The 243,166-nt window shown below is 37.8% G+C and overlaps 5 protein-coding genes and 1 long non-coding RNA gene across 19 annotated transcripts; 5 read left to right on the top strand and 1 right to left on the bottom strand.

The window, feature by feature from the left end:
• The first annotated feature begins 872 nt into the window (after positions 1-872).
• On the top strand, positions 873-26,002 carry LOC111575107 (sodium/potassium/calcium exchanger 1-like). 4 transcript variants are annotated; one of them, XM_023280034.3, is made up of 12 exons: positions 873-1,238; positions 3,953-5,079; positions 8,815-8,997; positions 10,465-10,573; positions 13,615-13,668; positions 14,077-14,127; positions 14,925-14,990; positions 18,064-18,200; positions 20,255-20,503; positions 21,776-21,865; positions 22,489-22,655; positions 23,080-26,002. In XM_023280034.3, exons 2-12 carry the CDS (start codon positions 4,105-4,107, stop codon positions 23,327-23,329), a joined length of 2,331 nt encoding a protein of 776 aa, XP_023135802.2. In that variant the 5' UTR covers positions 873-1,238; positions 3,953-4,104; the 3' UTR covers positions 23,330-26,002. The 4 variants fall into 4 exon arrangements, with proteins under 4 accessions (XP_023135802.2, XP_023135803.2, XP_035808621.2 ...); XM_023280035.3 differs by lacking the exon at positions 873-1,238 and adding an exon at positions 3,073-3,332; XM_055011866.1 differs by lacking the exon at positions 873-1,238 and adding an exon at positions 3,355-3,783.
• Positions 26,003-29,904: 3,902 nt separating this feature from the next.
• Positions 29,905-140,768, bottom strand: LOC111575108 (C-myc promoter-binding protein-like). Of its 10 annotated transcripts, XM_035952714.2 has the most exons (35): positions 140,484-140,768; positions 111,972-112,302; positions 105,878-106,124; positions 101,083-101,152; positions 96,552-96,721; positions 91,372-91,661; positions 90,742-90,808; positions 90,463-90,521; positions 87,852-87,996; positions 86,587-86,762; positions 85,161-85,261; positions 82,414-82,629; positions 76,912-77,057; positions 75,362-75,400; positions 67,651-67,784; positions 65,337-65,469; positions 64,704-64,910; positions 63,084-63,212; positions 57,136-57,277; positions 53,181-53,288; positions 52,784-52,870; positions 51,744-51,863; positions 51,316-51,465; positions 48,617-49,812; positions 45,014-45,251; positions 44,180-44,283; positions 42,440-42,615; positions 42,079-42,240; positions 39,348-39,528; positions 37,303-37,557; positions 36,812-36,929; positions 35,304-35,330; positions 33,025-33,187; positions 32,199-32,263; positions 29,905-30,759 (listed from the first exon to the last, which is right to left on the bottom strand). In XM_035952714.2, exons 2-35 carry the CDS (start codon positions 112,280-112,282, stop codon positions 30,623-30,625), a joined length of 6,069 nt encoding a protein of 2,022 aa, XP_035808607.2. In that variant the 5' UTR covers positions 112,283-112,302; positions 140,484-140,768; the 3' UTR covers positions 29,905-30,622. The 10 variants fall into 10 exon arrangements, with proteins under 10 accessions (XP_035808607.2, XP_035808608.2, XP_035808610.2 ...); XM_035952715.2 differs by lacking the exon at positions 35,304-35,330; XM_035952717.2 differs by lacking the exon at positions 52,784-52,870.
• Positions 140,769-168,046: 27,278 nt separating this feature from the next.
• On the top strand, positions 168,047-173,419 carry socs4 (suppressor of cytokine signaling 4). Its single transcript, XM_023280048.3, is given in 3 exon segments — positions 168,047-168,211; positions 170,212-170,903; positions 170,905-173,419. Coding segments are annotated over 2 exon segments (1,188 nt in total). The 5' UTR covers positions 168,047-168,211; positions 170,212-170,231; the 3' UTR covers positions 171,421-173,419.
• Positions 173,420-177,602: 4,183 nt separating this feature from the next.
• wdhd1 (WD repeat and HMG-box DNA binding protein 1) lies at positions 177,603-205,467 on the top strand. Of its 2 annotated transcripts, none has more exons than XM_023280040.2 (26): positions 177,603-177,666; positions 177,955-178,048; positions 179,382-179,493; positions 179,628-179,779; positions 182,241-182,352; positions 183,702-183,752; positions 183,843-183,938; positions 184,026-184,118; positions 185,047-185,153; positions 186,381-186,516; positions 187,976-188,180; positions 189,616-189,800; positions 190,247-190,431; positions 190,527-190,768; positions 191,900-192,037; positions 192,828-192,984; positions 194,564-194,678; positions 195,256-195,387; positions 196,418-196,635; positions 196,938-197,083; positions 197,171-197,227; positions 197,654-197,685; positions 198,323-198,487; positions 198,647-198,786; positions 199,087-199,222; positions 205,040-205,467. In XM_023280040.2, the coding sequence occupies exons 2-26, from the start codon at positions 177,972-177,974 to the stop codon at positions 205,226-205,228; spliced, it is 3,378 nt and encodes a 1,125-aa protein (XP_023135808.1). In that variant the 5' UTR covers positions 177,603-177,666; positions 177,955-177,971; the 3' UTR covers positions 205,229-205,467. The 2 variants fall into 2 exon arrangements, with proteins under 2 accessions (XP_023135808.1, XP_023135807.1); XM_023280039.3 differs by having other exon boundaries at positions 187,973-188,180.
• A 2,026-nt stretch (positions 205,468-207,493) lies between these two features.
• On the top strand, positions 207,494-237,259 carry gch1 (GTP cyclohydrolase 1). Its single transcript, XM_055011049.1, has 6 exons — positions 207,494-207,951; positions 220,278-220,387; positions 229,744-229,799; positions 232,491-232,522; positions 233,033-233,117; positions 233,590-237,259. Exons 1-6 carry the CDS (start codon positions 207,570-207,572, stop codon positions 233,714-233,716), a joined length of 792 nt encoding a protein of 263 aa, XP_054867024.1. The 5' UTR covers positions 207,494-207,569; the 3' UTR covers positions 233,717-237,259.
• A 341-nt stretch (positions 237,260-237,600) lies between these two features.
• On the top strand, positions 237,601-239,901 carry LOC129347573 (uncharacterized). Its single transcript, XR_008599769.1, has 2 exons — positions 237,601-239,620; positions 239,684-239,901. It is a non-coding gene; the product is annotated as an uncharacterized LOC129347573 (long non-coding RNA).
• Positions 239,902-243,166: the final 3,265 nt, after the last annotated feature.

Genomic DNA, 243,166 nt, shown 5'->3' with positions numbered 1-243,166 from the left:
CAGGTTTTTATTACTTTCTTATTCAATCTCCCTTGAAATTAAAATCACTTTTTGAAGAAAACCATTTGACAAAATAAAGCATGTAAAAAAAAAAAACAAGGGGACTAAAGATGCAAAAAACAAAATCTAGTTTAGGAATAGTATTTACTTTTTTTCCAGAAACTTTCTTATTTAGTTTTTTTTTTTTTTTTTTTTTTTTTTTTTTTAAAAATCATTTTAATTTTGGAGGGGTTTTATTCAGCTTTCTACATTAAATACGTGTTAAAATAGAAATGAATTCACTGTAGTGACTGTAACAACCAAAGAGACACATTCCTGGAAACCAGGACACAATCAGAGATGTTAACTATAATAAATACTAATCTGTTTTTATTTTATTACTAACATTGGGGTTGTTGTTAGCTCCAGTTATCATCTCAGTTTATTTCATTTGTTGAACTTTTTTTGTTCTCTAAGGGGGACACATCCAAGAAGCCACACCGTTAGAAAGTTAATGAAATTAAATTTTAAAAAAATAGGCCAAAGTACATTTTTAATTCTCTTATGTGCTTTTTTTCACTTTCTACAATAAAAAAATGTTAAAATAATCTCTAAGTTACTGTGATGATTGTAACAACCCCAGGATGTTGTCTTGGAAACACAAGCAGGGGTGTTAACTATAATGAAAATGTATCAGTTTAGCAAATATTGAATTTTTTTTCAGGTTCTAAATGGGGGTTGATGGTCCAGTTATCATCTCAGTTATTTGCCACCGTTTAAAAAAATAAGTTAACATTTTGCCAAACAAGCACACCACTATAAAGTTATTTAAATGATAAAACACATTAAAACAAAGGGACTAAAGATACATAAGTCCAGTTTAGAAACAGCAACTGTTCTCTAATTCAGGACTGTTCTTGTTAGTTTAATATTCTTTAATTCACAAAACAGTTGAAGTAATTTATTATCAATATAACATCATCAGGTAAAGCTGAGATAATTTGCTTCTCTGTAAGCCTCAGGTGTTCTCACTTTTCCTGATTGGATCAGTAGCTGCACAGACTGACATCTCTGTCATTCTTGTCTTTTTTTTTTTTTTTAAGAAGTTTGATTTATCTGTTAGGGTGACCCAACTTCAACCTTTATCATCTTTATTTGGACTTTTTAACCACCTCAGCTAATCTGCAGCTTTTCTCAGACCGACTTTGACCTCAGCAGAACTGGAAACACCTGCATGGGAGCTCAGACTCGGTGTGGAGGTAAAATACTTTATTTATAGTAGCTGAAATGGTTTCTTTTGTTTAGTTTTAACTCACCGGTTCTAGTTTTTAAAGGTGAATATTTGCTGTTTTGTTTTTGATTTGTAGTAATCTATGACAACATGCAAAACATCTGATTTGAATATGTAAACCTGTGTTCTGAAGTTATGTTTAAATAAGGAAATAATTAGATGAACTGAAAATGCAAATCGCTTTTTGTTGCTGCTCTACATTACATTTGTTTAACAGAGTATTTTTCCTGATATTGATATATTATCAACCACTATGAAAAATTCTTGCAAAACTGTTACTGCAAATTTAACGCTATTTTAGATTGTCAGTGAAAATGATGTGGTCACATTTAATACTTGAAGTTTCGTGCATGCTCTGCTCACTAATTCTGAGCAGAGCCACAAACATTTTAAAACTAATTCCATGCAATAGAGAACAGGTTTGTGCATTAAATTTTGCCAAACAATATTTGATGACAAAACTTCTGAACACACGAGCATTTTTTGTGAATTACATGTGAATCAACTATTTTTTCAGATAAACCAAAAAGGTGTTTATTTTTATTCCTATTAAGACACTTTCTCAGATATAGATCCAACCTATATGTGGAACCTTCTAAAGGATAGTCTGAAATTTTTCAGCTCTCCCATGTGAACCCACTGGCCATCAAACTGCCCATTCAGAGACCCATTTTTAATATATATCCCATTATAATCCAGAGAAAATTTCATTGCATTGTACATATAGGCACCTTAAAGATTGTGAAGTAGTGCTTTAGTTTAATGGAAACACTACGTATTTGTGTCAAAGAGTGTTCAATGATAACTTCAATGATAAATGATAAAACGATCAATGTTCAATGATAAAATGACAAACATATTTCTAGGCATGTGTGAGAAACTTACTGAGGAATACATGGAAAGCAAACGTCTTTTCAGACAAAACCAAAAAAGTGTTTATTTTTATTCACATGTAAGCCACTTTCTCAGACATGGATCCAACCTGTATGTGGAGCCTTTTAAAGGATAGTTTGACATTTTTTCAGCTCTCCCATATAAACACACTGGTCATCAAACCGCCCAATAAGAGACACATTTTCCTCAATTCGTGTAAATACATACATATAATTCATATACACATATATTCTAATGAACGTTTAGTTGCAGTGTACACTACTGTTCAAAAGTTTAGGGTCACTTAGAAATGTCCTTATTTTTGAAAGAAAAGCAGTTTTTTCAGTGAAGATAACATTAAATGAATGATAAATCCAGTGTAGACATTGTTAATGTGGTAAATGACTATTTTAGCTGGAAACAGCTGATTTTTAATGGAATATCTCCATAGAGGTACAGAGGAACATTTCCAGCAACCATCACTCCTGTGTTCTAATGCTACATTGTGTTAGCTAATGGTGTTGAAAGAGTAATTGATGGTTAGAAAACCCTTGTGCAGTTATGTTAGCACATGGATAAAAGTGTGAGTTTCCATGGAAAATATTTTGGATGACCCCAAACTTTTGAACAGTACATATAGACACCTAAAAATTGTGAAGCAGTGCTTCAGTTTAATGGAAACACGAGATATTTGTGTTAAACAGTATTCAGTGACAAATTTACTGAGGAATACATGGGAAGCAAATATTTCCAGATAAACCAAAAAATTTAAGCCGGACATGGCTGAAACCGACAAAAACAAAATCAATGAAGCGTTTTATTGAAAAAAGTTTTCAGTGTAGGTATATGCTGAAGCCATTTTGTTCATTAATCAGGAGAAATGAAATCAATTCCACACCTGACCACACCCAACATTAACTCCTCCCGTGAGCCCCTGAACCTCTCACCACTGTGCCGCCTTCAGGCTCTCCGCCCCGCACAGCGCTGTGAATGTTGGTGTATTGATACAGCGCCATGTGTGAAAGGGAAGGTGAGAGGTGTTCGGCTCCTAATCCTCTTAGCGGCATTATGCTGAGCTCCGTTCCAGCCCTGACATGCGGTGCGCCCTTTTAGCTCCCCAAAAACCGGAGTCAGCATCTCTGCGTCCGTTGCGCACAGCTGGAAGGACGCTGAGCAGCCGGAGCTACAGGTAGGACCCGCACCTCCGCACACCTCTACACACCGCCGCTTTCCGCACCTTATTGTCTTTCTGGAAGTGTTATCGATCAGTGAATGATTATAGATTGACGATTCAGCTCCATCGACCTGCATCTTAATCCGCGCTGGCGTCATAATTAAACCCCAACACGCCCAGTTGGTGTTGGATTTAGTGGTTTTTATGTTAACACGGAGATCTGTACGCGCTGATGCTCCGCTTAATTAATGTTTCCTTAATTATCACGCGCTGCACGCGCACATTTTGTCACGCTCTTTCCGCGCACGCGCCCCGGCCGTAACGATAAATGTAATAAATCCAAAATTAATTGCTTCTATTTCGTTGTGTTTGATGCGTTTTTTTTTAGTCCCGCTTTAACGTGTTTTCAATGGACTCCTGTTTGTGGGAAGCCAAAGCCTGAGTGATTGTGTAGCCATAGTAACAGGTGGCTGTCTGCATCCTCCATCAACACACACACACACACACACACACACACACACACACACACACACACACTTGAGCAGATCTGCAACATTTCAAGCAGAGAGGATGCTACACATGTTCATGATGAAGTGATTTTACAGATGTGCGTTTTCTGCTCCGTCCTTCCACAGGTTGAAGCTGCCCGCTGTGGAAGATGAAACACACTTTGTGTCTGTGTGTGAGTCTCTTCTCCGTCAGCGGCGTCTTCGCACCACATAGCAGCACAGCAGCCGTCAAGGAATAGCAATGCACCTGACTTAGCTTCCTGCTTGGAGTCGAGACCATGAACGTGCACTCGCCTCCGAGGAGGAGACTCAGGCGCAGCCGCGTCCTCTTCTTCATCTCAGGTGTGCTGCTGTGTTTCGTCTACACGCTGACTCTGAAGGCCCGGCTGCCAGAGCCGCCGGCCTCCGCCCGGACAGATGACGGGGCAGAGGGGGGCGGTGGTGAAGATGTGGAGGTCCGTGTTCGGGAGGTGATGGCATCCAATGAGACTGAGGAGGAGGTCGTCTCACCTGAGGGCACCAAACCTCCTCTGGTGATCATCGTCAACAGGACAGATATCGAACAGTGTATCTATGTAGATCCTCAACCTCCCAAACCAACTTCACCTCCTCCTCCACCTCTGACCACCACAGCTCCTTCTCCTCCCCCACCACAGCGCCCTCACAGGAAGGGCGAATATCCAGAGGACATCTTCTCAGTGGAGCAGCGACGACAAGGCTGGGTGGTCCTGCACATCTTGGGCATGACCTACATGTTTGTCGCCCTGGCCATCGTCTGCGATGAGTTCTTTGTTCCTGGACTGGAGGTCATCACCAACAAGCTGGAGATCTCTGACGACGTGGCTGGAGCGACCTTCATGGCAGCCGGAGGCTCTGCCCCCGAGCTCTTCACCTCCCTGATTGGCGTCTTCATCTCCCACAGCAACGTGGGCATCGGCACCATCGTGGGCTCGGCCGTCTTCAACATCCTCTTTGTGATCGGCATGTGCGCCATCTTCTCCCGGGAGATGCTGCACCTCACCTGGTGGCCCCTCTTCAGAGACGTGACCTTCTACATCCTGGACCTCATCATGCTCATCGTCTTCTTCCTGGACAACACGATCCTGTGGTGGGAGAGCATTCTGCTGGTGCTGGGCTACATCAGCTACGTGAGCTTCATGAAGTTCAACAATCAGATCGAGCAGGCGGTCAAGACGCAGATCAACAAGCACATGAGCATCGTGAAGGTCTGGACCGCAGAGGAGCCGGAGAAGGTCAGTTAATGCCTCGTTTGGACACGTATCTGTAGACAAAAGATGGATGTTCTGGTTGACTTTATCGCAGGAGAGGATGCAATGCCAGCAGTATCAATGTGATGTTGCAGTAAACAACCTGCCACCGTTTGTCTCTTTCCTTCAGGTGATTTATTAGTGAAGAGATTTAAGCTGCTGCTTCTTCAGCTCTTATTTAGCAATGAACTCTACATTTAATATTAGCAGCTTCACATAAATTACTACCACAAATTGTCACCTTCACTGATTTCAAAATTAGATTCTGTAGTTTCATATGGTTGAAATTAGAGCTAAAACATCTAGTTAGTTGATTAGTTTATCTAATATCTATATTTTTTGATGATACGTTAACTATGTATCCTTTTTAGAAAAGAAACACAAAAAAGTCACCATTTCTAGTTTTTAAAGGTTTTTGTCGCAGTCTGTGACTGTAAGCTAATTACTGTTGTAGAAATCTGACACTAATCTAATTAGTCAGTTCAGCTAATTATGAATTTTCAAAGGTTCATTGGACAAAACATCTGACCAAACAAATAACAGTTTAATATAGGAATATTCAGGTTAGCTAAAAATACAAACAACGGTTGTTATTTTTTGGATATTAACTTATAGTTAACCACCAACATAGGAAATCCTCGCAAAGTCTAATTGTTGTTCACTGCAGATGGCAAATAGTGAGGTTTTTAAAGGCCAATGCCAATTATTAGTCATCAAATATGTGAAAGCATTATATATTTTTGCAGAAAAAATGAAAATATTGCAGTCAACCTTGCTGAAATGCTTTGTTCATGTGTCACATTTGAATCCTTGAGTGCTGATTGGTTGTTACTTGTGACATGTAGCCAATCATTTAGTGCTGTGGGCGGGACATTGCTCACAGTGATGGAGACGGTTGCACATTTTTAGCTAATTAATTACTTTTATCTGAAATCAGTTTCAAATGTGTACAGCTAATCAGACTTGCTGTAGATCTGAACCAGTAATTGGCTGCTCCTAGTTCTATGCAAGTGAATTATTTCCACACAACGCATTTAAAACAAAAGGTGAAGAACTAACCATCCATTAGTAGAAAAATGACACTACAGCACAAATTCAAAAGATTATGTTAATTATTTTTTTCCATCAATAAATCTCTTGAAAAGACCAAAATCAACTGTAGTACTAGAGACACATCATTGTCACATTTATTTGAACTGAATCCCTCATTCAATAGTCGATAGACCCCCAAACAGATGCAGTTTTTTCTTGTTTGAGGAGAATTTTTTAACCTTTTTAGATTAAACAAACTGTATTTACAAGCCAATTTCAAAAAAGAGTGTAGAGATTGTGGACGTAACATTATTTGGTTTGAAACTGCATTTTGAAACAATGCTTTTAGCAAATCGCAAAGGCTTCATTTAAGAATATAAATGATGCAGTGGATCGATCCAGGGTTTAAAGTGTTGTATCAATAATTTTACAAATTCATGCCTCATTCCTCCCAGTGAGACCATCAGGCTATTAATGGTTATGTTAGTCAGCTCTTCAACAGATGCATGAAACAGTTGCTGGTTTTGGTGTTTGCATTAGAGTCTGTGTTGACAGTAGGAAAAAGAATGAAGCGAATCACGTCAAGTGTTGAAATAACTGCAACAGGTGTTGATTTACAACTATTTTACCCCAGCAAAATGGTAAAAACATCAATAATCAGACATGGCACAAAATGGATCCGGCCGAAGCAGATGTCTGTGCAGAGCAGTTGTTACCAGACAGACTTCCATCCATCCCATATTTTCTGTCCTTTCATCTCCTCACAGTTCGACTGCCGCCTGCTCAGACACTGAAAGAGAAACGCTGATTTGTGGGTCTGAGCGGGTGACAGTCTGTATTTGTGTAAAAATCCTTTGATGCTGCTGAACAGAAAGGACTCCAGGTGTCGCAGCGGTGAAGTGACCGAAATGTCACTCTGCTTCTGACACGGCTCTGAAATGCCAGCGTACAGAGACGTCATTTTATTTACAATCATTTCAAACGGACTCGAAACAAAGGAATAAAAGGTTCTTGTAGAACGCCTGCAGACTAAACCGCTGGACGAGAGCAGCAAACATCTAAACCTGCAATAAACATGCAGGACTGTGTTTCCATGTTTCAAGTACCACTAGTGCGTCTCCAATTAGTCTGAAGCATGTCTGCAATCAGCATGCACTCCTTTAGTCCCAGCACTGAGTGTAATGAGACATGCTGCCACATTAATTATCAAGAATTGCTGAAATTTGTCTAAATATATGCATTATTCTTCACCATTTATGTACATTTTTCACAATCCAGTGCTTTTATAGCTCTTTCTATGAATGTGTTGAATGAAGAGAACCTGTTGAATGTTCAGTAATTCACACAACATAAATAATGCCGTTACAGAGACAAAGGACTGAAGTAGGAGAACGTACGAATGATTTGAGAAAAGAGGAGGGACACATTTTAATGCATTTATCTCAATATAGAGCAAATTTTCTTATGTCATATTGTGCTTCAGAGCTGTATCTGGTACAAGAATTTGCTATTGGAATAGTCTTACCTTTCTACCATTTAATCAACTAAAACAAAATACAAAAACATATGCTATGTGCTCAAATGTGTTTTTGGCAAGTAACGTTCAGTAGATGGTAGGAAAAGTCTGCCATTTAATAGTTCACTCTGTATCCTTATATATGTCCTCTAAAACAAACCTGACATATTCCTGTATTGTATTTTGTTGTCTATATTAGGGCAGTCATTTCAACTTGACAGTTTTTATTTTTACAAAGTCATATTTTAGCATTTGACTGTGTATATAATAATTGCTTCTTTATGTGTTAGAACTAAAGTGACAGCTCCTATAATAGTTTATTTTCAAGTCCTTTAATACAACATGAGATTGTTCTTGTTGCACTTTTGATTTCTTCACACACAAGAATGGAAAGCCAGTTCTTACAGACAGACTGTTCCAAACTGGGGATAATGGTGCACATTTTCAGACATCTGTAAGGTATTCATAGTTCTGCACTTGGTTGGTCATGTGAAAAGTGCCACAGGTAGGCAGTTATTTTTAGAGGCGACTGTGTCAAATATTGCTATTTGATGAAAATGCAATAAATTGCGATTAATTAATTTCAAAGCCTCTAATTCAACAGATTAATTTTTTAAATCGCGTCCCACCACTAGTTATGGCTCGTCTGTATAAAGGCAAACGACTGTTCAAAACTCAGATCTTCTTACAGCCACAACTAGATAAACCTTTGAATGGTCCAGGTGCAAAGTTTAGCGGGTTTTACTTGGTGTTCATTTGCTCAAATGCAACTTAATTTATCACTGTACACCGTGTAAGAACCTGGATGTTGATGCAGGGCTGCAGGATGAAGTAATAAAGGATCCACTTCAAGGCTTAAGGTTTGGTGCTTTTTTGCTGATTGTGAGAAACTCCTGCAGCCTATAGTGTTAACTAGATTACTGGATTACTGCAAAAGCTTTACTTCAACCAGGAACACTGGACATATCCCACCACTACACTTGTCCTTTGACAGTCAGCACATTTAATTATAGCTCACACCGAGTTTCACACCATCAGGATTAAATCAAACATGTTTAATTACTCGAAATGTGAATCTGAACATCTGTAATCTACAACGTCTGCCGCTGAATATGTATGTCTACATGTAGTGAAGTGAATTGCTGCTGATTAAACAGTATGTGACTTTACAGGAGAGTGAAGCTCCTCCGCCTCCTCCACCACCACCACCTTCTGCTGCTGCTCCTGCTCCTCCAGCTGATCCTCCAAAACCTGAAGAGAAATCTAAACCAGAACCAGCTCCTCCTCCTCCTCCCAGCAGCCCTCAGTCCAGCAAACTGCTGCCAGAAACACAAGAGGACAGGGCAAGACTCAGGGTAGGAAAAACCTGAATTTATCATTGTTGGGCTCATTTTATTCATCTGTTGAACTGGTGAATGTTTTGAATTAAACTCCAATTTACAGACACAAATGAATCTTTCACCTTTGAACTTGTTTAATGGAGAGTTGTATCAATTTGTCATGAAAATGTCTTGAACGATCTGCAGATATTTAGTTTACTTATAAACTAAACAGTCTTTTATACAGTTACAGTGGTATTTAGGTGGTAAACCTACTTTAAGAAGTCATAAAAATTCTTTATGTCAACCCAATAGCTTAGTAGCCACAGTTCAATTTATCCCCCAAAAAATTGTACAAAAAAAAAAAAAAAAAACTCCTTAGGTTTAATTTCTGAAAATGAAATATCTGCCCACTTTTTAATGTCCCTAGCTAACTCAAAATAAAACAAGAATCCTTCAGACATTTTAAAGTCGACCTCTGGTTGATTTAACTCCTCATGGGTTCAAATCCAGCTCATGGCCGTTTGCTGCATTTGATTCCCCCACTCTTCGACCCACTGTCCTATCTTTTAAAGGCAAAAAATGCCAAAAAAATAAAGAAATAAAAGTAATACAGTACGTCCTCGACTTATGGCGTTTCGTGGTTATGTCACCATCTCCTATAAATCTATTAAGAAAGTCTTGTTCCATCATTCCGTACGGCGTTTGAGATGAAACAAGTTTCGTGGCGGAACTAGTTGGCGAGCGGACAAATACGTCGTCACATGACATTATACGAGGAAGATGGCATTGTTTACATTCGTCGGTTGTACGGCTCTTTAGTTTTTGTACAGTTGTAAGATCTGCTTCTGTGTTTTTGAGAATAACATCAGCACACTGCAGTTCCAAGGTAGAAAATACTCAGCCATGACATCTACAACACCAAAATGAACATGGCAACGAGTTAAAATACTGAAATGATACTAGTTATACTATAAATAACTACTTGATGGTGTAGATCTCAGGCATGACAACATAGAAATAGCATTTTTTCTGTTTTAAAGTGTGGAATTAATGTTGTTATGTGCTTGACAATGTGGTGGAGATAGCGCAGTCTATCATATCTCCAGCTGCTCGATTCTTTACCTGCCCAGCTGTCACTGTTATTTGACTCTTTTCCATTAACGTGGACGATTTGGTTTTGCTGCAATTATCACAAACAATCAATCCCACAATGCATCCAGCAGCCTAGATCACTGGCACTTAACAGTTAAAGGGAATGGTATTCATAGAACAGCTTATTGGACAACAGTTAGCACATTTTCCATTTTCCATCTCCCATCATCATCTTCCATCTGCCCCACTGACAAATAAATCCAGTTCTGACCATGAGCTGACAGTATCAGGTGTTAACAATGAAATAAAGTTGTAACTGTTGGTCGTCAAAGATCTGCATCACCTGGATGTTACCTAGAAGTTAAGTGCTGCAGTTTGATGTCTGACTTTGTGTCTTGTGGCCTGTAGGTTCGTCCCGTCCTGCAGCGAGGCGGCAGCACCGCTTCCCTCCACAACACCTCGCTGAGGAACACCATCTTCCAGCTGATGATCCACACACTGGACCCTCTGGGAGAAGGTAACCAGCAGTTCAGTCTCTGCAGTAATAAGATCGACTCTGAAGCCTGGAGGTACAAATGTTCGGAGCAAAAAGATCTCAGATTTTTAAAAATCTCTATAAAAAGGTTTTACCCTCACGTTATAGTCAAACAAGTGATAAAGTTACCCTTATAGATGATTTAAAAGAGGCAGACTATTGGCAGTGAGAAAAACGTTTTCAAGTGTTAAATCCACAGTACAAAATGCATTTCAGAAAACAAATTAATAAAATTTCACATTTAATTTTGAACAATGCAGCCTCATCTGACAGGCTGCTGAGTGTATATTCTGAGATTTATGTTTTGTATCTTAGGATCACCTTATAAAACAACCAAATACTGACTGTCAAATAGCGTATTTTTTTCTGTTCACCATTCACCACATTTAATAATGCCCCTAAAACTATTCATCCATTGAGTAATGAAGCCAATAAAGGGCTCTTTACGAGTACAATCTAATGCCTTTGTCTGCAATAAGATCTTTTAAATAACATGCTAAGTTTGTATATTTGATTTTACAATAAGTAAATTATCAGTTCACTTATTCAGCTTTATAGCATTAATACATTAAATACCCTATTTAGCATTTGTTTGCACTATTTAAATGACTTTTTGTTCACTGTAAGTTAGCTGCAAGTGGAACAAAGACAAAAAAAAATTATTAATGCACAGTATTTATCAACTATTCTAGCTTCTCTAACTCCTATAAAAAGTATTTATTATTAAATATGGCTGCAGATGGTTTTGCAGTCTTTAACAGTAGTAAAGAAATTCATTAGTAAGCAATTAAATCTCCTTACAGCAACAATATAGAAGGTTAGATACACTTATTAACTGTTTTGTTGCTTGTTAATGCTTAACGGGCTAAAGTTCCATCTAATAATATCAGGTATGACAAATAATTTAGTGTCGATCCACTTGTCAACTGCATGTTCAGCTCATGATGCAGGGAAGCTGCCAGTGACTCAGCTCTGTCCATCCTGTTCCTTCCTGCAAGTCAGCGTAGCGTGATGAACCCGCGGCGACCTTCATCCCGTCCTGGAACTCACCATGCCGCTGTTCCTCGCTCTCGCAGCCTCTCGGCCACCGCTGATCCTTAATCAGCTTTCCAATACAGGCTAATAAAAGCTGGATAAGAGCCAGAGTACGAGCAGACCAAGCTCTTTATCTGCGTGGAAGTGGTGTGGCGGTCGGACCGGAGCAGGAATCTGTCAAAACGTGAACCTGAGGAGATGTAGTTTGCTGATCCATGTTTATTTTGTGCACACATTCAGCTACGGAGCAGCAGATGATGTAGTATTTATCGTGCTGCAGGGGTTTTCTGTGACCCAGTGCTTCGACTGGCAGGAGAAGAGAAGACTGGTGTCAAGTTACTATGAGCACCAGGAATCTGACTGAGGCTTGTGGATCAGTTTGAATCAGTACGACACTGTAATAAGATTAAGATTTTTATTTCTTACTTTCTAGTAAATTGTCCTCTGTTGGGGGCCTTTATTAAAGACGGGGGAATCCAAAGAATAAAAAAATCACTTGGCACTCTTTCAATAGTCAGTCATGAGCCATAAAAATAGCAGGTTTTGGGTTGCCATGTTGTGGCTTTTATTAGTCCTTCATAACATTTGTATTTATAGCTCTTAAGTTCAACATGAAGGTTCCTCTTTTGACTAGTTTCAGCATTCGTGCTGCAGGGCTTTATAACATTTACAATAGAAGACATGCGTTATTGTAAGAACTCCATTAATAAGTTAATATCTAGAAATACAACTATCTGAAACCTAGTAGAATGTGAAGAACTGTAGGTACTTTATTACCCTTTAAACTTGTTTATGCATACCCCAACTCTAACGCCCCGTGACATTAATTTGTTTGTTCGGTTAAGCACTCAACTCGTTTGTTTTCCTCAGACTACAGTGTTTATCTTTAACAGTGCTTCACTTTCAGGATGTCAAAAGTTTCAAAAGTCTTTGTTTCTCTGGCATTTCTGAAGGTGCAGCTGATATACAATGATGTGTTTGTATGCTGAATGAAAACTGTAGCAGGTAGTGTTGGTGTTTCCAGTTTGACCTCATGGTGGCAGCGTTTTCTGACCGTTTCAATGCCTGAACTCAGACTCAGTGATACAGAAATGTGTCTGTTCGACTTATTGTCACAGTAACGGTAATTGACGCAATTTCAGCACCTTTAGTTCGGAGCAGCATGTTTTCTATGTAGCGGAGGCAGGTAGCCAAAGTCACATTGTCCAGAAGTTTGACCGCTCAAAATCTGTTTCATGGCAGAAAATTTGCAGTAAATATCAGGTGTTCATGGTAGTCAGAATATATTCTATAGTCTATATTCATAGAGCTCCAGAAAGAATTCTTTCTGGAGCTCTATGAATATAGAGTTTACATTCATTGAGCTCCTTTCTGCAGCAGCTCTTTTTACATTTATATTCATTAACTTCTCATGTAAACCCAACAGAACAATAATTCATTATTTACCATGAAAATTTATAACTGAATGATTTTATCTCCAGGAAAAGATGACGAAAATTGAATACAATTGGTGACAACTAGTTTGTACTTAATGTATTTTGTCCAATAGTGAGCCTACTAAAATATCAATTTTAAATTTCCAATTTCCTACACCTTTTGTCTACAATTTTACGAAAAATCAAGTTGATATCTGAAAGCACTGAGATTTTGATGTACAATTGTTGGAAGGGAGAAAAGACACCTGTAGAGCCGACAAATTTGTAATTTCAAATATTTGTTGCTCATAAATTGTGAATTATTTTGAGACTAACATTTGTATGGCACAGATCTTTGTTTAGGTTAATAAACATTTTGTGAACAAATTCTAGTTGTAAGAATCCACACACCAGGGGGCGCTGCAGTGAAGAAAACTGCCTTATTCCTACTTGCATTCTATGATATTTTTTGGATGCAGTGATGATTTGTCAGTTAGAGAAGACAGAAATGTGACACTGCAGAACAATAGTGAAACTCCAAAGTTAAAATCATTACTGTGGTTTCCATCGTAGAAGCAGCCCTTAGAGGGGCAGTAAAAACCCCCGGCCCGAGGAAAGTCAGAAGAGGTAAGAGTGACAGCGAGGAGTCACCTGGCTGTAGTGGTTGTTGTCGTCGTTTTGTGGTTGTGGGTTTGTGTGTTTCATTGTCTCTGTTGGTTTATTGTACCTTGAGAAGAACATTTACCAACATCTACTAGTGCAAGTTGCTCATCGTGGTTATCTGGCTAATAACTGCCTGTTTGAAGAAAATCCAACCACACTGCTGGCTTCTTTAACATGATCCGTTTGTTTAGAGACAACCGTGACTTTATGTTCCGTAAATGTTGCGAATGTTCGGTGTTGTACATGTGACATTTGTTGACTGAATCTGTAAAAAGTGCAGATTTTTTGACCTCGAAACTCAAATAACAAAAGTAGTAACTGAGGAGTCACATGACTGGAGGAGACTGAAAATGTTGTGTATCTGCCAACCAGAAACATCCTTTAATGGTGATGTCAGAGGGGAGGGGCCTATTCAGAGGAAAGGTAAGATGTTAAAATGCTGCTGTTGTGTCGTGTTTGTGTTTCTGGTTTGTTGCTGTGCTCAGTCTGGTTCGCTTCTGAACTCTCATTGGTTGGATAGCTGTTTGGTTGCATGCTTACGTTAGATGGCTGTTGGTGTATCTCGGATAGGTGCGTGTTCACGTGTTTGTTTCTGTGTATCTGTGTTGTTGTGAGGATCGATGACCTTTTTCACACACTGGCTGTTTGTAAAACTTTGAGTAAAAATCTCAGACTTCTTAAAGAATCTATTGGTGCATTAAAGCCTCTTTAATTCTGATGTAAAGCTTCCATGAGGGCGTAGTTGTCGGCAAGGCTTCTGGTCTTCAGTAAGGATGGGTTTTATTTGTAGTTTTTTATAGAATGTAACACACTGGGGGAAAATAGTGAGAACAAATCAATGATATTTTCAGTTTTCTTAGTAGATTCTAATGCAAAAAGCAAGTTCTTCTAGTGGCAGTTACCTTCTTTAAGACCATTTACTTCTATTTCATTGCCTAATTTGATTGTCAAAATAAGTAAGAAGCCATGAACTGGTATATAACGATCTCTAAGTGAGCCAGCTCCTGTTTACCAAGATTTAATCTGAAGTAATGAAGGTTTAGATCTTAGCACTGGTATTGATAATTAACTCACTGGTTTTATTTTATGGAGGCTCTTCACTGCTGCATGAAGGCCAGTGTGTGAGAATAAGGTCAGTGGCATGTTGACTCAGTTTGTGGAAGAACAGCATCTGAAGTTTCACTTGAGATTTGTTTGAGCATCAGTTCTCTTAATTTCAGCCAAGAACAAAGTAAAACCTCTTAACGTCCCGTTGTCGAGCAAGTCTCATCACCACCACGGTGAAGGTGAGTGGTATGTTGGACATTTAACACCTTTCAGGAAAAGTACGATCTGAGATTGTGTTAAAATTATACAGTCATGACGTCTATGTCGAATCTTTATAGTAGTAACCTGAGATGACATGTGTTAGCCTAGCTTAGCATAAAGACTGAAAGCAGGTGGAAACTGCTAGCCTAGCTGGGTCAAAAGTAGCTTTGCAGCTGCTATAATTTTCACATTGCAGAATTTATAGATGAAAGAAAAACTAAGATTTACTTTTTCAGTCTGTACTAATCCTTGATCAGAATATTGAGACTGTTCAGAGGAAAAGATATCTGAATGAAAACACAGCAGCTAGTTTTCTGAAGATTTCCAAGTGTTGTACATTCAGTGAAGAGTCTGATTGGTGTCACTGTGACTAAAATAGCTAAAGAATCTCTTGAGCTTCGTTTATGTTGTGTCAAATTTAATGGAGCTGCAGTTGAGAATTTTTGGAGCAGCTTCAATAACATCAGTGTCATTGACTCACCGTTACAAGGCTGTTGTTCTTGGAAATAAGAGGGCAAAAAGGTCGACTTTGCTGCGATTTCTCAGATCTAACATTGAGCTGGCGATAAAGAGACTTACTGTCTTTCATGATTCTCCAAAATATCTCTAATCGATAAACTGCAACAACCAGTGTTAAAGCTGAGGAATGTTAAAACAAAACCAAGGTGTTCAAATGTTTTTTCCTGTTTAAGGAAGGTTTTCTTTGCTGTAGCAGGTAAAAATCAAATCTGAAGAGGATGTTCAGCTTTAAAACTCCAGATCATCATTTAGATGATGGAGTTCTATTCAATTCAATTTTATTTATAGAGCGCCAATTACAATTCAAATTATAGAGACACTTCATAAAACTCATATACCTGAACCCACAGAGTAAGCCTTAAGGCGACAGTGGCAAGAAAAAAATCCCTTTTAAGGGTTCTCCAGTTGTCTGCATTAAAATTGTCAAAGTCAACTTTATTGTCAGTGCCGCCATATGTACAGGATGGGATTGAAATGCTGTTACTCCTAGACCCCGGTACAACCATGCAAGACACAGTAGAAAAAATAAAAGACAAACACACAAAGAAACAAGCAATGCAGTGCAATGGATCGTGCTATAGTGTAGCAAAATACTGCCTGGCTGGTGCGCAAGTCGGTATTTACAGATAGCAATACATTATATTTACAAATGTGAAAACAGTGCATTATATTGTAATTGGTGCAAACTAAGATGCAGTGATAATGCTGTGTTAATATTTCCAATATGTTTTTAAGTTACTTCTTAATTAATCCTAAGATGTATGTTAGCAGTGTATTCTTAAAGCTAGCGCTAGCATGCTAACAACTGGGTGGACACTGACAAACTGACATTTATGACTCAGCTGTGACCAGCAGTCACATGATTAAAGTTCAGCAACTTTTCAGCTGAACTGCAGGATTGTTCTGTTTCCATAGAGGTGCAGGACTTTATATTGCAGTGAAAAAATCCACAGTGAGTAAAAATGTGACGGGAGCAAAAGAAAAAAAAATGCCTGTTGTAGTAAACATTGTATTCTGTAGTGTTCTGGTGATATTTTCAATAACTTTGTACAATATTTTTGGCCTTGGTGGAGGTGCTCTGCCAGTAGGACTCTGGTTTTTGTTCCATAATCAGAGGTTTTAAGGCCGAAGGAGGATTTTCTCCCCAATCAGTGTGTGGGTTTGTGTGTTTGTGCGTCACGGTGTGTAGTAATGAGGTGCTTCAGAGTCATGAGGTGCTCAGCAAGAGTGGAGCTGCAGGAGGCTGGAGAGGCCTCGACGAGCCCGACTCAATCAGAGCTGAGAATTAGCATGCAGATGGGACGATGTGTGTTGATTTGAATCCCTCCCCCTCCTCCAGTGAAGCACGTTTATTTCCAGACGCTCCAATCACTGCCACCCGTCTTCACGGCGCACAGCAGCATCGCAATCTGTCAGATTCACATTAAAAACCTGTGTCAAAGTGTCACACAGTAATAATGAGTTACATTTACTGTGGTACCTAAACTTTATTCAAGTACTTTTAATGCAGAACGCTTTAACTTGACTTCAGTTTAGGGAAAATAATTTTAACATTTACCATGCAGCTCTCCGTCACGTGCTTTTTACCAGATTTCTAATCAGAGGACACCTGTTGGGATGGTCACATTCAGCCCAATATGATCTGAAGTGGGCCGGACCAGTAAAATCACAGCGTAATGACCTATAAATAACCACAACTCAAGTGTTCCCTTTGTTTTAGTGCAAAAAAGGTACATTCTGAAAATGTTCACATTGATGGAATTATCTTTTTACAAAACATTATGAAAATCTGAAATGTCTAAAGAAAAACAAGTTCAATTTCAACAACATTATGCCTCAGTTTATTATTAACAAGTTACAACTTACAGATCAGTGTTTCTACAAAGACACAAAACATTTAGTTACAGGTATCTGGAACTGAATGATACAGTGTTTTACTTTGTGATCAAAACAACGAAAACCAGACAAAAAACAACAAAATACTACAAAAACGAGACACAGAGCGACAAAACAATGGATAACTGACAACAAGACAAGAAATTACACAAATGACACAAACGAGACAAAAACTGACAAAAGTTAGAGACAAAACGACGAAAAACTAGACAAACCACAGAAGAAAGACGAAAAGGAAACAGTGACAAAAACAAGAAATAAACGAATAAAGCAAAGCACAAAATGACAAAAATGAGACAAAAAGACAAAATTACAAAAGCGATGCACAAAACAAAAGAACAATGAGTATCTAGTATTTTATTTTATGATCAAAACAACTTGTAAAGTCCCAGAAATTATTTTTAAATTTGTAGTTCTACAAATTTAAAATTTGCACTTATGTCTTCTCTGTAATTTTTACACTTTACAAAGTCGTCCCGTGGGCTGGATTGGACCCTCTGGCGGGCTGCTTTTGGCCCGCGGGCCGCATGTTTGACACCCCTGACTTTAAAGGTTGACTTAGCATTGTGGTAGCCTAAAATAGTATTATAAAGTATATCTGCTGTGTAGATATTCATTCATGTTTTCTTCCTTCAGACGCTGATCACAAGCCAAAGTCTGAGCAGCCGTCTGCTGCTGGACCACCAGGTGGCGCTGCAGCCGAACCGTCCACATCACAGCCTGCAAAGACTGAAGAGACTCAGAAGACGTCCGAACAGCCAGAAGAATCAAAGGTACGCTCAACTTTACTGGAAATAAATCTCTCACAGATTGTTGTCACTATTTTCCCTTTGTGTTGCAAATCAGCCATAAACTTGAGCAGCGTCTGTTTCCTCCTGACGTCCTTCATGTCTTTGAAACACTTGAATTCTGTCACTTCTTAATTAAAAGTCGACCCCTGGGAAATAAGAGGCCTCGATGAACATTGAAGGAGTCGTTAATGTTCCCCTAAACCTGAATAAATGAGCTGCAAATTCATATTTCTGCTTTTATTTTCCATTAAACAGCTTAAAAACACTCGGTTCACATGATGAAACAGAATTGTTGTCAATGACTCATATTTCTCTTGTGTGCAGACTGACAAAAAACTAAATCATGATTTTAGAAGTATTAGCAAACCAATCTGGTAATCAATGAAGAAACAATATAGCTGCTGTTGTGTTGAAGAGTGACAAGTTGGTGGCAGGATAACGACGTCTTAGTGCAAATAGTTATGTAATCTTTATGCATTTTTCCTAAATGTATCTGCACACGGTTTCATGTTATAGCCAGATAAATGGTATATTGTGATAAAATACTGTTATAGTGTGATAAGTTTGAATGTTATAATAATATTTAAATATGTTCTACTGTAAACGCATCTCATCATAACAAACTTTACACAATATAATGTGAATCATTTTTAGTTTTCTGTAGTGTTCTGCTAAAAACCCTTTTTGTAATATTTTTATAGATTTCCTTTCATGTAAGGAAAATAGATAATCGAACAAAAGTCAGCAATGAAGTGTAGGCAGAGCGTTCCTAGATCCTGCTTTTTAATGTGTTCCTCAGTTTAACCATTACACCAATATAAGTTAGTCATAATGCATAACAATGTGACAACAAGAACAGTTTGTTCTTGTAGGTTTTTCTTCGTCTTGTTTTGTTGCAATTGCATGCAAATACAGGGGGTCCTCAACTTACATCAGAGTTCGGACGCAAGTCGGAAATCCGGCGAAAATGTAAACAAAGCTATACATGCATCACGGTATCGATCAGTTCTTCATAAAAGTCATGAATACCAATGACTTTCATGCATGTCTGAGTTATTTTACAAGAAGATAACAGAATGTGTTGCACCGTTTTTACAACTTGATCTAATGATGCCGATGTTCGTCTGTGTTTCGCCATGTTCTGAGCGTTTTATTAAATCTAATTCATTTTTGGACTTACTGGTTAAGTTAAAAGGATTTATTTACATGTATTTATGTTGTTTTATTCTGTTTTTGTTGCAGTTTTCACTCTGTAATGTGCATACAGAGCTGCAGTAAAGAAGTCCAATTAGCTACAACTCACGATTCATTCTGTACGCACTGGTTTAACTAGCTGGACAGCTGCAGCTTTTATGTTGCAGTGAAATCTGCACACATGGAGACGGCTTTCCTTTTCTTCAAATCATCCGAAGAGTCTGACTTACACTTGGGAGCCATAATGAAGGGCAAAAAGTTAGCGAATGGAGTACAACCCAAGATGGCGTACAACTGGAGAATGTAAACAAAGTGTCTTAGAGCCACGTGACGACGGATTTATCCACTCCAGTCACCATCTAGTTCTATGTAGCCAGTTCTGACGTAACAACGAAACGCTGTAGGTCGAGGACGTCGTAAACCGAGGACCCCCTGTATTTGTTATAACACTATATACACTATAAAATGATACTGATACTTCTGGTACTTCTGGTACTGATACTTTAGCAGCAATATACTGAATTCATAATTCAGTAAATACAGTAAATCCTCTTATTCGTACTTTTACTTACATCATTCATGCAAAGGAATCGGACATAATCCAACAGAAAACTATTAAATATTCAATCCATTCTTAAACTATCAACAAAATATTAACCAAAAAACCCTAAAACAAACCAGCCAGCAAACAAAAGAAAGATGGAAAGTCTTTTATTTTTATCTTTTAACTTCCTGTTTGGTTTGTACAGAAACCGGATCTGCAGGACTAAAGAGTGAAATGTTCTAATTTTGTGATTGAACAACCGTCAGATTGACTTGTTTCTGTGTTTTCTGTCCTGCAGGCTGCAGCAGCGTCAGCAGGAGGATCCGAGAGTTCGGACGGCAGCGGCGAGGACGACGGCAGCGACGGGGAAAGCAGCGAATCCAGCGAAGACGAAGACGACGGAGACAAAGAGGAAGAGAAGGAGGAAGAGGAGAACGAGCCGCTGTCCTTAGAGTGGCCTGAAACCAGGAGGAAACAGGCCACCTACCTGTTCCTGCTGCCCATCGTGTTCCCGCTGTGGCTCACGCTGCCCGACGTCAGGAACCCGGTGAGGACGGACGGTCACCATGGCAACCAGCGCCACACCTTTAGCGATGTTTATATGAATTTGACCCGTACAGATTCTCAGCTGGTTCATGAGGTTTTCATTCAATTCATTAACTCTTTATGAGGTTTTACTGTGTTAATTTTCAGGGTTTTCATGTTTTGTTGCATTCAAATGAGGATTTTTGAAGTTTTAACTCTTTAATATTTAGGCTTTGGCATGTTGGTATCAACACTTTTGACATTTTGATGCTTTACTATCCAGGTTTGGGACATTTTGTTGCATTAATATAGAGGTTTTTGACATTTTGGTAATTTAATATCCAGGTTTCTAATGTTTTGGTGCAGTAACATCCAGGATTTTATTCATTTTAGTGCATTAATATCCATGTTTTTGATATTTTGTTGAATTAACATCCAGGTTTTTGATGTTTTGGTGCAGTAATATCTAGGTTTTTGCTATTTTATTGAATTAATATCGGGTTGTTGATGTTTTATTGAATTAACGTCTAGGGTTTTGATGTTTTCGTGCATTAATATCCAGATTTTTGATGTTTTATTGAATTAATATCTAGGTTTTTGGTATTTTATTGAATTAATATCCAGATTTTTGCTTCAGTATTTAGGTTTTGATGGTTGGCATTTCAAATTACAGGTTTTAGACATTTTAGTGCATTAATAACCAGGTTTTTTATGTTTTGTTGCATTAATATGCAGATTTTTCATTTGTTTTAGTGTGTTAACATCAAGTTCTTGATGTTTTATTGCATCAGTATTTAGGTTTTTGATGGTTGGCATGTCAAATTCCTGGTTTTAGACATTATGTTGCATTAATTTTCAGGTTTTAGACATTTTAACGCATTAATATCAAGGTTTTTGAGGTTTTTGTGTTCATATCCAGGTTTTTAATGTTATGTTGCCTTAATGTCCAGGTTTTTAACATGATGCTGCATTAATATCCAGGTTTATTAACTTTTATTTTAACTATTTAGATGGATGTTTAAAGGAAGTACTGGACTCAGTGTTATGCTTTTCTTTTAACTTACTGCACCTTTACATTAAATAATTGTAAACCTTTTAGTTGTAACTGAACAGAATTAGTTATCTGGAGGTGGAAACGGTCTGACTGATCTCATGTCAGTTTAACAGATGTTATTACATCACACACATCAGTTACTTAATGAAGAAGCACAGTTTATTCTTCTGGATCTAAATGTGCTTCTATTCTGTGGCTGTTTTTGCACCAGTAGTGTGAATAAACGTTTGTGTTTTCCAGGCGTCCAGGAGATATTTTGTCGTCACGTTCCTCGGCTCCATCCTGTGGATCGGAGTGTTCTCCTACCTGATGGTGTGGTGGGCTCATCAGGTCGGTCCACTCTAAACACAACAACGCACTTCCTCTGCAACTCCTGAATTATTTTCTTTCCTTACAGGACAAGATAGCGGAGAACGTAGCACCACATTGACTAACATTACCTAGAACTTCTAATAAAGTTTTAGGATATTTATAATTTCAGATGATGATCCCATGGGGTAAAAAGTAAACTAAGACGTTTTGACCACAACATTCAGAGGAAGTTTGCAGGATGTTAAACTTTTAAAGTAAACTTGAACTTGATGTTGTCAGGACAAACAAACATGATCCTGGTGCTCCTGACCTGATGCATCTACTCTGGTTTTGGAGACTGTAGGTTCCAGCTCTGGTCACCAGTGATGATTCTCTAGTTTGGTGAAATTTCAGAAGTGCACTGAAAAGTGGTCAGAGCAACGTCTGGAACACAGATCTGGTATTGACAGTGAGGTGTGATGCAACAGCCTGATCTGTTAAAGCGCCACAAACAGTCCTGGAACTTTCTGATCACCCCTTTAATCTTTAAAAGTTTGAATCTGAGTTTTGGTTGTTGCACATTAATAGAATGTCCAACCAGACAGATGACAGTCCTCTGCCGGTGTTTCTGACTGTCAGACTGTCACCTCTTTCTGTTGCAGGTGGGTGAGACTGTCGGCATCTCAGAGGAGATCATGGGTCTGACCATCCTGGCGGCTGGAACCTCCATCCCTGACCTGATCACCAGCGTGATCGTGGCCCGTAAAGGTCTGGGAGACATGGCCGTGTCCAGCTCAGTGGGCAGCAACATCTTCGACATCACTGTGGGGTGAGTGACGCCTTCGGTTAAACCCTTCTGACCCTCCTGGTTTACCTACAACAAACCTGTGGTACCAAGATTTCCTCAAAAAAAAAAACAGGTTAAAATGTGCATAATGTCCACATCAAAAATCTATTTATGAACAGAAAAGAAAAATCAAGAAATTGCTCTTTTACAGTGCGGGACTGCAAATATTTGTTTTATTCCACCATTTTTAAAAAATTTTTCCGGCATCCTTGCTATCAGATTTTTATCTTTTTTCTTCCACAGGATATTTTACTTTTATTTGTTTGCAGTGTAGAAGCGTAAAATACAGTTAGTCAAGTAAAATAAAGAAGCTCAGACTTTTCCAGTAAATCTTCCTGGTTTCTGTCAAACCGTCGGTGCTCCAGATTTAAACCTGACAGAAGTCCGTCTGTCTGTGTGTCTCCAGTCTGCCGGTGCCGTGGCTCATTTACACTCTGATCCATAACGGCGACCCGGTAACCGTCAGCTCCAACGGTCTGTTCTGCGCCATCGTGCTGCTCTTCCTCATGCTCCTCTTCGTCATCATCTCCATCGCCGCCTGCCGCTGGAAGATGAGCCGAATGCTGGGCCTCACCATGTTCGTACTGTACTTCGTGTTCCTGGTCCTCAGCGTCCTGCTGGAGGACCGAGTCCTCATCTGTCCCATTTCTATCTGAGCTGCACTAGAACTCGTTAGACGGAGGAACCGAGCGGTCCGACACCAGACCGCTGAAGGGAAACTCCACCTGGACCTCGTCAGGCTTCACGTTTCTAGTTTGTCGTCAGTGTTTTCCAGCAGTTTTGACCCTCTGAGTGTCTAAAAGGTCACATTTAACCACGAAAATATAAGTAGTGATAATTAAAACCCTGTAATGCACGAAATATGACCTCGGAAAGGATTTTTATTCATCTTTAGGCATGAAAAACAAGGTTTGAACTTTATTTTATAAAGATTTCAGAAATTGACGATACCATTAAGAGTATAAGCATTCCTTTCAGTGTTATCGGTTGAACTAATCGTGGCTAATTAGATGGAATAATATTTATAAAAATATATTTACATGTCCACTCAGCTGGACAGCATGTGTTTTTTTTTTTTTTTTTCAAAGAAATATGTATTTAACAAATGAGTAAAATTAACTATCAACACCAGGTGGCAACATAGATATGAATGCACAATATTAGATTTTTGACTACATTGGATACTTTCCAACTTTTTTCCAGTTTTTCGATGCTGATACATATTTTTTCACCTTTTCAGGTCTTTCCTGTAGTGGAATTCAGATGTCATTAATTCTACTCATCGTTTTGTCCACTGAATGGTGCAGATGTAAAATATTATACTTTCCTTTGTAGACATTTATTGAGCAAAAGAAGAAAACTACTTATGTTTAAAATCTGTCACATTTATTTTCATGTGACATTTTCAAACAAAACTCTAAACTTTTATCCCTACAGACCGATATTGAATTTAAAGTCGATAGCGATGATGATGCCGACACCGTGCATTTCAGTCTCATTTTCCTGCACATGTAGGTGGTCCTTTTATTAAATCATTATTTCCTCTTTGTCAGACTGCTGAGCTGTGGTGTAAATTCACAGCTATAGAAATTAAATATTTCTGTTTTTAATTTAGCAGAACTGACATTAAAAATGAAAGAAAAGCTGCTGGAAGTATCTGATGACAGTCCGATTATCTCCAACAAAACCAATCAAAGTTCACAAAACCAAACCGGAGCAGAAACGCAACAACCCCAGCCTGTTTCTGGGTGGAGTTTTCCTTCAATCCTGCGACTATAAAGCTTCTGAGGAGACTTAATTAGGTTAACGAACCACTTTAGACCCATTTATTAGTGGAGAAACACATTCACTGTGCAGCAACTCACTGGATGCAACTTCAGTTTTGTATGTTGAGTATTTTCTGAAATGTTCCCTGTATTTAACCAGACTGGTATTTGTTCCTGTTTAGTGTTTAAAGGAGTTTTTTTTGTGAGGAAACGTGTTTCTGTGCGTCGCAGTAACTGGAGAGAATCTGTATGTGAGTGAACCGTGTTAGAAAAACTGTCGTCACGTTACTGTCGTGTTAAACGCTCTGGTTGGACTGAAGTGGATGCAAATATAGATTATTGATATGGAAACTGTCAATATTTCAATTTACAATTCCATGCTGCAATAAATTATTTTTTTAACAGTGAACCGGAGCTCTGTGGAGTTTTACTGGAGGACAACAGTAAGAATTAGTTTGAAAATGGAAGATGAATGTGCTGCTGTCAGATTGAAAAGACGGAGTTTTTGTCATTTAAAAGACTTTAATGTAGTTGTGGAAGTTCAGCTGGAGACTCGGATGATTTAGGTTGTGAGTAAAAGTTTACTGATATCAGATAGAAGTGACACCAACAGAGCAGCAGTTCATGCAGGCAACGCCAGCATCAGTTCTGAGGATTCTCTCTGGTCTTTGGGTAAATAATGTAGCTGGGAGAAGGTCAGATCTAGATTACAGACCAATATGGAGACATTTTGTCTGCCTGTCTAAACGCCATTATGACCTTAGAAAGGGGAAAGAGTAATTTTTCCTCCACAAATGTGAGGTTTTTTTTTTACATTATTGTTGGAAAAACAAAAGTTACAACTAGTTGAACTCAAACTGTACCAACTTCTGATCACTGAATGAACTTAAAGCTGCACAAAAAGTAGTTACAGGACCTTTACAGTAACAAACTAAGACAAAAACACACCAATAATGTGACACAAATGCTTCAAATAGACGCAGCAGCCAGCGGTGAGTGTAGGTGATTTTATTTACAGTTCAACAGTCTGTAGATGTTTTGCTGTACAGAACCTTCAACATCGCACATGTGAATTAACTGTTAGAAAATGTGATTTATACAAAGGGCAGATTAAAATGTACACGGCCCAGATTCTGCAAAATCATTCATTTGTACAGAGTTTTAGTTTGTTTTTAACAGAAATCCACAGATGGAGGCAGCTTCTCTGAGCTGCTGACATCAGCTTCTCCTCGACCTGCTGCTCGGTGACATTTTCACACTTAAAGGTCGTTTTTTTTGTGTTTTTTTTTAAAGGAGCAAAGTGCAGCTTTCTGACTTTTCCAGTTTTGGTTTCTTCGGCTGTAAATCTCACACTCAGTTGAATCTCATGAGACCTTCAGGGTTCAGGTCCTCCTTCAACCAGACAGTCGTTCATTACTGATTAATACACACAAGAAACAACAATAACAAGCTGCTAAAGTACAGTTCTGTCCAGTTGGTTTGGTTTACAGTCTTTAAAGGGTCAACAACCCAAAACAAATGTGTTTCATGAAAATACTAAATGAGTTTTGTCCAGTTTGTCCCCCCCAAAAAAAAGACATGGATGCACATTTACAAACCTCAATACGTAAACATTCATTTATAAACCTCTGTGTCCTGATTTATGTTTTATACTTTTAGAGTTCTTTACGTTAGATGCTTAGAGCTGATATCTGTCCCGTTAAGGAACCTTCAAACACATTTTTCTGAGAGAAAACTGTTAAAACTAGGATTTGAGATCACATATTTTGACAGACGGCTGAGTTGGAGCTTTGGAGACCAGATATTTAGCAGCAGGTTTTCTCACTATGACCACATTTACACACCATCAGATCAGATTATGACTAGAAATTAAACAGGTTGTGTTTGTTCAGGAAAATAAACACACAGAAGCTTATTGGATCCACAAAGTCTGTGTTGTTGTCTGAGACGACACAAAATGTTCAGTGTGAAACGGCTGAAGAATAATAATTTGGTATCTGAACTCTCTCATAGTTTTCACCAGTTTCTTTTCATGTTTTCTTTATAAGGATCGTGTTAGAAGTCAATGGAGGCAGCAGAAGTCAGAAAAATTGCCCAAATTTGGCAAAATCTGAATTTGCTTTACATGTTTTTTGATGGAAACTCTGATTTAACATCTAATTTACTGAACATTTAACTCACATGACTAATCCATGAATAATCAGCGTTTCTTTCATTGTCTGAAGACGGTATAAAAACATACGTCCAATACTAGTTCACACAAATCATTCCTAAATATTTCTGTTTTTCTCTCATAGACGGCCAATGTTTTGTTGAGTCTTTTTCAGCGGTTGGAATTCCAGCTTCTTCTTCTGTTTTTTACAGTCATTAATAATGTATCCTACAGCGCCACCTTCTAGAAAGTTTATTTGCTCCAAAACTTTCACTGAAAACGGGCTGAATTCACATTCACTTTGATTTTTTTGCTAACAATTTAAATATTTGCTTTCATGGAAACACAGCTGGTGTCTTGCAGAGATGTTGTGGGAAAATTGTCAAATTGGAGGTGATTTAAATTTGACATTTAAGCGGCAGAATGCTTTGATAAAATGTTTTTACAACGATAAAACTGGTAAAAGGTTGTGGAAGAAGTTCTGTCTGCTGTTTGATATGTTCACTGTAAAATCTGACATGAGAATCAGTGGTTTTAATCTGATATGAAGGAGATGAAGCTGGTTGATCTGCTGCTCTGTGACTTTTTACTGAACCTCAAATGTGAATCCACAGATATTTAATAAGCAGAAAACAGGAACAACTGTGAGGTTCAGGATTAATTAAAATCATTCTGTGATTGATACGGAACATTGAAATGATCCAGTCAGATATGTTGCTTCAATCAGGTGCTGGATTTAGACACAAAAAGCAAATTATCCGGGATCTCAGAGAATATTCATTGATATTTCTACAGTTTGTTGCAGTTTACTTGATTATTACGGACATATCTTTTGCTAACTTTGGGTTTTCCCTGCAGTTAAAGTGGTTTAAATGTAGATAAACTGCTTTTTGTTGTGCTTTCTTATCCTTTTGTTGACAAGTTTCCAGATTTGAGTTTTTGGTTCCATGTTATCATTTGACTGAACTGATGCCCTAAACCATAAAATTCAGAGCTAGTAGCAGATTTTCCTTTTGTAAATCTCTAAAACTGAGTTAAATCACCTGCTAAACGTTGTTTCAGCACCGACAGTGATGAGTAAATGTGATGGCAGATTGTTTGGGTCAGTATTTTCTCCAGAGCAGCGTCTGTATATTTAGAACAAAACATAAAACAAACAGCCTCCTTGTTTTCTGACAAAGACCAGGAACAGGAACTCTATTTGCTTTGACAAAAAGTTCACAAGATGATGAAATATTAGTTTCTATAAACAAAACCAAAAACGTACTCCTATATATGAAAGTGCGCTGAGTAGATAAATGGAAAAAAATTGAGATTTTACCTCATAAATCTGATTTACTGCAAGATAAAGGAAGTTATTAATCATCTCTGAGGTTAAGAGAACAGAGCGATGAAGCTGCAGAGTTTAACGTAATAAATATTCAAATATTCTCGCAACAGAAAATGTTCTGGTAAAAATGTGGACTTAACTGTTAATATATTAGTCGTAGTCCTTAATTTTAGAGAATGTAAACGGAAATATTTTTCATGTATTAACCCTGTAGAGCCCAGTGTAGTGCCGGCGCTATGACTGCATATTCATTTTTGATTGGTGGTGTTTTGGAAACCAGATAAGAGAGATGACAAAACTGTCCAGTGTTTCCTCAGACCAGGATGACAGATCAGATGTGTTAACAGAAGAGACTGAGTATACTATGGCGTTTTTTTGCACCAAAATTCATGATGATTTTTTTTCAAAGAAAACCTTCCTGGAGTGTTTTTCACAGCCTCCTTTACATTATTTCATCATATGGCACGTTTTGACAACATGTTGAAAAATCGCATTTTTTTTCGACATAGTATAGTAAGGCGTTTTTTTGCACCAAAATTCATGATGATTTTTTTTTCAAAGAAAACCTTTCTGGAGTGTTTTTCACAGCCTCCTTTACATTATTTCATCATATGGCACGTTTTTACAACATGTTTGAAAAATTGCATTTTTTTTCGACATAGTATAGTAAGGCGTTTTTTTTTTGCGCCAACATTCATGATGATTTTTTTTTTCAAAGAAAACCTTCCTGGAGTGTTTTTCACGGCCTCCTTTACATTATTTCATCATATGGCACATTTTTACAACATGTTGACATTTTTCGACATAGTATACTATGGCGTTTTTTTCTGTTCTGAAGTGGTCTGCAAAGTTCTCACAAAGAGCTGCTGATGGCATCTCAAAAGCTTTATTAAAATTAGTGCCTGTTAAAATATCGATGGTGGAGAAGAGGCACCAGGGGTTGTTTTTATGGTCTGCGATACGTTGTGAGAAATGAGAAGTTCTTGCCTGTTTGACTGCGTTATTGTAGGTTTTGAGTTGTTGACGTAAAATCTCATAAAGATCGGTTAATTTGGATTTCCTCCATCTCGTCTCAGCACTCCTGCAGTCACTCTTTAATTGATTGATTGTATAGTTTTTTCTCCATGGAGGTGTAGGTTTTCTTTTGATTTTTTTGGTTAAAAGTGGAGCTACTGAGTCCAGCGTTGACTTCAGTCTGCTGTTAAAATGATCAACGATAAAATCACAAGGTGAGACAGATGAAGACAGCGACAAAGATATCTTGTTGTGGTCAAAAAAAACGATGCAAACGCCACAGAAAATGTCTCAGGACTTGTAAAAAGTTCAAATCTGTTCACAAAACTAGAAGCTTATCGTCATTTATTACATTAAATCAGCTGTATCATCGCCTCTGTTCTCTAAAGTACTCCAAAGACTGGTAAAGTTTTTAAAGGATTACAAGATTTCTGTGCTGCTGAATGTTAAGAACAAAGTTTCCTTTAAAGGAGGAGGAGCTCCACAGTAACCGCTTGATTTCAGATGATGGATCAACATTGGAAAAGTAGGTTTTAAACAAATTAAAGTCCTTTTCATGACTTGTTTTAACCCTCATGTTGTCCTGCGGGTCAAATTGACCCGTTTTAAAGTTTGAAAATGTGGAAAAAAATATTTATATGTCCACATTTTTGAACATTTTTTGGTGTAAGAAAAGAAATGTTTTTTAAAAAAAAAAAAAAAAAAAAAAAATGTTTCTTTAAGAACATTCACAAAAAATCAACCAAAATCCAGCGAAATTCGCTGGATTTTGGTTGATTTTTTTTGTGAATGTTCCTAAAGAAAACGATTAGAAGTTTTATCAATATATCTGTAAACACTTTAGCTATTTTGAAGATTTTTTTGGAAGATTTTTACAAATTTTTTGAAAATATTTACAAGAATTTCCTTGTCAAATTTGGGGGATTTTTTTATTTATTTTATTTATTTATTTATTTTTTTTAAATAAAATTTTTAGGAAATTATTGGAATTTTCTACCTGAAGGTTTTGCAAATTTTTAGAAATTTGAGGAATTTTTTGCTAAATTTTTGAAATATTTTCAGACAAGTAAACAATATTTTTTGTTGCCCGTAAATGAAGACAACAGGAGGGTTAAAGTCCAACAGTCCAGACAGAACCTGTGAATATTTGGCATTAATGATCAGAGCAGCTACTGTTATTTTTCTGTACTGTGTCTTTAAATGTTTTTGTTTTCTGATTCTCCAACTCATAAATCACAGAATCTCGTCTTTTCAAACACACAAAGCAACGTTTTATTCCACGCTCCGGTGAAGTGAGTTTTCCAGGTGTTTTGAAAACTCGGGGACGACGGCGCTGCAGCGACGACAGGACGGTAACCACGACAACAGACGCTACAATAAATAAAGCTGACTTTGTATAAATAGAGTTCAAGTTAAAATATTGCTAATATTAGTCTTCATATGATGTTGGACTATACAATATAAATGTTGCTTTTTTAAAAAAACACATCCTCTACTGCTGCTTCTGTATTTACAGTTTCTTTTTTGTAGATTCTTCACAGGATTTCCAGAGAAACCAGGAGAGTGTTGCTTGGTTTGCGTCTGTAGGTGAAGCTACATGTCGCTGACCACAGCTTCTGTACCTTTAGTTTCTCATTCAGCCTCCTGCAGGATTCCTGAGCTGGTCTTGAAGCGTCGACGAGTGTTTTCACAGGTACGGCTCTCCGAACGTCCTGCGACACTCCATGACTCCGGTGCTCGGAGGACGGTCGCAGTTGTGAGTCAGTTTCACCAGGTTGGGCGTCAGACGGTCGTAGGCCAGTTTGTATTCTCGATCGAAGGCGTCTGACGGAAGAAAAAGACGTCAAGGTCAAATACGAAACATGTGAGTGGAGTCTTTTTTCTCAGTTTTTACCGTCTGAATCCTTAAAACTGGGCTTAAAGTGAGCAAAACCTCCGCCTGATTTGTGTTTAGGGATTTGGAAAAGGAATGAAATAATAAATTAACTGAGAATAAACATGTTTATTGCAGCTAATAATAGAAAAATAAACAAATGTTGCTGCAGGGGAAGAGCCAGAAGGATCAACAGCTGTGGTGCAGAAAATCACCAACATTAATTGTTTCTAAATGTGAATAATCACATTAACTTATAAAGTCCAGATGGTGAAAACAAGGTTATTATCTACTCAGCTTTGTTTGGTCAGAAACTACAGTAACTGTATCCAAGCAAACTTTTAAATAAATTGATATTAAAACTTTTTAACACTTTTAATTTTACATTTCCATTTTATTCAGATATCTTCCTTCTCTCTCTATTTATAACCACTTATTATAACAAGGAATTCATGCACCTTTAAATGTTACAGATTTTGTAACCTTTGCAAGTCGAAATGGCAACAAAACAGATTTTTTCCTGGTAAATTTACACAGTTAATCTCAGAAGTATCTGCCCTACAATCACCCCAATCTGGTTTCTTGCAGCTCATTCATGCTTCTTCTCAAGTGGTTAAAATTAACAACAATCACAGGATCACAATAAATTCTTCCTGTTTCATAATTCTTTAAATTATTGACTCTGGTTACATTTAACCATTAGATGCATAAGTGGGTCAAAAATGACCCGGTGAGGTTGTTTTCTTTGTAATGAAAAGTTTTTATCATTTCATATTCCAGTGATTCCCCCAAAAAACATGTTTTTGTTATCATTCCATTTAAATTTTGAAGTTACCTTTTATACTTTTAAAGAAATTGTAATGTTTGTATTAGTACCAAAAGCTCTTTATCACTGATAATGATACAAAAGGTGATGAAGTGCACAAACTTGGTGGGACGGACATTAGCAACAGCTGGAGGAAAAGAGTAGAAAAATGTCAACAAAATGGGTGTTGACATTCTTCTATTGCTGCTCTGTGTAATAATCTTTTTCAATTATCGAAATGATCAAAATATGTAATAAAATGAAAAATAAACACGTTTCAAACATGAAATCATTCTTGTGTGAACAAAAATATAATACAAACAAGTAATACAAATGATTATTCTTAACCAAAATGACAAAAATGGCATAAAAACACATTGATTCTTACAGGTCATTTTTGACCCAGTTATGGAAGAGTGAAGGGTCCAATCACTGGAGCATCTAAGGGTTAAATAGTTAATTTTTTATCCTGAAATTCAGCTAATATTAAGAACAAACAGTAACTAAATCTTCCACTGAATGAAACATAATATCCTGCAGGTCAAGTTGGAACATTTGATGTTTAAACTCTAAACTCCGACTCACCGATATCGATGTTGTCTTTTCCCAGAGCCACCAGCGACAGGAACAGGATGTCTCTGTACAAACTCCTGAGGAGGAGAGTCGAGGTCAGAGACGTTTTCTGGATTTTATATCAACTGAATCACACAAACACCAACCTGCTGCCACTAATACTCACTACTGAACCACGTGTTAATCCGCTGCTGAAAATAGTCCTCAGCACATGAATTACTTCACTATTCATGAGCTGTTTTGAACTCACTGTTGGTCTTTTTATGGGTTTTGTTGACAGTTTAACCCTCCTGTTGTCCTCATTTACCGGCACCAGAAAATATTGTTTCCTTGTCTGAAAAAAATCTTAAAGTTCAACAAAAAAAAAAATTTCTGAAAATTTGCAAAACCTTCAGGAAGAAAATTCCAATAATTCCTTAAAAGTTTCCCTGAAAAGTTAGATTAAAAAAAAAAAATACCCCAAATTTGGCAAGAAAATTCTAGGAAATATTTTCAAAAAAATTAGTAAAAATCTTCCAAAAAAATTCTAAAAATATTTAAAGTGATTCCATATATATCAGTAAAACTTCTAATATTCTCTTAAGAACATTCACAAAAAAATCAACCAAAATCCAGCGAATTTCGCTGGATTTTGGTTGATATTTTTTTTTTTGTGAATGTTCAAAAATTTCCCAAAAATGTTGAAATTGTGGACATCAGAAGTTTCACTGTGAAACTAGATTTTTTTCTCCACATTTTCAATCTTTAAAACGGGTGAATTTTGACCCGCAGGACGACAGGAGGGTTAACACTAAATAAAAACTTTCCTCGTCCTCCTGAGCCTGTCGGAGCTGCTGACCTTTGCCGTTTGACTCCCAGAGTGTGACCGAGCAGCTGCAGCAGCTGAGCCATGGGCCGGCCGACGTCGTTCCTCTGGATGCTCTTCACGACGCCCTGCAGAAGATCCTCGCTGAACGGCTTCTCCTCCTCCGGTACCGGCCGGCTCAGAGGGTAGCCCACATCTGGCAGAACAGAGACGGGTCAGCGGGACGGTTCTGGTCCAGGTTCAGATAAGTAATAAAAGTACTCTGGGCTGGGTATCTGCAGCAGCGTTTTAATTCATGTCTGTGTTGAGTAACAGCAAGTAAACTAGTAAAACTTAATCACGTGTGAATAATAATGCCAAATAGTTTAAATTCAGGTATATCTTTTTGTATTCCAACAAAAAGTGCAATAAAAACACAACACATCTCAATAAAATAATGTAGTTTCAATCAGTTTAAAAGGATAAAACATGACCTTTTTAGCGAACTGTGAATATTTCAACTTGTATTAATAAAATATTTGGAAAGATTTAGATTTTTAGATTTAGTTTAGTTTTTAGTTATCCATTATTTTTCTTATTTGGTTCCTGGTTTCCTTGTGTTACTAACTGCTCTAAGTTACGCTTTAAGTACTTCATCAACCATCTTTTATTTTAGATTCTCTGTTAAAGTAGCATCTGTCAGGCTGAATTTAAAGTATTTAGGGTCATGTTGAAACTTTTATACAGAAAAAAGATGAATAATTTCATTATTCAAGTTGAACCGTGTTGGGTTTCATGTGATTCAGTTGCTTCAATCCATCAGTTCTTTGTTCCTCCTGTGAGTGGACAAAGCTGACAAACTTGAATCCAAGACAAGCTTTTTTTTTTTTTTTTTTTTTAAAAAGCAGTTATTCAACAAGTCGGTCAGTTAGCAGCAGATATGTAATCACTTATCTGAGGATGTAAATCCCATATTACTGCACATATTATTACTGTAATTCAAGTCAATTTTACTTATATAGCCCCAGTTACAGGTCAGATTGTCTCAAGATGCTTTACAGAACCCTGTATTTTTGGAGCAATCTGAACTGTCCACACATTTATATCTTTCTCTGAGCTGAACAAATGAAGTCAAATATGACTCAAAAAATACACTTTAAATCACTTTATATTATCACATATGTACCATTCCTCACTATCTATTTGCTGCATAATAACTTAACAGTTTGTGTATATAATCACTATTCATGTACTTTAGCAATAACTTGAAGCTAAAGCAATCACAGTACAATAAATTGTGTCTGTTCTGCTACTATTTACACAAATATACTTTAAAGTATTGTAACGTAAATGTTGCTTTATGTCCACTATTTTCTTTAACATTTTATTTTTATCTGATTGAAACAGTCAGTATTTATCATCACATTTAAAAACAGAAAGTGCTTTTCAATAGAGAAATGCAATCAGTGTTTTCAGATCAACCTAAAACTTTGAATGATAAAATTAAGAACCCACAATATCATTTATTATACACATTTACCTCAATTTATTATCTAAATTGAACAAATTGAAATATTTTTTATAATTTATATTTACCTAATTTAAATACTAAGGCTAAGTAACTACGATATTATATATATATATATATATATATATATATATATATATATATATATATATATATATATATACATACACACACATAAAATAAAAAATACAAATGTACCAGACTAAATGATATATTAAATACCTCCTTATTAATACTGCAGTAACCTCCTGTTTACATACAGCATCTATAAAAAGGATTCGCCTACAAGTTTTCCCTTTAATGCTTTTAAACACTGAATCCTGGTTAGTATAATTTGGCTTTTTAAAAAATAATAATTTAGAAAAAAGACTCCTTTATGTCAAAGTGAAAACAGATTTCTGCAAAGTAATTAATCAGTTAATTACTAATATTTTGTTTGGTTGCCTGGTTACACATTTCTGACGTTTTCATGTCGATCAAATGAAAGATTAAATCACTGACAGTATTCAGGGAGTCGCTGTGATGTTTTGTTCGGTACCCAGCCCTTAAAGCACCACAACAACATTCACCATAAAGCTGCTGATGTGGACATTCACCACAGATGCAAACCCACAACCTCAAATACAGAGCAGAGCCGTATTTGAGACAAACTTCAACCCAACCGTCTCAGTAAAAATTCACACAGACACTTTCACTGCAACACTGAAACCATGAGACGTGGAGGCCGACGACGACACTGCAGCCATCGAGCAACAACACAAACAAACAACACACAAACAACATCCGAGCCGAGAGGAACACTCACTCTCTAACAACAGAGTACAATTAAGTCCTGGAAGACAGAGAGCAGACAGAGGCCATTAGCAGGACGACTAGCCGCCTCCATCAGACTATTCATTACTGCAGACTGAACCCAGCAGCAGGTTAACGTCGTTCATTCACAGCAGATCCAGCTGCTGATGTTCTCCATCAGCTAAATCTAATATCGTAATGCTCAAAACGACTCTGATGTTTAACGTTAAACCTGGAAAAGTGACATTTTTACCCACTTTGAGTCCATTAGCATCAACAAAATAGACACAACAGCAATCAACAGTTTTCTATCAAAGTGTAGCACAATTTTTGCAAACTAATGTACTTTTCATCTACTATCACGCCTATTTTCCTCTCAGGTTTCTTTAATACAGAAAATAGAAAAACAGGTGCATGAAATATAAACACAAGCCCTCTTTTGCTGTTTTCACTGGTTTCTACTCAAATTCAGCTCATATTTTAAGGAAATATCCAAAAAAGAATCTTAAACAGAAAGTGCAAATTATTGTACATTTTTGTCCACTATGTGAATAACAGGACTTGACACCCCTGGATAAATAGTGCCACCTACTGTTTAATCTGTCATGAAAGAATTGGAGAAGAAGAAGAAGGTACTGTTGTGGAAGTTCAGCAAGGTCCAGAGACACACTGGAGACTCAGATGATTTAGGTTGTGAGTAAAGGTTTACTGATATCAGATAGAAGTGACACCAACAGAGCAGCAGTACATGCAGGCAATGCCAGCATCAGTTCTGAGGATTCTCTCTGATCTTTGGGTAAATAATGTAGCTGGGAGAAGGTCAGATTTAGATTACAGACCAATATGGAGACAACTAGTCTGTTTAGTCATGTCAGAATAGACGATATCTAACCTCGACCAGAGCAGAGAGTCCTGACATTTGACAGCGTCTACCAAATCAAAGGTACCAAATCATGTATTTCTGGTGTTTCCTTGTTCATCTTCTTTTGAGTTGTAGCGCAGTCAGTAAAGTTATTAGCTAATTAGTCGATCTTTTTTTCATTCTCTTCAAAGGTAAACTTAACTTAAAGATAAAATGATCCATAACTGCAGCTTCAAGAGACACAGAGGTAAAGATTCTTTTAAATCACTTCATAAAACCCACTTTTACAGACTCGCCTTCCTGTAAAGTTCTCTTTTATCACTATGTTCTACCTGTCAAAGCGCTTTGTAAATGTTCTTCTGAAAGGCACTATAAAGTTATTACTTTTATTATTTTTATAAAGAAAACACACCTATGTATGATTCACTCCACAGTTTTTTTGCATTATTTTCTTAATCTCATTCCCCTCCTGCCGTTTCTGATCATTCTCTTTAAATTTCCAGTTTTTTGCTTTTATCCCATTTTTTGTTAGTCTGTTTGTCCTCTACAGCTTCGAGGGTCATTAAAGTTTAAATGGACAGCTTCTGAAGAAGATGTTTCAACAGCAGTCGAGTAAACTACGTCCGATAAAAATGAAAAACACGAGCAGCCAGACTCACTGTAAGTGTTCCAGAGGATGTAAAGAGGCTGAATTGGCTCCTGGTGCAGCTTCAGATTGTCCCATAAGATCTGGATCAACACGTGTTTGCTGTCCTCAGACATCCAGTGACGAGGAACCTGACGACAAACGAGACGGAAACTGTGAGTCTGACTGATTTTAATATTCACAGTTATCAGAAATAAATACGTGTAACTTGCAGAGCTGTACTTCAAGGTGTGTAACTGTAAACTGTGACATCGTTCCTGGATGTGATTACCAGTAAAAACAGCTAAATGACAGCCTGGACCCTGTTTTCTGATATTTAGGGCCCAAGCACTGACATTGCGTAGGACCTATTGGAATGCAAGGAAATATTTTTCACACAAAAGGACATTTCACCTAAACTTTTGAAGTTTGGTAGACATCTGTAGCACATCAGGTTGCACAAAAAAATCCATGTATTTAGCTTTTAACTATCATAAATATGAGTATTCTTGTGTTGTGTCTGACCTGTGAGTCGGCGTTGCAGTGCTCCGAGGTGAGGATGAGTCCCGGCAGGTTACTGGGCAGGTCCAGGCGTCTGAAGTACCAGACCAGGTTCCAGTAGATGATGGGATGGTGGTCCACCATGTCGGCCTCCGTGATCACCGGGTCGCCCTCGTTCTCCAGCAGACTCTCCAGCTCCTTCCACAGGACCAGCGGGCTCAGATAAGGAACCGTCACCGGCTCGGGGTTGTGGAGGCGCCACTCCATACTGAGAGGGTCCTGGGTGGGGCAGAAAGGACGGAGGGTAGAGTTGTAAAGAGAGGGAAACTGTGGAGTCAAGCTGGACTGAATTATAAATCCTGGTCCAAACCTGATACATAGATGAACAGAATCAAAGCACCAGCAGTAATAGAACATTAATATAGTTATTCTAACACAACAATTTATAATGCTTCTGGCGCATTCTCTATCATGTTTTATTCAGCATTTGTTGCTTTTTTATATATTATTTCTGTAAAACTGTTTTGTAGAAACTAGTATTTCTAAATCTGCAGTCATAAATAAAGTTCTGTACATCAGCATCACTGGCTGATGTTAACATAAACTGGACTATATCATTACCACCCCAAACCATAAAATTTGCACAGACATTCTTGCACTGCACATCTTTGCACTTTTAAACTTTATTTTTATTTTTTCTGTTAAAAATTTTGCCACCCTTGTATATATTGTAAATAAAACTGCTGTAACAATGTAAATTTCCCCTGGAGTGGGGAGAAATAAAGAACTTTATCTTATCTTATCTTATCTTATCTTCACAGTTCACTGAGATGTGTTTTATATCAACTTTAAGCTGAATTTATAGTTTTTTTATAGCAGAAAAAGCTGTAAACACAACACTAACTGCTGTATTTTATCTTTGAAGTTTATATGACGAATGCTTATGTTAGAAAACAGCAGCTTATTCAGACTTGCAAGCGACGCAGAGCAACATTAGCTTGTTTCTTAGCTAAGTTTTGGTATCATTCACGTGTTAAATGCTGTCAATACAGTCGCCCCTTAGTTGTTGAATATGTTTGTTTGCTGCTGGACAGATACTTTCAGCTTCGTTGTAACCTGAAAAAAAAAAATCTGAGAGCGCTAGGACTGAACCAAAACACAAACTAGAAGAGTTTACGGGACGGGGGAACAGTAGAACTTGATAATAATTCTTGTTACTATGAGAGGAAACTTTGATCCATCGTTAAATCTACACCTGTCTCCACATTTATGTCAAAATCCACTCAGATTTTTGGCTTCTTGATCTTGGTTTAGGCTCCATTGAAACATCACATCACCAAAACATTGTTCTGCAGCTACTGCCAAGTTTTGTTGGTAATCCAAGAACATAAAGCCTGGAAACTCATGGTTCATTTGCTTTGGCAGAATATGTCTGGATCACCTCTTGGTCAAACAGATTTCCACCATTTAACTAATATCTGGTGGGTTTGACATGCCAACTGAACACCTAGAATCTGCTTTTGTGTATTGTCTCCAAAAGAAACAAGTGCAATAAAACCTGTTTACATTCTGTGTCAGCGCTACATCAGTAATTTCTTTGCTCTAAATGGTTGAAGGGGTATAAAACTACAAAGAATTTAGTTGATAATGTACCTTGAAATTTAAAAATGAGCTGACAAATTCCAGACTAATTTACGTTTGTTTGCTTTCCTAGTGATTTCAGGCATTTTGCTGCAAGTAAAGTAAACCAGAATTTTGTTGTCCGTCAGTAAAACTTATGAAACTTTTCCAAGGATCCACTGTTCAATCTTAAGCTAGTGTGATTCTAACCATTACATGTTTTTCTAAATGCAGTTCATAACAAATCCAGTGTTCGTGCACAACCCTGGCTCTGGAAAAATAAAGTAGCTTGGATCAATCAACACTATTCCAGCATATTCTGTGTATGTTTATACTCATTCACAGGCTGACACACAGCTAACTAGCACCTTTACGCACCTTTAACAGGGTATTTACCATAACTACTAAACCGGACCAAATGTTTGAAACACTCTTCTGTTTAAACCTACCGCGGCTTCGTTCAGGCGGCTCGGCAGGCTTCCTGACGTCGGCATGCAGTGGTTGAACCTCGGCGGTTCTTCCAGAGGCCCGAAGGCGCTGACGCTTCGAGCCATTGGAGCTCCGGAGGACAGCGCCCCCTGCCGGCGCTCTGAGGGGATGCTGATGCCTTGAGCTCTGGTGGATCGAGTCCTGAGAAAACACAGAAAGACGACGGTCAGGTTTTAATATCAGCACAACAGATGTTTATTCCTACTCTGATTTGAAATTTGTTTCACCACCAACTATAGATATTAAGAAAATATTCAAAAAATGTGATTAATTGTGATGAAATAACCCAAAAATATTATCCACTGAACCTATAAACTACATTCTGTATCAACTACACAGAAATAGCTACTGTGATTTTTTTTACTTTCAAATCCTTAAAAACAGGAAAGTATTTTTACTTTTACACTTTTCTCACTACATGAACCTAAAACATGATATTCAACTGTTTTGAAGTCTTTGGTGTTAAATTATTTACTCAAAAAAATAAGAAATCAGTTGGTGTGGTCAAACTTTTAAATAAATAACATATAATGTTAATCTCTTGGGTTGAATGAAGTAATCTATTACATTACTCATGCAATATTTATACCAGAACTCAGCACAACTTCCTCCTTGAAACTTACAGAAATAATTTGACTCCTATTAAAAGAAGTCCAACCATGTTTGTTGCTACTTTTATGCCCATAATACATAAATAAATTAATGGTTTATCTCTGTTAAATCTTATTTGTGTGTATATACATATATGTGCAGAGGTGAAACATCTTCAAGAACCAAAAACAGAGGTCCAGCTGCTTTTTACTGAAGCTAATATTGGTTTTACGTGTACTCTTGCTTAAATAAGTGGATTCTGATATTTAGCAAAAACAAAATCCAGTAAATCCCAGTAAGCTTTCTCTCACTGTTCATCTGGGTGGCTCACACATTTCATAAGCTCCCCTCCGTCACTGAGCTTTGTCAACACCAGGTGCTGCACGTCGTCTCTCTGCTCTTTTACAATGCAGATGGAGCTACAGTTGGTTCCTACTTCAAAAGCATTTTGTAATCAGACAAACTGGAAGCTGCATGAAGATGAGCCACGGTACAAATAAATAAATCCTCCCAAAACATCTGAGAAAACAACATGAGAACCCAAAAGTTTTAAGTTTTAATACTCTCACGTAGATCTGTGGCAGGATTTCTGGTTGTGTTTATTTCTCCCTGTTTCCAGTTTGTTGTTTTCCTTTGTCTTAATTTAACACATGAATGATGAGGGCAGTTTAGTTGACAAACTGTAAAACAATCAGCACAAAAAGAAGTTCTGAATAAATAAGATTTCATTCGATTTGTTAGCGTCAAAACTCTGATTTTACATTTGACCCGAAAGCAAATGGACAATCAGAAAGCAGATGCAAAAACTGTTGTAGTTTGCTTCTTTTAGCTCATTCCTGTTCAACATTCACATAAAATACAAGCTGACAGCGCTGTGATAAAACACACACCACAAATTATACAGTATTTTAACAGGAGAGTGATGTTTTTCTCTATTTTAGGCATTTCACACCAAAACATGATTCCCACTGAAAGTATGTAGACAGTAGATTGGAAGTTCTCATACTTTTGGATGTCTACTTAAAAATATATACATTTACACACAATTTGCATGTAAATAACATGAAAAAAACTAACGTCAGTCTCCACTTTTGTCTTATTGACATGTTTTAATCTCAAATTCAGCAAAAACATCAGTCTTGCTCTGCTCTTATTGCACCTTTAAAAGGAACTGCATGTGGGATTAATTTAGTTTTTGGTTTAAAACTAAGTAGGTGTGTTGTTAATAAAAACACAGATTATCCATTAGAATTGAACAATATGCAAAAAGTAAATATGATAGTGTTAACAGTATAGTGATTATTTTCACAGATTTTGCAATGAGTCACAATTATAGTGAAATTATGGTAGTTTTTGCATTCATTTTCCACTAAGACAAACCTAAAAATGATAGTATGACCTTTTCTGTAGCAAACACACGTTTCCTTAAATGTGGAAAATATAATTTGTAGGCCGCTGCAGCACCACAGTGCTTTATTTAGAACTGTATGTTGTGACATTCTTTAGTTTTATCAATTAACTGCAGCACCCGGTATTTGCATATTGCACTGATTTTGAAAATATTTTGATGAATGTTTGAGCCCTGTGAAGAGAATTCATGCAACAGCACCAGAGATACTGTTTATTTTACTCCATGTGCTCTTCTTCCTTGTCGAAACCTGACAACTACATTACCCACAATGCAACTAAACTGCAACCTGATCAGTCATGTTTAAAGCACTTTGTGAATGTTCTTCTGAAAGGTGCTATACAAATAAAGTTATTATATTATTATTATTATGTTTGCTGTAAATCTAGATCACTAAAGCAGCTAAAGGCTTCACAATGTTAGCAGCTGTTGTAGTCTTAAGCAGACAGGAGCAAATCATCCTATTTTATAACAGGTTTAGTTACCACTTAAGCTTCAACTTCTCTACTTTTAGTCAATCTACAATCTTGTTTATCTAGTGCCACTATCAAAGCTCTCGTCTTTATTTTCCGTGACTGAACTACATTATTAAACAAATCAGAAAACCAGAATTACAAATAAATAAACTAAGAGTGCCTCTGAGAGTATAAATAAATAAAGACAGTGTTGCACTACTGAGAGACAGTCAGTACCTTCCTGAACACTCCTGCACAGCGATCAGAGGTGACGGAGACGACACTTCTGTGGTGGGACATGGAGTGGACAAGGTGGACGTCCCGGTGTCCAGACCTGTGGAGGCCGAGTAGGAGGACGTCATCGCCTCGTCCACCGACGGGCTGCCCTTCAGGAAAAGTCTGGAGAGGAAGAAAGAAAATCAAGTCCACTATTACAGAAGAAGTCTACCGTAGTTCCTTTTTTACTAAAATTTATCAATATGCATTAAAGAGTAATGATTCCATACTTGATCCTGAAAAAGTCAAGAATAAACTCATAAAATTAACAAATTTCTCTCTACAGATCAGCTCAGCTCAGCATTCAGGAGTCGTCGCCTACCTGCCGGGTCCTCTCATGTCCCTGATCTCCACGTTGAGGAAGGGTAGGAAGGGGTTTCCACAGAAGGGGCAGGTGGTGTTCAGGTTGGAGTCGTCGGCCGTCCAGCCGGCCATGATCTCCTCGTCGTAAACCAGACAGTCGCACGTCTTACAGCGAGAACAGCTGGAGATCAGCAGCTGGACAAGACAACAGACACGACGCACACAGAACAGCATAAGAAATAACTTCTACTCAACAAGTGATAGTTTTATTCTGCAGCACTGATGATCCCAATCTTTATTTTAGTTAGTGTTGTCTGTAAACCACTTAATAAGGAAAAAGCACATCCCAGAAACCAAAGAGAAAAATCTTCATAGCAAGAAAAAAGGCAAAGTCTGCACAGGATTTGGTTAAAAATGAAAATGCAAGATTTCGATGACTAGAATCTTTTTTTCAGGCACAAATCTCACATTGCACATACAAAGCTGTCAAGTCAGTGACAGTCTTATAGAAGTAATGAGCTCTGAAAACAACTGGCTGAAGACACTTTGTCTACAAACAACCAATCACTCATCAACCACCAACAGAAAAAAGGGAGAAAAAAAATGTTGAAAAGTAAATATCCCAACAACGTTTTAAATACATAAATATTTATAAATATTTTAAGCAAAATTATTATTTGTGTCACTATTATTATTATTATTATTATTATTATTATTATTATTATTATTATTATTATTATTATTATTATTAATAATACTAATAATAATAATAATAATCTAATTAAATTTAATACAAAATATGGAAGAGTAAATAGAAGCAAAAAAATTGAAAAGACAATCTACAGAAATAGAGAATCTAAATATATACATAAATAAATGAGCAATCAAAAAATAAAAATAATTTAACTTCGACATAGCTGGTAGTCATAAACTGAATAAGTAAAAAAAAAATAAAATACAAGAGAAAAATAGAAAAAATGAAAACAAAAAGAAAAACAAACACATTTAATAATAAATAAATGTAGATAATAAAATAAACCAAAAATAGCCTCAAATAAAACTTCAACTGAGACCTTTGGAGGATAAAGTGTTGAGATTGTAAATATATTTTATAATATATAACAATGTATTATCTCCTCCTGCTCTCTGTCTGTATAATGCCATTTAGTCTCATAATGTAGATCAACAGAACTTTGCTTTTTCTTGCTGTAAACAATTTTGCACCACTTTTGGAACCGTTCTTTATATTTTTACCACGTGGATGTATATTTCTGACGGATTACTGATAAAACTGATGAGATGCAGTCTGCTACGTCTCAGTCTAACTTTATGTACAAAACTCTCAGGTTCATTATGATTTGAGTCTGAACTGCTGCAGACAAATCTTCCAACATACAGAAATATTCTGCTGAGGCAGAACTTTATGATTAACTCGATAAGCTGCACTGGAAGTTCTGAAAGCTGCTCTGAGTGAAATACCATCAAAGAATTCAACAGTCAGCAGCAACTCAGTGACAAAATCAATCCAAGGAAAGTTCTTAGTTGCAAAGATGCTCCTATTTAGAAAGTCTGCTATAAGCAAAGCAAAAATAGATTTTCCTGCAACAAATCAGAATCCATAACACACTTTGTATTTTCAGGAAAAAGACTAAATAGAAGCAGGAAAACACACTTTAAAAATAAACTGTACATTGCACATACAGTTAAATACTGTAACCTAACTGCTGAGTTGTACTTTTTTGTTTTGTTTTTGTTTTACCTCCATGGCGTAGTTGTTGAAGATGCTGGTGTTGCTGGTGTAGCGTGAAGATCCAAGGTCTGATTTGTCTGGCAGAGGGAAGCCAGGTGGAGAGACGACGCATCCTGGAGGATAAAGAAAAATCAGAAATCAAACAGTGGCCTTTTTATTAGGAACAATTCAGTACAACAGCTGTCATATTTTCAATCTTTACAAAGTGCAGAATGTGTTTTCTTTTCTGAATGTTATTTAATTATTCAGGTGAGAGTTAAAAGTGTTTTTATGTCAGACTGCATTTCTATTTTCACACCTAATTCTTATTTACATACAAGAGCAAGTCAGAAAATTAGAAACAACAGTGAACATGATGCAGTTTAGTGTAACACCACCACTAAGTGTGATCTAAATACTCAAAAGTATCTGTTAATTAAGAGTATATGCACAATGAAAGTTGAAGTTAAGGCAGGAAAGTTGTGTCTGGAAGCATTACACTCTCCAGATGTACCTGATAAAGTGGAATATACGTGACATTATACAGCAGGAGTCGACACAAAACTTAGATGTTTCTTTACACAGAAAACAGTGGTCACAAAACACATAGTGATGGAAGTATATTGCTTTGGAGGAAAGACTGTTCAATCTATTGTCTATTTGTTTTTTAAATAATTCATTTAACAAACTGTTAAATTCTCCATCTAGATGTGACAATAAAGAATTAATCACCACATCACAAGCAGTTATACTCAAATAATCTGACTCTAGGTGTTCTAAAAAGGAACCAATCCTGTAACATTTCTTTAGTTGTGATATCTTCTGTTTGACAACTTTGAGAAGAATTTAGTTAATCTTTCTTACCAGGGATCAGAGATGTGGGTCTCCTGTGGTTGGAACCTGCAGTAGGGCTGTCCAGTCTGCTCCGGAGGGGGCTTCGTCTGGGGCTCCTGCGGGGCCCCTGGGGGCCGATGGGTCCGTTCCTCTGTGGAGACACGACGGAGGACCCAGACTCCCCACAGTCGTCCTCATCCAGCAGAGAGGAACAGTCTGGATCTCCAACGCCGAGAGACGACACGCTGAGGTGGTCGCTGTGTCCATCCTGATGAACAGAGGAGAACCAGGCAGGTTAATGACAGCATCATCAGATCTTAGAAATTACAACACTCACATCAACCAGCACTTACTAAAGCCCCTCTCTGGTGTGGTTTTTATCTTGTTAACATGTCTTAGTGGTGTTTTTATGTGCTAGAAGGAGGGTCTCAAACCATTTTTGCACCAGAGACCAGTTTTAAGCAAGAATTCAATTTCAATTCAATTCAATTCGATGGGTCCCCCCATATAAAGAGCCGGTTTCAGCTCAAGGTTTCTCCCCATCAAAAGAGTGTTTTTCTTGCCACTGTCGCCTTACGGCTTGCTCTGGGGGTTCAGGCATATGGGTTCTGTAAAGCGTCTTGATACAATGTGACCTGTAATTGGTGCTATATAAACAAAATTAAATTGAATTTCAAGCAAGACAGTTTTCTATGGACCGGTCATTGTGCACATAACAAATAACAATCGCTTTTTTTATTTGAAAAAAGTGTCCTAAACAAACAACATGAGTTGTAATTGATGAATATGTATTTACTTTTTCTTCTGTTTGGCATCAAGTCTCTCCCTCTTTTCAAAGAAGGTCTCCAGTGATGTTTGTATTTTATTAATCTTGGCAGACTGACGGTTTCATTTAACGGCCAGACAGTTAAGTGTGGGATACAAGCACAGACAGAAGTGACTGGAAGACAATCTAGTCATTTTTCAAAATAAAACACCCTGCAGACTCCACCAGAAACTGAATAATAAACAAAATGTTTCTATTCTTTCTGTGTGGCCTGGTACCAAATGAACCGCGGCCCGGTACCGGTCCACAGCCCGGTGGTTGGGTACCGCTGTGCTAAAAGATTATCATGACCAAAATACCAGTCAAACCCATGACTGAGTGTTTTCACCCTGAAACTCAGGTGTACTGATGACAGTATCAGAAACACAGATTCGTACTTCCCTTGCGTCATACGTAACAAACAAAAGGAATCAAACCTGTTAATGTGCAGGGAGGCACTTTCTGTATTGTTATTCTTCTTCAAAACTGGTTTACAGTTCGAACATGTTTGACTGAATTATTTCAATATTACACTTTGTCACTGTGTAGTGTAGATTAGTTTTACATTGTTAAAGAAAGGAGAGCTGGTGTGCTTGAGCTGCAGTGAATGATGAGGGGTGGATGGAGAGAGAGGCAGGGACTTCGATCTGCACGTTATTGAGTAAGTAGCGGTACAGAGTTATATCTAAGCAATTTTAAGGCAAGAAGGGGCTAATTTCATGGAAAAACTTATAAATGTGCAACTTTGATATGAGTTAATAGGGGTTTAATGAGTGACTGGAGAGGGACTTTACACTATAAAAACTCATCTCTGTATATCAAAACTACATATTCAGATTTCTTTTTCATTAAAACAATCCCTTTCTGTCTTAGAATGATTTAGATTTGCTACATATGAAACCCTGGAGGTCTGAATCTGTGTTATTGAGACTGTCCTTCAGTTTCAAAGTGGAAATGCTCAGTTATGGTGCTTTCTGCTTATTTTACTCATGCTCTGTCTTCCAGCATAAAGAAACACCATATTGACAAATTAAAAACTTGATTTTCATCAAGGGAGGCGTTTAGCAACCAACACTGCTCACAAGACACAAAATGTTTTTTTCCTAAGTAAACAAATGCAGATAAATCCAGAAATACTACATCTGAACACAGTATTTGGCTATTTGAGCACATACATTCCTGCATCAACACAAACTGTGCTGCTGATGGAGGAGCTCACATGTTGTCAGATCTCCAAACTACAGTTTACAAATATCTGAGCACAAAACAAAGTCTGGCAGCAGGTTGAAATCACACATCCTGCAGATGGCAGGAGGAGAGTTCTGGCTCCGACTGTGGATTAGTGACTGAAAAAACATTTGAAGCGGCACGCTGTCTGTGCCATGCAACTAGATTTTTGCTGTTGTTGTTGGTTTTCCACAGTTTCATGAACAGTAGCATAAATATCAAAGCAGATTGATCAATACAGTTGGTACATGGAGGTTTTTACACACGGTAAAATACTGTTAGATGCTCAAAACACCACAAGATGGCAGCAAAACTCAGACTGTGAGCCTATTTTAGACTACTGCTTCTAAGTTATTGAGAGCGTTATACCGCATGACATTAACTGAGATATGTACCAGTGTTAAAATACAATAACAGTAGAGATTATTAGGGTTTTAGGCAATATTGTAAATCCTGTTTGCATTGCACTAATGTAAGGAAAATTAGGCTACTACTTGGAACTATTTTCCTCTTTCAAACAGAACAGAACAGCAAGGGTAACATCTCAGGCTCCAAAACAATTAACATTTAATGTAACTGATCGTGGCGGCATCTAAAAACAGGTTCACAGACCAGAAGAGGTTGAGAAACCTTGAGAATATTTCTTTAAAAAAGTGAATAGAATCGATCAGAAGTGCTGAATCATGCAAGTTGACACAGTTGTATAAAAAGTATTTCTGGTAGAAAAAAACAATGTAAAATATAGACCAGAATCAACACAGCAACACTGTATGCATTTACCATGGTACAGTAATGGCTTAACCCCCGTGTTGTCTTAACATCCTGTACACTCCTCTTGTCCTACGGGTCAGAAAGGACCCGCCTCCCCTGAGTCTCTAAAATAGAGCAGCTTAACTGAATTTCCAAAAATCTATATTACATGAAGAACCAACCTGTCATGCATCACACACTTTGTCTGAGTCTGAGTTTTTTGCTCTTCAGAAGGAAGAAAGACTGTATTTAATCAGTGGACTCTACTCGTTTTTATTATATCACACATAACTGTTTTCTTTACTAAAGTAGAGGTTTTATCACTATTTTTGCTGCTAAAGGTACTGCATAGGTGTAAACATTATTTGTTTCGCAAGAGATAGTACTTCTGTATACTAAGAAAGTACCAGAAATGTGCAGAAAGTAGCCTGAAATGCATTTTTGAAGGGAAACAACAGTGTGTTGTATACTGTACAATGGAATGGAAAACTACAAAACTTGACAACAAAATATGAATCTTCTAACATCTTTTGAATCAATGCTCCCACCCACAAGGTACATAACTTACAACAATAAGAATTTCACTTTAGGAAAAGTCGTCAAATTTCAAGTTGAAAAAAGGTCATTTAGCGGATTTTCTGTGCTATTAAACGTGGTGGCCAGGTCATTTTAGACCTGAGACAACACGAGGGTTAAGCACCGGCACAAATAAATAAAGTTTGGAAACTTCAGATATTTTTTTATTGGTTTTCATTCAATTTCTGTGCGTAAAACTATTTTGCAGAACCTAAAAACCTGTATGTGTTGTGTACAAAGTCAAGCTTTTCACAAGTGACAGCAGGGCTCTGTACCTTGGTCGGTGTTGTGTACGTGGCTAGACGAGAGTACCAGCGGCTGGCCTTCTCTGCGACACCCTTCCCTGCAGAGACCATGCTGGTCTTAAACACGTCCAGCGTTGGCGTGAGCAGAGTGTCCAGAGCGAATGAGGATGAGGAGGGTGAAGGCGACGCCAGGCTCATCCGGTCAGCCCTCTCCCTGTAGGGGCTGGGCCGAGGGCTGGGGCTGGGGGTGGTGCTGGAGCTCCGGCAGGGAGGTGATGACCAGAGGCGCTGGCGGGAGATAGGCTGGGAGGGTGAGGGCGGCTGGAAGGTGCGGGAGCGCGGTACTCCGGCTGTCCTGAGGGGGGAGCTGTGGGGCAGGCTGGCTCTGCGGGGGGTGTGAAGCGTGGAGGGGTGCAGCAGCAGGGGGCTGGCCGGGTCCTGGAGGTCCATGCTGGGCGTCCGGCTGCTCAGAGGGCTTCCCATGTGGTTCATGTAGAGCTCTATCTCCCGGGCCAGGTGTCTTCGGGCACTCGGGGTGCTCACCTCGTCTCCCTCCGGGTCCTGGTCCTCAGTCTGCTGCTCGGACTGGGACTCTGCTGCCAGAAGGGAAAGAGGGTCAAAGCCTGTTTCTATGCCAGTTCGCTTCACGGCTCCTCTGGGCGTCATGGATGTGATCCCGCCGTAACTCGCGCTGCGTTCAACAGTTTTCTTATGAGGTTTGTTGTGAGGTTTCACCCCTGTGGCAGGTTTGTCCAAATCCAGATCCTCCAGATCAAAAATGGCCTCCATGTTGCTCCTATCTTCATCACTGGAGTCCTGACCCTCCGTCTCCTCCTCCTCCTCCTCCACATGACTTCTAGCAGCGTTTGTCTTTGCAGCTGCTCCCTCCAGCCCACTGAGAACCAGCGAGTGAGGTCTCTTACTCTTACTGAAGTTGGCACCAGAGAGAATTTTGGCATCTGCTCCCAGGTGTCCTGCGATCTTATCTGGGTCGGTTTCACCCTGGCTCATTCCCAGACCGAGGACGGTGGCTCCGCTGCCGCTGCTGCCCACCGTGTCGCCGCTGAGCCGACGGTTCCTCACGCCCTGCCAGTCCAGAGCCGAGCCGCTGCTGGCGCTGCCCACCACCTCCTCCAGAGCGCTCTTATGTCTCCTGATCAAACTGTTGGTGTGAACCTCACCGATCTCATCCAGAGAGGAGGTGAAGAGGAGACCTGCAACGTGACCTGACAGAGAGAAGAAATTATTGTAAGTTTGTATGAGGAACTGAGCAATAGAGGTGGAATGTCCTGTTCATTTTCTGCAGATAATGTTATAGAAAGTGATGAATCATTTTATATATTTTTATGTCAATGTATAGTATTTGATGATTTGGTGAAATAAACAATCCTCCACTCATCCACTAATGTTTAATATCTTATTAAAATGTTTTAGACCCTTTATACTATGATTGAACTGATTATCCAATATGTTTTAGAACTAAATTACAATGAAAACTGTGAAAAACTGTATACATGTTGCAGCCATGAAATAACTGTTTGCATTAACATATGTAGATATGTGAATTATACACAAAAAAATGTGTTACAATAATGAATTTATCACTCTAAAATGCATGAATATACTGCAAAATGTGTACATGAAGTATTATTTCAAGTTGAATAGTGAAATCAGATCCTATTTTATATAAAAGAAAAAAATGTGTGGGTGAAAATGTTTGATTTTTGCTACAAGTTGTGACATTTTTGCAAGAATCACTCTTATGTTTGAATTACTGGTGCAAAACATGCTCCTGTGTAACTCAGCCTCTCACCTTAAAGACATAAAATGCAATGAAAGATATAAACTACAACTTCCATACAGTATTTCAATACAAAACCCCCAAAAACAAAGCTGAAAGAGATGCACACTTACCGGTTTGCAATGTTATTTCTGGAGTGTGCTAGATTATGCTCACATGCTTTATTATTAATACAAACACATCCTTATCTGACACTAAACATTGTTGCAGCACGTCTTCTTAACATGTCTTAAATTACTTTGTTTTAGCTCCTGTTTCTTTGAGGCTTCCCTCCTGAAAAGTTAAACTCACATACAGCTTATTTTGTTTATATACACTTTGTTCATCTTATCTGTCCTTCAAGCTCTTTCACTCAACATTTTTCATTGCACTTCATTTTTACTGCAAATTTTGCACTTCTGGTTAGATGCCAACCTACATTTCGTTGTCTTGGTATTTGTATTGTTTGCAATGACAATAAAGTTAAATGTAGTCTAATTGAATCCAGCCTGAGATCTTTGAGTTTCAGGGTGTAGCTCTTGCAGAAAAACTCTAGTGAGGAAAAAAAACATCAGACTGTGAGGCAGTTGTTCACTAGCTTTAAAAAATGCAGCAGTTCAAATCCTACTACTTTCAGATGAATTCAACGAGGTTCTGAATTTACTACAGCCGTTCATCTCTTCCCATTTTTGACCTTCTTCCTCTCCATGGCAACAGCAGCTGAGGCTCACGTGTACCTCGGTATCTGGAGCTGTTCATGCTCAACAAAACGAGATTTCTCAGAAACAAAGGTGAAATAATTAAAACTGGAGGCCATAATGTAAACCTGACTAACTACTAAATTATCCAAGAGGCTCCTGTGTTTGTTAGAAAGCTTTGAAATGGTAATTTACAGTAAGGAAACAGGTCACTTTGCCAGTCTATTGAGCTGTGAGGTTCTTTCTATTACCTGCGCTGGCGGAGCTTTTGGGTTTACTCGCTGAATCGTCAAATGCACAACTGCTGCGAACGATGCCGCGGGGTTTGAAGGAGGAACTGATCTCCAAGTCCAGCTGAGGGAGGCAGTCTTTGCTTCCTTTGGCACTTTCTGTCTCTGACACTGCAAACAAAGAAATTACACTTTAAAATGGGTCTTTTCTTACAACACATCACTGCTCTTTACAAAAAAAAATAAAAAAATCCACTGAAGGACAACACGCAGCTGAAATGCTTTGATGTTCATGAGAAACCAAAAGGAGTGAATCATCTCTGGAGGAGATGGAAACATCAAGGCAGAGGAAAGGGGGAATCCCATGAGGCCGCGGTGCAGCCAAGTTACAGTTATTTAGGAGGTTCGACAGAAATATCAAGCGATATCAGATCAGACAGACTACTGACAGGAGCTGCAGTCGCTCTCCTTCTTGTCATCTTTGTCAGCGGTGGAGTCCTGGGTGGTGTGGTCTCCTCTGCGAACCTCCTCTTTGGACAGAGAGTTATAACCCAAATCTGACTGATCTCCTAAAAAAACAAAGAGAAAGAGAGAAGCACTCAGATGAAACAGCCAAGAGTGGCGCTGAAGCCTGACAATAAACCAGAAGGTCACAGAAATATACAACACAAGGAGGAGCTTTGGGTGTAAAATGTGGCTCTATTGGAGCTTTACTGTGGCTGGAGATGTAAATGAAACATACATAAGAGAAGTAACTAGCGAGGCGTTGCTTCGCTTTCATCTCCTCAGTTCTGGGAGGCTCATAGCTGTTGCAGGGAGAAGACAGAAAAAGCAACTAAGCTGTGCTAGATAAAGGAATCCTCCTCGGGGCGTAAAGGGATCTACTGTTACTGTAAGAAAACAAACTGCATCTTCACAGCTGCTAATGAATTTGACTGCTAAGACTCGAGGCTGACTCTTCCATCTGCCTCTAAAACTTCCCCGAGTCTCCAGGCAACCAGCTGTCTCATGATTTGTTCTCCTCTTTCATCCTTGCTATGAACCTCTGTGGCCGTCATCTCTAAATAAACCATGAGGCTGCAGAGCTCGGCGGCAGCGATACAGTGTGCAGCGACTTTGAGTGACGAAGCCCGATGCAGGACTGTAATAATCGAAGAGCTGCACACGGACGTCGCCACCACCTGCTGTGGTTCCCCTTCACTTTCTCTGCTCACAAAAGCGAAGCATCCCGCCGAGGTGCCATCTCCGTGATTAAAATTATTTCCGTAATCAAAAAGAATGTGCCTCTGGGTAATTGCTCGCCATAATTGACAATGACAAATCACTCGGTGGTGAAGCGAGGAGCGAGAGTGAAACGAAGAAATGAGCAAGAGAGCAGCAGAACAGAGAGAGGAGATCACAGAGCGGAAGAGGAAACGATGAGTAAGAAGAAGACAGAAGATGAAGATGTGGCAGAGCAGGCACGATGAGAAGTTTCAGAGAGGTTTACCTGGGTGGAGGGTGGCTTCTCTGAGCTCACAGCCCCCCCAGTGTGCCACCGGGGCCCTGGCACCCACGCTGCCGCCCCCACGGCCAACTGCATGCAAGGGCAACACAGGCAGGGCCAGAGTGAAGGGCAGGGTTAGGGACAGAGCAGAGCAGAAACCACAGCCGCAAAACCAGGGAGAGGTGATGGATGCACGGAAGGAAGGTGGAAAAAACAGGCAGCGGAAGGACGAGGAGGAGGAGGAGGTGTGGAAGGAAGGAGGAGGCCGTAGGTCGGTGAGTGGGACAAATGAGGAAGGAGGAAATAAAATAATGTCATTGAGAGAAAAGAAAAAAAAAGATGAAGAACAAGATGGCTGCCTGTGAAAGATGGAGTCACGCAGCAACCGTTGGAGGTGTACCTGTGCTAGATCTATCGTCAGTGGGGTCTACTTTGGGGGCGTCGGCCAGGTTAGTGTCGGCAGAACTATCCAGGCTGCCGTGACTCACAGCGTCCAGGTCGCTGCCATCTGCCCAAAAACAACAAGGCGTTAAAGGAGGCTGAGGGCCGTCACTGCGCCACAAGGGCTCAACGTTCTCCTTTCTACGTTTTATATCAGATATTTTATCTTTTAATGCCGATAAAGGAAGCACAAGAAAGAACTGTCCGACTGAGTCCGTGCCAGTTAGGGTTACTTAGTAGGGCTGCATGATGCTGGAAACAACAGACAATGAGATATTTAGTTTTTCTGTGATATATATACTCTAATATTTTGATCAGATGACTTGATGAAATCTACTTTGAAATAATCATTCTCTAGTTATTGGGGTTATCTTGTAGGGGAGAATATCTGCACTGAAAATAAAAAATAAATCAACCCTCTGAACCCCAAAGCCTGTCAGCATGTATGAAATGCATGTTTTTTGTTATCAGAGCAAGAAACTGTAAAAAACAAGAAGAATTGTTTGAGTTTAAACTTTGTGACATTTCTTTAACTCTGCACATGTTACTTCCAGTTTTGTCTAGGAAATTAAACCAAATATAACTTGTGGTATTAAACCACCGTATTCTATATGTCTTACTTTAAAAAAAATGCCAAAATTAAACTCTTTCCAATGACCACATTCTGTAAAAAAAAAAACTAAAAATTTGGCGCTCTTAGTACAACCGGGAGGCTATTAGTGACACAGCTGTGATCAACAGTCACGTGACAAAAACTGTTTCGGTTGAACTGCAGGCAGTGTTTACACAGAGCAGAAAAGAGACAAGTATGAAGACAAATTAAAAATTAAAAAGAGTAAAATACCTCCAATTATGTGGAGCTACTACTTTTGCAGTTTCGGTAACCCCTGTGGGCACGTCGGAAAAAGTTGTACATGTTGATTCCAGGTGTAATAAATTCCAATCTCATTATTTTTCTTATTTTCATTATGGCATTATACCTTTGTTATGCAGCACAAACTACATTTCTGAGTTCTCTCTACTTCTACTCCATGGTTGTGCTCTTTCCATAAAGGTGCAGGACTTCATATTACAGTGAAAAATGAGTTCACAGTGAGTAAAAATGTGAGGGTAAAGGTAATTTATACTGTGACTGCATGACAACAAAGTCTGTGTTTTGTACAGCTTGAAAAAAACACCCAGTTGATCCAATAAGACTTGTATCAGAGTAAGAGATGTTGTATCAGATAGACTTCTTTTTAGGGCTGGGACTTTAACGCGTTAATTTCAATTAATTAATTGCAACAAAAACAATGCGTTAAATGAATTAACACATTTAATTGTGACTTTCTCAGTTCCCTAATTTCTGGCACACCAGTAACTCTGATGAACACTCCAGCCCAGTAGGTGGCAGTAATGAAACTAAAGTCAGTTTACTATGAACTATGAAAACAGAATGAATCTGGATTTTCAACTTTTTGAACATCCTTGAACTACTTATGCTGACGTTATATGCCATACAGTGAAAAAAACCTAACTAAAACCAGGCTTTAAATCATCAAAATCACTTTTTTCTATAAGTCCCGGTTTAAATTTTTTTAAAATTATAAACACGTATATGTCTATTCATTGATTCAACTGTCAACCACAATTTTATTTGAATTGAAAAACTTCACTTATTGTGTCAAATATTGCTATTTAACTGTGCGATTAATTGGGAATAATTAATTACAACGCCTGTAATTAATTAGATTAATTTTTTTTTCATTGCATCCCGCCACTAATTCTTTTGTAGATTAGTTATGGAAAATGTTCACTTTTTTAAATCAAGAAACAAAGAGTTGCTGCCTGATGTCTTTGAGTTGCTTTGCCTTATTTCACATCACATCGTACTTCCAATTTTGAGGAAACCAAGTTGTAATGACGATAAATAAAATCAGAAACGATTGTTCCAAAGCCAGAAGATTCTTTATGTTGACAAATTTCTTCCAAATGAGTGCCGTTTTTAAAGAAATCACTAAATCATATTCACCGTTATAAAACAGTCTTCATGAAAACTTTATTTTCATACAGGGGAACCGTAAATACATATGAAAGATAATATGTAATTTTGTGCTAATTACAAGGAAAAGGAAGACTGACTTGACAACTGATTCATTTTAATCACCTATTAGTGTAAGCTAGAGTCTTTTAATCAGTGCACAGCAGCACAGAAAACCTGTCATGTATTGTAAATCATAAAAGCTGCGACAGACGAAGAGAAATCCCACTGTGTGTGTTTTACAAAATGAATCAGTGCTGAACTCTGGCTGCAACGACAAGGAGTATCTTAAAAAAAAGCAGGATTAGCATGACGGGAATTAGCATGCACCGGGTGTGCAGGTGTTCACTGGCATGCAGGGGAGTTAAATCGCACAAATTGAGATAGTCGTGTTTTACACTTTCACCTTTCGACTCTGCTGGACGTTTATTACAGCTGACAGATGTATTTTTAGAAATGGTGGGTGAAGAGATTGTCTTTTCTGAAAGTGAGATTTTTGGATGTGTCTCTTTGAATTTGTATGAGGAGCATGTATCCTTATAATGTTACTATAAGTCAATGTATTCTCTAAGTTTGTGCCCATCTATATATGATGAATAATTCTAATTAGCAATGAGGTTCACTGAATAAAAACATACACTAACATGACAAAGAGTTTATTAAATGTACTATTTCTGAAAATCTCTCACTGTTTTGGATATTCTTTTTTAAGTACATGAATTTCTTTATTATTTTCCTCCACACCAGAGGACTGAACTACGAAGCAACCTCAACATAACCTGGATTTCTGTGTGTTAGCTGACTCGACCAAACCTGCAATCCCCATTAAAGATATTTGGTGTCATGACAGCGGTTCTCAACTTTCTTTGTTAATCAGGTTTAATTCTTCAGACTCCAATAAAAGGTGTTTCATACATAATTTAACTCTCCCTTTGCCCAAAATTGACCAATTTATGCTTTCTTCTTCAGCCAAGACAATCAGGTTGTTTTATAAAAGGAGAGCTATACAGAATATAGTAATTTAATACTTGAAATAAAGCTGTTATTGCAAATTATGAGAGAAATGATGGTAGGAAATTGTTGATCATGTAAGGTAATATATTTATTTTACCATTCAGTGACTGAATGCAGCTGCACATTAAAGCCCTGAAACTTCAAACATTTAAACATGATATTGAAGAACTGAGTTTACATCTGACACTGTCTGATAATAAAGGAGACATGAAAACACTTTAGTTTTTTGCTTAAATTAAAGAGGAATTAATGTTATTGACTGAAAATTCTCAGTGATAATTAGCAAAAGATTGCTAAATTTTCTAGCCAGTGTTTTAGTAGCTGCACTAAGAGCACTGTAAATGGTTTTGGCAGCAAATCAGGACAGAACTTAAAAAACATCTTTAAGTATTTTCTGCATCAACAGCTGAATGTATGTAGTTTCTCTTGGCAACACAATGCATCCAGGTTTTGCTATTGTAACTGCACAGCTTTGCTCAGTGGAATTACTAATGTACAGATCAACAGGTTTGCAGATGAAACATATTTCCTCTGCTGAGTATTTACACCACTTTGACAGAATATTATCATGAAAAAACTGTTGCAGCTGATTTAAATCCCACACTCTGAAGAGAAGGCAGCGTAAACCATAACGTTGATCCAGCAGGTTAAAAGAGATCCAACTCTGGCTTCAGGCTCAACATACGTCACTAAATCATTAATTTGCTTCATAGTACAGCCTTCTGATTGGACATTTTTGTAATTTCTTTAATTTTGCTGTAACATGAACTCCAAACCAAAGATTTAAAAACACCTGAACATGTCAGTCAGTGTCGTGACGGCAAAACTTTTCTGAATTACAAAAAAATAACCGATTGTGGCTGTAATATTTGACAGTTACCTGACAGAGGGCTCTGGGTGAGGGGAGCATGTCGTCGCAGCGCCCGTTTGAACTGCGCCACGCCCAGGATGACGTTTCTCAGCTTCATCCACAGAAAATATCCTCCTCTGGTGCTGGACGGCCACGTGCTCTCCAACACCGCCTGGACAGAACAGAATGAGAGGCTTGAATTAGACGACTGGAAGAGAAACGTTGCCGCTAATTTACTCAGCAAAGTTATTTCACAAAGAATATTTTTGTATTTCCAAGATCTCTCACCATGAATTGTGCTCATAATTTTCTCCTGAATAAATTATTGAATGTGAAGAGTGTGAATATTGTGCGAGCTGCAGCTCCGACTTCATCTGTTCAATTTAAACTCAACATTTTTGATGTGGGCGAACTGAACCCGAACCGATCCCCATTCCATATGAAGGATGAATTTTTCATCAGAGGCAGTGGAGTTGGACCCACAGTCACACTCAAGCGACGGAAAAGGAAACAGGAAAAGGCAGCTGTTGGTGGCCAAGTCACGTTCGACAGAGTCTGTCTGCCCCTAAAATAAACTTCAGACACCCCCCTGAGAAAAACTCGATTGGTATGCCGCCGAACAGAAGTGGGTTTATTGAGCAGGCTGCTCTTGTAGGGAGGCTCTGAGGATGTGGGCCTGGTGAAATGAGGCTGCCCTCCCTGAGATGTTGCCAACAATGTTGTTAAGACAGCTAAAGCACAGCCACGCTTTGTACTGCAAGCATTTGTAAACACTAAAGTGTAGATAGAGAGGGAACGAAAGGGTGACAGAATATGAAATGTGACAGTTGTTTTTTAGGCTGAAACCAGTAACATCTTTTACTGACTGACAGTTAATGTCTGGAAATGATGTTCAGATGTCAGGAAAACAGTTTGACATTTTGGGAAATACACTTAATTGCTTTCCTGCTGAGAGTTAGATAAAAAAATTTACACCATCAGTCCAAGTAATGTGAAGCTACAGCCAAGAGACAGTTAGCTTAGCTTAGTTTAAAGACTGGAAAATGGGGAAAAACTGCAAGTCTGTCACAGCTGATCAAACTTATTACAACTGACGGCGAATATTTTGCATAATGGCTAAAATCGTTTCCATTCGCCAGCAAAAAAACAGCCGAATGAAATTAGGAGAAATGTCGTGTTTCAGCAACTATTTCCACATTATTTTCCACCATTTGTTCTTCATTGTTCTGCTGTGGTTTAATGGCACCGACTGTTTATCTCGAGGCGCCTAACTCTAATATTCGACTGGCTGCATTTCAATTAGCATCTATTGACATTAATGTCATGGATTTAGCTGCAAAGTCAAACAGCACAGTGCTGATGTTTGCACAATTTGGTTTTAATGAAAAAAGATTGGCATAAAATCATCAAGAAAAGGCAATTAAGTTGTTATTTGCAATTAAATGTCATACAATTAATCAACTTTCCAAAATTTTATGATCGTGACAGTTCTGCCATCAAAGGGAAAGGAAAAAATCCTCCTACTACCACCTGCTGAACTCTGTGATTAACACGTTTTATCCGTCTGATCAGCAAAGATCAACACCTGCTGCTTCTAGTTTCATATTTAGCAGACAGACGATATTCCAGGAAGTCATTATGCCCTGAAAAGATAGTATACATACATACTTTATGGGACTCCAGTGTGTCATTAATACACTTTGGTGTTTGTACAGAGAACAAACAAGATATAATGTGTTAATAAGTGAGCTTTTCTGGTAGATTAATATTACCCTTTCACAACCACAACTAGCCGTTTGCTGCAAAACTGAGCTACCTAATATTTAACAAAAAGATATGAGAGGTCACCAGTCCTCGTTCGTTTGAATTTTTGCTTTCTATTTACCAACAAACCTCTATTAGATTTATTGCTCATTCTAAGCTTGATTAACACCTAATGTTTATCAAAAGGCTGCTATTAAACTGACTTCTTGCTCGACTAACCTCGCCATGAAGCTCAGATCAGCCTCCTGTTGTGCAGAATGTTTATTTACAAAAACAGACCACTGATAATGGAGAATAATCGTGTGGTTTTTCTGAACCGCTGAGGCCAAAACGCAACATTCACGAAAACAGATGTTGTTCAAAGTCCACTGCTGTGAAGTTAAAGCCCAAAACTCTCCCGGACAGAGTCTGTCACGATTTATGGCCGTTTCAGACGAACGAGTCACAGCAGTCAAAGTTCAGATTAGGTGAATTCTGACTGTTTAACGCTGTGACAAATATCCACACAGCCAATAGGATGAAGCATCCAGCCAGGTAGAGGAGAGAAAATGGTGGAAAATCTGATGTATGTTTGAATTTTCTCAATTGTGTGACAAGTTTGCTTTAAAAGAGACTTTAGATGGAAAGTCTGATCTTGGATTTCTATTTTAGTTTACCTGTCAGGTGTGTTTTGACCTCTTTATATACAGTCAATTGTTTTAACAGTCAGATAGCTTGTTGTAGACAGACGTGTAAACAGGGCTTTCCTAATGAAAGTAATGATGTGAGGAGGCATCTTTTTTGCTCCACCAAGGAACATGGCAGAGCTATGTGACAATCGGCGTACGTTTGTCTGTCTGCTTGTCTTTCTGTTCGCAACATTACTCAAAAACAGACTTACATGAAATTTTTAGGGAAGGTCAGAAATGACACAAGGACCAAGTGATTAGATTTTGGCAGTGATGCAGCTTATAGTCTGGATCCACAGATTTGTTAAAGATTTCTGTATTATTGCGAGATAGTGGAACAGCGTTACTGTAACCATGACAACAAGTGAACACTACGTCAGCTGCCTGCTGACGATCACATGATTGTGATCCGACTACAAATCCACCGCTGCTGACATATCGGGACTTATCCGTCGGAAATGATACAAGGAATAATTGATTAAATGGTGGGAGTGTTTCTGAGTCCCATCAATTGCCTCCGCCCGCTCCATATTTAGATGACCTGATTCGGTATCCATACATAACGTACACATGTATAACACACACCTGTACTCAGCACAAGGTCATTCTGTTTCTGGGTACATCTATATTAAATGGCCACATTCTATAGTGCGGTGATTTCTGCCACAAAGTTTTTCAAGACTTCATCTGTCGGAAATCATTCAGCGACTGAGCAGCCTTGGTGGAGCACTGTGCTCTCTGAGTGCTGTTCTTGTTTCTTGTTATTTACTTATGTTGTCCCACTAGAACCCAGTGACAAGCTAAGCTCAAGTCATGTTGTATCTAAAAGGGCCTTTAATGTTGCTGGGTCTTTGTTTGTCATTGGTCTGGTTTTCCACAGTTTTTACCATCTATGCAACAACTGTGTAGAATTCTACACAACAGTCTGATATTTGGTCTGTGTTTTTTCAGCAGCGCTCTCCAGTCGTGTCTCCTGATGGCCTTTTATGTTGACTGAATGTCATTTTTTGATTCTTTCCTTGTAGAACTTGAACTGAGCCATTATATCACACGGCGCCTGGCCTCCAGTGCTGATCTACTCAGAATATATATATATATTTAAAGTGCAAACAAGAGAAAGCTTCAGATCACTGTGAACTCCATGTGCTGCGGGGTAACAAGGTTACTTTAGTTCCACTTTTTAAAGTAAGTTTTACTTTCTTTGCAGTTTCAGGAAGAGTCTTCTTTTCTGCTTAGTTTTGTGGAGGTACTGCTCACTAGTAATTCAGCTGTTTCTTCTTCTTATTGAAAGAGGTGTTATTTCAGATATTTGGATCTGTTTTAGGTGCAACTAAAGACCATATGACTGTAACAGGGAATGAGCACATGGGTGGATATACTCAAACAATTTGTGAACAAGTGAAGGTAAATCTTTACATATTCTATGTTCATTACACATGAAGTGAAAAATGATTATGGCTTATCGTTCACTACAATTAGGAATCTAGTATCTCATATTATTAGGATATTCCTTAAGGTCAATCAAAAAGGATTTACGATACAAAAATGTCTACCTTCTGAAAAGTATATTTATATACTTAATACCTGGTTGTAGATCCTTTACTACGGACTACTGCATGAAATATGGGAGTTAAATAGAAATATTTGAGTTACGGTGTTTAAAAATCTTTAGTGATAATTATCAAAATTAAACTAGTAAACTGCTTGAAACACTTTACGTATGAGTCTAGGATATACGAAATTTTCACACTCTTAAATAACTGATGAAAAATATTCAACCAACAAACCAAAAGCAATCTCAAAATTAAATATTTTAATATTCTGAGAAACATTTTTCTACATTTTTAGAGCTATATGTCATAATTACCAAAATGAAACTAGAAAAAATGCTTGAAGCATTTTGCTTAATCTAAAATATATTCAATTTTTACTTTCCTAAATAACTGATGGAAAATATCAAGCCAGGAACCTCAAAATGACAGTTTAATATTGTGCAATATGTTTTTCAAAATTATTTGAGGTGTAGGTCATAATTCTCAATAAATGTTGATGAACTGGCAGAAAATATTAAACTAGCAAACTATTTTTACACTCAAAATATTTTAATATTCTGAGATACACTGCTCAAATTTTTTTTGAGCTATAGGTTATAATTATCTAACAAACTAGAAAACGGCTTGAAACATTTTTACTTTACATGTTATGAATCTAGAATATGTAACATTTTAATTTTCTTGAATAAATGACTGAAAAGACAAAACTCTTTCCATGATATTGTAATTCTATGAGATGCACTGGACTTAGAAGATGCAAAAATACACTGAGGGGAAAAAAAAACCTTCAAATGTCCAGTTCAGGAGCAGCAGTAAAAACAGAATTTGTGTCCATGTAAGAATCAGCCACCTTCTGCCTCCAAACCTGTTATTTATAAAATGAAATAAGACCCTCCGAGGTGTCAAAACACACCAGAGTAACCTTTACTGCGGCCCCGTCTCCTGACAGGCTGCTCCCACATCAGCCAATTTACTTTTATGCTGCTTGGATGGTCGGATCAGGGACAGGTTGTGATGATAACAGAGCTGCGATTCATCCTGACACCTGGGTGAGATCACACGCGGCGTCCAACAACCTTGGGGCTAAACTGCAAATGTCACCGATGTTTCTTTTTTTTTTAAACATCTGTGGAGGCATTTTTGTGATGAAGCGTCTTTGCCTCGTTAGTAGCAACCGGAGGGAAATGAATTTTAAGGATTGAACACAGTGGTGCGATAATTTGGATGCAATTATTTTTGCGGTTATTGTGAATCATGAATTAACAATCAACGTCAAGGCTGCAATCAGTCATCATCACCCAGGATCCTGAGCTGTAATTATCCAGCACGTGGCTTAACCTTTGGAGAAACTGCACCCAATCAGAGGCTTTAGATGTCACTCAGAGGTCATTTCTTGTAAAGCAAAGATGTTGTGAGGTATAATAGCAACAAAACAACACTACTTTTTAATATTTCTATAGTATTTTTCAATTCTTCTCTCTAACTTTATCATGTTTTTCAACAATTTCTAATGTGACACCTTCAAAAACCTTCTGCTGCGCAAGTTCTTGGTATGTTTTTCTTATAGCAGCCTGCCTCATTTGTACAGCAGCCAATTCCCTAACTGTGTCTGCCTGTTCATCCATCACTGCTGACGGGAGCTGAGCATCTCATTGCACACTGTTCCCAGAGATGTGTTTTTGGCTGGCATGGATGTGTTCATACAAACTTGTAGCTGAATCAGCAGAATATAAATAAGAAGGACAGCAAACCCAGGAAACAGGAAAGTAGTTGCATGTCCCAGCACTCATATATTTTTATTATTTCTGGTACGAGACGTTACAGTGGGTATCAGCAAGCTGCACCCATCATTCAGTGTTTGTGTAAATAAGTAAAGGTGCTTTTTGTGATGTTTTTATGACATAAATTAAAAAAAAAAAAAAAAAAAAACTGGTAGATTTTCAAACACAACAGCTTCTGGCTTGATTATTAGTAATAGAGGCGAGTGCTATACCTTATTGTAGTAGCCGTAGGTGATGGCATTGGGGTGAACTCCGGCCTTCTTCATCTCAAAGAGGACTCTGACAGCCAGGACAGGTTGGCCGTACTGTCCACACAGCTGCATCAGCACCCGGTAACACACCTACAAATGCACATGTACGATTGTTTCGTCAGAAAGACAGTTAACATCTGAAAATTACAGCAGTGTATTGGTGCCACACCAGAAAAAGAAGAAGGGATCAGTATCATGCAACATCATAAAAAGTTTACACGTTATTACAACATGTGATGTGAAACCCATGTTTGAATGACAAAACGGTGGGTGAAGAATGGATAAATGGAGGAAAATGGTTAATTTACAAGATGTGATTAATTCTCTGAATCCCATAACCTGCTGACAGTTATAAAAGGCACGTTTTGTTTTGTTTTAAATGTGCAAAATGACATAATTTAACAAAGCAAAAAACCTTAAAAACAGGAAGTCATTGGATTTTCCAATGGTCCTTGAATTTATCATGTGTGACTATTGGTTTTATCTGAAAAATAATCCATATCTAAGCTTAAAATTGTGATATTTTATCAAAATCACCTTGAAAAATTTGTCAAAAATAATCTGCCAAAAATATATATTTTCCAAAAAACAGTTTCTGTAACAAACTAAAATTTCTGCGCTCCTCATCACAACGAAGAAGCCATGACTGACTCATCTGTGACCCACAATCACTTCACAAAATTCAGATTTTGACTCAACTGGGCTGAACTTCGGGTTTGCAGAACAAATAAGAGACAAATATGTCAACAGATTTAAAAAAATGCAATTTCTAAGATATAATTTATAATATGGAGATTTATTACTTTTTCTTAGTATTGGTGACACCTGTGGACATTTGTAAAAATGTTAAACATGTTGATTTGATTTTTTTTTTTACGTTTTTGTAAAATAATCAAAGAAATTCAACTTTTGTTTTGTCTTAGTTTGATTTTTCATGGTATTCTGACTGTGATTCTGCACAGAAAACCTGTTTGAGTTGTCTCTACATCCAGCCACGGTTGTGTTGTTTCCATAGAGGTGCAGATTAAGATTCATTGTTATTGAACACAGTAGCTGATATTATCATGTATCCATGGAGCCTTCAGAGCCTACAGCAGTGAGAAATGATGCTTCCTCCAGAGGCTCATTCTTCTTTCTGTGCAGCCTCTTGCATTTTAAAATCCTTCTTTGTGTACGCATAATTATCAAAAAATCATCCACAATAGAATCTCACCATGTCTCAAACAAAGCATGAGGTAGAGCTTAAATAAATCGTGTAAATGAGCCATATTCAATGTATACATTCTCTGCACATTTCCTCATCCAAACATGACCTTTCATGTTATAACAAAATAAACAGTATAGTGTTTATTTTTCTCAGTTTATATGTCATAATGGCGTGAAAATATCCTAAGAAATTGTCAAAAACATCTTGTCATTCCAATTAACTTTGCATGTTCTGATACTAATCTGTTTTTCTGGTGTGGAGTCAATATGTTGATGATAAAAAACAGACCCTGGTTGCTGAAAAGAGAACCAAGATAAGTCCAATTTGTAAAAGCTAATACTGTGCCAGGTATTTTTGGGGAACCACTACTGTACCTCATCAGGGGGCTGCAGCTTCTTCACCTGCATCTTTCTGAGGACGTCGTATGCAGTGCGAAGCGCCCGAACCTTGGAGTGACAAACCTTGACATATGCTGGCAGACAGATGAACCACAGACCATAGCAGTGACGGAGGAGGCACTTAGACCACAGCTGAGGGATGGACGAGTACTTCTTGGCAATCTTCTGGGCTGATTTGATCTCCTGTTGATGAAAAGTACAAAAAGGAAGTTTTTAACTGCGCAATTCAGGCTTGAGGACACGTCAAATTCCCATAGGAAATAATAAATTTCTGCAGGCAAATCAACGTCCCCATCACCATTTCTCTGGAGAACAATTTCATAGTATTACAAAAGAAAAATTCTAGTCACACTTCTATGTGTGGATTTGTTCAAGTAGCTCTGTATATGCTTAACTTCCAGTTGTAGAACTCAAAAATTCACTCTCTTGACTCATTGAAGTAGAGAGTAACTTTTCTATGTCACCAGCTTTTTGTGCAGTTTTAAAGATTTTACTTTTTACTGCAGGTTTGCAAGAGCTTTTGATCTCATTTGAGGCCTCAGCTCAGCACTTAACTGAATAAATAAATACACTGTCAGTGTGACAGCAGTGAGTTACTGTTGTTCTGACCTGCTTGGTGCGTCTGAACATAGGGGCAGGGCTGGTGGGGCAGCTGTGCCTGGCAGCGAGGCGGGATGAAGGGGTTCGCAGACCCTCCACCGGGTCAAACAGGTCAAGACTCAACACTGGAAAACCATCGTACCTGATGAAGAACATACATACACATGTTAAAGACAGAGGCAACACAGTTTTACTATCTGTGCTCCACAAAACATCTCTTTTCTTAATATTTACATGGATACTAAGTGGGTTGTAAATTCTTACAGTCACTTTTCAAATGCTTCAAATGTTTATTTAACCTCATGAGGATTCAACCAGCACAAAGAAAATAAGTATATTTTGAAAAATCGAACATAAAATGATCGCATCCAAGAGTACAGTGACATTGATATGGCTTTTTTGGAATTGTCTTCACAGAGAGCTGTAAAAATATCTGGAGAGCTATTGGTCATTATAGATTACTGGAGCTTAACTTAAGTGGTTGTGAAAAAAATCTCTCAGCGTAAATTATTCAGTGAATCATAACCGCAGAATACAAATGCCACATAAACTGATCCACACAGTCCAGCAGCAGAGTTCAGCCTTAGTCATCCCACTAAGAGAGCTGGACTCCTGCTGGTTCTCAATCAGCAATTCCAAGAACAAATTAAACAACTTTCAACTCAATTTATTATTTGGGTTTTTCAATTTTCATCCTGCTGTTAGATGTGAGTCCTGTCTCCAGTTATTCTTATTGAGGATGTCAAGTAGGACGACGGTTCTCAACAGCACAGTAATAGCTCTGTAGCATTTACAAATATTAACCCTCTACACCTCAAACCCTGCTGACAGGTTTAAGAGGCATATTGTTTTAAAAAACTTTTAAAGCTACATCATTTATCAGCACCGGAAACTGTGAAAACTGAAATTTTAAGGTATATTAAATGTTTGACGTGGAGTTCCATCAGAATAAACAACCAAATCTAAGTGTAAAATTAGTGGTATTATTATTGCTGTTGTTATTCTACATCCCTCACAGAAATTCCTCAAAAATACTGCATTTGCACCATATCCAACAAAAAATACTGCACTCCTTGGCTCAATGTAGAAGCCATTTTTGACTCAAAAGAAATGCAGGTTGTGTTTAGACAAAACAGAGGAGATAAGGGACATTGAGAGCAAAACAAAACATACTTGAACAATAAAATAATGCAGGATGCTGAAAAAACAACTGATGGTTCTTGAACTAATCATCTGTAACACATTGCTTTGTCAGGAAAAGAAAATCTCAGCTTGGAATCAGAATATTTCATGACTTTAAAAATCACTTTAATCTACTTGTATTTTTTTTTTAAAATGCCTCAAAAAAAAGTATTGGCTTTAACCAGATCCCGTTAAAACTAAAAACATTTGTGCTGCTTCCCACAACTGAGAAGCCATAAGTGACTCAGCTGTGACCAACAGTAATGTGAGAAAAACTCAGTGATTTTTCATTTGAGCTGCATTTACACAGAGCTGAGAGGACATGAGATGAAAAGGACAATTAAACATGCTTGATCAATAACTGTGTACAGAGGCACAAGTTGTTTCTGCATGGTGAAATCTCTTTCTAGAGTTGATGTGTAGTTGAGTGTGAAAAACATGGACTCAATTCAATGTTATTTATATAGCGCCCATTCACAATACGTCTCATAACGTTTCATAGTAAGGTACAGATTTTAAACACACTAAACAAATCCAGACTTTTTATTGGATTCCATTTGAACAAACACTCAGTGAGAGTGGAACAGAAATAAAAAGCTTCTATTTACCCATGAAGGACCAAAAAAACCCAGAAAACAGACCCAGGTGTGGGTAAGGAGGAGGGGTGGGAGAGAGGTGATCTAGTTTGTAGAAGTTGTAAAAATGTAAATAGACCTAGTCAAAGAGCCTGTCAATAGCACTCAGAAGCCAGACTAAAAACAGTGGACACATGGAAAAATATTGTACATATTGATTCCAGTTTTTTAATTTTTGTAAAATGATTAATCAAAGAAATTCACGATCAATTTTATGATGTATGGCATCTGTGTCTTATTGTTTTAAGAGCATACTTCACTGAAAAATTAGTCCATGGTGAGTAAAAAATGTGACGGGAGCAATGAAAACACTCAGGTCAGAAGGTTATACTGACAAATTCCACTAGGTGATTAAAAAGCTTGAGCATGTTGAGTGATTCCAGCACTGATTTAGTTGTACTCTGTTATTTCTGGTAGGACAGTCTGGTTACAAAGAAATAAAAAGCACAAAAACACCAACTCCACTATGTGAAACGAAATAGTAGCTGCATAAAGACAGCTTTTACCTGTAGCACAGTGGATATTCCTCCCCGTCGGGCAGCGGAGGCAGCTCTGGAGGTGTGATGAAGACTGTGTGCTCGCTGCGCTGGGATTCATCAATCTCTATCAGCCTGGTCTCCTCCAGCCTGTCACCGTCCACCTGCAGAACAAAACATGAACAGAGCTGACTGGGTGTTGGTACCGTGACCCTTAATCTATCACTGCTGATGGACACACGGGGGAGTTTCCCACTGGGCAGGTGAGAACTTCCACACAGATCTTGACATTATGCCCTGCAATAAACATTTCAGTGTTTGCATAAGTAGGTTTAAGTGAGGCAGAGGCAGACTGACTTTTGAAAAACAATTTTTTTTAAACGTCAAAACAGCTTTGTAGCTGTCATCCTGATAGTGGGATTTCTACACAATGTGTATCTGGAAGAGCTGAGGGAGAATGACAGCAGGTGACCTAGATTCCCCGAGTGAACATGTTCCTCTTTTCTTTCTTTTTTTAACACTCACTCCACCTCTCTGCAGCCTCTTGTCACCACACTCAAAGCTGACATTAGCCTGTGCAAGTCAGTTTCATTCCCCTCCTTGGGTCTCCTACTGTGTTTTCTTAAATAGCAGGTTAATAAAAATCTGCAAACCGTCACACACAAATCAGCGACAACTTTAAAACCACCTTCCTCATACAAGATGCTAATAAAAGATCCTTGAAATCCTGGTAGCTGCGAGGTGGAGCTGATTTGTTTTTCTAATTCTGCGCTTTTTGTATGAAGATCTGGGACATAAATGAGCCTTAAATGTCCTTCCTTGGACAACGTTCAGAAGGTACTAATCACTGTATACCACGAACATCAAAGAAAAAAAAGCTGCCATTATGACACCCAAGAAGGAAATTAAATTTAGGTGCTTGTGTCCTTGATTTTATTCTTTCACCCAGAGCTCAAAACCATATGAGAGGGTTGGAACACAGATCAACTGACAGATATAAAGTTTTAAAATACTGTTAACGCTGCACCAATCTTCAATCTGCACCTTCTTACTCTCCATTTTACCATCACTTGTAACCAAGACATACTTAACTTCCTTTACTAGGGGCAGTAACTAACCAACTGAGAGGAATTCACTGTTTTCCACAGCTTCAGACATTGAGGCGCTGACTACACACTCCCAGTTTTCTTAAACTTGACAAACCCACTACTACTCCTCGTGAAGGCTAAACCAAAATAAATGAAAGTCAGACTGGCAGAGAGCCCCTCTGAGGATTAACTGACCTCAGATTCAAAGGCTTGTTGTGGTCTGTGCGTTTGCAAAAGTGCGAGTAAGTAACAGGCTTTGACTGAAATTTAAGTGAAAGATGAAGAAGATTTATACCACCAAAAAGGATGAATCGATAGGTCAACTGTTCACAGAGAGTGTGTCGACTCTATAAATCTAAATCTGCACCTCGAGGGAGCTGGAGTAGTGTGAGCAGCAAGTTCATTCTGTTGCGGATACTTGTTATTTCAAAGGGAATCCATAAAACTTTTATTTCTACAGAGATTAATTAGAATAGCATCGTGTTTATGTATTCACCAACAGCGTTTGTGCTTAAAAGGTTTCAAGAATAGTTCAGTAATTCAACACCAGCCTTGGATGACCATTTGATTTATAAATAGCAACCAGTCATCGCACCATTACATCAGTGTGCTTTGAGCGTAAATTGGCAGTGGAGAATTTATTGTGCGAATAAAATCCCCTGCAGTCAGTCAGTAGGAGTTTGATACACGACAGGTGCATTTAATTACAGCAAAGAGTTTCTGAGAGTGTATCTCCAGCAGGAACCCTCTATCCTGGAGCTGACAGTTTATAGCTGCTCACTGGTGGGGAAAAGTGCTCAGACTTTTCATAAAAGATGGCAAAAAAAAAATATCCAGGAGGTAAAAAGAAATGATAGCGAGCACAATGGACGTCAACTATCATTTCCATCAGTGACAAGTGGACTTCCTGTGCAGAGTCGTGTTCGTGGAGCAGATAGATAAGACCTATAATGAACCTTACAGTGGGAAGTCTGAGCTTTATGGTGGATATAAAAAAATCAACAGCCATAAATTGAGAAGTATTCAATGACAGGCTTTAGAGCTGCAGGCAGTGATTTTATTAATGTCAGATGAAATGAAGGTGAAGCACTTGCTCAAAGTTCATAATTTAGTCTAGTTAGTCTGATGGTGATTAAAGTTTGATATCCGCCTCAGTCAAAGCAGTGAAGTGTGGAAGTGTCTGTTCTTTGGTGCAGCCTTTAAAAAAAAGATTTCATTCTTCCTCTTTTGCCTAACAACGCACACCAAAGTCGAACATACTGTCCTGTGATGTTTCTCTGAGCACATTTTAAACCACAATGCTAAAAGTATGATGAAATACGAGCAGCGGTGTGAAACGCAGCGGGTGTCTGCAATCATCTGGAGATAAGGTGAAGGTGGGAGGGTTGGAAACGCTGCTGGAAGGAGTCAGATGAGGAGATTCAGGCATCTAATCAGAAAACCTTCCAGGCATGTTGAATCCCAATACCATTCTCCACACTCTCAGGAAGTGTTTGACGGTTTAGGGCTGTCCCACTGTCAACTACAGGGCTCTTATATGGGCTGTTTGATGATATTATGCACCATTTCTGTCAGACTTTTCTGAGGAACTTGTCCGTAGTTAATAGCCACATTGGTGTCATATAAAAGTGGTATCCTGCCTGCCACAAAATATACACAAACCAAATTTATCTGTTGGAACATCTGGCTGCTTGCCTGTGAGGTAATTTATCGCATTTACTGGTTTGTCAAGTTGTTTTTATTTTCAGTCAAACGTCCACATATGAGTTAAAGATGTTTGCAGCTTTCCTGAATTTTAGTGGTTTTCTAGAATGTACAAATACTGTAATGCCACTAGCAGGAAGCGATTAACTGATCAGAAGATCAATCTGAAAGAAATGGTGATGCATCATTTCAAAGCAACGTCTGCTGTCACAATAACGAGTCTCTATGTTTCTAAGAGCTGTGACATCAGTGAAGGCCTGAAAGTGGAGATTAGCCCCTCTTATATTGTCTGGGAACACTTTGTTATTCACCAAAAAGTGAAAAGGGACAAGGTGTGGGATGTCTGGATGGGCAAGCTCCAAAAAAATGGCAGAAAATGCATGTGGATGTGTGAAAACAGTATCTCACCTATGTGATGTTAATGATAGTCATTTTTTACAACTAATCTGTTGGTTTGATACTGAGGATCTCCTGAACCTTTGGCAGGATACCGATTTAAGGACCTAAATGACAAAGTCTGAGTCAAAATAGGTAAAGTTGGGTGCCCATATAGCTCAACGCGTTAAGCAGGCGACCTATGTACAGGGGCTGGTCCCTGATGCAGTGGCCTGGGTTCGATTCCTGCTCGCGGCCCTTTGCTGCATGTCTTCCCCCAACTCTTCTCCTTTGTTTCCGGTCTCTCTCTCACTGCACCTTTCGAATAAAAGCCGAAAAAGGCCAAAAAAATAACTTTAAAAAAAAAAAAAGGTACATTTATTGAAGTAAGCTTACCATCCTAGCTAAACAATTTTTATGTATTTCTTTTTTAAATACTTGATTGTTTTGGATGTTTGATTTAGAGTGCATTCATTGATGATGATGATCAGGGATTTTCCTGCACTGAGATTTTTTTGGCACTAATTCATGTCACTTCATTTCATTCTAATGAAGCAGCTGCAAGTAATGTTAGCATTCATGATTTTGAAAAATTTTATAAACCGATTGTTGTCAGCCTTATCAATTGATAATGAAGTAATCAACAACACAAAATGAGCACAGTAGACATCATTGCATGTCCTGACTGCAGTCACGTCACATACACCAATCTGACAGCGTATGACACTTGATATGGGTCGTTTGTCTGACATTATCAATTAGCCACTGTCCTGAAATTATGTTGGTTTAACTACTTTTATCTGCTGAAAATTTTGGTTAGTGGTCATTTAGCGTCACGAAAGACTTTCTCATGGTTACACTTTACTAGTTCAACATCCACATTGCTTTCTGCTTGCTAATACGGCCCATAGTTGGAGTGACCGTCTACTTTGGTCGCTACGGTATTAAACAGTGACAGGCTCCATCTGGTGGAACAACCAGAAACTACAGCTAATCTACAACACATTTTCTGACATGCATGACTTCTGCCTCACTGGTTTATATATTTGTAATTGGTTAATATATTACAGCAATTGATCGATTAATCATTAATTGTTAACATCCCACTAGGAAGATGGCTACTATGGCGAACGATATTTGATGAATTCAGTTATGTGGTACCCCAGCACTGTTATCTAGCCATTATCTATACCAGTTCCATCCTGTAGAGGGACTCTATTCTAGGTGACACCCTGGACAGATCACCAGTTAATCGCAGAGCTAAAACAAAGAAAACCATGCAGGCTGACAAACACACCTACAGCAAATTTAAAACCAGCAATGAACCTGCCATGCATGTTTTTGGTAGGAGAAAACCCACAAAGGCAAAGGAAGAAACTAAAAAAAGAACTAAAACCCAAATTATACGTAACATTGATCTATTTGTTTTTAGACATTTTAATGCAGAAATGTTACATATCATAGCTTGAAGCTAAACTAATAAAAACATCCAGCATATACATCAGGGACTGTTGAAAAACAGGTATTTTTTAACTCCCACACACACAAACATCATGTAATTTATACCTGCGGATATACAAGTAAGGTGCTATTGTTTTTAAATATAATGCAGCCCACACTGCTCCACAGAGACTGAAGTCGGCTGTGATAATGAAGGAGCAATCTGTCTGACAAGTAGGTCCTCTATCAGTTCAGACTTCAGAAAAAAGAGCAGACAGGTGAGATGCGAACGTCTGGTCTACATCTCTCAAAGAACATTGAGTTAATCTGGATCAGCCAAGGAGCTTTCCTAGGGACTGAGCGCACAAGAGTGTGCTGAGTAACTGCAGATTAACTTACAGAGATAGAAACAACAGTGATTTCATCTATACCTTTGGGTTATCCAGCCTCTTACCTAATATATTCAGTCAAGAACAGTCAAGCACATCACCCCCAAGGACACCATAACTCACTTTATTTTTGTGCAGATTAAACAAAAGAAATGTAGTTACTTTTGCACACAGCCAAACTAAGCTGGCCGACATATGTACCGCAGAGACATGAGAGCGATACGGATCCTCTCATCTACTGTAACTCTCTGCAAGAGACAGAACAAGTTTATTTTCCAAAATGTCAAACAAATCCTTGAAATGTACACTCCCTGATTCTGATATGGCACAAAATGGACACCCCCGGCCTCAAAATATTCTCTCAGTTCATATTTGACATTTTGGAATTCAGCTGTCAACTTGAGTTCAGTCTCAAAAATCAGTGAGTTGGCAGGAAACTTTGGTTTTTGGAGACACCGCTGGGAGAGTATGTTTAAAGATACAATTTAAAACCAAAATGTAAACTAACTAGAGCACTACCACAATCTCTTTACACAGTTTCAAATTTACTGTATTTTAATTGGTGGTCTTACCATAGACAACAATAAACTAGATCCCTGACTGACATATCAGTCTGCTTATATTAGCTTGTCTTGGACATTGGTAAGGGCACATATGTGATCAGATATGAAAATAAAATGAAGAAAAAGCTAAATAAACATGGTTATTTAGTAATGGTGTCATCACATAGTTTGTCCAGCAGGGCAGCTTAAACTTAATGGCTCACAACATTCTCAGCAGCGTCTGCAGCGCATGTAGCAGAGCATTCATCACACTGTGCAGATGTCAGTGTGGAGCCGAGCAGTGTCTTCACTGTTTGTACAATAGTTTGTGAAAATGTCTGCAGCACATGTAGCAGAGTATACAGCTGAGCATACAGGGTAGTGCAGAGCAAAGCGGTATCTTCATGGTTAGTCGGTTACTAGTTAATGAAATAAACTCGGGAAAAATAAACAGTGAAGTTATCATTCTCCCAGTTCAGTTAAACTATATATAAAATATGAGATACCGGATTTCTGATTTTCATGAGCTATAAGTTATAACCATCAAAATGAATATAAAAAGTCTTGAAATATTTGTCTTTACGCATAATGAATATAAAATATCCTACATTTTTCAAATTAAAGTACAAAGAATGAGTTCTACTGTTATTAAATGCTCTACTATATAAATCTGTAACAGTTTTGGCTGCAATAATCCATCCAGCATAGTCAGGCTCTAAACTAAATGTCGTAAATACATCACACATTTACAGTAATAAATATAATTATATTATTATATAATAAAAAACAGTAACAGTACGACAGACAGACAGATCTATGCATACACACGACTGCAACTCTTGCACAATGTAGACTGCACATTTTTCTATAATAATTTTACACATCTTATAAGAATTTTGTCTTGACTTGTTGCCATTAAACAGCCTTGTGAAACAGTCATATTGTATTTTACAGCCCATACTGTGTGAGCATGTGACGAATAAAGATGTTGAATTATGGTTTTGATTCCTTTATAAAGATTTCTTCAATTGCTTGTGCTTTTACAGCTTTTAATTAACAGAATTATATCTAATTTGCATGATTATGTAGTTGTCGTCTTGTGTACTGCAGGATTTAATTAGTTTTGTTGCTACAACGACTTCTTTCCCTCGAGGATCAATACATTTTAGCCTTATCTTTTTGTATGGGCCTGCTGCTGTGTGTGTGGGCTGATTGGAGCGCTGTGTGTTCCCTCTGAGAGAATAGATAATGTAATCCAGCCACAGTACAGAAAGACAGTTGGAGGATTTAATCGCGCGTAGAAGTGACGCACAGAGAGCGTTCGGAGACCAGTGACCCATTGCAGGTCTGGGAACTCAGAAGGGGAGGATGTGGATGGTGGCCTCTGGATTCACATTCACTATGTCTCAATTACAGTCACAACACACACGCACACGCACACGCACGCACACGCACACACACAATCCAAGGACGGCCAGGTCTATTTCAGTCGGTTATAAATGTCACCTGCGAAAACCAGTGACCCACAGACGTGACTTGGGAAACGAGTGGCTGCGTGGACTTTAAGACTGCAAACACACAAAATTTTACTCTCACCTCACAGGCTGATAGACGAACACAACCCCGTGTGCTCATGAGGTCAAGCTACTCAAAACGTTCCCAGCGGAGTAAAGAAGACACACCAACTGCCTCTCCAAGGCCTCACATTGTCTCACTGGAAGACATGAGCCCAGGGGATGTAAAAAAAAAAAAAAAAAAAACTACTTCAGGTTCAGTTAGTGCTCCAGAAATCACTGAAGCACTAAAAGCCCTTACTCAGTAGACCCATGAAAAATTGAGGACAGAAATCTTTGCAGAAAACTGCACATGGATTTTCTATGAAGTGGTACCTTCAGTATCTCAGGACAAACTGCTGGGGCAGCAAATCTGACGTGAATGGTGGATATTTCAATATTCATTAAAAATAGAGAAAGTCTGGGAATTGATACAACTCGGTTCACAAAGAATTTAAACCGCACAACGAGAGGGACGTCTAAAGGAATGCTACCTGCTTCTAGGAGCTGAAGAGACAAACGCTGTCCCCTTTACAACCCGTTTCTATTCAGAGTAAGTTTCTTGATTGCAGGGGCAGTGCATCATGCAACAAATCCTCCATCTGTAAGCAAAATCTACCAAGAACAGGAGAGAATAATAACAGACTTACCTTGCCTCCCTTATCAGCGCTCCGTTCTGAATTGTAAAGCTGCTCACAAGTGGAGGCAGGAAGGGAAAGAGAAAGAGACACTCAAGAAATTGGAAGCAGAAAGGAGAGATTTGGCTGAAGACAAGGTGAAGTTCAGGCAGCAGAGACTGAATACTACTACTACTACTATAAGTAGGACACAGATGAGGTCTGCTGAGCAAAACAAACAAACTCCAAAACAAGGAAAAACTCAGCAAACACAAAATTAATAAATGGCCAAGGACGATAAAGTATTTTCTAATTCATTTTTTGCAAGAAGCTTACTTTCAAAGTGTCAAAAATTAACATGCACACTGTAAACAATGAATAGTTTTAAGTGTAACTTGAAAAATTCACTGTTCACTCTTTGGTGAAATACAGATAATATCTAGTACAATCACAGATAAAGTATTAATTTACATGTGAACCATAAAAAAACTGGCCACACTTTAAACAGCGTCCACATTAAAAAAAAAATCAGCATTTTTATAAATGGTTATTTGTTCATTTACAATGTGTAGACATTAAATTTGTATGTGAATCAGAAAAAAAACATTATTTTACTTTTTTGGCCATCATTTGAAAAGAAAAACTTTTTTAGTATATTAAGGACTGAAAATTGTGCAATAATTTACTTCATTATATATATTTATAAATAAAGGGTTACACTTTTCTTGACATATTTTTTAGCGCCCATAAATTACACATAAAAACTAATAAAATAAAAAAATATATGTATTATTATATATATTTACTGGTATTTGAAAGAAGAATTGTATATATTAAAAACTGAACAATTACTTTACAGATTTTCTGTTTTGTTCAATTACAGAAAATATCTGTTAAAATCACAAAAAAAGTATTAACTTAAATGTCGAATGTCAAAAAGAGGCCAAAACTGCACATAATGTTCACATCAAACATTTGTATTTTTACAGTTAGTTTACTGCATTTAAATCTGTAAAAAAGATCATTATTATACAACTATTTTCATTTATTTTAATCATTTTTTCAGTTTTTAAACTTATTTTCCTGGTGCCCTTGCTGCAATTTAGTGTTATTTCACAGATTTTTGCTGTTTTGTTAAATTCCAGATAATAATCAGTAAAATCAACATACTGTATTTTACCGATATTTGCACAAAATGGTCAATGGTAAATAAATTTTAACTGTGATTTACTGATTTTTATTATTTTAGTATCTAGCAAAATCACAGAAAAAACATCAATTATATGTTAGTTGTAAAAAAAAATTTAAAAAGGGTCAAAACTGTACACAATGTAAATGTCAAAAATCTGTATTGTCATTAATTCTTTCATGTGTGTGTGACTGTAAAATTACATTTTTATTTTTCTGGTATTTGATATTATTTTCAGTCTCTTTTTTAATTTTTTAACTCAACAATATTCCAGAATTTTTGAACATTATTTCTGGCACTTTTGCTGCCACAATTTCACTGTTTTTTCACAGGACTATTTTTAACACTGTAGGTACAGAATTCTGAATGTTATAGTATGTCAAATAAAGTTTACCTTGTCCACACAGTCGTCGAAGAAGGCCAAGCTGGCGTCTTTGTCGCTGACAAAGGAGCATTCCTCGATAAAGCGGATGAACATCTGGGTCTTGGTCATTAGAGAGTAGAACTTCTGGTGCGAGCGGTCGCGGCTCTTCAAGAACCCTGAGGACATAAATGCTTTACGTTAACCTTTAAAAAATGAAAGTAACCTTGCCCAGCAGAGATAATTTAAGATACAACAGCAGGTTTATTAACAAAGTCATTTCATTTCCCAAAAAGTATGGGGATAATTTGCAAGGACAATTTAGGGACTTCTTCCAAAGGTGTGTGATTTTGTGGTTAAAGAATCCATCATTCTATAAAAGGCTGTGCACACACAGCTTCCATTTGTCTTGGTTTGGTTAATGCATGCCACGGTGTTATTAGTGTAATGGCCAATTTGGGATGTACAACAACGCAGTGAAGAGCTTCCTTAATAGATGCTGAAAGCAGCTTAACTGAGTAATAAGCCACTGCTGTGATGAGGCTGAGAGCAGGATGGATGGCCGCTGGCTCACAGGACGGAGGTGGAATACTTCCTGCTGCTGATAAATATTTTAATCCTGACACTGGCCACTTGTGGCCTGGACCATCAGTTGATTCTGACCAAAAACTCCTCTCAGTAGCTTCACTCTTTACAACTTCTTTTTTACATTATAGTAAGTACTGCCTCACACTACAGTCTAAAACATTAGGAGTGTCCAGAGGGACTGATTATATTGCAATTTAATGATTAGACCTTTTATTAATTACCATTTGCTAGTCTGACTCACCAGACTGTAGGTATAAGGCTGCCATTTCCGCCACTCATTAAACATAGATTTCTCCTTCCCTTCTACTATTTGTATGTTATTGTTTTACAAAATCTCCTCTTGTACACTAAGCAACAATCTCTGAACAGCAGCCTACAGTAAAAATGGAAAGTTTTAAATAAGATTTTATTCAGTAACGCAGGTCTACTTGATCCAACATCTCTGTTTTGCAGGAACTATTGCTGCACAACAATTGTGACTGGTTCAAAGAAACACAAACAAACCAGAGTGTTTTTTCCCCCATTATAGCAGAATGATAATGAGGTGCGGTCAAACCATTCTCCAGCACCGACAGTGTTGTGGAGACACATCTGATTATGCAAGACTGCTTATTTGCCAATAAAACAAGAGTATTACAGCATTTCAAACACAAGGTGTTGGCTGCTTTTCTTTGTTTTGTACTGCGACTCAAATACAACTATCCAATGAAGATCTGTGGACAAGACTGTTATGTTATTAATCCTATGAATGTTGTCTTTAAACATCACCAAAACCCCTCACAAATGTAAAAACAGAACACAACTTTACAACCGGTCTTGAACCTATCATGAGTAAGGTGTGGTTTGTGAGGACAATTAACCAAATCTAAGCACAAAAGTACTATATTTTATCAGTTTACTCTTTTAATAATCTGCCTAAACAAAGTGTTTGCACCAAATTCTGCAAAAAAAATAAATAAATACATAAAAAATTACACATTCTGGACTCTTCAGCTCAAATGGGAAGTCATGAATGACTCTGCTGCAACCAACTTTCATGTGACAAAAATTCAGCGACTATTCGCCTCAACTGCAGGCTGTGTTTACACAAAGCAGACAGAGGACAAGTATGGAAACAAATTAGAGAAATTGACAACAAAATAAGGCATAACTGAGCTACAAAATAAATGTGGCATGGCTGAAAAACAGTATAAAGAGAAACATGTCAGTAAGTAGTTGGAAGATACATTCAGCATGGTGAAATATCTTCCTAGGATTTCCGAACATCTAGTTGTAGAGGTTGGAAAAATATAAGCAGTAAATTTGTATTAGCATTAGTAACTCCTGAAAGGACTTGGAAAAACTGTGTACACGTGGATTCCATTTGTTTCAATTAGTGTAACAAATGAAAGGCTACATGGACAAATTAGAACAAATTCTCACCACCTGATTAAACTGTTCTATACTTAACTATATTTAAATATCCCATAACAATATTTACACCAGAGGCCAGGAAATACATCAACACATTTATAGCACCTGCTGGGTGACAATTTTTTGCATTTACCATCAACTCAAAACCACAGATGGAGATAAAAAAGCGCTGCAGAAGAAGACAAATCTGTCAAGTATCGAGTTTATCATGAGGGTAGACAGCTATAAATATATAAATATACAATTCCACAATATCTAGCTGTGCTTTCTCTGTAATGTTTGTTTATCGGCTGCCTTGCGAGTTTTTACTCTCTAAGGAGAAAAACAAGCGCAGATGCAGCCGGCATGTAAAACTGTCAAAGTCGCAGATGCTGGGGTGAAAGCACTATAATCATATCATGGAGAAAACCGCCATTTTCAGGGAGGAAGGAGGGAAACTGAAATAATAGTCTACACGGACGCATTAACAGGCTGTGTAATTTGTTGCTGTTATGGATGTCAGGTCCAACAACGGTCAGGGGTTCACGGATGATGCATGAGCTGCTACGTCTTTCCTCAGGTCGTTATGTAACGTACTGCAACCATTTGTGTTTGCTGGTTCACATAACTCAGACTGGATGCGACCTTGGCTGCAGCTATCCTCCAGTGTAGCAGCCATGATATCACCCCGACTCCTCTCAGCTGTGATGTCAACCAGCGTTCACAGGCTCCCATCCAGAGGCCAAACTCAAACCTCTGGCGCATTTCAGCAGCTGTGAGGCAAACCGACTAACCTTCAGTTTGCAAACATCCTTTAACCTCCAGCATCTTCTCCAGCCTTCCTACCCAAACACGTTCTGTGTGTGTTTACTCACAGGTGGGGACGGACACTTATGAAAGCTCATGTATTAAACAACACCATCTGTTTTTGAGGCCGGCCAGCTGTAGGGAAAGAAGGCGTGACAGATGATGTGGTGTTAGTTTATATATTCAGAGTCATTAGCGCTAATCATTCACTGTAACTGTATGCCTATGAGTCAACTGACTTCACAGTCTGAGTAATGATGAGAAAGTGGTGCAAACTGAACTTTTCTGGACAATATGATCCAACTGTACTGGTCAATGTGCTCCAACATGCCCACAGGTTCTCAGTCACTGGCCTCAGTTCTGCTGTTGCATCTTTTAAATCAGTCACTTACATCTAAGTAAATAAAAGTCCTCCTCTTAGTCCCAAGGACCTTGAGCGAGTCATGATGTAAAGAACTGGCTGCACATGAGATGTCAAGTGGTTTCCAGATGCTTGCAGAAAAAATTGGAGGCAATAACATTAGCGATGGGACCATTAGTGGGCTGGGAACTGGGAATGCTGTGGTGGGAATGTAGAGCTGTATGAGAAATTATACTGCATTTTTTACTGGCCTTTATAGTGTTGCACGGTATACTTATATTAGAAAGGTAATGCAATACCCTGCTGTTACAACAACAGTACTCACTAGTTTTTAGTACACACACTTTAAGAATGTCAGAGTTCTACTAAAAGTTGTATTTTCTGAGTTGCTTCAGTGTTTGTCAGCGGGGCAGTGTGTTTGAGCAGCGTTTTGCTTTAACTCCTTGCAGGCATAGGGGGCATGCCAATCGTTTTTTTCTTACCCCATAAGCACAATACAGATTTTATAGCGATAAAACAAAAAGGCATGGCTGCAAAAACAAGTGCTTTTCCGATTGCCAATGGAAAGAAGATGCACAAAACAAAATACGGCATTATTTTGCTTACTGAGAACAGTCAGGCAATTCCAAAGACACCGCAAAACCATCTCTACAAGCTGTGCAAACCCAAACTGAAGGATTGAAGATGTCCAACTTAGCAGAACACCTCTCCAATGGAAAAACCAACTTCTACACAGGCTTCAAACAGTGACAGGTCAGTGATTGTAACTTTTTCGCCATCAGTTTGACAAGGCAATTAACGGCAATAACTATTCTTTAATTTGGCTTTATCGTCTTAGTTAACTGAGCCAAAAAAGCATCTACAACTGGCAACATTAACTAAGACTAACTTGTAAGCTGCTAAAAAAAACACCTTTTATAAATGACCAACTTGCAGAAAGAGTAAAAGTGGGTGATTGCAATGCAACTGCTGCCCTTATGTTTGCAGGGATTCATCATTTTATGAGCAACACTGTGATGGTGGAGAAACAGGAACATATACAGAGATGATCTTAATGAAGAGTTCCTGTAGTTGTGGTGGTTGTTTTGTGGCTTTTTTCACATCCTCCACCACCTTGCATTGGCAAAATATTGTCATTTTTTATTTAAATAACTTATACACAAATTTCCATATTCTGCTATTTATTATCCCACTACTTTTTATGATGTAGTTTTTGCTGCACTATCATTGGTATCAATATATTAAGGCAGGTCTTATATCACAGTCATAACTTTGATATTGTGATGACACTAGGGCTACCACAAAACCTGACTGCTTAACATTTTCTGATCCCTTGTTAGCTCTGTTACAACCCAGCCCTCTAAATGAATGAGAAACTAACAAGAAGCAGCCAACTAGACGCTGTTTAAACCACAACTGATATTGTTTTTTAAATAAAAAATGTAGGTAAACACAATATTAACAACACAGATTCTACAACAAAAACGAGGAACTGAGGGGAGAGGAAACTACTTATACAAAAGAAAACAACATCACTAAAAGGCATCTTGTTCCTGAAGTTATAAACACTTTCTATTCTAAATACTATTCTATTAAATTAATCAATCAATTAATCCGCTTCAGGCTCGGAAGCGTACTTTGTTACAATCCGGTTCACCAGAGGGAAGGGGAAATAACAAGAAACATGCCAGGGATGAAACACATTTCATCAGATTGAAGCCAACCATCTGCATGAGTACAAACAAGTTCCTTCCAAAAGCAATATAATTCACTTTAAAAGGGTTTGACGTCATCATTTGACAGTGAAAGTGAGAAAGTTCATTGTCAACCTAAAAAAATAGTGGTTAAAAAACAAGTAAATACCACTTTGGACATCAGTCAAAACATTCTCAAGGTTCTTCCCCTTTTATTCTGTTTGTTGACTAAACACTAAAATGTGTATATGCTGCATAAACTGTACAAAGTATGGGTTTTTGAGTGTTAATTCACTATGAAGCACAGCAAACCAATAATTCCATCAAGCACTCAATCAGCGCAATCCTTCCTGGGAGTTAGAGAAGGAGTATCTGGTCCTACACATGACAAAAACCCTTCTTTTGGCTTATTGGTATTAAGGGTTGCGCAGTCATGTAAACACATTTGTGGGAATCATTCAGATAAATTTCTGCCTGAGAGAAAAATTGGCTCTTTACACTGTAGTGGGCTTGTTATGGTTCCTGTGTGAGGAGTTTGAAGAGGCCACTAGGGAAAAGGACAGCTGGCTTCATTCATCCAATCTGCTGCCTTCGTGACTCTAATTTGGCTCTCTGGGTTTAAAATCCTGCATATGGAGAATTTGTTTCTGAGATTTTGGCAACAAGTGTTCGGAGTGACATTTTCTCAGATACCTTGTAGGTCAAAGAGTGAGCTGGCGTCCGTTGCTTTCTCCGACGGCGCCTGGGTGATCGGTCGCAAGAAGGAGCGGTAGCCTTTCAATATGGCTGCCATGAAGCGCAGGAAGGCTTCCTGGATCTCCAGCTCCAGGCTGTGGAGACTCTTCCCACAGCTCAGCTCTGACGTATCGCTCATGCTCAGCTCCAGCAGCCCATCAGGCCGGCACTGACCTGCAGAGACAGAAGAATACATTTCAGAAGCTGCCACCGCATATTAGCATCTCAAGGTTCATGTTCCCATCAAAGTTGAATCATGACGTCTGACTGAGGCCGCTTCTGAAAAAGCTGCATCATTTGCATTCTGATGAAGTCACTGTGACCAAAGCTCATGTACTGAAAGGCCTCATTCCTGTGCACTGGTTTAAGTGTGTAAAGAGGGACTGCAGACTACAACATGTTTTTTGAGCTTTAAACTAAATGATATAACTCTACTGTGATACAACACTTCACTTAGTTTTGTTTGTCATGCATTGATATTGCTGGCCACAAAAGCCATAATCATAAATGCCAGTGGGATACAGGAACAACACTGTACTTAATTCTGTCTTGATTTAATATATTTTAATGGAAAAAAAAAAGTTAGTATGCTATAATCTGTGTAAAACTGCAATCTTTATCCAGTATATCCTGATAGAGACTCATCATTCACAGGCGTTTCCACTATTTTTTTATGACACTTCTACTTCTTATTTTTCAGTTTTGGTATAAAGGTTTGGACTTGAGCTCTGGGCTGCATTCTTTCCCTTCAGAGCCTCATTCTACCTTCCTTCTTACTAAGGTTACCACTCAGAGACTGTTTCTTCCTCTCTTGTAATTTTGTCTTCCTGCCGAGAGCTGCGGCTTCGAACTAGAACCAACAGCTTAAACTGATACAGCTCTGGACCACCCTGGTACTCCACCACAGCAATGTCCACTTCAGAGGTTCTGGAGGGCAAAAGTCCTTCACCTCAGAAAAGCCCTCTGTGGCAGAGGTGTGGCAGACTTTGCATTGCTTCCAATTTTCCCTCCCCTTAATAGCTACATTGAATAACATTGCCATTCTTTTCGGACGAATTGTCACTTTTACCATTTATGTGGATGGAGTCTGTCGTTACAGATAACTGCAATGTGTATTTCAGTTTTCTGCAGCTGAATCATGCCTAGTTGCGATTCCAGTTTCAGATATTTACAGTTTAAATCTGACTAGCCATAATTCCAGTTAAATATATCTTTAATATCCCTCAATTCAAGATATCAACATTCTCCTTTTCAGATATCTTGAATTCAGTTTGAACTAGTCTGAATTACATTGTCAAGCTTTCAAAGTGGAATTCTACCCAGTGAAAATGTAATTACAGATATCCAAAATTACAGTTTTGACCAGACAAAATTATGTTGCAGGCATCTGTAGTTACGACAGAAGCGACGGCAAGCGGGAGGTTGAGGTGACTTGCATTTAGAACATATTATGCTACTGCAACTGTAACTACAGATGACAAACTGTCAGAGCCGCCTGAGGCTAACATTGTAGTAAATTTAGATCACAAGTCTCCAATTAATTAAAATTCTTGTTCTCCATAAACTTCTTTCTGATAAGTCTGTCGTATTTCTCTGCATCTTCTAACCATTATCCACTACAGCAACCAACATTGCTTCTGCTAACAGTGTTTGTGACTGTTTTGCTGCACCAGTATCCAATGGGAAGCCTTGCATGAGCAACAACAATTCAGGGTAATCATAATGGCATTTGAGATATCTGCAACTATTATTTTAACCAGTCAAAACTGACTTACAAATACTTTTAACTGTTACAGATACTAACCCTAACCTTTTGACTGGTCTGACTGACGTTGGAGATAAACTCTGCAACTCCTGTCTCACACATCCACGCCTTCAGAGTCCATTACCTACTTTTAGCACTCGACCAAATCATGCAGAAGGTGGAGTTCTGGTCAGAGCTGAAGGGTGAAGCTAGACTTTCAGTCAGTTGTGGCAAATGAGGATTAGCATTATGTAATTTACAATGAATAACCTCGTACTGATATCTGCTTTTCCAAAGGTCCAACAGGCTTAACTGTCTCAACTAAAACCTCTGGCACGCATATCAATATTCAGCCATTCTGGCAGCGACTGGATAGATTTTCAACTTCACTGAATCAGAAAATTCATTTATTCAATTTATCCAGCTCAATAAGCAGCAGGTTTCATGGTCTCAGAGAGTGTGGCTCTCGAATCGCAGACAAAGTTGACAATAACACAGCGAGCGCCACAGCAGGGCAGACGGGTAATTAGGATATTATGCTATGATGGGATTATGGCTGGCATTCAGTTAGTTGAATGAGAGCATAACAATGCAGACTTAATGGAGAGAAAATGGTAAAGACAACAGAATCAAACACTAAATATGATGAATGGAGCATAACAAACCCTTTGTAGACCTTAATCAGTGATATATAGATGCTTTTTTATTATATTTGATTACACAGAAGGCCAGAAAAAGTACAAATGTTGCTTTTACAAGGACAAAACAGAATGTAAGAGGAGGTTAATTCTCAACCCTGACACGTTCTATTCAGATCAACTGAAAAGAGCCACTAAAGGTAATGCTTACAAACTGTGCTTTACCTGACATGCATCAAAAAAGTCACTCAACAAAATCAGAAAACTGACACATTTTTACGATCATTTTTCCCCACCAGCTCATACATCAGCTCAGTACTCACCATCAACCAGCTGCTGGTGGAGATTGCTCAGCACATTCATTAGGTTTTTACAGGCTTTCTTTGGCAGGATCTTCCACGTGAGGGCTCGCTTATCTTCATTGCTGGAAAAGCAGAAGCACAAACTGAGCTCACGAGAGGCTGAGTGGCCAAAACCAACAGGGACAGCGGCAGGTTGGGGGAGCTCAGACCACCCCGACGCTGTGAGGCCAGTAATGAGGCCAGAAATGATGTGAACCATTACTGACCTTACCTGAAGCACTGGAAAATTGCATTCTCTTCATATTAAAATGAGTCTGACACTACAGAAATAAGCATTTCCATCCAATCTATTGGAAAACGATCTAGTCGCTAAACTTAGAATTCCTGAACTGGCAGCTTTGTGGTCTGGAAAGAAATGTTGAGGAAGTGCTGCACAGCATATGTGTGGATCAGTGCACTGTAGTTTAGTCTAGAGAAAATGACACAATACATCATTCATCATGAGAAGCCAGAAAACGGTGAAGATTAACCCCCTGAATCCCAAAACCCACCAACAGGATTCAAAGGCTGGTTATCTTTGTAAAAAAAAAAATAAAAAAAATAGCCATAATTACGTAATTAATCATGGAATCATAGAAACTGTAAAAACAGAAAGAATCTATCAACTGTTGTTGGATCCTTGAGCTACCTGACATCCTGTACTGACAGAAAACTTAACCAAATCCAAGGTTACAATTGTGGTATGTCATCAAAAGCACTTTTTCTGTGTCAAATTCAAACAACCTGCCAAAAACATACTGTTTTTACTAACCAGATTTTGTAAAAAAAAAAAAAAAAAAAAAAGAAGAAGAAAAAAGTAACAACCCCACCTCCCACAAAACTGAACTCTTCAGTGCAACCGAGAAGCCATGCAGTCATGCTGCAAAATTTCAGGGACTTTTCGGGGCTGAAGTGCAGGCTGTGTAGATACAAGATTAATATAAAAATAGATTGAAACTGTAAGTAGTAAAATACTGATGGCATTTACAGCTAAAATGATTTCCCCCATTTGGTAACACCTTTGGAAACTTGAAAAAATGTCATAAATGCTTATTCCATTTTTTTCAATATTTGCAAAATAAATAATCAAAGAAATTCCACATTAGTTTTTTTCTTTTTGTGTAATTTATAGCATTCTAAATTTCTTACACACCACAAAGACATTTTTGAGTTCTCGCTGCTTGTAGCCATGGCTGTGCTGTTTCCATAGAGGTGCAGAACTTTATACTGCAAAGGAATACGAGGCTATGGTAAATAAAATGTGACCTGAGTGAAAAATACCCAGAAACTGTTTGGGTTTCAGAGAGTTTAGTTCTGCAAAAATCTGCATTTTACTGATTTCATTCTTTACATCAACTCCTTGCCTAAATAACTACAGCAATTACAAGGTTTTAGGTTTTGTACTCACTGGAAGATGGTGTTTGTGTCCAGGTCGACACAGCTCACATCCGGTGGTGGGTCATAAAGATCAAAGTAGCGAGAATCCACTCCAACAATGAACGGACACGGGGCGCTCAACACATCAGCCAAGGCCAGGGGGCACAGAGGAATATATGGACACGGCCAGTGGAACGGAAAGATCATCTGACGGAGAAGATGAAGATGGAGAAGAGAAACATTAGAAGAAAAAGATAACAGGACTCCTACCATGACTGCCTAGAACTAAGTTGCAGTGCTTTCATTATCGTGTTGCTGGTTTAGAAGTGTTCCAAAGAAACAAAAACATTGAAAATATAGTGTGTCTAAGGGTGGGGGATCTGACAGTCTCATATTGTGAGTGACTTTATGTAGGCTTATGACCTACTTTGCAGTTGAATCATATAGATAATGTTGATAAAAAGTGAAATAAGCAAAGATTAAACTGAATTTGAAGTGCAGTCCTGCCAGCTATTTGGCTATTCTCGGCCTGCTTCATGTCGCTCTATCTGCAGCTTCACCAGATCACACATGTCAATCAGATGCCTCTCCACCTGCAGTCTAAGACAGTCAAGTTGGAGTTCATCCACGGCACAAGAGACTTACTGGAGAGGCAGTTGAGTGACACCGTGGACTGCTACAACAGGTATTTGGCAAGCCTGCAGACAGGGAACCACAAGACTGGACAGGCTGGGGCTAGCTGGTTAGCAGCAACAAGATGGGAATCACTACTGTTTGTCAGCTGGGCTTTTAGCCTGGAACTGAATTGACATATTTTGCATCCAGGCAACCATATGCACATCAGATCATGTCATGACGTGGAAGAATTCAGATTCAGATTGCGGATCATGATTTTGTCTATGTCATCTGATCTCTTGGCCAGACAGCCTACTCCTGGTGTGGTCAGATTTACAGAGTAGTTTTCTGCTATGGGAAAAAAACTGTATCTCAAAACCATCTTCTGATAACATCACTGAAGCTGGAAGAGCCACCTGCTACACACCTGTGCCCCATCATTCAACAAAATATTTGAGTTTCCCTCATTTTGTCTCTCTTGAATCCTCCAAAGGCAGGGACAATACAGAAGTGCCATAACAGGCATACTATTAGAAATAGCCGATGTAACAGTTGGTGCTGCAGCTTACTTAAAATAAATGTTAAAATTAAATATCAAACAGTAACATGGTGGAAGTGAGACACACTTTTGGTTGGTGTGGGGAGTAAAACTCCTCTGTACAGCTGAATGCAATAACTTACAGACACCAGAGCCTCGGTGACGCTGGTCAGAACAGCCGGTCGTAACGAGTGGACCAGGATCTTGTGTTCTGTGACGGCAAACACCAGCAAGGTGACGGCGTTTTCTGGTCCGAGGTTCTGGAGCAAAGTGGAGAACCGACCGCCACTACGAAACACAGAAATGTGCATAGCTCAATTAAAGTTGCTAGTGCCCAGATTTCTGGAAGGAACTACAATAAAGTACAGCCTCTAGACCTTTTCTGCTGCTTTGAGGTTCTAAAATGCTCTTGATGCCACCAATCTCACATGCATGTCTTTTCCCCAGAGAGCATAAAATAGATTATTCAGAAAATATGTTATATGCTATTTAAGACTTGACAATTTTTTCTCATCTCAACAAATGTCTTTGAATTCATCAGCATCTTCAAGGTTAAAACACACATTTTCTGCAATACCTTGACATCTGAGCAAATTACATTTTTGCAGCTTTTTAGAGTGAATAACGGTAAAATACAACCTCTGCAAATATCACACATATTTCTTTACAAATGTTAATTCACTGCTACTTTGTATTTCATGAACTTAAAAAATATCAGGTGTCTCTGACCTTGATAATTCTCTCTCTTCACATCTTGTGGTAACACTCAACAACCTTGAGTCGCACAAAGCAAACAGCTGAGGATCTGAAAATAAAGCTAATTGATGTCTCCAAAGCCGGGAAGGCTATTAAAAGATATCAAAGCACTTCCAGCTTGCAACTTCCACTTTGAAAATGTCACTAAGAAATGGTAGCTAAGGAGAACTGTGGAGGTTAAGGATGAGATCTGAAAGAGGAAGAACACTTTTAGATAAAACTGCACTTCTGCTGGGGAGAAAAAGAAATGAAACCACTATAATACTGCAAATGAGCTGCAGAAAGGTTCAGCAAAGTCCTTGTGGGCAAATCCTACCACTTGGCACTCATCTTGGTAACCCCCTAGGCTGTGATTTCAGGCCAACAAGACCAGGCCTCTTTCTAAATGAATGAAGAGAGCCATAACTGCAGTTTAAATGGTCACCATACTGCAAAAAGTGCATGTAGAGAATCACCAGTCAAATCTGATCAGAAACAGAAACTGTTACAAAGCAGATAATTGGTTCTTTTGAGGGAAGGGTTTGTGATGTTCATAACTTTCCCATAGATTTCGTGTCAGGATACTTTAGTGGTGGGTTTTCAGGTTTGGATGGATGGATGGATGGATGGATGGATGGACGGACGGACGGACGGACGGACGGACGGACGGACGGAAGGACGGACGGAAGGACGGAAGGAAGGAAGGAAGGAAGATGTGGTGGTGTGCCACTGAGGTACAAACAGGGTCAACTTGGATGAGTCATATTAAGGACTCTAGCTATAACCTCATCAAAAAAACTCAATGTCTGAAGTCTGCAGAGCCAAGTGATATCTGAATAAGTCAGTTTGGAAACAGCTGCTGTGGACAGATGAAATTCAAAATGAGCTCTGTGGCAACAATCACCGAAGATCTGCTTGGAGAAAAAGCGAAAGTAGCATCTTAATCCATCCATTCTTACATCCATCTTCTTCCACTTATCCATAGTCAAGTTGTGGTGGTAGGAGACTAAGCAGATACTTCCAGATGTCACTCTCCTCAGCAACACTCTCCAGTTCCTCCAAGGGGATCCCAAGACATTATATAATTTCTTCAGCGAGTTGTGGTTCTACCCTGGAGCTTCCTCCCAGTAGGAAAACCTCCAAAGGAAGTCGCCTAGGAGGAATCAGATGCCCAAACTACCTCAGCTGGCTCCTTTCAACATGAAGGACCAGCTGTTCTATTCTGAACTCCCTCCGGATGTCCAACCTTCGTGTCTAATTTCTAAGACTGAGTCTAGCCACTTTACAGAGGAAACTCATTTCATTCACTTATATTCACAATCGCATTCTTAGAGTCATGACAGTAGGTGATGGTTCGAACATGCATTGACCAATAAATCAAGAGTTTTGCCTTCCAGGTCAGCAACTATTCTGCTGTGGGCTTGTGTGATAGCCTGTGGCACTGGAAACACTGGATTCCACTAAAAATCTGAAAATTCAGAATGCGTTCATCATCTAGTCAGTCAAGGAAGAAGCAATGAAAAAGCTGCTTTCTCCAACAGAACAATGATGCAAAACAGATCTTAAAATACACCATAAACTGCATCAAAAAACACAAGATGAAGCTTCTAAAGTGGCCCCTACAGTCTCTGACTTGAGTATCATAAAAAAAATGAGTTGCTCTGTGTGCAAGGCAGACTAAAATATTGCAGAACTTGAAGTGATCCACAAGGAAAAGCGGCAGAAAATACCATATATCAGGATGATAAGACTCGTAGCTGACGATGTGTTACTAGGAGTTGGGGGGCCACATGCCACAATTACTGTTTTCTTCTATGTGTTTTTTAATGTCAAGATATAAAAATTGCTTTTACATTTGAAGAAACGCTCATTTTTAATTAACGTTGCAGGTGGTGTGCTTACTTCTTTGCACTTCAAAAATGCACAAATATGTAATTTGCCCAGAGGTGGCCTAGGTTTTAAATACAACTGCCCTTCCATTTAACATTAAAAATCACTTGTAACCAGAAAATCTCTTACCTGAGCGGCAAAGGAGAAGACACTGGCTGGCTCAACATCAGGCTGTCATGAGGGGAAAGCTAAAGAAAAGCTGAAAAGTGAGATAAAACCAACCGAGCACAAAAAGCCTGCACTGAATCATTTAAATGTTCATCCATAATGGAGGCACCTAAACTACTGTACCCTCAGGCAATCTAAGACACCTTCAGAAAGCGATGCAACTTTCTGCTAAATGATGATTACCCGGCTTCTAAAAAGCACTGTAAACATCAGAGTTTTACTGTCGCAATTAAAACTCACCTGCACCAGGATGCGAGGCCTCTGAGAAGATGGGAAGGGAACTTTGTGCATAAAGTGAGAGATGTGCCTGGGAAAAGAAGAATTAGAGGGAAGTGAGGCCAAAAATAACAGCAGTGGGCGGCTGAGTAATCCATCAGGGCAAACACCTTGAGTTATGAGCAGCAGTGAAACATGAAAAGCACTTTCTGTTACACATTACCTGGTAATTTCAAGAATCCTAAATCAACTCTACCCTGGTGATGTGTTTTCCATTCATGCAGCTATTTTATCACTGGTGAACCCCCAAATGTCAAAAAAAAAAAATGAATAAAAAGCCAAATTCTTTCTAGGGCATAAATACAAATATTTTAGTTATGAAATCAAGGGAAAACAGCAGGTGTGACCATCAGCCCTTGAAATGCACTGAACTTTACAGACTGATGATAACTGTTTTGATTTAATGACACTATACAGTGAATTCCAATACAAGAAACTTGCACTTTTGCCAAAGAAAAATTTTATATTTGAAATATTATCAGATGAAGCTATATTTTCATGGTGAAAAAGACACATTGGCTATGACTAAGGTATAATATGTGAAATTTCCGAGCATAAAATAGCAAAATAAAGCGAAAACAAGGGAGGGCTCACTTCTCGATGGGCAGGGCGTGAGGGCCGGAGATGGAGTAGCGATAGAGGAATGTGAGGAACTTGCGGAAAGCGTCGAAGAAGGGCCAGTGGGAGAGCAGGCAGATGCACTTGTTGGTGTGGACCGAGCGAGGGCTGGTGCTGCTGTTCGTGGTGCTGTTGGGGGCAGCAGCTGCTGTGCTGGAGGTGGAGGGGGGTTTGTCTGGGCTCAGGAGACCCAGCTGGCAGAGCTGCTGATCGGTCAGACACTCTGGTGGGTAGGGCTCATAGAACTGGATGGCAGCACCATAAACCTACAACAGAAAATTAGATCTGCGGTTATACTGTTAGCCTCAGTGTCACTGAGATACTAGAGAGTTGGTACGCACTTACAGTAACTGAACAATCTATAAACAGTCGAAAGGCATGCCGCATGTCTTTGTGAAGCTCTTATGTTTGCGATGCAATATTCCCACAGCTAGATGACAATATTTTGCAAGTCTAAAAGAAAAACCAACATGACTCTCCACTTCTGCAGCCTCAGAGATCAGGTCTGGTGCTAACGGTTATCGGTATTATTAGCTGCACCAATGTTTTAACTAATTTTTTTAAGACAAGAAAACTTGATGCTGTGAATAAAGTGGTCTAACGTGATTCACACAGATCACCACTCACACTTTGGCAGGCATGTGACCTGCAGACTATTTGCAAAGTTCGACCATAAAAGTGTGAAATATGGTTTCAATGCAGCCGTTTCCTTTAACCAAAACTATTTCAAAGAGAGTGATCCGAATCCACACCAAAATTTAACTGGTCATGCTCCACCTCTCCACAAAGTTTCATGAAATTCAGCTTGGTGGGTTTTGAGTAATTCTGAGTACAGACAAACAGTAGTGGAAACCATGTTCACTTCAGCAAGGAAAACTTGACTGGATCTCAATACAAAGCCGTTCTGTGTCCACAAGAAGAAGGTAGTTAACAGTGACAATTACAGCAGTATTCATTTTTATTTATTTCATTCCCCTTATCCAAAAATGATCTGATCTATGACTGAAAAGCCATCTCACGATCCAAACTGAGTTTTGTATTCTGTTGCACTGCTAAAAATACTCCGTTCACAGTATCTTAAAGCCCAATTTGACGTTGTTACTGAGAACCTGTTTTATCTGACCAACAAATAAAACCCAAAGACATCAACTGTACAACAATAAAAGACAAAGAAAAGCAGAAAATATTCCCGTTAGCAACTCTGCCCAGAAAACTTTTGCTGTTTAAGCCTGAAAAATGACATAATCTTTCAAAGCATTTCCCAAGAATTTTTCTGCTGCTTAACTAATCAGCTGTAATTACCCAATTAACTCCTTGCAGCAATGTCTGAATACACATACACACACACATACACACACACACACACACACACACACACACCCTCCCACGTGTGCACACACATGTAACTGTGCCGCTGGACTCTTTAACAAGGCCAGAGTCCCCAGTGACACTCTCTCACACATTACATTAACACAAACAGCTTTTTCACACATCTCATGTTGCTTACATCATATGCTGTGTAAAGACAAACAGGTAACATATTTGCACTTTGCTTCACATTTTAAATATTTCTATTACTCTTTTTATCATTAAAATTCCCTGGTTTTGCCATGTTAACTGATGATTTTTTTTTTTTTTTTTTTTAGATTCCTCGTATTTGAAAACCTACCTGGCTACAAAACTGATCCTGATTCTGATCTGCCTACAGAGTTTGGCCTATCAGTTTATTAGCCTAACCCCAGAGTCACACCTGAAGCTAAACTTTATTCTGAATCAAATCAAGTTTTTGTAGCACATTTCAAAACAACCTGAGTTGACCAAAGTATGCATGTTATAAGACCAGCAGCAACAAAAGTATGTGCAAAACAGCAAGACACAAAACAGGATAGAAACTTTGTAAAAGAAATACAAAACACTAAAAATACAAAACAAAACAAATTAAGCCTAAGCCCAAGACTCTACCCTCCGACAGTCTTCTGAAAAAGTGAGGACTTTCTAAAACATGTCCCAGTTCTCTGAGTCTTATTAAAGCAGAGGAACAACAGCACAGCGCACACAAACTCACACACAGAATTGAAACCTCTTGTCATTGTTTAACAAATATTTTCCAGAGGACCTAGCCAACTAATAATCAAAAGGAGCAGACAGTTCAGAAACCTCTAAGCACTCCCCTGAATCATCTCTGCACTCCCAAGTAAAAGGAAACATCAATAAGCAGACAAATAAAGTGGGTACAGTGCACCGTTGTGTAACCTTTATTGAACATGCATACCATGAGTGCCAGCTGTGGGCCAAACAAACAGCAGTTAGCGGAGCCAGAGTCAGCACCAGCCCAAATAAATCCCCTCCGCTTCCTGGAAATACGAGACTTTCCCAATTCATGCACACATCAAAGCTAACTGGCTTATCTGCTGTGCGGCTGGTGTGGGTGGGTGGATCGGTTTTCAACATTTTCCTCTAAAAGGGACTGAGGTGACCTGTGTTTTTGTTTGCTGTGAGTGATCTGAGGAAGCCTGTGTGTTTCTGTGTGTATGTTGTGTTCAGAAACTGAATGAATGAACATTGTTGTATTGCTACACTATCAATATATATTTGATGTTTGTGCAACACACACAAAAAACTACAATCATGTTGGTTTGTTTTTTTGGTTTTTCAGGAGAAAGGCATTCCACCAAGCTCCAACTATTCCAAGGACCAGATTTTGGGTTGGTTGTGTTATATATTTAAAAACAACCTACACATGTACACAACAAAAGACACAAATTCAATCTAAAATATAATAACTGTAAAAGAAAATACAATATTTTTCATTTTTGTGTTTACATTTTCATATTAGGTTGTGGGAAGAGTTTAATTATGAGTTTAGATTAGTTTTAAAAAATGGACAGTTTACTTTTAGCAGCGGTGAAAGACCATTTTCTCATGACTGAACTTGTACTTTTCTTATGCGTTTTCACCTATTTCATACATCTATGAAATTTCAGAGGGGAATATGTACAAATATACACTCAACGAGCAACACCTTTGTAATAAATTCTACTTTTACGAAGTGTCTACATTTTCTGTTACGGTTGACCTGGACAACCCGAGGTGGACAAATATTAGGAAAACTTCATCACCAATCACTATAACTTCAATAGTGAGCTTAAAAGAGAATTATCACCTTTATGACAACATACACTAAAAGAGAAAATGCACAAGCCTTGAAAAAGTGGAATTTAAGGTATTTATGGTCGATGTGTATATTTAACTATATGCCATCTACATGTATTAGTTAATTTGCAGATTTAAACTTTTCCTACAAAACATGTAATCATTTCTAAAATATGACCTTAAATAAGTGGTTCAGCACACCCTTAACCCCCATCAGTACACCTGGGGCCCATGCAGACCCCAGGGGTATATGACCTGTCATATTTTTTTATTTACAAGTTCATTTTTCAGTCCCTTTAGGTAGTTGTCACTCACATAGTTGCCTTCACATACACCAAAGCTTATTTGATTGTAACCAGGTTTGTGGTGTATGTATTACGAAATCGTTTGGGGTCCATGCGGACTCCAGCCAGACTGTGCATCTTTTATTTATGTATGTTTTGGTCATGTTGCTCTTGTGATGACTGCTTCAGTTGCATTATGTTTCATTTCAATTCAGGAGTTCTTACACTAATACTGTAAGCAATACATGTCAGTAATCATCAATAGTAATTTCATTGTTTCTTTCATATTTGTATCTATAGACGGCACACATTTTAGGAAAATATTTATTGAGAGGATATGGACAGGTACAGAAATGTGAAACAGATGAAATACTACTGGGGTCCAGCGCAGACCCCAAGTGTACGGATTAATAGGTTTTGCCTTGTGTACTGATGAGGGTTAAATTATCTGCAACAGTAACATATTGGTTAAACGTGAAAGCATTAGTAAGAATAATTCAAAACTACAACTGTATAATTATGTAAGATGGACGTGGGCCATTGTGCATATTGAGAACTTTTATTTCTGATTCTTCCTCCACCACTAAGGTTTGGCTTATATACAGAAGTGGGTGGTCAGTTAACAATAATAATGGCTGCTTCAACACCTTTTTCATTCATTCATTCAAGCTGTTTTTAAATCTCGAGGAATCACTGAGGGATGCCCTCATTTCCAATGATGTTGAGAGTTTAGAGGGTTCTTGTAGTTAAAGAAAAACGGTGCATGTAATGTGCATACTAGTCTCTCCTCAGCTAAACACGGAGTCTGCAGACTGCCAGAGTCCTGCTGGGTTTTGCTCTGACCTTGGCCAGTAAAAGACAACTCAGCACACATACTCACCTAATATCCTCCTACATATGTTACAACAGGACCTCCATTTACACGCCTGTACACACAAAGTTGACTCGGCAGCAGCAGCAGGGTTTGGCACAGGTGATCATCTCTGACCCCTAATTGACCTTCAGCAGAGCCGCTGCTATTAAACACCAGCAGGCTTCGGATGTTACTTGTTTCAGAGTACGACTGTGTTTCAGCATGTTCTTCTCTTGTTTACCTTTTTCTGGTATGCATGTCGTTCTTCTTCTGCCTTGTATTATTAAGCTGCAATTTATCAACTAATCAATAATCATCAACAGCCCTAATTGGGATACTAAAATCATTGGCAAACTAGTGTGCAATTAACTCCATGTTGCTTCTCTGTGCATGCATGATAGCAAGTGGGTGATTTAGAGAGTATTACAGTGTTGTTGTTGTTGTCTGGGAAAAGCCTAATAGCTCAATGTTTATTTTCCAAGACTACAAGAAGAAACAACCTTGCTGTTAATGCAGTGGTAATGCATTTACTATTTTAGTGCTTCATTGATTTATTTTCATCTCAAATGCCTGCTCTAAAAAAGGAAACCCTAGATATGGAGCTACAGGGTTTTCGCCAAACAATGGCAGCATGCCTGACCCACTTTTCCTCCTGGCATGCAGCACGTTGTGGTTTTCTTGTGCCCCACCGTAGTGTGTCAGTCTGTGGTCACGTCAGCTGTGCAGATGACAGTTGAAGACTGTTGATGAGGTCTAACAGTCGCTGGCAGCCTCTCGTATCCGATGCTGCTGCTGCCGACATGTCGGTTAGACGCCTGGATGAGTGAGGAGGACAGAAAGTGAATTTACCCATTCATCCGGCTTACCTTTTCTCCAGAGGCTCCGGTGAGGACAAAAGTGGAAAAAACAGGGAGGGAGTATTTGGTGTTAGCTGGCCAGCACTCGATCGTGGCTCCCATGGGAAGGCAGAAGAGAGGGACAGACTCTGGCAGAGGGAAAGACTCGTAGTCCTCCTCTGGATATCTGCTGAATAAACCTAAAGGAAAAGAGAATAAACAAAACAAACAAACTGAGAACTCAATTTAGAGAGCAGCTAAGGGCACATGTCCCCTGTGAATTCCAATTAAAAGGTAATGTAGATGGAAAATCGCCTTTCCAATAAGCTGAAAATGAAACAAAACAAGTTCAGTGTACTCTAATCACAACTATAATGTACTGCTTTATTGAGTCAGTGTGTCACTGGAAACGCCTGGCTGTGTAATAAGCAATCAGTCCACACTAATCGGGCCTTTGAGTAATTAGTCACTGTCAGCCGACACAAACAAGAGACAATAAAGTAGTTATCTAGTGCACTTTTTTAAAACTCTGTGCTACATCTAATGTTGGCTAAATGATGCTACCATACAAGCAGCACAACCACATTTTGTGTGTAAAAAATAAATCTTTACCCAGTGACAACCCTTCAAACCAGCATCAAACATTTGTTTTATAATATATTTATGGTAAATGCTGTGAATTTATACATTTAAAATGCTCATTTACATTCTTCAAGGGAATGATGAACTGCTGTATGAATATTAATATACATTATTTTTTGAAGATGAAGCATCATTAGACACTTCACTAAAAAAGTCTGACAAAATTATTTATTATTAGAACACCCTCAAGTGCACAACTACATTATAACCTTGAGCTGAGGGAATCAATAAAAATTGCTGTGACATAAAGGTTTAATCAGCAACTGGAACTACTGGACAGAGTTTTTACTAGTTATCAATAGATTAATTAACCATTTCAATGCCATTTCTCACATAATCGACATCAGCAAATTACGGCTGTCGGTTTACAAAGCCCTGAATGGTTTACAACTAAAACACATTTCTGATCTGCTGCTACATTATGAACCATCCAGACTTCTCAGGTCTTTTTTTCTGTTGTCAAAGTCAAAACGAAGCAGAGAAAGACAACTTTCAGTTTTTACCCACCACATAACTGTAATAAACTCCCAGAAAACTGTAGATTTGCTGCAACTCTCGGTTCTTTTAAATCACGGCTGAGGACTTTCCAGTCTCCCTTTGCCTTTCATTAAAGCATATCTAAGGCTTCTAAATATCTTCAATTGCAAGGTAATTTTTACCTCTTGTTTTATTTTACTTTATTCCCTACTTCACTCTTTGAATTGTGTTAAAATGTCTTTTTGATATTTCTTTATCTTCCTTTTGCACTTTGTCTTAATGCTCTTTATGTTTTATGTAGAGCGCTTTGAAGTGCCTTGCTGCTTAAAAAATGTGCTACAGAAATAACCTCGTACGGCCTTATAAAGAATGGCAAACGGGAAACGTTGGGTCAGTCTGAAGCAGCCATTGACTAGCTTCCAGTGCTAATGGGTTATTTTCCATTTTGCATATGACTTAAGACAAATCTTTTAAACAGCAGGTAAGCAACCAAAAGTGACAGAATACGTTCTCTGCAACATCAGACATTAATATGTTTATCAGACCAGTAAGTGGGAGATGCTGCTAAGAAACACTGTGCTCTAATATTCCATTTAGTTTTTCTTGATAGACAGTTGTTTATTTTTTTTACAAAGATTAACTTTTTTATTAGTTGTAGATATTTATTCAGCTGATCATGTTGTTTATTTAATGGAAGTGGACAGAGTGCACATCTACATCAGGAAACAGAATCATTGCAGATGTTCTTATGAGAATAAGACTCTTATTTGTAATAACTGTTGTAGATTCAAAGACAAAAACATAATATCAGCATTATTCATATGTATGTGTCATATATACTGCAGACGTAGTCTCAATATCAGCACTGACCACTGAAATACAGGGCTAAACAATTAAGAAGATTTTAATGAAAATCCAGGAAGGAAATGAAAAGCCAACAGCATATTTAGACTAATGCTCTAATAAAATTTAAATAGATTTGAGTAGAATGAAACTATCAGGTGCTGTTTATGTTTGCCCACTGATCAATGTAAACTGCGTCATTCAGGTTGGTGGTGGGACTGAATGAAGTCCAGCCTCATTATTCAACAGTCACATCTCGGATATTCTGTTACATATCTGACCCAAGACTTGATTGAAATGTCAGTAGTTTTATATATTCATAGTCACTCTTCTGATCCACATCTCATGTGGTAATGCTTCATCACATGTATTAAATCTATTACACAGTGAAGACTGAACTGATATACTGTATCACAATCACAGTATCTGTCACAGAAATCACAGTTAAGATATTTTCCCCAAATTATTCAGCTCTACTGAAAACCCATCTCACCCAATCTCAAGCACTAATTCATAGACTCTACAGCTGGAGAAACACATGTACTAGTCAACACTGCAATGTCAGTGTGACTTCAGTTAATAATGAAGAATGATGTAAGTACTTACAGCAGTTGCACAGCAGTAATGGAAAAAGCTGAATTGTGCACAACATAGGTAATTAAAAAATGTGTACAAAATACTACTAGTTAATATTTAAGGCTGCCTTACCACAACTGTTACCAACAGCACCAGTAATTCCACAACACATCTGAACATAAAGACATAGTTTGACACTTTGGGGAAATCCATGCATTCAGGACCACCAGCTTATCGGTAACAAAATCTGTCAACAAGAACCTGTAATGTTTACCAATTAATGTGTTGAATCTTGTCAACAACACAGTCTGGCACACAAGTCCTCATAAAACCTGTCTTACACTTTGGATTTTGCATAAGTTAAGCTTAAAAGATACAGTGTCTAACTGTTTTTCACTTTTTTACTGGTTTAATTGATTAATAGATTCCAATAAGCAAAACTTTGTTTTAAAAATGTATGTGACTCCACCGATTTCCAAATTTATCATATATTTACTTGCTGGATTTTAAGATCAAATTTTATTTTTTATCTGAGTTTACACTCCTAATGAATGTCCTTGTAATTTATTATACTGTAATTTGCATTACTTTTGTTGTGCTGGTTTTATTTGTTCTGGTTCTTAAATGACTAATTAGTTTTAATATATTTAATAGCTTGTCAAATGCTGTAAAGCACCTTGGTTACTGTGTTGTGTTTAAATGTGTTATATAAATAAACTGAAAAGGCAAATTATTTTTGCAAATAAGTATTAAAGTCAAACTAATGAATCCAACTCCTCTTTTAGCTCTGTTTTGGTCTCCACCATTTCCTGAGAAAAATATCTTGAGTTGCTAAATGTTCCACTTTCCTCTCTAGCTAGTTAAAACCTCTCTCAGACCATCACTCAGAGCATGACTGCTGAAATAAGCTGTCTGATGTTGCTGTAAAAGCAGTTGTTTACAACTGTGAGCCAAACAGTTAATGTGCTGGAAGAGCAGATCAATTACCTAATAAAGGTGAATAAGCTCTGCTGAGCTTCAGAGTTACGATTTAATGTGTCATTCAGGCAGCTCCTTTCACATTACACTATAATAACGTAAAAATATCATAAATAATGCTACTTTAAGAACTAATTTAGTAAAAGGAGAAGGGCGCTGCCAGTTCTCCTCTCTACAAATTACACAAATATATTGTGCACAGTGATGAATGTTGTGTAGATGCACATCCTCCAGAGTTAAATGTGCTCATTCACAATATTTCATCCCAAAACAACAACCATGTATCCACCAGAACAAACTTATCTTGCTCCATTCTGGATCAAACTGTCACATTCATAAACTTGATGCGGGCTGGATTTTCCCTGCCTGTATTGCGGAAAATAAACTTCATTTCTGTGAGCTGACTCATCCAACGCATTAGAGAGAAACAGATAGGATCGCTCCATTCACAGTCTGCTGCATATTCAAGACATGTACGACAAAACATCAGCCAGCCAGCCGGAGGTTGAGCCAAACTCTGAGCCAAACAGCGCTATCAGGAAATGACAATCCTCTGTGTTTTTGGCACTGGAAATCAGACATATTTAATGTGAATGAATCTACATAATATCATTAAATATAAGCTAACTATTCAAACCCTTTAACACTGGACACTATTGGCATGCACAGGCTTATCTCATCGCCCCAATTCTGAGGCATCAACATGCTTCAACAAGCCTGAACTTGTGGTGGTGCAGCTAGTGTACTCTGCAGGAGACTCTCCTCTCCAGAGGAAAAACAGAGTTGCAGCAGATACACAAGCAGGCACCGAGCTAAATGCAATATTTATAACTTCAAGATAAGTTCTCAGTGCACCCGATTCAATTTATTGTTTGTATAACTGCATGTTTATCTAAAATTACACTCTGACTATTCACAAGAAGCCAATATTAGCACTGAGGAAAGAGGGGAAGGATTTGCAGGCAACATGTTATTTGATATGTCAGAGGTTCACACCAGTATTTGGATCTGTGTGCAGCAGTAGTTACAGGATTAGGAGGCTCACCTGCTTTGTATGCTATTGTGTTGGTTTTGGCCACAGACTTCTTATAACACAAGTAGACAGAGGAGCCCCACTGAAAACAAGAGCACAAGGAAAAGTTAGCATGATGTCCTCTGAATAATATAGACGACCTTTTGGTGAATAAGGAACAAAATGCATAAAAATCTAATTTGGCAAAGTACTCCATTTTAAAAAGTGAAATTATGGCCTAATTATTTCAAATTAGGATCCCCATCAAACAAGTTAGTACAAGGACTATTGAGGTGTTTGCATTTTGTAGCTCATTATGACTTAATACCTGACCTCCAATTATTAAAGTATTCACCTTGCTGCAGGAGTGAGTGACACATTAAAAAACTTCCATTAGTGCCTTTGCCAAGTTTTTGGACTTTTTTTGCCTTCTTCCCAAAAAACTACTGGTTTCACTTCATATCAGTACGGCTTATTTCAAAGTATATATTTACTTCTTATTCGTCACGTGGACTTTGAGTTCTGACTACATTTGAGTGTAACACTTTAGCAGCAGACTCTCTTCTAATGCACCACCAAGGAGACGGTTCAAAATGGCCTTTTCTTCCAACAGATCGTATTTTCTACATTTTGGAGAGCCTTTTTGCATTTATTAAACCCATAGAGTAGTGAGTTGGCAGAAAGTGAAGAGGGAGATGGGGGAATGAAATGCCCTTGCCAAATTTGAACAAGGAACTTTGAGACTAAATTGCTTCTGTCAAAAAACCTCAAGGCCACCAGGATTTTGATAACAACATCCCATTTGGAACAGGTTTTAAAACCCCTGTTGTACAAAAATGGAAACCAAAGGATGTCAAGAAAATTAAGCACGAATGGCTGAATAATGGGTAAATTGGAAAGCCCTTAGGCTGATAAGAGAGATGAGTACTATTTACAGTAAGTGGAGATGGTTAATATTCATCTATTGTGATGACACTGGAAAAAAGCCCAACATATTTACCATTTACTGCGATAAGGCACAATTACGTGTTACTTGTACATCACTTGAGTGTTTCCATCTATTATTTTACTCTATTACAAGTACTACGTGTTTTGAAGAACTTTTAAGTCCATGTGTATAAAAAGCAAACTAAAATTTGGCCGATATCCCCTTCAAAGTAGTCTTCTTGTGCAATGACATACTGCTCCCAATGATCCTGCCATGTTTTGACAGCGTCCTGGACTTTGTAAGCACCACTGTGTCAAAACAGTGTTTTGTCAACTTGAGCTTCACTTTGGGGTGGTTTGATTGTCACTTGTGCTGAATACACTCTCAGACGTCTCAGGGTGTTAAAGTGAATTAGGTCTTGACAGGCCAACTCTGGGAGACAAGTTTATGGTTCACAACCCTGTGAATGTTAAACAAAACACCAAATGATCTGACACACCCTCTTCAATCTTCAAGACAACCAGCTTTTCCATAAAAGACTGTTGTTTAGTCTCTGAGTCGTAGGCGTAGACCCAACTCTTGTCTCCACTGAATTTTATGTTTACTTTCGACAGAAGCTTAACATACATGGTGAAATCATCACTGTACGCTGGCAAGTAGTCAGAATGGGAAATCCAGGGATTGTTACAAAGTGGCAGGAACACTGGGAGCTGTGCGTCACTGCACAAGACAATGACTTCAAATAGGATCGTATCCAGATTTAAATCATGTCTTAACCATCATATATCATACATATAATAATAAATTTGGCACAGAAGCCATTCCTCTGCAAAATAAGCACTTTCACATTTTGTTAATACAGTACATTTTCCTGTTATTACTTCTGTTGTTTTGCTTGAGTTAAACTTTTAAGGCAGGACTTTTAATGAAGTACACTGTTGATCTAAAAACGTATTTTCTCCAATTTAGCATGTCAGTTGATTAAATTTAATAGAATATATGCTGTAAATTTATATTACCCCTCCAGCAGTTTAATAATACACAACAGAACACAAAGTAAGTCTAACTACACTCTGGGATTTGCATCTAGTAACTAAACCATTAGCATGTAGATTGAAGCGATGATGCATCTGATAAACAAACATTGAGACAATTAGTTACTGTGAAAGAAAGCTGGTGTTCAGCAACTAAAATGAAGGATGCTCACAGAGCTTCACTGAAATATTAAAATGATCGTCACGGCTATTGTATTAGTCAGATTGAAAAATTAGTTTAGCGGGATACTTATCCTCTCCTTCAGGCACCACGAGCCCCAGTAGATTTATTTTTGAGGAGATTTTAGGACATGTACAGCCACAAACACAGAAATACTCAGTGTCTTGGAGGGGGATGCCTCTTCTAAGAAATGCCTGAGTACTTTGAGCTGAGACGGCAATGATTTTTTACTGTAATCTGATGCATGTGTGCGTGGTCGGGTGTGTGGGAGAGAGAAAGAAGCAGGAGGACGTAAAAAGAATATGACAGGAAAGTGAACGGAGCAAAAACACTGGGTGAGGAGAAAAACTGAACACAGGAGCAGAGGCCACAAAGCTTGAGGGACTTTACTGTCCTCTTTGAAAAAAAAAAAAAACAGACGGCATTAAAAAACTTCCTCAGGTAGTTTAGGATGCTTTTCCATAATTGGATGCACTTGCCAGTTTGAGCGTCTCACCTGGAGGCTGAAATCTCTCTGCTGACTACTCAAAAACCACAATTAACTAACAAAAAAAACATCAACAGGTGAGGGTAAGTCTATTTTTCATTCTCTAGCCTGCACAGCTCCACTCACAATATGTTTCAGCATAAAAGACAGAATAATTCCACCGAGATCAAGGCTGGGATTTTTCTTTAACACAGCTCCATCACTTTGGATACCCAAGCAAGTGTGGCAGCTAAATCTGTCGTGTTTCATCAGACTTACTCACTGCACTAAGCTCAATGTCATCATGTATCGCTGACTAGTTTCTCACATTTAAAAGTTAAGACACTTTAAAAACGTGGAGAAAGATTTGAGGGAAGTCTGACGGAGTTGAGGATTCACAACTTGTGACTAAAGAAAGTCTTGACATTTCAAATTTCATGCAAGTTCTAACAGCATGAACATTTGTCTGCTGAATTCAAAATGTCACACAGTAACGTTAAGAAAGAAAATACCTCATGAGTCATTAATGCCTGTTATGTTCAACAAATTCTACGAGTTATTCTGGTATGATGAATTTGACCTATTTGAGATGCCAATTACCATCAGCCTGTGATCTCAACCTCATTTTCCCCATTCTGAAAAATTTCTTTTGACAACTACAAAAAGGTGACAAAAAAAAAAAACCTGAACCCTTGACCCCTACAGTGAGGGGATGTGGTGGCTCTGTAATGTTGTTGGGGGCATTTTGCTGCCACGGTTTGCTGCAAATCAGAACAAAATTGCTCTGAGTGATCACCTTTATCCTATGATGAGACATTTCTATCCTGATGGTGGTGGTCGCCCAGGATGACATTGCCCCCATTCATAGGGGAGATGGGGTCACTGAATGGTTTTTAAATTATATGAATCAGATACTAGGACCTTTATAGTCACCAGGTTTCAACTCTATTGAACACCGATGGGTGATTGAGGACCAATGTTTTAGATAGTGCTGCCCACTGGCATCATCAAAACACCAAATGAAGGAATATGTTTTAGACAAATGATGTTCCATCCCTTCAGTAGAGCTCAGAGACTGATGCAGATGATGAACTTTAATATTTGTCATCTGCAACAGCTGCAACTGCTGAGCACTGTTCTACACACACAAAGCTCCCAAAGACTAACTTAGCTTGTTTAGGCTAAAGTCTCAATAGCTCATAGTGGGAGCTGGATGCTGCTGATAGCATTTCTGTTTAGCCATTCAACATATAGTACTTTGTGTATGTGTGTGTTAGCACGCTGTGTGCAGCAGCCACTGTGGTTTAAACTCAGCTACACCTGATAACTGAAATCTCCTAACAGTCTTTCACATCAGCTTGAGGAGGATTTTGACCAAGAGACAAACAGACACACAGTCAACTATATCTGAAGCTCTGACAAAAACCCACATCAAAGTCCTCACAGGGAAACTGGATAAGCATGTTTCATCGCACTGTTTTGAATGCTTGAAGGCTACATTCCATATTTTTTTGTAAAACAAAAATTTTTTGAGGTATTTATTACACCTGTTTATTAGGTGCATTTCTTTTGACGTACCAGCCAGCTGGGTAGAAATGTTATGCCACCATTAAATGGTGAAGTTGAAAAGCTGTTTTCTATTACTTCAAGGTTCCATCCCAGGTTAAAAACTTTCATTTTATTGGTTTATTTTTTGCCATAGTATCTAAATTGCTACTGAGAATCATAGAATTTCAGTGGTATTGAATACAATGCTACTGAACTTTATGTTCAGTTGCATCAATACTGTAATTCTGTTCCTTATTTATTCAAGTAAAGTCACCTTGCGTCTCTGTACCATTTTAGCACCTTATGTACATTAATGTTAATATTTTACTCTTTATTCTTTATCTCAGCATATTTAATGATTACTTTTATTTTATCCTATTTTAACTACCACATGGCTGCTACTACGATTGTATAGTTGGTGATCCTGTTCTACGTCTAACTGCTCTGCATACCTTTGAATTACATCCAGGGGACAAACAAAGATCTTTGAATTGAATGGAACTGAAAATTGTGATATTCTTATGATTGATGACTAAAAACTCTTATGCAAATCCTGGAAGTATCTGAAAACTACCTGGAAATTTCTCACCAAACAAAATGTCAATCATGAAAAGCCGTTTTGTCACAATGATAAAGCGCTGTTGTCTCGTATGCACCAGTATCTCCCTCACCATGCTGCTGTTGAGATTCTTCTCCACCTTGCAGAAAGTGTGCGGCGGCGTCTCCCCCTTGCTCGGGATGATGATGCAGATGTCGGTGACGGCCAGGGCGGCGTGAGGTTGGCTCTCGGGCGCCCGGCGGTAGGTGACGTAGATGCGCTGGGAGGAGTTTCCGCTGATGTTGGCGGGACGACCGGCAGGTGTGGTCTGGATGAGGTGGCAGCCCTGCTTCAGTCGCTCCTTCCACTCGTACAGAACACTGCAGGAGGAGGCAGAACACAGCGGTCAGCCAAACAAAACACCACATCGACGTGTAGCTGTTACTGTGATTACCGTGGAGAAGTGATCAATAAAATTTACTGTTGTTATCTGGCCGGGCCAATTAGGTGAACATTTAAATCTAACACTGGGCATTTATCCCAGTTTTCAGCAGCTGACAGGACGGAGCTGATTAATCTGCTCTGAAAAACCAATAAGAGATCTATGAGCTTATAAAGTGTAGTGAGAGTGTAGCTTAACTTCAAACTCTGAGCCACTTTTAACCTCAATAACTTCAGCCACACTCACGGGTGTGCCATCAAGTTGTGTTGTTGCTAGCAAAGGTTTTTTAACACACCAGTGAGACCAAACTTGCCGATTCTCCTCCCACATGTACAGTAGGTCATCCATGTGGAAGCCATTTATGTAGTTTATTTGTCACACTGTAATCATACCTGTTGGAAAAACATTGACAGTCCATATCAGGCAACAATAACATGCCAGCTCACATAAATAAACAGCAGAGGAATCTAATACAGCCAAGTGAGCTAAAACTGCACCCAAACCTGAACTGACAGAAAGCTCTGACTATAACATTACACCTTTAAGTCATTTTGTACGTGGGTATTCCTGTGAAAAGTTAGTGACTGGCACAAAGTTGGATGGATGCATATTGTATGACGTTGTATTACGAAGCAGCACAAATTCTGCACTCCCTGTCTACTCATTTTGTTCTTTTTATACAGTGACTGTATTGCTGTACTGGGTTAATATGCTATGACTAACAGTGTACTGTAAACTGAAAAGACCATCCTTGTTAAATAAAAGGAAAAACACTTATCTTTGCATGAGAGCAACTCTTCAACACAGTGATCTCTAGTATAATTTTGAGAACAGTTGTGTTCTGAAATACATCTGCACATTAACACCAAATGTACATTCAGATCAGCAGGTAAAGCTTTCCACTGCTGGCACTCAGGGTGCAAAAGTTTACAGGGATGTCCTGTAATCAGCTCTTTTTGCTTTTCAGCTACAATAACTCTGGATGCACCACAATAATGATAAAGATAGAGATACTGACTGTAACGCCATTTATAGGTAGACCTAGGAAATAGACTATTGGAGGATTCTTATGTGAAAATCAGATAGGGCTGTGGGCAGGAGATTGCTTGAGACCACAAAGTGACTGCAGGAAGAGAGAGAAGCAAAGTAGTGCATTCATTTTGTGATGAACAGTCTATAAAAATAAGAATATCAATCATCTAGAAATGCCAAATATCGGTGTCAGTGATCGCGTGAGCTGATAATCAGAGTTGATGGGTTGTTGGGTGAGGCCTTTGTGGACTGGGCTTGTTACAGAGCTTCCTGTAGAGTTTGGAGGCTGGCCCGATGTCTTGAGCTCTTTGTCATGTTCCTCAAGCTGTTACAGAGCAGTTTTTGCAGTGTGGCAGGTCCATTATCCTGCTGCAAACAGGGAAGACGTTATCGTCCCATAGTGAAATTAACATGGAGGCATGTGCTTGGGCTGCAACAATGTTTAGGTGTGTGGTTTCTGTGAAAATAACATCCACACGAATGCAGGAGCAAAGGTTTCCCCAGCAGAACACAGCATTCTAAAAGGATGATCAATGTTATTTACTTCACCTGTAAGTGGTTTTAATGTTGTGGGTGATTGGTGGAGCACACTTTAAATTGTTTAAGACCTTTGGGCAAATTTCAACCACTAGAATCACGCATGTAGAACAAATTTTGGGGAAGAAAAAAGAAACAATTCCAGTGCAGATACATCAGAGTGGTGCTGAAACGCTACTGTGACGGTCTTGACGCTGACTGGTTAAACTCAAAGAAGACAAATGCTGATTTGGTAAACTCAGAGAGGACAGCAAGTATCATTCTTCTGTCCTCTCAGTGTCCTTGTCAAGTTTTCTTCTTTCAAATATTGTCAGGTTCAATGTAAAAGTCACCATATACACTAACACAACAAAGCCCCGTATATTTGGTGTTGATATGAAAATGTATTTCAGAACACAACTGTTTTCACAATTATAACAGACATTATTTTGTTTAAAAGTTGCTTTTATATTAAGATAAAAGCGTCTTTAATTAATCAGGATGGCCCTTTTAAGGCTAAAATCTCCTTTTTGAGCACCCAAACCAAAATAGTTTTACCCCTTACCCCTTCAGTTACGTTTTGCAACTGAAAAATTATTTTTGACCTCTTTTGGGATTTGGCGAATCCCACAGTCCTCATGTACAGTGTAAACTGTAAGTCATACATATTAACCCATACACCATTACAATTAGGCACAAGAGGACCCTCACACAAACCACTTAGAGGACTTGAGGTGAGGTACATAGCAGCGGCAGTACTTTTAAACATCCCTCTTTGGACTTCCATTATGCACTTATCCTCCATTACTCTTTCAAGTGAACTCAACAGGCATTTGGTGGCACCATGTGAAAGCAGAAAAGAGAGCAGAATTTAAAGTGGTCATCTGTGGGATGGTTTATAGTCTGTTTTTCATTCTAGCGCTCTGCACATCTTTCTCTGCTGCTGTTTAATGAAAGCTTTTCTTTTGTCGCTGCAGTCCTTGCCATCAGACCAGCGCTGTTGACATCCATCCTGTATTGACGGAACCACCAGTTGTGTAGAATTTCAAACTGCCCTTTGTGTTTGCTGAATTAGACCTTGAATAAACCTCTCCAAACACATGGAGTTGTGTAAGGAGGTCAAAGCTTTGCACAGTATTTTGCAGAGGAGTTGGTCTTCATTCCAGCTGAGGTTGCCCACCTCTGATAGAAAACAACGTAATAAAAGACTAAAACATTTATTAAATAACACGGTAATGCCACTTCTATTCATATTCCTATTTGTGCTCAGTACAAACCATTTCACAGCAGATATTTTGACACTTCAAAGAGGGAGAAGCACAGGTGTAATTAATAACATTAATGATAATTGCATCCCATTAGGAGAGCCAGGCTCAGGGCTTGAATTCTACAAGCTGGCTGGAGAAGTGCAAGGATTAATTAGTTAGTTATCAACTATTAAATTAATCGCCAGCTTTTTTGATAATTGATTTAAGAAAAAATAAATCTGAATTCTCCGAAACCAGCTCCTTAAAGATGAGTATTTCCTGATACTTTCTTCCTTTGTGACAGTAAACAGAATATCTGAACTACTATTTTTACAGTAGATCAATCTGTTAATTATTTTCAAGGTTAATCAATTAGTTGTTTGGAGTAATAAGTAAAAATGCATGTCAGTGATGGCTACATCTGCACACAAACCCCCCACACTCAGCTTCCCATTAGTCCTACCAGTGTCTGGGAAGTGCAGCCCCTCTGGGCTATCAGCACACCAAAGCTGCTGATACTGTCTGAGCAGAGACTCTGTGTCAGAGCCTGATAATCACTGCACTCTGTAGTGTCAGAGGCCAGCATGAACCTCCTCAGCATTGTCACCACCTGCCTCCGCCAGCCGTAGGTGAGCAGCAACTGAACAAACAGTATTGAACTCACACAGTTCAAAAGATGTTGCTGAGGATGACACCTGTAACTGCGCTTCACTCCCAGTTTTTGTTGCAGAAATCACAATGGGGGAACGGTTGCAACGCAGACAGAAAGCGTCCGCTGTGGAAAACTGCTGCGGGCCGATTTTCACACACAGCAAAGCACTCTGCAGTTAAGACCGCTCTTCACGTTCTACCTTTTCTCACAATAACAAGGAGCAGGGAGGTATGTAGAAAGCTGACAGTTACAGAAACAGCAACAGCACTGCTTGCTGAATGTAGGAGTCGATCATTACTAGAAGTCAGGCAAATAATGGAAACAGCAACATGCTGTAAAACATACATAAATAACATTCCCATATGGGTTACGTCGGCTCAGACTCAGTGCACTCCATTACAGTGATTCATTTCAGTTGTCTAGAAAATTCAGTGAAGCTGGGCTCCTCGTATATTTGAAGGGAGTATCTGAAAGTACAGCAAAAATGAAGTGTGAATGTTTCCATCAGCCACCTTTGTATTCCAGAGTCAATGAAGTAGAAGCAGGTGCTGCAATTTCAAAGTTCAAATGTAAAAATTAATTTCTATCTTTCTTTCTCTGCTTCAGTTTTCAGAGTTTCTATTTCACTGTTCAAAGAAGAACAAGCCTGAGGTTGACATTTGTAGTTTTTAGTGAAATAATCAACAGCTACAGGATGGATTTCCTTGAAATTTGCTACACGTATTTACAGTACGTTTCCCTCGGGATGAACTGTTAGAACATAATTCCTTTACTTTCATGTAGTTTCATCATTCTTCCATCCATTTTCTGCAGCTTATCCCATTTTTCCAGATGAGCTGACACTGCTGCAAACTTCACTGTGGTTGTATGAAACACTTATCCTGGTCCCTTCCCTTCCTAGCATCATGTAAAGGTCAAAATTCTAATTGTTTTTAAAGTCAACGTCAGGTCGGGAAGGCCAATCTGGTCAAAAGATAATATGACGATCTTTATATGATCACCATAGTACAATATGATTTTGATTATATGATGATACAAAGCCACTTTATCACAAGGCTACAGGTCCAATTCAAAAATCTTTGCATAATGTATTCACTCTAATTTTGTTCTGCAATTTCTGATCAGAAACAGTTAGTGCTGAACACTTAACCATTACAGACACTGCAGTAAGACTAAATGCGGTATCTAAATTGTAGGAGCTGCACTTTCTTGATAACATTGTCAACATACATTTATGAATGAAGCACTGTGGTGCGATAGACATACACTGGTATATGAATTATCTTCTACAAAGAGCATGCTTGTTTGGGATCACAGCAAAAATTTGATCCCCATTTTAATATTATGATTATTTCATCCTTAAAAGTGGTGGTTTGTATCTTTGTCCCTTCTTCACAGCACTCAAATTTGTCCACCATGCTGTTTTCAATTTACAAAGCAAGCTGCCAGGTCACTATTGTGGTCGTCATCAATGCCATTCAACTACCTCCTCATGGACAGACTCCAACTCCACTGCCTTGGACTGAAGCTGACAGTTTGCTATCTCATCACAGGCAGCTTTTATGGCATCCTTGTTCATTTCTGCAGCCTCAGTTTTTTTTTGGAGTAGCGGCATGTGAACCAGTTGGAGTCAAAGACAGTGGAGTTGGAGTCCATATGTAGATTCAGGAGGCAGCTGAGTAACATGGAGGAGAATCACAGCAGCAACTTTGCCTGCAAGGAGGGAAACACTAGATGGGATTGGGCTAGTTGGTTAGCAGGTTGACAGGTTTGTGGTTTTTGGTTTATCAAACATACAAAACTAACCACATTTTTGCTAGCCTCTGCTGCAACTTGTGCTCAAGCAAGTTCTAAAATGTCAACAGGCTAAACTAAGATGGAACAGCAGCACGAAGCATTGTCACTGTGAGCATGTTAGCACGCTGACTTAACCATGTGTCACAATGCAACACTGTGCCGAAATACAGAATCATAGATCTGCTAGTCATGTTGCAGACTAAGGGTGCATCCCAATATCCACACTGACATAACTCTTGTACGCCAAACAAAGTTTTAGTATGTCCAAATAGATAGTATATCAAAAGCAGTATGTCAAAAGTACCAGATGTAGTTCTACATCCGGCCAGATTTTGCAGCTAGTATGTTTTTTTCTCCTTTCCGACCCATACCGTATGTTCCAATTGTATGTGTACTGAATAAAACAGTACATACTTTGTGAGGAGAGCTGCAGCAAGTAAAACAAAAAAGTATGCAGGCGTGGAACACAGTCTTAATTTTCTGTGCTTTGTACACAAAAACAAACAAAACAAACAAAAATCAACACTCCTTTGGTACTTACCCCAGGTCAGTAAGTGGAGGCTTGTCGCGGCCTCGTCTGTAGCACAGGAAGATCTGCGGTGCCATGAGGCCACCGTTGTTGAGATCAGCCGACTGGCCGGTTGGGGTCGCCTCTATGCAGGTGAACCCTGGCGGCACCTCCTCGCCCATCGAGCGGATCACCACGGCCACGTCGGTGATGGGCGCCTTAGGCTTGGCCGTTTTGTGGCAGACATCATCAAAGTGGATCTCCTGGTCCAACGGCTTGGACGGGTCTGTCAAACCGGCCACCACAAAGTAGTCGGCTACACGAGGGCCTTTGTCCTCCATCATTTCCCATCCCCGCCGACTGCCTTCAGAGGGAAAGAGGAAGAGAGGGGGACAGGGAGGGAGAGAGAGGCAGGCAGGGAGATTAATTTTCGTTGTGGTAGCAGGTACAGCCGGTTCTCGTGTCCTTGCTACGGCAGTAAAATAAAAAAAATCTGCCAGTCATAAATCTTACTGAGAGGAGGTCAGCAGAAGGGCAAATGAGAAAAGAGGGTAGAAATAAGAGCAGAAGAGGGTATATGATTAGGTATCAGGCAGCAATTTGCAGTTTAGTTAGTTAACAGACGGTCTTTGACCAGACTGACTTCAGGTCACGTGATCAGTTGAAGGTTCAGCGTCCTGATTCAAGGACACACGTGGCTCTGAAGAGGACAGAACATCGCTGGTGTTGAGGGTTTTGAACCTTCCTCTAATTCTGAGGAGTGAAACAGCTAAGTTAAAGCCTGGCTGGCTTCACAGACCTGAGTTTGCATTTTAAAGTGGGAGCAGTGAGGTGTTTCTTCACACTTAACATTCTGCCTCAATTACATTTCAGTCCCACATTAAAATGTGAGCTTGGAAGCCTTGTGATATCATGAAGCCTATTTAGAAGAGCGATAAAAGCCAAATACTAGTTTTCTTAATCTTTTCTAAGAAGGTCATGTCCTCACTGCACAACATGATCTGCACTCACTGAAGAGGCAGAGGCTGACAGGTACAATGACATGGGTGAGTAATCATTCAGCACTAGAGAAACACCTGAGGTGTCACATTCAAGTGGAAAAAATCATGAAAACAGGCTTTTTAAAGATAACAAATAAGATATCCCTGGTAAATGACAAATTCTGGAGAGGTAAACATCTTGAAAAGTACCACTAGCACTGAAAACAACCCTTCATAAGCTGCAGATGTGATTGTTTCAGACAAGCAACAGTTCATAGGAAGTGAATCTCCAAGGAAGATGAGTACATGTTCTGCTTCAGAAACGCAGGAGAAAGACTCTCTGAGGATAATCAGTACATCTTAACACGGTGTTACTTTATTCCAGCTCTTGATAACTGATGTTTGCTGTGTCACGATCATTGTGCCTCTTTCAAGAAAACAGGAATCAGGAGCACCGAGGTCAGAATGAGAGGCAAAACAACTAAATCTGCACTTGGGCCAAAGACACAGCTGAGAACAAAATTAATGGAGTGAGGAGAAATGGTGGCATTTTTAATAAGAGCAGCTGCTGGAGGATGGATTTGGCAAAAATACTTAGTTAAATGTGCGTCATACCTTCTTCTAAAAGCCAGTTGTTTTGCACCTTGATTTGACTTTTAGGTGTATTCTCTCCTTTGTGAAGCTACTTGACTGAAGCATGTGATGATGACTCACCCTTAATAATTCATTTGATTGAAAATATAGTCCTTGATAAGACAGAATGTAAGAAATATGCAGCTTAACTGTCAATTACATGTTTTTCTATGAGCATATAGAGATAATATATTCTTTTCTCATTGATTACAGCAAATAATCAATTATTGATTGTTAACATGTTTGACTATTGGTTTAGGAAACTGTATAATTTGGTTCCCGATTAACTAGTGCTGGGCAACAATTAAAATTTGTAATTGTGATTAACCGTATTGCTATGCGCAAAATTAAATAATCAATTTAAAAGTAGTGTATTCTCGGGGCACCCGTATAGCTCAACACGTTAAGCAGGCGACCCATGTACAGGGGCTGGTCCCGGGTTCGATTCCCGCTCGCGGCCCTTTGCTGCATGTCTTCCCCCAACTCTTCTCCCCTGTTTCCTTTCTCTCTCTCACTGCCCCTATGAAAATAAAGCGGAAAAAAGGCCAAAAACATAACTTTAAAAAAAAAAAAAAGTAGTGTATTCTGCACTTCTATTTTAAAAGTGCTGCTATGTAAACAAGAATGCAATCACATTTGGTTTGCAAACACTTTAAACAAATAAAGTGCTTTTTAACAGCAGGATTCCCTTTACACAGTAGCAGGTAAAATATTTCTTGTAAATCTCAACTTACACATTAATTGAATCAAATCAACTAAACCCAAAGCTACTTGCCACTACAAGAGCATCTGGTTTGTTATAGAAAAACAAGTTACCCTCAGAGTCCAGAGCCACGATCATAGCATTAGAACAGCAACCTTCCTAGCAACAGCAAGGTAACTTTTATAAATCTGTATTGTTATTTTTTCTGAGAAGGTACCAGCAGAAACATTTTTCTTCGATCGGGGAGCAGCAGAAACAGTCTATGTTCAGTAGCAGCTGGGACTGACTGTGCAGAAGACTTTTAGTCTGTGAAATCCATGTGTGTACTTCTTTTGGAGAATCTCAGACAAAAAATAAATAAATAAAACATTCCTCAGACAGATATCTTCCACATTACTAATCGGAATGCAATCTGTAGCTAATTACTTCACTGCGGCATTTGTTCGCCTGTCTTGTTGTTGTTTTAGCGACATTTCTCCCACACACTGCATCCAACGCAGCCTGCCAAAGCCTCCCTCCCGTTAGTTTGGGTGAGAGGTGATGACGCCCATCCCAAGTACTGATCAACATCCTACCCAGTTTGTCTGTATGTGCAGTCAGAGCCAGTGAGCAACAGACTTTCACAATAATAACAATACTAATTAACTGCTTTGCCCAGTCCTAATTTATACATCGTGTTAAATCATGCTAGATGTCTCATGAATAAATAAATACCAGGTTTTTAATATAAAATCTCAGTCTGCCTCAGTGACACTGAAGCCTCCAGGACATAAGTGAGTCTCTGTGGGTTAAAATGAAACTTTACCCCCGACAGCACCCTGGCTCTGCTCCTGGTCAGTTACATAAAAATACAAGATTACAAGAAGCTCACTGCAGCTGAAATCAGAAGGTGCGTACAAGTATTGTAAATACCAAAATTGTCATGAATCACAACTTTACACACTTGGCAAAGAGAGGATGTGAAAGCTGTTATATTTCCTTAAAAAAAAACATTTTCACGTCTGTCGAATGGGGCCTAGTTTTGAGATCCCAGAAACAACCACGGTTAAGAGGTAACAAAAGCCCTAAGCACGTTCATCAAAAACAGCAGACCAATAAAGATTTATCTGAAGAAACCACATAATGTAACCAAGTGATTATGCTTAAGCTGAGCAGTGATTTTTGTAACCTGAGGCTTATTTTTGAAATACTGAAGTGTTTGAATAAGATAGTGATTTAAAGGAATGATTATGTGTGACAAGTACTGTGTCTGAAAAGAGGAAGTTGATTTTAAACTGCGCACTTACTAGAAAAGAGGAACTAGAGTGTTACCCAATGTTGAGCAATGCTTAGCCTCTACAGGGCAATGATTTTGACTTACAAAATGTTGTTCCAAATATGGTAAATCCTTGTAATGGTTAATAAGTGCAATGATCTCATGCAGGATGCAGACCCAAGTATGGGTATTAGAAATCATGTGTAATCCTTCTGAAATGTAATGTAATCAGAGTATATTCAATGTGTGTGTATTGGGAATGTGACAATGAATCACCATGACTAGGCAACTGAGCCCTCAGACACTGGGTGTGTATTGAGAGATAACTGTATAAAAAGAGGAGACAGAGACAAAGTATTCGGAGTTCTCGGAGTTCTCTGAGTTGTTGGAGACGTCGAGGGGCTTAACACTGGGTTAAGCCTGCCAGAGTTCTTTGAGGACATCGCTGGAAGAAAAGTTCTCCGGACTTTGTTCAAGAAAAGAAGACCAAACTCTGTTGATGAAGAAAAGTTCCAGTCGGTCTACAGAGTCACCAAGAAGAGAAGAAAGAAGAACAGCCGCCGAGCCAAGGAGGGGAAGACGGTATCGGAGACGACAGCTGGAGGCTGCCCTCACCCAGAGAGACGGGAGAGTCGGGGACTTTCCACCACCGCTCATCTGCCCAGGTCATCGGGGCTTCCTCACCACCGTTCCAGCTTCTGCTTCTAAAGACATCTATAAGACCAAGATTGGCTTTTTTGGGACTTTTCCTGCTCCCCCTGCCGAGGAACAACAATTTTTGGACCAAAAGAGACCTTGTACGGGGTTTCCAGATCCACTACTGAGTTCGTCCAGACGCAGGTCAGACATCGGGCGTGGCAACTAAGGCCAAGTTGCCCGTTCTCTCTGTCTCCCAAAATATAATGATTAGAGAAGATACTTAGAAAGGCTCAGTTTTAATAATTCTTAGTGTAATTGATTTGTTTTAATTATAATTGTTATTGCCTAATCAAAACTGATGCTATGCCCTTGCTGAATTTATTCAATAAAACGCTATATTGCATTTAAAGAGAAGATTAATGTATTTTTTATAATTCATATGCTTTGCATGCCAGTAAAAAGTTAAGTCTATTGTGTGCATTAAAACTAAGAGGTTCCTAAAGGTTGCTTTAGTCCTAACAGTGATTTTAAAATCTTACCCTTGAGGTTTTCTGTTCTTAACCTCTAAAACTAACCTAGGAATATCACCAAGTGCAAACAGAAATAAGAGGAAAGCTGTCGTTAACAGACGTGACTGATAGGTTGCTTGGTTACTTAGGCTACTTAGCTGGGCTGCACATCAGAGTAAGAAGGGTAAAGCGTTTGGAAGTAGACAGTAAGAACCTAGGCGAGTATTCCTCGACACCAGCTTAATCATTCTGCTGAATCCTGTTAGATAAACCACTAATAGGCAGATAGAATCTAACCCTAAGAAACGGAGAGCTGGTCCTGATTTATCCTTAGCAGGTTAAAGAAGGCAGATCTGACGACACGTCACAGTCCATTACAATTTCTCCTCTGGATAGTCAATCCATTGCAACCAGATTTGTTAATGCAAAAGCTTTTGCTCAATTTAATTGTGAATAATTCAGCTGGACAAGGTCTGTGATTCCAACCATATGCCGTAAGAGGGTGTGGGAAGAGAGCTTTAATTAGCAGGGTGTGTTAGCCAGTCTAAATGTGTTGGCTCAGGGGAAAGGTGAAAAAGCTGCCAACTTTAATCTGAGTGACGCTATGAGAGCAAAACTCCAGCTGCCATCACAGCTACATAAAACACTGTAAGGACCTCATCATGAGAGGCCATTAGAGGTCAAGAAGAGTCCAAAGTGACAAAATCTGTCTCTATTCTGACTTCGACCAATGACTTGCTTTCATCGGCACGTTGTAATTTTTGGTCTTTGTTCTTAATTTGCTGCAATGTTGAAAACATTTCATGTAAAAGTTTCCTTGTGCCGCATGTTGCTGCTATTGACTGACATGAAGCAAAAACATTAAAACAGCCAAATTATGTTAATAACAAATCATGTAGGCTGAAGATTTTGTCAGTAAGGCAGCAGGCAGCAGCAGATGGAACAAAATCCCATGTGTTTCTGTTTTCTTCATTAACAGAGCCAGATTTTTTTTTTTTATCTAATGAGTGGTTCTATCTATGCTTATCTGTTTTGGACACAACATTTAGTGGATAAAACCTGGGTGTTTGTTGGTATAATAAGATGATCTTGTAGGTTCAACAAGCCAAGCTTACACCCAAACAAAAGAGTGATGTGTGCGTCTTTCGTTGTCCCTTCCAGCTACTGACAGATGGTGAGAAGACGCCGGTTCGCTGTGTCCTGGCTCTTACACTCAGATTACAAATGCATCTCACCTCATCATTTCGACACTGTGGGAAACCAATGAGAAGACAGTCACAGTGCAGGGAGCCGATTCTCTGAGCCAAGTGATGTCTGGCCAGCTGTGATAAGGCAGAAACTGGACCCAGGCCTCTAGCAGATCTGTTCCTCACTTGTTATCAAGACTTCCACACATAATCCTGTCTCGAGCTGCACTATTGATTGAATGCTAATCACAGTTATGATTTTGGTTCACCACAAGTTTAAGATCAACTGAGATATTGACATTTGCAATGTATAATCCGCTCATAAAAGACAGTCCATGTAGATAAAATCACTTGGTTTCAGCTTGGGTAAGTCTAAACGAAAGAAACTCTGAGCACATTCATTCACGAGGCAGGTGCGCAAGAGTTTGACAATAAATGCATCTTAAGTTATACAGTGTGCAAGAGTCTGGTGTAATTTTTATTCCCATACCTGTCTGAGTTGCAAGGCTGTATTACCTGATTGCAGACTAGAGGTTTCTCTGAGCATAGCCACCTAGCTAACATCTACCATAACTTACAAGTGAGGCAGTTTGGAAATAATTACATATATATTTTGCCCCTAGGAGATGAACAGAATCCAGGCCAAGAAGAACCGTTATTGCATTTTGTTGCGACGGTTTGAACATTAGCAGGAATGTAGCAGAACGTGTAGCAGAAACAGTCCAAATCATTAGAGGTAAGTCTCACCACTCAGCAGCCATATTGGTAACGGCCCAGGTAGTTATGTTGGGCTAACAAGGTCAGTCACCTATTCTAAACGAATGGAGAAAGACTCACAAATGCAATTTCAATGCTCACCAGGACACAAACAAACTGCTTGAGGAAAATCGCCGGTCGAATCTGATATTTTCACCCATAATAAGGTTTGAAAAAAAATCTTCATTTCACTTCAGGCTATATTCTGACAACATATTATATAATGATGTTTCCTGGTTCTGTTGTTACAATGCAGACAGTTGTTTCTTGTGGGGTCTTGAGTCACACATAACCACCATGTTTTGCATTACACATTTAGGATTCCTTACATGGGGAGTTTCTCCTTTATAACATCTCTGGAACAGCTTCCTTAAAGATTGCCAAACGTAGCAAAACTGGCTTCTCATCCAGACAGAGTAAGCAGGGATGCATCAAAGTGCTGAGAAGGCATAACAGTGTGAAACACCCATCTGCTGTATCAAGCCCATGGATTTTTCATGCACAGATCATCGCTGGATTCCCTCACAGAAGCTGTATCCAAAAAATGCAGAGCTGTGACTGTAAACGTGAAAGAAAGCATCGCTCAGCTTATTTAGATCCAAAGTCCAGTGAAGATGTTTAATACGTGAAGATCAATGTATAATCGTGATCTCAATATTGATATATTCAGAATAATCCTGATTTTGGCCATAATCATGCAGCCCCAATTCCAACTAGTAAATCTATCCTGATACTAGCTTCACTCCTGTGGTTGTGAGCGTGAGAATAGTTGATTAACATTTCTCCAGCTGTATATTCAAATACTGCTCTTCAAACTTTTACAACCTCTACCACATAGTCACACTACTCTGCAAATGAACTCTAGAAAGATATTTCACCATGCTGAATGTATATCCCATCAATTTGCTGACAATTTGCTCCTCTGTATACCATTTCTGGGCCATGCTGCATTTATTTTATGCACCGCTATGTTTTATTTTGCTCTCAGTCATTCTTAACATGTTTCCATACTTGACTCCTCTCTGCTCTGTGTAAACACAGCCTGCAGTTCAGCCACACATCACAGACTTTTTGTCATGTGACTGTTGTTATAGCTGAGTCAATCGTAGCGTCTCAGTGGTGCCAAGAAATGGAGAATTTTTTTTTGATTAATCTAGTTAGTGCAATTGCATTCTTTTTTTGGCAAATTTCTAAATGAAACATGCAGGCAGAATAAAGTAATTTTGATGAATTGTCATGATTTTAATCTTGGACTTAGTTAATTTTTGCCATGGGAACTGCATATCACACATAATTAGTTCAAGGACAGTCATAAAGTTAAAAATCCAACAGTCCCCTGTGTTTTTACAATTTCTTGCTCTGATAAATAGTGTTATTCTCACATTTTTTAAAACACAACGTGTTTTTTTTTTTTTTCAAACCCACCAGCAGGTTTGGGGGTTCAGAGAGTTAAACTGAGTGACTTTAAGGTCCATAACATCTGCACAGCATCCTGAGTCCAACACCACAGTCTGCGTTCAACTTCCTGCCCAACACACTGAACAGCCTCATAAATGTTCCTGGGACGCTCACATTACAACACACTGGTGTAACTCTCAGAGGGCAGGATGTGGGACACGTGCTTAGTTCTCTTACAAAAATGTTTACTTGGGAATTGAGCACAAGGCAAAATACAAAAGAGAGTTATTTCTCATTTTAAAATGAAAACAAGTCCATTGCTGCGCTGGTGCACGTGAAAACTCAGCTGGTTTGAATCATCACCATACCAATTCAAAACACATATTGTTTTGTAAAAACTCTGATTCAGATTCCTGCTTTTGTAGAAGAGCTGAGACACAAGAAGAAAACACAGCATTAGTCACATAGGAAACGTCATGAATACAAACATTCCTATTGCACCTTCACATGTGCCCACAACACTCACTGCGTGTGACTGGAAAGGCTGACAGGCACCCTGAAGACGAGGTGAGAAATCCATGGAGTTGTGTATATGAGTGCATGTGTGCTCACGCAAGGTTCTGGTGTGAAGTTCTTGTATTTCACAGCCAGAACAACAAGCACAAACTAACATTCTCAACACACATGGTTTTGTTAACTGCAGAACAACCAAACAAAACATCGATTTAAGTTCCATTGTTAATAATTTTTTAAAAACAAAGCCAATGCAGAATATGTAGAAACTATAAAATAACATATGCATTGAATCGTGAAGGGAAGGGTGGAACAGCACCGGGGCGTGAGCCAGTGCAGCACATATCTCGTTTCTTGCAAATGACTGCAGCTTTACTAACCCGGTGGGATTTTGCATGAGACTCAACTGACATAAAACAGGCTTGGGTATTATTTCATGGAGCACGCGGAAAGTGCAGCTAACTCAACACTTAATACAAAAGTGTAACAAAAGAAAGATGTTGACCTAATTCATTTCAGTCCTGTTGATGCGAAGTGGCAGAAAGCTCAGTAGTGTCACCTCTGCCGACGGAGCCACATGACAGGCCAAAGAACACCACTCATCCCTGCCATGCTGTCAGTCTGCTAAAAATACTACGAGAGTCGAAGCAGCAGTATCGCGGCACACGTTGCATAAGGATTACATCTATATGCACTGCATATGTGGGACAGTCCTGAACACCCACTGAAATCAAACAGCCTCTACTGTCTTCACCCTACTCCCTCTGGATGCCCTATATTTCAAGAATAGAAGAAATCAACAGAACTGAGGAGAAAGGAGACGCAGTTGACAGAATGAAAAATGTTTATCTCACAGCTCCTACTCACACTAAAGCATCGGTGAATCTTTTTGTGAAGATGATTGCGATGATTTACGGGCTGCACAACCTATGCAGATCCACTGAGAGACACTCAGTAATACTATGCTGCACTGATGTGATCACAAAACCCAGAAAACACAACAACATTGTACAATTAACTTCAACTAAATACGAAATGTTCAGTCTCTGCAGGAGCAGTTTCTTTACAGGGTTTCTATGCAGTCAGAGAGAGCATAGATGCATCAAAGTGCTGAGAAGGCACAAGTAAATGAAACACCCATCTACTGTGTAAGCCCAGGGATTTTTCATGCACAGATCATTGCTGGATTCCCTCCCAGGAGCTGCATCCAAAAGATGCAGAGCTGTGACTCACACTGTGCCTGACACGTAAGAATGAAAATCTGCAACACAGCTTAAGTGGTCTAATCCAAATATCTTAATTTGCTGGCTGCCCTACTTCTCCCCTGGCAGACTGACCTGGAAGGGAAAGCGTGACTCAGTCTTGAGGTAAACGCCCAAAGAGTCAAGTCCAAGTGAATCCTCCTGGCATGAATGACTATTAACGTTTAGGAAAGGATGTGCTCAGACCACAGGCCTCTTTAAAAGGTCACTGGAGCCCTTCACAGTGGTCCTAAAGCACTACAGAATGTATTTATGCATTTTTGAATTATTTATGACGTAGGTTTGATGCCTTGAGATGTGGCTTTCCCCAAGACTTTGCAGACTATTTGTCTTTCTAAAACCAAAATCAGCTTTTGACTGCAGAACACCTTCAATGACGTGGTTAACTTGCCTTAAACTTTTGAACCCCCAAATCCATCCGTGGGTTTGAGAGGCATGTTTTCTGCAAAACTATATCGATGAAATTACACAATTTATAAGAACCAGAAACTTGTTTCAGCTTTCCAACTGTCCTTTTAGTTCTTAACAGTGACGTGCTGTTCACTCAGGGAAAATAACCACATATAAGCTTGTAATTATTATACTGCGATTTATCAAAGCCTTTATTCTACATGTAACATTAAAAAATCCCAAAATAAATCATTTGCAGTAACTAGATTCTGTAAAAACAAAAAAACTGAGCTGCCACCAACAAATATGTGACAAAAATCTCAGGCCTTTTAGTCAAACTGGGCTGAACTGCAGGCTGTATTTACAGAGCAGATAGGACATGAATGCGAAAACAAATTAAAAATGTAAGCAGTAAAATATTTAGAGTGTGTAGAGTCACTATTGGCTCCTCTAGTGTTGCTAACACCTGTGGGCACTTGGGAAAATGTTGTACATGTTGATTCCTAATATTTTGGCGAAATAAGTAATCAACCAAAATTCAACTTTTCTTGTTTTATGATTTACGGCATTGTAACTTTGTTATACTTTCAAATAAGACATGGTTGAGCTTTCACTACTTCTAGCCACAGTCAGGCTGTTTCTTTAGAGTTGCAGAACTTGATTTTGCAGATACATGAGCCCACAATAAGCAAAAATGTGATCGGAGCAAAAAACAGCCCGAAACTGAATGGAGTTCAGAGAGTTAAAAGTACTCTATGTCGTGACTCAGCTGAATGCACAGATTATCTGGTTTTGGTGCAGTCTTTCTTCTCATTCTTTACACTAATCATACAGGGTAGAGAGCGGTGGGAGCCAAAGTAAAATCACCACAGGCCCCGAAACTTTAAACTTGGCCACATGAAGGGCCTGGTGCCAGAGCCGTAGACAAAGCTTCCCAGCCCAAACTCGCTGACTTATAATCACGGTAGGAGCTCAGGGAGGAGTTCGATAAGATGTCCAGACCCAACAGACCTTCAGTCACTTCCACGGGGGTTTTGTTTAAGCCAACGTGACAGAGGAACGATTTCCAGCTGTCTCAACTTCACAGAAACCGGGGCCAATGAAACCTGCCAAAGGGACTCTCGTTCTGGGCTCCGACGGGCCAGGCGCTGCTCTCGGGCTCAGCTGTGTAGACATCCAGCACAGAGACGGCCACAGCAGGGCAGACACGTGGAGGAGGTGAAAAGGAATGTGCTCAAGAACATAAACACAAGCCAGTAGGAAGTCCAGCATCTGCTTCTAGTTAACCCGCAGGGGTGGGCGTTTTGACTCTCCTTGCTTTTCAATGCCATCAGGTCACGTAACATCTCAGAGGAAAGATAACCGCTGTGAGAAAATGTAAAAATTGTAATCTCTACACTTTATGTGTTATTTAACCTACTCAACTAAACGCTGTGAGAAAGTCAACTCGAGCTGTTGCACACTTCTGGAAACATTTTTGAGTTAAATGCTGATCCTGACATTGCCATCTCCTCAAACGATCATCAAAAGAATTACAAATACAGACATTAAAAGGAGGCTTCAAAAAGGAATGAAAAGAATGAAGAAGTCAAACTCTTTTACTGTTCCTACCTCACAACATGCACTACCAGTTGCTTTGGCAGAAACCTGTGTTTATTTTGGCATCACCATGATTGTAATTATGCAGCAGCTACCACTAAACATGCACTTAAATTGCTATTACAGTAAATGAGTGTGTGTGTGTATTCAAGAGACATTATGTATAGGAGATAGTTGGAATGCATTAACCTTTGTCAAAAGGCATTGTACTGTTAATTAGGTGTGTGCCTATTTGTCGCTGTCAGTTTGGTTATTTGTGTGTTAGCATTTTTAAGCCACAGCATTTTCTCACACTCTGAAACTAATTTTCCTGCAGGGACTAATAAAATTATCTTATAACAAGCCATCATTTACTTTATAGTCAGTTATTCACCTTGTTTTGACCTGCACCTGCTGGATTTTGCTTTGAGTCAAGAGGTGCCAAAAAGTCAGTGAAGCAAAAAAATGTGGAAAATCAGTTATTAAATGAACATTTACTCTCACGTTTTGTCAAAATGTAGTCAACTCTGTCTACAAGGTTATATACGAGACAGATGGATGGATAAATGGACAAAAAGCAGACACAAATTAGATTTGACTTGCTAAAACACTGGAGGTCGATGGACCATTTTAGAGCCTTTTTGCAAGCCAACAACACATTTATAGCTCACCGCAAAAAAATGATATGCATCAGTTTACCAGCAATAATTGTACCAAGAAATATTACATGTCAGGGCAGGTTGTTGCCTATTCAAATCCAGATTGATCACACAGCAGGTATGCAGCCTGCTTATGAAGAGTAGATATGTAAGTAAGCAATCGGGTTACAAGCAGATTATAACCATAAACAGTTTTTAGACCTTTTTAATGTAACCAATGCCATTACCTGTTTCACAGTGCAGCCAGCCAAAGGATAAGCAAATATTTTTTGGTTCTTTCCAGCAGCACATAGCAATAATTCTAAACTATATTGCCAGGTAAATGAATGCAACCTAGACATGGAAAACAAAGATAACCAGCTGATACAGCCATATACAAATGGCTACTTGATTTAAATCCATCCAAAGCTAGAGTTATAACCACATATCTATTACATTCTAGCCCTTAGCATATGAACTCACGTGATGCTGATTAAGCCTATGAGCACCAAGAACATCTCTCTTTTACATCAACTAGCAATGATTGGTACACTAGAGCTGAAGAGGAGGGCAACCAAGACAAAGTAGGCGACAGCAACAAGGAGTATGGTTAAGAAAAAACCCAGGAAGCCTCCAAGAAAAGCTTCTGATGCACCAGATTACAGCAGAAGCTCACAGAAGAGGCGATCAGTGGCGAGGCATCTATCATATGTATGCATTAACGGTGTGTATAAGTATTCTCACTGCCAGAAAGATAAAGGTTTTGCAATGAAGGTTTAAGTGTTCACAAAAATGCAACATTTGCTCTTTTTGAGACAATGAGCTTCGTAGCTACTGTAGCTAGCAGCAGTAAAAATGCTTGGTAGAAATTGGACAATGTTAATAATAATAATACATTTTATTTGTATAGAGCTTTTCCAAACACTCAAAGAAACTTTACATATAAAATCAGCAAGCATTAAAATAGAGGAGCATCATAAAACAAGTCATAAAATACATCAGAAGAATAAGATGTTGAGTGAAACTCATCAAAAGGGAATCAACCTCCTGTAATCCAGCATTCATCTTAGAGGTAAAATGTTGCTCTACAACCATGTCATAATATTACAAGCGAGACAATCATTTAGCAACATTTATGATGTTTGTAAATTAAACTTAAGGCTTCCAATACCCTCTAAGGCCTACATTTCAGGAGATAAAATTAAACTCTTGTAAGACTTCTCAAGGCCTGCAGACACCCTGACAATGCATAGGAAGCAAAATATTTTGACATTTAAACCAGAACAAACAACAGCTGTGAAATAAAGTCTCAAAGATTAGTAACAAGGTCGTGAGAGGTGACAGGAGCTGCCACAGGAAATCTGTGCAGAAATGTAATTTTCTTCTATTATTTGTGACAGCTGCAGGGTGAATATCTAACACATGTTCCAATCAGCCCAAGAACCTTTCAAGAACAGTAGCTAAAAGAAAGATTACTGTGACTGTGGAAGATGTACTATTGTTTTATTGCAGTTACTTAGAACACCCTTGGCAACTCTGGTCAAACAGAACATTCTGAGTTCAGATCCAAATGTTGGAATGAAAGAAATTTTAAGCAATTTGGATAAAGGAGTCTTTGCTTGGCAGGTCAATTTTCTTTCTGCTTGTAGAAGGTTGGAGAACTCAGTTTACATTCAAATCATTTCCAGATAAATTTCTAGTTTCGTGTACAGCAGCTAGAATAATTTTAGACAGGCTTTAGCATTATATTACTTAAATGTTACGGGAGAGCTGAAACTGTAAGATGAAGGTTGAAGGTTTAAAGACTACTAACTATTACCAACCCTGAACATTGAAGGGTGTTAACACCAACTACATTTAAAGCTATATTAAGTCAAGAAAATGGCTTTGGGAAAGCAGTATCTGACAGCACAGAAACTTTCATTTTTTTCTTTTTATTTTCTCTTTAGAGGCTTACAGTCAACAGTACTGTCACCTCCTGAATAACCACAGAGATGGGAGTTTCTCTGCCTGTTATCAAAAACACAACACAACACAAAAACGGTCCCAGCTTTGTGAAATGCACAACACAAATGCCTTCAAACAGGCATCAAAGTTATAGTCTGAGAGAAAATGCTGCTTTAGTCAATGAAGACAACAAAGGTTTAGCTGCAGCTACGGTGTTTCTGTCCTCCAGAATAATTCTCCTTGACACCAGAATTAAATTTTTGACGTTAAGCACTTGTCAAAGCAAGAGGAGGATGCTCAATGCCAAGCACTGCGGTTTTATCCACAAACGCTCGCTGCTTGGCTTTACATGGATAAAGTAACAGGTCATAATGCAGAAAGAAAGATCAGCGGGTAGAAAATGGAAATAGCTCTGTCAAGGTTAGCAATTTGGGCCCTGCTGGGACTAACCTATATCAAGCAGGAATATGCTAATGGAACTGTAAGGTGATTCAATATAAAAGCACTGTTGAGCATATAAAGTACCTGCAGAAACTTTGCACAAAGTCTTGACCTAAATTTCAAAAGGTGTTTTGAGATGCAGCTCAAGTTTAAGGCCACCTTTCTCTCTGGGATGAGACTGATGAGACTGTTGTGGATAATTAAGCACAAACTATGATGGATGGTGAAGCAGCAGCGTGAGTCACAGCAGTGACAGACTTTACCTGCTGGCAGCCAATACTATTAACCTCAATATCTGATTATACCTCATTTTAAAAAAAGACAAATACAATAATAAGCCATGAATATGTTGAAGTGTGGACAGGAACTGACAACCAGTTTAGGGGTGCACTATTTTTTCCGACCCATTATCACCAATTTCCAATATTGATATATGCAAATATTTTTTCCACCTTATTTCAGGGTGCATCAGGTTTCTCCTTCAGTGGAATTATCGTATTATGCCTACTGCTATTATCCACTGGCAGACATAAAATACAATGCCTCTTCAAATGTACACATTCACTGGGCAAAAAGGAAATGTACTTCAACTTAAAAGTAAAACATGCCATATTTATTTTTATGTAACATATTCAAACAAAACTGAGAACTTTTAGTTATATCTGTTAATGCTCAGTTTGACTTTATCAGCCGATACCAATGAAAATGTCAATATATTTGTGCATCCCTAAGTCAGTCAACACCAAAACTCTGAAAATGTGAGGCCATTTCTTTTTCTATGGTACTGGGCACTAACAATAACATGTTGAAACGCAGAGAAAAGCGCAGATGCAGCAACAGATCAGATGTGATTTGTGGATGAAAAACATTCCAAGGAGGGTGTACGGATGTATTTCAAATGGAAGAAGGAAACACTGCAGACTTATCTAAACAGCTCAAAGACAGACATCCGATTCATCAATGAAAACTACGATAAAAATACTCCTTGACAACCTCTGTTTCACGACAAAAACACAACAAAACAAAAAGCAATATTTCAAGACATGAGCAATGGCAAAATGTTAAATGGTGAAGACAGAAGAATGCTCAAGTAAATTATTTGCTGGTTTAATCTAAATTCTTACTCTAAGACCTGCAACATCGGTGGAATCACACATTGTAGCTTCATCATCACTTGCAGTTTCACCTGACGCAAAAATCTCTCTTGTTTAGGAGCAGTTGCCCTGTTGTAGTTCATTGAATAAGAAGCATCTTAAATTCTGTATATGTCTGTGACTAATGGTATCACATGTTACTGATGCTGGAGGAAACAGATTTATGACATTCAAACACGATGGCTGCGGCTGACAGTAATGAAAAAGGGAACTAATATTAAACAAACAATACTCATGCAACTCATGTGGATGTTATTTTTACTTTCAGTTGCATATCTTTAATGTAACTGTCCAAATTGTCCAAAAAAAAAAGTCAATTCCAGGATTAGACAGGGCAAAGATATTTGCCAAAGAAATATCGCTGTAATAACGGTAATATTCAAATCATACCAACGCACTGTGCATTTACACACAAGTGTATTTCTCATCTGCATACCAAGTAAAGGTTAAATTTAACAGAGCCAAAGTCTGGAGCATATTCTTTTCCAGAAGTAAGAAAATTTTATTCAAACTCACATTGACAGTTGCATTAAAGCAAAATGGAAAAAATTTCAATAGTAGACAGTAGGGACTGTATAGTTGAGGCCATTACTACACGATTTCCCATAATCCTTAGAATACTGCAAGTGACTGCACAAGCTACTGCAGCAGTGGATTTCACTAAAGGTACTGTGCTTTTACCAATAAATATGCAGTGAACTAAAATCTTAGCCGAGCCGATTTATCTGTCAGCCTCTAATCAATGAATTTGGTCCAGAATTTGGCTCCAGTGGTCTGAGCAGCTGAAGCATTTCTCTTTGACATTTTGTTCTGGCATCACATCTTTTTGGAGCACTTGATGTTCCACTTGCTGAACCTTTCTCTGCAGTCTGACTTCAGCAACAGAGCCTTAGATATTACATAAAGATATTACATTTGTGGAGCTTCCTGCACACAGATTTTGAACTCCACCTCAGAAACATTTAATCTAACACCAGTGAGCTACAATTTAACAGCTACGGGGTTAATAAAATACCACCTTAAATACATTTTGAAGGTCATATTACAGCTTACAGATATCAAAGTAAACACTGGAATCAAAATTTCCCAGTGTTCAGTCCTATATGAGGTGTTACCCTCAAGGTTGTTTGTACAGTATTAGCACAGTGAAGTGCTAATGCAGAGGCCTGTGGGAATTAAACATCATGTCTCCAGGAAACCTGATCTCACCGACCTGCCTCGTCTCCCAGCCTGATCTTTTAATTCCCTGGTTGGCAGAAAACTGTTCTCAGGGCTGCAGCTTTGCCTTCAAGTCAAACAAAATAAAATTCTATGAACACAAATTTGTTTGTCAGTGTACACTCTTTTTATTTGCTGCTTGTTAACTCTCTGGCAGTTGTGATTTAATGATGCCTTCAGTCTCTTCTGATAAGCGCCGGTTCCTATGTGAATGACTAGCAGAAAGTGAAGACAGTGGGGAGTAATCCTTTACCCCTGTGAACCCAGCAGGTCCCAAAGCAGCAGCAGAATAATGTGAGAATCAAACAATTACAGCTTCCACCAGTGGCGCTTTGACTGTTGCAGGCCAACGTCCAACAACGTTTTAGTTAAATCTATTGAACTGAAACTTTCCTCTAAGTGGAGCAGAGCAGAAAATCAGACTTAAATGTAAATTTGGTTGAGAAAACAGCATCTGTCTGCTTCAGTGTCTGCAAATGTACATACATATAACTCAAAAACTGCAGCACATGTGGGGTTTGTTGGGATATTTTAATTGGCTGGCTTTACCCATTGATTCACAGTTGTCTTTTTACATCCTGACTGGGGAAGTTTGCCCAAAAGATTTATTTTTCAGGCCAAGGCCTTGTGCACGCAGATTTTTCTAGTCCATTCTCCTAAAAAATGAAAACACAATTGAAGAGATGTCAAGCGGATGCCAAAACAACAGCGATATATCCTTAATCCTACAGTCATACTGGCCAATCAGAAGCCTGACTGGTCCTGGTAGGCTACAGCAAAGGTGAAGTGAGGAAAGAGGCAATCGAATATGGGGATGAATTCTGATACCTGTGATCCTCAACAAAGAGGAAGTACAACTGTAATTTGTGTGTAAAAATATTTTTTTAAAATTGCTATTAAGAAGTTTGGCATGTCCACCTCATGCAAACAAAAGAGATAACACTGCACACTGACAAGACATCACAAAGCAAAATCTCCATTTTCTCTCTCCACGAGTCAACATTTCAAATGCAGTTTCTGAATGTCTTTACCCTTAAATGAGGTTTCCAAAAGCTCAATTTTTAGTGACCTAAAACTGATTGGCTTGTAGACGTAGGATCAAAATGTATTTAAAGCTACACTTTCAAAAAAGGACAATTCCTTAGTGTAGCGGTCATTTTAATTTATTTTGAAATTACATTAAGTCATGACCTATCAGTTGTTTTTCCTGTTAGCCAGAATTTATTGGTCCATGCAGTTGAAAGGTCCAATTAGGTATGTAAGTATTCTTTGGCCAGATAGAAGACCTATGGACTCCCAAAGACCCTTTTAGCTCCAACTAATTAAATATGAGCAATCATACACTATCAGGCACGACATTAAATCTCCTGACAAGACAAGTGAATAACATTCATATTGTTGTTGCAGTGCCACCTGGCAAGTCGTGGGATATATGAGCCATTAGCTGAACATTCAGTTCTTGAAGATGATGTGTTGGAAGTAAGGAAATGGAAAAGAATCTCCAAGACTTTGACAAACTGGGATGGCAAGATGACTGGTCAGAGAATCACCAAAACGGCATGTGCTATGTGCTGTTCCTGGTGTGCAGCAGTTAGCACCTACTAAACATGGTCAAAAGTGGTCATGAGTGCCAAAAAAACTTACTGATGTTTGTACATTTCACAGAAGAGTTACTATAGAACCAAACTCCTGAAAACCTTAAAGCTGGCTATGATAGAAAGGCGTCAAAACACTCAGTCCATCACGGCTTGCTGGCTATGAGGCTGCAAATTGTTACTAAAAGCACCTACAAAAGGAACATGAGCATTAGACGTGAATATGAAGCAACAGCAAAAGGTATCCTGGTCTGATGAACCATATTATTTTAGTCATCATGCGAATAAAAGACGGCAGCAGGAAGAACTATGGAAAGAAGGCAAGTGTGACTCTCTGGGCAATTTTCTGCTGGGAAACCTTGGGTCCAACACTCATGTGGATGTTGCATTACTTGAACACTGGTGAAGACCACACATAGCCTATCAAAAAACAGTATTCCCTAATGGCCTCTTTAAGCAGGATAATACACATTTCCAAGCACTGTTTAGGAATGACTTGACAAATAAGACAAAGCATTCAAGGTGTTTACTTGACCTCCAAATTTCCCAGATCGCAATCTAATCAATACCAGTGGGATGAGCTGGAAAAACAAGACTGATCCGTGGAGGCCCCACCTTGAAGCTTCCAGGACTTAAAGGATCTGCTGCTGACATCTTGGTGCCTGAAATCACAGCACACCTTCAGAGGTCTGTGGAGTCAGAACTGTTTTAGCAGCCAGCACAATATAAGGCAGGTGGTTCTAATGTTGTAGCAAATCAGCATACATATTCTAGCAATTCCATGCTGAAGTACAAACTACTTTTGTGTGAAACTGTAACAATAATCGCAGCTATTCTTGCCACTTTCCATCGATCCTTTCAGTCCAAGCACCTGTTTACTCCAGTCAGTTCTTGAAATTCCTCCACTAGATCTGATTGTACCAAACTCCATTTCTTAAGTTTGCACATATTGCTGCATCACTTTCCTCTGAGAAAACTCACTAACAGCTGGACTAAGTGAGATGTGTTTTTGTCTGACAGATGACTTTGCTAGGTGCTACGAATCTCACTTTTGATGATGAAACCGGTGCCCAAATTCATTTTGTCTACCACCAGATGCCACCCACCAACTGAGGACGCATCCTGCCTTTTTCCCTGCAGAAAACACTCTGAGCTTACAGCTAATTAGTGTTTGTGGAGGGTATTCCCGGGGAACATGTAATCCTATTCTCAGTTGCTCTGCGTGCACATCTATAGCAGCTTTTCTCTTCGCTATGGCGTCTCCATTTGGTTACACAATATAAAAACCAAGACCATTCTGTGCTGTGACATTTAGGCTGACACAATGTCCTGTTTTTATCAAAGAATTCACATCATGCATATCTTCTCTGCTTCCAAAAAGTTCTGTCTTAAAAATATTAAGTTTGTGGAACAATCTAGACCATCAGAAATGTGTCTGCAGCATTAGGTATCCCAAAACTCACAACTTGGCTCTGACCAAATTCTTAATTGTTTGTATTTTTAACTGATAAGATAATTAATTTTGGTTATTAACTTGTTGTTTCATTTAAGCAATGTTTCCCGTACACCAGTTAGTCTTTGACATATTAAAGAATCATTTCAGAATTATGTGTTTTTAAGAGAAGACAAAAACTATCCTAACTTCTATTAAGCACAGAACAACAATGCATATAGTTTAATTATCTTTACTGAACCAAAGAAATATGGGATTTTAGTATAGGGCTCCAATCTGTTGAATATTTTCTTGATAAATCAAACAGCTGCTTTTGTCTATAAAATGTCAGAAAACGGTGAAAAATGTCAGTCAGTGTTTCCCAGAGCGCAAGATGCGGACTTTAAATCTTTTTTTTTTTTTTTTGTCCACAAAGCAAAGAGATTCAGTTTACAGTCTTAAAGGAGGAACACAACCAGAAAATATTCAAATTTAAGCTAAAATTGTTGTAGCTCTATTTTAGTGGTAGAGCAGAAATAGAATAGAATAGAATAGAATAGAAGTTTGTTATTGTCATTACAAATTTATAACAAAATTAGTCAAACTCTTAGTGCACTTTTCCTATATTGTTGAATTTTTGGTGCCAAAGAGGATTTAGACAGCACTACAATGATAATTACTGAGAACAAAATTTACTATTGCATTTTTAAACCAGTTTTGCTAATTGAGGTTTAATTTACTCAAGCATAATCAACATTTTTGTTCATTAAATGTTCAGAAATACCAGGGAAAATGCATGGATTTCAGTGAAAAAAGTAACAGACTCATAGCCTTTAGTGCACCCGGACCAATCATGATTTTGCTATCAAAAGGGCCATTCTAAGGCACAAAAACCCTACAGTGGGTTGGAACATATGGGAATATATCTCAACAAAAACTTTAAACACAACAGAGCACCTGTTTCTTCATTATTGATATCCTTAGAGCAAATACACAGCCTAAGAAAGCTGCTGGTGAGGCACATTTTCTTGTATTTCGGCTACATTAAAAGGGTGCTGCATTGCGCCTACACATCTCAGTGAAGTTTAATAACAGAAAACGTTTCCGTGTTATGCATGAGAGAGCAAGAGCTTCTTTATAGACCCACTGTGTTGCATCAGTCAACACTCCTTCACAAATCACCAGAGAGACAGAGAGGACAATTTCTACACTCACAGAAGCAGGAAATAGACCAGAATGCAAAAGAGCATGACTGTCATTTGTTTTCAGCGGTTACATCTCCTGCTCTGCTGCTCTTCTATGCTGTCACCATCTCCATCACTCCCTCCAACTGCACAGCTGAATCCAAAGCGCTGAATAACATTACAGGGAGATTTAGGGCATTGTTACTTTGTCTAACTTTGTCTGACTTTGTCGTTATAACTCCTGAACACGCTCCTCCGGATCAAAACACGCCAACCTATGGGAAACACTTTATATTGTTGTCACATCTCTACTGTGGGTCAGCTCCTGGGAGGAGATGAGTTTCTCCTCTACAGTCTGTGAATACCAGACCAACTTCACTGTGAAACTGCCCAGTGTGTATCTCCAAAGCTGCAAAATCACTCCGTTATTAATCTCCATCCTGATTTTAGTTTCATGCAATTTAATGAACATGATCGACTGCGATACCGACACCTAAAATGCTAATAGAAAACTCTGCTGCATATCAAATCAAGCGCTTCCTAAGCTAACTGCAAGCCATTAGGGAGCAGTTCAGATATTTGGCTTCACTTTTGAGGAGTCGTCACATCGCTGCATTATTACCACTGCAGTGGCAGCCTGATAAAAATTTCTGGGATGTTGAGGTTATACTCCGGAGTAGAAGAATCATATACAGCAGAGAGCAGAGTCAAATGTCTGGAGCAGATGGTGAAGAGCTGGTCCCTAGAAACAGATCATCATTATCTGTTGCAGTAGTTTTGAGCTCTTTTGTTCAGACATAAAGTGAATAGATAGATGTGGATTACCTGGACAGTTTCGACGAGAGCTCTCGCCTTCTTCTTCTTCTCACTGAAACTGTCAAGGTAATCAACATCTATCTATTCACTTTATGTCCAAACAAAAGAACTCAAAACTACATCAATAATAAGACATGACGAACGTTTTTGAGCTGGTTGGAAGGATTTCTTATTTAAGGCAAGTGTTGTTAAACATCAACAAATCATATGAAAAGACTGCACGAGACTTGTCTTTGTGGCACAAAGCAACACAATTGTTCAACCACCTGAAAAAACTTCAAAAATTGCAGCACAATGAACATGTGAAGGCTCAGAAGAATAACATCACTAACTCACTGAATCCCCGTCCTTGTCCAGCATCAACTCAAATGTTCAAAACAATATCAGCTCCTGTGGTTATGAGCTACAGAATACTGGTTAACCTTCTGAACTCCAAGCAATATGTGGCATTTTTCACTCCTGTCATAGTTTACTCACTGTGGGCTCATTTTTCATGGCAATATTAAGTCCTGCACCGCTATAGAAACAGCACAACCATTGCTTGAAGTACAGGGAACTCATACATGGCTTCTGTGCAGTAAAACAAAGCAGAGATGCCATAAATCATGAAGCATTTTAAAAGAAAAAGTGATTTGATTATTTCACATAAATGGAAAAAAAACACTGGAAAGAAAATGTTGGCTCAACATACTATAGATATCTTATTACTTAGATTTTTTTAGAACTTCGCACAACTCCTCACATCAACTCTAAAAGGATATTTCACCATGCTGAATGTATCTTCCCACAACCTGCTGCTTTCGTAATGTATGTATCTAAGTATATTTTACTTTCTTCTCAATCTCTCTTGCCTCATCTCTGCTCTGTGTAAACACAGACTGCAATTCAAATAAACAGTCACTGAGTTTTTTTCACATTACTGTTGGCTGCAGCTGAATAACTTTTGGCTTCTCAGTTGTGGCAAGAAAGACACATTTTTTTGTTTTTTTGCAGAATCTGGTTAGAGCAAATGGTTTATCTGAGGCAATGTATTTGACAGGATATAATAATAAGAATTTAATAGAGTTTTTTTTCCTTACAGAACAACATGTTACAGATGATGAGTTCAAGGACTACTGGAAAGTTAAAAATGTGGTGGTCATATAGTAAAAGCGATAGTAGAGTTTAACAGGTCAAAGATAAGCACAGTTCATAGTATATTTATGTAGGTATATAGAGCCTATATTGAATACCCTTTAACTGCCTCTTGGTGAGAAAATGTGTTGAAATGGGAAATTGAGTGATGAACAGTTTAATGTGATTCTGTTCCTGGCTCTGACAAATGATTTCATTCTGGCATTTTATAAAAACACAATATGCCTTTCAAACTCTCCGTCATGTTTTGGTTATCAGAGGATTCATATTTTGTGTCTAGGAGATGTACTGTGAATAAGGACTATTCTTTAACTGATGCAAAGATTTGGAGAATAGCACAAATGAAGTGCATCATGAAAAGATACAGCAGTGCTCTGTTCAAATGTGAAAGTGTGATATAAATTATTCTGTCTCGAAAATCAATGAATAATCAGAAAAACAGTTGTGTCTCTAATATTAATCAAAACAATCCTGATCATTATTTTGAGCATAATTGTGCCGTAATAAGAGACAGTTCCTAGTACATAAACAACAGAAATTCTTGGAAAAAGCTAAAGGTATTTAGAGCTATATTCTGAAATCGACAGCTCTGTGAAATCAGACCATTTTCCCACTTTGTGTTTACTGGATTATGCAACATGGGAAAAACATGAACCCTATGCCTCGGGTACTAAAAGCATCACTGCCACAAGAGGAACATATGGTGTTACTTATAGATGGACAGCAGGCTATAACCCTGGTGTGAGGATAAGGGAAACCAGGGTTACCTGAAGGTTTCAATCTGCTAAGCAGACACCATCTAGCTTTTGATCTTTTACTCACTGCTGTAAATCGTGAACGAGACTGCACAGCTCAGTCAAGCAGCCCATGCAATCAGTCTGTGCCATTTGGCTTTTTTTTTTTTGTGCCAGACATTTTAAGTATGACTTCCTCTTCCTCTCTGGCATTCCTAAAGGTCACCCTCCTGCCCCTCTGAACATGAACAGACGAGGCAATAAGTCGGAACATAAACATTCTGTCCATCATGTGCACAACAACAGAATCAATGTCGTGAAAAGTGAAGAGGCTACACACTTGAATGAAAATTCCGGGGAAAAAAAGCAGAGCAGGCAAAGGATTTATGGGTTTACAGAGTAGACTACCTTTCTGGTATGTGGAGCTGAGGTTTTCAAATGACAGGCTTGAGGGTATTTCTGTCACATGTATGATTTGACTAGACTTGTCTATCCCGTGCGACACCAGCAAGTGATGCAAGGGGAATTTTTGGGGGAAGTAAATCTCCACAAAGTCAAACCATGATAGCAGTCATAGATTTAAGGGGGAGACACAGGGTACACGTCACAGATAAAACAACCTCACCTCACATGAGCAAAAAGTTTTGAACATGATCTATTGGAGTCCAGGGGTTTATAAGTATTTAATTAAAATGAATTCATTCATCATTGTTGTAAATAGGTGTTACATGTCCTAAACAAAATCCGCAAGAAAGCACAGTCGAGTAAATCATGCATATATGTGAGATGACTCTGCAGTTGATCCACGAGAGAATACATATTTGAAGGCAAAAAAAAACCACTCCTTACTGTATAATATTCTATCACATTTTAAATTGTCACCTGGTGCCTGAACTATGTTTTCTTTACGGTGTTTAGGAAGAGAGAAAAAGGAGAATTTAACATGAAGCTGGAACAGCAGAATAACTACAAGATCAACTGAATGAGGTCAGGAGTGCATGCTGGGACATAGCTAAAAATTCTGTAAGCTCACATTGAATAGAACAGCAGATGTTTATGAGGCTCAACGTGGACCTGAGAGGAAGGCAAATGTTAGAGATGATGGGATGGCATATAAATTACACACACAGATGTAATTTGGTGTGTTTAAGGCAGACATATATCAAATTTGAGTTCAAAGTTTCATAAATACAATTTGTAAACATGCTGAGGAAAGATAAAAAGTAGAAGTGCTGTTTGTATGCACTGCTAGCGGCATAGTTTGTATTTTTCTTTGTTTAGGGCAAATAAACCATGGATGCAGAGGCGTAGATTCTAGGAGGAAAGCAGGGGATACGTCCCACTCATATAACCACTAAATCCAACGAGGAAAACATAATTACATACATATGCTTACCATTATACTTTCAATCATCGCCTGGTGCCTGAGATTTGTGTTTTCTTTTACAGAACTAAAGACATTTCTGCAATAATCTGATGCTGATGCAGAAAAAGTACAAATTGGTGCATAGTAATTCATCAGAATGCAGAAATTTAAGTATTCAATGCTCAGAATTTCCTAAGGGAGGACACCTGCTTCATGTGGACTCCCTTGATGTTCAAATGAAATCTATGCCCGTGGTAGCTGTCACCGCTGCTCAAGTCAGATGTCTCCTGTCAGACATCAGACAGGAGCAGGATTACTTCAGGTGGTTTGTCCTGGGTTGTTCCTGCAGCTCAGTTTCCACACGTTGCACTGGCATACCTGCAGCATTTGCACAATATCACTGAGCACATTCCCAACCAGACACATTAGCGTGGACATAGTTTTAGTTTAACACTGAGGGAGACGCATTAAGCAGGGGTCTGGGCATCCTCCATCAGGGAATTCTGAGCATCAAACCCCTAATTACCTGCATTCTGATTGGAGCTGCAACAATTAACCAGTTTGTTGTCAATTAGCAACTATTTTGAAAATCAGTTCATCAGTTTAGTTATTAGAATAAGTCAAAATTCTCTGATTCCAGCTTCTTAGATGTGAATACGTTCTGTTTTTTTTGTTTCTCAATGACAGTAAACCGAATATGTTTGGCCTGTGGACAAAAGAAGACATTTGAGCATGTAACCTTGGTTTCTGGATAACACATACACATTTTTCAGCATTTTGGGACCAAACAACTCATCAAGTAATTGAGAAAATACTCAACATATGACTCATAATGACAATAATCATTAGCTGCAGCCCCAATTCTGAAGATTTTTGCCTTCTCTGCATCAATTTATGATGGAAAAAGTCTGTATTAATGTAAAGAAAAACACAAAATTCAGGCACCTTGGGCAAATATTATAGAATATGCACATTTTCTAAACATGAACGGGGAGTATCAAGTGCAGTCCTATCTGACATCTTCCCCTATGCATAGTAGTAACACATTCAAGGCTACACAAGTATGCACTCAACAACCTTTCCTAGTGCTGAATTCTCTTTTTGCCTCACATTACCAGACGGAGCACTAAAAACGACGACTGCACAGTATGTCGTTTCAGCATCGACGTTGCGCATCCTCAAGTCAGGCAAAGTCCGACAAATTACCTCATGCTACAAGATTTTTTGCTGCTTGAAACAAAAAAGAAAACTCTCATTCTCCTTTTGCATGACTACTCTAAAAGACAAACCATAATTTACTCCGTCTGACTTTATTTACAAGACAGGGAGTTTGTTGACCTGCAGCCTCCACATGCACACAGCAAAATCAGTGAGGAGCAGAAACAGTAAATAGGAAGATCTGGTTGCACCAAGAGGTCAGTTGATGGAAATATTTCAGCTACAGAAAAGATGACATTGACCAAAAACAGGTTCTGTGTTCGTTATCAGCACCACAAAGCTCTTTGCCAGAGCTATCCAAAGTACGAAAAAAAAACCCTATGCCAGTGTTACACCACATGAGAACGGTTACAAACATCTTTTATAAACAGAATTTTTATTTCCTATGCAGATATACTTCCCTACAATATCACCTCAATCAGTCTAGATTGAATAATTCTTTCCAAATACAGTCATGCTTGAGGAAGAGCCTGCATTTTCTCATATGGCAGCATATGATACAAAAAAACTAAATGTCACAATGTTAGTTTTTCTCCATATTGTGCATCCCTGCTGCATAATCATGCACTCACCACCCTGAACTCTCTTTTTGCTTCAAACCATCAGACAGAGCTTTAAAAATTACGACTGCATCACATCTTGCCTCAGCATCAACGTCACCATGTGGACATCCATAGTCTCATGCTACATTTTTTTCATTTTTCATCACTAATCTAAAGGAGAAGTCATACCTTCTTGGTTACTCTGACTGTTTAATTACAAGACAACGAGTTTGTTGACATGTAGCCTCCACAACAAGATCAGTGAGGAGCAGAAACAGTAAATAGAAAGATCTGGTTGCAGAAAGACGTCAGTTGAAGGAAATATTTCAGCTACAGAAAAGATGATGTTGACTGAAAATAGGCTCTCATAGCAGCATCTTGCATTTGTTGATCAGGACTATAAAGCTCTGCATTAGGAGCGCAAAACCAGATCTGAATGCTATCCAAAGCAAAAAATAAAAACAAAACTATGCCAGTGTTACAACGCATGAGAAAGCCTACAAACAGCTTTTATAAACAGATTTTTTACTTCCCATGCAGATAGACCCCTCTTCAAAATCTTCTCAGCATTCTAGATTGAATAATTCCTTCCAAATGCAGCAATGCAAGTCAGCTGGGGGAAAATCAGGCATTTTATGTTCATACCAGAGGAAAAACTCAATTTCACAATGTTAAGATTTTTTCAGTATTGTGCAGCTATACTCCATAAGCATGCACTCACCAGCCTGAACTCTCTGTTTGCTTCACACCACCAGGCAGAGCTTTAAAAGCCCCTTGAAAACCCACTGACCTACCCTCCAGTGTGGGCTGCAAATCCTCCACACAGCACCTGAAAAGACTCTCCTTACACCTCCTGTGCTTTTCTGCCTAAAAGCAAGGTTAAATTGGAGGCGTTTTCTCATACAAAAAGTACCAAGTGAACAACCTAAAATACCCCCCAGGCACACGGAGAGGGTAGTGTTTGGGGTTATTTTTAGCTCGCCAGCGGGGTAAAACAGACATATCAGCGGCTGACCTGCGCTTTAATGAGCTTTGACTGACTGGAATACTAAAATATTCACGAATTAGCTTTGATCGCAAACAACCTGTGGCACATCTTTACTGAGCTTCGTGAGGAGGAGAGGGGGAAAAACGAGAGGTTCCAGCACTGTGATGGTGGGAATGTCATCTAAACAAATACAACAGAAAACAAATAAAAAACAAACAGGAGTGAGGTGACGGAGCTAGCATGAGGGATTTCTAGCTTGTCGTAGTTAGCAGCTGTTCGGTAAATCCCTCACCGGCTCGTCAGTCGATGTGAACGGTTCATCATTTCGCACTTACCCCCGCTTGTGAACGTCAAATCGGTCCTCACACACACACAACTTCGGCCGGTGTCCGTCGTCTACCGCTGCTGTTGCATTACCGACACGTTGTGGTGACCGGTGTCGGGTGTCGTCGCTGTTTGTTACCGTTAATTAGTGTTTTTTTTCTCTCTTTCTCTCTGTCCTCAACTGGAGCCGACCCGTTAGCTGTCCAACCGACCGCGCGAGGCTGCTGCTGCTTCTTCTGTCAGTCAGTGTGCCGAGCCGGGTGTCCGCTCCGCCGCCATCTTGGTTGTGATGGGAATCCGCCGACACACACTACACGCGACACGCGCGCGGGCGCGCACACACACACTAGACACACAGACACAGACAGACACACGCGGTGGTGTTTCCATCACTTCAGAGGACATCTCATTGACTTCTATTCATTCCTGCAGACTCCAACTAGAACCGCAACAGTCTGACCCCGGTGTCAACCCTTTTACCAATCTACCACACTGTAAAATATTATTCTAAGCCTGTTAAAAAAAATTAAATATGAATACAATTAGTCTTGAAAGTTATTGAAAAGGAACATCCCTACATCCCAACATGTCTCTTTAACCCTGGTCAGGAGTAATCTTACCTCAGAAATCATTTTGAGCTATACAAACTCTTATGTATATGAAAAAAATATCAAAATTTGATGTTGTTCTTTAATTGTAACATAATCATTAACATTTACATTCCTTACATCGAAAAAATCTAATTAGCAATCACCAGGGAGGCTTAGCCTATTGTAACTATGAATTTAAGCTAACTAGCAAATGCGTCCACAAGATAATTTAGCATAACATTATTAGTTTAACATAAAGTCAGTTAGTTAGCTAGATAGCTAGTGCAACAGAAAGCTAAGATAGCATAAAGTGATTTATTTAATGCACATTGTTTAACCTAATGTCTCCTAGTTGTCTAAGTAGTTAGTGATATAGCAAGCTAATATAGCATAACGGCATTGGTTTAACACAACGTCAGCTAGTTAGCTAGTGGTAAAGCAAACTCATACAGTGTACCATTATTGAAACTAAAGTCAGCTAGTTTGCTATGTAGGTAGTACCACAGCAAGCTAATATAGTGTAACATCATTAGCCTAATACTAAGTCAGCTAGTTAACGAGGTCGCCAGTGCTACAGCAAGCTAATGCAGCGTAAAGTTATTAGTTTAACCTAAAGTCAGCTAGTTAGCTAGGTAGCTAGTGCAACAGAAAGCTAAGATAGCATAAATTGTTTTATTCAATACATATGGTTTAACATAAAGTCAGCTAGGTTGTTAGGTAGTTAGTGATATAGCAAGCTAATATAGCATAACGGTAGTGTTCAACATGAAGTCAGCTAGTTAGTACTAAAGCACGCTAATACAGTGAAACATTATTAACCTAACACTAAGTCAGCTGATTAAGGAGATCGCTATTGCTACAGCAAGCTAATACAGCATAAAATTATTAGTTTAACTTAAAGTCAATTTGTTAGCTCGGTAGCTAGTGCAACAGAAAGCTGAGATGGCATAATATTATTTGCTTAATACATATGGTTTAATATAAAGTCAGCGAGTTTCCTAGGTAGTTAGTGATATAGCAAGCTAATACAGTGTAACATTAGTTTAACATAAAGTGAGCTAATATGCTAGGTAGTGATATTGCAAGCTAATATAGCATAACGGTAGTAGTTCAATGCTAAGTCACCTAGTTAGGTAGTGCTAAAGCAAGCTAATACAGTCTAATGTTATTAGTTTAACCTAAAGTGAGCTAGTTTGCTAGGTAGTTAATGATATTGCAAGCTAATATAGCATAACAGTAGTAGTTTAACGCTAAGTCAACTAGTTAGGTAGGGCTAAAGCAAGCTAATACAGTGTACCATTATAAGTTTAACCTAAAGTCAGCTAGTTAGCTAGGTAGTTAATGCAACAGCAAGCTAATATAATGTAACATTATTAGACTAACACTAAGTCAGCTAGTTAACTAAGTAGCTAGTTCTTCAGCAAGTTAATATGGCATAATATGATAGATTACCTAAAGGTCAGCGGGCTTAGCTAGGTAATTAGCAGTACAATAAGCTAATATTGATATATTTTGATATATATGAATATAGATCAAAAAGAAAGACAAAATGACCCAAAAAACAGAGAAAAAAGTTACTGCAAATTAATCCTAAAAACATACAAAAAGACCACAGAGGAAAAATAACAAAACGATAACAAATAGATGCAAAATTACAAGAAAGACACTCAAAATGACGACAGAGAGGGGAAAAAAGAACCATTAAGAGATGGAAAACGACCACAAAATGACAACAAAGAGACAGGAAAAGGATTGCAAGGAGCCACAAAATTATAAAAATGAGAAACTAAATGAAAAAGAGAGACAATGTAAACATCAAGACCATCAAGAAACGGAGAGCGACCTCTAAGGCACTCAAAATAACAACAGAGAGACGCTAAGTTACTACAAAAATATGGACTAAATTTTGTCTTTCTTGATGGGAAGTTGCTTTGAAAAATGTATACTTACTGTGGTACTAATGTAACTTATACAGACTACAAATGCAAAAACAGAATTTAAAAAACCTTCAGGGAAGATTAAATGCACCAAACCACTGTGGCCTCAACTGCCATCTGTGAGAAAATGGATAATATGGCGGCTGAAAGAGGAAAATGTGTATGAAATATTTTTCTCCCCGACGCTGCCAGTCATCAATAAATGTCATAAAGATCATTAGTGAAGAGGGGAGCACATTTTCATCTCCTGGAAGCAAAAGTATGGCTCTGGATTGCATCCAAAAATGAGCTTTGTGGCTTTTGAAGCTGTGCCATGTGGGAAATGTACTTGTGTACCTCTTGTTAATGGCACCTGTGTATCAGTATTCTCTATACTAAATGACCCTCCTGATCTTTTCTGCGTCAGTGGAGCGTCCAAAAGAGAGCATTTCACACTGATCAACAGCAAAGAGAAGAAGTCATTAAATAATCATTGAAATGCTTCATAAAGCCTATTGACAGTCTACCACGGTCCATACAACCAAATAACATGAATACAAACATCAACCTTTTGGAAAACATTAAAAAATACGCCTTTTCTCATCTTTTTACTAAACTAATTCTACAAAGGTTTTTATAAAAAGGAAAAACACTGAAAGAAATGCAAATGTCTTCGGTACTTCCCTAAATATATGTAATATTTTAAACCCGCTGTTACTGGCAGAAAGTTTTTGACTTTTGAACTGAGTCACTGAATTTGTAATTGTGACCAAACAGGCACCGCATTAGACTATTTTCAGCGCAACCCACAAGATAACAGCAGTTGCGGCTGCATAGTGCCCTTTGTAACAGGAACTTGAAGAGGGGAAACCCGAGCAATCTCAGAAAGCACCCAAGCTGCCCACATAAGAGGTGCAATCACAACATTCAAGACTATGCCAAAAAGAATCAAAAACTGCAACCGATTTAAATTTAGCTGCCATCTCCGTCAGAGTCGTCTCCTTGTGCAGCAATTCTCTGCTCCCAGTGTTTCTGCAACACTTGAAAACGTGTCAAGCACCATCTGCAATTACAGAGAAAGCTCCTTGAAAATGTAAACTGTGTCAAAACAACAACCCTTCAACTTGAACTTCATTTGTTGGAAGAGGAAGAAGTCTCAGGGAGCCAAATCTAGCTATAATGATGGGTGAAAAGTGACTTTTGTGTTGTTGTGGCCAAAATAATTTTTCCACATAATTTCTGCTCTGTGAGCAGCTTCAAAGTGCACCCACTTGCTATTGCACCACACTTCACGCTGTTTGCACTCAGGTCACAAGACTTAGATAGCGCTTCATTAAGCTAAAAGAGCACAACACTATTAGCGTAATATTAAGACAGCTAGTTAGCTAGGCAGCTAGTTCCTCATTAAGCTATTATAGCATAACACTATTAGCTTTATAGTAAGATAGCTAGTGCCACATTAAGCTAATATAGCATAACACTATTAGTTTAATATTTAGGCAGCTAGTTAATGAGGTATCTAGTGCTACAGCTAGCTAGTAGATCATTCCAATATTACCTTAATATTAAGACAGCTAGTTAGCTAGGTAGCTAGTGCTATAGCAAACTAATATACACTACCATTCAAATGTTTGGGTCACCCAGACAATTTCCTGTTTTCCATGAAAACTCACACTTCTATTCATGCACTAACATGATATCACAAGGGTTTTCTAAACATCAATTAGCCTTTCAACACTATTAGCTAACACAATGTAGCATTAGAGGACAGGAGTGATGGTTGCTGGAAATGTTCCTCTGTACCCCTATGGAGATATTCCATTAAAAATCTGTTGTTTCCAGCTAGAACATTAACAATGATCTAGACAATATCTAGACTGTATTTCTGATTAATGTTATCTTCATTGCTTTTCTTTCAAAAATAAGGACATTTCTAAGTGGCCCTAAACTTTTGAATAGTAGTGTAGCTTAACATTATTAGTTTAGCATAAAGTCAGCTAGCTAGCAGATTGATTATGAGACAACACACCCTTGGTCACAGACCTGTGAAAGGGCCTCCGCCAAAAGCGAGTTTTGTGTTGTCGGTGCCAAAAAACCTGTGCACATTTGCTTTGCCGTGAGCAGTTACACAGCGTATTGGTGCACACATCTGATATTGCACCATGGTTGAGGTTGTTTGCACTGAAATGTTTCATACAGACATTCCAGGACATTACAGAAGAACTCTGGGGAATGACTAGTCTTGGAAACTACAGCTTAGTTTTACAGCTATTTTCTTGTCTTAGTGGTAGCCACAGACCCACATCTTGTCACCAGTGATAATCTTCCAAATAAAGATGATATTTGCACTCTGCTCCAGTTGGTGGTCCATGGTGAAATTACAAATGTGCACCTATAAGTGGTCCCAAAAACATGTCACGTTGGCCATAGTGCGATGCCATCCTGTCACCTGACTATTGACAATTATCATTTGTGCATGTTGCGTGCACATAAAACCGCTGTGCTCAATGCACCACAAACAGTATTGTAATTTTTTTGTTTGCCTAAGGACGTCTTTAAACGTCTACATCAATAATAGCTGACATAAGGAAGTAAGATAAAGCAGTTTGACTGTAGCGCTGTGCTGCTACATTTATAACTTGCTGAACCACAAATGTTTATTATATAAAATCCATGCATTGATAGTCTGCTGGACCCAGAATCGAAAATGTTTTTGGTGGTACCTGACTGGTTGTTCATAAAAACTGAGCCACTGCAACATATTTTAATGCACATCAATTTGAACTAACTGCTTTCTCTTTATCGCCGTAGAGCACTGAGCTCACTCTGATCCTCAGTTTCTAATATTTTGTCCTTGTGTTAGTTTCTTTTCACACTTCAGCGTAGGTGGAATCAGACTATGTAATGTGTTACTGGCCCTGTGGGAAACTGGTCAGAGTTTTTTCCTGCCTGCTTTGCCCCCAGTGTACCCTGGGATTGGTTGACTCCACATGTGTGTGTTGAAAAGAATAAGTGTGAATGGAGTGAATGAATGGATGATGCAAGCTGACACATCCCGCCTCTAAGCCCTGATCACTAATGAATCACTCCATTGATTGTGAGCGACTGTTTACTTATAGGTTCAACAGCTAATTTTTCAGGTTGAATAAGTCCAACTTTTCTTTGTGTTCAAGGGCAGAATATATGATGAAACTGCCTGAAACTGCTCGACTGTGAGTAGGTGTGAGGTTTGTTGGGTGTCGGTGCGGGTGGAGAGCTGGCACAGTGTTTCCCACACAGTCATGCAGAGCCAGAAATGCTTTAAATATATATGTTTTACCTTTTGTTCTCAGAAGTTAGATGCACTGAAACTGGCAAACAGCTCTCATGAATGTTTGAAACGCACATATGTTTCTTGTAGTTAAGAAGCTGTAAGTAATGTGTGTTCGTGTGGAGTTTAGTTGGAGGCTGTTATTGGAGGCATGTTGCCCACACAACATCTGATGCTTCTTTCCAGACTCTCACTAGCTGAAATACATGTTTTAAGTGGTTTGACACAGATAGAACAAACATAAAGACTTGAAACAGCTACATAAAGCTAAATAATGATTATTTTAATGCTTCTAGACACTTACACACATTTTGCTTATTTAAATGTCTGCAAATGTTACTTTTCATTTATTGTTGTTCTAGTCTTTTCAGTAAATGCTTATTATTCTCACTTTTGAGTGTTTTATTATTTGTAACATGTTTTTGTAGCAAATTTGCTTATTTTGTGAGATATAGGGATATGTTCCTTTATTGAATATAAGCATTTAATACTAAATCCTTAATTTAAGACCAAACTGATGAACTGAAGAGTCATTCGGTGTTTTAAATTGGCTGTGTAAGGATTAAATTAAAGGAGCTCATTCTATGCCACTTTAACACCCGCCCTTGCATCAAAGGGGGATTTTAATTAACAATAAGTGAATATAAATCTAATTTTCCTTTCACTGTGTGATTATTTTGTAGCACACATGAATTATATCATGAAAAGTTATGTTTAATGTGGATAAGACACTGTAGGTAATGCAGCAATGAGCCCTTTTAAGCATCTTATCTTTCCGTGTCTCTGCAGATGAGATTTAAACTGCATGCAAACAAATCTTATTTTCTAGGAGATTAAATCCAATCACATATTTAACTCTGTCAGTGTGTAAAACTTGTTTGGCCAGTTTTCACTGCCTGAGTCATGTCTGGCTGCTGCCCTCTGCTGTCTGCTGCAGCCAAACACAGTGCTTTCAACTAGCAGCTCACAAAGGTTTCCCAACAAATTACAATTCTAAAGTACGTTCAGATACTACAACAGTAAATTTTTCAGGGTCAAAAGTTGTTTTTCTACATTATTACACCATGGCCTTTTCCCCAGATTGCACCAAAAGCTTTATTTCCTACCCAGATGATAACTATAAGGACAACTTATATTACTAATCAACAACTAACATTAAACATAATTATTCCCTTTCTTTCTATAGCTGAGTAGTATTTTTTGATGTTGAAATGTACCACCTGGGGACAGTAATCATCATCTGTGCTCCTCTACAGCTTTAAAACTTCAGCAGCCCTCCGGATAACAGATGGGACATAACTGCCTGCTGCTACAATGCAGCAGTTAATGGTTTTAGTGGTGATTAACAGCTTGCGGCCTCTGATCATAAACATGCTGATGGCTGCAGAGTGTTTCACTCGGCACGGCATCGCTTCAGGTACCAGCCTCAGTCCATCCTCAAGACCACATAAGACTGACTGCATGCAGGTTTATAAACATACTCAGACTATACTAAAGCACAATATAGATTCTCACCTGTCTGCTGTTCATTCAGAAGTCCTTCATTCAGATAAAACAGAAAGGATAAAGAGAGATCGAATATAAATTGGAATGAATAATTGATAATGTAGAAAATTTAGATCATGGTGTACTTTGCATGATCACAAAGATGTGCTGAATATGTACTTTTGAGCTTTGAAATGTCAGTAGTACTCCACTCTAATTTGTCACTCTTTTTATTTATTTAACTTTTAGAAGAGGTTTGTTCAGTTTAAGGATCTTCTTTGCAAGTTGCCAAAACAGGCAACAGGACAAATTAACAGCTTACAGACATAAAACAATTTAAGTAAGGTTGACATAAAGATTAAGAGTGCATTACAGAATTGTAAAACGGCAACGGTCAGTTTACTATAATAACATTAACATCTGAATGTGTCTGCTTCCAAGTCACATAAAGTTGTTTTAAATTCATTTAATCAGATCGGCTTATTAAGAGTCGAATGTTTTTGCAGCTAAGTGGTACCAGTTCTGGGAACACACTGTCAAAAATTAGTTAACGGTTCTTAATTGTACTTTAGGAACAATATACTGATATTTTACAGTATATTGTTTTGTGAAAGTAACAATAATAATTAGTAGAATCACAGGGGGAAAAAAGCATTCATTTACTTTTTTTTTAAATGACCAAAACTGTAAATAATGTCCTCATCAAAAATCTGTACTTTTACAAATGATAGTTTGTTCTTTTACAACATTTGACTCTAAAAGTACATCATTTTAACTGTACTAAAATGAGCAAAAATGCTATTTTGTAGATATTTGCCCTTGTTTAAAATAAAATATACGTATATTAAAGATTGAAAATTTGGTAAAAACTTGTTTAAACTATAAAATCTCAAAAAGAATTACATGTTTAAAAAAAACAAAAAATGAAAAGAATTTTTCTAATTGTAATTTGTTCTTCTACAAAAGTAGCTGTAACCATAAAATCACACTGCTTGGCTGAGTTTAATCAGCTAAAAATATCACTACGTTACAGATATTGTCACTTTTTTTAAACAGTTTTTTTTTAGAGTTGCAAAATTCCATTATTTTTATTGTAATTTTTTCTGGCACCTTTGCTGACTGATTTTTACATTTTTTCAGTTATTTTTTTTTTTTTACAGTGCAGAAATAAGTCCTGGGAGCAAAGACAATAGATCCATAGATATGAAGAAAGCAGACCAAGAACAGCTTTAAAAATAAGAACATGCCAATGCTTGAGTCTTGAGGCAGGTCATATATAAACAAACCCATCAAAATCCAACTGGCTGAGTCATTTTATTTTGTTTTTAAGATTTTCTTTCGCCATCTTTGTAGATTGAAAAAACCTGGGACAAATTAAGACAATTTGTTAAAGAAAGACTTCAGCTCCATTAGATTCAACATATTCCACTTTGACTGGGTCTGAATTGTTATGTGTTTGTCTAAAGTAAATTAAATGGAGACAAACATGCTTTAAGTGCCTTAAACCTGCATTCTTTCTAACAGCCAGCAGGGGGCGACTTCTCTGGTTGCAAACAGAAGTCAGACTGCTTAGAAGTCTATAAGAAAATGACCCTACTTCTAACACAATATGTGACCTCAATAAAAATAAAAAATTGTTATTCGATAAAGAAGGAGTTCTGAGGAACTAGCAATCAGAAATTTTTTTGGAAACTAGCAACAGAGACCAAAATTCACAGAGCTAATTAATATTCACAACATTTACTGCCTTGAACCCGACCTTTGGATTAAAACTGGAGAGACACCCAGAACTTCAGAGACATCATGCTTTACCAGGTGTTCTGCATTAATTATGAAAAGAATACTTCCCCAAAACCATCCACCACTCTCTCACTGACTAGCAGATTGGCAGTACATCAGCTCCGTTCACATGTAGAAGTACTCTGGACTGGTCTGACCTGGTTTCTCATAATTATACTTCAGCCAGCTGCCATTAGAAGGTACAAACCAGCAGAGTAGGTCTGTGGTTTGCTGCGATGTGTTGAAAACCGCGGCTTGAATATTGATTAATGTGGCTTTAATTACTTGAAACATGACATCATATCCTGCTATACTCACTCACGTCAGACAACACAGTGAAAAGACAACAGTTTTCCTTCTATGTGTGCTGGACGGTGACCACCAGAGATTCTCCGACAGCCCTCATATCTTTCTGCAGCTTATCGTCGGACTCACATCCTGCCTGTCTCCTGAGCTCTAATGCACGGAGGAGGGAATCATCTGGAAAAAAGCTTGCATGTCTCTTGCTAGTCATGTAAACATTTGCAAACCCCACAGAAAATCAATAGCAGAGAGGAGAATTTCCAGTAACTCTGCATCCGTGCATGCAGCTTGTCTTACAGCGGAAGTGTGAGCTGTGGTGACACAAACACGCACAGCCATGAAATGAATTTGGTCTGGATGCTCTCTGGGGTTTGACCAGTCATCCTGTAGGGGCCTAAATTTAGCGGCTCAATAGGGTCAAGTTCTGTTTTAAAATCTGTCTGGATTAGCACATGTAAAGTTCCACTAGTCAATCATTTTCCTGATGATAGTGAATCAAATGATCCTGTGTATAATGTGAGAGGAGTGAACCGAACTGACAAATCTACAGAATTTTGGTTGCAACTCATATTAGTAGCAATTTATTTTGCCAGACACAGCCAGGTGCTTCTTTATTAGGGTGGCTTAATCTGCAACAATGAACCATCTAATAGACAAACAGACCTGAACCAAGTTTTCCAAAAGCATCTTGAAGCCAGGATGGTTACTGTGTCATGGAAAGTCTCTGGGCTCAGTTTATCTCTCTTTAGATAGTTTCAGGAGACCTTACCATGAACTTTTTTCAACATTTAGAACTATTATTTCATTTTCTGCACTATCATAGAAAAATAAAACTACATGACTACATACATAAAAGATGAAGTATGAATCTCTACTAAAACACCATTCAAAAGTCTTCATAAGGTGTAACTAAAGATGAATATATGTCTTATTAACACTTCGTAGATCAGTTATAAGGTTTTGATTTTTATTCTTTCTATAAATAGGAAATAAAGAGAAAAAGGTGCCCTAATTACGTAGTTATGGATTCCAATAAGTGACTAATACGCAGTTGTCAAGTTCAAACTCAAAGTTTGTGAAGTCCTTCTTAGCCTCTGATCCAATTAGGGCCAGTTCACACAACAACAATTTTAGGATGAAACGCAATGATTTTGTTGCATTGCGGCCCTCCATTTACACAATTACACATTTTAAATGACATAAAGCGGAAACTTTTGAATATGGCCTCCTGAGAGGAATTTTTCTCCAATGCAACAGCCACCGTTGCCATGTGAACGAGTTTTCAGTGAGAATGCTGATGTCACGCTCCCCTTTGTGTATTACACTTTAATTCTATTTGCCATGCGCCAACTGGACAACAACAGTAACGGCGGACTACCATGTTGGGCTTGTGCTGCTGAGTCTACTGAATTCATTGAATCTCCTTGAGCAAAAGGTGCATTTGTTGCGCCACTAGTGCAATCAGTGGACACATTCAATAAATATATATACGCCAGACAATCAGCCCACCTCTACACTGGTGGAGGGCTACCAAAAGAAGCCTATAGGATGTGCCCTTCCAGCATTCCAATGTAAAAGCAGATCTTTTTCACTCCATTGTGGTGTAAACCCAACCAGGCAAAATAAATACTTTTGTGTTTTTGGGCGAATTGTTGTCTTGTAAATGGGGCCTTAGAGTCTTTCAATATTTAGAATCTGCCAATCCGATCTGATACCAGCATCCTATATAATACATCTTTCAAGTATCGTACATTAGCTGCAATATCAAGTTGTTCCATCAGGTGGAGCTTCTTACTGTTTAATCCCACAGCGACCTGAAGACTGTGGCCAGTTCAGTGTTGGCAGAAAGCACTGTCAGAGTTTTGCTAGCAATGGGCACCATGACAAAGACTTCTGTGAGGCTTAATAACCTCCGGTCATAGTCCACATGTCAGAGCCAAACTGGGTTCATTTGGGACAGGAACATTGGCACAAGATAAATGACTAATGTGCTGGACTAGTGCCATCAATTAACCAATTACTGATTGATAATGCCACATGAGTGACTTGTGTGACAGCAGATGTGAACAAAGAATCAGGCTTAGGTTTGTGCCGATACCAGTCAGTTCAAAAATGCTTCTAGTGGCCAGATCCAGATGTTTCTGATCAGCTCGGGACTTTCCTATTTTTATATTTTCAAATTGGAGGTTGTTCTGCCCTGCAGCAGAATTTCATGTGTGGCAGTGCCCCCTACTGATTTTTCCATAGAAAATGATGTTAAAATGGAGGATTTTTGTAAAGAGTTTTAGTGTTGGTCAGGCCATGAGAGGATCTGGATGCTGCTGCTGCTTCTCCTGCTTTTATTTCAATGTTGTGGCGTTGAACAGTACTTGTCTGTAAGTACCTCAGTTTGTTTGACTTTTTCTGTTGTGTGTTTATGTATTGACTATGTTCTGATTTCTATTTGCAATGTGTTCTTGTTACAGTTTTATGTTGGAAATAAAGTGATCTTCAATAACAAGAAAAGTTACGCCTTGGGTTTGAGGAATCACACGCTGTCTATCTATGAAACCAGAAAACTCAAAGGGGGGACAGTATACAGGTCTTCAACAGAACATCATGCTTCATCATGTGTTCTGCCGAATAGTTCCCTAAAACCAGCCACCAAACTCACACTAACCAACATATTTGCAAGATGTCGTTCCCTGTTATTTGTAGAAGTACTCTGGTCTGGTCTGGTCTCTCATATTAACAGGATAAGCAGCACTTTTTAGACTTTATCTTTCACATCCAGGCCTTTTTTTAGATTGGGGAATGAACAAATTGACTCCTCTGTAGATCTAATCTATACTGCAATTATTTTTGAAAAATTGAATACATGATACCCCTGAGTCAGTGGCTCAGTGGCCTTTGTGAGCCAATGAATCATAAATTTGGCTGAAACTGCTGCACTGAGGAGATATGATTCACACTTACTGGATCAATAGCAAAGATGCTCCTCAGTATAGATAATTTTATTCATATCCCAAATGGATTGTGGCCAAAATATAGAGAATATTCCAAGAAATTGTGCAGGCTTGCTCAGTGGCTCTATGTGCACATTTAGTATAAAATTGGTTGAAATAAAATCTTGCATTGTAGAGAGTCATATCACTAAATTCACATGAAACAAGCCCTCTCAACTTGAAGCAAAATGATGATGAATAGCCTCATAGTTATTTCCAGAGCCCTTCAAATATGATAATTAAAGGGTTTAGTGAAGACTGGAGAGTTATGCAGAGTAGAGAGTGGAAAGTATGTTTTACAAAAAAAAATTGAATTTGTAGGAAATGAGCACAGCCATTTATAAAAGTTAAAAACAAGACAGAAACAGCAGTTTACAATCCCGATATTGTCGTTATTCACCATTAATCCAAAAATAAACACACAGCTGTGGTTTAAAATACAGACAAATTATAAAATCTGTGCTTTTCTGTGTCAGAATATTACAAGAACCAACCTGATGTTTCTACGCTGACCTCGACCTCTGACCTCTGAACCCCTGACAGGAAGAAGAACTTCCTTCCTGAGATCAATACAGCGTCTCATCAGACCGCTGACAAACACTGGAACCTGACTGATCAGGTCATCAATAGGGATTCACACAGAAACAGTCAGTAAATGATCATCAATGTATCAGACAGAAACATGACAGCATAGGTTTTACTGAAGATATCAGTGTCAGATTACATTACAGCATCGCTAAGACTCATGCGTTGTTAAGTCATGAAACAGCTGAACTGAAGGCTTGCTGTTCAGCTTCATTTTTCACAAGACTGATGCTGACTTCATCTCCTATAGATCTACACATATGATGACCTACGAGGTTTTACAGTAACGCTGCAGTGATATTAGAAATGTCTGAGTTCAGTGACACATTGTTTTATGTCACATGATTCAGAAAGTCCATGTATTTTAAAAAAAAACTCCATAAATTTTCTTTTATTTGTTAAGTATTTTGCACAAGAACAGCTTAAACACACATTTCCCAAAGTTGAGATTACAGCTGTAAGTCGGGTCTTGCAGCATTTTGATGGCAAAAATTTGAGATTACAAATGACCACAGAGAGTTATCTATACAGAAAAACTGTGGGGTTTTTTTTGTTTTATTTTAGGTGGACATCAACCATACATTTTTACTTATTTCAAATACTTGCTGCTCTCTTTGTGTTTTACAGCCTAACTGTGTCTCTCAACAATTACATTACTAGACAACTAAAGTGCAGTCTAAAGTACGTTTTGGGAGATTTTTAGTTGGATTATGTCTGTTTGTGATGTGTCACAATTATTGCTTTATAATTGCTCCTTTTAAACCAACTATTCATTGGATGAGGTGGGACTCGTCACCCCGGTAACCCAGAAAATGAAGAAAAAGCTCCAAACGGGTTGTGAAAGGACTATCTTAACCAAAAACACAATATTTTCTTAAACATAACCACCTAGTTTTGATGCCTAAACGTAACGAAGCCTGTGAGAAGTATTTATAGATGTGAAAAAGTCAACCAAAGTGTCATATTTTCCTAAACCTAATCATCTAGTTTTGGTACCAAATCATAAAAAATAAAATGTGAACGAGTGAAAATGAAGCTTGTAAGAATAATGATCCCACACAGGAATAAAACTTCACAGTCCTGGATGTAAAAAAAATTTCACAGTCCTGGATGAAAACTCTACTGTTGATTTTTACTTCCACCTACTTTGTGATTCCTGCAGTTTGGAAGCCTTTCCGATGTCATAACAGTCTTAGTTTTCAGGATAAAATATGTTGAGAATACAGTTTTTCTTGTATAGAAATGTCATTTTTGCAAATTGCACCTCCTGGCTTTTGACACTTTTACAGGAAACTTTTCTTTGTGGTGAAACAGTTTTTCAGAAGCTACAGTCAGTTTGCCATTTTTGCTCCAAAATAAGTAGAGAATATAAATATATTTTCTATAATAGAGTAAAATTGTATTAGAATTTTCTGCCGAGACAATATTAACAGGCACATAAAGTGACAGAGTGATTCACTCACACACACAAGGATCAGAAAACTTTTCTAATTTTCTGCTCTGTGGACTTTTTAAAGCAATTGAAGTGCTGCACATTGTTCTGTTATTTATTCTCGGTGTCACATTGCTTAAAGCTTTTCATGGCATGTTCTGAATTTGCACTGAGGCTGAATACTCTGAGGGATTCCTCACTAACTCACCTGGTAGAGCTCAATCACCGTTTACAACCTCAGCAGTCAGTCCATGTTCAGCTGCATGTCATCCATTCTTTCTCCACCATTTCCTGTCTCTCACCAGCTGTTTCTGTAATAAATGGAAAAAAGGAGCTCAAATAATTTTTAAAACAGCAAAGTATGTCATATAGAAACAAATGGTGTTATAAAAACTAGATTTTTAAGCAACAAATACTGAACTGTGAGAACCACTGCTGGACATTGTTAGGAACACAGCTGAATCTCTAAGGTATGGATTTCTTTTTTTTTTTTAAGTTTTCAGTGGCCAATTCTACATTTTTGCTTCCCATTTTATCCCTCTGTTGTGTTTCAGAATCTTTCAATTTTTCGTTTAGTTTCTGCTCAGGGCTGCACAGTGACTCAGTGGTTAGCAAAAACATGCTGAGGTTAATTGGTGACTCTAAATTGTCGTGGGTGTGAATGTGAGTGTGATTGTTAGTCTGTATATGGGTCAATATATATTAGAGGGACTTTTGAAGTCCATAGGATACACCTTGATTACATTTTTATTAAAAGTTTAAAAAAAAGCAAATGTTTTTTATGTTCATTATGATCATGTCTTTACAATTTTTTATTATGGAAACAATCACCTATTAATAAAAAATGACTGGATATCACTAAAATGTCAACTAAATAACTGTCCAAATTTAATAACAACCTTCTAATTAGCTAAACAATAATAAAATGAGCTGATTCAAAAACAGGTTTGATTGTGTTCTTTTTATGAAGTTGAGATAATCATGACAGATATTTCTTTTTTGGCAATATAAAATTTTGTATGGAAAATAACAAATTAAATCACTTTCCACTAAGTTCCCCATTACAAAAACACTTCTAAAGGAAGTGTGTTAATTCCAGATCACATGACTTGCTCCACGTGATGTCATTTCCTCCTGAAGAAAAGTCTGGCAAGACTCAAGGCTTTCTGAGTTATTTAATATAAAGTAGTGTGTGAGCCAAGTGTGGATTTATCGCATGTCAACAGGTTTACTACATTATTTTAATAAATAACTTTCACTTTCAATTTTACTCAATTGTATTTAAAATATGTAGAAGAATCTTTCTCTAAAAATGCCATGTGATGTTTGGTTATAGGCGGCCATGTTGGTTTTAGGGCCTGAAAACTATGTGAACTATGATACCTGTCAACTAAGTTACGAAAAGTCCCACAATTATATATTGACCTATATGTAGCCCTGTGACAGACTGGTGACCTGTCCAGGTGTCCCCTGCCTTCCTATTAGGTATTTATATTCAGTTCTGCCGGGTTCACTGTTGAACATTAAATGTATATTGGCAGCACTTTGGTATATTTCCATTTTTGCCTACTGCAAAGTTCAAATGTGCAGTAACTGGAGACATTTCACAGGTTTATCTAGAACTGGGAGATCATTCTGTCTTTCTGTCCTCAAGGTAATGACAACTTCAAGCCTCTTTGATAATACAGGTTCTTAAGTCAGATTTTGTTTTGCAGAAACGCAAAAAGGTTCAAGGTGGCAGTTTTCAGAAGAAATTCCGCAATAACAATAAAATGAAAAGTATTTTTTCTCTTTTTCCCTACATTTTTTCCAATTTAAAAAGATCCCTTTTATCAATGAGGACTAAGCAGTGTGCAGATAACGGATGGATGGATTTGTTTCTGCTCTGATGTCTCCTTCAAGTTTTCCTGAAAAGAACATTTTTCTCTCTCGCAGATTTTAATCTCTGTTAAGTACATAAACAAACACTGAAGAGCTTCTATCTCAAATATCAGTGAATAGAATAGAGTGCGTGTGTCTTAAGGCGAGGCTGTATATTGAATACGAGGATGTGATGCTAACGAGGTGTAACTAGATTTCTGCTCTTGTCCGCCTGTGATTTAGTGACATGTGGCAGTAATCAGGAATAATCACGTTATCTTGTTGGAGTCCCATCCTCTTCATCCTCTTAATATTGATTCAGATGCTCTGCTGTCAGGGTGTCTTTACACGAGGAGCTGATGGAGTGTAAAACTCTGTTGACTCACATCCTGCCCAATAATACAAGTCAAACACTGCAGCTCCCAGTCTCAGCTTATCAGTAAGATGTGAATTAAAGCTGTGCATTTGTCTGTGTGCTTTGTTAGAAAGCAGAAATCCATGTATCTTATGACTCCAGAGGCTAATATTGTATGTTTTGCAAATTACTACACAAGATTTATTGGAAAGATGATGCTTTGTCTTAAATTAAATTCCCCAGCAGCTGAAACAACTGGTTGATCAAAAGAAATTAAGCATTTTTCATGGAAAAAAAAACATAAAACATTTGATGGTTGCAGCTTCTTAGCATTCTAATGAATTTCTGTAGTGTAAGAACAGAAACAGCAGATTGATCCATTCTGAAAATAATCAGCAGCTGCAGTTATATTGCATATAGAACATTTAAAATCCGCTTGCAAGACTAATATTAGGGATTTTTCTGCATAGAAAACCTCTGAGAGGTTTCAGTCAGCACCAAACTGATTAAAACTGAGAATAAAAATAGCAATTACATTTTTTACCCAAATTGATTTAGGGTTTCATGTAACCAAGCTCAGTAGACACTTTTGTTAGATTTCCCTCACATAGACTCAATGACTTTGGTGTGCATGGATTAATCATGCATGAAATCACTCCCTAAAGGTCCACTGGGAGTCGTAAAAACCCTGAAAATGCTGCGTACACACAAATGCATCAGTGGTAATATATATAATGATGATATCACATATGTACAATAGTCACAGGGGGCTTTTACCTCCACTGAGCACTTTACTTATATACTTTTAATTAAGTAACATGTTCTGTGCATGACTTTGACTTGTAAAGGAATATTTTTACAGTGTTGGTACTTTTACTTAATGAACTCATTACTTCCTACAATGTTACTTCTAGTACTAAATGCATAAAAAAAACCTGGAGCATGTAGATGCCACGGAGTCACAACTGGCGATGGCTAAAATGCCAAAAGCAAGGTTTCAAAACAGCCGTCCACAAAGCAAGAGGTGACTTCACAGTGGCTACATCCATCTTTTCTATACAGTCTGTGTTGTCGCTTGCTGGGTAAATAAGTATTTTTATTTTACAGAAGAAAATATACTAGTGCAAACCAAATTCAGGTGGAATTTTGGGTGATTAAAATCCTAATGCTAGGTTAGCATACTGACATTTACCAAACAAAACACCACAGGGACTGATGGGATTGTTTTGTGATTAGTTTTGCAGGTCTTTGGTCAAAAATCAAAGCATTAGATAAAATAAAAAGGCATTGGACAGTGGAAATATTACAATTCATCCTGTGGAAAGCAGTCTGCCCAGTTTTTGTTGAAATGTCATCGGAATCATTGCCTTATTTTCAGTTTTAATCAAAGAAAAAGATGCTCACTCTTGGTTAATTACTTCTTTAATTACATTTTACTTCATTTTGAAGGTTTCTCTTAAATGTTTGGTCCAAATTTTCTTCAATTTAAACACCATGGTGAACAGCTACTTTCATCCAATTTAAACCAGAAATAAGTGAGTGGCGGTTGAGTGAATGGACTGAAAACATTTTAAGTGGGTGGCATGTTGAGCAAGGGTTTTGTCTGACTAAAACCTCGAGGACACTATGAACAACTATTTGACTGCAACCCTCCTTCATCCTCCATTTTACGTTAAATTGGACTATAATTTGCTAAACAAACATCATGATGTATTAGAGGAGACTTAAAACCACCAAATGACACCATAACACCTTGAGAAAAAGTTTACTGAGTCAGAAAATTAAGCGAGAAGTAGGATGAATTTCTCATAGACTTTCACTTCTTTTGCAAGCAGAGGAGTCGCCACCTGCTGGCTGTTACAAAAATACAGGTTTTAGGTGCTTGCATGTTTCCTTTCAAACGTGGAGGTTCTGTGAAATTCTATGACAAAAAGCACCAAAAGCTTTTAGATCAAAGTTTTACAGACATTTCCTTATGTGCCATTGCAGGAAAATGCAAGCATATATAGTATAGGGTACGTACTTGGATAGTGTAAAATAAGTACACACATTCCCGTATACAGTACCAGTGTCTGTATGAGTGTATTTATGTGTGTGTTGTGAGCCACAGCGAGTCCAGTGACCAGCCTTAGCTTAGGTTTCGCTCTCTCTGATATGACGGACAGGAGAAACCTCTCTGGATGCACCTTACTTGCGGGAAGCGGAGCGGCTGCAGGCATAAATAAACGTCCCCTGAGGAAAGCTGATACAGCGGCTCACATGTCCACAGCAGATGAATATCCAGGCCTGTCTGCATCTTAATGGCTACAAAGCACTGTGCATTTGATACATGGCAACATCTTAATATGTGGAAGAACTACTGAAAAAATTAAATGCAGCAGCATCACAGCTGAAGAGGTGATAAAGTAGTTCATTTTGGAGGTTTTGTTAACTAAATTATACCTAAAAATAAAGATCTTTAAGCGGTCATGGGGAAGAAGAGTGAGATTTAAAGAAGATCAGGTGAGTAAAAGAAAAGGAAGAATGAAAGACAAAATGAAGGGAAAAAGGCAAAAAGAAGAAAAAATATTAAACAAACTAGATATAATGTGTTAATTATTCAGCTTTAGAGGTGCTGGTATCCTTCTGAAGCTAAGCTAACTAGCTGCTGGTTGTAGCGTCAACTTTCACTGACTCATGAAAGTATAAATCTTTGCATCTATTTTTTTTATTTATTTTTATTAAACAAGAGTGATTAAGTGTATTTTCCAAAACTTTTTTTTATCGAGTGAACATAGAATGAGTAAAAGTTTTTTTGAAAAAGGAAAATACATTAAATAGCCCAAATGCTATTAGCTGAGCTGCTTAGAATGCTATATTAGTTATAAATGAACAACATTAGAGAGCTAATGTATGTTGATTACAAGTGTGGAACAAATCAACAGTAACAAAACAGCTGCAGTAAAAACAACAAATTTCTCTACGTCTGGTAATATTTGCACAAATTTTTACAAAATGATATAGTGTCTCTATAGCAACAGAATGTTAGAACAGTAAAGTCTCTATAGCAACAGAATGTTTGAATAGTAAATGCCTCTATAGCAAGAGAATGCTAGGACAGTAAATGTCTCTATGACAACAAAATATTACAACAGCAAATGTCTCTATAGCAACAGAATGTTTGAATAGTAAATGCCTCTATAGCAAGAGAATGCTAGGACACAAAATGTCTCTATAACAACAAAATATTACAACAGTAAATGTCTCTATAGCAACGGTATGTTGCAATAGCAACAATTTCAATAGCAAAGAAAGGCTGTGATAGTAGGTGTTTCTATAGCAACAGAATATCGTCATGAGTATTTCTTTTTTATAGCAAGAAAATGTTGTGATTTGAGGTATTTCTATGACAACGGAATGTTCAACTAAAACTGCTCAAAATAGCAAATTAATCTACCAACTGTAGAGTAATGCAAGAAAATGAATTATTAATGACATAGATTGGTTAAAAATAAAGATATGTCAAAAACCTGAGCAAATAAAGTCCAGAGATTCTCTAAACTGTGTTTGCTTTGGGAGAGAGATGTGTCATAATTGAGGTAGCTGGATGTTTAACATGATGTGGAATATTTCTGTAAGTGAGATGTAATGAGACCCAGAATGTGAGAGGCTCAGCTCAGTGCTGCTGGTCAATGGAGTCTCTGATACAGATCAATGGAAACAACTGAGACCAGTGGAGCCAGAGACTCCCTGCTGATTCAATTTACCATCTCTGTAATTCACAAGATCATAGTGCCTGATCGTACACACAACACACACAAAACACACACACACACACACACACACACACACACACACATATGGTGAGATGTTTCAAGGGCATAAAAATGGGTAATCTGTCATTTAGATAGTAAATGGAAATAAAAATAAAAAAGAAACAAATAATTTAATCATCTTCCTTGTTCTGATGTGAGTGCTGCCATCAAAGGAATTAGGAAAACTTTATCTGTTACTTTAGTGCTTCTAAAGTATCAGGGTTACAGTGGTAGGATTTCTTTTTATCTTTGATTAATTCATTATTATTTTTTATTTATTTTAATTAACTGATCGCCAGCCATTTTGATAATCGGTTAACAGTAAAAAAGTCTAAATTTTGCCAACAAACTGGCAACAAGGGTGGCAGAAAAGACACTTGAATTGATGGTTGTATACTATATTGTCTAAAACCTGTAAAAATGGTGAATATGCTGGTAATATCTTTAAAATAGTGATATTTTTTGTGTAATTTTACTGTCACATATTGTAAAATGAAGATATATTTAGCCTGTTTGTTTTTTACGGTCACCATTAGAATTAATACTTTTTCATGTAATTTTCCTATAGATCTGTATTTTATCAAACAGTGAAAATCTGTAAAATAGCAGTTAAAAATGATTTAGTATGTGTGAGACAACAAATATCTGTAAAATAATATTTAATTGTCAATTATTAATTGTTTTTTACTATTTAATTAATTGTCATTCTGGAAATAGATGAACAGAAAAAAGTCTAAATTCTGAAAAAAAAGTAAAAATCTTGCAACAAGGGTGGCAGAAAAGAGGTTAAATAATGGTTGCATACTATAATGTCTAAAAACTGTAAAAATGGTGAATATAAATATATATAAATATCTGTAAAATAATGGTATTTTTGGTGTAAATTTACAGTCACACATTGTAAAATTCAGATTTATTTTGCTTGCATATTTTTTTACATTCAAAATTAGAATTAATATTATATACATATGATTTTAACTTACCAAGAAAGTCTATAAAATGACAGTTAAAAAACTATTTATCATTGTGAGTCGTTAGCACACATAATACTTCTTTCAATAACTGCAACATCTAGATAATGATTTTTGGTTGTCAGCTATTAATTAATTGACATCCCTTCTGATAATCGATTAATTGGGGAAAAAAAGGTCTAATTTCTCCCATGTAAGCTTGTTAAAATTTAATATCTTTTAGTTTCTGTCCTCCTTGATGACAGTAAACTGAACATCTTTGAGTTGTAGACAAAACAAGACATTTCAGAACATAATCGCTGCCTTTGATCAACATTTTTCACCAATTTTTGTCATTTTATAGAGCAAATATCTAATTGATTAATCAAGACTATAAATGATAGGTTAATTAAAAATGACAAGCCACAGACATACAGGATATACTTCTTCTATGACACAATATAAATGTGAGAATTTAAAAACGTCATCAATGATCAGAGAGTTACTTCCAACAGAGCTGTGTTTAGTAAAAGAACCTCAAAAAGAGTATCAAAAATATTAAATCAATTAACAGAAAAAGGCATAAATTCTGCAAAAAAAAAGATGTGTTAAATAATGGCTGTATAATATGTGTAAAAACTGTGAAAATGGTGAATATACTGATAAATATCTGTAATGATATGTTTAGTGTAATTTTACAGTCACTCATTGTAATACAAAGATATAGTGTTTGTGAAAATATCAGTTTTTGATGTGGATGTTATTTACGCTTTGCAGTTTATATTAGAATGAATACTTTTTAATGTGATTTTTACTATGCTGGTTTTTTGCATGTTAATTTATGTCACTGCAGTGAAATTACCAGTATATCTGCTGTTTTGTGGAGGGCAGTGGGATTTTGGAGCTTTACACTCAAACAGCTGACTACCTGTAAACTAAAAAGTGTATTTCTAAGGTTGGAAAATAAAAGCAATGAGTTGAATGATGATAAAATTTTATGTAGGGTCCAGTGGACCAACATTATCCTCTGTGGATTTGCCGTGAACAACATATCATAATCATTTAATCCACTGTTAATGCAAAGATATTGATCGGAGCAGCTCTCAGTTGGCAATATGTCCACTTCATCGGTATAAAAGATGCAGGTTTGTGGCAACATGAGCCGAGTCCAGTTCACCGTCACCCTGCAGGAGACTTTGCTGAGCCCAGCAGAATGTGAGCAGCTTAAAATAATAATATAAACTGTCCCAAAATCAGATCAATTTCACAGAACAGCTTCATGCTTCCAGTTCTGAGTGCAAACAAACTCAGACTGTAACACTGTGAATTATAGCTTCACTCCGAGTGCATAAACGTCAATGAGGACTGTTATAGCGTTCATATAAAAATACAGTGTCTCCATTCATTCAATGCTCCATCAATTATTCATAAGCGTTGCTGTCGGCTGCGCTGCTCCAGGGATCGATGCCTCTGTAATATGGACTGATACGAGCCCCTGGTCGAGTCCTGGCTGCAGCAGGTTAATGGGCCGACTGGATTTCAACCACTCCTGGAGACACTTCCTGGACAAAACTCAGCACCACACCCCACTGACACACTTCATATGAGCAGAGCACGAGGGGAGGATGTAGGAGCAACACTTATAATATAGGAAATAATGTCAATGTATCGACAGGCTTGTCAAAGAAAGTTTGGGAGCTGAAGTTGGATCTATGTTTGCCAACTTTAGGCAACAAATTCAGACAGAGGAGGTCAAAGCTGACAATGTGACGGTCCTAAGTGAAGGAAATATCCCAAAATTTACAATCATGAACTGACTTTAGCCGTTTTAAATGTTCATTTGTCCTCTCATTTGCTTGTTTTCTACAAAAAACACTCACTAGGGCGCATAGGTCAAACTCAACTTTGGCCCACCACGTCATTTCATGTGGCCTGTGAGAGATGTGTCTTGATGATCGCTAGGCTAATCTGGTGGCCCTTTCGCCAGCTAAATTATTCCATGCACAAGTTACTGTGGTTGAAAATAGAACTATTTCTTCCATCTTGACTCAGTCTTTTCATGCCTGACATGTAAAATTCTCAATTTCACTTGTAAGAGCTTTAATAGAAATCAACTGGACTTCTCTTGTAGGTTCATAAAGAAGTTTCAAGACATCAACTAGACTTCTTTTTTAGGTTCTTGAAGATGTTTCAAGGCATCAATTTTCTTGAAACATTTCCAAGATCCCTAGTCTTGAAAATGTTTCAAGAAATCAACTGGACTTCTCTTGAAGGGATCTTGAAAATGTTTCAAGAAATCAGCTGGACTTCTCTTGAAGGGATCTTGAAAATGTTTCAAGAAATCAGCTGGACTTCTCTTGTAGGTCCTTGAAGATGTTTCAAGAAATCAACTGGACGTCTCTTGTAGGTTCTTAAAAACGAAACGTATTGAAATTTTTACAATTGCCATGACCTGGATGACTGACAATCTACACAGTCAAATTTACTGTTATTGTGATCCAACGATGAAACGATCTACACTCTGCGTTAAATTACCCAGTGAGGAGAGTTCTATCGACCGTTTAGGGAACATCAGTATAATGTAATATTTAATGATAAACAAGTGTTTAGCCGGTTTATGAGTGATATCAGAAGAAGACTGGTGATGAAATAAACATAGCTTCAGATTAAAACATTTTAGAAATATCAAATTTTGATATGAAAGTCAGTGTAACATAACTAGGTTATGTAAAAACAGCTATTAATCAGCATGCAAGGTGGATTAAAAGCGAAGGCAATGCTGAAACAAAATCAGCAGCCAAATCATTTACATTCATGTAATATATAATTTATGTTACAATAACACAGCAGTTAGGCTCCATGTATTTTACTTTCATGTAAACGCTTTCACAGTATTTGTACATTGGATGATTAATAATGAAATGCAGAGCTGATTATTTAACAGTATGTTTAGGAGTAGCTACATTTATACAGTCTTCACCTCTGCACTAGGAGATGAGAGCACATTTCAGACACTTGGATGTAATGCTGCTGTAAAACTTTACACGTTAGATATTTATAACGGACTTAATTAACAAACCAGCACTGCTCCCAGGAGGCCCCTAAAATAAAAACTAACACGTTTCACTCTGGTGCCATATTTAAACCTGTGCTCTCTGAATATTTTGCATGTTTTACAATATCAGTTTCTTCTGCAAATGAAAGAATCTTTGACATATCAGTATTTTATATTTACAGAAGAATCTATGCAGTGTCAGTATTTCTTTTTGAATCTGTCCAACACCACTGTTTATCAATATATAGAAATGTGTAATGTATTATCTGAATTTCCATATATGGAAGAATCTGTACAATATAAACAGTATTTATGTATATTTCTTGATTCTTTTTATTTCACACCAATGTTCCCCACACGTTTACATTTTTGCTGATGTGAAACTGCAAATGTTATTTTTTGTTGGATAAATTGAGGCTTATCTTATATTCTCTTATTAATTTTGTCACATCAACAAATACCAGAGGATCTGTATCATATTTGAAACCATGGATACCATACAGTTGTTATTTTCATACAAGTACATATTGTAATGGAAATATCCATCCTGCAAAATCAAACTTTATGACAAAAATCTGTGCACATGTAACTTTATCTGTATCTGTACCTTTATCTACAACATACTTGTCTGTATTTCATCTATACAAGTGTAAAGGAGACTAAATCTGTAACTAAAATATTATATACTAATGTTCAATATGTTAACTGTGAACGGACACCACTCTAAAAAGCAGGCAAATAGATTAAAATGTTTTTAAAGCCATAGAAGGCCCATTGCTGTTGCAGCTTACATGCAAATATTTCATAAGCAAGTTTTTTCACAAGGTATTGCTAATCTATTTACACTTTAGATTGAGCAACTAAAATCTCAAATATGGCTCCTATGAGTATTTTATTAATAATTTTAAAAGTTCTGCTAATCATGCAGAGAAGAAGATTTGATTCAGGGTTCATTGCATACCCTTCATCAAAGTGAAACAGATTATATTTTGAATTAAAGATGATTATTACTGTGCAAAATGGCGACACTATCTGTTATATTCCTTTTGTGAGGTTACATTTAAAAAGAAAAAGTTATTCAGTGAATAAAGTTGAACAAAATCAGACCAGAAAAGAAGACTGTAAAAGAATAAAACATAAATAAAACATTTAGATGTATTTCTGTAAAATTTTCAGAACAATTTGAAACGTGTTAAGGATTTCAGTGTTTTTTACGGGATTTGTTTTCAGTGTTTATATAAACTGCAGACTAATTTTGCTGTTTCACATTAGGATTTTCATTTGAAATTGATTATTGTGTTCAGCTTATTATCATTATTATTATTTAACTGTTATTTGCTGTAATTTTCATTGATTTTACAGTTTACAATACATTTTTTGACATGTTTTGTTGCATCCTTGCTGCAGATTTTCACAGTTTTATTTTTTTCTGTTGTTTGGGCAAAATTTGTCTTTACAGTGCAACTTAGCCGGCACAATTACTTCTTCCTCGGGCAGTTGAATCCTTTAAAACTTCTGACATTACAGCTACTTTTAGTTGAGGCAGTTGCTCCCTCAGCCATTAGTCTGCACAATAAAATATGACGACAGTATTTTGATTTAAGGTATTTTACTGCGTCTGTTTCCGCCAGACCCATCGGCTTTATCAATAGCTGGATATTTTTTTTGTCATCCGATAACATCACACTACTACTACTGAGTACTGCTGTTACTAGGCAACGCTTACATCTTGTCATTCACAGATTCTCAGAAACTCTCCGTTTCCCGTCTCTCCATGAAACATTCACGCTCTTCAGTGAATACCAGCTCAAATTGATTCAGCAGAGTAATGGAAGGACGAAAAACACAAACATACATGAGAGGTGGAGCGCTTTGTTTCTAAATGAAGAAAGAAAGAAACCATTTAAGAAAAATTTCCTAAATTAGTTTGGAAAATTTGGCAGAAATTATTGCCTGTTGAATTTTACAATTTTCATTTCTGGTCAGATTTTATGCAACTTTATTCACTGACAAAAGTTTTTAAAAGTTTTTTTAAAAATGTAATTTCATAAAAGGAATATAACAGCATTTATATAAATTGCAGCCTTTCCTAATTTTGTTGTTTCAAATCAGAATTTGGATTTGAAATAGTTTCTTCAGCTTATTATTTAACAGTTATTTGCTGTTATTTTCATTGTTTTTACAGTTTTTAATGTTACACTTTTCCACCATTTTTAACATAATTTTGCACCCTTGTGCCAGATTTTCACTTTTTTTTTCTTCTTTTGTTTGTTTTGTTTTGGTGTATTTTATCTTCACGGTGCAACGTATCAACATAATTACTTCTTCTGGGGCTGTTGGATCTTTTCAGTCAAACTTCTGAAGTTACAGCTACCTCTGAGTTGATGTTGGGGTCAGATAAATTGATCTGGTTGTTTGCCAGAGCATGTGGAGTTACCGTGCTGCTGTGATAATGTGAAGAGCATTAAATATTCAGCTAAGAGGAAGCTGAGTGTCACTACATTATCTGAGATGTCAGGCATTTATTGATGACTTTTCCTTTATCTGTTGGAGCTGAAAGGGCACCGAGCGGCTCACCCAGACACCAGCATGCAAACCCAGCCACTGGGAGTAATATTATTTGTCTGATAGATGCAGTCTATTTGTTTCATGAATTATAGATCCTCCAAAATGTCATCCAGAGCGAGTTGCAGGCGTGAGCATGACATCATCCTGACAGATGAGTCCTTTCAGCAGCAGTTGCTGGAAGTTTTTAACTGAGAAACTCAAAAGGTTATTCAATCAATAACTTCTTAAAATCTTGTTTCCTCTACTGGGTTGAATGGTTAATAAGTCCACTCAGGTTGCTGGTAAACCTCTGGATCAGTCGGTTCTGGACTTAAACTGATTTAAAGCTCCACACGCTTTGATGTTTCTCATTAAGCTACGGGCCTGACGACGTTAAAATGACTCAAATCTTCGAGCAGAAACAGAATTACAAGCAGAAATAATCCACTTTGTGCATGAAAGAAAAGCACTCTGCTGCTGCTCTGGAGGTCTTCATCTGTTCTTTTTTTGGACGTGGAATCCGTCAATGAGTGTGTAAAGGGGATTTTAAGCAGAGAGGAGGAGGAGGAGGAGGATGCCATTAACCTGAGACCGCCCCGCCGACCTCCACCTCCCCCCGTTCATTCAGCCGGGCCGAGAGGAAGCTGCCATCCCCCCACCACCACCACCACCCGCGGGAACGTGGCATCATAATTATATAGGAAGCAGAAGAGTCTGCCGTCTGTCAGAGCAGAGGAAAGCTGCAGGCGGCTCACACATGGACATGGAGGTCTGCTTCTGACACTGTTTGGAAGGTAAGATAATCTCCTGCATTAATGTTGAGATGTTAAACCTCCTGCCGCTCACAGTCTGTTCATGATGCAGATATTCTGATTCGTCAAACTCTGCAGAATGCTTCCACTGAGAAGCATCAGACTGCAATTTAAATGTTAGAAGAACAAACTTCCTCTGAACGACGCACGAACAAAGTCGTAGATGTTAAAGCAGCCTCTATGGTTTGATGTGTTTGTTTCTGCAGGATGTTTCTGAAGTCCTAATTGGATTTGCTGCCTCTGGAGATGATCAGTAAATCAGTGGGACTCCATGTCAGGCTGATAGTTCAGCTCTAAATAAACAGGCAGCAGCATCGTGTGCACACATTAAATAATGCTTTTAAAGCGTTCTTTCTCATTGGGCGTGAAAGGTTAATTAGATTAATAGATTTTAAAGGTTGTGATGAATCAAAGTTAGAATCCTGATGAGTTTTTGCACCTTCAACAGGGTGTTTATGGCAACGATAAAATTCTTTTCACAAAAATAACTTCCTAATAAATGAATATTTCACTGAGATTTAATATGTTTTTGATACTACACGGCTCTGTTGGAAGTAACTTTTTGATAATTCTCACATTTATATTGTGTCATAGAAGAAGTATATCCTGTATGTCTGTGGCTTGTCATTGTTAATTAACTTGTCATTTTTAGTCTTGATTAATCAATTAGATATTTGCTCTATAAAATGATACAAAAATGTGGCTCAAAGGCAAAGATTATGTTCTGAAAATGTCTTGTTTTGTCCACAATGCAAAGACATTCAGTTTACTGTCATAAAGGAGGACAGAAACCAGAAAATATTTTAATTTAACAAGCTGAAATGGGAGAAATTAGAGTCCTTTGTTTTTTTCCGGTTAATCGATTATCAGAATGGATGGCAATTAATTAATAGCTGACACCCAAAAATATTACAGATACTTGCACTCAGATTTTCTCTGATAAACTAAAAATCATATAAACAATACTCATTCTGCTTTTTACTGTTAAAAAAATTGGCTAAACGTGTAAATAATTTCCACATCAAAAAATGTTTTTTTTTTACAACACTATATCTTTCTTTTACAATGTGTGACTGTAAAATTGCACCAAAAATATCATTATTTTACAGATATTTGCCTGTACATTAACCATTTTTACAATTTTTAGACATTAGAGTATTCAACCATTATTAAATATCTTTTCTGCCACCCTTGTATCAAGATATCCTTTTTTCCCCCTTTTTTTTAATCGACTGTCAGACTGGCTGGCGATTAATTAATAAAAATCATTAATAGCTGACAATTAAATATCATTATATTATATTATTACAGGTATTTGCAGTCTCACAAATTGTAAATCAGTTTTTAACTTCCTTTTTATGGTTTGATAAAATAGAGATATCTACTAAAATCACATAAAAAAGTTTTTAAAAAACGCAGAACTTATCATAATTTTACAATTATTAAATAATTATACTAAAAATGTGATTATTTTACAGATATTTGCCACAGTATTTTTTTTTTGTTGTTTTTTCTTTTTATCGATTGTCAGAATGGCTGGTGATGAAATAATTAATCAAAAATAATTCATAGTTAAAAACTAATTTTCATTATTTTACAGATATTTGCAGTCTCACAAATCGCAAATCTTTTTTAACTGTTATTTTACAGATTTTCCACTGTTTGGTAAACTATAGATATCTAGTAAAATCACAAAAAAGTTTTAAAAAAAAAAAAACTGGCAAAATATATCCTAATTTTACAATGTGTGCCTGCAAAATGACACTAAAAATATCATTATTTTACAGATATTTGCTGTTATTTTCACAGTTTTTACAGTTTTTGAACATTACAGTATTCCACACCTTGTTTTTTTGGTATTTTTAGAGTTTTTTTCAGTTAACTGATTATCAGAATGGGTTGCGATTAATTGATAATTGACGACTAATTGATTAATTGCTCTATGTTTATGATTCGGTGGTGTGTTTTTGAATGTGTCACAGAGGAAGAAGAGGAAGCAGTGATGTCCGAGAAGAAGCCACGAGGCTCAGACACTCGTCCCAAATGTGGCCTCCGCAGCTGGAGCGCCGACAGCTACGTCTGGAGGGGGAAGAAACGCTCTCGGAGCTCCCGCAACTGCTCCAGTCCCGGCGGGATGGAGACGGACGTGACGGAGGAGCTCGGCCTTCGGTCGACTTCCTGTCCGAGGCGGCGCAGGGAGAGGAAGTGCAGCTGCAGCGCCCTCGGAGACGCCCTGACGTCCGGAGACATCGATGTGGTTTGCAGGAAGGCCTTGTCCAGACGATCTCTGAGGCAGAAGTTTCAGGACGCCGTGGGCCAGTGTCTCCCTCTGCGCTCCCACCATCACCACCACCACCATCACCACCACCACCCACCGGGCTCCTCAAGGCCCTTCTCGGTGCTCTTCTGGTCCAAACGTAAGATCCACGTCTCAGAGCTCATGCAGGACAACTGTCCATTCTCGCCCAAGTCTGAACTGGCCCGATGTTGGCACCTTATAAAGAATCACGCCACCCACCCAAGTGCCCTCAAAGACATGGAGGCTCCTCTGAAACCCAACGTCTCCTCAACCGACTCCCCACCACAGACGCCCCTCTCCTGGGAGGATATCTGCTGCTCCCCTGGGCCTGGAAGCACCAGTCTGGAGGACTGGAACCCTTCCTGCCCTCATGCGGGGAGCAGAGGGCGGCTGCAGCTACACTGATTACATCCTGGTTCCTGACCTGCTGCAGATCAACAACAACCCCTGTTACTGGGGGGTGTTGAACCGCTTCGAGGCCGAGGAGCTGTTGGACGGCCAGCCGGAGGGAACGTTCCTGCTCCGAGACTCTGCCCAGGACGAGTTCCTCTTCTCGGTCAGCTTCCGTCGCTTCAGCCGCTCGCTGCACGCACGAATCGAGCAGAACGGGAAGCGTTTCAGCTTCGACGTGAGGGACCCGTGTATGTACCGGGACCCCAGTGTGATGGGGCTCCTCAGGCACTACAGCGACCCGGCCACCTGCCTCTTCTTCGAACCTCTGCTGTCCAAGCCGCTGCCGAGGACCTTCCCTTTCACTCTGCAGCACATGTGCAGGGCGGTGATCTGCAGCTGCACCACCTACCAGGGCGTAGACAACCTGCCGCTGCCTCCTCAGCTCAGGGAATATCTCAGACAGTATCACATCAAGTGTGACGGGGCGTCCGCTGTGTGAATGTCAGAAAAGGCCTCAGTAATGGAGGGCAAAGACAGGACAAGCAGAAGCAGCTTCTCTTGGGAAAGTGGACAGAACACTCCCTCTAAAATCCAAATGACTGCTTAAAGATGCAGAACTAGAGAGGTTTGTTGATTGTGAAGCATCAAGAGACAGAAAAAGAACCATCAGGCTTCTCTGCAGTTTTGAATTCACACACTGAAGGAACAAATGGATGTCAAGTCCCAATTATCATCCTTTGGTACCAAGAGATGGTTTGAAACCTGGATTTAGGTTTTCTAGGAGACAATGCAGCAGCCTGTACAGCTGACCGTGATACACCAAGACGCCTATAATCAAGCAAATATGCTCCAGAACAGTCACCTTAATATCTTCACTGAAATAAGAATTCTGGAAACTCACCAAGACATTAAACCTTCACCTCTTGACTTCAGCTGAATCACACTTGTCTTATGTGAAAGGCACCTTTCCTAGTCACAGTAATATAATTAAAACATGACGCTTAGCTTTGGTTTTAGATTAGAGATACAGAGAATCCACCTACATCCAGAAATATGCAAACATTATTATCCCTCTGAACCTCCAAATCCAATGGCAGATTTGAAAGGGTTGTTATCTTTTTATAAATTGCCAAAATTACACTGTTTTTCAAAGTCAGAAACTGTAGAAATAAAATTAAATGTTGGATTTTAAACCTTATAACAGTCCTTGAATATATCTCATGTAAGATGTGATTCCATCAGGAAAAATAACCAAATCTAAGCTTAAATATGGGACATTTCCTAAAAATCACTTTATTCTACATGTGTCATTTTTGAAGAAGTCACCGATAATACACAATTACCACAAAGAAATCTGTGCTTTGTGGCACAACTATGAAGCCATGAGTGACTCAGCAGTGACCAACAGTCATGTGAAAAAAAATTAAGTGACGTTTTTTGGCTGAACTGCAGGCTGTGCTTTGCAAAAAAAGGGAACATGTAAGCAGTGCAGTGCCTATATAGTATGTTGACCGTATTTTCCAGTACTGGCAACACATGTGGCAACTTGGATGAATGATATGACTTAATGTATTGATAATTTTTGTCAAATAAATAAGCAAAGAAATATAACTTTTTTTTTCTTTTTAAAATTTATGGCATCATACTGCATTTGCACAAAAGGCATTTCTGAGTTGTCTCTACTTCTAGACATGGTTGTGCTGTCTCCATAGACGTACAGGACTCCATATTGCAGTGAAAAATGAGCCCCCAGTGAGTAAAAAAAGTCCAAGAAATGCTTGGGGTTCAGAGGGTTGTGGTGTCAGTAGCTTCACAAACAAATGCTTAAATCTCTTTAGACCTCGTCTTAGTCCTTTTCATACATCACCACATAACTGTACCAATACAGGCTCAACCAGCCTTAGTCAACTTTAAGATGGAGAAAGAGCAAGTTTCATCCATTTGCAATCACAGACTGGAGACAGAGTCCACTGTGGTCAACAGAGCTGAGACGTTAAGGCACCATGTCAGATGTGCAACCTTAAAAGAAGACACCTTCCACATCTGGCGGGATGGTGTGAAGTTTGTGTTATGAAAAGGAGGAAACAAGAAGGCTTACTTCGATACAGAAAAACCAAACAATGCTAAAGAGAGAACACTCTGCAAGCGGTGAGAAAACGTGAAATAAATGGAGTTTTGGTTCAAATGGACTCAATCAAAAACACTGGACTGCATTTTGTTTCTGCAGCCACAAGATGGCGCCACAACTTTACCAAAGACTCCATCTGCTCCACTTGTCTGTCTTTACATCACTTAAAAGCTTCTTCACCACTGAAAACTCTTCTGTAAATCAGCATTTTAACATAATTTGTGCCTGATAAAAGACTGTTTACATGTTGGAGTGAAGTACACTAAAGCTAACTTATCATCACAGTATTTGAATCACCGTGATGCCCCCCTCGAGGCTCGCATTGTATTCACCACATATCAATAAATGCCATTTACACTGCCTCTGTAAATTTCTCAGATGTTCTGTCATCTCTGGACTGTGCTAATGGTGCAGCACGAGTCGTGTTTATCCACGCCTGTTGCTGCTGTGTCATGCTTAGACAGGCTAATGGTATGGAAAATGCTGCTTCTGAAGTATCGCTCCGGAAACAATTCATCCCGCTCTCTGCAAAGGACACCTCTAAATGCCAGCGCTTCAGTCGAACAAATGGGGAGATAAGGACATGAAAAATACCATTTCCACTCCCCATAGCTAGAGAGGAATTCTGATTTCTCAGTTGATTCGGGTGTCATTCAGCCTCTCGCCCACAAGCAGTGCTTAAAAAAAGTAAAAATGCCCTGAGGAGACTTGAATGAGTAGAAAAACTCATCATACAACCTTTTGCTTTTTAGAAACAAGAAGCTTTAACTTCTTTAACTTCTGTAACAAGAAGTTAGATTTATTAATTTGGGCTGCAGTGAATTACTTTTAATTACTTTTGCACTGAAATATCCTTCAAGGCACTGAAGTCTGGAGACTAATGAAAAGCTACCTTTTGCCACCTATTTAAGTTGATTTATTTTTCACAGAACTGCCCTGGACTTTTTTCTTTCTCTGGGTCTGATCCCCTGACTGCCTCCATGTCTTCACCTAGTCAATGGACAGACTCTGGACTCCCGTCTATTGATTTTTCTGAACCACATACATGAAACATTGATGCCGTCGTGTATGATCTGGTTAGAGAGCATCATTTTTCAGCAGCTCAGAGCCAATATTTATTTAGTGTTATATTAGATTCACAGTACATTTGATCCCCAAATATGAGAAATTCCACTTTGTTTTTTTTTTGTTTTGATTTCCTTCATGCACATACGTGTCGGGTAAAACACAGAAAAGACTTCAGGCCTGTTTCACATGTTCACACACTGATTTTTCTGCACTACTAGAGTTCAGTGATATAATATTTAGACACCATGCTGTCTGTAACAGAGTGCTTCCTGTTGCACTAATCAAATTCTCCCCTGAGATGCCGCTCAAACAGGCGAGTGGATGATCAACCAATGTCAGCGAGAGAAAAAAATGGGTATTATTAGCTGCTTAAATGACCAAAGACAATAAGACAATACACAGAAAATAAAAAGCATTTGGTTAATATTTGTGTGAGTGTGGGTTTGATCTCACAGACTTGATACTATTTCTGTTAGGTGGTTGGAGGACTGACAAAAAGTGATCCTAAATACAAAATGCCAGAGAATGAGAGTGAAAACACATGAAATATTCTTTTTTGCTGGTAATCAATTATTTGTTTGGGCGATAAAACATTAGAAAATGACCCCAAAAAATGTCAGCGTTTTACAAAGTCAAAGTCCCGTTTTGTCCATAACCCTAAAATGCTCAGTTTACTGTTTACTTTCTATTTTCTCTAATAATCAATTATTTGTTTGGGCTACAAAATGTTAGAAAATGACAAAAAAAAAAAGTCAGTGTTTTTCAAAGTCAAAGAACTGAATTGGTCCACAACCCAAAAATGCTCAGTTTACTGTCATAGAGGAGGAAAGAAACCTAAAAATACTGAAATTCAAGAAGCTGGAATCAGAGCATTTTGACTTTTCCTCTTAAATGGTTACTCAAACCAATAGACAAGCGAAATTAAACAAAAGTAATTAACAACATGGAGAGTAAAACAAGCCAAAAAAATGGCTCTGGCATTTTGGTCCAGATTAGACCACCTCAATCAATCATACAACACCCATTTTCACACTGTTAAACTACCAAAGAGTAAGAAGGAATCAAGAAAAATCAAGACAGATGAAAAGACGATAAATACCTTCAAAAAGTGGCGTTGAAGAATCGTATCTCCACTGCAATGGATGTTAAAACAAGCAGTGGCATCCTGAGTGGGAGAAAGAAAAAGACATGATAAAGTATTGATCAGTTGATTAGTATTTAGCAAAGTGGCATTAAATAAATTATAAACTCACCAAGCAAAAAAAGAAAAATCTGTGGACTTCTGGGATGAGTCCTTCGAATAAAACAAGTGGGGTGATCCCATGTATGAGACACAGAGAAAGAAATAACATGATAAATGATCCAGATGTGAAAAGTGATAAATTTACAGGACTTCAGACAAACTTTGTCACGCTGGTTTCGCCCTTCATATACTGTAAAGTCACTTAAAAGCTCCCAAAATTTCCAGACCCTAAAAGATGCTGTAGCCTTCAATATAAAAAGAAAACAACAAATGTTTTTTCAATACCACATCATATCAGAACTGCAATGGAAAACATCAGTTAGCTTGCGAGTTGCTAGCGGCTAACTTTTTTACATTGGTTTCGCACTTTATATACTGTAAAGTCACATAAAAGCTCCCAAATACTCTAGACCCTAAAAGCTGCTGTTTCCTAAAATATATAAAATAAGAAAGCAACAAATGTTCTTTCAGTACCACAGCACATCAGAACCGCGATGGAAAGCACCAATGCTAGCTTGCGAGTTGCTAGCGGCTAGCCAGCTAGCTCTCTGAAATTAAAATAGTTGCTAGCAGCTGTTATATTTCTCGTAGGAAGTTTGTACAACAGCAAATGCGTGTCAACAAAACACCACATCAATATAAATGCATTTATATTAGTTTAAATATACAGAATATGCTGATAGCTAGCCACTGAAAAATCCCTAAATGCTAACATTGACATTAAAACTAGCAAGCTAGTAGCTAGCAAGCTAACTACGTCTGTCTTCTTCAAAGTAGCAAGCTAGCCAAGTTTAAGTAAAACAAAGCAGTAGAATTGTTATATTTTCAATATGTTTGCATGAAGCAGCTACTTTATTCATTACTAATGCATTTTTGCTTCATTTGATCAAAGAAAGGGAAATGATAATTACAAATTTATGGCAAGTCCACCCATTTTTAGCTTTAGCTTACTTCTACTTCATCACGCCCTTAAATCTAACCTTCATCATCACAGAAGCTCCTGCAGGAAACATCGGGGTTTTCGTCCACATTTGGCAAAATTTGCATTCAGGACTTGTCTGTTTTTTTGATCTGCAATTTCTCTGTGCCTCCCTGACCTTATCTGAAACTTTACTGACCTTTTCCATTTTGTCATTCACTTCTTTTTGCAGACATGTCTATGTGAGTCCTAAGCTGTTAAGGTGATTTCACGACCTCTATATTCAAGCCCTTATATCTGCAATTTTTAGGAATGACTATACATGCTGCAGCAATCTCAGCTATCCAGATTGTCCATCATTTGACATTCTTGATTTTTAATATTAGCCCTTATATTAATACAAAAATTTAAAAAATGAAATTGTCATGTTTACATATCAAGGAGTGCTACTGTGTCTTCTTGTGCCATTACATTTGAGTTATTGCAATGAAAATCCATTGCTTTGTGCCTATGTTTCCATAATGAAATGTAATGTAATTTCAGTTTTATGTTGGCAATACATTAATTTTCTATACTTTCCAAAAGCAGGACAAGATGAGCCTTTGTTATTTCCACAGTGGAGAAATTATAAGTGTCACAGCAGCAAAGATAGTGCAAACACTCGAAATGTAGTACAAAAATAAAAATAAATCAAAATAAACCAAAATATACATAAGTAGTAGTTATAGAAATGACAGCATGCACATGCCAGTGGTGTTGCAGATTCTTTCATGACTAGAAATATTGGCAGTGCACAGAGAATACCTAGTATATGTACTCTATTAAGAAATTATGTAATGAGAAGGGGAAACTACCAGCAAATCAGGACAAAGGTGTGGATCCTCAAAACCACTCATTTTAGTACAAGCTTCAATCTAAAGATATACTTTTGGATCCCTTAAATATAATATTGATTAAAGAGTGAGTGCTTATAAGGGTAAAAAGCTTATATTTTCTGGTTAAAACGGTTTTGTTAGTTAGGCACTTTATACTTAGATGTAAATATCTAAAGGTTAAGTCCTACATCAAGAGATGGAAGAATGAATTCAAACGTTTTGCAAATTGTCTTTATTATATTTATTTATGCTGCTCTGACACCCCTTTTTGTTATTATTATTTATTTTTGTTTTTATTATTTGTAAGTTTATTTAATATTATTTCGATTTCGATCATTAATATATTACAAAATTTAAAATAAAAATAAAATGAAAGTGTGCCTCCAAACGTGGGCGGGGTTTCCTGCTGCGTCATGACGTTGCAGGCGGGAGTTGTGACGCAAGCTTCCTTGTTTTCAACGCAGCGCGGGAGATTTAGGAGAAGAGGAGCTGTGGAGTTGAAAGTGGAAACTGTAAGTTCTCTGTCTGATTATCTATCTCATTTTAAAGTCATGACGAGTTCAATAACTTATATTGTCGCAGTGAAGTGAAGTTCTGATGCCGTAAACACCGTTTATCTGTTGGACCGAGCGGTTTGAAGCAGCGCTGCGGCTACTTTTGTCTGTTGTTAGCTTAACTCTGCAGCTAGCTGGTCTCAGTTGTCTGGGGGGAAAATGGCAGAACAGAGGAGAGCCGAGCTGCACAGAAGTGTCACAGCTGTCACTTCACATGTTGATTGTTGCTTCTGTTCCTGTGTTCAGTGTGTTGGTCTGTTAAAATGCCTTGTGAGAGGAAGCCGATGCGCTACGGTCACTCGGAGGGACACACCGAGGTCTGCTTCGATGACTCTGGGAAGTAAGTCACAGATTAAAAAAATGCTTTAACTCTTGTTTTCACTGACTGTCAGGGCTGATAATGAAAGAAATGTGGTCTGAGCGCCACTGGAAGTCCATTTGGAGTACTTTCTGTGTGTCACTCTCATCCATTACGGTGTTTTGTTTGTTTAATTGCTTGTTTTTTACAGTATTATTGTACATTTAACTTTGACTTATGACCTTATATGTTCACTCATAAATACTGATGTTTGGCAATAATCTTTGTCAAATCAGTCAAATCCAACAGATCTCGCTCAAATTTAGGAAAATTATATTGTTCTGTTCTTGCTGGCGCTGTATTAATCAAAATATATGACCTGGACTGCACTGCACTATACTGCAATATGCTGATAATAGTCTTCTTTTGTGATTGTTAATATTTTGGACAGAACATTAGACACACCTGTTGTTGTGGTATTTGTCATTGTTGAAATAAGATAATACAATAATAATCTAAAGGGAAAGTGCAAACCTGTTGGGAACATAAGTTTAAAATGCAAAATAAGCAAGAAATACATAAAATCACTGTTGATATTGTACAGATTGTTCTATATGTAGAAAATCTAGATATTCATATTCCCATAAATGTGGAAAATCGCAATATTACAAAGTAGATATAGTTGATAATGCTCAGATCCTTTCCTTATAGAAAATACTGATATTCACACAATTGTAAACTATAAAAAACCATAAACTGCTGGTTTCAGCTTTTCAAATGTGAGATTTTCTGTATTTCTATGTCAAGGATTCAAGGATATTTATTGTCATTGCATTTCTGCAACGAAACTTTGTTGGCACTTCCAAAAAAACAAAAACAACATAGTATGATAAACAACAAACATCTGTATAAAACAAGTATTAAATATATATATACAAGTAAATAGGACAAGTAAAAGTGTAGTAGTGCAATGAGGTGCAACGTCTGCTTTAAAGTGTCATATTTAAAATGTCGTATCTGACATTAAAGTGTGAAGTGTGATGTCTCCAATTTGCAATTTTTAACCCCCCCCTTTTTTTTAACACAAATGGATAAAATAACAGGCAGATTAGTTGATATTGAAGATAGTAGCTTGTTGCATTCAACAGAATGTATGTGATTGTATTAAGTGATTCAGCTGTGAGTGAATCTTCTCAAAGCTTTATCAGAAATCTGGCAGCAGAAATTGTGTTTTTATGTGTCAAAACTGTATCACATTAGATTGAAATAGCTCTCAGTCCCATTTTAAGTATACTTATTAAGTGAAATTATATTTACTATTTTTCCTTCTGCTGCACAGTGTTCCACAAATCTGACCCCGATCAAATTTTCTCAGGTTCATTGTTACCTGTGGGAATGACGGAGATGTTCGCATTTGGGAAAGTCTGGATGATGATGATCCAAAGTTCATCACTGTTGGAGAAAAGGCTTTTTCTCTGGCACTCAGGGTTGGTCATCTTTATTTAAATATATGTGGCAGACTGGGATACACTGACTCGTAACGTTTGGTTAATATTTACCGACGTTTTGTGATGAATCGACGCAGTTGAAAATAGCCATTTAGACGTTCTCTTCTCCACAGAATGGAAAGCTGGTGACGGCGAGCTCCAACAACACGGTTCAGATCCACACGTTTCCTGACGGGGATCCAGACGGCATCCTGACCCGCTTCACCACCAACGCCACACATGTCACCTTCAACAGCAGCGGCTCCAGAGTCGCTGCCGGATCCAGGTACTCCTCGGTAGTTCGTATTAATCAACATAAATGGAAGTAGAAAAATTAGGCTACCCATGCTTCCAAAGCTCAGTAATTAAAAATTGTAGTTAATTAAATGTGTGGTTTTTATTTCTGTCTATGCAGTGTGCATAAATGAACTCCTAAATGACAGAAACCAGAAACAGCATTTATAGAACTTTTGATTTAGCTTTAATTTACAATTAATCTGATCAGGGCTAATATTTATTGTAGAAAACTCCTCTGGCTCTGGTTGCTCCTAAGACTGGATTACATTTTTTGTTTTGCTTTTTTTTTTTGATGCTCCAAATTATGTGAGTAAACTGCCCTTTTTTCTTTCCGACATCTGTATGCTGTCAGAAACAAAAAACAGAGGAAATATTAATAGTGATTCAGCTTGCAGACAGAGTGGGAAAGTTTTTCTGTGGTTTTATTTTACGGTGCTGTTTTCTTTTCTTTGACTTTGAAAGTGAGAAAAATGTAATCGTGAATTAGTGATAAATTATTCTCATTAATGAATCAAACATCAGTAATATCCTAATTTTAAATATGATCCATGATGATGAAGATGCAGAAAAACAGGACTGCATGACAAAAATAGTGTCAATATTGTGAAAACTGCCAAAAATTTCATAAACCATACATTTGGAAGGTTGCTGTAAGTTGCTATATGGTTGTTTAGCTCTACACTGACCTTTATACTGGTTTAGTTTAGTTTAGCATTCAGACATGAGATTGGTATCAGTTTTCTCATCTAACTAAAAGAAACAAAAAGCAGATTTTACAGAAACTATTTCTTCAAATATTTAGAGATGTTCTGTCCTGAGTATTTGTACAAACTGAATTTCTTGCAGTTTTTTATTTTTTTACTGTGAAGTCAGATATAAATCTGCCAATATTTGCTGTAATCTGAACCCAGATTTATATTTATATTTGTCAAATGTGTGGATTGCTCAGCGCAATTTACCAAAAAAATGACAGCTAGTATAACTTTTGCTAAAACTGTAGGTTAACGTCAACACTGACAGACTTTATTAGTAATAAACTTTCCCTAAACAGTTTCAGAATGCTTTAAATCCAGACAAATATATGCATTGGGCACATTTATAACAACAAATATTAGAAGATCAATAAAAACTGGCATAGATAAGAGGAATTAAGTGAACCATAATTGTATAGAAAACACAAAACACAACAATAATACACAGAGAAAAAGTATAACCTAAGAAATTAAAGATGGCCATACATTAGTAAGGTATTTAAATGGGTTTTAATGATTATAAATGGAGATATAAGCTCTCATAGCAAGTAGAAAGTGCAGTTTAGACCCAACAGTGTAAAATAATCCATCCCTTTATGATTTTATAACTGTACGGAAACATAGCTTGTTGCTGGTCAATGCAGTAATTTTAAAAAAATGAATAAAATGTGGGCTGCACAGTGGTGTAGTGGTTAGCACTTTCGCCTTGCAGCTAGAAGATCCCTGGTTCGCGTCCCGGCTTTCCCGGGATCTTTCTGCATGGAGTTTGCATGTTCTCCCTGTGCATGCGTGGGTTTTTTCCGGGTACTCCGGCTTCCTCCCACAGTCCAAAAATATGCTGAGGTTAATTGATCATTCTAAATTGCCCGTAGGTGTGAATGTGAGAGTGATTGTTTGTCTATATATGTAGCCCTGTGACAGACTGGTGACCTGTCCAGGGTGTCCCCTGCCTTCACCTGAGTCAGCTGGGATAGACTCCAGCCCCCCCCACAACCCTAGTGAGGATTAAGAGGTGTATAGATGATGGATGGATGGATGGATGGATGGATGAATAAAATGCACAGTTTCCTGGATGGAAATAACATCATCCTTGAAAGAGAAACTGAGAATGTCCAGCTGACTGCACAGATTCATCTGTTGCTCCTGAGATATTTTCCACCGCTGAGCTCAGAGACGAGAGAACGTCACTTTTATTTTGTCAAACCATGCAGGTTTTCTCCGCTTGGGCTTCTCCTGTGGCTGCTGAGGCTGTCATGTGTAACGTTCAGTGCTTCCTATGACTAAAGCAGCCTCTGATCTCATTAGCTTCAGTGTTGCTGTTCCAGAGCTGCTGATGTTTCCACCTGGCAGACGGAGGATGGGTTTATGATTAGTCCTGATTGGAGATAAACGTCTGTTTGCTGCCAGAATTGATCTGCTCCAAACAGGTTTATGACGGCAATCAAAGCACCGGGCAGGCGCCTCATTGATGCTTCTATTTTCACACTGCTTGTTTCCGTTGTGACATTGATTTTTAAAATTCAGACATCTGTAGCTGTTAGGACAGATTTGGTATCCGCAGGCAGGTGGACGTTGCGGGAATCATTTCCGCTTTTGCTCATTGATTTGATGATTTGTGTTCGTGTTGGTTCATATTTGACGCGTCCTTTCCCTCGATTCTCTGCACATATTTATTCTTAATTCCTTCGTGCTCCTCAGTGACTTCATGGTGAAGGTGGTCGACGTGTCGGACAGCAGCCAGCAGAAAACGCTGCGAGGTCACGAAGCTCCGGTTCTCAGTGTCGCCTTTGACCCCAAAGACGACTTCTTGGTGGGTGAAACTTTCCTCCGATGGCAGAAATGTAGCGCTGAAGTTGAGATGAGATCTTTTGTCGTACAGTTTTAAATTGCATATAAAACACAACATTTAAATGGGTTGTCTCTTCTCTATTCCACAAATTTGTTCATTGTTGTTCCAGGAAATAGAGCTGAGAGAATCTTGCATATTATCATGAAAGAAAATCCCAAAGTGATGCTGACGAATAGAACTTTCGATGTTGTTCGACTGCTTTGATAACCACTGGATTGGTCGCTGGGAAAAACAAAAACATCTGTATGTTAGAAACTGAACAGGTCACAGTGCACTAAATAGGCTCTACCTGCAGCCTTATTATCCTAAATGAATTCTAAATCATGACAAAAAGCTCATATTTGCAGCATATAAAATCATATGAACTTGGTTATGTTATGCTGAAATGGTGACAACAGACTCAGCAGACCAGCTATTACTAGGATTTCTAAAAATAGAACTATATCAACTGGTCATCCAGCACAAAAAGGAATAAAATACAGATAAGTCAGCTGCTTTAATTGGTTAAACTGTCTATGGGTTTGGGGAGTTTAACCCTTTAAGACAGGACATATTCTTACATTGGCACATACTGTAGTGCAATTTTTGGAGTATTTTTATTTGCTTTACATGAATATAACCCTTATATAAGTTTTGATAATATGTATTGACTTGTGTCTTAACTACTACAATAAATTGCTGAAAAGTGCAATAAACCTAAAAAAAAAAAAAAAAAAGAAAATAGTTTTTTCACATATATTTCAAAACACGGAAAATGCATAGCCTTATCCCTCAAATTTGTAAAAAGGTTGCACAACATCCCGTGGTCTCGTTTCTAAAATTTGTCGTTGTTATGTGCGCTTTATTATGTAATTTTACAAACCCATCAGTGCAATGAAAAAGCGCTCTGAGACCTGGTGAATGTGTAAAATGTTAGTGAAACTCCCCAGATTTTATATGCAAAAAGAATGATGAATCTATCTAAACTGGTTTTAAATCTACTACCAATCAAAAATGAATATGCAGTTGTAGCTTCTGCGCTACTCTGGACTCTCCTGTATTTCTGATTCTTTTAATGTTATCTTCATTGAAAAAAAATGCTTTTCTTTTCACTATAGGACATTTCTAAGCGACCCTAAACTTTTGAACGGTAATGTAAATGTACTGATGGACTGGAGAATGACGGAATAAGCATGGCTCTTCACTTATTTTATCCACAAAGTTGAATTGGAGGAAATGTGTCATTTGTCTGTCAGAGTTTGTTAAACCTGCGTGTTTTAAATCCAGGATAATGTGTCGTTCATCACATCTTTGTCTGGTTTGTCTTTCAGGCTTCTGCCAGCTGTGACGGATCAGTTGTAGTTTGGAATATTGAGGAGCAGGTTTGTCAATGTTTTTACAGTTTTCTAGTTTAAAATTTCACCCAAACAGCAGCATGTATTAATGTTTTCTATGTGGTCTTTATGGCTCAGACTCAGGCGATCAGTTGGCCTCTGCTGCAGAAAACGAACGATGTCAGTAATGCCAAGTCTTTGTGTCGGTTATCGTGGCAACCGGGTACAGGGAAGGTCAGTGGATTATCCATTATTATCTAATCACTGTAGGAGCCTACAGAGAAACACCGATTCTAAAATAACAACATGTTTGTGTGTCAGTTTTTAGCGGTTCCTGTAGAAATGAAGGTTCACCTGTATGAACGAGGCTCCTGGGACCATGTGAGCAACTTGTCTGATGATCTGCTCACTCAGGTGAGATCCAGTCAAATACAAACTCCTCCTCACAGTTAAATCCTCTTTATTTCAAACATGGACTTATGCTTTGTTGTCAGTCAGAAATGGTAGTTCTAGATCGTTTAAATGTTCACTTCCTTTGATCTCTGTGTACAAACCAGCACCTAGAATATAAAACAATGTGATACAAACGCCTCACACTCATTCTAAACAATCTGCATTTAGTTTTTCCCCTCCTTTGAGCTTTTCCAGTGCTGATATTCTGAGTTTTTATTGTCGCCACATTTTAAAAACATAAAATTGGTGCAGATGAATAATTTTGCAGAATAATGTCTGTTTTTTCTCTTTACAAATGATTTATTTGTTTCATTGCACCCTCTTACATACCTCATACGGGAATGAGAATGGGCAGTAAGTGACTTAATATGTGAACTATACTGTAATTTAATGGTTTCCAGGGGTTGCACAGTGGCTCGGTGGTTAGCACTGTTGCCTTGTAGCTAGAAGGTCTCCGGTTCGCATCCTGGCCTGGGATCTTTCTGCATGGAATCTGCTTGTTCTCCCTGTGCACACATGGGTTATTTCCAGCAGGCTACTCTGGCTTCCTCCCACAGTCCAATTGGTCCAACTAATGATTCTAAATTGTCCGTAGGTGTGAATGTGAGTGCGTTTGTCTCTCTCTGTGTAGTCCTGTGATAGACTGGTGATCTGTCCAGGTGTCCTCTGTCTTCACCCTAAGTCAGCTGGGATAAGCTCCAGCCCCCACGACTCTAATGAGGATTAATCTGTGTATACGTAATGGATGGATGGAGTATTTCCAGTTTTCAGCTGAATCTGTATTTATCCAATTCCAAGGGAGAATTTGCACGTTTTTTTCTCTACTTGACAACTTTTGTTACTACTTCCTTTGTCTTTTTTCAACTTTTGAAGTCTGTTTCGTCTGCAGCCCATCAACGTGGTGGCCTGGTCTCCATGTGGTCGTTTCTTAGCAGCAGGCAGCGTTGGAGGTTCAATGACGGTGTGGGACGTCAACAGTAAAGTTTGTGTCGAGAGGTGAGTAACAAGAATGTCTGAAGAACTGCATATTTATAAAGTTGTAGTCAAAAGTTATGGCTGGTTAGACTACTGGCTGCAATAAACTGAGGAAGTGGCACCCTTAACCAAATGTTGTGCACTTATTTTTATTAGATAACATCTAAATAACAAGCAAATAAATATGTAAATACTTCTTTAATGGTGTTTAATTTTCTGGGCCAAACCTCGTGGTAGTGTGACTCTTAATTTTCTATGACTTTAATGTGTCTGTGGCATCAAGTTTTGGAAGCTTTCATCAAATGTCTGCTCAGATTTATATTCTTACTGATCTGTTTTTCTGTTCCATTTGAATTACATTTGGATCGTTTGACATTTGTAGCTTTTTCAGGTGTAATTTTACTACTGTTGCTTGGGTTAAAAAAACATTTTAAAACTGTAACATCTTTTAGTAAGTGGAAAGTGTTTTTTATTGTAAAGAATCAACATGAAACTCAACATTAGTAAATAAAAACATCCCAGTGTGAAGGCTTGTGCAGTCATTTAGTCTACACTGACAAATATTAGTCATTAGAAATCATAATCTTTAAAAAATACCAAAAACTAAAAAAAATGATGAATGACAAACAAATATTTGCACATTTATTATAATTATTATTATTGGCTACAACCAACATTGTATATATAGTATATTTAAAATAGAGAAATAAGAGTAACGTGAAAAATTTCCTTTAATATTGTTTTTTAAATTGTGATTATTGTGTGGAGTAAATTGGCTTTAGTAGGTGTCTATGAAATATTTAAATGTATGAAAGTACATTAGAAGCTTAAAATGTGCTGTAAATACTATAAAAGCATCTGTTATTAAATATTGTTAATGAGAAAAAATATTTTAAAAGCTACTACAAATTGTAAAAATATCCTAAATGACACATATTTGCATGTTTATTATCAGTATTAATCAATTCTGAAGAATTTACAAGGAAATGAGTTAAAGATGTGGCTTATCTGTGTTATGTAAATGCCGGGATGCTAAAAAGAAAAAAATCGATATTGTGGGAACAGAATAGTAAACCCACAGCTTTTTAAACAAACCATATATAATATGTTCATTAATGATTGAAACAGGAGGATTCTCTGGGCTGTTTCTCATCACAGTCTCTGCAACAATTACAAGAAAACGTTCTTTTAATTGTGACAATAAATAGAGGAAACACTCGTGATCCCTAAACTTTTTGGTCTCTGCAGGCAGAAACATGAAAAAGGATTCACGGTTTGCAGTTTGTCCTGGAATCCTTCAGGCAGCCAGATCGCCTACACCGACACCGAGGGCTGTCTGGGAATGTTGGACGGATTCAGCTCCTCCACAACCGACACCAACAAGGTACCAGTTAGATTACTGACTGCTCTGCTGCTCTTCAGTCAGATCATGCAGAGATTCTTTACTATATTCTGAAAAATCTGCTCCTTTCAGTTTCTTTCTGCAGCCTGTAACATGAAGTGAGCTCAGACCATTGTTTATGTCAACCTATAGATTTAATTAACTGTTTTATATCATATCCACATCTACATATTCATTTATTAGTGTGTTTATAGTGCTCTATTTATTGTGTTTATACTGTTACTTCCACAGTGTTTATGCGTACACTGTGCAAAAGGACACGACTTGTGGGGATGTATTCTGTATATTTTCTATATTTCTGGTAAACACCAGACTAACCCTTTAGAGAGGACATTTTCTGCTCATTTCCAGCTCTGCCTGTTTAATCTTTACGTCCACCAGAGTAGTTTTATCATGACTTATAGCTCTAAAAATACGTATTAATGTTGTATTGTCTGTCACGCAGTCCCAGTGTTCTGTATGTACCTTTATACTACATACCTACGTACTATACAGTAAATGTTGCACTTTACTGCTGTTTTTGCACTTCTGCTTAGATGCTAAAGTGCATTTTGTTGTCTTAATAGTTGTACTCTGTGCAGTAACAATAATGATCAAGAATAATGATAATAATAAAAACTTTTAAAAACAGAGTTTACAAAGCACTTTACAGACAGAGCAAGAAATAAAAACAGGATACTCAGGAAGACCATTGAACAACAGAACGCTGATCAGTCCAAACACGGAATAAAAGATTTTCAAAATAAACAATACAACAAAAGCAGATAAAATAATAAAATCCACATCCAAGTAAGGGAAATTGCATATGGAATAAAAGAAAATCAAAAGTAAAACCTTAAATACAATAATAATAATAATAATAATAATAATAATAATAATAATAATAATAATAATAATAATAATAAATAAAGGGTCCAACTGAATAAAATTTAGAATAAAATAAATAAAATGAAGAAATCAAATAGAAAATAAAATTAATATTAATATTAATAAAATCATAAAATAAGTTAAAAAAATAGACAACACATATAGTTGAATCTGAACTAATCTAATTTATTAGTTTTTTTCTGCTGTTTTTGGACTTAACTCAGGTTTTTTGTTCATTTTTTTGCATCATGAAAATAGTTAATTGTTAATTGGAGTAGATAAAAGTCTTCTTTTTTCCAACACAAAGTGGGTTTTAGTTCTCGGCTGGTTTGGAGTCTGTCAGACTTGCAAACCTTAAAAATGGCGATTTGCTTTTCCACAAAAGTGTACAAGTTAGTAACCAGCTTTCTGATAACATTTATTCAGGATCACACTTGAAAACAAGTCGAACCTCCTTCTTGGTAAAGATTCCTGCAGATGTTTCCACAGAAAAACATTCACAGCTTCTGATTTTCATATTTCTTTCCATCTGTTCACATCAAGCTGCTAATTTGTGTCTCTGGACTTTCAGCAGGTTCCTGTTAAAAAAACAGCGAAAGACTACGACGACCTGTTTGACGATGACGACGACAGACTGATGGATGAAGGACTGAGCGACACAAACTCTCCGGTTAAGAAACCGGTTGCTGCAGACGACGATGATGACGATGATTTCCTGATGCCAGCGACTGGCCGGGTGAGGAACAGAGGAGCCATCCTGGACGACGAGAACTCACTGGGTGGGTAAAGATGGAGAATATTTAATACTTCTGCTTGTTAGCTGACTAAAGCGAGTCACAGATTGTCAAAATAATAAATTATTTTCCTGTTGATCACTAGAACACCACGTTGGTTCATGAATCTCAGAACAAGAATCTCAAAAATGTGGCTGCTGGTTTCCAGTACTTCAGTCTTGTTCAAGTTTTGTCTGCATAACTTTTCTTTTTATGGGTTATTCCATCTCAAATCATTCATTAAACCATCTCTGACTTGTTTGAAACTTTTTTATCATAAACTATGGATGTTTAAAATGGTATCTATGACATTTTAGAATAATATATCAAGTACTTCCTGAGATATATATATATATTTTATAATGCCAGTCAGCCCACTTTCACCAGGTTTTTTTCACATGTTGAAATTTCAAGCTTTTTTTAACAGCAATATCTCAGGAACTGTCGAAGATAAAAGCTTGAAATATCCATTGTTACTTCTCATCGTGTCATTGATTCTGAAATTGCAATATCGGACATTGTAAGTCAAGTAATCTCCATGTTATATAATTTTATAATGGGGGAGTTGAAATATGAAAAAAAATGTCAGAAAAACTTCCCATCTTTAATCTTGCATTTCCAATATGTGAGCTCAGATTTTGATTTATCTTTATTAATAAACTTATAACACTAGTTGACTTAAAGTCAGCTAGGGATATTTTCTGAACCATGTGAAGTTACAAGTCACAATAATACAAAACAAAACTTTATAGAATACTTTATAATATGAAATTCTTGGTCACAAAAAACTTTAAATGTGTTTTTGTTGTACATTCTTAACTGATTTAGCAGGTGTGGAAAGTAGTAATAGAAAACAAAAATATTTGTAGATAGTTTAATCCAAGTAGAACAGAGTGATGGAGTTTGAAAACTTCCCCAAATATAACTAAGAAAATATGCATTTTTTTAATGGTCATTTTATATAGCTCAAAAACGTCCGTCATGTCTTCTTACTGTTGCAGTAGTTTTGAGTTCTTTTGTTCAGACATAAGGTGAAAAAGTAGATGTTAATTTTTATCTTGACACTTTCGGTGAGCAGCTCTTGTTGTCAGCCGCTGGATTTTGATATATATTCTTTGGCATATATTTGGCATATTATATAATAAACTTTAATTTGATTTCTGAAATAACTTTATCAGAGATGATCTGAGATAGAGGTGAAAATGACCCAAACATATATTTATTTTTTATTGTAATAATCACATAAGAATGAATTTCCATCTTCAGTCCATGTTTAACTTGTAAATTCTTCACACAGACGTCTGGTTTTCCGGTTTTGTAGCAAAAAGAAATGTTTTACGGTCTAAATACACAGTTGAGATGAAGAAAGATGGAAAACAGTTGAACTGTAACATCAGCAGAAACTTCTAATAATTCCATATTTACATGTTTTTTTATTCAGATACGGGGTCGCTGAGACTCGGTCAGGATAAATTCGGAGATGATGATGATGCCGGCAGCACTGTGGAGCCTACAGCAGCTCCACTGGTTCCCCTTCGTCCCGTCTACGAAGGACCGATGCCGACTCCTCCTCAGAGAGCCTTTCAGCCCGGATCCACTCCTGCTCATCTCACACATCGCTTCATGGTAGGACATTATGCTCACCTCGCTTTACTAGATTCAGCCTCCTTGAGTCTTTGATCCTCGGTTCTCCGGCCACTGATCCAGAAATCAATCTTGGTGCATCAAAAGAAAGGGCGTACCATTTCTTAAAATAAATATGCATGAGAATCAAGAAGGCTGCTGGAGGAGCTGTGAGTGAGGATGTGCAGGAGTGTCCTCTTTTTTTTTTTTTTTGCTTTAAACTGACACTCCGAGGCGTAGTTTGTTCAATACCTGTTGCCTCGACTCCTCTCTCTTCGTATTTCTTTCCCACCTCCTCTGCTTGAAGGAGGAAATAAGACACAAGTAGAGAAGTTGAAGAAAAGGAATTTAGGATGTGAATTTAGTGGAATGGGATTAGGGGCTGATTTCATGGTTTCATTGAACCGATCTGAGGTCACATTTGTAGTAAAACTCCAACTCTTCCTCAGATGTGGAACTCTGTGGGGATCGTTCGAGGCTACAACGACGAGCTGGACAACGCCATCGACGTGGAGTTTCACGACTCGGCAGTGCACCACGCCATGCACCTCACCAACTCTCTGGGTCACACCATGGCCGATCTTTCCCAGGAGGCCGTGCTGCTGGCCTGCCCCAGCACCGACGAGCTCGCCAGGTAACCTCCCCCTGACCCTGATGTCTCTGCCATGTTGGGTTCCTTTCTATTAATTCTGCCCGTGAACCTCTAAACCTGCTCCTCTCTGCTCCCAGTAAGCTGCAGTGCCTCCACTTCTCGTCGTGGGACACCAACAAGGAGTGGATGGTCGACCTGCCACAGGGCGAGGATGTCAAGGCTCTGTGTCTGGGTCAGGGCTGGGCGGCCGTCGCCACCAACACACTGATGCTCAGGATGTTCTCCATCGGAGGAGTCCAGAGAGAAATCTTCAGCCTGCCGGGGCCGGTGGTCTGCATGTCTGGACACGGAGAGCAGCTGCTCATCGTCTACCATCGAGGTTAGACGCACAGATACACCTTACTGGGATGTTTACACTGTTTGGCTGCTGAGTTTCTGATTACCGTAATAGACAAAATCCAGAGCTAACTATGAATGATGATTTTAATCAGGGGTTTTGGAGTCATCCAAGAGGAAGTTTTGGGTATGAAGCACTTCAGTTCTTCTGCACTGGTTTGTGGTGGAAATGTCTACATATATGTAAAGAGAAATACAGAATTAAGGCCCAATGAGTAAATGTTATACTGGTTTTTCAAAGTAAGAGTCCTTTGCTTCTTTCATCTTTTTATTCAGGTGAAAAGTTGCACATATTCTGAATATTAAGAACAGATTACCCCTGAAATCTGCACATATGTATGACATTATTTTTTATTTTCATTTTGATACCACCATAGACTGTATAGAAATAAAGGAAAATTGAAGTTTAGATTTTTTTATATCCAATATTAATCATGGCCATTTTCACAAGAGAGTAGAGTAGAAATACTTTATTGATCCCCAAAGTGAAATTCTGTTGCTACAGTAGCGAGCAGAAAGAGTAAAGTGACCACCACCACAATAGAAAAATAGAACATAAATATAGAAATATATACTAAGATACAAAATGCATAATAAAGTGTAAAATATATTATGAATATAATGGCCTAAACTGAAAAATGCACCATAAAATGTCATAGTATTGTGTGTTTTGCTGGATGTGTAGAGCTACACCAACTTTTCTGAGCGAAACTGTTGCTGTTAGATTATGTAAATTGACTTAAATCGTGCCTGAGCTGATTAATATGTCACATCATGTATGCTTTATTTTTGTTTGTTTGCTCTTATAATTTTGTCAGTGTCTTTTATGGCACACTGTTAACCTCAAGCGCATTTCAAAGATCTGCAATCAAACATTTACTGAAACAAACAGTCACCAGTAGCTGCCTGGAAGCTGAAAAGAAAAATTCAAAAATGTAAAATGTTATAGCATTCTATGGACAATGGTGGTTGATAGAAAATAGTGGAAAAATGTTATTTTTTAACCACAAATGTTCTGTTCTATCTGCATCTGTTGCACTCAGCAAGTTCCTTTGTTGCCTTCTATCTTTTATGAAGCCTTAATCTGACGCCTGTGTTTTACTCCCGTCATCAGCTACAGGTTTTGACGGTGATCAGGCTCTGGGTGTTCAGCTGCTGCAGTTCAGTCGGAGGAGGAGGCAGATCATCAACGGAGAGCCTCTTCCACTGTCTCACAAATCCCACCTGTCCTGGCTGGGATTCACTGCAGAGGGTCAGTCTGTCAACAAGTTGTATTTCTCTGTGTATTTCTGGACGCATTTCTCTGACTGTGTTTAGACAAATAAGATTACAAATGGGTCATTTGATCTTAAATCATGAGGGTTCTACTGCTGAGCCATCTCTGATTTGCTTGAAACTTTTTCATCATAAACTGTGCATATTTGAAATGGTATCTGTGATATCTTAGCTTGATTTATTAAATAGCTAATAATATGAAATATTAGGCAATATTTGGATGAGAGTATCTCAGGAACTATTAAGGATTAAAGCCTGAAATGTTGACATTTGGTTCAGAAAATATCACTAGTTAACGTCTGCTTTATCATTTTTTAGTTCATGTGTTCAAAGACGGAACTTTTCATGATGGCTTCAATTTTTTTTCCCATATTTCGGCCCCCCTATAATCAGAGATTATTTGATCTACTTGTTCAATATTGCAGGTTATAAATCAATGACACAGTGAGAAATAACAGTGAAAGCTTTAAACTTTTATCCTCAATTGTTCCAGAGACACTGTGGTTCAAATGGAGCCTTAAATTTCAATGTGCTTAAAATAAAGTGCTGAAAGTGGCAATTAAAAAAAAAAAAAAAATCCTACAAAGTATTTGATCTATCAGTGTAAAATTTTACAAATATCTTTATAAATAACTATTTCAGGCAAATGGGAGGTGGACGAGCAGAAATTATTCTAAATATTTGATGATTTGACTCAGAGGTAAGAGCATTTCTTTAGTACTTCTCTTTCTGATTTGTAACCTGACAGCCAGTTTTGTGTTTTCCAGGGACTCCGTGCTACGTGGACTCAGACGGGGTTGTTCGGATGCTGAACCGAACTCTGGGAAACACGTGGACGCCGGTTTGTAACACCAGAGAGACCTGCAAGAGCAAATCGGATCACTACTGGGTGGTCGGAGTTCACGAGAATCCTCAGCAGCTCAGGTGAACTTTCTGCTGCATCGTATCTCAAAAACTCACTCATATGATTAAAATACTGGAATGAGTCTTTATTAACTGCAACAAAGCAAACACGCTCCCAGGTTATTGGTTAATTACTCCTTCAAAGAGGTGGAGCCTCGGCGGAGTTATGCGATGATTGACGTTGGTTTGTCTGTCTGTCTGTCTGTTAGCAACATTACTCAAAAACAGACTAACAGATTTGGATGAAATTTTCAGGGAAGGTCAGAAATGACAAAAGGACCAAGTGATTAGAATTTGGCAGTGATGTGGCTTATAGTCTGGATTCACGGATTAGTTTAACATTTCTGTATCGTTGCAAGATAGTGGCACAGCGTCCGTACGAAATGATACAAGGAACGATTGATTAAATTGTATATTGTCGGTGTGTTTCTGAGTCCCATCTATTCCCGCCACCCACTACATATTTAGGTCATGTGATTTGGTATCCATACATGACATACACATGCATAACATACGCCTGTGCTCAGTGCAACGTCATTTTGTTTGTGGGTACATCTATGTTAAATGGACACATTCTATGGTGTCGCGATTTCTGCCACAATTTTTTTCAAGATTTCAGCCGTCGGAAATGATATGACTGAGAAGCCTTGGAGGAGTACTGCGCTCTCTGAGTGCTTTTCTAGTTTAATATTGTGTAATATACAAGATAAAAGTACACTGTTGCAACTGGGTAAATAATAAGAACACCATATAAAGTCCTGTATTCTTAAAATCAACAACTTAATAGAGATGAGACTTAAGTATTTTCTTAGAAAGGCCTCGGTTACATTTCATAAAAGGCTCTTCAGACTTCAACACCAAACCTGAGAACACCTGAGAGTTCTATTTTCACTTTGATTGCACAACAGATAGGTCTCACCTCACTATAAGCAGCAGTCAACCTGTAACTCTAAACACAGAGCAATTTAGTTTTTTTGAAATTGACTAAACATATAAGCAACTAATGTATTATTAGACTGTATTTTTACATTCTAGTGTTTCCTTTTGCTTTTTCCAGATTTCATTAGAAGTATGTTAATGTAAAACAGTTTGTATGACAGAAAAAACAGACATAGAGGTGCATAAACACTGATTTCAGCTACCAAGAAAATAGTTGAGCAATTTTAAGTTGCATCTTTCAAGGAGCTGTTTTTTTTTTGTCTTTTATGCTGAAAGAATCAACTTGAGAAAAGTAACATTTAGCTTCTAGTCATCTGAAAACCAAACTCAGACACACATGAAGCAAACTTTGGAGCTAATAAATAAGTGATTGTGGTTGTTTTTCCACAGTTATGAAGTGTCTGTTTGGTAGCTGATCCATCTGATGGTTGAGTTTTACCAAAAACACCTGAATGCATCTGCAAATTACCTAATTACAACGCGATGATAGAATCACTTTGATAAACAAAATTAGCTTCTGACTCCCAGTAAATCACGCTTTATCAGTGTTACGGGCTTGTTACCAGTTATTTTTATGACGTATATCACCCTGATCTGTGATATAATCTGTTGCAGCTGCAGGTTAATCGCTGTTTCTTGTGTTCTGATCTCGTCCTGTCAGGTGTATTCCCTGTAAAGGCTCCAGGTTTCCTCCGACTCTGCCCAGACCTGCTGTGGCCATCCTGCCCTTCAAGCTGCCGCTGTGTCAGACCAGCACAGAAAAGGGGCAGATGGAGGTAAATGAACAGACTTAAAGCAGCTCACTGTCCTAAAAAACACATCAACAGAGTCTCCTGTAGATATTTTGAAGGAATAGTGGGGATAGAATCGATCAAATATTTGTAGTCTTTGTTAATTAAAATAATGCATCTGCTTTTTTGGTAATAGTTCAAGCTTGATGTTATTTGTAGGAAACCTAGAACAGTGAAACATCTGCTTTCTGCAAATTTACACCCAAATACAACAGATTTTGTTCCTCATTTAAAAAATTTGTTATTTCAGAAACATATTTACACATTTTTAGTGAAGAAGAAGAACAGTTATTTTAACATTTTTGTGCAAAGCAGCTGTGAAAAAACTGTAAATCTTACTGAGTTTTCTTGTGTGAGTGATGCTCTGCTGTATTTCCTTCAGAAACTGATGACTTATAAGTTCAGAAAAGCCCATTTTTGGGCTTTCTGAAATGGTTCTATTCAACCATTTGCAGAATTAAAGTAATCCAAGAGGGAGGATTCACAGCTACCTGCTTCTTCTGAAATGTCAGATTAAAATATTCAGTTACAGTTGAGTCTGTCCTCCTCTGTCGACCTCCAGGAGCAGTTCTGGCGTTCAGCTCTGTTCCACAACCACTACAGCTTCCTGTCGTCCAGCGGCTACGAGATCAACGAGGATGGACAGAATCAGTCCCAGAAGGAGCAACAGGAGCTGCTCATGAAGATGTTTGCAGTGAGTATACAGCAGGGTGTCAAATTCATCTTAGTTCAGGGGCCACATTTGATCTCAAGTGGACCAGACCAGTAAAATCAGAGCATAATAACCTATAAATGATGACAACTCTGAATATTTCCCTTTGTTTTTGTTGCTATAAAGTAAAAGTACATTCTGAAATAATCTTCTTACAAAACATTATGAACGACCTGAAGTTTTTAAAGAAAAATAAGTGCGATTTCAACAATATTTTGCTTCAATTTATCTTTAATACATTAAAACTTAAAGAACACAGTGTATCTAAAAAGGCATAAAACATTTACTCACTAGTATCTGGAACTGAACAATATAGTATTTTACTTTTTGATCAAACAACTTGTCAAGATGTAGAAATTATTTTAGATTTACATTCATTTCCACATCTGTGTAGTGATCCTGACCACCTGAACTGACTCACTATTAAGGAAAAGGTTCAGTTTTTCCTCTGCATTGTGAATTTATAAAATTCATACATAAAAAACGCATTAAAGTTGTGGCAGTGCATGAAAAATAGTACCAAACTCTTTTGTACTGAAGCTGCTGACTGACATTATATTGCATAATGTTCAATGTCTTTAAATATTTTCACAGTAAGTATTCATTTTTACACTTTGCAAGTCGTCCCATGGGTTGATAGGCCCCTGTGACGGGCCGGTATAAACACTTTCATCAGCTGTGGGTTCACTTTTACTGCATATTATCACCACCCGTCTTGTTTTCTGCTTCTTCACATACCTACAGGTGCAATATGTATGTGTCAGTGCAATTCATATCATGTGCAATAATCATGTGTAGAGCAGGTCTTTAACCACAAACCATTTCCATACTGTATATTTTGCTCTTATGTTGTATGTATTTTTTAGGGTGTTTTATATAGTTTATTTTTAATGCTGCTATTTGGAGAGTACTAAACTGATTTTTATTGTTTTCTGTAACAGTGATAATAAAGATCTATTCTATTCTGTTCTGACTCCTACTAAACGTCAGTCTGTTGGATGTTTTCTTCCAGCTGTCCTGTAAGCTGGAGCGAGAGTTTCGCTGTGTGGAGCTGGCTGAGCTCATGACTCAGAACGTGGTGACTCTGGCCATCAAATACGCCTCCCGATCCAGACGGATGGTTCTCGCCCAGCGGCTCAGCGAGATCGCCCTGGAGAAAGCCAACCAGATCCAGGAAGAAGAGCGGGAGGAGGAGGAGCCGGAGTACTCCAGCTACAGACGGACCTCTGGGTAAAAACAAAATGCTTCTGTTTCTGTTGCTGTTGTGGAAAATCAGTGTCAACATTCAGGTTTAGTGACTGAGTGATGTGTAGCTGCAGCAATCTCTTGTAATTTCTGTCACTTTTTGAGGCAAATGAGGCAAAACAAAGCAACAAACTTGACTCATAGTCTCCTCAAATTTAATTCTGCCAATTTAATAGAGAATTTGAAACAAATTTTTCATTGTCTTGCATGAAAACTGACATTAAATCTAGTAAAATCAGGCTATTTGTAAACTTGTATTTTGAGCATAATTCACTGTATCTGTGCAGGTACGACCAGACCGAAGTCTCAGGAGGACGTTACAGCAGCAGCAGATATAATCAGGAGGAGGAAGAGGAAGAACAAGGAGGAGAGGAGGAGGAGGAGGAGGACGGACAGGAGATGGAGACTGAGGAGGCAGCAGAAACTAAAAGACGTCAGTTCAACCTCTTTCTTCCTCTTTGCACATGATGGCGATGATAACAGCAGCTAACTGGTTTCCTTCATGTCCTTCGTGCTGCAGGTGTGAATCCGTTCGCTAAAGAAGCAGCTTCACCTGTAACACCGTCTCTGACTCCAAGTGAGTAAACACACATCCCAATATTCGGATCTCCAAATAAATATTCTGATACCACTGTAGCGACCGAATGTTCAGATGTTTGGGTCCAGCCCTAATAATCACAACACATTAGATAAAAGGAGAAATGGAGCGGAGTCTGTGATCTTCAGTAGTCTTGTAGATTTACTGAGCCGCCGCCAACAAACCAAGCTGGTGTTGAGCTCACAGAAAGTATTAACTCAAATACGATTCTTTAACTTGTCCAACATGTGTAATAGGTCTCCCTTAAGTCTGATTATCTCCTGATTCTTTTCTCCTGACATGAGCCAGTTCAGTTTGTAATATTTATACTGCAGTGTTTAGTTTGTAATATGAGCAGGAGGGCAGGATGTTGTGAAATTATTTATAATCAGAATGAGCTGCTGACGTCTGATGTTTGTTTTACAGTCGGTAAAGTCGGCCGTGCAAATCCTTTCAAGGTAAGAAGAGAAATATTTTCACAGCAGCATTTTTTGAGCGTCTTCTGCTGTCTGATTATTGGTTGTGAATAAAGACGCTAAAGGAACAGACGGCTGAAAAAGGGAATTTAGTTTTCTGTCTTTTTCAGCTGAATGTTGAACTTAAGTTGATTTGAAGGGTTTCATACTGTATTACTCCAAAATTTGACTGCTTTTGTTGTTGTTTTTAGTGTTATGTTTGTTTTTAAAGCCTCGTAGTTACAGAAATCTTCATCCCAGCTGAAACCTGGGACTGTTTTTAAGAAGGAGAATGTTCAGTTTAGTTTATTGAAAATGAGAATTAGTTCTGAACTAACTTACCTGGTTATATAAAGGTTAAACAAATAAAAATAAAATTAAAAAAGTTTCAAGCTTAAATGTGAAGTGAAGGAAAGGTTTAGATTATTCCTTAGAAATTTGAATGAAATCACTGTGATAAACCCGACAATCTGTTCAATTAATAATTAAACTGAGGTTAAAATACATATTATTCATAATAAAAGACCAACCAGTGTAATAGTTTATACTTAGATCCATTCATTGTTAGTTTTCTTTTTCTCCTGAAATGTGTTGGCTGTAAGAAAATACAAAAAATCTAAGTTATTCTGGATGTGTTCAGGTCCTCGGTTCTGGTAAACCGTCGTCTTCGTCTGGTCAACCTCGAGTCACAAACATCCTGGACAACATGACGTCCAGCAAGAAGTCGACTCCACTCAGCGGCTCTGCAGGGAAACAGAACAAAACCCCGGTCCTCAAACCATTGGCACCCCGACCCAAAACTAAGGTATCTCCATCTGCAAACCTCTTAAAGATCGAAACCTCACAGCAACAAACACTGACATGTGTCCTGAAGTCACCACATTTCTGATCTGAGGTTGGGATGAAAGCTTGTATTTGTGCTGCCAGACTTAAACATTGAGATATTTACTTCTTTTCTCTGCAGACTCAGGCCACTCTGCTGCAGATGACCGGCAATAAAACATCTAATAAGAAAGCTCAGGAGAACACAGAACCGGCTGCAGATCAGAAACAACCAGACGCTCCTCCACCAGCTTCACCTGCAGAAAACACTGAAAACAAAAGGTCAAAGATCTGACTTTGAAATCTTTCTAATGGAAGATACACTCAAGCCTGAAATTATTCATACCATTAGCAAATTTTGACTTAAAGCTACTTTTATTCAACCAGCATTTTTTTTGTTTCCCAAAGATAAGATGATGTACAAGAGGCATCACTGTGGAAAAAATAATTTCTCAAAATTTAAAAATAACTTTAAGTCAGAATTTACTAGGGGTATGAATAATTTCAGGCTTGACTGTAGATGTCACATGAGAATAATTTTTTTAAAAAGCAGCATTTTCTCACTTGCTTGCTTGTTTTCAGGCCGAAGACGGGCTTCCAGCTGTGGTTGGAGGAGAACAGGAAGAACATCATCGCCGATAATCCAGATCTGGAGGAGACGGAGATCATCAAAGAGGCCATGGGGAAGTTCAGGACGCTGTCAGCAGAAGAGCGACTGGTAGGACGGGTTCAGACAGGGGTTCGCTAGATTTAACGGTTACAAATTTGACCAAAGTGCAGAGAAATGTACTGAGTGATCTTAGAAAAGTTGTCTTAAAATGACAAGATGTTAATGACGTCAAAAGCAAAAGTTCCAGTCAACAAATGGAGTCAAATTTTTAACATTAGACTGACGTTGTCTTTTTTTTTTTTTTTTAAAGTTCTGAATTCAGCTAGTTTTTATATCCGGATGACTTTTACTACAAAACAAGGATACCATTTAATCAAATTATATTGACCACGATTCAGTGTTGAACAGGAATTAAAAAGGGAAACGTTTAAATGTCTATCAGAACTGTACATCCAGTCCCTGTGAATATGCAACATTTTGCAATGAAATTACGATGCCTACAGTTTTCTGCACTAGAAAAGGGAATTTTTGATCTTGAATACAGATAAATGTCTTAGTTTGGGCAGTTTACGAGTAAATGTAGGTGAATGGAACTTTTATTATTACAGGGTTTGTGTTGCATTTTGTCAGTAAGTCAGCTTAAGTGCAGTGAATTGTAGAGTTTTCTAACCCACTTCTTCGTTATTTGTTTGAGAAATCACTGAATGTGCTGGACTGTCTACATCAGAGGTGTCAAACTCATGTTATTTCAGTTTAATTCATCTTAAGTGGGCCGGACCAGTAAAATCACAGCATAATAACCTGTAAATAACCACAACTCTGAATGTTTCCCTTGTGATTTAGTGCAAAAAGTACAATTCTGAAAATATTCACTTTTGATGAACTATCTTTTTGCAAAACATTATGAGCAACATGAAATTTCTTAAGGAAAAAAGTGCACTTTCAACAGTATTAAGCCTCAGTTTATCATTTACACATTACGACTTACAGATCACAGTGTCTACAGATACAAAACATTTAGTCACAGGTATCTGGAACTGAACAATCTAGTATTTTACTTCATGATCACAACATCTTGTCAAGATCTAGAAATTATTTAAAATTTACATTAATTATCATCTGTGTAGTGATCATGACCACCTGAACTGACACACTATTAAGGAAGAAGGTTAAGTTGTCCCCCTGCATTGTAAATGTGTAAAATTTATGTATAAAAACTGTGGCAGTGCAGTGGACGGATTTAAAATTGCATTGCACTTTGCAAAGTCGTCCTGCAGGCTTCATTGGACCCTCTGGCGGGCTGGTTTTGGCCCACTGGCCATATGTTTGACACCCCTGGTCTACATGAACCTGCAGACGTAGTGGAAGTGTGTATGAAGACAATATTGGAGCCCTGACTTTTCAAAATTCACTACAAACTTGCTAAAGCACTTGCTAACTCTGCAACTTTAAGGCTACAAACCACCTGCCTCAAAACATTAGGGTAAATGTGCAATAATACGGCCTGACAAAGGAAAAAATATATGTCTTTCACTAAAATGTTGTCTCTAGTTTAATCTGGCTGGAAAAACTTACTGTGGCAACTGATTATCCAGGACTCTCTGTAGAAGTTGTTCTCCAGCCAAAAAGATTTACAAACATTATTGTTTCATCTTTAAATAAGAGACAGCCATGATGTTCACAAACTTAATTTTCAGTAAAAATATTGTCTTAAATTCAGGCTAATACATCTGTTTGAGTTTTGGTAAAATTGCAGGTTTGAAAATGTATTTAAAAGCTATTTAAGCCACATACAGATTGAATAAGGCAGTAAATTAGCGTAGCAGTTGTTTGCATGTGTGAAAATAAATAAGACGTAGAGGTGTCAAGGTCACGGTGCAGCTCAGAAGCTTTCTCTAATCCAAATCTGGCTGCAACAAAACCCATCAATTAGTCTGTGAGAGGCAGCAGTGATTATCAGCTGCAGATCAGTCCTCCTCAGGGATCCACACTCAGTCAGTTTGGGTCACATCTTCATCACATCTCTCTCCTCACGTACAGTTTTAGACTGTTTTTATTTATTCTATTTGTCACAGCTTAATGTGAAAATGACTGATTTAACAGCAGATAAAAACTGATAAAATGGTTTCCAGTTTTAAAAAACGTAGCAGGTATGAAAAGAGTCTCTCTGATAAATCCTGTAGTTTAAATGAAGAATACACCAAATGTTTCTTCAGTGTTTTTCATTCTGTATCACAAACCTGCACTGGGCTGTTTATTTAACTCTTGTGTTGTCTTAGGGTCAAAAATGACCCGGTAACTATGTTTAATAGCAGAGAAAACCCCTAAATCACCCTTTTTCAATTTGACATTCGGTGACTTTTTCTAAAGAAAAGAAAAAGTGAAATATTGTCTCTATTATTGCATCTATTATTTTCATTTTATTCTTATTATTGTTGTAGGTTATGCTCCTTGAGGGTGGGACAAATGATTCAAAAGATGTGAGAAGACGAGTATTTTGTAGTTTGTACAGTACACTGTACAAACTACATTACTGTTATTAAATAAATGATATTAATGAGACTACTATTATTAAAATACAAAATCACAGCAAAAAAATATTAATTTACATGTTGATTTTAAGGGGGAAAAAAGCACTATATTTGCATGAATAGTATTGCATTTAAAGCTACTTTCTGCACATTTCTGGTACTTTTTTAGGATATGCAAGTACTCTTACTCAACAAATATGTTTACACCTATGCATCACCTTTAGCAACAATAATAGTGATAATAAACCTTTTCTTTAGTAAAGAAAACAGTTATAACATGTAGGATGTAATAAAAATGAGTGGTGTCCACTGGTTAAATACAAGAGGGAAAATCCAGACGTTCACAAAGTGTGTGATGCATGACAGGCTGGTTGTTCATGTAAAATAGATTTTGGGCTGAAAATTGACTGAAGCTGCTCTATTTTAGAGGCTCAGTGGACCCATATGACCCTTAGCATGAGGGGAATGTTCAGGATGTTAAGACCAGGACGTAGCTGTGCATCACGACTCTGTAGTTTGAATAGCCAGAATCATTTCTATTCAACCTTTTATGCAGAATAAATTCACACCAAACTCACTATAGATCATTTCACTGCACAGAAGGCAAACATGAATACCAGAGTAATAAACAGATGAGATAAAACCTTGGAGCAATCTCTGTCTAAATCACTAATAAAATGTAAAAACTGTACAAATGACAGCTGCACGGCATCAGTGGTTTAAAATTGACTTTAAAAAACTGTAGCACTTATTGCAGGGTTCACCAAGTTACATTTTAAAACTTTTTAACAGCATAAAAAATGCACTTTAATTAGCCAAAAGGTAAAAACCTCTAAATTCACCAGTTTAGAGGTTGTGGTTATTTGTCATCCTCTGATTAACACGCTGATGTTTATCATATTTCTACTAGTTGTTATATGTATTATTTAATACCATGTAAACATTGTTCACCATATTAAATGCAAGACTTTAAAAGACCTAAGTATCACATAAAATGCACTTTTAATAACGGTTTACAATTGTACTGGTTTGTATAAAGGAATAATTGAAAAGAGCTCCGGATGATGTGGTCTAGAATAATTTATTATTTATAAATATTTCTTAACACTCCTTTAAAAAGGAACATTTATTATAAAGTTTTCTAGCTATTGTTGGAGCAGTAGTGTGAAAAAACTACACAAAAAGTCACCTGTGCTGCTTTTTGAAACCTTTTTATTTATTCATTTAAATGTATTTTTAAAAAAATCCTTTTGTTTTTTTTACCCATCACAAATTTAAAAAACTGATACAGCATCAGACATTTGTTGGATAAATTATTGATGTCTATCAGGCCTGGCAGCAGCAGGTGTTGCAGCTCCTTCATACAGGGTCACATAAAAGAGAAAATCCAGATTTTAAACGTAAACGTCCCCGTTTTTACACACCTGGTGTCAGCTGTGGTCAGTGGATGGTGAATGAACGGTTGATGACACACCTCATCCTCTCATCCACCTGAGTGTTTGTAAGCAGCTGGTCCTGACCCTGCATTCATCAAGTCTGTCAGCACAGAGCTGGATATCAGAGGATGTGTCTGATGGGGGAGGATGATGGGGGAGGATGATGGGGGAGGGACTCTGTTGCCTGGGAACCCAGCGGATTGGCAGCGATGAGGGCACAAAGCATTGATCTTATGATAATACTGAGAGAGACGGTGAGCTGGTCAGTCTGCAGGTGAATAATTATGACGACAAGATGAGATTTTAGAAGACAAGCAGTATTAAGAAGATTTTTCATCACTTTAATTAGATTTTAAGGAGTTTTTGCATCAGAACATGAAACATTCTTAAGTCCTCTGTGCACATTGTTTCAAACTGCAAATCTGGGAATAATCAGAGTCCAAAACTGGTCCAATAATTTGTGCCTGAACTCAAAAGTACACTGAAATGTGGACATCAGACCTATCTACAGGTCTGGAGACTCATCTGTAGATAGGTCTGACTGCACCTCAGGCTCAGTAATCAGGCTTAACTTCACCCAGGATTTAACATTGTTGTCTCTGCAAAATAGTAACGGGGAAACCATAACTCCTTTTCATCACTTTCATTTGATTTTACGCTGTTTTTGCATCAGAAGATGAAACATTTTCAAGTCCGTGGTGGATTAATTAATGCAAACAGCAAATGTAAAATAATCAGTGGCCAAAATAGGTCAAGAAATTTGTGCCTGAACTCAAAAAGATGCTGAAATGTGGGCATCAGACCTTTCTATTTAGTAGATTACAGAAAATATCAACTAAGTCACAGGAAAAAAAGTTAATTTACATGTTGACTATAAGAAAAAAAGAAAAAGCCAAAACTGGATCCTGTATTTTTACCATTAGTAATTTGTTCTTTTACAATTTGCAACTGTGAAATGACACTTTTTAATGTCATCAAATCGAATAGTTTTACAGATATTTGTTGTTATTCTCACATTTTTAAAATTTTTTGATTGTAAATTCCACATTTTTTTTAGTGCTGCAAAATGCTCGCGGTTTGCAGAGCATTTTGTTTGTGAGAAACCTGAAAAATCCTGGAAAATGATCTTGCAGGGTCACATTTAATCCAAAACCTTGTTAATATCTGACCCTGTGTTGTGAATTTTACATTATTCTGCCGTAATACAATAAAATAAGAGTTGAATAGTGAGACATTAATAATTTGGATTATTTTAAGAGACAATTCAACGTGATTTTTATTTGTGCTAATTTGAAAAAAGATTTTTTTTTCATAACTTGAATTAGATTTCAAGCTGTTTTTGCATCAGAACATGAAACATTTTCCCTGCAGGGTCACGTTTAGTCTAAAACCTTGTTAACATCTGACCCTGTGTTGTGAGTTTTACATTATTCTGCCGTAGTTCACTAAAATAAGAGCTGAATAGTGAGACGTCAGAGCTCCACCAGCTCTGTGATGCTGATGTTAGTGTGAATATGTTTGGGGCTAATGACCGGCGCTGGAGGTGAAGAGTGTGTGTGTTTGTGTGTCTGTTTGTGTGTCTGTGTGTTTGTGTGTGTTGCTGCCAGTCCACTCTGCAGGCTGATGATTCATCGCGGCTCCATTACGTCCTGGAAAACGCTTCCTTTTGTCTCAGCTCCGAGAGAGAAAGGGAGGAAACAAAAATAAAAAAAATAAAAGCACGAGGAGGAAAAGAGCCAGCAGGCCAAAGAGATGCAGCCTGTCAGTAGTGATTATACATGACAGGATGCAATTTCAAGCCGCTCGCCTCAGTGTCCATGTGTGCGTTTAGTCATCCTCATGTAGGTGTTTGGAGCCGAGATGCAAAACGGAAGAACAATCTTCTTTTTGTCCTGTTGGATAATTAACATTTGCGTTTCATGTCTCTTCTCTTTTTTGTTTTTTGTTTTTTTTTCCAGTCGTGGACAGAAAGAGCAAAAGGCCAAAGTGGAGACGCAGCAGATGTGAAGAAGAGGAAAAGAGCAGAAGGAGGAGAAGATGTGGAAAATAAAAATGAAAATACAGAAGCTGATGAAAACAGTGCGAAGAAGAAGAAATCTCTAGATCCTTCCTCAAAGCTGTCGGTGTTTGCATTCAACAAAAATTAGACCTCAGGTGGAGACTTGATACGTTTTGTCTTCCAAACATCTTAAATCTGTTTGTGCTTTGAGGCAGATTTAAAGCCTTAAATGACCTCAATGTTAGGAGTGGATCAGTGACTTTAACCTGTTCTGTTGTTTATGATGAAGAGCGCTACATTCTGTTTGTTTTTACCTTCACAACATTTTTAGAAACAATTTACTGTATTTTTACAAATTAATAAAAATAAATGCAAATTCACAATTTAGTCTGTGATTCTGTTTTGTTGACATGCTCTTAATTTACACAAAACAGTGAAATTCAGTGGTTAACAAATCCTATCTCTTGATAGTATTGGACTTTTTGTACCTTTTAGCTCCTATACAGGAGGGTAGAAAAAGTCCAAGCCCATTAATTCCGACTGAAAATGTGACAAAAATGGCTTTCTAATGTAAATCAAACACTCCTCTGCTCACTGTGGTGAATAAACTGTGTTAGGGACTATTTTAAGTGGTGGATTAATACATACCTGATGCTCTGTTGAGCATTTGAGGCATGTTGTATGAGGGATTAAATCAAAAACTCTTCATGGTAGTGATGATGTTTCTGCAGTAATGGAGCTCCGTGGTACAGAGAAATAAGAAATGTCAGGCTCCAAATACACACTTGTTAGTTGGACACATCTGTACGCTGAAAAACGTCTCTTCTGTTGAAAGCACAATTCCTTAATGTAGATGAATACAACATGAGAGGTTAAAAAGTACAACTGTCTCTGTATTGTAGTGCAGTACATAGCAAATGATGCAAACAACCTCAAAACGGTGGTTTCTTAGAGAGCATCACAGGCTCATGTTCAGGGGCCTCAACAATTTTGTTTGAAATAACATTTGTTGATGAAAATGCTGTCAAATTATAACAGACTCGCAAAAAATAATAACGAAGACCTGCAAAATGACTACAAGAGACCCAAAACAGCCACAAAGAAACAAAGTGACTGCAAACAAAAGTAAAACAATAAGTATATGAGACGACTGTAAAGATGCACACAAAAAATCTGATAAAGAAGAGGAAGATGACTACAAAGAGACATGAAACAACTACAATAGAAATGATCACAAACAAATGTGAAACAACTGTAAACACAAAGTAACTACAAAGAGACACAAAAAACTTCTAAAATAGACATGAATCCACTTAGAACCAAATCTCTAATGAAATGTAAATGACAGAGACACAAAATGTCTATAAAGATTAGAAAAATTACTACGACAGATGAAACCAGTACAAATTGACAAGACTGGTCACGAACAGATGTGAAATCACAACAACTGTGAAAACACCAAACAACTAATAAAGACACACAAAACTACTAGAAGAAGACAAAAATATGACAAAGAGACACAAAACAACTTAAGAAACGGCGACAGAGACACAAAATGACCAAGATGAAGAAAATGACTATAATAAGACGTTAAATTACTACAACTGGACACAAACAGATGTGAAACGACCCCATAGATGTACAACAACTGTAAAAACACTTTCAAACGCCACAAAGAGACAGAAAACAACCACAAAGATGAGGAAAATGACAACAAAGAGACTTGAAACAACTACAGCTGGATACAACTGACCCTAAACAGACATAAAATAATCATAGATGTACAACTGTAAGAACATGCCAAGCAGCTACAAAAAGACATAAAGGACTAAAGGAAGACTTAAAATACTACGAACAGACATAAAATGACCACAAAGATGAGGAAAATGACAACAGAGACTTGAAACAACTACAACTAGACATAAATGACCACAAACAGATGTGAAACAACTGTAAAAACACACCAAGAAACCACAAAGACACACAAAACGACCACAAAGACGAGGAAAATGACTAAAAGGAGACAAACTACTACAAATATACACAAATGACCATGTAGAGACTTGTGTGTCTTTACAACTAGACACAACTGAGCACATACAGATGTGAAACAACTGGAAGACTCGTGAAAACCAAACATGAAACAACCACAAAGAGTCACAAACCGACAAAAACGTGACACAAAACGACTTTAAATGTGAACTCTGCAGCTCCTCCTCAGTCTGGGCTCCTCTCTGGGGTCCATCAGCCTCCATCCACGGTACTAGATTACTCTGAAAGTACTCCGTTACTTCCTGCAGCTGCTTCACCTCCACTCACAGGAGGTGTGGCCCCGCCCCCCGGCCCCTCTCAGCCAATAGGATCTCTCCGTGGATTATCCCGCTGTTATAAAGCCGCGGGATGCTGGGGCTGAGCAGCTCCACTTCTCCACGGAGGACACGGAGCATCACTGTGGACCGGCCGAGCAACAAGTGGACGGAACCGGCAGCATGGACCACTCCAAGCACTCTCAGTACCCTTCCGCCGACAAGACGGACTCCGGGGACACCGGCGGCTCGGTGCTCAACGGACACTTTGACGGGATGGTGAAGCGGGCGGCCGGCGGCACCGGACGGAGCTCCGCCCCGCCGGCTCCGGGCGCCGAGTCCGGGTCGCACCGGGCGGCCGCCTCCGTGATGGAGAGCTGGAAGGAGGAGCGGACCCGGAGCGTGGAGGACAACGAGATGAGCCTGCCGTCCCTGGCCGCCGCCTACACCACCATCCTCCGGGGGCTCGGCGAGGACCCGCAGCGGCAGGGGCTCCTGAAGACCCCCTGGAGGGCCGCCACCGCCATGCAGTTCTTCACCAAGGGCTACCAGGAGAAGATCATCGGTGAGTCTAAATCCTCAAAGCCGCTCTCGGGATTTGTCCTGCAGCGGTCAGCAGGTGGCGGCTCTGGAGGGGAAGCAGACTGCCTGTAGACTGAGTGGATGTGCGCAAAACACCTGGTGCACGTTCAGATTCCACTTTAACCCTCGTGTTGACCCGTTTTAAAGTTTGAAAATGTGGAAAAACATGTATATTTTCATAGTGAAACTTTTGAACATTTTTTGTTGGGAAAAAAAGAAATGCTAAAAAAAGTTTCTTTAAGAACATTCCCAAAAAGATTTTTTGTGAATGTTCTTAAAGAAAATATGTTATCACTTTAGATATTTTTAGGATTTTTTTGGAAGATTTTTACTAATTTTTTGAAATAAGCATTTTCTTGCCAAATTTGGGGGATTTTTAAAAAATGAAACTTTTAAGGGAAACTTTTAAGGAATTTTTGGAATTTTCTTCCTGAAGGTTTTGTAATTTTTTCAGAAATTTGGGGAATTTTTTTTGGCAGAATTTTTGGATTTTTTCAGACAAGGAAACAGTATTTTTTTGGTTACCGTTAATGAAGACAACGGGAGGGTTAAAGTGAGTTTAAAGACTCTGAGCCACTCATACTGCAACTCTATACTCAGATTTCTCTCATTTCAGTTATTGCACTTTTTCCTACACTACTTTCAGTTAACACCTATAGTTACATTTATGCATTAATTTTACAAACAAAGCAGGTGATCAGTTTAGAAAAATATAATAATAATGTGCACAGTACTCCATCTGTAATAAAAATATGATGTAAACTGCAAGCATAGAGGGCCTTTAAGTACATTTTTCTGTTAATACTCTACATATATTTGCCTAAAGATGAATACAAATGCAGGATTTTAACCTCTATTTTTCAAATTAAGTGTTTTATTTTGATGTTGTTAGTTTCAGATGCTTGATTTAATCAGTTTTATTAAGTGAAAATGATAGAAGAGTTCCAGGTTTAGCTGCTGCACGACATTATTCATGATAACTGTCTGGTAATTTAATATAAAATCAATTAAAACAGACGATTCTGCTAAACATCTATTAATTATTCCTCCAGATGCAGACAGAGGTTGAGCTGCAGTCCTGTTTTGTCGCTGAAGTCAGTGTTTCTTTCATGATATGAGACTACCTGCAGATTTATAGTTTATTTGAGTGTTTCCATTTTCGGGAGCTGTGTGCGTCTAGTGGAAAAACGGTTTCATTCTTTACTTGAGTAAAAGTAGAAATACTGCAGAATACAAACCAGCAAAGTCCTGCATGTGAATTTTATGTATTGCTATTGGTTTTCAGATATTCCCAGGGGAGAAAATGTACAATTTTTTCTTTGAAAATGAAGTTGAATAAAGGCATAAAGTGTAATAAAACGGGAGTAATCAAGCGCAGTACACTTAATTACTTTTCATCACTGATTATTAGACAGAAATGTTGTTGTTTTTTTGCCACAAATGCAGTTTAATTCTCTTTGAACATCAGTCACATCATGTTTACACTAAAAAGAACACTAAAGCTAACTTAATGCAATTTCAAATTAAAAGCATGCAACACTAGAACCAGTTAATATCCATTAAAACAAGAGTGTAAGAACATATTAGGACTTTAAGCTGTTGAATCTTAATTTTTCTACATTTCTTGCCACGTTTACTTGCTGTAAGCTTCGTGTTTCCACCTGCAAGATGCTTTTCTTGAATGGAAAAGCTCATTATGTCCTGCTTTTATGGCTGCTTGGACACAAGAAGCCACTTAAAGATGCTGTTTTGGGTTTTAGGACATTGTGAAATTCTGTTGACTAAATGGTTACTTGCTCAATTAAATCCCAAAAGAAGATAACTGTTAGTTGCACCCTTAGTTTTATTTATTATTGTGCACATTTGTCCAAATTTAAGGCAGGCATGACCGGTATTTTTGGAACCTTTAGGATCCAACTTGAGTTTTTTAGGGGTTTGAACTATGTGTGATCATGTAACTGTGCAGTTAAATCAGCTCTGAAGGAATCAAAATAGAGAAAAAGATGCTTTTACTGCTGCGATCATGCTTGTGTTGTACTTTTTTGTGATCAAATTGAGCGGATTGAACTCAAAGCAGCAGGTGATATTGACATAAAAGTGACTGTTCAGAGCTGCAGATGTGTCTGTAGGATCGTTCTGATGTGGGATCGAGCTGAACCGGCCGGCCTCCCAGTAAAGATTTGCTGTGTCATGTTCGGTTGTGATGTTTAGTGTCAGATCCACATGTGCCGGCTTCTCCAGGCTCGGAGTGGCTGCAGTTTGGGATCTGCCCCTCTGGAACTCCATCTGGAGGTAGTTTGGCTGTTATGTGGGTCGTTTTGCATGTTGTGAAGCTAAAGGATGGAATGCAGGGGATGAAAAACGTGAGGACTGAGCTGATTCATGCTCTTGATCCTAATTCTGGGTCCTCCTATGTCTCCCTGAAGCTCCTCTGGGCTCTGGATCTGGTGGATGGTGCAGATAATGATGGCTACATGTGTGTTGTTGATGAGGCGGCAGCGGCGGAGCCCCGTCTGCCAGCTGATTGGCTCCTGCAGCTGCCTCCCCTTTGAATTTGTTGGAAAGCAGAGAGCACAAAAAATACATGCAGGTCGAAGGCTGAGGCTGGGATGTTTGTGGAGAGTTACGGCATCCAGGGCTGTTTGATCGGCGTGTTCACGTGTTGGTGCGTGTGCAGGTCACGAGTTCAGCTTTCATCACAACCTGAGCTGCAAATCCTCTTGTTGTTGAACACATGACCAAGACAACTGTAGCGAGGAAAAGTTATGCAGAGATTAAACAGGACTTCTGACCTGTAAGTTACAGCACAACTTGTAATTGATGATCTCAATATTATTCTCATTAACTATAAATCTGTGAATTATTACCTCTATTAACCAAATATATAAATCAAATGCAACTTGAGATATTCAGGAAAAGCAGAAATTTTCACCATAATCTTACAGAAAACAAGAAAAGATGCAAATATTTACATTTGAGGAGCTGAAGGCACTACATTTTGCCCCCTTTTGCTGAAAATATTGCATAAAAGAATGATTACTTATTATTAACAGTATCTACAGAAACAATGAATTACAGAAAAATAGACTTTTTTAGACTTTTTAAAACCCTAATTTAAAGTTGCTTATATCAGTGTTCTTTACAGACCTTTGAATGTATGAAACATCTTAAAATACATTATTTAGATGCTAATATTACAAATGAAAGTGAAAATGTATTCTTTCAACTAAAGTTGTTGTCCATTTGAACTAATTATCTATTTTAGTAAATTTATCTTTAGTAAAACAAATTAGCATGTTATTTATTGTCACAAAACCACATGAAACAACATTGATTTAACTAGTCAGAGGCTACAGCATTAGCAATTACTGCTACTCTCTCAGCTAGTTAGCCTTTAGCATGTCTTGTTTACTTGTAGATTTTTTTTCTCTCTGATGTGATTTAAAATTTAACTTTTGACCTTTTTATGTTACATAAAAATATCAATTACTAAGACCTTTAAGCATCAAAATGTTCTTAAACGTTATCTAACCCACATAAATCACATGAATTTAATTAGAGTCTGAGGCTGCAGAGTTTTTTAAATTAAGTTTCATAAATGTAAAGTCAATTACTAAGATTCTGAAGCATCGAAATGTGCTTCAATGTTTGTTCAGCCACATAAACCACTTGAATTAAAACAGAGTTAGCAGTTACTGCTATTTTGTCAGCTAGGCTAGTTTGCATTTACCGTGACTTGTTTATGTGGAGCTACTTTTTCCCCAATTAGGTTGATGATTTAGATTGTCTTTGGCTTTTTTATTTATGTTTTAACATATTAAAATAAAAATGTGTAGCCAAAGCTTTGTAATTATCCTGTTGTGTACATTATTATTATTATTATTATTATTATTATTACTACTACTACTACTGATAACAGACCTGTAAAATAAGACAATAAATCAGACTTTACCAACCAGTTTCCACAGTTCAAACACAGAACACTCTAACAATGCAGACTCTGTGTTTACAACAGCTATGCTAATTGATGCTAACATGCTATTAGCTAGTACAGTAACCAATGTGTCTGGACGAACAGCTGATCACCATCTGTCACTGCGGTTGCTTAGCAACACCTAAACCTTTTGTAGCCTCCAACCAAAAAGCAGCATCAGGAAGTCCTCAGATTCAATAGTCAGTAAACGTCGTTAAGTAAACGCAAACACAGTTTTCCTGGGATGTAGCAGATCTGAACGCTTTATGAAGGCAGAATATTATGGGATGTAAAACTGGGGAATAAGCGGCTGGTTGTAAACGTTGCTCAAACACAAAGGTTGTGGGTCTATTTAAAGGCAGGGATGTACAGAGGTGACTCATGGGTAAACGCCCTGGGTTACATGTGTTTGTCTTTAAACAGCACACTGCAAAAGACTAGTTTTTATTTATTAATTAACCTCATGCTAAATAAATGGGTCATTCAAGAAATGGAGGACATTTGGGCTTCAAAATTTTTGAAAAATTCACCAACTCTTGCAATTTTCTGCTCCATATTCATCAATAATAGGTAATAAACTATCAAAGCCTTGATTGGCTCAACTTACACATCAATGGTAGCATTTTTATTCCATGTTTTCTGTGTTGTTTGCTAACCCTACTCTAATCACAGTAACAGGGTTGCTAATCCATGCTAATGTGATCTTTTTCTCAGCAGTAGAAGCTAGATATTTAGCTGCTGTTACTGCTGACCAAGAGGACAAACTGACTGATGGAAAACAGTGAAAATTATTAGTCTGATCCTGATAATATGAGGTAGAGTGAGACATTCAATCAAGACTGACAATGTGATGAAAATATGAAAAATAGAAGAGAGGACTTGACTTTGCTCTACTCCTTCTTTTGGAAAACTGTTTGATGATGTTAAATGACAAAAACAAGACACAAAATGACACAAACAAGACAGAAGCGAGACACAAAATAAGAAGAACGGAACACAAAAGACAAAAACAAGACAAAGCAATAGAAACAGAACACGAAACGACAGAAATAAGACAGAAAATGACAAAAAACACAAAAGACAAAAACAAGACACAAAACGACAGAAATGAGAGAAAATGACAAAAATATGACACAAAATGAGAAAAACGAGACACAAAATGAGAAAAACAAGACATAAAATGATAGAAACACGACACAAAATGACAAAAATATCATTAACAGGTTATGCTTCCATGCAGAACGTTGATTAAAAAAATGTTTGCACAATTCCAAGAGACATCAATGAACAGAATAATACCAAAAAAGGAGATTTAAATTTCATTTTAACTGTTTTATTTGAGATTTCATTTGGTCATCAGGGAGGTGGGACAAGAGAAAAATGAGATTTTTGGTTGAACTCCAGACTTATTTGGTATTTTTAAACATATTTTCAAACATTCTTTTCTCCTAGTTTTTTTTAGATTTGGTCTCAGGACAAGTCAATTCACGCAACAACTGCATGTTTTAGTATTTTGTATATGGATGACATTTGATGGGTGGGATGTAAAATATCCTCCAATTCTGGAATGACCCAAATATTGCACATATTGAACTATTTTGTATTATTTTGTTGGATGCTTAGCAACGTCAGACAAATAAACCGCTGATGATACTGAGCCTTTTGGCCAGCTTGGGTGAATTTTCATGTGTTGATAAATGTTTGTTTGAAGGGGACAGAGTAAAAAATGTGATGTGACCTTTGCCTTTACAACGGCGCCAGTTCTTCTCGGCACACATGCGAACAGTTTTTAAGGATTTTTAAGGGGTCCAGTGTGTCTTCTGGCTCTCCATGTGATCAAATACCGACTCGGTGATGCTGAGATAGACGCCTTGTGGTGGTCAGAGTGTCTCCTGCAGGGCTTTGTGTTGTTCATGTGACAGCAGATGGTAGTTTATGGCTGCTGTTTGGGCTTGTTGTCCTGCTGCAGGATAGATTTGGGACCAATCACATGCTTCTCTGATGACTCTAAAGAGCATGATTGTGATAATTTGGAGCCAGTAATATCATGCAACACATGAATTAAACTTGTGTAGGAGCAAACTCTGAGAAATCTTGTCTCCTATTCTGCATTTTCGCTAATTTCAGGACACAAACTATGATTAACCCTCGTGTCGTGTTGCGGGTCAAATTGACCCATTTTAAAGTTTGAAAACGTGGAAAAAAAATAGATTTTCACTGTGAAAACTTCTACATTTTCAACATTTTTGAGAAATTTTTGAACATTTTTTGGTGGAAAAAAAGAAATGTTAAGAAAGAATGTTTCTTTAAGAACATTCAGGAAAAAATCAACCAAAATCCAGCGAAATTTGCTGGATTTTGGTTGATTTTTTCCCGAGTGTTCTTAAAGAAAATATTAGAACTTTTATTGATATATATGGAATCACTTTAGATATTTTTCAATTTTTTTTCTTGGAAGATTTTTATTCATTTTTTGAAAATATTTACAGTTTTTATTTTTTTGTTTTTTTAAATTTTTATTTCTTACCAAATTTGGGGATTTTTTTGAAAATAAAACTTTTAAGGGAAACTTTTAAGGAATTTTCTTCCTGAAGATTTTGCAAATTTTTATAAATTTGGGGAATTTTTTTGCTGAATGTTTGGATATTGTCAGACAAGGGAACAATATTTTTTGGTGCCATAAATGAGGACAACAGGAGGGTTAAAAGACTCTTTTTTATGTCTTAAAAGTGCCTCTTTGTTCCTGATCCTATAGCCGGATGATAAAACCTTTGCACGAGGTCGTATTTAAACATGTATGAGGTGTTTATTCAGTCCTTCACTCCAGCGGTTCCTGCTCCATTCATTGCATGTTAACATGCGTGTGTCATTCATTCACACACAAACACAGGAGGCAGCGCTGTTGAATGTGACGATGAGTAACGCTGTCATTACCTGGTAACTGCCTCGGCTTTCTGCCAGCCGACCGCCGTCCTCACCAGTTGCCCTTTTATTTAGTTAAGGTTGATTAACGTCGTTCTCCTTCAGGGTTTGTGTTTTTCTGTCACCGTAGCTGCTGGAGTGAGAAGGTGGATGTAGCAGCTGAAATGTCCTTAAAGGATCGTTCTGTAGGCCATATTTACACCAATCTTACATCTATTGTAGCAGCTGAAAGGTACTTTGCAAAATATTTGCTAAATTAATAAATCTTTCGTATGTAAAAAGTCTCATATGTTGCTATACAGACCTTGGTTTTGGTTAATGATTGACTTACTCTAAGGGAAGCTGCAGAAAAAACATATCTCTGCAGAATTCCTGTGAAATTTTGTCCTCAAATGATGATTCTTGCTAAATTTGGAAGTTTCAACGTTTTCTGTAGAGCCACCTGCAGGTCAGAGTGTGAATTTATTCCAGAAAACACGACTCGGACGATCAACTCTATAGAGTAAAACCATTTATTATGTATATATATATATATATATATATATATATATATATATATATATATATATATATATATATATATATATATATATATATATATATATATATATATATATATATATATATATATATATATATATATATATATATATATATATATATATATTGTTGAATCCTAGGGCCAGTAACCTCCCAAATTAAGTGAATTCATCAATTAACTATCAGAGAATTACTGGACCAGCTCTCCATCTAACGGGTCCGGTTCCCGTAGCCCATATGGTACAACCCAGATGGGATCTGAGGAACGTTTAAGCTGGTAAGCGAGAAAATTCTCCTAGCTTCTAACTGCCTCCATCCAGACGCCTATCCTGCTTCCTCTGATAACTAACTCAACTGAGTAGCCACTTTTGAATGGTCAAATTAATTACCAGTCACGTCTGTTAACGGCAGCTTTTCTCTTAACGGATTTTGCACTTGGTAAGTTGCTAGGTTTAAATTTAGAGGTTAAGGAATGGATAACCCCAAGGATAAGTTTAGAAAAGGCCACCCTCGGCCCCAACGACTAGGTAACCTGACAGAACCTTTGTTTTGATGTAATGCACACAATAACCTGACTTTTTACAAACTGAGAAGATATATATGATTAATTCATCATCATTATAGGAATAAATAGAATTTCCAATCTGTTAACTTGAATTGCAGGATAAATGTTTTATTATAGTTTCAGCAAGGGCGTAGCATAAGCTCTTAAATCATATTCTACCAATTGCTTAACATGACTCATAAGTGGAACTATGCTTTCATAAAGGAGAAGTAATAATCACCCAGATTATGTAATTTAGAGTTGGAGAGCAGTCGGCTTGGCCGTCACCGGCTGCTCACCTGAAGACCAACGAGCCTCCGAGGCTCCCCGGCTCCAGGGGGAAGTGGACGGGGTTCGGTCCAGATTTAGATCTGCTTGTATCCATTTTTGTCATTTAGGGCCAGTAAAAACCTTGTTATAATCCATTCTGGTGTTGTTCCTCACAGAAATAGTAGAGTTCAGTAATGTTCCTTCAGTCAGCATTATTTTTAGATCACAGTCTTTTGTAATCCTCAAACAGTGCAGAAAGAGCACTCCTTCAGTCCATAATTCCAGTAGAACAGATATTCCTTTGCAGATCATGTTGAATCCCCCATCCGAGTTACGTGGTAAAATCCCCTTTGCTCAGAGCATTTCTACCCTGGTTTGTATCCAGTGACCACCTCGCAACGACTCCCAACTTCTGTCTCGATCCAGTGTAATATATACAACAACTGAACCTTTTGCATATGCATTGACTGCAATGACTGCACACTTAATTAACAGACACAATGATCTCATACTAAATTAACTTGAGCAATGACTTCATTCTCTCTACATGTTTGAGGAACTAAAACCATCTATTCTGGACTGTTTCACCAGCCCCCCCCCAACTCATCCTAAGACCCCTCCCTGTTTGAGGAACTATCTATTTTGGACTGTTTGGACCCTTCCACTCAGTCTCACTTCTCTATTAATGTACTTTTCCCATCTGCAACTCAAAACAGGCTCCTGATCAGGAAATGGAGAAACAGATGATCATAAAGCATCAGTTCCCTATATGAATCAAATCTATCAAAAACATCAGTTTCCCTGGTAACCAAAAACATCACTTTTCACAGTGAGTTGCTGTTCTGACTTGGTTACTTAAACAAAGATTATAAAAATAGGTATTTGAGTTAGCTTTAACACATTTATTAGATTATAGCATGAATCAGTTATAAATCACAGGTTATAATCTCACAATGTTCCCTTATTTAGCTGTTATTCTGCCAGAGTCTCACCCCTGTGGCTGATTCTGGGTTCTCATACCTCCATGTTTCTCAAGAAAGAAAAAAAAAAAAAAAAAAAAAAAAAAAAAATATATATATATATATATATATATATATATATATATATATATATATATATATATATATATATATATATACATATATATATATATATATATATGTATATAGTTGAGAAACATGGAGGTATGAGATCCCAGAATCAGCAACAAGGGTGAGACTGTGGCAGAATAACAGCTAAATAAGGGAACATTGTGAGATTATAACCTGTGATTTATAACTGATTCATGCTATAACCTAATAAATGTGTTAAAGCTAACTCAGATACCTAATTTTATAATCTTTGTTTAAGAAGTAACCAAGTCAGAACAGGAACTCTGTGAAAAGTGATGCTTTTGATTAATATGAGGAACTGATGCTTTATGAAATAGAAATGCTTTTAAGAGTTTTGATTACTATGAAACTGAGATGTTTGAGAAAGAGTTTTGATTACTGTTAAACTAAGAGGTTTTTAACTTAGTAATGAGGTGAGAAATCAAGAGCTAAGGTGAACTGGGGTCAATTGTTCACGGTAAAGGTAATTAAGCTCGAAATAGATTTTGGGGATTTTTATAAGTCTGTACACATTGTCCAAAAGATTGCACAATAGGGATGTCAGAGACAGTTAGACCCTGACATCTGTTTCTCCATTTCCTGATCAGGAGCCTGTTTTGAGTTGCAGATGGAACAAATACATTAATAGAGAAGTGAGACTGAGTGGAAGGGTCCAAACAGTCCAAAACAGATAGTTTAAGTTCCTCAAACATGGAGGGGTCTTAGGATGAGTTGGGATGGGCTGGCGGAACAGGCCAAACAGGTGGGTTTGGTTCCTCCAGAGCACGCAGAGGCCATGAGGTCAGTGGATGGGAGCAGTGCACGAGTGAGGAGGGGGATGGATGCTGTCATCACGTATGTTAAGTGTGCAGTCATTGCAGTCAATGCATATGCAAAAGGTTCAGTTGTTGTATATATTACACTGGATCGAGACAGAAGTTGGGAGTCGTTGCGAGGTGGTCACTGGATGCAAACCAGGGTAGAAATGCTCTGAGCAAAGGGGATTTTACCACGTAACTCGGACGGGGGATTCAACATGATCTGCAAAGGAATATCTGTTCTACTGGAATTATGGACTGAAGGAGTGCACTGTTTGAGGATTACAAAAGACTGTGATCTAAAAATAATGCTGACTGAAGGAACATTACTGAACTCTACTATTTCTGTGAGGAACAACACCAGAATGGATTATAACAAGGTTTTTACTGGCCCTAAATGACAAAAATGGATACAAGCAGATCTAAATCTGGACCGAACCCCGTCCACTTCCCCCTGGAGCCGGGGAGCCTCGGAGGCTCGTCGGTCTTCAGGTGAGCAGCCGGTGACGGCCAAGCCGACTGCTCTCCAACTCTAAATTACATAATCTGGGTGATTATTACTTCTCCTTTATGAAAGCATAAAAAAAATGGAAGCATAGTTCCACTTATGAGTCATGTTAAGCAATTGGAAGAATATTAATGTTTGATTGATTGTCTGATGATTTAAGAGCTTATGCTACACCCTTGCGTGTGTGTATATATATATATATATATATATACCACATTAACAATATCTAGACTGGATTTATGATTAATTTAATGTTATCTTCATTGAAAAAAACTGCTTTTCTTTCAAAAATAAGGACATTTCTAAGTGACCCCAAACTTTTGAACAGTAGTGTTAGTGTAGATTTACTCATTGTGCCTGAATTTTGGGTTTTTCTAGCATAAATAAAGACATTTCCAACATAAATTGATGCAGAAATGACAAAAATTGGTGCATAAAAACTCAACAGAATGTGTTTGATTCTCAAAATTTTCTAACCTACTAACTACCTAATTACTAACAAACTTTTCAACTGTTTACATCTCAGTTTTGTATTGTTGATGTGTTTTAACTTTGTTTACTTTGTATGGTGTCCTTGGGTGTTTTGAAAGGTGCCTATTAATAAAATGTACACTAACCTTCAAAAGTTTGGGGTCACTTAGAAATGTCCTTATTTATGAAAGAAAAACTGTTTTATTCAATGAAGATAACATTAAATGAATCAGAAATCCATTCTAGACATCGTTAATGTGGTAAATGACTATTCTAGCTGGAAACGACTGATTTTTAATGGAATATCTAGTAGTATATTATTATTATTATTATTACCTCTGATATGCTCCTCTTTTCCAAAATGTACAGATAAAATATACACTAATGCATGTTTATTACAAAATGTGAAGCATGTCAAATGTTAGAACTCCCTGAAAGTTGACAGCGAACGTTTACTGTGAGCTGCCTGGTCAGGAACAGTTGCTATCAGATGAATCAGAGTGAAGATTTATCACAGTAAATGAATCTAAACTGAATAAAAACAATTAAAAAAAAAAAACAAAACATCAGAGGTTGAACCTGGGCTGTAAAAAAACAACAAATCAGCAGAATGCTGCTGGACTTGTGGTTTCCAGTGCAGAAAGAAGCTGCTAAAAATCAGATCAAGAGACAAAAAAAACAAAAAAAAAATCCTCATGTTGAAGACAAACAGAAGCCCTTTTTTTGGAGTTGCCTTAAACAAACTACCTGCTGCTGTGTTTACTTCCAAAGCGGCTGCAGAGAGCGAAGCAACAAGTCGCCTTGCTCTGTTGTTCAGGTGACCTCACCTCCAGCAGATACCAGCCAGGAAATTAAAACCTGCCGGTGAGAGCGAGAGGCGTCTGCGTCGCCACCAACAGATAAAGCGGTTTATTGAACCCCGGCAACCAAAAAACGCAATAAAGCAGCAGCAGGAAGGAGGAAGCTGAGCTATAATTAGACAGACGGTGGAGAGAAACCGTGAAGTCCTCGATAAAGGAGCAGCAGAAAGTGATGCAGGACACAAGAACATCTGGAAAACACATAAACATGAAATAAAACACAGAAATTAGTCCAGAAGTCCACAACAAGATGCACATTTTTAGGTTAAATTCATGATTAAATGCAGCTTTTTTTTTCTGTGTGTTTCCCAGACGTGCTGAACGACGCCATCTTTGATGAAGACCATGACGAGATGGTGATCGTCAAAGACATCGACATGTTCTCCATGTGTGAGCATCACCTGGTTCCTATCTTCGGCAGGGTGAGAAACACACACACATATAGAAACATACACAAGAAACCACACACAAAAAAACGTCCAAACACAAACGCATAGAAACACACAAAGACACAAAAAAAACCCCACATACACAAGAAAACAAACACAGATGCACAAAAACCACACAAACACACACACAAACTTTTAACTTCAACGTATTATTTATACATACATGAATATTTATGAATGTTTTTATGATCAAAACCTTTTCAAAAAGGTAAAAAAAAGAACTGTGGGAAATCAACAAGTAAAAGTCAGTTTTTAAGATAGCAACAGCTAGACTTAGTTAAAACTAAAGCAGAGTTTAATTATTATTTATCATCATTTTGAGTAATTTAATAAAGCAACATGTAAATCAAGTTGATACTGGAGAGGCTAATTCAAGCTAATATTAGCATATTAGCAGCTGCTGTCTTATTTTGACGCTATTTCAAGTGATTCAGTTTTTAATCCAACTTTAAATCTATCTATCTATCTATCTATCTATCTATCTATCTATCTATCTATCTATCTATCTATCTATCTATCTATCTATCTATCTATCTATCTATCTATCTATCTATCTATCTATCTATCTATCTATCATCTATCTATCTATCATCTATCTATCTATCTATCTATCTATCTATCTATCTATCTATCTATCTATCTATCTATCTATCTATCATCTATCTATCTATCATCTATCTATCTATCTATCTATCTATCTATCTATCTATCTATTTATCTGTCTATCTATCTATCTATCTATCATCTATCTATCTATCATCTATCTATCTATCTATCTATCTATCTATCTATCTATCTATCTATCTATCTATCTATCTATCTATCTATCTATCTATCTATCTATCTATCTATCTATCTATCTATCATCTATCTATCTATCTATCTATCTATCTATCTATCTATCTATCATCTATCTATCTATCATCTATCTATCTATCTATCTATCATCTATCTATCTATCTATCTATCTATCTATCTATCTATCTATCTATCTATCTATCATCTATCTATCTATCATCTATCTATCTATCTATCTATCATCTATCTATCTATCTATCTATCTATCATCTATCTATCTATCTATCTATCTATCTATCTATCTATCTATCTATCTATCTATCTATCATCTATCTATCTATCTATCTATCTATCTATCTATCTATCTATCTATCTATCTATCTATCTATCTATCTATCTATCTATCTATCTATCTATCATCTATCTATCTATCTATCTATCTATCTATCTATCTATCTATCTATCTATCTATCTATCTATCTATCATCTATCTATCTATCATCTATCTATCTATCTATCTATCATCTATCTATCTATCTATCTATCTATCTATCTATCTATCTATCTATCTATCTATCTATCTATCTATCTATCTATCTATCTATCTATATTTATCTGTCTGAGTTATGTGACAGTCGGTATATGTTTGTCTGTCTGTTAGCAACATTACTGAAAAACCGACTAACTGGATTTGGATGAAATTTTCAGGGAAGATCAGAAATGTCACAAAGACCAATTGATTAGATTTTGGCAGTGATATGGCTTATAGTCTGGATCCACGGATTTGTTAAAGATTTCTGGATCATTGTGAGATAGCAGCACAGCGTCACTGTAACCATGACAACAAGTGAACACTACGTCAGCAGCTTGCTGACGGTCACATGATTGTGATTTTACTACAAATCCTCCACTGTGGACTTATCAGGACTTATCCATGGGAAATGTTACAACGACTGAGCAGCCTTGGTGGAGTACTGCACTCTGAGTGCTTTTCTTGTTTTAAATCAGGGTGTTCAACTCTTTTTAGTTCAGGGGCCACATTCAGTCCAATCTGATCTCAAGTGGGCTGGACCACTAAAATCACACCATAGTAAACTATAAATAACCACAATTTCAACTTTTTCCTTTGTTTTAGTGCAAAACAGTACATTCTGAAAATGTTCGCATTTCAGGAATTATCTTTCTACAAAAAATCAAAAACAACATGAAATTTCTTCAGAAAAATAAGTTCAATTTCAGCAACATTATGCCTCAGTTTATCATTTACACATCACAACCTACAGATCACAGTGTTTACAAAGACACAAAGGATTTCATCACAGGTATCTGGAACTGAACAATGTAGTATTTTACTTTAAAAAAGACAAAAAAACAACAAAAACAAGACAAAATGTTACAAAAGCGACACACAAACAACAAAAGCGAGAAACAAATGACAAAAAATGAGACAAACACGAAACAAATTTAAATGTATAGTTTTACAAATTGCAGTTAATGTCTTCTCTGTAATTTTAACACTTTGAGGCCTGGACTGGGCCCTCTGGAGGGCTGGTTTTGGCCCGCGGGCCGCATCTTGGACACCTCTGTTTTAAATGGTTTGATTATTGCTGACTAATTCAGAACTGATGGGTCAAAGAACAAACCAGAACAAAAGTTCTAACTTAATTTTCATAGATATTTAAATTCATGACATATAATAATGTTTTATCATCAAACACCAGAGATGCTTAACTGCAGCAGTGAAGAATTCAATCTAATACGGCAAAACTTCATTAGTTTAAGATGAACTCAGGCAGTTCCACTTTTAGACAAATAATACGTCTAAATTCTACTGTTTTGTTAATCAAAATAAACTATGTTTTACTATTATTTAACATCAATATCTTAGAGGAATCTTTGCCAGAGCTGTTCATATTCATGTTTATATCATTAGCTTACATTCATTTACAGTTTAATACATTTAGGTCTGATTTAAAATTGGATTAAAAACTGAATCACTTGGAATAGCGTCAAAATAAGACAGCAGCTGTTAATGCGCTAATTTTGGCTTGAATTCACCTCTCCAGCATCAACTTGATTTATGTTGGGACAGTTTAAAGTCCATTTCTCCTCAAAGTTTCATATATTTTTATCATTTAAACCACATACATCCACACACATCAAGTCACAGACACGATTCAAGAAACACCAAAAATAATAAAATACTCATCCCTTTCCCCAGTGACTAGAGAGTCATTAAATAAAATTCACAATTCACAGCTGGACAATAAGAAAAATAAAATCTCCTGAGATTAGATCTACAGTGCTGTTGTAATACTGATATGTACTGCACTATAAACTGCTTGCATTAAGAGTCATATCTGTTGTTTTGGGGACATCATATCCCTTAAATAAATCTGTAAGAACTACATGTGAATTTCTAAATTCTAAGGTTTGTTAAAAATGACGACTGTCAAATTGCCACTTTTCACTTGTTTCATTTAAGAGGCAAAACTGTCCCTAAACTTTGAACTAAGTCTAGTTGTGGCTCTCTTACCAGCTGATTTTTACTTGATGATTTCTCACATTTCTTTTTCTTTTAAGTTTTGATCATAAAAACCTCCATAAATATTCGTGTGACGTGACAGAAATGTGTCTCCAGTCTGGAACTGAGCGTAAATAAACCGCCACGTTCATTAGCTGCTCATAAATAAACCAGTTTCTTAGCTGCAGGTGAGTTTTTATTGTTAATTTATTGAACAGAAACAGCCTGAAACAGCAGCAGCTCTCAGAAACGGTTTCTGGTGACGTCTGTCTGCAGGCTGCTGCTCTGAACAACATGAGAAACAATCAGATTATCTGGGATCTGTTTATCTGGCTGTTTTTTCGGCTGCTCTCTGCTGCTTTGACATCATTACTCTCCACTAAAGCCTGATTGGCCTCTTCCTTCTTTCTGATCCTCGTCTCCGCCTGCAGGTGCTTCTCTTTAAGACAATAGAAGCTGCAGCTGATGCTTTTCCAGCCTGTAAATGGGCTCTGATGACGGCCGTGAATCACTCCGACGCTCAGCTGCTAGTTTGTTCCTAAACCTCCTCCCTCGTTCTCCGTCCGTCTGTCAGTCCTCTATTGTTGGCCAGAAAACGAGCAGGTACACGGTGAGAAATAAAAAAATATAACAATCCTTCTGTAAATAAACCAGGGACAATCTGGCAGCAGGGGCGCCAGAAATAATGAGTTAAAACCTGTGGATTATTGTAATGTTCAAATGTGAAAGAAAGAAAAAAATAAATAAATACAGTTAAAAACTGTTTAAGAAAAATGTCATTCTTTACAGTGTACACCAAATTCTGTGAATAAAAAATTAATTTTTAATTAAAAAAATCATTCTGTAAATGAAACAGTGACAATCTGGCAGCAAGAAATAATGAGTAAAAAAAACTGTGGATTATTGTAATGTTCAAATGTGAAAGAAAGAAAAAAATTGTAAGAAAAATCAAAAAATACAGTGAAAAAACTTAAAGAAAAATGGAATTGTTCACAATGTACACAAAATCCTGTAAATAAAAAATAAATAAATAAAAATAAAATAATTCTGTAAATAATAAACCATTATTGCAACATTCAAATGTGAAAAAGAAAAGGAAAATGTTAGAAGGTTTTTATATTTTTATATTATCATTAATAGTTGTACTGTGAACTGTGTTAACCCTGATTGTGATATATGATGTTTTCCTATATAAGCTATGCATTTACCACACACATTATATTTTCTTAAAAATAGCATTCTGTGAATAAACCAGGCACAATCTGGCAGCAAGGGTGCCAGAAATGATGAAAAAAAAGATTAAAAAACAATATATTTTTATAATGTTCAAATATTAAAGAAAAAAGAATGCTTAAAAATAGCAGCAAATAACTGCAAAAAATAAAAATATGGTTAAAACTGTTAAAAAGGCATTCTTTACAGTGTACGCAAAATCCTGTAAATAAAAAATAATTAAATAAAAATAACAAAATAATGTATTCTTTAATAAACAGTGACAATCTGACAGCAAGGGTGCCAGAAATAGTAGGTTTAAAAAAAAAAGTGGATTATTGTAATGTTCAAATGTGAAAGAAAGAAAAAACAAAGAAAAAGAAAGCTTAAAATAACAGCAAATATTGAAGAAATTAAAGAAAATTTTTTATTCTTTACAGTGTCCACAAAATCCTGCAAAAACCTTTTTTGCAATCAACATTTAAATTATTACATTTTTGTGATTTTTCTAGTTATTATCTGTATTTTAACAAAACAGGGGAAAAATCAGTCAAATAATATTATTAATTATGAATAAAATTATTTACCATTTTCAGTCCTTAATATACATAATTTCAAATAATGGAATATATATAAATTAATTATTTCTCCAGATTATAATGCAATGAAAATAAAGGATAAAATAAATAGTGTCATATTTTTTTGAAATGGCTAACTAGTAAATTAAAACATTTTTAATTTTCTGTGGTTTTATTAGACATAATCTTTAATGTAAAAAAACAGGAAAAATGTGTAAATTAACAGTTCAGTTACCTTTTTTTAAAAGCATTTTTCAATCCATAACATTCATTCAAATAACAGAACATATCTGTAAAATAATGGTATTTTATGCTGATTTTAATTCGGTGAAAATGGTTAATCACTAAATTAAAACATTTTATTCCCTGTTATTTCAATAGTTGTTATCTTAATTTAACTAAACAGTGAAAAAATCTGTTAAAAAAATAATTATTTATTATTAATAAAATTATTTGGCATTTTCAGTCCTTAATGTATGTAATTTCTGTTTAAAATAATGAATTATATATATATAAAATAATTATTTCTACTTAGTTTTATACAATAAAAAATTGTCAAATTTTACAGTCAAACATTGTAAATAAAATAAACGACCATGTAAAATAAAAATTTCTAATGGCTAACTAGTACATTAAAACATTTTTTATTTTCTGTGATTGTACTATATACTAGAAACAGGGAAATCTGTAAATTAACAGTTTATTTTCAATTTTTTTCGTTTCTTTTAACCGATTTTCAGTCCTCAATATTTTTTAAAATAACAGCAAATATCTGTAAAATAACGTTTTTAGTTTTTTTTTCACTGATTTTAAGACAGTGAAAATATAACTTTTCAGCCAAAGACAAGAAAGAACAAGATACCATTTGAAAAAATAGAGATTTTTAATACTGAGGTCATTGTCAGTTTTTTATGGTAAATCAGTCAATTAAAATATTTTATTCCCTGTGATTCCATTAGTTATCATCTGTAATCTATCAAAACTGTGAAATGACACCAAATTGTTCAAAAACTATTAAAAACTTCATTTTTACCAGCGTAACGGCAGCAGCTGCTCGATGACTGCTTCTGTTTCTGCTGCTCAGGTGTTCTTTATTACAGGCTGTCATTTAGTTCAGAGAAAACAGAAAAACACATCTGTCAGATATCTGTCTCACATTCAGGAACAATCATTTCTTCGCTGTGAGGTTTTCTGCTGAAACGAGACGCCGACATGTTGGTGTTTAAATGTGGACTGAAGGGAAACGAAGTTTAGAGTGAAACATGGTGTGATGTGATAAAACGGGAATAAAAGCGGGACTGATGGTGGATGAGGAGGTTTGATACGACTCAGACTTTATGTTTCCTGTTGGAAATGATTCACAGACCTTTGACTGGTGTTATATCCTGAAAAACAAAACACAAAGATAATGTGTTCAGTCCAGTGTAAAGGTTTTAGGGAAGTGAGAGTAAATATTGACATTAAAAGAGTTTATTTATCAAGTATTTCAATCCATAAATCCCCTTTACTGCACTGCATTTATTGGATAATTTTTGCAGATTCAGATTATTGACATAAAATAGAATAAATATATCAATGAGGATTCATTATTATAAGCTAAGATCAGACTTAAGAGTCATTCAATAATAAATCAATCAGTGCTTTATTATTTACAATAACTTCAGTATATTTAATGAAGCAGTTGAACCTTCATACTATGAATATTTTCAGACTTAAAAGCCCTTAAAGTTCATAGAGGTTGATTTAAATCTCACACTTTTTAATTCACATTATTTTTTCATCACAACTTCATGAGTACAGGAGGCACATTAAACATTCAATTCTCACAGGGCTAAAAAACAGCAACAACAAAACCCATTTACACTGTTAAAACTGTAACTAAATCAATTTTACATCCACACCCGAAGCCAAAATCTTGTTTTTGTTTAGCAAATTTTTTTCTATAGCCAAGTTTGAGTGTATGATATTATTATGGGATGTATCAGAATTACAATAAAAAAACTGCAGCAGTTTAATTTCTTTGAAACAAGCATTGGTACCCTGGATGTGTTTTCTGTCCTCGTTGATCTCTGCTTGTTATAAACATCAGAGCTCTGGCCAAAGGTCATGAAGCATCACTAAAGTCTTTGTCATTGTGCCCATTGGTAGCTAAACTCCCACAATGCTCTCTGCTTGCCAACATTGAACTGCCTGTAATCAAAATGATGCCTCCTTTGGTCAGTATTAAACAGGAAGAACCAGGTACTACAGCTGATCTACAACTGTGTACTATGAAGGAAAATGGTATTGGATTGATTTGGTAAATACTAAATATTAAATGACTCACAAAAAAAACAATGATAACAACATCCTTATTTAAAGTGGCTAATTCCCCATAAAAAGAAGTCACAAAACCCAATAAAAGACATCTTAGTAACGAGAAAAGCACTCAGTGAGCGCAATACTGTGCCAAGGCTGCTCAGTCGCTGTATGATTTCTGATGGATAAGTCCTGACGAGTATTTTTTAAAACTGTAACCTGTAGGAAGCTGATGATGAACAGTCAGAATAGACAAAAAAGTTAAATGCTTTATTTTCTTTATCTATCTGCTGTTTCATTCAGTGCATTTATCAGAGCCTGTTTGTTGAGATACAGCTGTAAAATCAAATCTGTGAACTTAACACAGCTAAAATAAAGCATAAAATCTCTGTTATGTTACACACAAGCTGCTGTAACCTTCATGATTCCTTTTTTTATTTAACTTTGCCTCGATGTCGCTCAGCATGTGTCAGTAAATGTGAATAACCGGGTAGATAAGTGAAAAAGTCAGTTTGTTTGATGTCGGTGTATCAGGACGCTGCAGCAGACAGGAAGGACGGGAAATAAAGAGGAGAAGAAGAAGATCTTTTCATGCTCGTTGCCGCTGCCCTTTCTCTCGTCTCGTCGACAAATTGTGTTTGACATTTGAGTGCAGCTACATGTGTGTGTGTGTGTTAGTGTGTAAAAGAATTAGAGCCTCCAGTGATTCTCTGGATGATGATGATGATGCTTCTTCGTCCTGTCTTGTCCACCTGCTTTGTGCTTTTGTTGCTTCTCAAACCACCAGAAACATTTGCATTTTCACCCGCAGAGCACATCTTGTCATGATTGTACGCCACATTTATTGTTTAAACTGTTCCTCCTGAACGCTGATTTGAGGGGAAAATGTTTGTCTTGATTAATCTTAAAAAGATTTAACCCTCCTGTTGTCTTCATTTACGGGCACCAAAAAATATTGTTTCCTTGACTGAAAAAAATCCAAAAATTCAGCAAAAAAATTCCCCAAATTTCTGAAAATTTGCAAAACCTTCAGGAAGAAAATTCCAATAATTCCTTAAAAGTTTCCCTTAAAAGTTTTATTTTTTTTTAAAAAAGAATCCCCCAAGTGGGCAAGAAAATTCTTGTAAATATTTTCAAAAAAATTAGTAAAAATCTTCCAAAAAAAAAAATCTTAAAAATATCTAAAGTGATTCCATATATATCAGTAAAACTTCTAATAGTTTCTTTAAGAACATTCACATAAAAATCTGGATTTTGGTTGATTTTTTTTGTGAATGTTCTTAAGAAACACTTTTAACATTTCTTTTTTTCCACCAAAAAATGTTCAAAGATTTCCCAAAAATGTTGAAAATGTGGACATGAGAAATTTCACTGTGAAAATATATATATTTTTTCCACATTTTCAAACTTTAAACTGGGTCAATTTTGACCGGCAGGACATCAAGAGGGTTAAGATAATAATTTCAGCATTTTATGATTATCGCCCCCTTCTGGCAGTGAGAGTAAACACACAAACACTGTTTTGCTGTGTTTCTTTTCAAGATTTTGATCCTTTTCTTCTTAATAACTTGGATCATCGGTGTAGCTCGACAAAGTTATCCGTCTAAGAAAGGCTTTTATTTTCTAGAAAACTATACGGGGAACCTTTAAACCAGAAGACACAATGAATCAGTAACTCTCAGATGAGTCTTTATGGTCTAGCTTCTGTCATTGCATCTCATTTTTCATTTAGGCCGATGTAATAAGTTGTTTCGAGCACAGCGACCCCTGAAAACAGCCCGTAGGACAGTGACAGCTGCTGGTAAATACTTGTCAAAGAATTTCTTGTGATGAATCAGTAAATGAGGGGAACAAACTGCTGTGATTGGTCTACTTTCAGACTGAAGCTGGATTAACCTTGAATTTCTCACATTGTGCAGGTCCACATCGGTTACCTCCCCAACAAGAGAGTTCTGGGCCTCAGCAAACTGGCCAGGTGAGTAACGTTAGCCTGATTCTGTAGGTGTGTGTGTGTGTTTAAGCTGATTAATACAACTAGTGTGAGTACTACAGTAGATCCCGCTGACCCCAATACCCTCAGGCTTATCGTGCTAACACTGTCCAGCAGCGCAGTACTGCTCTGAAACACTCGGCTGGACACCAAGAGCAGCATCATTCACAGTTTTAAGGCAGAAACGAGGATCTGGAGCTGCTGGAAGTTGTTGTAGCATCTGCTGAGCACTGGGTGGCGCTAATTTAAAAAGTTTCTTTCCTACTTGGTGTGACAGCTAACAAAGAAATACTAATAATACAGAAAGCAATGATAGTACCTATAAAAAAAGGCTCTTTCCCTGATTTTCAATATTGAATTGTGGTCAATTTAGTTGACTTTTCTGACACGAATTTACAGATTACAGATTACAGATTACAAAAGTGCATTTACTAAATACTGACTTACAAAGGGGAAAAGCTTATGCAATCACTTATTTTCTATTTTCATTATTTGACAGTACTTTGTAGAAATCTGTTTTCACTTTGACACAAAAGAGTCTTTTTGTAAAGTCTTACGACAGTGACAAAAAAGTATTTAACCCCTTTGGAGGTTTCCCCTGTTATTGATGAACTATGGTCAGTTTATTTGGCTTTTCTGACAAGAATTTACAAAAAAGACTCCTTCATGTCAAAGTGAAAATAGATTCCAAAGGTGCATTTACGAAATACTGACTTGAAAGGAGTGAAATTTATGCAATCACTTATTTTACATTTTATATTTTTATTATTTGACCTTGCTTTGTAGAAATATGTTATCACTTTGACATGGAAGAGTCTTTTTTGGTAAATTCTTGTCAAAAAAGCCAAATTACATTGACCATGATTTAATGTTTCCTCCCACAGTCCAAAAACATGCTGAGGTTAATTGATTATTCTCAATTGCGTGAATGTGAGAGTGATTGTTTGTCTGTATATGTAGCCCTGTGACAGACTGGTGACCTGTCTAGGGTGTTTCCTGCCTTCACCTCAAGTCAGCTGGGATAGACTCCAGCCCCCCCATGACCCTAATGAGGATTGAGCTGTGTATAGATGTTGGATGGATGGATGGATGATTTAATGCTTAGAAACAAATTTAGTAAATTTAATTCTAGGGGAAAATGCAGGCACCTGGAAACAATATCACCTCAACTGTTTGTCTTCTAGTTCAACATTGACTGACTGGATTCACTGGGCGAATAGTTTTATAAGTACATTTACTTTTAGTTTTACAATGTCACCAACTAAAATTAATATTTACAAGGGGAAATTAATTTAAATTTTATATTAAATGTCTAGAATATATAATATTATTGGGTCGTACCATCGATATCTAAGCAGTTTAATCAAGCAGATTAATCTTAGCAGAGAGCATTTTTGGAGTTAAACTAGCAAAGGGGCACCATGACAAAGACTTATGTGGCATTTGATGACCTCACACATTCCGGATGAATGGGAGTCTACAGCTTAGTGGTTGTTGTGGTTGACTGAGCTTCTTTTAGTGTGAATTTGACGTGTTGGTGCTCAGAATAATGTCTACTGTACCACTTTAAACACTTTAAAATGGCCTTTACTGGTTAAATTATTTTATAAAAGAGTCCAGCAGTCACATGATGGACATTAAACATGTGAAAGAACGACAAGATTGACGACTTGTGATTGTTGCTCAGGAGGCAAAATCTGGAGTGAGCTTCGTCTTTAAAGCAGATTTTTCATTAATGCGGTTTGTCCTCCCGCTGAATGTTTGCTCTCGTGGCATTTTATTGGAGGTGAACGAGATCGAGTTTGTCCAAAGAGGTTTGACTCAGAGAAGAGCAGCGGGTCGGAGGTTCAGACCTGCAGATCTGAAGGATTTAAATCTCTGAATGGAGCTGCGTCTTTATCACGTTTGAATCCGTCAAGTTTACGAGATGTGACATCAGCTAGCATTTAGAGAGAAGGTGCTTCTGTTGGTCAGTGACTCTTCATCCTCACAGATTTACTCACCGCTTTGGAGAACAAAAGGACATTTACAGCTTTTTTTTCTTCAGGTTTACCCACTTAAACCTCTCGTGGGAAAAAGTTGTACATTACGGCAGAATTTTATCTTTATGTGGCCAAAAGAAATAATAAAAAAACTTAGTTTTTTCGAAATTTGGAACCAGAAAATGTTCAAAAAAACTAGTAAACGAAAGGTTTGGGTTTTGTTGATGTGCACTGATGTTGTTGATGGAGACAGGTTTATTTTTGTAATGTTAAGTTTCATTTAAATGTATTGTAATATAATGCAATTTAATAATTTTTAAAAAATTATTTTAATGTTTTTTTGCATTTAATGTAATGCTATCTAGTAGTTATATTTTTATTTAATGTTTTGTATTCATGATCTTTTTTTAATGTTTTCCTTTTTCTGTCACGTTTATTCGTTTAGTTATCAGTTCATCAGTCATCTGTGAAGAACTCGTTAAGGCAGAGAAAAACCAAAATGTATATATTTAAAAAAAATTTTAGTCATAAGTTAGTGTTGAATGTATTTTTAGACTTTTAATCTTTGGTGTTGGGCTTTTCAGCTGCTTTTCAATCAGGTTATAGTTACTTTTTCGTGACCAAAAAGCAGCTGAAAAGCCCCATATAATATACACTAAGGATGCATTAATGTTTTCTTTTGTCTCACTTTCAGGATTGTTGAAATCTACAGCCGTCGACTACAAGGTACTAAAAAAAAAAACTTCTTCTGTTTAACCAAAGTGTCATTTTGTTTCACCTTATACTTTTCACATTAAACTCTTCTATTTCATCTGACAGTTGGAGTTTTAATTGACTTTTAATATTAAGATTTGACATTAAAACACATTTCTGACTCTTTCACCACTTTCAGATGATTTCATATTTATCTTGTGACCCTGTGGAGGGATGTAAACCTTAGATTGGGAAACTGTTGACTAATTAAAACAGCTCCTCTAGTAAACACTGTACATATTGATGCATCAGTAATAATCAGTAATACAGTTTATATTAAGATGTCAGTCAAAGCTTATATAAATACTTAATTCAAGTTTATCTTGCTGATAATATTTTATACTTTCACTTCAGTAGGAGTTTTAATTTACCTGTAATGGAATATTTTTCTCCAATACTGGTACTTTTACATCAGTAAATGGCTTTAAATTCTGTTCTTGATATCTGGCTGCTGTTTATTCAGACTGTTTGTTGTTTCCACAGTTCAGGAGAGGTTGACCAAACAGATCGCCGTGGCGATCACCGAGGCCTTGCAGCCCACCGGAGTCGGAGTCGTGATCGAGGCGACGTACGTAAAACACAAACATCTGATCTCTCACATATCAGTAATACAGAAAATACTCTCTCAGTGTTAACCCTCCTGCTGTCTTCATTTACAGGAACCAAAAAATATTGTCTCCTTGCCTGAAAAAAATCAAAAAATTCAGCAAAATATTCCCCAAATTTATATATATATATATATATATGCTCAAAATGTGTCCAGAATGACAAAAATGACTCAGAATTCAATTCAGATGTGTTTTTCCTCCGAAATGTCACGTGTCTATCTGCTGTACTTATGAAGTTCTGAGGCTCCAAAGTGATGGAAAATGTCCATCAAAAAGAGATAAATCTGGACCCACCTCCATGGACTTCAAGGACCTGGAATAATAGAATAAATAATAGAAAATTATAATAAAAAAATAAATCAAACTGATGTATTTTTGCAGCAGTGTGTTTTCCAGGGTTAATCTTCGTTTCTTATTTCTCCCCTCCTGCAGCCACATGTGCATGGTGATGCGTGGCGTCCAGAAGATGAACAGTAAAACCGTCACCAGCACCATGTTGGGAGTTTTCAGGGAAGATCCGAAAACCCGAGACGAGTTCCTGACGCTGATCCGGAGCTGAGGAGGAAGACGCCGCTCCTCCTCCTCCTCCTCCTCCTCCTCCTCCTCCTCCTGTTGCCTGGGTTACCTCCACCTGCACGGACCGGCCGTTGGTCACCTGAGTGTGTGCGTCAGAGTGTGTGTTTGTGTGTTTCCATCCCACCGGAGGCAGTGACAGAGTGTTGATGTGTTTTCACCGTAGAGATAAAGTCGTTGCCGCGGTGATTCGGTCTGACAGGTCATTTACTTCCAGACCGCAAAGAGACTTTAAACATTCGTCCACATGTTGTTGTTGTGATTCTTGATCAAATATCAGCGTTTCACCTCGAATAACTGTTTACCAAGAGATTTTGATTCTGAACTTTTGCTCCACAGATTTCCTGATAAAACCTCCAGCGGCATTTAAACGTCCTTTAGACACTGTTTGGCAAAAATGGCCCCAAAAAGGTGAAATTTTAGAATTAGAAACAGCTTTTTTTTTTTGGCCAAATATGTGAACAAATACAAGAAATTTGACTTCAGCTCCTAAATTACTTATTATCTAAATTACACAAAGTAAAACAGACGTGCTCTTAGACAAGAAATGAGTGTTTATCTACTATACACCATAGTTACATGTACACAGTCATGTTTAAAGTCAAGCAGAGTTTATGTGCAAAATCAAAGTTTAGTGGAAAATACAATAACAAGAAAAGCAGTCAGAGAGCGCAGTACAGGGGGTCCTCGGTTTACGACGTCCTCGACCTACGGCGTTTCGTCATTACGTCAGAACTGGTTATGTAGAACTACTTGGTGAGCGGAGCGGACGAATACGTCGTCATGTGAGGCTATAAGACGGCTTTGTTAACATACTCCACCTTGGATTGTGTTACATTCGCCAACTTTTTGCCCTTCATTACGGCTCCCAAGCACGGTCAAGTAGATCACGTTGTAAAAACAGTGCAACATATTCTGTTATCTTCTTGTAAAATGACTCCTACATGCATGAAAGTCATTAGTATTCATAACTTTTCCGAAGAACGGATCGATATTGTGATGCATATAGCAGCTTTTTGCCGGAGTTCCGACTTACGGTGAAAATCAACTACGTCGGGCCGTAGGAACGGAACTCAGACATAAGTCGAGGACCCTCTGTGCTCCCCCCAGTGCAGTATTTTTTTTTAGAAATGCAGCATTTGTTTGTTAGTTATTGATGATCAGAATGTGGTCATTTAATATAAATGTACCCACAAATAAAATTACCTTAAGCTGAACATAGGCGTGTGTTATACATGTGTACGTTATGTACCGAATCACGTGACCTAAATATGTAGCAGGCGGCGGGAATTGATGGGACTCAGAATTTAATCAGTTGTTCCTTGGATCATTTCCGACTCATGAGTCCTGATAAGTCTGCAGCGGTCGATTTATAGTAGGATCGCAATCATGTGATCGTAGTGTTCACTTGTTGTCATGCTTACAGTGACGCCGTGCCTCTATCTTAATGATACAGGAATCTTTATCAAATCCGTGGATCCAGACTATAAGCCGCATCACTGCCAAAATCTAATCACTTGGTCCTTGTTTCATTTCTGACCTTCCCTGACATTTTCATCCCGATCCATTGGTCTGTTTTTAAGTAATGCTGCGAACAGACAGACGGACAGACAAACGTACGCCGATCGTCACAGAACTCTGCCGCGTTCCTTTACAAATGCAGAGATTGTGCAGGAAACAGCTTCAGATTCACACTCTGAGTTTTTTTACGTTTATCGACACTAACAGTCCAAATTTTTCCACAAATGTAAGAATAAAACAGATTTTCAGCAACTAAACACATATTCATAAATATTAAAAGACTCTCTGACAGCTAGAATCTCCTGTCTGAGTTAAAAACAAGAGATGTCTTGGTTCTAAATTTACAACTTATGAAGTATGTTAATGCTATAAGTGCCTTCGTTGAGTCAAATTCTTCATGGATCACATTTAAAATCAACTAAAACTGACCAGACAGATGAAATTATGGAACTGATACTACAACGGACATCACTGAAAGATGGAAAAATACAACAATACTGAGTTTTAAAACAGATTTTAACAATGGGAGAGTTAATAAAGCTTCATTCAAATCATCTGCCTCACTGTATGCAGGACCTAAATTCTCTTCTGCTTCAGGAAGCAACAGCAGGAACCTCTGAGCAGAAACAAACACTGAAAATGTGATTATAGCGCAGCCGCAAAACCAAAACAACTTGTTAATGAAACTCACAATCGAAGCTGATCCCTTTTCAACGTCTTTTTATTCTGACAGCAGATCTGTTGCACTTCACAGGCCAACAGATCCTCCAGTGAGCCGAACTACAGTCAGGTTTCACCTCTCAGACGTCGATTATTAAATCAGGTTTTATCAGTAGAAGTCGTATCGTCCAGCTGACAAACGGATTTTACTGTTTTCTTTAGCAGTTAATTCAACAATTCAATGACAGGATTTGCCTTCTAGTGCGCAAATATTCCACCAAAATCTTTATTTTAAATATCTGTCAGTATTATTCAGCCAATCATATCGAGTTACTGAAACAAACGTGTCATCATGAATTTGTCTCTTTATTATTTAAGTCATTTTTTTAATCAAAATTGTCAAACATTTGCAGTTTTATATATTAATATCTTAAATGTTTCAGACAAAACGAGTCACTTTGAGCCTTTTTTCACTTATTTCTGACATTTTGTAAGCAACAAATCGATCAACAAAAAAAGAGAAAATATTGAAAGATTAACAGCTGCGGTCCTGAATTTGACTTTAAATGTTCTCGTCTGATCTTTTACTAATGTTTCTTGTGATGAACGGCACTTTAACACTCTGACACACCTGAAACACCTCAAACTTTACGTCACGTCTTTTACTCTCTTAGCTGAGAATTAAAACCACGAGGTTTGTATTTGTACAATCAACTGTTTCACTGTCCAACTGCATTTGTTGTGAAATCTTTAGAGCTAAATCCATACAAACGACACCATTACTGTCATTTTTACCTTTAATTTCTAGTGTTTTACGGTCCTGTTGGAGGATCTGCCTTTATGTGCCAACTCGCCTCTCGATTTAAACCAAAAAACGACTTCATGGTTAAACAACTTTCATTCCCATGAGAGGAAAACGTCTGTCAGTGTGTGTGTGTGTGTGTGTGTGTGTGTGTGTGTGTGTGTGTGTGTGTGTGTGTGTGTGTGTGTGTGTGTGTGTGTGTGTGTGTGTGTGTGTGTGTGTGTGTGTGTGTGTGTGTGTGTGGTTTCCTCAGTTCAGACTCTGTGGAGACGAGTGTGTGTGACGTTGTGTTGACTTGTGTAGCATCATTTTTGGATTTCGGTGCATCCCAGCGTCCCCAGACAGACTCTGGGAGGTTTTAACTGGTGTGTTTGTGTGTCTGTGTGAGTGTCGGAGGGAAGACGATGCTAACAAACGGCTCTGATGTTGTTTTATTTCGTGGCCTTGTTGAGAAGGACGGCTCCTTCAGCATCATTGTCACTTTATGTACTGTGTTCACTTCAAAGACTTTTTAATCAAAGGAAATAAATCTCTGTGTGTAAGCGGCGACTGTGTGTTTATTACGTTTACTTCATGAAAAGCTGCTCAAAATTAGAAAAACTTTATGTTTTCACCTTCGCGTTCTCATGCCGATCAAAACTGAGTTTGAAAATGTGGAAAAAAGATATATTTTCACAGTGGAACTTCTGACGTCCACATTTTCAACATTTTTAGGAAATCTTTGAACATTTTTTGGTGGAAAGAAAAATGTTTCTTAAGAACATTCACATAAAAATCAACCAAAATCCAGCGAAATTCGCTTCGTTGTAAGGTAGACAATGTGCTACAAGCCTAGTTTTATCAACAGTAGCTGTCTTTCAAGCTGCAGAAATAACATTGGTGTCAACAGGAGCCAGTTGAAGGCTGCAGTGATTCTGGTGACACTACAGTGTATCAGAGAGAAGCTATTGAATATTTGTCTCTCTTTGCTGTTGCAGCAGTTTTGCAATTTGCACATGGTCCCTGTTCACTCCATAGACATCAATGTTATTCGTGCAGCTTGAAAGACAGCTACTGTTGATAAAACTGGGCTTGTAGCACATTGTCTACCTTACAACGATGGAAAAGAGGCATCGTTTATGTTTTGACCAGTGTTGCCAACTCCTCAGTAAGGAAAGTAGCTATTGGCTGTCCTAAAAGTCACTAGAAGTCGCTAAATGATGTCATCGCCTAATTTGCATAAGTTCCCGTTTGCATGTAATTGTAATCAACATTGTGGGAGAGACAAAAAGTGAGTTTAAAATACCCAAAATATGTTTCTGAACTAGAGGCTAAATGCAGTGATTTATTTTAGTGTGACAGTGAAGAAACATTTTCATTTCCATCCCACTCTGTAAGCAGACTTTGATTCATCTGCCGTCTGGACATGGAGTGATGTGGGTCTCCTTCCTCTAATCAGACAGTGGGATGCTGCAGGTCACTAGACTGACCTCCTGTGCTTTGTGAAGGGGAGGAGCTCACAGCGCCACCTGCTGCTCGTTGAGGACAGTAACTGCAGAACGATCCGAGCTTTCATGTCAGACAGGGGCGGATCCAGATTAATTTTAGTGGGGGGGTAAGAAAAAATGAAAGCTGCTACCAACCTCTGGCTTTTACAAAGTGTTTTTCATGGTTTTTTTTGGCTCTTTAACCCAATAGGAAAGCTGTATATGACCTTTTCATTTTGGACTGTTAACATTCAAATTATGATGGACTTGTTTCCTTGTTTATGTGAATTACAGCATCATTAGCTGCAACATCTGCCTGTTCTGTAAAACTAGTAGCTCAACGACAGCATCCTGAGGGCAATTAAGTGACAAATATTGTGCAAGAACAGCACTATTACAATCCTGACAATTTCCACTTCTTAGAATGTTTACTGCCAATTATCACACATAAAACAAGAAATAATATTCTGTACTAATACTTCTGTATCACCCAATACACAGTGAATAGATATTATCTGAAAGTCGGGTTATTGTTGTTTATCAGCACAATACAAAAAGATTCATGTTAGACATATTCCAGTTAAGACTAGAATATCATGATTTATGTAAATTTACCTCAATAATATGAATGTTCAGGTTAAGATTGTACAGTGATATTTATTATGTAAGTTTAACTGATTAAAGTTTATGACTCTGCACTACAATATTATTTATTATTTAGATTTACATCATTATTATAATATTTAGGGTCAGACTCTACAGTATTGAGATTAAGAAATCAAATATTCTATAAAATGTAAATACACTGAACTCATTTGGATATATTTAAGTGAGACTCTACAATATTATTAGATACAAATCTATCTAAATCAAAATTTTAATCATTTTTACTCCAAACATTTACTGGACTGATTTAAATATTAAAATCACTCCTTTCTAATCCTCTGCTGTACGTTCAAACCTGAGGCCTTAAATAGAAACACACAAGTATCTGATTGAAGGAACTTCTGCAGAGTCCTGGTTCCAGAACATGATGATAGAATTATAGACAAACTTTAACAAAAGCTGCCTGAGAGTTTACAGGTTTTTATGTTAGATTTCTTCAGTAATTTAATGAGTTATCAGCAATAATCAAGTGTTCATTTGATGAACTTCATTTCCTAAAACATCCAGAATTGGAGCTCATATCTTTGTCAGCTGTAAAGTTTCTGCTCCTTCAAAGTTCACAACACAATGAATGAATTCCTAAAACACTCTCAATGCTGGAGAGTGTTTGATGCTGAAGCAATGACCAGTTTTTCTGTTTCTTCTCTGGAGATGCACAATGAGGGACGTCTGCAGAGACTGAGAAAGAGTCTCACCACATCCTGACATGAGGAAAAAGATTTTATTGAAGACTACAATGAGAAAAACTATCAGACAGCAGACGGCTGCATTCAAGGTGAGCTCTGAACATTTGATCTGGAACAGGAATTCAATAACGGCAGCATGAGCTTCATTTCAGTCTGTAGCTGCTGAATTCATGGATGAATCATCTGGCACTAGAGAGGAAGACCATCAAACATCCACGTCAGCTGATGGAGGTCCAAGAGTCTCACCAAACAAACAACCTACAGAGTGAAGACCTCAAATCTGATTGGACGGCCTCCTATTCAGCCACATGTGTGAACAAATGCCTCTAAGTTGATTTGTTTTCTAAAATAAATCTAGTTTGAGTCCTAATCTATGCCTGTGTGTTTGCTTCTTTACACTGCTGTTAACAGTTTAGGCTGTTAGATTGTTCCAGATAAGACAAGTAAAAGATACTTCAGAGCCGTTCTACCACGAGCCTGACAGGAAGAACTCCAACAGCTACTGAATGTTCCTGTGGTTCCCTCAAGGCTACAGGAGGAGTCCTACGAGGACGAGCCTGTCCACCTGATGGTGGCCAGTCGCTGCGGTTCAAAGCCAACACCGACTACGTGGACTTCTACTGGACCACACGGAGGCTTTCAAACCGGACCAACAAGTTCAGCGACTCCCCGACTCGTGGGTCCGAGGACGCCGCCGAGCCTCGGTCCAGCCGGCCTCCTGTCTGTGGGTGTTTGAGTGCTGAGAGATTTATGGATGCATGTGAACGTTCTGTGTTGAAACAGCAAGGCTTTTGAACTCAGTACGCAGGAAAAACCAATGAGCTCCTTTATTTGTGACTACCACTAAAAAAACTGATGAAATAAGTTTGCCAGGTTCTGACTGATAACAGATTATTAAATAATGAAAATAACTTTAAAATATTCCTTTAATATGGGGCCCTTTTAGGTCTACATTTCCTTTACACTGACTCTTTGTTATTTTGGGTGTGGAATATACCATTAAGCCCATTGTTTCTGGGTTCTTCTGGGAATATACCATTAAAACCAACCTTTAGGTAAATGTTCCAGGATGTTGAGTAGAATATACATCAGATCAACCTTTTAGGTCTACATTGGAAGATTTTAGAGTAGAATATTACTCCAAACCATCCTTTAGCTCTACATTTAAGGTGGAATACTCCTTTACACCAAGATTTTTTGGTCTACATTGAAGGATTTTGGGTGGAATATTCCTTTGAATGAACTTTTTAAGTTTACGTTCAAGGATGTTGGGTGGAATATACCACCTGTTTTTGTGTTGCTCCTCGGCGACCCTAGACAGCGGGTCGTAATGTTTTTTGAGCAACACACAATACTATGACGTTTTTACAATGATGGTTCTACTATGAAACCAGTTTGACATGTTCAGGCGTTCTTTGTGTGAAAACTCAGAGATTTCAGGTATCAGAAGATGGTTTTCAACTTTCTTTGTTAACTTTCTGCCTCAACTTTAAACTAAATTTCCTTCACTAACCCAACCCTCTGGACTTCCAGTAAGCTGTGTTCCTATTGGCTGTCCAGGTGGCTGCTTGGTGTTATCAGGAACACCTGAGCAGCTTGGTGTTATCAGGAACACCTGAGCAGCTCAGTGTCTTCCTGCTTTATTTAGCTGCAGACAAACATTTCCTCTGCTTCTCTTCACCAGTGAACTGGGTTTGGCTCCATTGCTTTAGTTTGTTCTTTAGGTGTTGGCTTGCAGCTTCCAGCAGTAAAATCATCTTTAATGTGTTTCTTGGTGTGTTTTAGGGCTTTGTACTGGATAGTTGTCTTGGTAAATGTGGTTCTTTAGCCACAGTTAGCACATGGTGCTAATGTGTGCAGTGATTAGTGGATTTGGTGCAGCTGAGTTGTTTCTTTGTCTTGGCTGTAGTGAGTCTTTAGAGGTTTTTGGTCAGACACATTCTGTATTCTTGTTTGAGAACCATCGTTGGTTGTCCAGAAGGTAAGAGTTCCTGTCCTGATTCTCTGTTCTCAGAGGTTCTCTGGTAGGCTGCAGGAGACTTTAGCGTTTGGGTTGTGCTAGTTTGGTTTTTGTACGGTTTCATTTGGACGACTATCTTGAGGCCCCTCCATGTGGTTTAGTGAGGTTTTCTGGAACAGTTCTACAAAGCAACCTGCAGCAGAAGAGACTTTGAGAGTTTTTAGGAAGTTCTGGAGACCAGACTTTAGAGCAGCAGAAACATTTGTCAGCAGTTTGAGCAGGAGAAGGTGAGCTTCAGAGTAGAAATGAGAAGGAAACCTTCTTGACCCGTGTGGTGAGGTCCTGTACCAAGAGTTTGAGCAGGTTGTGAAGAGTCTGTAGTTCTTTGGTCTGAAAGCACAAGAAGAGTCGACTCATTAAAGGAGAAAACAGGAGATATTGTTGGTTCTTCTGTCACTCTGCAGTTTCCTTAGACTGAATATCAAGTTTATATTTTAAATGATTTCCCATGTGAGCCCAAGAAGACTTCAATAAACTCCCTCCATCCCCTGGACACAACAGATTTTATTACGATGTTAAATCTTTTTTTTTTAAATATGTTTTTTGTTTTAATCATAGTTTTAGCATAGTTTTTTCTCTTTTTTCACAGTTTTGTCATCTGTGTAAAAGGTGCTGAACAAATAAAGCTCAATTGATAAACTGAATAATTGACTAACTCATGATTGTGACAACAGAAGTATTTTCATTGTGATTTAAGGGTTTGTTTCATTTGTAAGGTTGAGGTTAAAATCTTGACAGGAAAAAAGATTAAAGAAATAAACTACATTTAAAAAAAGCAATTAAATCAAAGGAAAAAAACATTTAATACAACAAAACTTTTAAAAAGAAAACTAAACATTAAATAAAATTAAATTATATTAAACAGACAATAATTAAACAGAAGTTACAAAACGTAATTATGAAATTAAACAAAATTTATTAAACAAAAATATGAAACATTGAAGATTAAATATTTTAGATAATTAAACATTTAAAAAATAAAATTAAACAAGAATATTACACATTTTTTAAAAATACAATACATTAGATTATTAAACCTTTAAAAATACAAAAACATTGAATTAAATATTAAATGTTTAATTGGAAAATTAAATCTTAAAGACAATAAAACTTTAAATAGGAATTAAACAGAAAATACAATGAAGCATTTAAAAAGAAAATTAAACATTAAAAGGTGGTAAAACATTTAAAAAGAAAAACCTTAAAGATTTAATCGAAAAATTAAACACGGAAAGAAAAGGAAATTTTTCAAACAAGCCGATAAAACATTTGAAAAAACAATTAAACATTAAAAAGAAAAACATTTGGAAATCAAATCAGACATTAGAAAAGAATAAAAGGTGAGAAAAGAGCAAAACTAAACATTTAAGAAGAATCAAACTAAAGACAAAACATTTGAAAAGACACCAGTTAAACTTTAGAAGATCAAATTAAACAGAAGAAACAATAAAATGATCAAAAGAGCAAAAACAGATAAAGGTCTGAAAGCGTTTTCTAGTCTGAAATGAAAACATCAAGTTGTTTCTTCAAACATTTCCTCTTTCTATGTTCTTGGTTTGATTGTGGACAGATTTACTAAGAACTCATTTCAGAAAACTGCTTTCCAGATAAAGTC

Source organism: Amphiprion ocellaris, chromosome 1, assembly GCF_022539595.1.
Source record: "Amphiprion ocellaris isolate individual 3 ecotype Okinawa chromosome 1, ASM2253959v1, whole genome shotgun sequence".
Taxonomy (NCBI): Eukaryota; Metazoa; Chordata; class Actinopteri; family Pomacentridae; genus Amphiprion; species Amphiprion ocellaris.
This window is presented reverse-complemented; position numbering and strand designations above follow the sequence as displayed.

Coding starts and splice junctions, on each gene's coding strand:
- LOC111575107 (XM_023280034.3), top strand. CDS start 4,105: ATGAACGTGCACTCGCCTCCGAGGAGGAGACTCAGGCGCAGCCGCGTC. Junction 5,080..8,814: donor CCGCAGAGGAGCCGGAGAAG/GTCAGTTAATGC, acceptor GTGACTTTACAG/GAGAGTGAAGCTCCTCCGCC. Junction 20,504..21,775: donor TGCCCGACGTCAGGAACCCG/GTGAGGACGGAC, acceptor TGTGTTTTCCAG/GCGTCCAGGAGATATTTTGT.
- LOC111575108 (XM_035952714.2), bottom strand. CDS start 112,282: ATGATGGAGGACAAAGGCCCTCGTGTAGCCGACTACTTTGTGGTGGCC. Junction 36,930..37,302: donor ACTGCAACGCCGACTCACAG/GTCAGACACAAC, acceptor GTTTGTCGTCAG/GTTCCTCGTCACTGGATGTC. Junction 33,188..35,303: donor TTGTACTCTGTTGTTAGAGA/GTGAGTGTTCCT, acceptor CTGTTCTGCCAG/ATGTGGGCTACCCTCTGAGC.
- wdhd1 (XM_023280039.3), top strand. CDS start 177,972: ATGCCTTGTGAGAGGAAGCCGATGCGCTACGGTCACTCGGAGGGACAC. Junction 194,679..195,255: donor CAGAAAAGGGGCAGATGGAG/GTAAATGAACAG, acceptor GTCGACCTCCAG/GAGCAGTTCTGGCGTTCAGC. Junction 197,084..197,170: donor GGCAGCAGAAACTAAAAGAC/GTCAGTTCAACC, acceptor TTCGTGCTGCAG/GTGTGAATCCGTTCGCTAAA.
- gch1 (XM_055011049.1), top strand. CDS start 207,570: ATGGACCACTCCAAGCACTCTCAGTACCCTTCCGCCGACAAGACGGAC. Junction 232,523..233,032: donor CTACAGCCGTCGACTACAAG/GTACTAAAAAAA, acceptor TTGTTTCCACAG/TTCAGGAGAGGTTGACCAAA. Junction 233,118..233,589: donor GGAGTCGTGATCGAGGCGAC/GTACGTAAAACA, acceptor CCCCTCCTGCAG/CCACATGTGCATGGTGATGC.